At 44.6% G+C, this 215,156-nt stretch overlaps 17 protein-coding genes across 32 annotated transcripts in view; 9 read left to right on the top strand and 8 right to left on the bottom strand.

Annotated features, from left to right (window-relative positions):
- cpo (carboxypeptidase O) overlaps window positions 1–4,721 on the bottom strand; it is a 6,819-nt gene extending 2,098 nt beyond the window's left edge. The window contains exons 1-7 of the mRNA XM_088606595.1: window positions 4,473–4,721; window positions 3,750–3,834; window positions 2,855–2,956; window positions 2,339–2,443; window positions 1,566–1,682; window positions 889–982; window positions 554–756 (exon numbers count right to left, since the gene is read on the bottom strand). Of these exons, the coding sequence (XP_088462721.1) occupies window positions 554–756; window positions 889–982; window positions 1,566–1,682; window positions 2,339–2,443; window positions 2,855–2,956; window positions 3,750–3,834; window positions 4,473–4,549 (783 nt within the window). The 5' untranslated portion in view covers window positions 4,550–4,721. The remainder of the gene's footprint in view (window positions 1–553; window positions 757–888; window positions 983–1,565; window positions 1,683–2,338; window positions 2,444–2,854; window positions 2,957–3,749; window positions 3,835–4,472) is intronic.
- Window positions 4,722–6,974: 2,253 nt separating this feature from the next.
- LOC148648744 (melanoregulin) lies at window positions 6,975–16,471 on the top strand. 3 transcript variants are annotated; one of them, XM_088606597.1, is made up of 5 exons: window positions 6,975–7,266; window positions 9,659–9,821; window positions 13,296–13,386; window positions 14,440–14,603; window positions 15,343–16,471. In XM_088606597.1, the coding sequence occupies exons 1-5, from the start codon at window positions 7,199–7,201 to the stop codon at window positions 15,418–15,420; spliced, it is 564 nt and encodes a 187-aa protein (XP_088462723.1). In that variant the 5' UTR covers window positions 6,975–7,198; the 3' UTR covers window positions 15,421–16,471. The 3 variants fall into 3 exon arrangements, with proteins under 3 accessions (XP_088462723.1, XP_088462725.1, XP_088462722.1); XM_088606599.1 differs by lacking the exon at window positions 6,975–7,266 and adding an exon at window positions 7,285–7,570 and having other exon boundaries at window positions 9,655–9,821; window positions 15,343–16,470; XM_088606596.1 differs by lacking the exon at window positions 6,975–7,266 and adding an exon at window positions 7,286–7,570 and having other exon boundaries at window positions 15,343–16,466.
- Window positions 16,472–35,220: 18,749 nt separating this feature from the next.
- On the top strand, window positions 35,221–35,685 carry LOC148648743 (GTPase IMAP family member 4-like). Its single transcript, XM_088606633.1, has one exon. The coding sequence runs from the start codon at window positions 35,221–35,223 to the stop codon at window positions 35,683–35,685; it is 465 nt and encodes a 154-aa protein (XP_088462759.1).
- Window positions 35,686–42,347: 6,662 nt separating this feature from the next.
- LOC148648742 (uncharacterized) lies at window positions 42,348–49,758 on the top strand. The gene is made up of 5 exons (XM_088606592.1): window positions 42,348–42,691; window positions 44,249–45,007; window positions 45,915–46,085; window positions 46,356–46,529; window positions 47,025–49,758. Exons 1-5 carry the CDS (start codon window positions 42,658–42,660, stop codon window positions 48,404–48,406), a joined length of 2,520 nt encoding a protein of 839 aa, XP_088462718.1. The 5' UTR covers window positions 42,348–42,657; the 3' UTR covers window positions 48,407–49,758.
- Window positions 49,759–49,895: 137 nt separating this feature from the next.
- On the top strand, window positions 49,896–55,239 carry LOC148648741 (uncharacterized). 2 transcript variants are annotated; one of them, XM_088606594.1, is made up of 6 exons: window positions 49,896–51,091; window positions 51,606–51,686; window positions 52,234–52,611; window positions 53,157–53,240; window positions 53,822–53,866; window positions 54,146–55,239. In XM_088606594.1, exons 1-5 carry the CDS (start codon window positions 51,061–51,063, stop codon window positions 53,857–53,859), a joined length of 612 nt encoding a protein of 203 aa, XP_088462720.1. In that variant the 5' UTR covers window positions 49,896–51,060; the 3' UTR covers window positions 53,860–53,866; window positions 54,146–55,239. The 2 variants fall into 2 exon arrangements, 1 of the variants encoding a protein (XP_088462720.1); XR_015926442.1 differs by lacking the exon at window positions 54,146–55,239 and having other exon boundaries at window positions 53,162–53,240.
- A 250-nt stretch (window positions 55,240–55,489) lies between these two features.
- Window positions 55,490–58,620, bottom strand: LOC148648740 (uncharacterized). The gene is made up of 2 exons (XM_088606593.1): window positions 58,386–58,620; window positions 55,490–56,823 (listed from the first exon to the last, which is right to left on the bottom strand). Exons 1-2 carry the CDS (start codon window positions 58,424–58,426, stop codon window positions 55,878–55,880), a joined length of 987 nt encoding a protein of 328 aa, XP_088462719.1. The 5' UTR covers window positions 58,427–58,620; the 3' UTR covers window positions 55,490–55,877.
- A 12,575-nt stretch (window positions 58,621–71,195) lies between these two features.
- atf4a (activating transcription factor 4a) lies at window positions 71,196–74,852 on the bottom strand. Its single transcript, XM_088606591.1, has 3 exons — window positions 74,664–74,852; window positions 73,060–73,464; window positions 71,196–72,600 (listed from the first exon to the last, which is right to left on the bottom strand). The coding sequence occupies exons 2-3, from the start codon at window positions 73,328–73,330 to the stop codon at window positions 71,639–71,641; spliced, it is 1,233 nt and encodes a 410-aa protein (XP_088462717.1). The 5' UTR covers window positions 73,331–73,464; window positions 74,664–74,852; the 3' UTR covers window positions 71,196–71,638.
- Window positions 74,853–80,277: 5,425 nt separating this feature from the next.
- On the bottom strand, window positions 80,278–91,272 carry mief1 (mitochondrial elongation factor 1). 2 transcript variants are annotated; one of them, XM_088606587.1, is made up of 5 exons: window positions 91,136–91,272; window positions 89,741–89,909; window positions 89,025–89,205; window positions 86,456–86,715; window positions 80,278–85,918 (listed from the first exon to the last, which is right to left on the bottom strand). In XM_088606587.1, exons 2-5 carry the CDS (start codon window positions 89,885–89,887, stop codon window positions 85,103–85,105), a joined length of 1,404 nt encoding a protein of 467 aa, XP_088462713.1. In that variant the 5' UTR covers window positions 89,888–89,909; window positions 91,136–91,272; the 3' UTR covers window positions 80,278–85,102. The 2 variants fall into 2 exon arrangements, with proteins under 2 accessions (XP_088462713.1, XP_088462714.1); XM_088606588.1 differs by having other exon boundaries at window positions 91,127–91,194.
- A 445-nt stretch (window positions 91,273–91,717) lies between these two features.
- On the bottom strand, window positions 91,718–94,036 carry LOC148648737 (mitochondrial ribosome and complex I assembly factor AltMIEF1-like). The gene is made up of 2 exons (XM_088606589.1): window positions 93,898–94,036; window positions 91,718–91,987 (listed from the first exon to the last, which is right to left on the bottom strand). The coding sequence occupies exon 2, from the start codon at window positions 91,928–91,930 to the stop codon at window positions 91,718–91,720; it is 213 nt and encodes a 70-aa protein (XP_088462715.1). The 5' UTR covers window positions 91,931–91,987; window positions 93,898–94,036.
- Window positions 94,037–96,624: 2,588 nt separating this feature from the next.
- Window positions 96,625–126,132, top strand: LOC148648735 (uncharacterized). Of its 5 annotated transcripts, none has more exons than XM_088606582.1 (4): window positions 96,625–96,778; window positions 119,277–119,739; window positions 120,235–120,639; window positions 121,037–126,132. In XM_088606582.1, the coding sequence occupies exons 1-4, from the start codon at window positions 96,774–96,776 to the stop codon at window positions 124,907–124,909; spliced, it is 4,746 nt and encodes a 1,581-aa protein (XP_088462708.1). In that variant the 5' UTR covers window positions 96,625–96,773; the 3' UTR covers window positions 124,910–126,132. The 5 variants fall into 5 exon arrangements, with proteins under 5 accessions (XP_088462708.1, XP_088462710.1, XP_088462709.1 ...); XM_088606584.1 differs by lacking the exon at window positions 96,625–96,778 and adding an exon at window positions 106,933–107,114; XM_088606583.1 differs by lacking the exon at window positions 96,625–96,778 and adding an exon at window positions 106,933–107,119.
- On the bottom strand, window positions 99,054–116,143 carry LOC148648736 (cytochrome P450 2J2-like). Its single transcript, XM_088606603.1, has 8 exons — window positions 116,090–116,143; window positions 109,753–109,904; window positions 108,772–108,909; window positions 103,126–103,289; window positions 101,522–101,682; window positions 100,679–100,855; window positions 99,328–99,515; window positions 99,054–99,193 (listed from the first exon to the last, which is right to left on the bottom strand). The coding sequence occupies exons 1-7, from the start codon at window positions 116,141–116,143 to the stop codon at window positions 99,486–99,488; spliced, it is 876 nt and encodes a 291-aa protein (XP_088462729.1). The 3' UTR covers window positions 99,054–99,193; window positions 99,328–99,485.
- A 1,529-nt stretch (window positions 126,133–127,661) lies between the features above and the next one.
- On the top strand, window positions 127,662–135,604 carry LOC148648734 (uncharacterized). The gene is made up of 4 exons (XM_088606568.1): window positions 127,662–127,723; window positions 129,408–129,870; window positions 130,358–130,762; window positions 130,970–135,604. Exons 2-4 carry the CDS (start codon window positions 129,409–129,411, stop codon window positions 134,855–134,857), a joined length of 4,755 nt encoding a protein of 1,584 aa, XP_088462694.1. The 5' UTR covers window positions 127,662–127,723; window position 129,408; the 3' UTR covers window positions 134,858–135,604.
- A 2,338-nt stretch (window positions 135,605–137,942) lies between these two features.
- On the bottom strand, window positions 137,943–141,457 carry rps19bp1 (ribosomal protein S19 binding protein 1). Its single transcript, XM_088606580.1, has 4 exons — window positions 141,247–141,457; window positions 139,932–140,117; window positions 139,235–139,332; window positions 137,943–138,561 (listed from the first exon to the last, which is right to left on the bottom strand). The coding sequence occupies exons 1-4, from the start codon at window positions 141,299–141,301 to the stop codon at window positions 138,412–138,414; spliced, it is 489 nt and encodes a 162-aa protein (XP_088462706.1). The 5' UTR covers window positions 141,302–141,457; the 3' UTR covers window positions 137,943–138,411.
- Window positions 141,458–141,735: 278 nt separating this feature from the next.
- On the top strand, window positions 141,736–146,442 carry mpst (mercaptopyruvate sulfurtransferase). Its single transcript, XM_088606579.1, has 2 exons — window positions 141,736–142,398; window positions 145,585–146,442. The coding sequence occupies exons 1-2, from the start codon at window positions 141,810–141,812 to the stop codon at window positions 145,881–145,883; spliced, it is 888 nt and encodes a 295-aa protein (XP_088462705.1). The 5' UTR covers window positions 141,736–141,809; the 3' UTR covers window positions 145,884–146,442.
- Window positions 146,443–148,935: 2,493 nt separating this feature from the next.
- Window positions 148,936–151,504, bottom strand: LOC148648731 (3-mercaptopyruvate sulfurtransferase-like). The gene is made up of 2 exons (XM_088606577.1): window positions 150,733–151,504; window positions 148,936–149,556 (listed from the first exon to the last, which is right to left on the bottom strand). Exons 1-2 carry the CDS (start codon window positions 151,310–151,312, stop codon window positions 149,210–149,212), a joined length of 927 nt encoding a protein of 308 aa, XP_088462703.1. The 5' UTR covers window positions 151,313–151,504; the 3' UTR covers window positions 148,936–149,209.
- Window positions 151,505–153,758: 2,254 nt separating this feature from the next.
- Window positions 153,759–162,025, top strand: LOC148648730 (SUMO-conjugating enzyme UBC9-like). Its single transcript, XM_088606581.1, has 7 exons — window positions 153,759–154,049; window positions 154,667–154,760; window positions 155,786–155,869; window positions 157,877–157,949; window positions 159,828–159,937; window positions 160,759–160,838; window positions 161,725–162,025. Exons 2-7 carry the CDS (start codon window positions 154,695–154,697, stop codon window positions 161,786–161,788), a joined length of 477 nt encoding a protein of 158 aa, XP_088462707.1. The 5' UTR covers window positions 153,759–154,049; window positions 154,667–154,694; the 3' UTR covers window positions 161,789–162,025.
- Window positions 162,026–163,540: 1,515 nt separating this feature from the next.
- Window positions 163,541–214,654, top strand: LOC148648729 (interleukin-2 receptor subunit beta). Of its 8 annotated transcripts, none has more exons than XM_088606572.1 (14): window positions 163,541–163,895; window positions 165,168–165,566; window positions 166,153–166,285; window positions 167,616–167,720; window positions 175,460–175,647; window positions 200,660–200,753; window positions 202,655–202,760; window positions 203,404–203,491; window positions 203,976–204,078; window positions 204,482–204,615; window positions 205,596–205,785; window positions 207,389–207,515; window positions 207,779–207,857; window positions 210,248–214,654. In XM_088606572.1, the coding sequence occupies exons 5-14, from the start codon at window positions 175,633–175,635 to the stop codon at window positions 210,971–210,973; spliced, it is 1,662 nt and encodes a 553-aa protein (XP_088462698.1). In that variant the 5' UTR covers window positions 163,541–163,895; window positions 165,168–165,566; window positions 166,153–166,285; window positions 167,616–167,720; window positions 175,460–175,632; the 3' UTR covers window positions 210,974–214,654. The 8 variants fall into 8 exon arrangements, with proteins under 8 accessions (XP_088462698.1, XP_088462697.1, XP_088462696.1 ...); XM_088606571.1 differs by having other exon boundaries at window positions 163,543–163,895; window positions 203,407–203,491; window positions 207,386–207,515; XM_088606570.1 differs by having other exon boundaries at window positions 163,545–163,895; window positions 165,218–165,566; window positions 207,386–207,515.
- Window positions 214,655–215,156: the final 502 nt, after the last annotated feature.

Below are 215,156 nucleotides of genomic sequence, written 5' to 3'. Positions count from 1 at the left end.
ATCATTCTGCGTCTTGTGTACTAAATAAAAAGCATTCAGCGGGGACCTCTTGTGCTCTGTAAATTACACTGGCTCCCGTTTTAAAGCTCTCCAGCTCACAAATGAGCCACTGATCTGGATTATTTGTAGGATAGCCTGAGATCAGATGACTCTGACCTCTTTTACTACATCATCGATCTGGCTCCACATAACTAGTGACCAATCACTTCTCATGTGCAGCAACATATCTTCTCAAATACCTTAGGGATACTCACCTGACATTTTTACAACCAATCTTTTCCCCCCAAACATTACTCCCCTAACTTGTTTCTGTTCTCTCCTATTGCTTGGCACTTTGACGTTGTGGAAAAGCACTCATTAAATAAAATTATTATTTCTTCATCAACACTGGAAGTAGGGTTCTGTGTTCTACAGCTCCACAGGAACAGTTAATGAGTCTTTGTATCTCAATAGGTGAGTTTTTCTGTTTGCTCTCAGGCCTATGTACTCATGTGTACAATATATTGTATATGTTAAGATGAATATATAAATTGTGTATTTTCTACATTCTTACCAATTCTTTATAATTGGGAGCCTTCTTCTCCGGATTCCCATAAGGATACAGTAGCAACTGCCCACGGGAGTGAATGGTGAGAAAACACAGGAACTGGTCTTTCCGCCTGCTTAAAAACTCCGTCACTGCCTTAGCCTCTGGTTCGGAATTTGGTCCCGTCCCGCAGTACATGTCAGAACAGCAGTCCGAAGAGATGCCAAGAGCTGGGGAGAGCACAAATTATAAAGCACTCAGAGATGGCACAATCAGTTTGCCACGATGACGGAGGACTGAGTTTCACTGTAATTTACTGAAGTAATGAATACTCTGCTAACATAAGAGAAGAGACCACTTACTGCCCCAGGTCGCATCGAAGTTCCGGTTTAAATCTACCCCAAAGCAAGTACAGTTAGCTGGGGGAGCTGACCTAGATTTTCTCCACAGGCGAGTCTAAAGAGAAAGAATGAACTTTTTTTTTAACACTTTCAGCTCATCCAGACACTGTAGCTGTAAAACTGGAGCGGCGAAGATTTGTGGGGATGGAGCTACTTGAGTTACTTGAATCACATTGGGTATTATTTTTGGTTTTGGACACGGATCACAAATCAAGGTGTTAAAGGATGTTAGGAAGGCAAATAAACATTGAGTCTGATTTTACAGGAGGAGATTATCACATGATGAACACACATTTTCTACACTGTTTGTCAGGAAATGCATCACGCATTCCACGCTAACAATAATACTAAAGAGGAAAGCAAGAATTAAAGTATCGTACTTTTTTTTTATGCTGGTGGAGGCATAGCAGAGTAGGTGAGCCTCTGGACCCGTGACCAGTAGGTTGTGGGTTCGAGTCCCAGCTGTAGAGTCTTTGTTGTACAGTAAGTGAGATACTTTACCCCAGTGGCTCCAGTCCACCCAAACGTACAATATAAGTGGAGACCAGCTTCACTTGACACTGTTTAGTATATCCTTAAGTTTCCATTACCATATGAAAGAAAATTCATAGTGTATTTAGAAAGAGTGTGGTACTTACACTACTATTCAGCCAAGAATAAATGTAACCATCAATGTTGAGCACAGGAGTGACATAGAAATCCAGGTTCTGGAGCATAGTGTTTAACTTTTCATCTTCCTTGTGTTTCTGTAGAATCTGTTACAAATAAAACAAACAATGACATCATCTAACTTGACAGTTAGGATCATCTAATTAGATTACTTTTAAAGGCAATTCTGGTTTTCGCCACAATATCATGTACGTAAATGAGATCTCAAAGGGTCCTAGGACCTCAGCATAAGACAAATTAGCAGTCCTAGGATCCCAGCATGGGGAAATTTAGCCCCAGATATTCCAGGGACCAGCACATTGGCCATGATATTAGGTATTCCTACAAAACAGCATGTCGAGCTTCAGAGAACAGCAAAGAACAGTGTGAGAAAGATGTGGAATGTTAACCAGAATGTATGAAAAATGTCAAAGGTTCCAGTCCCATCCTGTTTTTCTAGCAGGTTCACCTTCAACTGAGGCTGTGAATGGCGTGTGGGGCTAAAGATGATGAAAGTCAAGTCGTTTGACTAAGTGGTCAGAATATCTGGGCCAGTAAGTGTAGTTTTTGCCTGCTGTGGCAATCTCCAATATAAGTGTCCTGAATAGTAAGCTGAAAAAAAGAGCTACTTCAAGTTGTACAGGAGATACCATTTTAATTCTCTTCTGGAGAGCTCTTCTGGGTACAAAATGGTGGATTGGTACTTCCTGCTCCATTTCCTTGGGCTTCTTCACAGGTCTGCTGTGTGTCTGGAGGCACCTACCTCTTTCACAAACCACTGGCAGAAGGCAGGAGCAATCCATTCCCTGGCATGGATGCCACAGTCCATCCAGACGGCCTTCTTAGGTGTATCCGTTCTGATACCAATCTACATAATGAAAAGAGGTGGGTCAGCATTATTCATGCTTTGTTGTTTTGTACAATCCATGTCTGAGATAATATAACCACAGTGAAGTATGGAGGGCATTCTTTCCCCTACTTTTTAGAAATCTCTTAAACCCCTAACTAGATAACTATCGTGCTCTATCAATGTTTTGAAAATAATAATGGAGACAACTTCTACAGTAACTGTAGACAACAGTTATAGCCATACACTCTTGAGCAGATCATGCTGGACTTTAGTGATCTTCGCTCACCAAATGAAGGCATTTCGCTAAAAAATTCTCACTTGGGAAATGAGAGTCAAGCTACCCAGCCACATCATTCAAGCTGATGATCGAACTAAAAAACATCTTTATGTTTTTATATTCTCATGTAAAAAATCAATGGTCTTTACTACCTTCAGGAGATAAATGGGTCGATTCTCAGAAGTCATCCCCAGGAACTGAGAAGATGCGAGGTCTGGGTATTCGGCGACATTCATATTAATCCATTTGTATATCTGGAAAGAAAATGCCAATTTCAATGTGATTTCTTCCTCTCCTTTCAGCAGAACTTAACACATCTGCTGTACATTCACAACGGCTGTACATTCCACATCACATACTTGGTCAAAGTTACCTTGAAGGATATCGATTATTTGTTGTATGCTTGTTTCGTATGACTTTAATTACTTACTATCACACAACAATATTCAAGCAAACATGTATCGTTTCTGGAACAGTGAAATAATATATATAAGCAAAAGAAGAAGCTTGTACACGCTGGCCTCACATTTTGACTACATTGGTACTTCATCACATATCTGAGACCACCTGAATAATTTTCAATAGGAAATAAACAGGAAATGAACTTTGTCTGGCTCATAGAAATCTTGAATTTCATCTCCTACATTAGATGCCTCCAAACTTAATCTCATCATCTGAAAACATAAAATAAGAATTACTGCACCTGTTTCATTTTATGTTCACTTGCATATGAGTTTTAAATTCATTTAATTTACACATTTTTATTTTTTAAAGCACTGAACACTGAACAAGAAAGGAAAAGAGAGCAAATTAAGAGTAATTTACAGTAAAAACAGTAATTTAGAGAAGAGAATGTGTTCAAAACTGTGACACAGTCTTCAGCACTGCACTTTAAAAGAAAGCAGAAAAATTAGGGGATTGTATCTACAGGAAAACGGATTCGTTTTGGAAACCAACTACTTGATTTCTCACAAGACGAAAGATGAGAAGCATCCCAGGATATAAGAATAATGGCTTTTCAAAAACTGAAAACCTGCTATCACTCACATCCTCCATTGTATGGTATTTAGTGTAATTGTAATTCTTCAAGGTCCATTGTTGTTCAGCTTCAAACATTGCAGTCTTCACACCCCTATAGCAATCAAGCAGAAAATAATGCAAATTACATTGTCCTGCCTGTTCTAAGGCATATTAACAAATAATCACCTGCTTCTCTTTTAATATTGAATTCTTATTTTCTTATTTTTAATTGTGTAACAATTTGTCAACTTACGACAGTTGAAACTTGATTAATTGAAGTCTGAGGAAGCTTGCTTAACGCATGGAGTTTATACTGCGAACAAAATAGTCATTTCTACTGGGAAAGCACTGGATCAGGGTTATCTAATGGAAAAAGGGTTCATTGGTTTTATCATATAAAACATGTACAGTTTGTCATTTCTGTGCACATAGATCTGAACATTGTAACAACCCACATGAAATGAAATTGCCAATAACCGCATACCGATGACCGCCAATGGAAAAACAACTTAAAAAGGCTACACCTTTGAAAGACAACTGATATGTTCCGCTCTCTCTTACACAAAGCAGCCCTGATAGTTGTAAGTAAAAATGAATTAATGGATCTGATGGTCCTTCTTGCATTCGTCATGAAGAAATAAGGCACTGGTCCACTTCACTATGCAGCATGAAGTCCCATCATCACTGAATATTAAATGGTTCAGTAATTCATTCCTACTGAAGATGACAGTGTGGGAGACAACCATTTACCTTTTCTCCATTCCTCTGCTGCCCTGAAGAAAGACAAAGAAAAAAATCCATCCAGCACTTTGCCAGGCAAGCTTCATGTTTCAGTACAGGAGCTGACTTGAGTTCAGATATGGTGAGGGGTCTTCTTGGCGAAATGGTATAGGTCTGTTCTGGGCATGGAATTTATAAGAATAGTGGTCTAATGAGGGGGCAATAAATGTACTCTCTGTACCTGGTTATCTTGGGCTGTAGCAATAAAGGCAGCTGCAAGTCACTCAGCTGTTCCACGTGAAATGAAGGGGTATTTATAACTACTGTACATAATAACTACCAGTTGTGCCAGTGTTTGCAGGCTTGGTCAATTAGGCTTCTGAGCACAAGACTAATAAAACCTTGACATGAAAAGATCGTTGTACATTAATTTCACCTTACATTGACATATTCTGCATCACATCTACTTAGTTAATTTTTAACATGGTGGTTAGCTTTGCAGTCTTCAGCACTGAAGCCCTGAGTTCAGTTCCTGAGTCGCTATCTGCATGGAGTTTGTAAGTTCTCCCTGTGTTCGCATGGGTTTTCTCCTGCTGCTCCAGTTTCCTCCTGCAGTCCAAAGACATACCGATACATTAATTAGCCCCTGGGAAGGGAATGGTTCTGGTGTGAGTGTATGTGTCTGTGTGCTCCCTGAGACGGACTGGTGTCCCATCCAGGGTGTATCCTGCCTTGCACCTGTTACTTGCCAAGATGGGCTCTGGGTTCCGCTCAATTCTGTATTGGATAAAGCCGTTTAGGAAAATCGATGAATTGCACACCAGAGCAAACATTCAGAGGATCAAGGGATACCTAAAAATAATTAGAGCCAGCCTTTCACTCTGAAGTATAGTGTACAGGTAGCAAAAGGAGATGCTGTATGGGTTAAACATTTCTAATGTCTTAAACCTCCTACCACACAAACTGGTCAGGAGTTCCAGACATCCAGACAGATGCTAATTTTTTGTTTCCTTTAAGATGTCAGATGATTAAGTAGTAAAATATAATATGTGACTTATCTAAACCTAAAGCAAACATAACCCTTGCTGACATAACATGCATCAAAAATAGAAACATTCTTCCATGATGAAATCAGCTTATCTTTATGGGAGAAGCCACTGTTATTATCAATTATTAATTTGAAAGACGTACCCACTACAGTTCACTGCCTCCATTCTACACCAAAATAAAGTTATTAATTTCCTTCTCCTTCTGTATTGTTAGATGAATTTAGAAAGTGCAAGTCATTGTTTATTTGAAGATTCACAAATGTGACAATTTCTCATTCCACATTTATAAAAAAGGAAAACCAAAAATCAGTGTGAGGAAGAATTAACCCATTGGATCAATCAGTGAGTGTATATAAACTTATTTATATAACTAAAAACACTTATGTATTTAATTATTTATCTATTCACGTAAGCCTCATTTTAGATTTTTTTTCACAACATGTAAAACTGGAGTAAATATAAATGTAAAAAAACGAAATAAGATGAACACACTAGTTTGCTAATAATCACAAATCTCATGATGTCTGTAAATTAAATTTACAATCTCCTAAGTGTTTGGGGAGGATTAGGCTGGAGTTCTGCAAAGTGTCCGGGTAGGAACTTCAATTTCAATTCAATTCGATTCAATTTATTTTTATACAGCGCCTTTCGCAAACACGGTTGGCCCAGGGCACTTATCAAAGTTGTGTGACAGTACATGACGTTACAATACAGAAAGAGAAAAGGCCAGGAGACAACGGAGGAGAGTAACCAAAAACTCCTCAGTTATGAGAAAAAAACCTCTAGGTGTCCAAGGTCAACTGGCTGCCCAATCCATGACAGTGATGCAGCATGCAACTCAGACGATGCCCAGCTCCAGATCAAGTTCCACTGCCCCCTCTCCTCCAGATACCTGAGGAATCCAGGTCAAGGAGGCATGAGTCCAGTCCATTGGGCGGCCAGAATGCATGTCTCACTGTCTTTCCCCCAGCCTGAACATTCAGATACCTCTGTCCCATAACTTAGAACAGTCTGATGTCTTCCACAGCCCCAATTTTAACACAAATGTGTCCCTCTTCACCGGTGTCTCCTGCAGCTCCTACCTCCACTTCCTCTATGGTGTTCCTCTAAAAGGTCTTATTTAGTGTACTACAGATTCTTTGAGTAATGAACAGGCCTATCTGATAAACAAATTTTGATGACATAAATGGGATGCTCAGGCCCTCCATAACAGTCGGTAGTACCTGCCCACTTTCAAAGGCATATAAGCATCTCTTTTCTGGCTGTGTTAGCTCACCATTCAGTGCCTTCCATTTGGATAAATATCCCACTACTGGCACCAATGCTATGCTTTTAATAGATCTAACATGGAGAGGATTCAAAGAAAACAGTCTCTTTAATAAAAGTGGCCTAAAATTAACTGAATTAGGAAACCTGGACAACACAGCAGGACAGACACTGGCTCAAAATTTATGGACGTTTTGTAAATGAAATATACCGCAGTTAAATCTTCTAGCACATTTTACAAGTTTGAACATACTTTTCAAGCTTGCCGAGTTTGTTAAAAGCCATATACTGTATTATATACATGAAAACTAAATAAACTTTACCTATATTAAGTTTGTATTGATTGTCTAAGGTTTGTTGCTTATCGCAGCACAAAAAGCACACTGTGTAAATACCGATGACGTTTCTGATTCCGAATCTCAGACCCTCTAGGTGCTATTGATGAAGTCAATCAGGATCAAAGGCCAAGGAGCCCTGCTGCATCCCAGCACTGACGCCGCCTCTAATTGGTAAATAGGAAGCATACTTTTTCTTAACAATGTGAACTTCTCCATAAGCGCGGGGATAGTGCATCTGTAGTTCATTCGTGGTAGAAAGGGCCTTCCGAAAGGCGATCGCTTTATTTCTTTATTTCAACATAATTGTGATGACAGAGAAAAGCCACTCGTTCAATCAGGCGTGTTTCTAACGGGTCTGAAGCTCTTAGCCAACCAGTAAACTTTACAAAGTTAGGAACCAGATGGGTCTGACAAAAATGTTCTGTTGCTGTTGGTGTGATACTTCTGAAAAGACGTCAGGAAATGAAGCTCTCAGGTGAGTGTCTCAGGAGTTTACGCCTGGACTGCAATTAGCTTCGAATGGTGAAAGATCTACAGAAAAGCGTTTAATTGGGTTTCGTATGTGCGCATCCACTTCGAAAGCGGTTTACTCAATCACTGCTTAGTTTTAAAATTATATAGTAATATTTTTTAGAAAAATCCGATTTTCTTTTCCCCACCCTGTAAATGCGTTTAAAATGTTTCCGCTATTTAAAAACAAGATCTATGGCTTTATTGATTCAGGTAGATTCAGGCTTTATTGATTAAAAAAAACTATAGAACATTTTTTTAATGTTTCTCTTACCGTAATAATAAAATCGTAATAGCGTATTCTCAGTAGTTGTTTCCCTCTGGAGTTTGCTATTTTATTATTACTATAGATAATTAGCAAATAGGTGTGCATGTCACCTCTATCGAAACATGTGAAGTTCGGGCATCATGAGACAGAAACAAGTGTTACTGGAGTGCCAGGCTTAATGACATAATCGTTTTATTCTGGTCGGGTAAAGAAAAGCAATGCTAATCCTCTGAAATCTTTATGGAGCACCGGGTTCGGCTTTTAAAATACCTCTGCTGCCGAAGTCAAATTCTGACAGAATTCACAACGCGAGGCAGATCTAACATCAGTGTGTTTACAGCTACTATTGGTCCCATAGCCAGGTTTCAATCTGAAAACCGAGCATTCACTAGAACATTAACATCATTTTAGAAAGTGGTTCCAGAACACGCCCTTTTTGTAAAAACACACGCAAACAGGGTAATGCATAAGTATACATTAGTAATGTATAACATAACTTTTTTTCGGTACTGTTAAAACGGTGGAGGTAGTTTTCAGGCTTACAGAATGCATGCCGAGAAAGTAGGGGTATTACTAGATAATCGCTAGCTGCTGTACTTTAACCCGTCTCTTGGGATTCCTTAAAGAACTTGTGACTCCTGGCCTACCAGCATCTTTTAAAAATGCAATTAGCTAGACTTTATACTGATGCTTTGTAGTTCAAAGGTGAGTGGACTCTAAAAGAAACTAAAAACAATACTGGTTCTGTGACGAAACTTGGACAGGGCATAATCAAATTATCTTAAATCAGGTACTAGGGCCTGATTGGTTTTTTTTTTCCTGTCACAGGAATGAAGGGCACATTTTATAGTTCAAAAGGATTTTCAAGAGCTTAAGTGTCAAACTTAATGAAATGCAGTTTTCTAAAAGTCTCCACCCATTAAACATTTTAACTCTGCTTGTTCTTAGTGTGCCCAGCTCTCCTAGTATGTCACATTGTATGGCATTAGTAATGTTTATACCATTGAAAGATTAAAATATTTTTTTAGTATTTTCCTTAAGAAATGCAAAGACGTTCAAAATCAGTTAAGGCACAATATTAATGAATCAGAATGGAATGAGACAAATGTACACTTAACTTCTGACTGTGATGAGGCATTGTTATCCACAGTATATGATCTGATTTTAGCACACAGGTGTGTTTCACCCACAACGCCTATAATGATTAAACTGCAAAACCATGTGCTAGCTTGGTGGAATGATCTGTCTTGACAACAAGAAAATAAAACTGCCTTAATCAATTCTACTGGGTGTCATAGGTTGGAGACCGTAAATCGCTTCAGTCTAGAATAGAAGAAACCAAGGGGAGACTTAATCCACATATATTGTTACTATACTGGGCTGAGGTCGGAGTATAGTGCTCTGTCGAAGACAAAAATCCTAAGGGTCAGTCCAGGGGACTCTTTCAGGCTCTGTAGTCAAAAGGTCAAAACTGGAAACTTAAAGCAAAAAGGAATCCGTTTAGGGCAGAGAATAGAAAATCATTCTTTACACAAGAGATGCTGGTATCTGGTACAGGCTTCATTTTCAGGCGGCTGTGTGGTACTAACTCTGCGCTCATTATTCAAGAAATGGCTTAGTTCTGGATTCACGTAACTACCAAATTGCGCTAGACGTGCCAAAAAGCTTCCTCTAGATTCATGCCATTCTCCTGCTCTCCAGGATAGCGAGGCAATTCTACGGGCTTGAGACAATTCCATAGCGTCGGTGAACTATTTCGGTCTCTTTTTGCGTGTGTCGAGGCAGCATGTCCAGTGGTAGCGATTATGGTTCGGACCGGAAGACCCAGAGGGCCGAGGACTGGAATCTGTGGAGTTCTCCTCAGGACTCCTCCCACACCGAATCGGATGACGACCGAGAGCTGTCCAACCTCCTCATAATGAGGAATGAGGTGGACAAGAACACCGAGGTGAGCCTCATCATGGTGTTTCCAGCGTCTTGTGGCTATTTCTTCCACAGTGTAACAAGTGTGCTTGAGTAACAGAACCCGGACACTGATTTCTATCATTTGGATAGCCAGAATGTACCCTACACAAGTTGACCACAAGACATCATCTTCAAACCCATCTTACAAGGAACTAGTGCAAAACCTAAACCTAAAGTTTGGGGCTTTCTCAGTAATGTCTGTCTAGGCAGGCTGTGTCACTGCCGTGTGTAGGAGGCTGTGTTACAGAAATGTTGACGCCCTCTCCTTGGAAATCTAGACAGTACCGAACTCTTCTGCTGCGAAAGGCCGGGTATTTTGAAAAAGTGGGGTTTGCTCCTGTCTAGGTGATGGCATTGTGCGTGCTCTGAGCCTGGGAGTGGCTGTGAATGCACCCCGGCTCAGAATCGACAGAGACGAACCTGCCCGCCACGATTCTGGCGATTCACGACGAAGACGACGGACGCCGAACTTCGGCCCATCTCAACATACTTTGAGATTTGCTGCTGTCTCTTCCTGTTTTCTTGGTATCCTAGGGTCATGGCACATGTGTCATATTGAAAGTATTAAAAACGAAACGCGTTTAATTGGGATAATTTGCCTATTTGATCAACTGTGGTGTGATTTCATATACATGTGGTGTGTACAGCTCATGCCCCGACTGGATTTGATTGATGGGCATTTTGTTTGGGCATACAGCCCTGAGCCGCACTGTACCTGCTAATTCCTGTACCTGCTAATTTGCAGCTAATTACAATCATCACCCCAGGTACTTTTAAAACAGTGTTAAAGAATTGTTCACTGTTTCTGGAACACAGCGGAGTGCACTAGCGGTTACCATGGCAGCTGGCCACGCCTCCCCCTACCTGTCGCTCAGCGCCGGTTCCCATGGAAACACATTCTCACAGGAAACCTGTATCACACGTGAACCATCACACCACGCTTGCCACAGGTGACACAGGGGATATTTAAGGTCTGCTCGGACAATACCCGGGGGTACATACAGTCTGTGTAAGAGCCTGTTCTCTGAGTCTTTACTTGGAGACTCTCAATTCATACGTTCTCTCGTTCTATAGTTTCCTGCCTGGTGCTAGCTTTGGATCCTGGACCTAACCTTTGTCTTTTGGATTTCCATTGGTGCTTTTGTTCTGCATTCCCCAGGTCTGAACCCTACTGCCTGTTCTCTCATCCCAGTTTAGCCCCTGTTTTATACCCCTTGCCCAGCACATGGGTTCATCTTATCCCTCACAGACCACTGCATACGCCACGCTAGGCAGCAGGGCATGGCAAGAATAAAGTGGAATATAGAGTAGTCCACTGTATGTGTTAACTGTTCCTTTTAATGTAGGGTTTTGTAGTTATAGTCGTTTGTTTAGTGTTCCTAATTACCAGTAAATAGTCTTAAAGAAAACACAGCTCACTCATTTCTTTAAAAGCTGCTCATAAAAAAATGTCTCGGAAATTTTCCTTTTATATAGGCACTGTCTGAAATGCTTGAACCTCAATAAGTAACTTAAATTGCGAAAGAAAAGTTCCCAGAATGGCCTTCGAAATTAAGCCCATTCCTCTCATAAATGGTTGGAAACAACAGGCCTTCTCTGTGTGTGCAGTTTCCTTACTGGGAGAAGGTATTACCATAGAAACTTTTTTGTTTTTCAAGCAAGGCATATGCTCAGTAATGTACTAATTCAATCAAGCTAACAGTACAAAAAAGAACTTGTTCAAAAGTGTCTTTTTAGGGCAAATACCTAACCAGATTTTTTTCCCAGACAGAAATTCCACCACGGGCAATATTTATAAGCTCGATAAGCATATGCAGTCATTAGAATTACTAATCAAATTATAAATTCTTGAATGGGGCCTATGTATTTCCATATTTTTAAAGTAGGGTTTTTTTTTCTTAGGGTCAAAATCCATGAATAACACAACAGTGCAGGTTTTAACTTAATCAAAGCAGAATTTTAATGTTATCACTTAATGGGCCATCTACCAGCAAACCTACTCCCAGATCATGTCTCTAAATAAAAAAAGACATTATCAGACATTTCAATATCATTTTAATACCTAAAACGTTCACCCACTAAAACTGAAACAAAAGACGGCGCTATTGTAAAATTATACTTTGATATTGCAAATCTGTTAAGCAGTGAAGCCTCTTGGATAATGGTTATTTTTAATGTTTTACATTGATTTTTTTCTTCTACTAGTTTCTTTTTAGTGGTTCAGTTTTTCACTAATGTTAACTCGTGGTGTGAATTAACCATCACCAAAGCTGAGGAAGCAAGAGATCCATAATTGTGTGAAGCAGATGAGCGTCGTAGGAACTGAAGCACCACGGTAGCCGCTGTCGGGGGAGAGTTTACGCTGAGACACACAGACTCACTCTACCTTGAAGGTCAAAACCAGGGGGCGCATTCTGGGAAGCCTTTGTTGCAGCTCAATTAGCAGAGCTAATGACTGAGAGGACGCTTGCCCAGCAATAGGGAGTCTCCTGCCCCCAAGGGGCAAAAACCCTAAAGCCCCTGGGCTGAGCTGGTGTAGGTAGGTAGGTAGGTCCCTTTTCAGGCCATAAAGGCCCATGGGGAATGGGGGGCAAGGGCCAACATTTTCCTTGACCATCTGACACCGGTGGTGGAGGTGATGTGGTCAGCATCACACTCCGGTCAGCCTATTACCCCCGGAAGGATTAACCCCCGGTACTCATTTGGAAAGCAGGCCGAGTGGACCTGGGAGCTCTCTAGAAGGAACTAGAGCAAGCTACTTCACTTCCCCCTACCTGGGATTGAACCCAGGACCTTCCAGTCAGGAGCTAGATGCCCTTGCGTCCATGGCCTACAACTGGTGTACACACAATGGCTACAGGTACATCATTGCAACACTGTACCTTCAATGAAATATGTTAGGCATTGAGGCGTCATTTTATATGATGTAGTCTCCAGAGGTTGGGTGTCATGCTTTCCCTTTCATCCTAAAATTGTTTTACGGTCTGAAACAGCTGTGGGGTGGTTTTGAATGTGGTTGTGGAGACCCTGGAGACTGAAGGCGTGTCATATGTGTTTTTTTGAGGAGTGGGATAAGGTTTTTAGTAGGAAAGCACCAAGCTGGTGAGCCTTTGAACCCCATCAAGAAAGTAAAATGCTTGGGATATAAAGAGAAAGGTTTCCTTTGCTATTTTACAAGGAATTTATACCGAGATTATGCAAGGCATTCTTTATTTTAGAATCTCGCATTTTGTGCTGCTACAAGAGGTTCATTTTCTAATGTAGGGTGGGTGGCACAACCTGGATATGAACATGTGATTCCCCCTATCTCTAGAACTCTCCTTTTTTAAATAGACGCTTTTTTTCTCAGAAGTATCTCTACTTACTCTCACTTTAGTTTCTAAAAGGATTCATATGCCAACATGTGTTATAACTCCTATAAGTTTTTTAAGCCCTTTTGTGTTTCTGTTTTTCACAGGTGTGGGAAAAGCTGAACTATGATATTCACACCTTTAGGTATATAAGGAGAGAAGTGAAGGCCAGATGGAAAAAAATATTACTGAAGCTAGGTAAAAATAGCTATGCATGTTGCCTTATATTTCACATGCTTTATGGGATGTGAAGTTATAAATTCTATTTATCTGTATTTGAACTTGCTCTATTTAATGTTAGACTGCATGATACTGTCCAATAGTTTCCATGGCAATACATTTTATATCTACATTAGTTACTGTTCTAGGCCAATAAATACCTCTGCAGAAAAGATTAAAAGAATTGTATTCCAAAAGGGCCACATGAATGCAGTACTTTAAGCATTAACTAGGTGCCAAAATGTTTTGCGTTGTTGGATATAGTCTTAGAAAAGTATTCACCCCCTTCCAATAACGTCATATTGTGCTGAATTTGAATTAGTTTGAATCACAAAACGTCAGGGTTCAAAGTTAACACTTACAAGTAGAAGTTAAATGAAAACTTCAATAATACAAATACAAAGTCAAAGTATTCACACCCTTTACTATGAAAAGTCTAAATTAGTTCAGGAGCAGAAAATGACTTTGAAAAGTCTCACATTTCATTGAAGGGTCTCAGTCTGTGTGTTAATTCATCTGATTTCAGAAATAACACACCCTCACTTTTTTCCCCCAGTTAGTTTAAAAATTAGTTAAAACTAGATCCCCTTTAACAAGGTAAAACTCAACTTGGGAAATTAAACTGCAAAATGCTGGCGACAACACAAATATCTTGTACATTATTACTGTATATACTGTACATGTGAATACCTTCTCTGCTAACAAAACAGGGAACATTCCTCTACCTTTGCAGACTGGCTTTGAATATTATGGTGTTACCGCCAGATGTTTTTTGAACAAATATCCTCTGGAGCTTGTATTTGTATTGTCTCCTCTGTATGCCTTTAGGCTGTAAAGCCTCAGGGTATAACAAATGAAGAATAAAACGGTTACCTTTGATTTTTTTACCCAGAGCTAAAGATGCAATATCACACTGTGAACTGGCCCCTATTACTGTCAGTATGAAGGCAGCCAGCTTTATACTGTCATCTATGACACGGCAATTTCCTGAGAATGACTTAAAGCTTGACTTCTCTTTCTGTGCATTTCAAGGCTTTCAGAAAGAAGTGGACACCTTACTCTCGGTTAATAAACAAAGTACATTGAGCGACTCTGGAAACTTCACGAAGGCCAGGGAATACTTGTCGAAACTGTTGGAGGAGACAAGTCTCTTTCCTAAAGGTTGTGAAGCACAGGAAAGATATCTCATTGTGATGGTAAGATGGTTTTCTTCCTTTCCTTTGTCAGCTCATTATCCTCTATCATGATGATAACAGAAAGACATGCTGTCTGAAGTCACTTGCTCACAACTGCTTTAATAAACGGTGACATGCCACAATTAAAAGAGCTTCCAATTATACTGGGGAGGGGGTACGCAGTAGGGCTGGTAGCCCAGTATGTAATCTCCTGTCATGGCGTGAGGAGCAGAGAGTGAGCCTGTCTCTCAATAATGTTTAATGTGATGCCTATAAATGTATATCTTTTCCGTAAATGTTCTGTTAATTGTTTCTGCTTTGTCAACACTGTAGTTCATCTGTCGTAGCAATAAAACTCTTCAAATTTGTACAAGGTACATTTATGTCCTGTATATTGTACTTTGTACTATACATCAGAGATTAGTTCCTAATCCCAGAACTAACATTTAAACTGGAGTTTATCAGGATGCCTACGAGCTGTTCCCATCCTGATAAGGAGACTGGCAAGTTACAGTAACTGTGCTTTCTGGTTAGATAGTCTGCCAAACCTGTTTTGTGAAGAGTCAGACCCAAATTCTCAATTAATCGCACTCGACTGCTACACCCAGCTTCTTGAAGTTTTTTTCTTCGTTTTTTCATCTGAAAGCTTGCGAGACAAAGGAAAATGAAGGAGGTATATTCTTTCAGCAGTCGTTTATTTCTAACCTACATGGTTCCTAAGATGCAATCTGCCACAGATGTATTCTTTTTTTTGCTCCAGGATCGGCTTGTGTCCCTTGACAGCGCTGAAGACTTCCTCAAACTAGCTATGAAAAAGTATCCAAAGAACTGCGATTAGGAGAGGCATCCAATAATCTGGAGCCCAGGTCCTCTGTAAAAAGACAAGTTCGAGTGGTGTGACTATAGTCTGTGGGATTGGTGGAGATGTTTTTTTTGTAGTGTAAATTGAGTCCAATCTCCTTTTGCCATTGTATTACTAACCTTACTGTATTACTAAGCTTATATGTGAATGTGGTAATTTCAATTTGTTAGCTTTTTTTTCCCCAAACTGAACTCATTCTAAAATAAAAAGAAACATTTTTAAAGATCTTAAATGAAATGCATGGCCTTTTTTGGGTCAAATTGCATTTTTAAGTCTGCACATGTCCTCTGTCCCATTAATAGTATCACAAATTAACCACCCATTGTCAGGGACTCGGATGTTTTGGATGAATAACAGCAACTCAAGAATTACTCAAGATAAAAAGATTTCCGTTTATTACATTCACCTCACCAGATGTAAATCCTAGGACTCCAAAAGAAGCAAGCCTGGTTGTGCCCTTCGTCAGTAAGTGAATATTAGTAGATACTGTAAACGCCACCTTCGTATTGACTAGTTTTGTCTTTTTATTTTGTGTTAAAACCAAAGGTTCAAAGACGATGAAACTTGGACACATCCAAACTCCAGATAGGTCACATGTCTTGTAGTTCACACACTCTTACAATCGTGTGGTTTCCCACTAAATGGCGTTTTAATTGGTACTCTCCGCACTAATGATGTCACTGAATCTCAAGGACGGTGCTAAGCCTTTATGTTTCCCTTGAATGATGATTCCAAAACCCAGAAACAGGAGAAACAGTTTCTCTCTCCGATTTCATCATTGTGACGTTTTCATAGTTATATTACAAACTTCGTTTTTTGTGTCCATGTCTGTGTATTTCGGTGTACTTTGTTGGAAGTTAAATTTAAGTAATCTTTGGTTGCTTTTTTTGGTAAACGTTTCTTACATAAATTAGTCTAGTGGCGTACCATCAAGTGATGGAGTGCGCTGGAGTTTCAAGAGAAATAAGGGTATCAGTGAATAGTCATCTTCAGTGTGTGTAATCCAACATTATTTTCGAACAATAAATGATTTCCAGAACAAATATGCATCATCAAATTACACAAATGTAATACTATAACTGGCTGTTGAAATACAAAATACTTCCAGTTTACGGTAAATAACTCCAACAAGAAAACAGCATTTGCAAACTAAGAATGAAAAACACTTCCATGCTTACAGGGAGGGTGTCATTATTGGATGCCAATATTATATTATATTATATTATATACACAGTTACACATAGTTCTTTAGGTTAGTGAGCGAGGCAGCTATACAATACATGTGACCAGTTCTTGTTTTTACACAATGTGTGACTGAGAGCCACCTGCTGGACTGGTCTACCAAACCTTAACAGAACGACAACAACTATAAAATATACACAAGATATACACAATGAGAGAAGACAGTAGATGAGGGTACTGAATACAGTAGGAGCAGAGGGGTCAATAACAGAACCAGTTAAGTAATGGCTCTTCTAAAGAAGAAGGTTTTGAGTCTGGGATAGAGTTTCACAGCTTTGGGGCATCACAGGAGAAGGCCCTGTCACCCACAGAGTGTAGACGGGCTTCGGGGACAGACAAGAGACCAGATTCAGAAGAGCGAAGGTTTCCAGATGGGGAGTAGGATGATAGTAGCTCAGACAGGTACTGAGGTGCCAAGCCAGGCAGAGACTTATAATTGAGCATGAGGATTTGATTGAAGTCGACACAAAATCTGACAGCAAGGACTCCAGGATAAAAGCAAACTGATTTTCCCCACAGTCTCCCAGTACACAATGAATGACATCCAGTCATCTCTGCTTGTTACTGTTAGAGGAACTGTACTAACAAGGAGTATCTGAACATGTTAAATTCAGGTTTTATATACTTGTACATTTATTTGCATTTCAAAGCAAAATCTGGTGCAACAGCTGCAAATTATGTAGTTAGTTAAAAATATGGACAGGTTTTTATTATCGGCAATAAATCAACTTCATTAAATGTGTGCATGGAATTATTGATATAGCTGTTATGACAGAAACACGAGGAAATAGTCATGTCAGTGTCACAAGATAAATGACATCGGACAGTGGACATTTTACCATTCTTTTTTGTTTTCAAGAAAACGGTCATAGAAATCACTCGGAGAACAAATGGAAAAAAAACTTGGACAGCATTGGCCCAATTTAATGGAGGAAAAATTATAAATCGGAGGAAACCTTTTGGATCATTCTGCTTATTTGATTCCTGGCAGCAATTCAGTCCCAGAAGCTAATCTAGAAATGTCTGGAGAAATCATACAGAATAGTCACTATTATTTGCAGTTACATTTTCCATCAGGTTTACATGTAAGTCCTCACCACTTTGAACTAAATTAATAGCCACTGTATTAATTTCATTAACAATAACCACATTATTATTATTTCTTTTTCTGGAACCATCTTGCCATCGTCAAAACAACTTCTAGAATTACCCAACATAACTGCTTGTATAATCCAAAAACCTCAATGCATGACATTCTAAATTTAATTTATGATGAGATAATTTTAGTACTACAATCTAAGCATTTGTAATTACAAAATCACACAACTTACGGTTACAATTTCAATTGTAATGACAAACTGTTTAAGTCACTGTTAGTTGATCAAATACAGAAAAAGCTTAGGTCATAGTTTTTGACTAAAATGATAACCAGGGATAACTATGGTACAATTTTATGGGTTGTAAAACTACCGTAAATATAAAACGATATTGAAAATGTACAGCAGGCACAGATAAGAATATATATTTTGACTATGCATCTGCTTGTTTTTTCGTAGCATCTCCTGGTATAGGTTATAGAAGCTTATCAATATACAACAGGTGTACTGTGCCCATGATTATAATATTTCAAACAGCTTTTGCAAGTTGGTTGAAGCCAGGGTTTGAATTTGCAAGTGTTAATGCAAGTATTTGTTTTGGCATTGTCACGATTATAGTCCCCCCTCCTTAAGGGTGCTCCAGCCCTTTCACTTGAGACTTTATTCTGTGCACCTGATTCCTATTCCCAGCCCACCTTAAAAGCCAGGCGCTGACGCTCATCCGGGCTCTGCATCTGGTTTCCGTACCGTGCGAGTCCGGGACCTGGAAGCGCCTGGTCCCGTTCAGGTTTTAATCTCTGTTCCCGTTCCCTGTCCGCCGGTTCCGACCCGGCCTCTGGTTTTAATTCCTTGTTTTGATGGATCTCCTGGTTTTGGACTTACCTATTTGTTTTGGATACTCTCTAAGGATTACTCTTTTGGATTGTTCGCCTCGGCCACACCTCCCCCGTGCACCAGCGCACCTTGGACACGCCCCCTTGTCTTCAGCCCCGTATTCCTGCATGACGTTTCCCTAGTGTTTCCCCACTTTTTTGGATTGTGTCGTCCGCATAGGGTCCGGAAAGAACTGTTCGTTACAGGCATTAGCTGTGGCTATTGTCCTTCAGCCAGACATACCTGAGAAAAATCTCTATTAACTGGTGTTTACATATCAATAGCCAGGTATGAATTATTCAGATAAAAAAATACTTTCCCCAAGTTTTTATAAGCAGAAAAGCAGACACCAAATAACAGCTGTGGTAAATATTTCTGTATTGCTTGAAATAATGATTTGTTTTTATATTCCCTGCAATAAAATACAGTTTGAGTCACAGATAACCAAGTTTTGTTTCCATTGCAAGGAATTTGTATGGTACCGTTTACTGTGTCTGCCTGTTACTGCCAGCAAACACTCCTGAAGTCACTGTACAGAGCCCCTGCTTTCTGGATTCTCTGTACTATTTCCATAATTTTGTGTTGTGCAAATTGTTATATGCAAATTAATCTGGGAATCATTTCCATAACTTTTCATCTCCAAGCAACTGATTTCCGATTGACTCGTCTCAAACCCCACAAAGTTCATTTTCTGTGATTATTTGCATTTGAACTTGCTTTAAAAAGACACACAGATGACCCATTGATTAGAACATAATCAGAGCCTGTATGCACATTTAGCGTTAGCTGTTTTTTTATCTAAAAAAATTAAATTGCCAAAGTTACTTAAGATTTGCTTGAAGTGAAAGTTGAAGGAGGAACCCAGCATCTGTTATACGTTGTTACTTTTCTCTCTGGATCAGGAGATTTGAACTAATGTCCCAGTATATAGTTTACAGTTTGCAATTATCATTTGTTGCTGGAGTGCTCTGGAGTGTTTGAAGTTAATTGTATGCACCTTCTTTTAAAATCGGCAATAAAATCGCCCAGTCAGTGGTTCGCTTATTTTGAGATCTTCAGAGATAGTGGGCTATGGTAAAAATTCCTGTTTTCTGCAGACAATCTTAGCACAATATTTCATGAAAGCTGTCTGTGTGAGCCATCAGGTGAATAATATTATCCCGCGTGGAATTTATTAAGGTTACAGTTTACTTTAGCTTTCATTCTGAAAATGGGCCGATAGAAGCAAAGTAACCCATTTGATAATATGAGCCAATGGTTTGAAGTCATTAGATCGCTGAGTCAGCATTGCGAAATCAAGGGAGCGTTGAATAGAATTTGGAAACTATTGTACAAAATCTTTTTGTGTGGTATTGTAAACATTCCCTTTATTCAGATATAAATGATTGCTTTTTGATAGCAGTTGTATTACTGCATAATTTAACTGTAAGCAAGAGGAAATATAGATGATACATGATCATTGTAATTAATAGTTATTAGCAAAATCAATGGATATCATGAGTCTGAGCCAGGATTCATGTACTGTTTTTGTTGTCAATGAAATAATCTCTCTTCAATATAACATCCGTTGTTGTTTTACTGCACATTCCATAGCCTTATTTCAAACAGCCTAACATAGGCTGCTAATGCCTTTAAATTCTCTCCAAACTTTCCATATGTTTATGATGACTTTTGTATATAAACTCACAAATGATCTCTTACCAGATCTTCAGAGACGTTTTTCTTGGGAACTGTCCCAGGTGCGTTCAGCTTTTCTTGATTGTCCATCGCTACGATAGCTGTCAGGAATGAGCACCTGGGAATGAAAACAAGGCAGCGGGAAAACCAACACGGATCGGATTACATAGGTGGATTTGAATACGAGCAAATTCAGACTCACCCCGAAGTGCGCTCGTTGTTCAGTAGATGGAAAATGCTGTTCGTCATCAGCACATCGGTGCAAAGACGTTCTTCGTTGACGAGACTCAAAACGGCTTCTCCCTTCCTTACTTTGACTTCCACTTAGTTTGTAGTATTTCTAACTGCCTGTAATACAGCATATCTCCTCAAGGGGAATCTCATTCAGCCTCATCCTTGCCTCTCCGTGTCATAAAATATTTTTTTATGTTAAAGGTAATCAAATACATTTAATGGAGAGATTACATTTGCATGTTTTCCATAACAAATGTATATCGTGGTGTCAAGGGGCAGAAGAAGAGCTGCCCAGAACAGCTGTGTTGCTAAGCATGAAATACAGGGCCATTCTATTGGCAGGCAAACTCAGAATGGCAACAATAAAGACTCATCAGAAAAATCATCAACCGGCATGTGGGCAGAGTAGCTTCACATTGTAACACACTGTAACTGGGGATCATGGTCCAACTTGCCATGAAAATGTCAATTGTCACATTAAGCATGTGCAGAGATCCAGCTTGAGGGTTTCTGTTTAAGAGAGAAAAAGCAAACCACAATGATTCAGTAGAATCTATGCCCACAACTTTCCACACATCTATTCTGGCTCTCCTGCCTCCAGCCCAACTTCACCCTTGCAGCTGTCTCCATTGTTCATTCCTCATGAGTGAGGAGGGTGGTGCCAGCTCTGATCTTCAACCAGTGTTGTCATTTCCACAACCTGCTGAGTTAACAGCAAAGTATTATGTATGCTGTGCCTTTTTATTTAAAATTCTTTTTTCCTTTCCCTTGCTCTTTTCACTTCTATTGTGCACTTTTCATATAGTTCTAAGGATGTGTTCGTCCTGCTCGCAGTTGAAAATTGGGCACCTAAGTCTTTTATTTTGCTTAACAAACACCCACCAACTCCAAAAGACAAACATCCACAAAAAAAAGATTTATTACAGTTTCATTACAAACACTTGTGATGTGTAAAGAGTTATAGTAATTAGCCATCCACCATAAAAGATAACATTAGAAATTCATCAGCATGTAAATAAACTTAATCTATGCATTTCAGAATACCAGTGAAAACTTCAGGTTTTATTTCATCTAAGTGAACCATACATAAATGGGCAAAACAAAAGCTGAAAGAATTGTTGTTTAAAATCCTTCCCCCACTGGCAAATTAGACTGAAATTTTGCTGAATCTGTACATGCATGGACCTTTGTTTAAAAACTTCAGCAAACTTCCAAACGGCTTAACTAGTGAGGACTGAGCTCGACCTCTGTTCACGATACATCTCAGGTCATGTCATGAGCTGTCTGTAACTGGGTTTCCCCAAGAATATCAGAGAGACACTGGGGTAGGTAGGGTTGGGACTAATCATCCAAGACTCCCTACTTTCTAGCTAACAGTGTCTCCTGCGGTTTTGTCAGGTGTCTACACTGATGACCTGCTCCTCAGATTGGCACTAACCTGGCTTAATTTACAACACATTTTGAAACCTACATAGCAGTCCACCCTGAAATAAAGCAAATTGAATGGCTCAGAGGAGCTCGATTGAAAAACTCCTGCTACTGCTTCACTTGGTAAAACATGTCATTTTTCTTGTGATAGACAGATAACTCAGAGGCTGAATGAAGGCACTCATCATCACAAAGGACATGCCTATGGGTGAGAAATAACAGAATATTTCCTTAGAAATATTTTGAAAAAGTAAAGCAAAAATTCCTGGGAAATAACTTATGATGACACTGACTAAAATGTTCAGGACCATCTTGAAGGCTTTCTTCTTCATTGGGTGGATCTTATCTCTCCCTGGTCCAGACTGCCTCAGAGCCCGCAGGATGGAGAGGTTGCAGAACACGATCACCATGAAGGCTGTCGTTAGGAAGGCTGTGTACATTTCGTTTTTGTACTTCATGTTGACAAAAGAAGAACAGCTGGAGTAGATTATAGACAGGGCCCAGACAGCCGCTGAGCTCCCTACTGGATACTTGCGGTCTCTGAGTCTGATGAAGGTGATGGGATGCAGCACAGCCAGGTACCGATCCACACACATACAGCAGAGGAACAGGGGACATCCGAAGTTTTTCACATCAAAAAAAAAGATGAGGGCACTTAAAACTGAGGCACCTCCCGAGACTAATTCAATGACGAACACAGAAGTCATGAGGCAGAACAGCGTGTCCAAGACGGCCAGGTTCAACGTCAGGATGTCCGAAGCGGAGGAGTTGGCGGTGTTTCGGAGAAGGACGTGCAGGAGCTTCATGTTGGCAGGCAAGCCCAGAACGACAGTGAGAATTGATACTGTTTCCCACATCAAATCGACACGGAGCTCTTTGCAGGTCCAATCCACGCCTGTCACGTTGGGAGCACTGTAATTAGGGAAGGCGGACGAGTTTGTGAAGGAAGCTTTCATAGTGACGTTCACAGGATGCAGAGACCAGGAACCCAGCTGCTGCGATTGAGGGCTTCTCCTTAAAAGAGGACAAGAGCATCATCGGGTTTTAATCATGTCAGCAATGAGCACTGTACAAGCGAGAGGAGAAATAAACAAAGTTGCATACAGTACATTTAGGGGAAGGTGACAGTAATCGTGGTCTCCCTCACTTCTGCTACCCGAACTCGGATTTGTCCATGATGTCACTTCCTGTAAAAAAAAACTCTAGAGGCCACAGAGAGACCCTCTCTCTTTCTCATACCTTTCTACATCCACATCCTGTCGTGCTAGGGGCGGGACCGACTTATATCCTGCAGTTGCCCCTAGCAACAGCAACATTCCCACAAGCTCTCGGCCTGTCACTCAAACTTGATCGGGACGCCTTTCACTTACACTATTTCAGAGAGTCTCCCGATCTAGTTCCCAATTGCGTTAATCATGCGAGCACTCGCTTCTCTTTTTGCTAGTAAAGTTTCTTCATTCCATTCCCCCCCTAGTGCTTCTTATTTTCGTTTTCCTCTTTTTTTCTTGGCCATTTTTTCCTCGCTTTTTTGCTTTGGTTCTTTATCTTTTCGTTTGTTTTTACGGAGACGTCTTCCCAGCCTGCGGCATTTTTATCTCTTGGATGAAGTTTGCTAACATAGCAGGAAACGTATCTTGATGGAATTTATTTTTAATTACTCATGTTTTTTTTTTGTCTCTGCTGTGTCTGTGCTGTTCCTCCAATGCTAAAATGAAAAGCATGTAATGTGAGGTGTGGCAGCTACTGTTTTCTACTGGTTTCCACATGAGATTATGCAAGACTTGCCTTCACATAGTGGCTGCAAACTCACAAAACATTAGGAAGTGGTCTTTGTCCCAGGAGTTATGGAGTATGCCAGCTGTGAGTCGTTTGTGCTACACACTCAGTGGACAGTAACATGATGGAAAGGTATCATGCACAAACAATTTCTATGTAAAGCTCTCTTTCCAGAATCATTTGAAATGGAAACTTCAGCCAAAGTGAGTTTGAACTAAACTTAAGCTAAAAACCTCATGGAGGTTGGGTTCTCTGTTGTCCTGTGGCATGGAGCTGTCATCTCAGATCATACATACATTGCTGTGCAAAAATCTGACACATCTTAGACACAATCAGTATTTGCAATATATATACTGTATGTTATAAGCATCAACGATTTTCAGATTTTCAGTCAGTCCTTTCCTACTATTATAACAAACTGAACTGTTAAATTCAGCTCAGAATGGGTGATAGCAAGCCAAGCCTCATTATTTAGCAATCCTTAATTCACATTTATCAGAATCTTCACAAAAAACACTGCAACTCAAAGTAAATTGTATATGAGCATCCAATATGAAAAGTTTCTTATGAAGTGTCCATCACATTTACTGTACCTCTCAAATATACTGACTGATATTCAGGTGTGCCTCATCATCTGGTCCTCTCTACAACCCATAAAGGCCAATTGTCGTGCCACACAATACAGATCTAACGGAATTAACTGTTAGCTTGACACAAAATAGTTAGGAATGTCTGTAGAACATCACCGTAAAATTGTGTTTGTGGATAAAATAGGAAAAATTGATGATCCAGTTACATTGATAAGTATAGGAGGAATAAAACATTTCTCTTCCAGAAGATACTACCTTACTGTTGTGTGTCTGTTTTTTAATTGAGGGTTAATTCTGTTATTCGGTTAATTGAATAAATATAAAATTTAAAAGAATATTAGACAGTATGCATTATAAAAGTGGAAAATAAAGAAATCTTTTTTTTTTTCTTACCGGATGGTGTAACTACTCCAAGCGCTTCTCCAAGCTGTCGTTCCAATCTTTCGTCTTTATAGCAGATGTCAAGAATGAACACCTGGGAGTCACTCAAGCAAAATGCCAATGAGACAACCGCAAAGGCTGGATTACATGGTTTAAAACAGCAAATTCATATTTTCTGGACAGCACAGGTGTTATCCCGCAGAACAGAACAGAGCTTGTAGAGGTTATCATAGTTTAAACACACTATGGCAGTCCTTAAAAGTCAGTGATTGATTCTGAAGGCTTGTGTAAACCTTTGTTTCCATGCCTATAAGATGCACTATAGCTATCATCTACCTTACTCTACTTTCAAGGAATCAGCAACATGTTGAAAAATGTCTTTCAATCAGAACTATTAAACCAGGATTGTCAAATACTAGTCCTGGAGGTTAGGTGTGTCTACGGCTTTTCAATCCAACTAGTTTTTAAGTTACACAAGCTGGTTACTGTTAATGTTTTTAAAAGACCTAGAAAACATACAGACATGCTGTCCAGCTCTACAGGATCAGGATTGATCACCCCTGAACTAAGAGTTCAACCCAACCACTGAAATTCCATTAGTAATGAAGTTATATCTTTCACCACATTTTTGACAGGTACAACACCCCCTTTTTTGTCCAATTAATGTAGAGTCCCACCCCCCCAAAGCCAATATCATAGTGGTATGGTCAGGAAGTTCCTCCTTTAGTGCCTATCTTTGTAGTTTGTGCATGAGTACGTTTTTGTAGTTTTCATGGAAGTTAGGATTGTAGTGATTTTTCAGATGCACCTCTGACGTTTTTGGAGTTTTCAATGACTATGACCACCATGTTTGTAGTTTTAAACGTGTATTTGTCTTAATTTAGAAATTAAAATCAATGTGATCCATTTTAGGTTTTTACAGCCTTGCAGCTGCAGGTTCATTGTCCATATTTTCACCTTGCCCTTACTTTGGTTGAAGTTTGTCTTTGTCTCATCTGTCCATGACATTATGTTCCAAATCTCTACTGGCTCATCTCTGTACTTTTTTGCAATCTGGCCTTTCTATTTTTGGTGGTGAGGGAGGTTTTCATTTTGCAGTGAAGACTTTATAATTCTGCTGTCTGCAAAGTTTTCTGCGAACAGTAGATTGTGATACCTTCACTCCTGAACTGTGGAGGTTGCTAGTTATTTCAGCAACAGTTGTCTTAGAACTGATCTTCACAGCTCCGAGACGTTTTATATCATCAACTGTAGTTGTTTTCCTTGACTGCCCTGGTCAATGCTGATTGTGAAGTACAGTACACTGGTGGTTTCTATCTTTTACAAGATGTTCCAGATTCTAGATTTTGCTATGTCCTGTGCTATGATTCTGATTGAATTCTTCTTTTCTTCCCACTTCCAAATTGCTTGCTTATTTTCAGAGATAGGTCTCTAGTCTTCAAGTTGGTCTAGACCTACTGACTTCAGTGGCCATCTTCAAAGGGACGAGCAAAGGCTGAATCCAACACTACACATTCACAGCTGTGTTACGTGTGCACAATTAATGCAACAGTAAACACCTGACCAATAAGAAACACCTGGCCACCAATTGCCCCAATACTCATGCACACCTGAAACAGGGAGGTGGACCACAAAAAGTGCTATAATTCTAAAATGGTACAACATATAAGCACAAAAATAACCAGAAATAAAAGGTGACTCTGTATTTTGTGCCTTATATTCATCTTATATTCAAATATGAATTTCTTAAGTATACAATACATCGAAATAGCAATTCTGATTTCACTGCCTCAATATTTATGGAGTGCACTGTACGTATTCATCCATATTTGCTTTGAAAAGCCGACTTCCCAATGCAACTTGCTCATGAGAGCTCAGTTGAGGAAAACCTTACAGTTTTCTGATCATTTATTCCCATTTATTCTACTTAATCAAGAACTGAAGTTGGGAAAGGGGTCGAAATGCAAACTCGCACTTCCACTCTCCTATGTATAAATGCTTGCCGGCTGCCCACAACGTTGCACACGCCTGTTCTGGCTCTCTTCCCTCCACCTTAGCTTCACCCCTGCAGCTGCCTCCCTGGTTCATTCCTCATGAGTGAGGAGGGTTGTTACAGCTCTGATCTTCAACCAGGGCTGTCTTTCCTCAGTCGGGTGAGTTAATAACAAAGTATGTAGTGTGCTGTGTCTTTATATTTAAAATACTTATATACCATTTGTGTTCCATCTATTTTCTAATATGCACAATATTTTATGCTTTCTGTTGCACTTCACTTCTAGGTTTGTATTGTTATAAAGATGTGTTCATCCTGCTAGCAGTAAAAAGTTGTACACCCATGTCTTTCACGTAGCTTAACAAACAACCACTATCTCCAGTAGTGATGCCACAAAACACAAATTGGCTAAAAAGATTTATTGCAAGTCAAAACACACATTTCTCCTTACATGCAGAGAGCTCATCAATTAGGGGACCACCATAAAAAGCAACATTAAAAACAAATCATGTTAGTAAATCAAATCCAATAAACCTCACTAAAAAACAAAAAAAAATCTCTGTATTTCAGATCTAACGAGTAAGGGAATCATTCATTTAAGTAAGGGGTTTTTCCATGAAGTGTAATGGAGCTGCTGGGTCACACGCTGCAGTGTTCATACTGGTTTGTGCCACTGGAGGGCAGCATACGATACACTTCAGTGCCAGAAGCAAAAAATAAAGTGGCTCTGCATTCTTCACGTGGTTGCTAGAGAAATCGGCTTCAGCCGACTGCGGGCTGAGTTCCCTATTAAAATATAGGAAACTAAACTACTAAGAACATACCTACTGTGCAGTTGCAGGGGCGTTAGTATCACTTTACTGTGAAGCGTCCCTGGCAGATTGTAAGGAGAAACGGAAAGACAAGTAGGATGCGGACCACACTAGGGTTGCAAAGGTTATTGTAGGTGACCGCATTAATGAGGGCGATCGCTCACAATGAGTTTCCTGGGTCAATTCGCATCTTTCTTTGGAACAGGATAGAAGGGCCGATGAGCTTAACAAGAACAAGACAGCTCAGATCTGATTGCTCGCAGTTTCTCGTCTCCGTCGTTAACATTTCTTCCCCCCAGTTATGTTTCATTTTAGCTCTTTATCCTGTTTCAGGGATGTTCCATAGTTCTCATGAGGGTCTTTGACAGAAATGAGCACCATCTTGTGCATTTGGTATTTTTTTTGTTTTAAGGATCTATGATGGCTTTGCTCCGGACTGCCGCAAATCGTGGAGGAAAGACGTGAGCTGATTTTAGCCTTCTCTGTACTTTTGAATTTGTCAATGAGACATTCCTCTTATCTGGGGGGAGTAAATAGAACTCATTCTGCTTTCTCTCTCTTATCTGGGGGAAAAAAATTCTTGCGGTTAAGTCAACACATTTTGTATCCATTGCGATACATTGGTGATCTTTAATATGTCCTAGACAGAGGGATTATATTTCTTAAAACCACTGAAGTAGCACAATGGTCACAAGATACTGTAGACATAAAAATCTCTAAAACAGCCAGACGGTGCCTCCTGGTGGACAATTAGCAGCTCCAGAACTTAATGCGCATTTGTTTCCAAATATTTAACCACAAGTAATTCTAATAGGGGATTTTGAGTCCGCTCTAAATCGAGTTGAAAATTGATTAATTTTCTCGAATTGCCATTTGAGTTGAAAAAGTACCAGCTTTACAGAATATGAATTTCAATAGCAATGGAAGCAAATTGAATTTATTTCTAAGGAATTCAAAGGTACTCCTCTCGTTTTAAAAACGTCTCGTTTATTTTGTACATTGCTATAAGCAATTTTGATTGAAATAACAACGCTATGTTTTTTTCCAAAGACTAATACATGCTTTAAACATCAGATTTAAAAAATATGTATAATTTTTCTAAAAGGGGGGACAGTAGTCTGCTTATCGTTTTGTTTTATTATTTTCTCATGTGTTTTATATTTATATATGATCTATAATCCTCCTTGTCTAATTTCTATTAAAACTACACATCCTAGAATGCATTTAATAACGTCTAATCAATTATCCATTAAAAAAAATCTCTGAATTGTTGCTTTTCAGGGCCTGAAAAAGGACACCTAATGATGAGCGATTTGAAATGTATGCGTTTTCTTTTAAATCTGCAAAAAAAAAAGTTATGTAAAAAAATGACCCTCAAGGAAAGGGATTCTTGAAGGAAAAACATACGCTGGTGCCTGAGTTCTTGAGCAAGCAAGGAAGTTTCCTGGCCATAAAGAGGTAGATCAGAGGCTGAGTGAAGGTACTCAACATCAGAAAAGACAAGGTTAGCGGTGTAAAATAGCAAAGTATCGCGGTGGAAACGTTTTCGAATATTAGAGCGAACACTGCAGGGAAATAACTTATTGCCACGCTGCCTAAAATGGACAGGACGATCTTGAAGGCTTTCTTCTTCATGGGATGGATTTCCTTCCTCCCTGGTCCGGACTGTCTCAGAGCCCTCAAGATGGAGAGATTGCAGAACACGATTATCCCGAAGGTGGTGGTGAAGAAGGCGCCGAAGACGTAGTAAACGGACGTTTTGTGGATTATGCAAGTGTAGATGGAGTAGGTCAAAGACAGGACCCAGGAGATCACTGAGCTCCCTGTTCGGTACTTGTGGTCTCTGAGCCTGATGAAAGTGATGGGACGCAGCACAGCCAGGTACCGATCCACACACATGCCGCAGAGGAACAGGGGACCTCCGGATTCTTTCAGATAGTAGAAAAAAGTAATGGCCTCATCGATGTGACGGTTTCTCGTTAAAAAATGATTAACGATGGCAAGTGGCATCAGGAGGCAGACCAAACTGTCCAGGACAGCAAGGTTCAAGGTCAAGGTGTCTGAAGTGGAAGAGCCGGCTGTGTTCCTGAGCACAAAATACAGGACCATCACATTGGCAGGCAAGCCCAGCAGGGCACTGAGAGTAGCTGCTGTTGTCCACATCCACTCTTGGGCAGTCGTGTCTTTGCATTTGGTCTTCCCGTCAGTCAAGTTGGACACACCGGGGCTGAAGATGGTCGAGTTTGTGAAGAAGGCGTCCATCCTGAAACAGTGACTGCTGACAGAAAATAACAAGAGTATTATAATAATAAACTTTATTCTAAGTAGCACACAATGAGAGGAGAAGGCAGAATTGCACCGTTTCGGTTAGGGTTTGGAATACAGTAGGAGAGCAAAGGGGAAGACACGGAACCAGTTAAATAAAAGCCCTTCTATAGAAGAAGATGTTGAGTCTTGATTTGAAAGCTCTCAGGGGAGGTGACTCTCTGATATCTTTAGAGATAGAGTTCCAGAGATTCGGGGCACACCAGAAGAAGGCCCTGTCACCCCTAGAGTGTAGATGGGCTTGGGGGACACACTGGAGACCAGAAGTAGAAGAGCTAAGGTTGCAAGGTGGGGAGTAGGACAATAGGGAGTAAGATGGGTACGGAGGTGCCAAGCCACACAGAGCATTATAGGTGAGCATGAGGATTTTGAAGTCGATGCAAAACCTGGACAGGAGTGATGTAATCACTTGGAAATTAAAGGAATCACAGTCTCTGCACTTTATGTAATTAAATGAACTCAAGGAATGATGTTGAAACAATCAAGTTCTAAATTACAATGGCTTGCAAAACTCTTCACCACGGATTGTAAAGGGAAGATTTTTTTTAAAACATCATGACCCAAACTGAACACTTTTTTTTTTGGAGAGAAAGACATTAAATATCGGCAAAAACTCACAAAAAGAGTTCAGTTTCTGCAAGATGTCTGAAATTTTGAGGTTGATGATTGAAGGCAAATGCTTATTTTAATACCACTTGACTAAGTGCATGTCCTCATAGTGTTTCCGTAATTGTGTTTGTCCAGTCGTAATGTAGTGAGATGTTGAAAAAATGCAAGCTGGTTTTTAGTGTGTTTTTCCCTTGTGTTTATACTATCAGGGCAGAAAACACAAAGCAGTTTGATCCAATAAAAATACCTAATAAATATTAACTGCAAACTATTTATGAAATACTAATATTTTAGGATTATATTTCCACAGAATATACAGTATACTGTATGTTTACATGTAAATAGTAGAATCTAATTTAATTTTCAAAGTGTTTTAGTAACTGCACAGGATAAATATATATATTTAAATTGTTGCATACTGTATGCAGTTTAAAGATGTGGCCATTTGTTTTTCTTATAAAATGATTGATAAGTTTAATTTTTTTCAGCGTCTCATCAGCCATATGCTATTTCTCTGGGTGCAACAGTTTCGGCATTTGTTCGGTAGTTGATACAGTATCAACTTCATGGAGTAAATAACCTCATGAACACTGAAGACGGTAATATCCAGTAATGAAAACAGTTTAGAACTAGCTTTCCAAATTAAACTTTGGGCTGTCAAACAGACTAAGGACCCTGTATTCAAAAGACTAAGACAAGTCCAAGTGTCCAAATGTGTTAGATCCAAGGCAAAGCCTCCAAAGTCTCCAAAATCAAGAGCAACATTGCACTTGTATTTAAACATTTTATCACTGAAGAGTCATCTAATAACATATCAATACTACTCAATAGTACTTTATATGTACAGGTGTTACTTGCCATTTATAAATGGCAGCTACAACTAAACCAGTCCTCTATATTAAGATGTAATCCTGCATTGTCTCCTGTTCGAGTGAGTGTTTTAAACAGACAATGTAGAAAATTAATTTTTCGCCTTACCTTGTCTCTCCAACTGTAATTGAATCAGCCCTTTGAGTCCTGAGTCTTCATAGTCGGTCAAGCTGTCAAGAATGAAAATCTAGGACAGGAATTGCTTGGGTCATCCCACATGGGGTGGATTTCATGGTTGATGTCCATAATACCAAATTTAGATTTACCACGAGTGCACACGTGATATCCTGTAGATTATTAAAGTGTAGGATGAGAGAATACACTACTGCTAGCCCTGAAATGCTGGATACGATGCTGAAAAATATAGTATTGTAAGTCTCTGTAGCTCAGCACACTAGCTTAAATTGTGACAGTTGCTTGAGACCCCCTGTACTTTTTTTTGCTTTCATTTCAGCAGAACAGGTAAGAAATTAAAAGTTCCAAACACGAAGAGGCCATTTGACACACCTAACCTATTTCGTAGTTAGTAGCTAATTGATCCCAGAATTTCATCCAGCTGGGTAATGTGTTCCCTATTTCTGCAACCCTATGGGTAAAAAAAGTGTCTCCTGTTATAGTAAGTAAATATGGGTTCTGCACCATGAATCCAAAAAAAGAAGCTCTAGGATAATAAGCAATAATAGCTAGCAGCCCTGGTATCACAGAAAGATCAACACAAGGATAAACTATGCTTTACAAAACACCTTTGGAGTCAAATGGGAAAATATCCTTGTAATAAGGTCAATATAATAAAGCATATGTTCACAAAATACCAATTTATAAGCATATAGCTATGAGGGAGATACCATGCATGGTTGCTTTCAGGTGAAGTGACCATGTATTTTTACAAAACCGAAATGTGCAAAAATGCTGCTTGGGTTTTGAAAGCAGGAATGGACTGGATCAAGCTCATTTACTCTCTTATTTATGCATGAGGTACAAGAGGAACAATTTGAAACCCCTGTTCATTTTCAAATGGAAATATTCCCCTTTGCATGAAACTATTAACTTGTGCAATATCCCTACCACTGTCACAGCAGTTTCCGAAGTCAGTGCATCAGGTTCATATGCAACATTGTGTGGCCTGGCAAGATCCTTAACACTGAGTTTCTTGAGAGAGGCACGTTGTCATGTATCAAGGGTCTCCTGATCAAAGCTCAGGTCTTTGTCTTGTCCTCTGGTTCTCATGACTGTCTCACAGATAACTAATGTAGGGATGTCCACTCCTGGCCCTGGGTGGGTGGAGTGTCAACAGGTTTTCAGTTCAGCTTGGCTTGTAATAGTCTGACAGGACTCGTTATTGGGATAACTGGCTAACCTGCAGACGCACTGTCCCTCCAAGACCATGTCCTTGACCTTAACCAATGTTCTAAGGCAAAATGAGTGCTGGAACGTGAAGCTGTAGCAGACTGAGATACAACTCATCCAACCAATTTTTTAACCTCTACATCCAATTCAGGGTTGTGGGGGGGCTGGAGCCTACCCCAGCAAGCAATGGGTAAAGGGCAGGATACACCCTGGATGGGACGCCAGTCCATCACAGAGCCAGAGACACAGAAACACACACTCACACCAAGGCCAGTTTTCACAGAAGCCAATTAGCTTACCAGTATGCCTCTGGACTGCGGAAGGAAACCATAGCACCAAGAGGAAACCCACACGAACACATGTAGAACATACAGACTCCACAGAGACAGCACTCTAGGTCTAGAATTGACCCGGGACCACAGCAAAGCAGAAATGCCCATCGCTGCACCACTGTGCTGCCCTCAATAAAACCCTTTACCATTCAATTTAACTGCACTCTGCAGTCTGCAGGCTTCGGTCACTATGAACAGTGTTAATGCTATCTTTTTCTATGTATGTCCTGGTTTAATACTTTGAATTTTAAATAAATTATTTCCCACTTCACCAAATTGCAAAATGTGGTTACCTTCTTCACTAGTTTGTTAATGTGACAAAGTATAACATTTGTTTTACAACTAATAGATAGATTAATTTGTGCAGTATTTTATGATAACTGTGTAACATGTGTATGTATTTAAAAAATGAAAGAGATTTGTAGAAAGTGGATCATGCAAAAAACGTTTTCCCCATTTTCTTCTTTGGGACAGAATAGTTAGGCATGCACAGCAAACCCAGCAAATTCTAGATAAAGAGATTTATTACAATTCTCCAATTATTTCTCAGATGGTCCAATGTGATCATCACTCAGAAGTCCAGAACAAATGATTACAATAAAAAAAGTTTTTTTTTCAAATAAATACATTTAATTTAATAAATGCATCTAATCGTTTCTGAAAAAAATACAGTAGATTTGTTTTAATTTTGCTTTTGTGGCACACTTAGCATTAATCCCACAGAAAAATGAAACTATAATTTAACTAAGTGAACAAAACAATTACGGCCAACTTTCTGTGCCAATTTAGTCACAGGAGCTGTGAACTGGTGTGTTACTGGTTTAAAAAAAGATTGCTGTGATGGGATCTAGTTTATTCGTCAGGGAACAAAGATGGACAGGAGAGGACACGATGTTCAACAGCACTAAAACATGTAATCACACTGAGCAATTGCTCCCCATGTGAAACAAGCCATTTTATGCAAAAACGGCAATCACAATGTCTCTGTTGCTAGGAGGTTACGTTTACTGCAGCCTATAGTGACCAAGAGAATCTGTGTGGTTTAAGCACCTGTGCCTTGTTTACAGCTACAGTAAGTATAGCTCACAGTGGCCAAGGGGAATTCAGACTCCCCTGAGTATAGTGAGAGTTCAGCAACTGAGTATTAATGTCACAGGGGCATGTTGTTGTAATTGTAAAGGGGCTGTGGCGGTGGCAGTTGTAGTTGTTGTAGATGAGACTGTTGTTATTGTAGCTCCTTATGCTCAGCTGTTTATATTTTTGGTTGTTTTTTCCAAACTGTTTCATGAAGAGGATTTAGATATGTCTGCTGCTCATTTATTGGGGATCATTCCGAACTCTTTTACAAACCTGGAGACATCCATATCAACATGATTAAAGAGGAATCTACTTTAGTTTAGCGTGTTTCTGTAACACAAATATCTCTCTGGACATGCAACGTAAAAGAGAGAATATCACTTAACATGAGTGGATACCCATTTCTTTAAATATAGATCTGGGGTCAGTTATTCAAAGCTACTGTGATAAAGGACTGATAGTGAGCAACTTAATATCAGTCTCAATTTGTTTTTTCGTACTGTAGTCTTTTATACTTTTATGTACAGTATTTTGTAAAAACGTAACTGCAAGCTGTCTACCAGAAATGTCAGGCACGAGCTGTGAAACAGGGGTCTTTCTCATAACAGAGTTCAGTATAAACATTTCAACCCTGTAGGTTTGAGTTTGAAATCTGAGCCACAATGCTTAAGAGTTTTGCCTCGTTCCTTTACACGAGATGGTGGTGTGGAGGACATCTCTAGAATACAGAGATGAAGTTTGGACTTCCTTTCCTCCTCCTACTTTCGCTGGTTCTGTGCCTCTGAAGGTGGGGGACAGCACCTAGAGGGGCCTGGGTGCTACTCTAGCGCCACCTTGAGGTTCCCAGTGCACTTGCTGTGAGAGTTAAACATAAGAACATGAGAATGGTCACAAATGAGAGGCGTGGGCATTTAGCTCATCCCACTTATTTGATGGTTTAGTAAGTAACTCTAAAACATCGTCTTGCCACTTCTAACAGAGAGAGCTTGAGTCTCATTCAACAGCAGACAGTGGGTCTATTGTGATCAACTCTCCCCTCAGTCATTTTTGTTGCAGAGTGAATTGAGTTTTCCTGAGACCAGTAATTATTCCTGAGACACACCGGGCTGGAATATGATCAAGTTGACTCCGGAGGTGGACAAGCAAGCGATTGTGCAGAGTGTGTCCCTGTGTCCTCCGGGACCTCATGCGATCCTCCTGGTGATTCCGGTGGGACTGTTTTCGGGGGATTACCTGAGTGTACTGGAGGAGCACATGAAGCTTTTCAGCGAGAGAGCCTGGAGGCACACCGTTGTGTTGTTCACCTGGGGAGATTCTCTCAGAGACTCAGCGATCAAGCAGCACATCGAGAGACAAGGCAAGACCCTCCGACAGCTGATCAAGAAATGCGGGCACAGGTACCACGTTCTCAACAACCGCTGCGTAGGCGATCGCACTCAGGTCACAGCGCTGCTGGAGAAAATCGAGGGGATGGTGGCGGCCAATGGGGGGGTCACTACGAAGACGACGAAAAGATTTTCCTACGAGTTGGGAGTATTCAGGAACAGAGGAAGGAGCCAGAAAGTGTCAAATTGCTGAGAAGGAGAGACAGCAAAGAGCTATTCTACCCTACCAGTGAGTTAATATCATCGCCTTTCTCAAGAAACTCATCGCATAACTTCTGTCATTATTCATTGGTCAATATTCGTTAAGTATTAAAATGGCTGTAGCTTCTGTCTGATTGAAACATAAGAGCTGAGAAGGTTGCAGCACCTGATTCGAAAAACTGCCAGTTGGGAGTTTTTTTCCCTGTCAATAATGACAATTAGCTCGGCAGATGTCATTATCCAAACGGATCGTCGATATGTAGGAAATTTACTTGTCCTTGTACAGTTAATTTATGAAGTCTACCATCACAATCATGTACACGTACTTTTAATAACGAAATGAGATTAAAGTGGCAGGAAGAAACCAGCACAAGTTGCTAATTGTTTAATTGCCTGTGAGTAGAACTCAGAATATAATAGATAGTAGACACTAAGCAGCAGACAAGGGACATTTGTGGATCCCTGCCTACAGCAACATGAGCAAAACACCAACGTTACGTCCTCTAAATTTCCAACCCTGGCTCTGGAGGAACACTCTCTGCTAGTTTTCATTCTTGCTGAGCTCTCAAAGATCTGTTTATTTAAGTTTCAAAACTACCTAACTTTAAAAGTCCTTTCTCCAACAGCTTCAGCACATAGACCCTTCCTCAGTCTCTCCTCAACCTGCAAGCTGTTGTTTCTGACCAAACAGCTCTTAACAGTGGACCAATTGATGAGCTTTTGCAGTTCCTAAACATGTAGGAGGGTGTTGACGAGTCATCGAGACTTTCAGAGCAGCAGAAAAGAAAGAAAGTGACTTGTTGATAGAGACGCCGCAGAAAAACTACATTCTTCAGTGACCCTAAATGTCAAGGGCTTTCCCTGAAAGATTTGCTGTAACCTGACTCAGTCATGAAATGATTGCAAACCCAATAAATAAAACTCATCCAGTATTACTGAAAGATCTAAAGTATCTTTCAGTGATACTCCTTCATTGTAATGGGTTTGCTGCATGATATGTATTAGATATGTGCAAAGTACAGTATATCACGTATGCCTCTTGAATAATTACAACTTGTCAGTGTATTTAAGGCTAAGTACACAATCAATTAGTTTTAAGTTATTTTATTAATATACTCATGGATGCTATATAGACCACCATGGTTCCATACTTTTGTACAAGCAAAACAAAGTATGCAACAAAAAACACATTGACCCTGCAAATTTCAAGTGAATCTTGTCACTAGTATGAAAGGAAACCTTTGTGGTCTCTTGTGAAGCCGTTTGGTTTCTAGGAAAGTTATATCTAGAACCAACTAACCACAATTTCCATCGCCAGTGTAGTGTGCTCTCACGAGGCACCAGTTCTGTAGGGTTTGGGCATTTATGGGGACAACTATTAATTGTAGCCGTAAATCACAAAATTGATTCTTTTAATGGCATTAGAATCCAACCGTGAGGTATAACTCAAACAACGCACACACACAGGCACTAATACACAATAATACATTTATTAATACATAGAATATGCATGTAAACCTAACAGATCTTATCATGAGGGTTATCAGAATACAAAAGGTATATATTCATTCAGTTACAAAGAGTTACACATATCAAGAGGACATACGTTCGGTATATCATTCATTTAGACCGTTTCGTAATTGAACTTGGTTACAACTTCTACATTAGATACTCAAAACAAGTACATAACTCTTAGGAATTAAATTGATATCAACTGGTTGGGATAACAATTGAATTCTTGAGCTGTAATGCAGTGAAGTTGAATACTCATCCAATCTCTGGGGATTCAGATCTCCTGCGGGCACAAAGAAGCAGTTGCAGGCTTGTTGCTGTCCAATCCGCGCACTCTGGCTCGGTGCCGGGCTGTGCTGTGCGGCTTGCGACAGTGCGCTGCTGAGGCTCTCTGAAGACTGGCTAGTTAGTGTTGGCTTTAACTATCGAAGTTTGTGCACAGGAGAAAAGATACTGGGTCCCAGCAGGTCAGGAAGAGGACCGGTTCGTTCCTGATGAAGCGCTAGTTCTGAATACTGATTCAGCTGTCCACAGTTCCGACCTGTTCACGAGGCTTGCTGCTGATGCTAACCTCGGGTGGATCCTCTGGTTACTCTCTGGCAACCTCCGCTCTAGACTCTTAGAACAGAGGAAAGTTCTGGCACTCGGACACACTGGCCATTCTGTGGTTGTCCGAGCTGAGTCTTAGGATGGTCAGGAGGCGCGCTGCGAGAATGTCCTGCCCTTGGGAGCCTTTCTGCTCCTGGGCTGTCCTGCCCTGGAATTCTTTTGCACCCCTGGAATTCTCCTTACAGGAGGAGGAGTCCAGAGGACTGGTCAGCAGCTTTGTGGAGTGGTGTGGGGTGAACCACTTGGAACTGAATGTAACAAAGACAAAGGAACTGGTGGTAGATTTCAGGAGGAAAAAGGTCAAACCTACTCCTGTCTACATCCATGGGAGTGACGTAGAGATGGTGGACTCGTACAAGTACCTGGGAGTGCACATCGACGATAGACTGGAATGGTCTAAGAACATCGAGGCCATCTATAAGAAGGGACAGAGCCGACTTTACTTCTTGAGGAGGCTCAGGTCCTTCAATGTGTGTAGTAAGATGCTACATATGTTCTATCAGTCAGTGGTAGCGAGCGCCATTTTCTACGCAGTGGTGTGCTGGGGCTCTGGGATTAGAGCAGTGGATTCTAAAAGGCTGAACAAGCTCATCAGGAGAGCAAGCTCTGTCATTGGGTCTGACCTGGACCCCTTGGAGGTAGTGGCTGAGAGGAGAATGGTGTCCAAACTAGAGGCCATCGTGGACAACTTCTCCCATCCCCTCTATGACAGGCTTGCAGGAATGAAGAGCACGTTCAGCAATAGACTGATTCATCCACGGTGCGACAGGGAGCGCTACAGGAGGTCATTCTTGCCTTCTGCCATTAGACTGTACAACGCATCCACCTTGCGTCTGGGCAGAGGCAACATCGACAGTGACCTGTTTCTGGACTGAACACATCTACACATCTACTGCTACATCTGTTCTCTTTCTTTTTCTTTTTCCCGTTTACAACCGTTTTTGTGCAATATATGCCAGGGACCTGTGCAATACATTTATATCTATATTTATATCTATATCTATATTTACATCTATATTTATATTCATATGTGTGATACGATTTTTCTGTGTACTGTTCTGTTCTAGTTTCCTCTTGTGTGTCCGGACTGTGAGTAACTCTTGTATTGTATTGTATGTATTGTACCATTATTATATAATTCGTTACACTGTGGCTGTGTTGTGTGTGTTAAGCTGCTGTTGCACTGCAATTTCCCTCACGGGATCAATAAAGTATCTATCTAACTGTAAAATACAAGATATCTACAATGATTAAGATACAGTACTGTCATTATCCTGTTGATAAATAAAGTACTACTAGTGAGGCCCATACTCATATTTTTATATATATACTATAAAGGTATAAAGGTATGTGTCACGCCCCACACTCTCCCTCGCAAACGACGCTACATTCCCGGAACCTCTGCTTCCCAATCTCATCCCTGATTGAACCCATCACATTCTCACATGCATCAGATTCCTCAAATTCTCACTCCCTAACCAATCATCCAATCACACCCCTTTCCTTTCAGTATTTAAACCCCCTTCGCACACCTTCCCATGCTCACTATTGAGAAGCCTTTCATAGTATTCTGCAGTGTGTGGTTCTAAACCTTTTGACTGATCTCCCGTTACGAATCTTCTGCTTCCGCCTCTTGACCTCGCCTTCTGGATTTTGCCTTTTGAATTGTTTTTTGAATATCTCTTGTTACTGGACCCTCTGCCTCCCTTATCGACCCAGCCTTTGGATTTTTGTTTTTTGGATTGTCCCTTTGCTACTCTGTGTCCTGTGGGATTCCGGTCACGAATAAGGATCCTCCTATTCCACGTATAGGTTCCCTGGCAGTATGAGCTTTAGCGACATGACTGGGTAGCTCATTGCATATTTCCACAATCCAAGCCCAGATCCCCCACCACAGGATCATTCTACCCAAACACCTGTGAATAGTGCAGTTCTGCCAGCAATCGATCACAGTGGCATGTGGGCCCAGCGCCTCTCCCTAGCCTAAAACTTAGTCCAGTGTGCCATAAAACAGGGTCGTTGCACGAAAGGTGAGGGCAGAAGCTTCTGCAAGGATGTTGATGGGGTGGAGGGAGGGTTGCAAAACACAAATATGCAGGTGGGTGGGCTAGAATCGTGACACTTTCATGCGCCGTGGAGCAGAAGTGGCAGAGGTTAGGGTCTGACCTCTTCCCATCCAAAACTTTCCTTTAAAACTGCATTTACTCAATTCTCTCCTTCTCTCTGTTTCCAGTGGACGGAGAGGAACAACGTCACCGTGCCGTGTTCTGTAACATCTGCTATTCAGCCAGAGATTGTACATCTAATCAGAATGCCTGCTGTAGCAGTAACACACCATTCAACTACATGTGGAGAGGATGCCTGTGGTGGTTGTGCAGACAGCTGACATATTTTTGAGACAACTTGGTGCATGAATTGCAGAGGCTTGGAGTTATCTACTGCTTGTGCCAGCAAATATTTGTCCAGCCCCTCAATGTACTTTGTTATAGTTCAGTCTTTAAACCAACACGAAACTGACGATTGGTCTTGCCAAAAGGACGTTGCGGGACTTGATTTTCAGAACAAATTTGTCAATGGGGACTGAAGTGCAATACATATTCCTAGTTTTTTTGCACAGATGTTTGTCAGAGTAAAATCATAAAGTACTGTAACTGAAACGGTAAGAAATTGCACACTGGCAAGGTGAAAAGATGATTAATTGTTTGTGATTGTTTGTGAGAACCCCCTGGATGGTCTGATATTGTGCACTTTATAAGCGTTGATTGTTACCAATTTGAATAAGCTTTGCTTTTTAGCAGTTTTTTAATGTTTAGTTTGATAACATCAGGAGACAGCAAAGGCTCCTGTACTACACGGGGGATTGAAGATGGACAGCATCTGCAGTGATATGACCCAAGCTGGAACCCATGACACCTGGGTCTTAAAGATCCCAAGGTGCTTGGAGTGAGGGCCTTTCTTGCTTGAGCTGCTTAGGTGCCTCATCTACTCCTTTATAAAACTATGAATTGAATAATTACAAATACTAGATGTTTTTATTTTTATATGAATCTACCCCCAGGGGTAAATAATGCCCGTCCTTGAGTGACACATTCGTTTAACTGACTAAGTGGACAAGATGTCTTTAAACAAAATGTCCCTAAACCAGCAGGAACCCAGACCTGGAGGATCAGTGTTGGCTACTCCACCCCACTTATCAAACGGAACTGTGAATGAGCTCAGTTTTGTTCAGACTGCAAAAAAAAATGGTGAAAACCGATCTGCTCAAAAGAGGGGAATCCCTGATCCTAAGTGAGTATCTACTCTAGAAATCGATTCTGTTAATGCAAACCCTGCAGTGACGCTGCAAGAACTTTCATCAAGGTTTTGATGTTTGTGATAAAAATACAATAAAACACTGTGCTTTCATAAGCGTTTGGCTTGTATCCATCATGCAGAAGTTGAAAGAAGCTCTTTCCTTCCCATTTTTTTGTTCTGATGTTGTTTTGCTTCCTATTTTGTCTCTGGCGTCTTCATACCTGAGGGCAAACAAACCGCTCTTTTAGAATTAAACCCCGTCTTCAGTGTAGCGGAGCAGTATGTCAGTTTCAGAAGTTCAAGCCAGTCTCATGAGAGGTTATGGTTCAGACATTAAGATGAGGTATCTCCATCACTTTTTGAATTGGCTGAGGAAATGCTGCACACAGACTTGTCCAGCAAAGGGCACATTCGGCCGTGTATATCGCTTTTTTTTAGTGTACTTCCATGGCAGTCATTTCCCCACCACAACAAAAGCCCCAAAACAAAATTTCCATCACGTGCAGATAAGTGGAGAGCATTACAGCGAACATTTAGTGGTCTTATTTGTCCTACATATGGCTGCGTATTAAAAGGACTTTTGTGGATTTTCACTTTTGGGGGTCTCAGCTCACAGAGGCACAGTGACCTCTACAGCTTTTCAGGTGATCCTGAGCATGCAGTGCAGTCTGTGAATGACACCCCTCTCCTCCGCTGTGCTGCCTGTGTCTTGTTAAAAGATGAAGGGGTCAAATGTTGGGCAGGTTGGAAGAGCCCTCAGTTTCTCCCGTGTGCAGTTGCAGGGTCCGTAACCATGAGGTCAGACATGAAAAACACACAATTCACTGCTCCAAAGCAGGTGAGTATAACAGAAAGTAATGGGCAATTCTAAATTTTTTTAAGAAAATCAAACTTTAAGATAAGGTTGTATTTATGAATCCCGCACCGGATCTCTGGATATCAAGTGGCACTTTGATTCACAGTGAGAGAGCAGCTACAAGGCTTTCACACCTGGTCATGAGACTCAAATTATCAAGTTTGTCTTGGCTTGTTGTCAGCTCATGGGGAACAAAACAAGCAAAGGTTGTTTATATCACTCAGGTTTTTTTCTTTTGTTCTATTTCATACCGTCCTTTCAGTTAGACTCTTTCAAGTATTCGCCGCATGACTGTATGGGTCTGTGCCAGGTTGACTTTGTGTTACCAGAAACACAAAGATCCAGAGGTGTTTGGAGTGAGGGTGTGTCAGTGTGAGTGTGACCTCCATCCTGAGAGACTGCCCTGGGCTCCTGTCCTCAATGATCCAGAGATAGTGAAGTGCACAAGCACCAGCGGTAGACTTCACCACCTTAAGAAGAAAAGAAACATCTTAATCTGGACCCACACTCCTCCAGGTATCTGCTGGAAATACCTGCTGCTTGTCAGCTGGTGTGGACCTGTCAGTAAAGGGTGTGAATAAGACTTGCTTATCTGAACAGGAAACAGTTTATCACCCTTAAGAAAATACACGCGCACTTTGCACCCTGCAAGTAAAGGGATCAGACTGTAAACAGAAGAACAGAGAGGGAGAAATGGCGACCGGAGGCTGTCTGGGGTTTAGTGCCGGTGAGTGCTTGTTTCTGAGGGTATTGGGCTCAGGAGAGGGTGATGCTCAGTAGGGCAGCAGCATGAGGAACAGTGTCCAAACCCAGCAGGCGATCAGAGGATCTGAGCAGGACTCTGAACCTCTGCTCTGTGGCAGGCCATCTGAGGTTCTGCTGGAACTGTAGCAGACTGACAGTGTGTCTCGGGTCTAAGAGAGGGGTGCAGGACTGGGAGAGTGAAGAGGCTTGGGAATCTTTTCCCAAAACATTCTTACAAGCTATGCAGAAGAGTGTGCCTGTTACGTCATTGCTGTAATGTGAATTTGAGGAGACGGAGCTGGAGTCTCATAGTTCCACTTCTCCAGCCTGTAAGAATATCTCAGCAGATCTCTGTTGTGTTCAGGCTGGGCTTGACTGTCTCTAGGGAAGATCTGACACATTATAAAAAGTTTATCTGACATTGACCTGCAAGCCTGCTACTTACAGATCATTTCCAGATCTCACCAACAGACTAACTGTTCTGACTCAGTGTGCCTTCTAAAAAGTAAATGATCTCTTATCACCAGTTACCAAGGATCATCAAATGTGTCTTTGGTGTGTTTGGGCACTTTTCCAATTAAACAGGAACAAAGGAGTTAATGATCCCTCCTTTGAAAGCTTTCATTTTACTGGGCAGCGTTTATGGCTTTTTTTAATAGCCATCTTTTAATGGCTAGAGTATATACTTTATCTGTAGAAAACTGCTTTACACTTGTAAAGTATTGGCATATAAATTAGGCTGTGAGAAGGTAAAGACATGTTAAGCGATTCCAATGAAGTGACTCTTGTCTGAGTAGATTAAAAAAATGCGTAACTCATAAATGTCATTTTGCAGGTTGTTTAAATTGTCACTTGTTATCTTCACCTGTGTAAAATGAGGAGAACAATCCATATTTAAAACATATATATTAATAATTTAAACTGGGATGCATGATGGCACAGTGGTTAGCACTGCTGTCTTGCAGCACTGGGGCCCAGGATTCAACCCCATAGCTGGGGTGTTACCTTGAGTTTGTATGTTCTCATTAGGTCAGCGTGGGTTTCCTCCCACAGTCCAAAGCCATGCTGGTAGGTTAATTGGCATCTGGGGAAAACTGGACCTGGTGTGAGTGTGTGTGCATCTGTGTCTGTCTTTGTGCCTGTGTGTCAGGCTTGTACCCTGTCTTGCACTTGTTGCTGGCTGGGCTCCAGCTCCCTTCGCGACCCTGACGTGGAAGAATTGGTTAGAAAATGGATGGAGGGAAATAATTTAAACTTGGTGGTAATTTCAATCTCATATATGGCTACATATGCTGAGCAGAGTATTCAAGCTCTGTATCCAAGAATACACGCACACACTGTAGAACTTCTACCCGTGTGAGCTGGCGAGGCAGAAAGAAGAGCTGAGGTACCGCCACTCTCATTGGTGGACCTCCTCCTTTACCGAAATGGGCACCCCAATTATCATACCTTGAGCTCGACAGGGGTTCCTCACAAACAGCAGCTCATGTAAGAGTCGAGTTTTGAAGAGGGAATGAAGGGCGGTCTTTGTCTCTGACAGGTGAGCCGGAAGAAGAGGAAAGGGGAGACGTCCCCCACAAGGAACACCTGCCCCTCGCCGAGCTGAGGATCGTGCTGTTGGGGGGCACAGGGGCTGGCAAGAGCTCGGCTGGAAACAACATCCTGGGCTGCGAGGAGTTCGACAATGACATGGAGACAGAGGAGTGTCAGACGGGGCAGGGAGAAATAGCGGGGAGGAAGGTCACTGTGGTGGACACGCCGGGCTGGCAGTGGCTTTCCACACAGGCCACCCCAGAGGAAGTCAAGCAGGAGATCAGGCGCAGCGTGTATCTGTGCCCCCCGGGTCCCCACATCTTCCTCCTGTTGGTTCCGGTGTACTTATTCACAGACAAGCACCGGAAAGCAGTGGAAGAGCACCTGGAGCTGCTGGGTGAAAGTGCTTGGAGCCAAACGATCCTGGTGTTCAGCAGGGGAGACTGGCTAGGGAACAGAACCATCGAGCAGCACATTGAGAAAGCAGGGGAGGATCTCCAGGCAGTCATTGAGAAGTGTGGCAAGAGGTACCACGTTCTCAACAATAACAACACGGGCAATCGTGCTCAAGTGGAAGAGCTGCTGATAAAAATCGAGGAGATGGTGGCTGGTGATTATTGGGGTTGTGCTCTCGGTAATAAAGAGGGTTACCCAGAGACAGAGCAAGGCCAAAACAAGGCACCAAAGGAAGGGGAGCTGGAGGAAAAGACTGAGAAACCTAAAATACACTTACAAGGGTCGAATGGCAAGAACCCACCACCCATCAGTAAGTCTTAGTGAAACACTAATGGGTGCTATAAGTAGCAAGCTGAATTGTGTAGATTTTTTACTAAATGATTGATCGTCGTTGTGTGCGCTCTTCTGAGTGAGAGGCAGACGTCACGCTCATTACATAGCCCAGTGGCTACAAAAATAACCATTTTATTTTGTGGGTCTGGTTATTCATTTGTTACGTTTTTTTTACTAGGGTGATGACTTGACTAGGGTCAAGCCTGCAGTATCACGATCCCATGGTGCTTTACTAGGGTAGAAACCACCAAGAATTCCCCCGCCCTCCTTGAGGCTGGTTAATGTGGTAGTAGTCCTGGGTCCCTGATCTTACAGGGCTCTCTAAATCAACGCTAGCCAATTCTGTATTCCTAAACTCAGGGTCTGCTGGCTTTTTCTTCCAGCTGAGCCCTTGGCTATGTATGTGAGCCTTTAACTGAACTAATATTCTGAGACATGAGACTCGTTTTCCTGCTTCTAGAAAGCAGCTGCTTTCGTGATACTACTGAATTTGTTGAGGTAAATCAGTACTCCCTGACAATTCCGGAACCGAACCCAATAAAAGAAAAATAAATCTAGCAAATTATTAATCAGTTAGAAGAAATACTAGTACTCGCTGGGTCATGTGATGTGAGCCTGCACTGATTTAACCACATGGTTAATTAACCACTTAATTAACTTTTAGCATTTGACCCAGGTAGATTTGCAGGTGAGGGGTTCCATGCGCTTTGGTCTGAGAAACAGTCCCCTTTCTCCGGCCCTCCTCAAGGGTTCCTGACCCGGGTCGTTACACTCATTACAGAGTGCAATAAGTGTGAGAAGCTGGTCTCTTCCTTGTAGTCAGGGACGGGCCGGGATTGGGTGAAGCAGAAACTCACCGCTGCCTTGATCGTGTTCCTATCTAGCATCTGGAGGAAAAGGAGCTGCAGCCGAAGAAAGTGGAGACTCTCCCGGGAACAGAGAAGAGATGGAGAAACAGACGCGAAAGGACCTGAAGGAAGGGGAGAGGGGGAACAGGAAAGAGGAATCTGTACTTTCATTCAAGAGGAGAACCAGCAAGAAGCACCATTTTGTCCGTGAGTCTGATTATCGCTTTCGTTGCCACTCAAGTTCGGATCTTGCTGAGCAAGTGACGGTGAGTTGAGTTTCCTTCTCAGAAAATGGAGTCTGCTCTTGTCCTCATGCAACCCAAAAGTTGTCATGCCACGAGAGTGAGTGACTCAACTTTTCACCCTCATTAAAAAGCAGGATCTGTTGCCCTGACTGGCACACACGTGAAACGTTTAGGAACTAAGCGTTAGGCTTTAGTTCAGTGGGAGTTCAGGGAGATTTGTCTTCTCATGCAGTGCCTGGAATTGAAGAAACAACTCCTGACACAGAAAGTGCGGAGAATCCCTCAGAGAAAGACGAGCTGAAGCAGAAGAATGGAAAGACACAAAAGGATACAAAGCTGTCCAGAGAGACAGAGGAATCCCACCTGCCACTCCAGAGGAGTAAAAGCGTAGATCATCCACCAAACTGTGAGTCTAACGGAGACATTATTGTTGAGTCATTGATCTCATGGTCTTCTTCTGACAGGTATCCAAAAAGTGTAAGAATTCATTTCTGGAGTTCTGGGGTTATAAAGTCTGGTCACATCTCTAGTCACATCACAGTCCTAGCTGTCTTGTTTTGCAGTGAATGGAAGTATCGTTCCAGTGAGAGTCATCGATCTCATGGCTCTTTTTTTGACATGTTTTCATTTATGGAGTGTGGGGTCATCAAGCTTTGTCTCATCTCTATGTGCGTTTTCAACTGCGACAGCCAGGAAATCTAACAGTCCTAGCTGTCTTGTTTTGCAGTGAAAGGAGATACCATTCCTGTGACAATCTATGATCTCATAGCTCTTCTTTTGACATGTATTCAGAAAGTTGAAGAACTTTTTTATGGAGTTGGTGGTCATCAAGCTTTGTCTCTATGTGATTTCATCTGCAACAGCCAGAAAATCTAACAGTCTTAGCTGTCTTGTTTTGCAGTGAAGGGAGATACCATTCCAGGGAGAATCCTGAGGGAGACTCATAGTTTAGATACCCCTGCACCTTACTTTCTATCTGATCTGAGACTGGTGCTGCTGGGACAGACTGGGGCTGGGAAGAGTGCAGCAGGAAACACCGTTCTGGGCGCAGAGCTGTTTCCCTCTGAAGCCAGCAGCTCTGCTGTGACGAGACACAGTGAGAAGAGGAAGGGACGAGTGGCCAGGAGGCGGGTGGCTGTGGTGGACACGCCGGACTGGATCCACACAGAACTCTCTCAGGAAGAAGTGAAGAAGGATGTGGGGCTCTGTATTAACCTGTCCTCCCCAGGCCCCCACGCTTTTCTCCTGGTGATTCCAGTGGGGCGGTCATCAGGGGTAGAGAAGAGCCTACTGGAGATGGTCCAGGAGATTTTTGGGGAGGGGGCTGTGGAGCACACCTTGGTCCTTTTCACTCACATGGATGAGCTTAAGGGGAAGACAATCGAGGAGTTTTTCCAGGAAGGCAGCAAAGACCTGAAATGGCTTGTGGAGAGATGTGGGAACAGGTATCACGTCCTCAACAACAACAACATGGATGATCGCAGTCAGGTCACAGAGCTCCTGGAGAAAGTAGAGCAGGTGGTCGCAGGAAATAAGGGCAGCAACTACAGCAGTGAGATGTACCAGCAGGCAGAGGCCCAGATCAGACAGAGGCAGGAGGAGCTATTGAGGGAGAGGGCAGAGGTCAAGCAGAGGGAAGAGGAGGGATTAAGGGAGAAGCACCATGAAGAAGCACAGTGTTACCTCCGGAAAATGGAGGCGGAAATCCAGAACCAGACAGAACGTATCAGAGTTGTGGAGGAGTGGATAGCCGAGCTGGAGGAAAGAAAGCAAGAAGAAAGGGATGGGGAAAGAAGAATAGCTCTAGATGAAGTAATAGAGACAAGGAAAGAACAGAGAGAGAGGCTGGAGGAAGAGACGGGGAAATTGAGAGAGGAACAGAAAAAGGAGAGGAGAAGGAGGGAGGACAGACAGAGGGGTGAGATTGAGGAGCTCAGGGACCAGTATGAGCAAAAGGCCAGGGAAGAGGCAGAGAGATGTGGGGAAATATTCCAGCCGGTCAACACGTTAACAGCCCGGGCCCTGGCAGCCAGGCAGGAACACGTGAAATACAGGAGGGAGATCGAAGAGCTCAGGCAGCGCTATGAGGAGAAGGTCAGAGAGGTAGAGAGATACAAAGAGCTGCTCCAGGAGGTCAGTGCATCGGCAGCAGAATCCACTCCAGCAGCAGATCTGCAGACACCGCCTCCTGGTGCTGCGCTGGGTGCCTACATAGGGGCAAAAATCGGGACAGCAGTTGTTGAAGCAGAGACCCGAGTTAAAAGGCTGTTCCACAGAGAGTAAAGCGTTGTCCTGTCAAGAAGGTCCTTTCAACACTGCAGCATTATTTCTGCCAAATTCAAATTCAAGGAGCTCTATTGGCGCGACCGACGAATTCCAGCATTGCCAAAGCAGAAACCAACGACAGAACATTTACCGACATCGACAGTTAAAAAAAGATACTGTATCATTGGACACTTAAAGACGACAGATAAAAAACAAAATCCTCACTGTCTGGTCCTCAAACTTTGATTTCACAAGGAAGCTGGGAGATACTGTGTATACCAAGGAAGCACAGACTACACGTGATATGTACTCTATGAGTGAGTTCAGTGTCAAAGAACAACTTAGTGTGTTTACCCTAACACAATCTGAACCACAATTATAATCACAATTATTAAGAGACTAGACAATTCTTCAAGTGCATGCTATCTGCTGACAGACTAAAGCTACGGATTGAAAAATATAGCAGTAAGATGCTATATTACTTTACATTTTAGAGTAGATTAGACTTTTCCTGCAATGGACTGGTGTCCCATCCAGGGGGTATCCTGCCTTGCACCTGGATCCCCCACAATCCTGTACTGGATACAACGGTTAGGAAGTGGATGGATCAGACTTGTCAAACTGTGATTAAAAGGATGTAATGTTATGCCCCTTTTTTACTTTACTTTACTTTATGTTTCAGAATCCTAAAATGCATTGATATACATTCCGACCATGATTATACAAACAGAATCCTAAAATGTACTAATTTTGCTACCAGAACAGACTATTGCAACCTCGACAGTGAAACAAATACCCTGGAATGAGGATGGGCATCAGGAAGAGCTACTGTATATTTAATGCTATGATTAGCAGGTACTATATTCTTCAGCAAAGTCAGCTTGTTATAAATACGCCTCTAAAATATTAAAACAAAAGGCTGGAATTAATAAGACATTAACATGCCCACATAGACAAGCCACGTCCTTTCTGCAAGGGCTTTTGTTTGCATTAGTACAGAGAGATGTTCATAAAATTAGCTGGAGTAAGGGCTCTGCCAAGGTATCACCATTCACAGGTGACTGGGCCAGGGAAAGATCTGGTAGATTTTTAATACGCTTGTGACTCTTTTTTGTTGTTGTTGTTGTTGTTGTTGTTGTTGTTGTTGTTGTTGTTATTTGGCCTTGTGAACTGTAAGCATAAATCCAGAAATCCTATCTGGCTGTCGTGGACACAGAAAATACACTTCACATTTCACATTTTTTTATCGAATTGTGTTTATGTCATCCTGCAGGGTTCATTGTATATAATGTTGTAAATAAGATTTAACTGTACATCTTATGGTTTCATATAATATATAATAAAGTTCTAATGATCTAAATGTTCATAAAGTTTAACAGATCATTTGTGATTATGCAGACACAGCACTGTGACTATCATTAACTATCATTAACCAATTTCATTTATAATACCTGAAGAAGCCTCCACAGCCAAAACATGTCTCTTTTCTTTTCCTTTCCTTTCAGCATGAAATAAACCTGCTGATTTATTGATTGGCTTGTACATAATAGTTACTTTGTACAGCAGTGCCATGAAAAACGTGAATTCCCTAAATTAGTCCACGTTCTTGTATATTGCTGTTTAGGTCCAAATTAAGATCTTCATGAAAGTTTGAATAAAAGAGGACAAGAAACAGATTAAAAGCATAACACAAAGGCGTAAGATTTATTTGCAATATTTAAGAAAAGATCCAAACATTTCCACATGAACAAGTCTGTGAACTCTTCGATTCGGTAACTTAACAGCAATGATTGCAACTAGACGAGCAGTCTCTCGTATCAGCTTTCATGAATTGTAGGCTGTCCGTCCGTACGGATCCGCCTTTTTACTGCTATCTCGTCCTCTTAAAGTCATTGGCACAGTGCTAGCAATCTACAGCAGATAGCATCCACGCTGTTTGTCTAGACACCCACTAATGACCTTGCAGTCAAGGACGACGCGTACAGTGTGGACTAGTCCTGGAACAGAAACACAGAAAGAAAAAAAGAAAAGGCAGCCACCTGCCACAACACCGGGCAATTGACATACTGTTAATTGTTAGTCCTTTGTAGGTCGTCATGCCATTCGAAAACAGTCCCTAGGCTTTTAAACGTTACAACCCTAAACCTGTTGTACGAGGAGTGATGCTTGTGATGAAAACGTTGACTAAACCGCATTGTCTTCGGCAGTTTTACCTCCTACGGTTCATATCTTAACGAGATTGTTCAAAGAGGCTCTCAAGACGGCAATCCGTTGACGTTTGCTTGATCGTCTCTCAGAACCTGCGTGTTTTTTTTTAATAACAATGAGTAGCAATCCAGTCTCAAGCTCCAGAAATAACTCATGAAGCGGAGGCTGTGGCGTTGCCTGGGGTGTTGAGCTGTTACTAAATAGTGGTTGAACTGCACGGTTTCACTCGTATTGGTATATTCAATTACAATTCGATATATTCAAGAGAAGGCGGAAGGTGTGCTCAGCTGAAGCGATGGTCCCAGGTATTTGAGCTATGCTAAGATAGCGCCACACCCTTGGTGTCAATTAAAACAGCGCTTCGTGTTTCACAGGAGCGCCTACCTGTATCGACAGGCACCTGGATCAGCAGGCTGTAAGCAAAACCATCGCAAGATCCCCACACCTGCTTCAGAAGCCTAGAAATGGATCGAACAGGTGTATCTCGGAGTCAAGGTGAGCGACTTGCGGTTTTTTTTTCCTATTACCGCTCTAGAGGCGCCGAAATGATAGCTCAACAAAAGTCCAGCTTCCCAACTCTTCTAAGAAATCCGAATAGTTTCGATCTGGACGAATTCCATTGAGTTTAGTTTCGATCCAGCAATTCTTTCTATACCGAATAGAGAGATTTCGATGTATTCGTATTATGGTTGCAAGGTGGGTCTTAGTATGGAGGATCTCAGTTAAAAGTCGCGACAGATGACTTTAGTTCCTGCACGTTTGCGCCATTCCTGTTCACCTGCCAGGATTTTGATTAATTTCCTGATCAGTTGTTCTCCTGTGCAATACTACAGACTTCAGAGGTGTTACGTAAACATGAAACTATGGGACAACATTCTTTTTAATCTCGTTTATGAGTTGTGGTAAACAACTGAATACATTTGATTAAGTAACTTAAAAAAAACAGCCCGTAACATTAAAAGATCAAAGCATGACTCCAGACTGTATTCAGCAGTAACATGTCTTTCAGACGAAAGCTCCGGAGATAAGGAGGTCTCTAGCTCGGAAGAACATGATCCAGAAGCTGAAAGAGTTGGGCAGACCGTCAGCGGTAAATCAATTTGAACATTTCTACATAAGCTCACTCTAAGTGAAGCTCTATACTTCATTTCTGATTAATGAACTACCCCCCCCCCCCCTTATTTTAGAATACAGGAAATCTGTATGTTTTCTAAGCTTGTAAACACACGTTCATTTAAACAGAAATTCATTTTTGTTACATAATACACCATATCTATAAAGCTGTTTGGCTTGATGAAATAGTGTTACAGTCTGGCTAAAAGTAGCATAATTTAATTACTCTGTTGTGTAGATTTACTTTTCTAAACGTATTGCATCATCTCAGAGCACATCAATTGGTTTCGAATCAATCTTTAAGATGAAGTAAAGCACTTTTGGGGTCACTGAATCCTTTCAATGCACTCAATAAATGCTTCTAATGGCCATTAACAGTTTTATTGATTGCAATAAAAAAAGTGGAAGCAGTATCTGTTCAAAATGTTATTATTATTATTATTAAGGAATTAATAACTGTCTGCCTCACTGATCCAGTTACTTTGGATGATCCCATTATAGTCTCTCCCACCCTCTGCCTGCAGATGAACCTGTACCTGAATGGAAGGAAGACGTGGCTGAGAGATTGGAGGAGAAGCAGCCCTCCGATCCCGACAGCGGGTACAACACACTGCAGCACCCTGCCTCCAGTCACCCGAGAGTACAGGACGTGACGTGGCAGCCAGAGGCCGAGAGAGCAGGACAGCGCTCTGGCTCCACAGACACAAGCCAGTTGCCACTTGTAACTACTGGCCTGGCGGAGGCCGAAAGCACAGGATCACCTGTCGCAGGCTCGGGAGGCGGAAGGTTCTTGGCCACAGAGGACCAGCAGGCTGTCCACACAGAGGTGTCAGCTGGAGCTCACAAAGCACAGGCAGCATCAGTGTCTGGGCAGTTGCTGGCCGGTGATGAGATCTCTCGGGGTACGTGCTTTCAGGAAGGGGTGCCCTGTCACACGCCTCCCTAAAGGCTTGTACACAACACACATCCTCGAATCATTTTAGTATTCTTAACTCCATTCAACTCTCGTTCTTGAAGATTGTGGTGCGTTGCTTTTTTCACACCAGATAACGTCTCAGGTTTGTTGATATGAGCAATCTACATGTCTAACTGGGCATAAAAAATTATCCTGATAATTTTTTTGGAGTGACTCTTGTCTGTCTGACCTTCTATAAACTTCAGTTTACCCTCGGATTGCCATATAAGTGTGCTCACACAATGCTGAATAACTATTATTATTAACCAGTTATTATTAACTATTATTATTAACCAATCACCTAACATCTTATCTGAGTTTTAGTTAATTGTGATTTCCTATGGAAACTACATATGATGATGCACAGTAGCAATTAACCATTAGTAGAGACTGTTTAATACCAGGTTACTGAATGCTATAGAATTTATTAATGCTGTTTGTGAACCTCTGATCCCACAACTGCTACTCAGAAATCTGTTCTTCTACTTTGAGATAAGGAAAGTGACAAAAGTGCAACAGCTCCTGGGTCAGACAGGCAAAGGAGGAGAAACAGTAATGACTTTGAACGCCCAAAGTGTGAGTAAACATCAAAGCGTTCTAATCTACTAGATCATCATACTTGTAGAAAAAGAAAATGTATATTTTGAGAAATTCAAAGCTTCTTCTTTGTTAATGGCAGCAGACTTCACTTGTTTTATAATGTAAGAACAGCAACTGGAATCATTTTTTTGTTTCACCAACATGATGTTCAGTGAAATAGCAAAGCTTTCTACGATGATGGCAGCCCTACTTGTGGCTCTTTATGGACCACAGCCTGACATCCTAATAGAAAGAGGAAATTTGACTGAAGTATCCAGGAAAAGATGTGTGGGATGTTGGTGTCTCTGATAAGTCTATGCAAAATACAAACCATATTGGATGTACTATTGGTCACCATGTCAATATGTTGCTGCTCTGGATTCAGTCCAGAGAAGAGCTACCAGGTACTGTCCTGTTATGAAGGGAATGTCCTATACTGACAGGCTGAAAGAACAAAGTCTTGAACAAAGGTACCTCATCGGTCAGACTGAAATTAACCAAATGCTGACTCCATTATAAAGGAAGAAGACAAGTATGTTTGAGGCTGATTTTCGGTTTTTTTTTTGTTTTGCATTAAGTGAAAGAAAAGGAGCACACCTCAGGAGACGAGAGTTGAAAAAAATGTAAGTACGCCGTCTCTTAAACTGCATTCATCTCACACCACCTCTTGTACAACCCTGATCCACCTAAGCAAGTGGTAAAATCTCAAGTAACTTAGTTACTTGCTGGTTATTTCTGCTCCACTGTTGAAGTGTACAGATGGGCTCCCTTAATAGGATGCATTGGTGGTGGTGGAGGGGAGTCCCCATTACCTGTAAAGCGCTTTGAGTGGAGTGTCCAGAAAAGCGCTATATAAGTGTAAGCAATTATTATTATTATTATTATTATTTTCTTGTCTCCAGAATGATTCGTGCCAGATCAGCGGAGAATGGAAGAGACCACAGAGGCATCAGAGAGAAGAGAGTAATGGCAGCAGACCAAGTCCCGGTGGATCTCATTCTTTTTGAAGAATCAGCTGTCATTCAAAGGAGGTCCCTCCACGGTCAGGAATCAAGAGCACTGCTTGTAATGCCCCTCTTTGCAATGTTTCTCATTAACCGGCTTACAAGATTTGTATTATACGATTTCCCCTGGGTGGAGAGAGTTCTGGTGCACTATGGCTGCCGTCGCATCATCCAGGTGGGGCTGCACACTGGTGGTGGAGGAGGGGAGTCCCCATTACCTGTAAAGCGCTTTGAGTGGAGTGTCCAGAAAAGCGCGATAGAAGTGTAATTATTATTATTATTTAAAGCCACAAGGGTTAACTTATAAACCGTGAGACACGGACAACTAGAACACTGACCTGCAAAAGGTCATGGGAGCATGGAATAAGCTATCCAGCCGCCTGGCTGAAGCCAACTCCCTGACTTCTTTCAATAAGCTACTTCCAAATGAGCCAGACAGGCTAAAATGTCTACTCTCATTTGTAATTCTTCTTATATTGTTTTGTTTCTTTACTTATTTACTAATTTTTCCACAAGAGTATATATATATATACACACACACTATATAAAACTTGTTTCAGTATAAAAACAGCTATGATGTGGACACACGTGCTGTGATTCCAGAAACATTATAGGCTTTAATCTGATTTTGTACTAGATCATCTGTGTATGGATTTTACTAGGCTACTCCTTACTTGGCATACTGTCGTCCAGTACAGGTCAGACTTGTTGTGACATTCTCCAATGAAGAAAGCACTACAGACATGAAGGCACTGCAGGATATAAAAATGTCCAAGGAACATAAAGATGAACTGCGATAATTTATACTGTTCACCGTAGCATTGGGTCCTGGCCTTTATTCTAATGATTCTAAATACACCTGTATAAAAGCAGAATCTCTGGCCAGACCTAACCAAACAGAGCCCACTCCCTGCAGTCTTACTGTCGTGCTAATCCTGCTGCTATTTGTGCAAGACTGTCATTTAAAAATAGAACACCTTTCTGTATAAAAATGTCTTGTGTCATTAGATTCTGTGGCGCGAATGTCAGCAACACTATAACTGATCCCCCAGTGAAGCCCTCATCCATTGCTCATATGGAGGATAGGACACAGGACCACGTTGTCTCCATTAGCGCTGAATCCCACAGCTGTCCTCTCACTGCAGCACCTCCCTGGCACTTAGCAAGGTTTTGCCATAGAAACAGCAGGCTGCAAAAGGTTAAAAGTCCACCGGAGAGAATAAAGACATGTAGCTGCACAAATACACTTCCCCACTTTATTTGCATTGATTTGAGATAAAGGACTCGATGAATTCAGAACGCGTTCCCTCCCTCACTCTCAAAACAAAAGTCTGAAAGCAACCTTTGTTCTTATTCAGTCATATGTTTCAGAACACAGGGGCCTGTATGCTGGACAAAGGCTGATCTACTAGTTCATCTACCATTTACTAGATGAGATGTAGATCTAGATCTGCTATTGAGGAGTTTGTGTCTGCTCCCTCATGCGCTTAGAGTTTGGTCACCCTAGTGTTAACACTGCTAATGGGGAACATTTTATTATGGACAGTGAACTGTATATTTATTTTTTTTTAAAAAGATGCTCGAGATCCCTCCACGTGACGGAAAGCTCCCTTCTCCCGCGCAGGGTGTGTTAAGAGCCACCCTGTGTGATCTTGGCCTGGAGCTCCAGCAGGTGCTGGGCACTTGCTGGGGGTCCGTCAACCGAGGACAGGTGGCCGCTGTACCTGGGGGTGAACTGCGGCGCTGGGGGCTCGGGGCTCTGGGGGGGCACGTGGAGGGGGATGAGCTTGGCATGGGCGTAGTCAATCTCGTAGCCCTCGAACATCAGGGCGCAGCTCTGGGCGCCCAGCCCCTCCTCCAGCAGCAGGGCCACCCTGCGGGCGGCGAGGGTCAGCTCCCGGTAATCGTCTTCCTCCAGGCGGAAGAGGTCGCTGGGCAGGTGACGGCGGGGCACCAGCACCGTGTAGCCGGGCGTGTTGGGGAAAGGCGTCAGCAGGGCCACGTGGGCGTCGTCCTCCCACACGCGCCACTGCTGCTCCTCGGCGCCGCGCACGATGCGGGCGAACAGGTTGTCGTCGGAGGGGTCGCCCAAGAACCGGTAGCTGACGGGGGCGGGGGAGGGCAGCCGGGCCCGGATGCGGGCCTGGATGAGCTCCAGCTCCGAATCCGCCGCCCGCGGGCCGTTCTTGGAGGTGCAGTAGCCCGGGTAGTGGGGGCTGAACTCCTGCTCCCCAGCCAGGTGGGGCCTCCAGACGGGCTCCACCCCGTGCATGGGGAGCACCTTGACGTGGGCCGGCTGCCCGGGCCTGGGCTCGGCGATCAGGCCGCACCGGTGCACTGGGACCTGCCGGCACAGGAGGGCGGCCACGGCGCGCGCGCCCCTCATCAGCGCCTCGTACTCCACCAGGGGCAGGTGGAAAATGCTGGACGGCCCGCTCGGCTTCTTCTGCGTCAGGACCGTGGCGCCCGGCGTCCAGGGCTGGGGGTGGAGGTAGGCCACCAGCTCGGCGTCCTCCCAGATCACGTGGAGGTCGGGCTTGGGGCCGGCTGGGCTGGCGAAACCCGGGAAGGCCATCCTGGGAAGAAGAGGGGCGGTCAAGACGCAAGCCGGCGGGCTGGAGCTCGGCCAGGCCGCGAGACGAGGCGGGACAACGTGGCCGGGGGACGACGTGGACAGGTTGCGAGATGAACATCTGGGGAGATTTAAGGTTTCGGTGCGAGGGGGCTGCCCTGTCGGTGGGCGTGCAGAGCAAACCCCTGCACCAGGGAAGTGCTGGTTGGCGCTAGCCGGTTTGGGGTACCCTCCTCCATCCAATTTCAAACGGCTTTTTCCAATTCAGGGATATTGGGGGGGGAGAGCCGGAGCCTATCCCAGCATGCAACAGTCAGAAGGTGTGCCCTGTGGTGGACAGGACGCCAGTCCATCACAGGGCAGACCGCCACGGGCACACACTCGCACCAGGGTCCGATTATGCCCACCAGTATGACTTCAGGCTCATGGGAGGAAATAACCAGAGGAACCCCATATGAACACAGGGAGACGATACAAACTCCACACAGACAGCACCCCAATGGGGCGGAGCGGTGGCTCTGTGGGTAAGGATCTGTGCCTGTGACTGGAAGGTTGCCGGTTCAAATCCCGCAGCCGGCAGAGGAATCCTACCTGGGCCCCTGAGCAAGGCCCTTCACCCCAACCGCTCCAGGCTGTACAATGGCTGACCCTGCGCTCTGACCCCAAGCTTCCCTCCCTGTCTGTGTCTCCTTGGAGAAAAGCTGGGGTATGCGAAAAGAAGAATTCCTAATGCAAGAAATTGTATAGGGCTAATAAAGAAACTATTATTTCCAAGATATGAACCCAGGGCCCCAGCTCTGTCAGGCAGCACTGCATCACTGAGCCACACTTGTGAGCACTTATTGAGCAGCAGGTATGTTTTATTGGCTGTGATAAACTGGCATGTCATGGAAACCCTTAAAATGCATACCTTTATAACGTCAATACTAAAAGGGGTACAACGTTTAAATTATGCGCAAGTCAAAAACAGTCCAGAGTAGCCAAGGTTCCCATTACAGCCACTAGGGGGCGGTACAAGACCGATTTATTTTTCCAAGTTGCTCTTTGGCAAAAAAACCTTCACGGAAACACGGACTTTTTCAAACAAGTTTCCATTTTTCCAAAGTACAATTAACATTAAGGTCGAGTAAAGTGAGAGCGAGTTCATACTAAAACAAACCGATCAGAACAGGTATCTGTCCGTATGCCTTAAAATGATGAAAACTCCAAATTAACATCTCTCGATTTTTCTACATTAAGAGTGCAAAATTATTCCGATTATAATCCATATAATCCTCAAAACATCAGATTATTACAACTCGAAAGACGGCTTTATATGTCACCAACCTAATGCGTGTGAATAACAGTTTTAACATTGTAGTCAGTGCATTATTAATATGTTCTGAAGTAACAATTGTATTGTTCCGCAACTACATACAAACTAACAACAGTACAATGCCGTCGTCAGGAGAATCGGTCAAGTGATACCGAAGGGAAATCCTGCTACTTTACAATGAGAAAGAATTTGTAAGAACGCCAGAAAAGCAACAGACTCAATATTAGTGTTACCTCACGTTCTGCACATACCTCAGAATCACTTTTGTCCGAACCAAACTCTTCACTATCATGCACAACGTCGCTTCGTATCTGCGGTATGCCCCTTCCTTCAGCTTCTGTGTAGCAAGAGTTTTACGCAAGCTTTCGGAAAAGCAGAGATTTTCCTGTTTTCAGAGAACCCCACACGCAACTTACAGCCGCTCACAGCTCGGCCATCTTGGGTGTGTCAGTCTCATGAGTTGCTGCTTTCAGCGAGTGTGGCGGAAGTGTTGCACAATTGCGGGATCCGGACGGAAGAATGCATGTGCTTTTCATGTGCTACAGATAAAAACCCATTACACTGCAAACTGCAGAATGTTATCTTAGGATCCTCTTGCAGTTGTTTTCTTTATTAAAGAATTTACTACTTTCTGCTGTACTAATTATCGTGTTGTTGTAGGGCGTTAAAGTATTTGTGAATATAGTATAGGATAGGTAGGTAACAACTGACTGCTTTTTGAGGTGCTACATATTTTAATTTCATTCTGTATTTCTAATCGTGTGTGGCCAATCACTGATTCTTCCTTTCGTTGGTGAGCAACGTCGTATGCTTATAGAATACCTAGTTAAAATACACATTTTATTGTTTAGATTGGTCAAAATCCAAACGCTCCGAGACTGATACATTTTCGCCTTAGGGTAAACAAGCAAGGGTCTTGCACGGCTTGTTATCATTGTTAAAGCGATTTGAGATGTCTTTTGACGCCTCTTATGTAAGCAAACAAGCTTGAGAAAATGAATCGCGTATGTGACTTGCAGAGTATTACAGCCTATTTTCTGTTTCTATCCGTGTGCGCTGGTGACACGGTATTTAAGTTTTAACTATACGCTTCATCGGTTATTTAACTCGCTTTGCTCTGCGGAAAGAGCAGGAGACGGAGAGCTCCACCCTAGATTGGAGAAAGAATCGACCATAAACTAGACTTTGATCGCAGCCTGGGGGCATGTAGCAATGAGACAAAAGGAAATTAGTCACTTAGTGGGAAGGGGAGGAAACCAGTGTGGTCAATGACGCAGAAGTGTGTTGGGGCAGGAATGGAAGGGCTGGTGCTCTGTTTGAAATAGCGATGTCCCAACTATGTGCCAGGTGATTTTACGGGCTCCAAACGCATCGTGAGTTATAGGAGTTTAAGTAAACACTTTCGAACGAACCCTAATGGTAAACAGACAAGAAGACACAGGGGCTGTCAGGACCGGCCTTAGGAATTACCGGGCTGCGATACCTTCGATGATTTAAGAAATGCCGGGATCTGTGCTCGATGAGTTGTTCTACCACAATTACCCAGCAGGTGGCAGCAAAGCAGAGGACAACCGTGAATGCGCCAATTGTTCTGAAAGCGTTTGGCATGAACGAAATTGTGTTTCGTTCATGCTACGTCTACATCACCCCGTTTCCGATGGATTGAATTTTAGGCTCCTTGGGCAGGAAAAAAGGGGGGGAAAGGTTTTTTTTTTTCCACATTCAGGTCAAGTCATTCGTATTTCACTCCGTTAACATACAGAAAAGGTCATTCTATGCATTTGGATTCTCCTGCAAAATTCGCGAGTTTTAAAACACTTTTCATTACGCTCGTTTTTTTTCCCCTCTAAACTACACGGTGTTCAGTTTTATGATTCGCCCATGACTCGCCCGTATTTTTCATCTGATGCATTCCTATTGACGACCACGTTTCTGTAATCACATCCGACTTGACTCACTCTGTAGGGCCCTAAGTTAATACTAATAACGAACAGATGGCTCTGCATAGTGGAAGTGGACAAACGGAACAGTATTGGAGGAGGCCCATCCTTCAAAGGATGACATCAGCGGTGTTTTGGCTAAATTCTACTTTGGTTGCTAAGTACCGGACTTAATGGATCTTTACGGCACTGGGGTCCTTTGTAATGGAAAATACTCTATATATATAAAAAAAGAAATGGTAGTTATCCAATTCTCCTCATTTTCAAATGGAGTTTCAGTGTTGATTCTGAAGAAGTTTGACTTTATCGATAGTCAGTGGCCTTCGCACACAAAACAATCTTCTCAGTTCAAAGACCACGAAAATTCCGAAACGGGAAATTGCTTGGTGTAGAATCGTTCTCCCGTACAAGTTTCGGGGTCTGACGTCCTTTCGTGTTGCTTCATCGGTGTTTTTTGTGAGTGTCGCTGTAGTTTAAGCTTTACTGCTGCACGAAACCTACAGATGCCGATTGACGCCCACAAACCCGATGCAAATTAACCCGTGACCTCCGGAGTGGACACCTGCAGTCCGGAGTCATAAGGGTGTTGAACCTCTTGTGTCGAAATCAGAGACCCTTGACATACACCGAATCCGCAGTTTTTAGGCTAATTCTATCTTAGTTGGAAGGAAATTTGATTTTGCAAAGCGATTAGAGTTTGTTTCCCTCCCTCTGCCGTTCGTGTTGCCTCGACCTCTTAGTTCAGACTGACACCTGGCGCCGGTCGGAGCTCGAGAGAGGAACTCATCTGTATTTCTGAGAAACTGAGCGTGTCCACCTGGCTTCCCCCGAAACCGCGCCTCTATTTTTACACTTTCCTTTGAATTTTACAGGCCTCTTTTTACCTTCTCCTCCCGCCCGCCCCCACTGCATCTGCATTCTTTCGGAGATGTTTCGTCTTTCACTTCCCGTCTCGTCTGAGAAACCATTTTATGAACCTTTTCAAAGTCTTGTTTACAGTTTTTTTTTTTACATTGTTGCATACATACTGTCAGGGTTTTTACATTGCTGCAGGAGTTAGCTTTGTATAATTCTAAGTAGAGTTCTTGAGAGAATAATAATAAACATCACAATCAGTTTATAAATTTGATATAAATATTTAGGTGATATTGCCACATTAGTAACGTAAGGTTATATTGTTCCATTTTGGACTTGTTTTCTTTTTGTTGGGGCACTTTGAGAACAGCTATTAAATTGAAGTAGTTCAGGTGGGGAGCTGCGTCAGTATGCGTAGGCTGCAAAGGAACAAGTAAGAGGTTTATTCCATGCAGAAAAGAGGAGAAAGAAAACACAGCGTCCCTCTCCAGATGTCAGTAGATATTAAATTGTCCAACGTTGGTATACTGTTTTAGCATTTCAGGCCTCTGCAGTTCTGTATATTACGTTTTCGGGCTCAGTATTCCACATAAATTCTTCTCATTCACAAAAAAATAGTCTCCACAACTCCTCCGTCAGCACGTTCGTTTTCTATGCTCACGGCACAGCACAGGAAAATCACTCAGGCAAGTAACAAGGAGAAGGTACAGGTGGGATACACTAGTTTTAAATGAAACAAAGAAAACCCAGCAGAACAGGTAGATCAACGTCACACAAGAAGATCTACGGCAGCTATTTACATTTTTGGCAACTCATGTTCCGGTGATACTGGGAGATCATATTACAACAGCTATCCAAAAGAACAATTCACGCTTTTATCAAGGCCGACACAGCTGCAGTATTCACAGAGTATATCGAGGGAAATAATTGCATTCCAATTTAAAAAAAAAGAAAAGACCCTTGGTACTACGCTTTTAGCAAGGCAAATTCAGCTCAAGGGAATGTTAGTGTATTAAAAAAAATGTGAACTTTTCAGCTCATTCAAGCAGAAAAGACACATCTTCGGGGTGTTACATCTGCCTTTCGGTTTGACGACAATGGTTCAGGACTGGGTTATGTGATTAGCTGACTGGGACTGGGATTCCCCCAGTGTCATGGCAGCGTCATAAGAGGGTCTGAGTGGGTTTCATTCGTCTATGTTATCTTCCGCTGCCGCTACAGCCGGACCCTTCAGCATCTGCCTGCGCCTGGCGTTCTGTCAGTGTAAAGACCGTCAGAAAGGTTACAAACCAGAGGAAGTCTTTCAGCCCGTCTTGCCCGTTTGGTAATTAGAAGCTACCCCTTCGGGGACAGGGCGCATATTCACGAGGGCAGATCAGAGAAACCGCATTTACACGGCAGCATCGGTTTGTGGAAGGTGGGAGGAACTACAGCACCTAAAGAGAACGTGCAACATGCAGACTCCACACAAAAGGCACGCCAGGCCAGATCTCAATCCGGGGCCCATGAGCAAGGCAGGGGTGCTGACCGCCTCGTTACTGTGTCACCTCAATTATTTGTTCGTTATTTCCCTTGCATGAAGTGACAAACAATAATCAACGACCGCAGCAGTAGAAGTTTACAGTGTTAAGTACTTTCAAAGTAGCAGCTGTAGGAAAGACGATTGTAGATGTGGGTTCTATAATAACAATAATAATTGCTTACACTTATATAGCGCTTTTCTGGACACTCCACTCAAAGCGCTTTACAGGTAATGGGGATCCCCTCCACCACCACCAATGTGCAGCCCCACCTGGATGATGCGACGGCAGCCATAGTGCGCCAGAACGCTCACCACACACCAGCTCTCAGTGGGGAGGAGAGCAGAGTAATGAAGCCAATTCATAGAGGGGGATTATTAGGAGGCCATGATTGGTAAGGGCCAATGGGAAATCTGGCCAGGACGCCGGGGTTACACCCCTACTCTTTTCGAGAAACGCCCTGGGATTTTTAATGACCACAGAGAGTCAGGACCTCGGTTTTACGTCTCATCCGAAGGACGGTGCCTGTTTATAGTCTAGTGTCCCCTAATGTCACTATACTGGGGCATTAGGACCCACACAGACCACAGGGTGAGCGCTTAGTAGCAGAAGTAGCGATTGAATTATTAATAGGAATATTGTATTAACACCCTTTTTTATGTTTGCAAGCAGCAGGAGTAATCGATCCAGGGGCGAATACCACGTCTGAGCCTTTTATACAGTGCAGACGCTTGACTTCAAAAAACGAAAAATGTAGAGGACAAACATTCTCTCCGCCCAGCAAATGAATTTGCAGCTGGGATCTGGGAATGTGGAATTTGTTTGTCGGCACAGGGAAGGCTGGCACCCTGAGGGCGGCGTGTCCTGGCGCAGCGATAAAGGCCTGGGAAAGGAAAATGTGGGAACGAGCCCACAATGTCCCTGAATAAACACTGGCTGGCAGCCTTCCTTTCCTTATCAAGCGGGAAAAAAAAAAACTTAGAAGCCTGAAAAAAAAAAGGGACAAGCTGCCCTTGGGCTATATTCTTTTGGAATTTTTTCGTTTGTTTCACTCCTGTCCAAACTGATCACTGCCATGCAAGTGCCCCAGGCGGAACGGAGACTGTGAAAGAAGGCCGCGTTGTCACAGCCTGCCCTAACAAACCAAACGGGTATCCAAACCAGCTTACTGGTTCAGCCGGTAATTTACAATTCATTCCTTCGCTGCCCCGGTCTCTGTAATCTGTCAAGCCCATGCGGAACAGGATCTGAAGCCTCATCACACTGAATTTTCTGTAATGTGCACCTGGCACCTGGGAAAACAAGCACTGTGGTTTGTAGGGCTTAACCCTGGTTGAAATATTGTCACATTTGAGTTTCTTTTTAAATGAAAAAAAAACAAACTTGTCAGCTTCCCCCAGGCAATAATGCTCTTAAAGATCATTGTATTCTTTGCAGGGTTTAGAATTTAATTGTAAAGTATTAGAAATTCAAAATCATGTCTGGCAATTCAATGGTATGTGTGTCACCCCACAATGCTTTGCTGCCATACAACATTCCCCCAACAGGCTTTGAACTGTAGAGCACTCAGCCTTGACAGCCACAGGAATGTTTTGCTTTTCAGCCTTTTCTTCTCAACTCAGCTAGCTTGTTGGGGTTTTTTTTTCGTGGCTTGATGCCGACAGATTCCCCCGCACGCCGAAGGTACTGCCAGGTGATTTCTTAAAGAGGCCCAATCGATTCGTTTAAAACATAAAAGATGTGGCGAGAATTATTCTGACCGGTGAAAGTTGTGCCTATCACTGGGGTTTTTCTGTTGCTTGCCGTGTATTGAAATACCTTGGTTCAAATCAAAGGGTTGTTATGTTTAAATTGTAAAAACACAGTTGTATGGTCCCATTCGAAATATTCTGTATCATTTTGTTATAGAAAAGACGCTGTTCTGGAATCTGCCCACAGAAGAACAGCTAGATTCCAAAGCTCAATGTCCTGACAGACTGCAGGAACAGAACCTTTTTATTATTGAGCAAGAGGAATAGAAACCATAAGAACACGAAGGGATGTGAAACAATTCTTCAGGATCCTTAATGAAACTGACATAGTTTGATGAAAGAAAGTTTGTCTGGTCTGAAACTAGAAATTAGAGTAACGCTTTGATATCAAATTAAAATAGAAGAATAGTGACTCTACCATATCTAAACCGATTACTTTTTAGATTGTTTCATATAAGAATAAATCAAAGTACATGTACTGTTGTAATTCAATGGGATGAGTACTGTACTTCAGGGCTCTAAGCAGAACATAAAATAGAAATTAAGAAGTTGTGGTTTTATTTTTCTGCAGCCTATTAGGAAATTCTGGCATAGTTTCTTTCCAGTTGTACACAGCCGAAAGCATCGACAAATGCCAAAAAAGCTATACTGCTTGTAAAGAAACAAAGGTGTTCAGCATGAAGAGTGAAACGAGGCCCAGAGGACACAAGTGGAAACTTAACGTGCATTAAAAACTGAGATCAGGAAGCACTTCCTTACGCAAAGGGTGGTGGGAGGGTGGAACAAGCTATCCAGCTGTGCTGTTAAAGCCAATAAGCTTGAAAGCCAGTGGACAGTGAGGGCACAATGACTGGAATTGCAAAAACCTTGTTGTATAGAACTAGTAGCACAGCTGAAACCAGGTACTCAAGGTACTTGTTAGATCTCAGCTGTTGCCTGGATGCTGCGTCGGCTATGAAGGGATTGTTGTGATTAATGTGGATTTGGCTGCTAAATAAAGAACACATCCTTGGTTTCATTCGTTCTCAAGCCCTCTCCAGGGAGAGCACTGTGTCCTCCAGATTCTAATTGATTTAAATTGTCTGTCAAAGGTCCGTTTCTAAAATTTTCTTTTAGCTCTTAAAAAGCCAGGTGAGATTTGTAAAAGTTGATATATAACCCACTGGATCAGAGCTGAAGAAACATCATGGACTCACCGTGGGCACGTCTGATGGTTACTCCAAATTGTGAGCATGTCAGATACAGCGTCACCCCCACCTGTGTGTGTATTATCAACTGATCACCTTTTAAGAGCTATTGAATTGGAAATATGGAAGAAAATTCTTAATTAGCAATTAATTAGCTAGATGAGCCTTACCCTTATAAAGTTCTGTGTGCTGAAGCTGTTGGAAATAAGGACTGAGTACAGAACAATTATCCAAATAATTTCATGCATCAGTTGGGAGTATTGATTAAGGGCCCAGGTGGAACAGTGGTGTAGAGGTTAGCATCGCTGGGTGCTAAATTCCTGGGATGCTGTCTGTGTGGAGTTTGCATGTTCTCCCTAGGTTTGTGTGGGTTTCCCCTCAGGGTGCTTTGAATTCCTCCAATTGGTTTCTGGGAAAACTGAACCTGGTGTCAGTGTGTGCCTGATTGTCTGTGCTTGTGTCTGTCTGTCCCAAGAGGAACTAGTGTCCCGACCGGGGTATATCCTGCCTTGTACCTGGATAGGCTCTGGGCTACCTTGCAAACCTGTGGTGAATAAACTGTTTAGATGGATGGATGGATTAGGGGCCCAGCTAAAATTAAAACACAAAAGATACAGCAGTTCCCAGCACCAGGGTGGACTCCCACTGATCTAACCTCACAGGATCTGGGCCCTGAACTCGTTACTGTAGTCACAGCAACATTAATATTATTAGTTTACCTTATCCAGACAAAAATATTTATTCAGCTCCATTCATTGAGATGCAGTATGTAGTTTTTGCTGAGATGTGCTGTTCTGCAGGTGTAGCCTGATTACAGAGCAGACAAAACAGTTTGAAAAAAATCAGACACAAGACACTGTGGATGTCGACAACTAGAGTTGACTTAACTCTTTGTGTTTCCCAGATTCTCTTTTTTAAGACAATTTTCAGTAACTTCTTAAGGGTTGTAGGACGCTCGGAATCAAAGGATTTTGGAAATTTCATTTCACCTGAGATCTGATTATGTCAGAATTAGTCAGAATTTCCATGTTTGCCCAGTAAGTCATCCCTATAACATCCACATACCATGTGAGAGCAGAGGGGGTCTCATTACGTACTTGGTCTTAACAAATACTACAGTATATTTTCTAGCTCGCACCACAGACAATTCACGGCAATGGTAAAGCAAACATTTTTTTTCAATAAAAATGAAAATAGCCTCTGAAAATAGCCTCTGCTGTACCTTGAAAAACAATGAACTAGGAGGCAGGTGTGAGAGAGCAAGGTGATCAACTACCATGCTTTTGGTCGGAGTACCAAAAATATATATTACCAATAGGCTACCTAGACTGGCATCCTGTTAAGGGTATACAATGCCTTGTGCCCGTTGCTTGCAGGGATAGGCTGGATATAGGCTACTACATAATTTCAGCATTTAATGTTGGAGAATTCTTCTAATCTCGGTGGGACAATTATACACTGAGACAAATCTGGTTACACCAGTAATCTTCACAATTATAAAAGACACATTGTGCACCTAAATTAGAGGATTTAACAGGACAAGCCACATTGGAGCGAGAGGCCTTGAAAATTTCCTGTGCAAGGACAGATGGAGTCCTTCAACCTGCTCTAAGCTGTCTGTGCTGCAGGATACGCAGGTGCAAATGAATTGCGTGTCCTACTGTATCCGTTACAACGAATTACCTGTCTTATCTGCCTCTCTCCTGGGAATTAAGCATCACTGGAACAAAACAGTAGGAGGTCTGAACCCATTTGCCTTTATGCAGAGTTCTAGCAGGAAAGTGACATTGGTGCTCCACTCCCTACCCATTGTTGAAACAGTGCTTATCTCGGCACGCAGGAGTCAGGAGTGAAGATAACACTCCCCACAACTCCCTCCCTCCCTCCCAGTTTAGGATTTGAATTTCCCAGAGCCCACGCCCAAATAATTACCAGGCTTCCCCTGCTTTTCAGCTTGTTCTACTTTGTGATATCGCAAATGTATGAAGAGGCCGAGTGCGCAGGGTCACATCCGGTATGAGAAAAAAAGATGAACATATTTACAATGTTATTTCATTGAACCAATTTTCACTTTTTTATATATATATAATCCATCCACTTTCTAACTGATTCATCATATTCAGGGTTGCAGTGTATTTGGAACCTGTCCCAGCAAGCAACGGGAGCAAAGCAGGCAACACCGTAGGCAGGACGCCAGTCTATCACAGGGCACACAGACACACACCCCCACACCAGAGCCAGCTCTCCCAGAAGCCAATACTCCTACCAGCATGCCCTCATATAAATTACCAGTTGCAATAATGTACTATTGTGATAAGATCTGAATGTATTTATGATGTTGAGCTGTATATGTAATATATATACATACTTTTTTAAATGTCTTTGTACTGCAGGAAGAAACGCACATGAACGCAGGGAGAACATGCAAACTCCACACAGACAGCATCTCAGGGCCCTTGTTAATAATGCTGCAAGGCTGCAATGCTAAACACTGCACTGCTGTGTCATCCTTTTCATGTTTAAAATATATTCTAAAAAATACACCGACACCTTTTCCAAAGACAGTCTTTTACTATTCCATCACCGTGCTAGACTGTCCGGTTTTTCGGGAAACTGGAGTGGCCCGAATTTGTCTGTGAACAAGGAGAAGAGGTTCAGGGGACTCAGAAACGGGCAACAGGCCAGGCCATTCGCTTGAAGAGGTGCGACAGCTGTGGAAGAAACTGGAGAAGCAAGCAGGTGACATTTCCACCACCTGCCACACACACACACCCAAGCACGCCAAGACATAACTCCCGAGCTGTGAAATGGTTTTGTTGTTGGAATTCGTCAGGATGTTGTCCGATGCGGAAACAACAGCAGACAATCCAATGAAATACCTCCAGCAAGACCAGCAGGCCAGGGCTAACAATAAATGTTGGTCCCGACTGTAAAGTGACACTTTGGCTCATTTCAGGCAGGTGGGAACATGTCTGTTTGAAGAGCTCAAACACTCTCTTGCCCTGAAGCCCAGTAGTCCTTCAGGCTGAAGTATTTGACAGCCACTCGTCAGTACAAACACAATATGGATATACAGATCTGCTCCTCCCTACGACAGAGAATACTGCTGCTGATAATGTTCAGGGTTCAAAATCAGAGGCTGGAGGTGAGATAGGGAGGCACACGGGAGAACTGCAGACCCCCTCCACACACACATACAAGGACATTCGGTGCTGCTGACGGAGAAGGACGGGTGAATTGCGTCCTTCAGCTAGTGGTTTAAAAACGGTTTAAGTTGTTGCACAGAGTGGACAGCACCGGCTCATTCCGATTGTAAAGCTAAAGGCGTGTGAGCGCAACCGGCTCAACCATGAAGCGCAGCGGGAAAGCGTTTGCGTCGACAAAAACCCAGCGTGAGCACTCCTTTTATTTTCCGGGCCACGGAGAAGAAAAAAAAAAAGGTAAAACAATAAAACCACAACACGGTCGACCAGGACGTTTCCATTGTGCCGCATCTTTGCGCTCCCGGAGAGCAGTGATGAACGGACGGCTTCCCCTCAATTCTCCGACCTACTGAGCCTAGACTGGTGTTTAAATTGGGAGACAGGGCTGTGAGTGACTTAAACCCCACCGGAACCGATATTTGAAGGCATGCAACGATTGTTTTGTACATTAACACTTAACTGGCCTTTTACACAGCGGGGGTGCCGGAGCATTGCGGGTGAAGGTGTCTCCCTGAAGAGTTCAGTACCTGACCTGGAACTCCAACCCTTGACCTTCTGGTTGTCTGGCCGAGAGTCAAGATCCCTAGCAACTACTCCCAAGACAAACAATCACGGAGTTAAAAACGTGTCCCGCTCATTTTTCCGCTAGAGCAAACACGCACCTGTCTTCTCTTGCAACCCCACTGACATGCTGGCTAGTTCATGCCTTCGATGTTTTAAGCACAATGTACTACATCACCGTGACACACGCAGAACATGAAAATCACATTTGACGTCACTCTTACGGTGTGCTGCTTTTTTAATACGGCACCGAAGTGGATTACTAAAACAAACAGCACGGCAGCCCTCTCTGCTTGCAGTATGTGGGGCAAAAAAAGGCTTTTTGCACGACCTGAGCGTCACCGAGCCGCCTGTGTTAGCATTTGGGCTGGACAGCCCCGATGTGAGAGGAAGGCTGATGGTGATGGTCAGCTGCCAGCGCCAGATTCCCTTTTTTTTTTTGCACTTCAAACGTATTCAGTGGGTCATTCATTTGAGGGAGCACCACGTCAAAGGGGGATTATCTCGTTTTCGAGCCACTTCACGCGTACTGAGCATGAAAACGCTCAGAGTGCACAGGGCACGGGGTCACCCTGTCTCGGCGTGACATCCTGCTGTTGTGTGTGGGATCAGCCAGAACACACCAGACGAGCCCGTGTCGGCTGTCCTGTCTGGGAAGAGCTGGCTCGAAGCCGTTCACGCATCCACACGAGTAATAACTGACAGGTGGAATGAATTAAACCCGCACATTTATGCAATCACCCATCTCATTCAAAACACACCACCCATGTTTGAGGGATACACCAAAATGGTATTGGGAGGCCTTTGCCCGAGGTGTACATGTTGGCCCAATAAAGCCATAAAGCAAGATCTTGCAAACGATCTCCTCAAACCGATTTGACTTCTGTTGTTTTTTTTTTTTGTATTTGCGTTGGCCTAAATTGGATTTCTAGTTGATATCGACCCTGTGCCAATTTCTGAGTTAAAGAATGTAATTCAAATGCGGTAACAAACGTGCAACCGGAGAAACGTCCGCAGTAGCATCACAGCCATCTTATTGGAAAAGCCCGATCAGTATACGTTAGATTAAAACACATCATTCTGTACGCTGAAGTTAGATCAACGCACATTTGGATATTTTTGAAACCGTGAACACAGCAGGAAAATAGGCAAACACGCCTAAACAATCATTAGCTCCCCTTTTCCACCCCCAGCAGCATCGGTCTCTTTGATAACTTCTACCTTTTTTACCTAATACTAAGCCTGCACCTAATTTCCTTCATAACCTACTTCAGTAGCCCTGTGAGAAACCTGGCAATTAAATATGAACTGTGCACGAATAAATACAACTTTAATTCACAGCAGGGGGTCTCAGCTCCCGGAGGGCTCACTGCCTCCCAGCTTTTCTCCTTTCATGTAACGCGTCTCGTACTTGGGTCTAATTAAGCAGCTATATGACTGTAATATGTCCAACCCAGTTTAAGTAAACTGTACCTTTAATAAGTGAATGGTCATGAACTATAAAAAAGGTCTTTAAAATCTGAAAAATCTGCTGTCAAAAGTAAAATATAATTGGATTAAGGCTGACAATGCGTCCAGTTGGTTAAAATTGTGAGGTGGGGGAAAACAGGAAGGCCACCACGAACAAGTGGGAAACCCCCATTAGTACAAGTGAAACCAGGACCAGATTACCCATTAGCCACTGCACCAGAATGACCTCTTCTCCACTCTTCGGAGGCCAGTTGTCATGCTCCACCCAGCACAGACCCCCCAGCGTCTTCTGAACTGGCCACACTGCAGGTCCTTCTCCCTGCAGTGACTTCATTCCAGGAAGAATCGCCAGAACCGAAAGACCCAATTGTCACTCCATATTGCGCGTGGCAGCTAGCCTGGGGGTTACTTGTGTTATTTTCCTACTTTATCTCATCTGATGCTGTTCCATTGGGACTCGCATGACCCTGGAAAACTAGACCACTTTAATCACTGCAGATGTGCAACCCAACACCAAGGAGCTGGTATTGTAAAGACTAAATCTGCATTCAAGAGGATCTCCACATCAGCCGTGAACGTTTTGTTAAGTGCTTTATTAGAAAAAAAAAACGTTATGCAGAAAAACACCAAATGAATGTTTGTACAAGGCCTGGGGCAGTACAGGTCACTATATATACAGACAAAAAGCACGCCAACTTCTATTAAATAACATTGAGGCAAAAACAATAAGTGAAGACCTCTGTACAGAACGACTCAAGTCATGAACGAATGAAGAAGAAAGAGGAGGGGTGGGGAAGCCCCATATTCATCATTTGGGTTGAACGCGTGATCCATAATGCTGAGAGAATTAAAAGGCTGAATATCAAGGCTGTGAAAAATGGTTTATGGTTTATTCGGAACAGAGAAATTAATATCACTGAAGTTGGAGGTGGGGGGGGGGGGGGAGGACTGTTTTGGCGCTGACAATGACAACTGAACCAAACGCGAATGTACCAACGACAATCGGCCGTCTCCCTCTCAGGGGGGGGCAGCGCTCCGGCCTTTCCTGCTCTTGGCGCCGCGCACTTCCTCGATCAGGTCCTTCAGGTACTGGATCTCCTTGCTGATGGAGTCGGCCTTCTCCGCCAGCTCCTTGTTCCTCTTCTCCAGCTCGGCGCACTCCACGCCCAGCGCCTCCTGCTCGGCCCGTTTCTTCTGGCGGTAGCGGGTGGCCGCGGTCTTGTTCTGCTCCATCTTCTTCAGCTTCTTCTCCACCACCCTGGGGGCGCCGGCGGATTTGACCTTGCCGGTCAGCGCCGGCCCGTCCTGGGGGGCCGGGGAGGGGCAGGGGTAGGGCTGGGCCCTGGCCGAGCCCGCCGCCGCCGCCGGCGGGGGGGTGGGGCCGCCCTCGGGGCCGGGGCTGCGCCGCGGGGAGCCCCAGCCGGAGCCGATCCCGCTGTCGCTGTCCGAGGGGCAGCCGTCGTCCGGGGGTGGCGTCTCCCCCTTGGCGGACAGGACGAGGACGAGCTGGTTGGCGGACAGGGTCAGGACGGCCAGCTTCGGGGGGCCGGCGCCCAGCCTTTCGCACTCGGACACGTCCACCTCGCTGCCCAGCTCCAGGGTGAAGGTGGGCTCCGGAGGGGGAGGGGGGGATGCGGGCTCGTTCTTGATCTCGGGCTCCGCCGGGGCTAGGGGCTCCGATACGGACCCCCCCAGGGGGAGGGGGAGGGGCAGCAGGAGCTCAGGCAGGGCAACGGCCACGTCCTGCTGGGTGTCGGAGAGGACGAGGGGGCCGCCGGCGCCGACCGCGGGCAGGGGGTCGGGGAGAGGGAGGGGGTCCAGGTCGAGGTCCAGGTCGTTCTCCAAGGAAGCGATGAGCTCCTCCGGTGAGCTGGGAGGGTCGTCCGACGCGCAGGAGCCCATCAGGGAATCCAGGTCGAACTCGCTCAGGTCAATCTTCTCCGCCATCCAATCCATGCCGGAGAAGGCATCCTCCGACTCTGCGGAGCAAGGGAGACGAAACACAGGGGGGGTGATGAGCACTTCGGTTTTCATCGACTGGCGTGACTTTGAAAAAAGAGACAGCGCTGGGGATTTTTTAAAAAAATAAAAACCGCAGTTATTTCTAAACGTCCACAGGTGGATGTTGCGATCTGACCAGCATGCAAGCGTTTGCCCCAACCCCAAAAATCTTCAAAACAAGACCAAGCCTCCCACCCCTGGGGGGGGGGGGGGGGGGGGGAAACGCCACCCACAAACCAGCTCACAACAGGAGAGGGCACCCCCTCATCCAAACGTCTGGATACAGATCTCTAGTGCTGAGGGAGCTCAGGAGATCAGGAGTCTAAGAACACGTTTGTATTGTAAGGTGCTTCGTACGGCAGACTCCGGCGCCGCCGGTGAAACCTCGGGACACAGCCGCGAGGAAAAGCGCGCAGGCCGGAGACGCAAAGCCTCACCTTTCCCGCTGCTCACAGCGGTGGCGTCCAGCAGCGTGCCAGTGGACAGCCAGTGGAGGCCCAGGTCATCATCAGCCTTGCCCAGAGAGGGGCAGCCGAAGAGAGAGGGGGAAGAGGGAGAGGAGGAGGGAGAGAGAGAGGCATCGGAGGGGGTCGAAGGCGCCCCCTCCAGAGGCTCTTCACCCAGGAGGGAGCCCAGGGAGTCAGCCGTCAGAAACGGCTGGTCCCACAGGGGCTCCTCCAGCCCCAGGCGGGCGCTCAGCGACAGCATGGCTGGTCAGCGCGGGGCAGAGCAACAAGGCGGGCAGAGAGAGGGGGGGCGCCGAGGGGTCTGCTGGCGACGGGGAGTCGAGCCGGTCTTCTGTGCTGTCGACTGCAGCAGTGCTGAGGGTTGCCTTGAGGGACCTGCAGGAGCAAGGGAGAGAGGGGTGAGGGGAAAAAAAAAGACGCCATCGAGGAAAACGATGTAGTGCGATTCACGGAAATTTACCAACGCCGAACAAAGCGAAGGGCCGCCTGTTGTGGGGCACATCTCCCCCCTCCATGTCTCCCCAATGTCCTCGAGCTTGCTCACAGTGACAGGCCTTACTGGCTTCAGATTTAAACTGGTTCAAAGCTTTTGCAAGATCTGCTACTTCACATATTTGCAACCCAGAAAATATTGGGGGGGGGGTATGTGTTTTTAATCTCTGGGGTACAAACTGAACAAAACCACCTTGTTGCCTCTCGTCTGATTTTGACGAAATCCCCCCCCTGGGTAATTACACTGTGGTACCCGTGTGTCCCTCTCCTGGTTCATTTTTCAGCATGACGCCCCAGCAACCCGCCGGGGGGGGGGGAAGGAAAACCCCGCCCGCAAATGGAAACAAGCACACCAAATATGGGCATGGCCCGAGCGGGAGCCCCGCCCCTCTCGTCTTGTGACTCACGCCGCTGGCGCCCAGCCCGGCAGTTGCTACAGCAACCATTATTCCGGGAACCCGTGTGGGCGGGGCCCAAGATTCGGCGCCCTTTAATACCCCCCTCCCACAGAGAACCGGCTCCACTCGCTGTGGCGGATGAGCCGCAGACGTCGCCCTGCCCGTACAGAGGCATGCCTCTCCCACTCCCTAAAACAGACGCCATTTTCCTGGAGCTCCACTCCCTAGCGCTGGGGAAGTGCGGGGGACCAACGCCATTTTACTTGGCTGCCACGTTGCCAAAACCGATCGAATAGCGGGGACCGGCCGGAACGTGTCTAATTCATTCAACACGTCAAGCGAGCAGGAAAGACGAATGAACACGTTGTACGCTATCAACAAGGCAGAGCGCGTTTATAGGCCCATTTTAATGAGTTAAACGGGTCTCCCCCACTACAAATTCTACAGTAATCATTCGTCCATATGTTGATACTGAATGACCCCCATCTCCGAAATTATTGATGTTTAAACGTCATTACATTCTCCATACACCAGTCTTGGTTTACCCATTTAAAAAGAAATCGGATAACATAACCCGGACCTTCATTTTCAGGATCACCTCACTTAACACTGAAGTGGTTGCTTGGCAACCCGCAACTACACTTCCGACCTCCGCGGGTGAAGCAGAACAAAACATATACTCACGCCATGTTTGCCAAATATAAAGCCAGTGCAATTCGCCGCTGCACTGCCGGGTTTGCCGCTGCTGGTTGGGCCGCTGCACGCCGTTATACTGCCATTGCTGTGGGGTGGGGAGCGGGGCCGCTCGTGTCACGGATCTGAAAACGACTCTCTTCTTCTTGTTCTTCAAGGGCAGAAATGTGGCAGTTCGTCATCCGCCTCCGCTTATATAGCCACCGCCACGGCCGTGTGTCCTTCCGAGGGCGACTCATCCTTGGGCGCTCGTATCAGTCCGCCGCTCGTCCAATAGCGGAGCTCGGGCGCGCCGGGAAGTAGGGCGCTGTGAAAACATTGGTCGGGCGCGACAGGCTCACGGCCGTGCTCATTCCACATGACCGTTTTAGAAGCCTTGAAGCGTGTGTGCTTGTAAACACACGCGGTTTTTTCTTTTAAAAAAGGAAAATCATGGAGGGCGTCGCGAGTTCACCTAAGATGAAGATAAACTTGAAAGGTTTAAATAGCAGTTTAGGTTCTCTGCCCCGCCCATTAAATGCAACCGACCTGGGTTGCCGTTTTTCTCATCGATTGTTCGTTCACACTGTTGGCGCTTTTTTTTTGTTAAATTCTGCTGTGTTTCTTCCGCTTTTTAATTTCAGAATGCATTTGAACATGATCCCGCGTCCCTTTCTTTTTAGCGCAAAAATGACGTCACGTATGACGTATGCGCGGGCATAGATACATCCGGCAGGACCATAACAAAGCCCGACACACGGAAACCCAAACAAACGGGGACTCCCGTTATTTTGCAATACAGTTAACGATGTCAATTATTGATAGTTTTGAAAATCGAACGTGGCGTATCGAAAGCTCAGCTTACGTCACAATCCTTAAGGCTGCTGGTGTCTTTGTCGGCACTACTTTCTACAATGGAATACCCGGTCACGCAGCGCTGTAGAACAACTCCTAACGCTGATTGGCTCCCGCGGCGGCGTTCACGTGTACTCTTCCCTCTCATTGGATGAGCTGACAGGAGCGGATGAGCGGGGAGGTGTGAGTCAGTGGTTAAGGTTGACGCGGTCAGAAGGGGAAAAAAAAAATCGATAAATTGAGAGAGAGGGATTTTTTTTGTTGTTAATGACGAGAAAGGGGCGGGAAAGCAACGTATTCATTAATACTACAAGATAATACCGACCTCGTTTTTGAGAATTCTCTCAATTTATACTCCGGTAATAAGATTAAAAGACATAACTTTTTTTTTCATTTTAAAAAAGGATGTATTAAACATATTTAGAGGTCTGTATGTGTTATCTGCTCTAGAACACAGCTGCGTTATGAAAATACATTTCTCTCCACGTGTTTTAGGTGTAGCGGTACTTATTCCCCGCAATTAGTCCATGTTAATCCAAATACTGATAACAATAGGTCTTGTTTATATTTTAAAGTCTTTTTGATGTACTTCATACAGTTTTTGAGCGTTTTAAAATGTTTCCTGAGATGTCGTGATAAGGCGGATACAATTTCGTATCCGATAGAGTACCAAATAAAACAACCTTTCGACAAATGATAACAAGGAAATTGTCCACATTAAATAAGAGGGAAAATACCCTTTATTTCACATCGTACCGTTCACGATACATAACCTAAAGGACCTCAGCTAGAGTACATAAAAAAAAGGTGACATCGGATATTTCTGTCACGGAAATCACACCCGCCAGTTGACTAAAAGGGCGCCTGAAACGTTTGAAATTCTGGTTTCATTTCAAAATTCTGGTTGGAGATTTCGGCGCCTTTAAAAAATAAGGGAAAACCCTGCCTTTCCAAACGCGCCGTCGGAACCTGTCGATTGAGCCAAATTAACCGTGCAATGTGAATTCCCCTCCCCAAAATTGGAATAGTTATCGCAATTTCTCTCTGCTCCGCCGTGTACAAAGAACAATAAGCACTTTTCATCGCAGGCACTTCTTTCTGAACCATGATCATGTTTCTGACCTATATATAGTACGGGAGGCTGGACTGTATAGACCCGATCTGGGGTACAGACTCGGGGCTATTAGAGGAAAGTGATATCTGTACCACCTGCTTCTCCTCATCGAAGACTGAAATCAGAGGACAGACAGGCTTTTCCGAGTCAGGGGGATGCCTCTATTTTGGACCTTGGTGCTGGGATACCAGGGCACTGAAAAAAAGGAGGTGACACAGGGATAAATACTAAATCCTTTACCAGGCAAAGGAGGCGTTATTAAACGTGGGGTTGTCTGCATGCTGCACCCAGCGCCAGTTCGAGTCGTCGAGGGCTGGTGTTTGATTACTTCTTGTCTAGACACTGGACAGTGACCTTTCCCCGTCGCCCGACCGGTTAAAAAGAAATTGTGGACTTTTTTTTTTCCACGGACCTGGAGCAGAAGGGGCATAAAAGCCGCCGGTCCTGGCCGGTAATAATAATAATAATAATAATAATAATAATAATAATAATAATAATAATAATAATAATTGCTTACACTTATATAGTGCTTTTCTGGACACTCCACTCAAAGCGCTTTACAGGTAATGGGGACTCCCCTCCACCACCACCAGTGTGCAGCCCCACCTGGATGATGCGACGGCAGCCATAGTGCGCCAGAACGCTCACCACACACCAGCTCTCAGTGGGGAGGAGAGCAGAGTGATGAAGCCAGTTCATAGATGGGGATTATTAGGAGGCCATGATTGGTAAGGGCCAATGGGGAAAAACCATTTTGTCTTGGGTTTGTAAAGAAGGACGGCCGCCCACACGGTCTGTCCGTGTTCATGAGCGACCGCCGGCGGTGTCCGGGATGAGGAGGCGGAGCGGGCCTGCTCGGCTGCGCGCTGTGTTGTGATGGTTAACGTGTTGCAACGGCAGCAACACACAAACCAGTCCTGGAGAAGGCGGAACTGGCTCACGATTGGTGCGCAGCAGCCGTGCCCCCACACACACACACACGGAGGAGCAGGACGAAAACTGGATCCGTTTTTGCAGATCGGTCGGAGCCTGATGGGCAGGGAAAAAAATAGTCTGAAAACACCCTCCTTTGAAAAAAATAAGAAAAAGTCTTGGTCGCTATGGGTGCTGCCCGGCATATAAAAGGCGTGACTGGTTTGGCGTGTAAGATTATTTGGGAGTATAAAAAACAAACAAACAACTACCCCTGTTGAAATTAATCCTTTTCCAAGCAGTTTTAGCAGCTCCGAATCTGCATAGGCGTATAACAGCACCCTCTATAAACGGGTCCCCGGAACAGCATTGAAAACGCAATACAGCTCCCGCCGTTCCTGCCCCGCCGAGTCTGACAGACGTCATATCCAACATCAAAGGACCACCAACACAGAGAAAAGCCATCAGAACGCTTGGAAAGCAGACGTCACACGGCACACACAAACTTTGAGATTTAAGAATAGAGACATAAGGCAGCGAATCCCACTGTTTGCGTTAGAGTTAACGCACGTAATAATAATAACAATAATAATAATAATATTTATTATGTATTAATATTATTTATTATAATATTATTTACACTGTTTCCTCGTACAGTGGGGTGGCTCCTGACTAGGCAACCGGCTTTTTTATTTACATTTTATTTTTCTCAATGCCAGGAGCAACATTACAATTACACCCTCCCCTCTTTCCTGGCCTCGAGAAACACGATCTGTAATCCAGATACACTGAAAAGGCAGAAGGGCTGTATCAGCCGGAAGAGGTCTGTAGCAATCTGTAACGGACTTGTAACACGATTTAGCAACCAAAAACGGCTATAGTTGTAACGAGCGGAACTAGAATGAAACGAGGCATTTGCTCTGCACTAGATGCGCAAACTCACAGACACATAGTACGTGGATTAATATGATAATGATGATTTTCACTGTCACTGAACTTTTAATATTGTATGTATTCTGTATAATGCGAAAAATCCCGTTCAATAAGCATCTTGTTTATTTTTAGCATTCATTATAGTACCATCTTAAACAAGGCTTGATGCATTGCAGTTTTTTTGTGGCGTCCGAGGTTACGTGTAGATCATTTTTCAGTACATCCGAAGATAGTGAGCAGTGAACGTCCACAAGTACATCCTTTATCATGCGGGCCATGTTTACAGTCAGCGTGACTCATATTTAGAATGAAACTTCATGCCTGCATGTAGTGCTTTCTGAATTAATTTTCGTTTACAGACGAAGGTTGCTGCTGTAAAAAGGCACCGTCCCTTTGATGAGACGTGAAACCGAGGTCCAGACTCGCCGTGGTCATTAAAAATCCCAGGGCGTTTCTTGAAGAGTAGGGGTGGTACCCGGTGTCCTAGCTAAATTTCCCCCTGGTTTTACCAGTCATGGCCTCCTAATAACAACCATCTCTGAACTGGCCCCCTCACTCTGCTCTCCTCCCCACCGAGAGCTGGTGTGTGGGGAGCGGACTGGCGCATCATCCAGGTGGGAGCTACACACTGGAGGAGGGGAGTCCCCATTACCTGTAAAGCGCTTCGAGTGGAGTGTCCAGAAAAGCGCTATATAAGTATAAGCAATTATTATTAGAGCTGCTGTTCAGCCCTGAACTTAACTTGCAGTTAACCAGAGGTGCAGGGATGAGCTGAGACATGCAGAGAGCAATGTAGAAGGCAGAGGAATGTGAGAGAGAGATAGAGAGCACACACCCAGCACTGAGCAGCTATCTCACTGCAGCTCCTGCAATGCTTTTGACAGGAATATGCTGCAGTAACTAGTGTTGTTTTTAAATGCAATTAGTGAAGGAAACTGCGGAGGTCTTGTAAAGGTGGAACAGGGGAGACAGACGTGCCAGAGTCATGTGATGGGCTTGAGGGAGTCTCTGAGGTTTACGAGCAGGAATATGTTTGAGGGAAACACACACATACGGGCATGTTTATCTCTCTGTAGCTCAAAACAGCGTCATGATGGACATAAATGTTTTAAAAGACTAAAAACCTCTGTGCTTGAGCTCAAATTAATTTTAAAAATTTAGTCCGTTTTGACAATGGCTGAAGAACGTTTTTAGTTCTGAATTGCCCTGTAACAGAAGATGTTGGAATACATTTTTTTTTTCAAACCCTCTCAGTTTGGAACGGCCAGTTGTGTCTTCACGTCTGGGCACATGGCAATGATCCTGGTGCCTCAATGCTGGGAGCATGAGGGAACAGAGAGGTACCTGTGGGCTGGCCCCTTGAGACACTATACATCTGACTTGTCCTGCCAGCTCTTCAGCTGCACCCAGTAGCTTCAGTGCCAGATGGAGGCGAGGCACATCACTGCAAGCCTTCAAGAGGCCCCCTGGAAGTTGCAAGGACCTGTTTCATCGGGAACAGAGAGAGTCACGGGCACTTCTTTACTCCAAGGGTGGTGGGAGTGTGGAACAAGCTCCCCAGCCATGTTGTTGAAGTCAATACCTCTCGGTCATACCCATTCTCAATTTCCAATAACGTAGATGGGATGCATCACTGTTTCATTTCTCTGTAAAGCAGAATACTATATTTTCTAAATCATAAGATGCACTGAAACACCACAAAGGGGTCTCATATTGCTACTGAATTCAACCACACTTCAACATCACCGAAATGCTTAGGTTTATCCTAACCCTAGGTGGAGATCGAGAGGGTAGAATGAAAATAAGCCACAATTTTCATTATTTATAAGCCACTAAATTTCTTTTATTTCATATTTAACTGAGAACCGCATATCTTTCGCGGGTGACAAACATGGGATATACAGTATTCTCTTCTCAATCCACCTTTATTATTATAGAGCAAAACAGAAATGAGAATATAATAAAAACCATTCTCCTGTGTAGTTTTCATTCCACATTTTTTTAGGCCTGCTTCCCGTTTTCCTTCCTGTCCTAGCTATGCATACTTTTGAAAGCTGTAGAATGTAAATCCTTTCCTGTACTGCAGGAGGATCTGAAAAGCACATGTTTGCTTTCTGAAACTAGTTCTTCATTTTCACAGAAACACTCAAAAGACACGTTTGCATCTGACAGCCATGACCTACGCAGCACATTTAACTGAAAATGTTGTACAGTTTGGCTCAATCGCACTTTTTGACCCGGTTAGCCATAAATATATTTACACCAAAGTATCTGGATGTTGTTCTTGTATTGTTGAGTGTTTTTTTCATTTTCCGTTTTACAGCAACACCAAGTACAATCTGTTTTACTATAATTTAGGAATAAAATTGCAGTATGAGTCACTTGTACTAAGAGTTCGATATAGATCCTGCTCCTGTAAATGATTCAAATAGCACCAAGTCTTGCAGAGAAGAGATTTGGAACCATGATTTGAGAGCAGTTTTGCAAGACAAACTTCTAAAATGACTTTCAGTTCTTTATATAATAACTTAAGGCCCACCCAGCTTTAAGAATCAAGAAAATGAGAAACTTCAAAAGTATACACTGTATGAACAGAATATGAACCGAACAAAACATCTGAACCACAACCAAAATACTGATTAAAATACTGATTACCCTGCATCTCCTCAGCCCACTCCATTCTGGAGGTCCTCTGTTATTCTGGCTTAAATAAAAAGGTGAGATGGGGGCAGGAACAGACTGAACATTAGGTCTTAGAAAGTTAATACATTTCAATGTGGAAACAGCAGGTCACACGACCAGCAGACTGTCTGGGGACAATGTTTGCCAATGTTTCTGTCGCCCCCTGCTGGCTAGTCTGAAGATCGCATCTCTCCATCCTCTGCTCCGTAGAAAAAACAGGTCCAGTAGAAGCAGGTCTCCTAGCCTAGCCCTGGAGAGCCCCAATCCAACTAACCCCACAGGTTATCCTGAAGCTCCTGTTGCTGAGATTACAGACACTTGCAAGTAAATGATCAGTTCAGCAAGTTATTTTTCCTACCATGTGAAATCAGGTCGATGATGGTTAAACGTTCTGCAGACTGTGTTTCAAATCATCTCCAGGTTCCAGTTCAAATGCTACAGGTCTTATCGAAATAGATCATTTATTGTCTGCCTATGAACCATGCTGGGCAGGAGCTCTCCTGGAGCAGAGGTGGAACAAGAAGACGCATTGATCTGTGAGTAGACAGATAAATGCACCTGCTTTGAATGTTAATAAAATGTAATCTTATTTAAACGGAAAACACATGGAAATCAGGGCGTTTTCAGCCCACAAAGACTTGTACACGTGTAGATGGTCCTGCACTGTTGGGATCTGGAGCTTATCGCTCCTTCTACTGCCCAAACTGAACGAACACAATCCCTATCTCGTCTGCGAGCCACCCACGGCCACCTGCTTTTCCACCGTTTAGCTGGAGAGCAAGCTGAACTCCAGGGCCAGCTGGAAGACCGGTTGGGTTCATCTGAGCATTTGAGAATGCTGCCAGGTGATGCATTTCAAAGGAGAGCTCATGACTCCGATTCACGGCACAGGGATCTGCGTGTAAGGCTGCCATCCTTGGCCTTCCCTGTAGTGCTTCTAGCTTGCCAAACCCATTGGGTCTATTGACCTTCACCTCAGCCCTTAAGGACACTTGAATTTGCAGTTAAATTAATACTGGCCAGTTATTGCAGATTTACACTCTACAACTGTGATCTCCTGCTCAACTACTAATCAACTGTCTAAAATGTTGTCATGAGAATAACATCAAGAGGGTTATCAGCTGCAATGGAGACAATTTTGAGCAGGGGCTGAGATACCCCGTTGCAGAATATTTTCCATGGTGATGATGTCATTCAAATGTGCTGGATCTCTATTGTTGTTCCCACCCAACCAAGTAATAATTCCATGTTAAACCGTTTTCTGAAATAATTCGACAAGTTTGATCAGCAAAAGTTGGCATGAATTTCCAAGAAGTAAAACAGCATAACTGGCCAAAAGCCACTTACACAGCACTCTACAAACCTTTACAACTCTAGAAACCTTTCCTGGAACCTTCTTTTCCAACTGACCGGGGTTTAAAAACAGAATGCACACAACGCCTACATGAAACAAGCAAAGGAACTGGTAACATAAAGACGAAAAATACTCATTTGTACAATTCGTGTGTTTTCGTAGCAGTCAGTGCATAGTGTTCAATTCATATTGCAACACTAAAGTTAATGTTCTCAACACAGACTAGAACTGGTGTGTCTGACTACAATCTAGACAAATACTATTCATTACGCATCTTTGCCTGTACAATAAATATAAAAATACTGAACTTGCTGTGCAAGATGCAAGGAGTTTAATAAAAAGCCCCCCCTCTCACACAAACAAAACTCATTATTTGCAATCAAACTCTTTCAGGCACCAGCAATCATGCACTAAAATACAGTTTAAAACCTTCCAGACATGAACACTAAAACAGGAAAAAAAATCTTGCACCTGAATTGGACCCCCTCTTCAGAGGTACGTTGCAATCCTTAATTCCACAAATTGCAATGGAACACCTAATTGGAAGGCTGCAGGCGATTGGGAATTAGGGGATTACTTTTCTGAGTCCACAGCTTTGTTCAGGGGGGGGAAGACAGAAACCTCAGACTAATTCACAACTGAACACAAACCTGGAATGCAAGAGGCATAGCTCCCTGTCTCCATCAAACTCGGGGATCCCCTTGAGGGCAAGCCACATTGAAAATGAGGGTTCACTCGTGTCTTTTCCTATCAGTACCTGCGGTATCTGTTAGGCTTCATCTCTCCCTCCCACCCTCAATTCCAATCTGAAGAAAAGCGGGGCACCAAGCCTTCCTAGTCAATAAGACTAGAACCAGCCCAATTTCTGCCAGTGCCCCACATCAAGAATGGCAACACGTTCTTAAGCAGGACCTCAGAAGACACAGATGAGTTTATGAGTGGAGGTGGATCCTTCTGAGCCTTATCTTTGGGTCATCGGCCACAGGCATCTTTGGCACAGTACGGAGCGGTATTCACTTCCTGCCCTTGTATCCTCCCTGCTTGCAGCAGACGTCTCTCGCTATGGGTCAAGTAAAACGCCGCAGGAGATAAGTAACACAGCGGGCTGCTGGAGAGGGGTGGGAGGAGAGGAATTCGAAGACTGTACACAAAACCTCCGTGTACATACACACCTGGCCTAGCTCGGCTCTCCAAGCTCTGGCATGCAAAGAGGTTCTCTACAGTTCTTTAAGATCACTTTATTGGCCATATACAATTTCTTGCATTAGGAATTCATCTTTTCGCAGACCCCAGCTTGCTCTCCATGAGACACAGACACACAGAAAGGGATCGAGGCTTAGGGTCAGAGCGCAGGGTCAGCCATTGTACAGCATCCCTGGAGCAGTTGGGGTTAAGGGCCTTGCTCAGGGACCCAACGGAGTAGGATTCCTCTGCCGGCCGTGGGATTTGAACCGGCAACCTTCCAGCCACAGGCGCAGATCCTTAGCCACATAGCCTTTCAATCACACAGTACAGTTGAGAACCTGGCTACCAACTATTTCGAGGTGCCAGGAAGAAGGACACCCTGCAGGAGTACAGGGATCGTATTTTCCGCCACAAATGGCAGGTTGGAATAATTGAACAACCTGATCAAGAGGCTGACTTGATTACAGAAGGAACAGCGGAACACTGCACATAACAGCAGAGATCTAGTGGCACCAGAAAGGGACATTTCTTCTAAATAAAAGCAAAGCCAGGCTCTCTTAATTCAGCATAACACCTCCTTGGTTCATTTAACCAATACTTCACCCTGTGCTGCAGCATATCTGTAGTAAGTGCTGATAATAAAAAAATAGTAGTAGTTGCCACCTGCCTCCGCAGAACAGCACATCAGTGGGAAACAAATGAAGCCCTTTCCTACCTATAAAACATTTTGCCATCTTTAAGTAGAAGCTGTGCTGTATCACTGAAAGGTATTTATTACTTCACTCTAATCATTGTCAGACAGATTTATTTTTCATTTGATTGCCTGGAAGTAACAAGTACAACAGAACAACGCACTGCAAATTAAAAAGCCCAGCTTTGGGCCTTCATCATAATCGCCTCCACAAGACATTTTAACACCCTCAATGAAAACCCTGTGCCCATAACCAGTGTGGCATTCCCTGCTGCTTTAAACGAACCCCCACTGTCTGCATAAGCACAGCTTTTCATGCTCTTTCGTGTAACAGCTCTCAGGTTTGAGTCACCCCCTAGTGCACCACGGCTTCATACACACCAGTCGGGCTTGTCCTTCGCCCTGCTAATTCACAGAGAGCCCGTGAAGTACGTCAGAAAATGACCAAGCGCACATATAATCTAGTCAACCGAAATTAATTTTACCAAATGAATGGAAGTAGGAAAGCAGAAGTAGTGCCATTTAGTATACACTTCCGGCGATACCCGAACAAATACCCCTCTAACTCTACCAGCTGGTCAACACTCCTTTCCCCTGCAGGCGGCCGAACGAGACAAGCTCCCCTGCTGGAATATTAACACAGTATGCGGTTGACGTTTTGGGGGAGACGGCAGCCCTTTCGTTAAAGATCTCGCATCGGGCCGGAGGGGGTAGGGGAAGGGGCGCTAGGCAGTCCGCAGGAGGCCCTCGGGCTCGGAGAGGGCGCAGTAGAGAGTGTACCCCAGTTCGTCCACCTCCTCGGGGGTGAGCTCGGAGAGGAGGTTGACGTTGGGGGCCAGGGCGCAGGGGAGGCGGCCGGCTTCCAGATGGCCCACCAGCTCGCGCAGGAGCTGCAGGAAGCGGTCGGCGAGCGCGTCCTGGGCCCAGTCCCCCTCCCTCTCGCTCAGGAGGAGGATGGCGTTGGTCAGCTGGGCGGAGCTGAGCCTGTGGAGCGAGGGGGTCAGCTTGCACACGGCTTTGGCCACCTTGAGGCACAGGCCGCGGCAGCCCCCGTCCTCCTGATCCAGGCCGCGGAGGCGGGCCGTCTCGGCGGCGCGGAAGCTCTGCCGCCACAGGTTCTCGTAGCGCTCCGCCTGCCGGTGAGGCTTGGCGACCAGCGTGACGGCGTCGCCGATCACCACCAGCGGGAGGAAGTCGACGAAGAGCCGGCGGTCCACCTCGTACTGGACCTCCAGCGTGAGCGTCTCCGAGGGCACGACGGGCCTGATGACGTAATCCAGCGCGCTCCCGATGGCCGGCCAGTTGATCGAGCCGGCCACCACCCTGTCGAACGCTTCCAGGACCGTCTTCGGGGAAAGGTAACCCCCCACCACGCAGCGATCCCAGTAGCTTGAGCCCCTGGGGAAGTACTCCAGGTTCTCCCGTCGCACCAGCCAGAAGCCGGGCATGTTCATGATGGTGTCCTCCCCGGGGATGGGCGACCACAAGTTCTTCTCCAGGATCAGAGGGACCATCAGCTGGGCGTGGTCTGCCGTCACCACCTGCGGGACAGAGGCAAGGGATGAACTAACATACAGGCCGTGATTCAGGCTTGGGTGCCGCAAATTGCATAACATCCTGAAAGGTACTAAAATCAAGCCACAGGACCACCTCTGGACCAAGAGTGAAGCTCTTCACCAACCCAGAGAATACCTGGCTCTGTGTTTGCGGGCTTGTACCTCTTCAGGGACCCCCAAATTTAGCCATGTGTGTCACTATTGCTCCCTAAGGCCCTGGAAGGAGGAAAGAGCAGTCCTACTGCATAGCCGTTTGATCAACTTCAGGTTCTTCAGAACGTAATCCAACACCAGGTCCGGGATACCCAGTAAATCTGAACGGACGGACGTCGTCCAAACCCGCAGTTATCAGACGTGAAAAAGAACAAACTCCCATGCAGCTGGAGACTCTTTTCCGTCCCCTGATCCCTGGAGTCACCGAGGTCTCTCTCCCTCTGCGTCTCACTATGTGCAGGAGCGCACATTCAAGAGGAAGCCCTCCGCACAGCCCCCGCGGCAACTCGGCTAGCGTCCCACTCTTGCCTGCAGGTCGTCGTAGAGGCTCCCGCTGAGGTACATTTCCCGCAGGGGCATGTCGGGCATCTTGGCGCGCAGGAAGTTGCGCAGCTCCGCGCAGATGTCGACGGCGGCCCGCCGGGCCGTGGCCTGCTCCTCCTCGGGGATGGCCACCCGCCGCCGGTAGAACCCCCACAGCTTGTCCTGCAGCGAGAACCGCAGCCGCGCCTTCTGGAGGTCGGCCTTGCCTCCGCCGCGACCCCGCGACCCCGCCCGCCTCACCGCGTCTGAGAGGGAGGGAGGGAGCGAGCGAGGAAAAGAAGGGGAGAGTGGAAAGACGGGCAGATGGAGAGGGGGAGAGAAAAAACGGCAGGGCGGGAAAACAAGAGGTACGGGGAGGTGGCGAGGAAATGGGAAGAAAAAGGAGGGAGGAGCAGAGAGACACCAAGACGAAGAGATGGAGAGAAAGAGTGGAAGAGGGGACGAGATTAGCAGGGGACTTCCAAGTTGCTCAGCATATTTCAGATTTATCTGGAATACCAGTTTGGGTGGGATATTCCGCGTTCTGGATTGGGAATAACAACCCACTGCTGGGCGTATGGACCCTGAAGATCCAGAATTCTGGAAATACTACACACAAGAGGTTGACGGACAACTAAAAGAAACCAAGTGCTATCCGACGAGATCAAATGGAATCTGCTACCAAGGACTGGGACTCGCAACTCCAAGACTAAAGCTGGGATATGTCAATCTTTAGATCTGGAACAAGTCACGATACAGTTCAGTAAAATCCCAAGAATGCCTCTGTGTATAGAGACAAGCCTCAGAAACTGGCGTGACTAAGGATCTTTACTGAAGATTGGAAAAACCTCAACTCATATGATGAGCACAAGATTCCGCAGCAAACCCTGGGGAAAAGCACATTACATTCCCATAATACTCTGATTTGTTCTGCTGTACACCGAACTGAATTGCCCTTGAATCATTTCCTCTATTTTCATATGATTTGCGGAGTTCCTTAAAATAAAACCGCACATTGTGGATCACTATGAACTATTCACATCACCTTATCCCAAGCTTAATACACGGACAACACATTATTGTGTTGTCCATTGCACCAAGCAGAGAACAGTTGCAGGTTTTCCCCAATATATACTGCTTATGTCACTCATCGCCTACTTGGACTAAGAGCAAGTTATTTAACGTGTAACACTTGCTCCAAATTCAATGCAATAACAAGAAATTCAAACCCACACCAATCTGTAGTAAAACAGCTTAGTCACCACAGCTAAGGCGTAGATATAGCAGAAGCTGATACTGGTAGCGTATGCACAGCATCTGTGTTTTTCAGCTGAGCTTGATTCAGTGTCACATTATTTTTTTTATTATGTGGGCATGTGGGATGTGTGCATATTTCCCTGTCTGTTCTCCCAGATCTTGGCTACGTACAGCTAGATGAACACATTATTTAAAAGGAACAGGTAAAGGGCCTTCCCATGCTGAAAGGTAAAGAAAAGAAACATTTTGGCCACAGAGCCATCTTCAGGTGTCACCTGCAGCAGCACGGAATGACACTTTACTTGTTCCTGAGTAGCCGACACACCTTGACTTGGCTGCCTATTCAAAATCATAAAAAAAAAACACGGTAGATGACAATTACACATCCACAGCCGCTTCCTGACAGTGTGGCACGCTGCCCGGCACATGTAATATCAGCCTGCTTTTTGCTTGGGTTGCTACAAACGCATACAACATTCTAGGACAAACACTTGTTGTCTGAATTTCACCCACTAAAGACTCGGAGCAACCATCCTCCGGCCTGCTTGTCTGTGAACTAAGAATTGTGAATTAAGCAAAGCAAAAAGTGTATATATATATACACGCTAAATACAGATGGGGAAAACATGGTGGAGGTGACAATGTTTTGGCAACAATAGGTTCCTAGGTCAAATTCAGGCTCTTACCATGTGGTGTTGCTTAACCTAATGTGTCATCAGCAGATGAGACAACCAAGGTCCTGCTGCAAGTGATCTTACTGTGACTGTTAATGTTTGATTCTCCCTCTAATATCTACAAATACCTTTGGAAAAAATGCATCTGCACAACTCTGCATCATTACCCTAATATGGTACGAAAGTCGTCTCAGGATTTTAAACACGCTTACAACCTCATTTTCGAAACCTTCCAACTTGCAACAGAACTTTATCAAGGTCCAGCAATACTTACATCACATGGAATGAAATTTTTGGACAGATTCACTGATATTCCAATGGCCACAAGTCAGTGTATGTCTAAGCCAGAGGCAAATATCAGGATAAAAAGGTATCCTATACTATAAAAAGATACTATAATATCAGTTATAGTCATCTTAACATGAATTGATTTTCTTTTTCAATAAAGTCAATTTCACCTTTTGACTTTATTGAAACTTACACAAAACGCTGGCTACCTCAGACTTCTTTGCAAAAGAAACTGAAAAATGTGCTTTTTGGCTGCCGATTACAGCAGAAAAAAACGAGAATGAACTCACAAAAGTGCAAAGATTGAAGGACGTTTTCTAGGACGCAATTTGAGGAGGAGGAGAGGGGGAGCTTACTGGGTTCAAACGCGTTGGGGCTCGTCGGTAAAGTCTGCAGCGAGCGGCTCGTGTTGGTTTTCATATCCTGGGTCAGCAACCGTGGCGACGACCCCAGCCAGCTAGGCTCCTCCCAGCTCCTTTTACCCGCTGGGTCCATCTTGGTGGGGCTGGCAGGGGCACTGATTGCCCGATCGTACATCTGAAAAAGTCCGAGGGCACACATTTCTATCTCCCCAGCTGCCAATCTGGTCCTCCCAGCTGCAGAAGGAAGTGAACAGGTGTACAAGCCACTTCCATCATTTTCAAAACGCAGAATTAAGGTATTTTCCATCTATCCATTTTTGAACAGTTTCTTCCAATTCAGGGTGGGAGGGGAGCCAGAGCCTATCCCGGTAAGCAACAGGCACAAGGCAGGGTACACCCTGGATGGGACACCAGTCCACTGCAGGACACACACTCACACACCCTGGATGGGACGCCAGTCCACTGCAGGACACACACTCACACACCCTGGATGGGACACCAGTTCACTGCAGGACGCACACAGACACACACTCACACACCAAGACCAATTAAAGCATCTCTTTAGTATGTGAACATGAACACGGGGAGAACATGCAAACTCCACACAGACAGCACCCCAGGTCCGGAAGAGCACCCAAGGCCCCAGCGCTAACCACTGCACCTCCCTGCCGCCCTCAAGACAGACCCGTACCCCCAGGCTGGGCGCTCACCCTCTTCACAGCCAGCGTGGCGATGCCCAGCATGGCCGCCCCCCCGACCCCCAGCACCAGCTTGGCGTTGGACAGCACGAAGTCTAGGGCCGTGCCCAGGCCGTTGTCATCCTTCTTCCCCTTCCGGTCGCCGCTCACCCCCGCCATCTCGCCCCGCCAGCCCAGGGACCTGCCGGAGAGGAGCCAAACCGCGTCACTGCCAGACACAGGCGCGTCCCGTCTCACTCTGCTCCTTCGCCAGCAACCATATCACCCTGCAACTCCCAGCTGGCAGCCCTCTGGAGCTCAGCAGGTGTGAGCCTGGTCAGTACCTGGAGGGGAGACTCCTGGGAAAAACTAAGGTTGCTGCTGGAAGAGGTGTTAGTGGGGCCAGCAGGGAGCGCTCACCCTGCAGTCTGTGTGGGCCCTAATGCCCCAGTATAGTGATGGGACACTGTACTATAAAAAGTCGCCATCCTTCAGATAAGATATAAAACCAAGTTCCTGACTCTCTGTGGTCATTAAAAATCCCAGGGTGTTTCTCGAAAACAGTAGGGTAGTGTAACCCCAGCGTCCTGCCTAAATTTCCCATTGGCCCTTACTAATCATGGCCTCCTAATAATCCCCATCTATGAACTGGCTATGAACTCTGATCTCCTCCCCACTGAGAGCTGGTGTGTGGGTGAGTGGACTGGTGCACTATGGCTGCCGTCGCATCATCCAGGTGGTGGTGGAGGGGATCCCCATTACCTGCAAAGTGCTTTGAATAGAGTGTCCAGAAAAGCGCTATAAAAGTGTAAGCAATTATTAATTCATCATTCTCAATTCGGGGGCACCCAGTCCTGGTCCTGGAGGGCCGGCATCTCTGCCTGTTTTCATTCTGACTCGGCACTGAAGCTAAACCAGCTGGTTACTGGCTTAACTGGACCATTTCGATGGCTTGTCCCGCCTCCTCCAAGTGCTGCTGCTTTAAAGGGACTTAGAAAACCTGCAGACCAGCCCTCCAGAACCAGGACTGGACTCCACTGCTTTAAACAGACGAACTCTGTGAACGTGTGAAAACAATTAGGTGCAAAATAGGGATGGAAAATCAGACAGGATCTGGATCTGTGTCGGATTTCATGAGTGACAGATGCTCAAAATGGTCAAGATCACTTCCACTGACCGGTGACAAACCAGTTAAAATTTACCACGAGGTAAAATTTCTTCTTGTTTTTCTGAAGACCGATTCTTAGGGCACTACGTCTGAGAACCAGTGGAGAAAATGTCCTTATTTTCGATAAACTGAAAGCATGTTCTATAGTTTTTCTGGTTTTCCTGCATATATGGCAACTTTATGAACATTATGCAATGCATCTATTTAATGTGGAAATGTGGTTTCCGGACAAGGTAACAAGTTTTTCCTACCTTACTGACCTACAAGTTCCTTTCCAGGAGCTATTCACTTCCACTGGGCGTGCCTCAGCGTCTTCCAGAGACTCCTATCCAAGCAGACAGCTTTATATAAATCATATCGAGGACAGATCCTGAGTGTTAACAGTCCCGAAACAGAGGGGAAAAAAGGCACTGAGCTTAATGAGCGTCCGGCTCTAGGAGAGGAGCTTCAGTAAGTATAAAAACAAATAATCCATCCATGGGTTCTATACTTAAAGCTTATTTTAAGTCCTTTCTTATTAGAAGAAGGTTACAAAATACTTACAAAAATCAAAAGGAATAAAAAAAACACCGAAAGGTCCAGGCAGTTTGGTTCCAAAGACCTCGATAAAACTGAAAACCTGTGTACCAGCCTTGCAAATACTGGCTGTCATGAGCAAAACAAAAAACAGAGAGATGGTCCCAGAAGTGTATTTCTTTCCAGGCGCGGGCCTAGTATATCTCCTTGACAACTGAAACGTGTTCCCAAAGCATCATGGGTTCTCGGATGGCAAGGGCAGCTGGGATACGTCAGGCCCCGAACATGCAGAACCAGCCCCAGTCGCGTGGCCCCCCTTGGGCTCTCTACACCAGGCCGCCCAGCCGGCTGCTGAGGAAGAACTGGCCCCTCTGCAGGGCGCGCTCCTTGTCACCGGGGGCCGTGAGGCCCTGGCAGCGGCGGAACTCCCGGGCCACCGCGCGCCGGTAGTAGTTGCGGTCGGTGTGCTGCAGGTGGTGCCCCGCGCGCAGCAGCGCTCTGTACAGCTCCAGGACCGCCGTGCGAGACCAGCCACCCATCGGCGTCGCGGCGGAGAGGCGAAGACCCAGAGAACAGACCCCACTCCTCTCCCTGACCTGCAACGGAGGCGCAGAATGAGGTCACTCGAAAGCAGGGTCACAGTCTCCCCGTTCCTAATCCACCTGAGCAAATCACTGGGTAACTAACCCATACATCCTCTTATCACTGGGTAACTAACCCATCCATCCTCTTATCACTGGGTAACTAACCCATCCATCCTCTTATCACTGGGTAACTAACCCATCCATCCTCTTGCCTAGTCAGTGTTCACAGCCTTTTCAGGTTAAGCTCAAACGGATTTCCAAATTTGACAAAACTCTTGTCAAACTCTTCCCAAACTCTTGCTGTGTCTGACGCAATGTTTTGAAAAACCATTTAAGATCCGTTTAAGATCAGAACGTCTGATAGACTGTGTTGACACACAGCTTTCACTGAAATTCTAGATAAGATCACTTTATTGGCCATAGACAATTTCTTGCATTAGGAATTTGTCTTTTCGCATACCACAGCTTGCTCTCCATGAGACACACAGGTAGAGAGAGAGCCTGGGGTCAGACCGCAGGGTCAGCCATTGTACAGGGGGTTAAGGGCCTTGCTCAGGGGCCCAATGGAGTAGGATTCCTCTGCCGGCTGCGGGATTTGAACCGGCCCCAATACACTCAGTACAGGGGTTCTAAAATGCCTTCCAATATCAATACACTGTCCTGCATCCCTGAAAGCTAAACCATGTACAGGTAGCTTACTCGATCTCTTTCTCCTAGAGCAGCGAAGGCTTCTTAGCATGTGAAACTGACATTCAAAGTCCTAAAATCGACAAAGTCACTGCGATGTCAAAAACAGAAACCCAAACGATTAAAAACAGAACCTTCGTGCACAAAGGACACTGTTGCACAAAAACATTCTTGGGGCTTGTTTTCTCAAAATGCAATGAGCAGTAGCCCTGCATTAGTTAACCTAAGTTAACAACTCCAAGATCAGCGTTCATCATGGTCTGGATAACTATGACTTGGTGTTTGGGATGAGCTGCGTTGTGGAAGCTGGCAAAAACAAGCTGTTTGATCAAATACCTAGCTTTGAACCAAAAGAGCAAGGCTCAAAGGGCTTGTAGTACAGAATATCAATTAGCACTGGTCAGTTGTTAAACACGTATATTCGTTCAGAACGTTATAGACAGAACCGTAAATCTATTGCTTATTCACGGCGTCTAAGAGTCTTGGCTTTACCACAGCGCTAACAGAGGGACTAAACTTTAGCTTCTTGCAGCTGACATCTGAAACGTTCGCGCATTTTCAATTTAACGCTTTAAACCAGGGTAGTTATAAAGTTAATGTCCTGCTCAGATCTGAACCGAATTTGGATGCATCTAAGGCAACTGTTGATGCATTTCATGCATTGCAACCTCAGCACGATAGAAAAGAGGAGCCTGTCCAAAACAAACGTTAAATTGTTCAACCTCATAAATTCTGGCACCGGCGCTTTTAACATTTGTTTTGGCTTCAACTAAATTGATCGGCTTTTTTTTGCTGCATTTCCTTGCCAGTTGAACTTCACCACCATCACTGTAAACGGGCTCAAGGGATACTTGATGGAAAGATAACTTTATCTTATTGAAATAAATGGGATTTCCGTTTCAGCGTGAGACATAGCTATAAGGACATTACAGCGAAATTTGAAAAAAGACTTCTAAATGCAATCTTCCCCGTGACACTTCTTACAAAACTAGAAACGCAGTCCTGTAGCGAAATGCCCTACTAATCGCAGGAATGCGAGCTCGTCTTTTAGGAGACAGAACTGAGCAGAGCAGCTCATCTGAGGCAAGAGGCGGACTGCATTGTATGACCTTTTTCGTTTTCCCAAGGCAACACTGAAACAAACAGGCGAAACAGACGCCTGAAAAGTTTTGTTACGAGGGTGAGGGGGGGGGGGAAACCTAATCTTTGCAAATCAAGAAATAAGGGTGGCTTACTTTAAAACCTGTTTAAAAACCGCGTAACCTCTCTCCTTCACCACCGCTGCCACTCATCATCCAGGGTGAGGAACGTGAAACAGGAAGAAGATGGCTGGACGACGGCAAGCGAAGAGAACTGCTTCCGGGGCAGCCGTATTATTCCGAGTATAGGCGGTGCCCATTTTTCTTGCAAAAAAAAATATCCTTAATTAAAATTTTAGAGAGTATTCTAATTTAGAGTGGAAAAACTAATTTTAAGATTAAAACAATATTCAAAGTAAGAAATATCTGCATGGCCTTTAATAATTCTAAGAATAATTTCTGTGGGGTAAAATACTTTTCATGCACAAAACGGGTGCGTTTTCTTCTACTTGATAATTTTAGCATTAAGCTGTACGTTAATAACCTGTTGTTCTGTAATATTTTAAATATTTTGACATGAAATAAAATGCTTAACATTCAGTAACCGCAGTATAATCGCTGGCCATACAAGACTTGTTGTGTTGTGTCGCCTTACGCTTGCTCACTAAGGGTTCAGGCCCGGAAATCTGTAAAGCTGCTTTGTGACCATGTCCATTGTAAAAAGCGCTACACAAATAAAACTGAATTGAATTGAATTGAATTGTTATCAGTCTTCTCATGTCTTTCACCATTAACACTTGTTGGTTATACGCTCATATTCTGAAAGATGTTAGCCTGTTAGATCCCTCATTTATGACCCAGTGCTGAATACAGAAATAAAAATGCACACGTTCCAATTTAATCAACCTTTAGAAGCAAAATCAAATGCAATTGCTTCCTATAAGACAATGCTAGTGTCGTTTGCTGGTCTATGGTGCACTGGTGGTTCTGATTAAAAGACCCTGTAGCAGGGGACCTACAGTATATAAAGGGTCCCAACACCCTTTATAATTACTAGGCAAAGTAGTTGGCTACAAAGCAAAGGGTAGTTCCTGAATCTAGGGGTCACCAATCCATGATAATAGGACAGAAATTCATTCATTTGGAAAAATTGACAAAGTTTAGGTGAGGATTGAAATGAAAGCCAGGAAAATTTAAATCTTCACTCCTTATTGATACATGTCAAGCTGAAGATGTCTCACAACTAGTCTTCTTCCCTGGTAAGGTAAATAATGCAGTGACTGTCAGATAATGATATCTGTTTGATCTTTTGCAGGGGTTCTTGAGAAGATGTTGGTCACTATCTCTCATTTAAGCCAGGGAACAAACTGGAAAAAAAGGAAAATGAACAGAACTATGTATTTTTTAGAAGAACAGTATCTCAAAAATGCCTGAAGTATTGGTTTAAGTTTTATTTCTTATATACATTTTTTAAAATTTGAAACCATGTTTACAGTGCTTTCGTTTAGTATGCAGTGGCTTGTCAGATCTCTCTTATTGACAGTAACATTTTTGTGAGGCACAATTTGCTACCAATCACTTTTGCACTTTTGTACATTTTTATTTCAACTCCAAAGCTCATTAGTAAAGAGATATGCACTTTATAGGAGAGATAAAGAAAACCCAAGAAGGAAATGAATATTTTTGGATTTAAGTCTCATAAACACAAACAATTCAGGCTAACAAATCTGAGCTGAAAACCTCATTTCCAAATACTCCGACCATGTGTGGGAGTTTGTTCTTTTCAAAAAGAAATACATAGGTGACAAGTAAAATATCTTGCACCATTAATTTCTATTCGCAATCCCTCCAAATGTTGATGATCACATGTGATCTGTGATCTAAACATTCTGATAGCTTTCTTGCTTATCAGAGAGCCACTATACTTGCAACTGATCCTGTTAATTCTCTCATGACATTTTAGACGTCAATTAGAATTGATGAGTAAGACTTGACAATGAATATAATCCGCATGTTTTCATCCAGCGAGGGACAACACAGAGCCGGAATGCCTTTGGACTGAGTGTGGCTCCCATCCTGAATTCCAGACTGGGCTCTTCTCCAGCAGGAGGAGAGAAACTAAATCTCTGGAGCAGGGAAGTGAAGAACAGGAACAGCTCCATCTGAGCCAGCTGGTTCCCCAGACACCCTCTTCCCTAGAAAAAAAAACAGATAAAATCTTGTCTTTAGAGCTGCATAGCACGACATACTAACTTGATTAATGCCATTGTGTCTCTGAGAGGGTTCTACAGGCTGAAAAACAGTCATTCACACTTAGGCAACAGTGTGGGGCAGTGATGAGGACTTGGGCCGTGTAACTGAAAGGCTGCAGGTTCATATCCACTTTAGTGCAAAGCCCAGTTGTGTAGATGGGTACAAATGTAAGCAGATTTGTTAAAAAAAATAATAATAGTGAAACAATCAGCATTGTTGAATTAGCATTTGTTCTCGGTGTATACAAGACATTATTAAAACAAAAATCATTTGATTGCCTAACTGGAAAAACATATCCTTGTCACAAACTTATCTTTTAGCTTCCTAACTGCTTATAACCCTGGCAAGTGGAAACATACCAGTGGGCATCTATAGGTCAGTGGACAAGTACAGCTCATGTCTTAAATGCAGTAAAAGGGAAGTTTAATGTTCTGCACTGTAACTGTAAGCAAAAAACAAAAAGTCCAAATAAGGTGTTCTTTTTCTCTACCCAAGCTTGCATGAGAACCGATGGTTCGTTTTAGGGATTTGGTAATCTGTGTCAAAAGTGGGAAGCTTGTCCATCACTGAGTATAAAAAGCGCTGAGCAACGTTTTTCAGAGAGACTAACTTCTGCAAGCTGCTCTCCCGTATGCAAGCGAAATAAACTACTCTTCTTTCACCAACATCAGAATTGTCATTTTATCTGATACTACAATTTGTCGCTGCGAGCAGAATCCTCCCACCTGAAGGGAACTCCAGTCTGTCGGTGGAGAGAAAAAGTTGGGCGCCGCTACTAAATGAGGTAAGGACTCCTCTTTTCTAAAAAGTCCCTTCTCCTCTCCACACCACTGAGTGGGATTTTCTCAACACTGAAGCGAGGACCGCGAATGCTTGGGTTGTTGGGGGGGTACCCGAGGGGTACCAGGGCCTACCAGAGTGTACCAGGGCCACGCGGGCTGGGATAGAGGGGTTTCGAATAATACCCCACCCATTTGAAGACAGAAATGCACAGTAAAATCAAACGTGAGTGGTTTGCGTGGGTCTGGGAAAATGAGCTGGTGTAAAGTTAACAGAGGTCTCTGACTGGGTGTCACAGAAAAAGAAGTTGAAAGAGATAGAGGAGAAACTAAAAAAAGAAATATGGCCTGTCTGACCGTACCTGGAAGGAGCCAGAGTGTAAAAAGGTGTATGAACATTGGAATAAAAACAAACAGACCAAAACCAGGCTGATTCTAGGAAAACACCTTAGATGTAGACAGACCACAAGTGAAAAAATGGGATGGGACAAGGTACAGAAGTCCTTAACTGAGAAACTATGGTAGAACAGGTGGATACACTGACTGAAGAAAGAGATAAGCTACAAAGCAAAGTAGAGACAAAAGACTCTCAAAAAGCGGAAGAAAAGAAGATGGAGGGGGAGGGCAATAAGCCTCTCAAACTATATCCAGATTTGAGACCTTTGCAAACAAGGAACGATAACCCCTGGGATAAGTATCCCGACTGGCTGTATGGGGGGCGTGGATCTGACTGGGATGATACGTGGTACGACAGAGATAAAAACAGCCAACTTATTTATTCCCTACCAGAAAACAGGCTGCAGATGAGGTAGGTTCAGATGAAGAAAAATTGAGTGAGGGAGAGGAGGGTCCTTCTCCTTCCAGGGTGATTTCTCAGAGAAAGGAGAAGGTCCTGATAACCGAATATTAGGTCAAACTGGAAGATGTTGATCGATGGACCAAGGAAGTTCCTCACCCTAAGGCAGGGATGCAACAGACCTGGACAGCTCTCCAAGAGTTAAAAGATATGTATGGCATAAAACCCATTGAGGCAGCAATGATTTTAAGGAGAGTTGGAGAGCAGCGGACTGGGCAGTTGGATGTGATATGTGGGATTAATGGTGAGGCAAGAAAGAGAATGAGGATGAGGATGTATCAGATTTTACTGAACCGTTTATCACTTTATGGATAGAATATTCCGGGTTGGCAGATAAGAAGGAAGTCAATGAGGACACCTCATCCATTATAAAACAGATCTACATGGGAGGGTTGAAAGCAGATGTTTCTAAGACTATTATGTGAAGTCGCCCGGACCTTAAGGAGAGTGAGGAACGATTTGAGACACTCATTAGAGAAGCCCACAGGATTGAAAGTAGTCAACTGGAGTAGGGGGGTGTAGGGGGGAGTCCCGATGTTGGTTAAAGAAGAGTCGTTTATTACGCATGCATGCTGGAGAGTAGCTTGCCACAGTCAGTCTCTCCGCACAGTTATAAAGTTAGTCTTTTTATACAGTGTAACAAACAAAGTAATAGCACATATGACTTGCCAACTGTCGACTCAGTCCTTTCCAATCTTATGCTGGTCTAACAGAAAACCCCCTCCTTAGACGGCACTTTGCCAGAACTCAGCATTCACAAAACAGGATGTTACAGGTTCCGCATAGACGTTATGTGAAATCATATGGTCAGAAGATAAGGACGAATGTGGGCTTTTGGACATGTCCCTTGTCACTTTCATGGCAAACAACCACCCTATACAAAACCGCACAGGATTGGCCTTGAAGCTGAAGTTGGTATTAGGCCAGTAGTGCAGAGATGAATGGAACAGGGCATCATTAGAAGGACCCACAGTAAAAGCAATAGTCCCATATGGCCAGTAAAAAAGGCAAGTGGGGCATGGCGCTTCACTGTTAATTATCAGGAGGCAAATAAATACACTGACAAATTGACACCCTTAGTGGCTGACCCTTCTTCTGTTTTTCAGTTAGTATTTTTCACAGCGTGTTCTCAGTCTTAGACCTGGCCAACGGTTTTTGGCCTGTGCCATTAAGCCCTAACATTCATGATTGGTTTGCCTTCGTGGTAGATGGGGAGCAATACACCTGGACAAGGTTGGTTAGAAAATGGATGGTTGAATGGACTGACTGCTTTAGCATATCAAAGAGTTATTAATACTTTCACATGACTGCATCTTACTGAAGAAATACATCTTTTTTTTTGCCGGGGAGAAAACGTTAAGGAACTTTGCACGCCCTAGTGAGCAACACCAGACTTTACAATATTCAACAAACAAGGTTCACCTGTTGAGAATGGCGGGAATGCGTCTCTCTTTAGAAAGCGGCCATCTGCATCCAAAAACTGGCCCGGATTGAACGTGTCTGGCGTTTCCCACTGAGTCTTGTCAAACATCACAGAGGTCAAATTTGCTATCACTAGAGTACCCTAAAGAAAGGATGGAGAAGTGAAAGTTCAGACTAGTTTCATATTTGAACATTTAAGCTTACCACTTTTGTAAATGAAAAACAGAAATGAATGCACGACCCTAAAATCTTGGGTATTGTTCTGATCTCTCTCACCTTAGGAAGAAAATACCCTTGGATGTTGGTGTCCTTGGTGGTCATATGAGGAATACTGAGAGGAGCAATGTTTCCCATTCTCTGGATTTCATGGATCACAGCGTCAGTGTAGGGTTAGTTGGCTCGGTCCTCTGTTGCAGGGGGCCGTGCCTGTCCGATCACTCTGTCAATCTCAGCCCGCACCTTGCCTAGGGAAACGTAAGGCCACAACAGAGGTGATCAGGTAAGCGCACTTGCAGAATAGCTCAGAAAGGCACAAGGCCTTACCACATCCTTAATGGTCTGATGAGAACCAGCTGCCCTAACAAGGAAAATACAGTTCTTATAAAGCAGCAAGCACAACACAGAGCAAGTGCAAAAACAGTTCCGCAGCTGGTAGCTCCACTTCACTCAATATGCAGCGTGAATTGTGCTGTGGGGTGACCAGACAGAGAGTGGGCATTTCTAAAGTACCAGTGAAAGGTCAAATAGTTTATAGTAGGGCTTCCCAATCCTGACCCTCGTGACTCCTCATTCAGGCTGGACTTTGAGCTGCTTAATTGAATTGAACTTTTAATTGAGCTAATAGCGCAACTGATTAGACAGCCCACAGCCTACAAGACAGTTGCAAACCATCTCTCTCCCAAGGGCCACAGCGAGCTCGAGCCGGTCTTACGCTGGATGTCTGGGTATTTGATCATGTAGAGGAGAGCCCAGCACAGGGTGTTGGATGTGGTCTCAGTCCCAGCACCAAACAGATCCAGTGTGCAGAATGACAAATTTTCCTCATCAAAAGCTGCCTCAGGGTCTCCTTTACACCAAAAAAAGGAACCACTCCAGATAAAATCTCAAGGAAAACAACTTGACATCAGCAGAGGAGAACAAGAGAAAGCAGCCTTGGGCTTTTATTACTAATTATTACTATTTAGAATTGATTACTATTTATTACTTTATTACTAAATCTCTTGGCCGATATATTTTTGTCCAAAGTGACTTACAATTCCCTGTTTTGGGATTTTCCGTGTTCATTTTCTAGATCTGTTTTTTTACGGTTGAGCTACCAGGAGGAATCTGAACCAATGATTTTGCTCAAGAGGGTAGCAGTAGTGTCCCTCAGCCTGCTATATCCTGAGCTCACTTCCTGTTTTAAATCCTATCAGATTGATTCTTGCAAGTACGTACAGCTGGTATACTCCTTGAGACCTCATGAATTTAATTCAGCGTTTATGTTACAGCTGTAGCCAGGAAATAACACTTCAATGGCTCAGATCCTCACCAAATCATTTAAGCTCCTCTGTTTTCATATCACGAAAAAGGCAGCTTCCTGGTTTGCCTCCAGGGCAGTATCCTTTCACCCCAGTCATCTTCTCACCTTTTCGATTTCGATTAGGTAGCTGTCGATGTAGTCCCGGGGCGCAGAGATGTCCAGATCTTCCTTGTGTGCCTCGATCTTAGACCTCACAAAAACAGCCAGTGCATTCACCTTTGAAAAGAACTTCTGGTGCGGCCCAGGTATCCTCCTCATCAGCATGGGGAATGCATTGTACAACTAACAAGGAGATTTCAAGACCGTTTTAGTTGAGACTGTTTTATTACGTTTGGTTTCTTCAACCTGTTGACCTCATCTTTGTAGAGAGCAAAGCCCACAGATATTGGCCCAAACCGTCTGATATTTTATAAAAACATAAGCACTTTACAAAAATCTATGTTCACTTCTCATTCACATTTTTAGGTATTCCATTTTCTGAATTGTATTGTATTGTAAGTATTGCATTGCACCCAAGTATGCAGAATATGTGTAGAACATGCTCCAGATCAAATCAGATCAAGATCAAAGCACCCAGCTACATATTAATTACACAAATACAAAATACATTTAGTATACATTAAAATGTCTTTTACTTGCAATTTCAGTTCTTTGTGGAGTACTTTTGCTTTTGTGACCCATGTGACACGTAGCAAGAATTGGACAAGTTGCCTACAGAGTCTGTGGGACCAGAGAGTGTTCCCCACTGTCTCATGCCTTTCTAAGGTCTTCTGTAACATCTCTTACATCCTGTTATGTGCTGTGATATTCTTGCATAAAAATGGCCATCATTTCCTATGTTGGTGATTTATGATCAGCAATGGTGATTATAATTCAGGCCTGAGTTAGAAAGCTCCTTTATAGCAACATGCTTAATGGGAAAGTAAGATGGCATGTTAATTACAGTACCTGCACTACTGTGCTCCCCTGCAAGTACATGACCTCATCCAAAAGCCGCAGCATCTGCTGAAAGCTGGCATCACTATACTCAAACCGCTCCCCGAACATTAAGCAGCAGATGATGTTGGAGACCGCGTTGTTGATGAAGAACATGGGATCAAAAGGCCATCCTGCATTCCAGAAACACAAGTTGGTGGAGGAGTCGATTCAAGCCTTCAACATCCTTGTGATATATTCACAGTCAAGGAAAAAGATCTCTTCATTCACAGCAATGGGATGTGAAACTGAAGGCATACAGACAAAAGAGCACATTGCACTCAGGACTAAGAACTGCAGGTGTTTTGAAGAAGGTGTCAGCTCATATTGCAAAGGATCCCCAAATCCCCCAGAAATAATTCTTGTAGCAGTAAGATGCTAAGGAGGGCTGTGTGAACTCCCTGCTTGAATATCTTTTCATGTTTTTATTGCAGAGCATTCTATGATGGAAAAACTGCTGGACTTCAATTTCCCCAAGTAAAAATGCTTTTCTGAATTAACTTTATTAGAAGATATGGATTGTACTATTACTAGTCTGGTACGCACTGTAGTAGTGTGAACTAAAAATGCTCTGAAGGGTTTTTTTGTGGTTGACTTCATTTTAAGGTTTTTTTAATACTGATGTTTAAGTGGACCGATACCATCCTTCTCTGCAGATTGTTAGCTGAAAGAATATCCATTGGATTGCTTTTGAGGATCCCTGATTTAAAACTGTTTTCAACACTGATCCCAAAGCACACATCTGTCTTTGGCTTTCTTGTGTACCCCAGTTAGGCTGAATGATTGATCTCTACTTTATTGGTAATGCTTTTTCTCAGAAAATGGCATTACCTCTGAACTAATTCCTCAATAACACCACTCTCCCTTTTTAGAGACAAGCAGCACAGTATTTTTCGATAAAGGACAAATGCAGAAACAGGTGTAAGAAGTCTTAAGCCGCAGAAATATTGAATTATTCGTTTTTAAATAACTCTCAGTTATTAAACGTACCCTTGAGATTAAAACCAGATGAAACAGGAGTAAAACTACAGGTCTACTCTATAGATCAAGAGATTTAATTCTGGTTCAGGAGGGCTGTTATGTCTGCAGACTTTCAAGCCATCTTTAAAGCAGCATCTGGGAAAGTAAATGCTAAATTGGCCTAGTTCAACCGATTCAACACTGAGTTCATGCAGACATTTAGATGTGTAAAGAGATGTGCTGGAATGAAAAGCCAGAGACACACTCCACAACATGGATTGGATCGCCCTCAGCAGATTTTGTAGTATAATGGCAATTGCATCAGTGATATCTCTCTACACGCTCCCCTCCTTCCTGAACCGCTTCAGTATTTACCCTGCTCACTCTCCATGGCCTCATTCAGGAACCTGCTTTCTGAAATGATGTAAGATTCTATGCTCTTCTTGCCCAGTCCAAAGTTCCTTAAGGTAGACAGAGCAAATCGTCTCTGCTGCTTGCAGGTGTAACCATTGGACAGTAACAAACCGGCATCTGGTTGCAAAAGTAAATACTATTAAAGACATATAAACACACACTCTTAATTACACCATACAGGTAAAAAAAAAAACCAGAATTACCTTTCCTTTCGAAGAAATCTTCAATCAGAGGAGGCATGGGTCGATCTGAAATGTCATCTCCTTGTTGGACTAAAACCTCTTTCACCAGCTCGTTCAGGACCACCATCCTCCGTCCGATTCGAAGGCTAAAGACGTTCCCATGTCTCTCCGCAAGCTGCAAAGAACTGGAAATGTCGTCAGGAGTTTCACCTACAAAACTGCTTCCCACACCATCTCCCTGAGACCGCTACATCCAGTAGTGGTCTTGGAAGGCCAGTCTGTCTGCGGGTTTTCCTTCCAACTCAGCTCTTAAAGGGCTGTATAAAGACACTGGCCCTGCCCTCATCAATGACAGTGAGCAAAAGGCAAAATCAGGGGTTGATGTTGTTATTATTACTACTACTACTACTATTATGCCAGTAGTAGTATGTTCGTTGAATCATTAATAATTCATCCCAATTACAAAGTTTTTGCAGCTCAGAATGCTCAAATTGTTTAATTTCTTAGCGATATCTCGCTTTAATCGCGTCAATCTTCTGAAATCGAGGTCTGGAGAAAGTGTGAATCGTGAGTCCTAGACTCAACCTGTGATGTTCTTCGCCACTCAAATTCACTTAAGAGCGAAGGTATCTGGGTGAGATCCAAGGGTTTCACAAACCAAAAGTAGAATTTACTCCGGACTGACAGAATTCTGGTAAATACATCTAGGACCTGCGTCCTTTCACCTCGTATTCGTAACAGTTGAGCCCATGTGTTTATTGACCTTTGGCGCTAACAGGCTCCGTCAATAGCTTAATTGATGTGTTTTCTTTCGTCTTTCGTTTACCTTTTCATCCACGTAGGAACACTTCACTTTAGAATTGCGGACGGAGATTAGCAGTTTAATTACCATTATGATAAATAAACTCTGATTACTGATTCATTTACTCTGTCTGAATAGCGCAATTGAATCACACCGCTCTCCGCGTTACGCACAAGTTACCTGTTAGCCGAGTCCAATATAATGAATATTTGGTCACTTTCTACAGCACAATACTTTCCTCCAATGTGAATACCGATTTTTGTACAGGAGTCAGTATCTGCGGTATCCCGGTTCTTTAGAACACTGAACGGTTTGGTTTAACAAACACAAACCGAAAGAAATTAAGAGCCCTATCTCGCAACGGAATCGCCCCTACCTCTGTAATGTACAGATGCGCCCGTTTAGTGTCGAAATTCAGAATGTTTCCTAGGACGGGCAGTTCCCATGGACCCGGAGGAAAGTTTCTTGGCTTCCTGTTTTTGAACAGATCCGCCACGATCAGAAAGGCGAAGAATAACCGTCCGCAAGGCTCGGAGACCACATTGATTCTGTTCAACCGGCACCAGCCACAAATACAGACAAAAAAAAAATGGAATTAAAAGGAATCTCGGATCTGATACTCCTTTCCTGGTTACCTTTTTTGTTTTCAACATAACATGCCCAAGCTAGCAAAGACCATACAGGTATCTAAGAGGAAATGTAAACTGCTCTTGTTTTTTGCCTAAACTGGACCCCCCTATGGAAGTCCTTTTCCGTCAGGGAGTAAAAAAAACGCGTTCTTATCTCGCAGTTGCGACTTTGTATCGCAGAAGTCCGAGTTTATATCGCGCAAATGCGACTTAAAATCTTAGAATTACGACTTTATGTCTCGTTATTACGAGTTCATATCTCGCCATGGCGACATCGAATCTCGGAATTATGACTTCTTATCTCGCAAATGCGACTTTATATCTCGGGTATAACTGAGATTTTAAGTCGCAATTGCGAGATATAAACTCGGACCTCTGCGATACAAAGTCGCAATTGCGAGATACCGTAGCGCGGTTTATTCCCTGGCTGAAACGGGCTTCCAGACGTTTGTTCCCTAATACGTGAGTCTGCCACAAAAGTAGAAATGTCCCTAGCACCTGCGTCCCCAGGGACTACCCACACAAGCCATTTGAGCACGACAAAACAAATAAATACGAAATGCTTTCGTTTCCGAGATAGAGCGCCTTAATTTTTCGGGACCGTGACGTTACTCAGCCCCCTTCCATGAGGGCGCAAGAGAACCGAGCCGGTCTCATTCGCTAGTGCTGCGTTTGTGCCGGTTTGTGCCGTTGAAAGTAGCTTCCCAGCTGGTTTCTCTCCCGAGATATAGCGCCTTAATCGTGTTTTCACGTGTCTGCTGCCCTTGGAATCAACCCCCGGGGATCTATCTGTGTGGAGTTTGCATGTTCTCCGGTGTTTTCTGGTACAACATTGGCCCCGGTGTGATTGTCTGCATGTCTGAGTTTATGTCAGTTAGACGAGTCGAAACTTTAAATGGTCTGCGAATTGCCTATTTATTTAGGGGCACTGACAAACTTTCCACTACCTTTGCCTCAGTTATAAAAATAAAAACCGACACAGCTACAGAGTATTATGACATGACGGCGATAGCCTTCTTCTTAAGAAAATGCAATCGTTGGCTAATGTTCGCTTTTTTAAAATCCCCACTCCACCACCCCGAGACAAATAGAGAAACAAAACTGCAGACATTGCCATAATTTCATCCAGTAACCCAGTGTCTGAACTTCACAGAATGTGCTACCACCGGTCAAGTTCGCCGTAAACCGCGATAACCCGAAAAATAATCCGTTATGTCTCAGGAACTCAGGCAGCTCGGAAGCCACTTCCAACAGCACAAGGCGGCGCAAACGCAGCACAAGCGAACGAGACCGGTTCGGTTCCCCTGCGGCGTTGTAAGGGGGCTGAGTAACGTCACAAGCCCGAAAAAGAAAACGCAATGTCGCAGGAAAGCAGAACAAACGCAACTTTCAAGGACAGACATGGGGCAAGAACGGAGGCGGTGGGTTTCAGCCTTGCAGACGCCGTCGGAGATATTGCGAATCATCTTTACCTTTCCTGTCCCTAAGATTTATTTAAGATGTTCGTTCTTTAATCTACTACATCAGCAAAGGGTTTTTGGATTAGGTCCCAACCTTTTTTTAAAAAAAAATATTATTTTTGCCATTGCCATTTTTGCCATTGAGATCTATTTATACGCGTGTTCTAGATCAGAGATAGGAGTTGGGGGCAGTCAGATCGTTAGTTAGACCGGACAGCGGGCGCATTAATGACTCCTGGGTGAGAGGCGAAAGTTGCACTGCGCCCTACAGAGCTAGCAGGAGCAAGCGCTCCTGAGCCGGGAAGAAAGTGTCAGCGAACCTGAAAGATCACCGAATTTGTGCCTCATCCTCGCATCTATTTTAAGAAATGCGGAATTAGCAGTAATGAAGGGAAACGAGGGTCTTCAGTCCCGAAAACCTGCGGGCTGTAGCTTGCATACCGCCTTTTAAAACTTTCATGTTTAGGGATATCTCTCCAAATTAAGCCCGGTGGATGAAAATCAGTTAAGAGGCCTCTACAACAGCTAGGGTAAATAAAATTGAAGATCTTTGATATAACTGTGCCCTGACAGTCATTTTCACCACCTCACGTCACTCACCGGTTTATTTTATGTAAGAATATCGCCACCGTTTCAAGTTAGCCTACCCAGATCTTTTGAGAGCTAGCAGCAAATTGATCCAATAATCGTATCCTTCTCATCTGGGTGTTTTGTAATCATTTTACCTCCATTCGCTATATATACGGATGTGGGATGGAGTCTGCTTTTGGGAGAATTAGTACCATCTCTGTTTTGCAATTGCTGGAAACGTGTATCTTCTACCTTGTTCCTGAAAAAGGGTGCTGATGTGTGAATTTTTGACACCCACCCTCTCCCCGCCCCTGTGTGTTGTCAGCCATTGAGCTATTTGACCTGTAACCCGCCATACAGTATAAGATGAGTAACCCGCCTTTCACGGACAGTGAAGCACTGTGCAGGGGACTCTGAATTTGATTGCTTAATTCAAATCACCAGGCAGACATTAAAAACCGGTTTTCTAGTCCAGATTTTGTGGCATTCGTACTGCCTCTGCAATCAAAGCACTCTAAACAATCTGAGAGAGGGCTTCTTAACATTAAGGTGAGGTGAGTAATTTACTTTTCTCCTGTAGTAGTATAGACCTAGAAATATTATGGCATTGTAAAATGATGCAGATTATAAGGATTTGTTTTTTAAAAAATACAAATTGCTGTTTTTGATGTACAGCTAAGGTACAGCAGAAGGCTCTGTCAGAAACTATTCCTCTTAGGGGAAAAGGCTTGAAGGTCTTGAAACAATAGCCTATGAATGATGAAATAAATAAAACCTTTTGAGTTTTTATTGCTATTTTGGGGGAGCGAAAAGCGACCTTAATGGGCTCGTGTTACACGCACAATGTTATTGCTCTAAGGTTAGATGACTGAGCGGAGGTGACTGTTAATAAAGTATTTAACTAAAAGCTACAATTACAATTGAATAGGTTTTGCACCGACTTTTTTTTTGTCACGTTGATTTCAATACAAAATCGGGCAGTTTCTGTTCCCGTGTGTGTTTTAGGTTCTGTCAGTACCTGCGGCCACGGAATAATTTACAGTTGTCGGTTCTGATTTGATCTCTGAGAAGGATCAGACGGTTTACCAACACGCTCAGGTTAGCCAAAGGCAGTTGCAAACGACGTAAGCTTGGCGTCTTTCATCTCATAACGTCCTCTCCGGAATAATATTTCTACCTAGTATTTGTACAAATTAAAAAACACATCCATCCATCAATTTTCTAACCGCCTTATCCAGTTCTCGGGGGATCCGGAGTCTATCCCGGCAAGCAACAGACGCAAGGCGGGATACACCCCGGACTTGACGCCAGTCTATCGCAGGGCAGAATAAAAAAAACATATTGTAGCGCTCCGGGGTTCGCCTGGGTATGCGCCCCTGCCGCTGCCGCCTCAGGTCATACTGTACTATTTATAGACCAGTATATACCGGTTGTATATATTACAAAGTTATGTACAGTATATTACTTTGTCTCGTGTTTATATATATAACTCAATGTCCCTGACGTTTCAATGTTCGTTTTTAATGTAAGAACTGCATTTCCGCTTAAAACAAAAGTACCAGATGAGGGTACATAACTACTACTCGATTGCATTAGCGTTACAAAACAAACCAGTACACTAGCTGGGGGCCTGGATTTGAACATGTATCATATTACAGCGGCTTTTAATTCCATTGAGAAGATGATACAGATTCACAAGCAGATCCTCCAGACGAATAAAGAGAACACACCGCTATTTCGGTTGTATGTATTGGCTACATTTGAATCTCATGCACCTTCAAGGGAGACATTTGTTGCACTTCATCTAGTTTTTTTCTATTAAGTACCCTTACATTTTCCTACACAACTTATTCTCTGCACCCCCAATTCCTCAACGTCCCCGATTCCCCCTGGATGACAGAACAGACCTATTCAATTGACGCCCGGATATGACAGAACACATTAGGACTTCGACGCTGCTAAAATGGGTATTTCATTAATCTTAGTTCCCTTCACTTCTCAAGATATCTAAAAATTCACTATCGCGTACTAAAGGCTCTACGTTTTTTTTTTACTCAAGACACTACATGCATTAGCTGTAATACAGCTATTAGCAGAGATTTAACTTCATTATGAATAAATGACACTTTTATTAGTAAACATTTTTACAAACTTCATGATGAATAAATGTGGCGTGACTGGAAATCAATTTTAAGTTAGATATTACCATGATTTCCCAAGCGATGGATGCGTAAATTCATTAGGAAGTGACGATATGATTTTCGGGATATTCGGGAAAGTTCTCATGTGAGCCAGTGTCCCACCTAGTACGCTGACGTCGCCAAGTCCATATGAAGGCGGGTAGCTGCGAGTATTATAAAGCGACACCTTTCGTCAAACTTTTGACAGGTACCACGCCAATGGGCGTCAGCGGTGGGTGGATGTCCCGCCCCCCTTGCCAGCCAATGGCGTGTTGTTATGGGTGCATGTCCCGCCCCCTCAGGAGCCAACGGTGTGTCGTTAAGGATCGGAACCCCCGCCTTCCCCCCCGGCCGGTCGGTCCGGAGCCTCAGGGTCCCAAAGACCCAAGGCGGCGCATCCCTCGCTTTAGGTGTGTGAAAGTGTGTATTGGTTTGGAAGGGGACCATGTCTGCAGCGGGGTTGAGTGCGCTCTATTATAACCCTAGGGAATCGGGAATGGCTGAGTGGTTGTCCGGCCAGGCTGCTTATACGCTGCACAAGCCGGCGCGCGTACGTTTTAAGAGACACAGGACGCTGGTGTCCGAAATGGACTGGCAGTGGCAGGCCGACTTGGTGGACATGAGAGAACACCGCGAGTTCAACGGCGGTTTCTGCTACATCTTAACGTGTATAGGCATGCTGTCTCAATACGCTTTGGCCGTGCCGCTGAAAACCCAGACTGGAGGGGCCGTGACAGGCGCCTTCCGAAATATACTGCAAGAGAGGCGTGCACCTAGAAAGCTACAAACGGATGAGGGTAAAGAATTTCTTAACAGGACCTTCCAAGATTTTCTCAAACGTGAGAATATTGGAACATTTCGTTACGGCCAGCGGTGTGCAGGCTAGCGTGGTCGAGAGGTTTAACAGAACTATTCAAACAAAAATGTGGAGGTACCCGACACACAAAAACACCTTTCGATATATCGCCGTCCTTTCAGATCTTATTTACGCTTATAACCATAGTTACCACACGACTATTAAACGCACCCCGGCTTCTGTTACGTCCGACAACCCTCTTGAGGTGTGGAGAACGGCTTGTGCTTCAGAAAGGTGCCACACTATTCCTGCCACGATGCCATCCACAGCACTGTGCTCAAACACCATGCCCGCTGTGCCATCCTTAAAGACCACCACGTCTTTAAAGACTTTTACGCTCGCGGTGTGTGGAAATTTATCTCAAACTTTCGAAAAAGCTGTCGCGAATGTGGTATTAAAAATAAACTGTGTCTTATTGCATTATTTTAAAAACTTTAAGACCAACCCCGCGTGTTTAAAATGTATTTTCTGGGCAAACACATCATTTGTGTTTGCGTTGTGTGTTGATACTTTTAAAGTTTAAAACTTATAAACTGATAAGTGAATATAGACCGTTATAATGTTAAAATCTATATTATTTTAAGACATACAACGGTGTCTAGATTTCATAGCGGTTAAAACGTGGTGAAAATGTGTCTCGGTGTCTGTGTTTGATTCACCAACAGACCGCTAAGATTATTATCAAGCAAAATGTTTTTTATTAACGGTATAAGAAAATGTACCTATTCTTTATAGCGACGTGTTCACAAGCCAAGCTTGACGTTTTGAGGTTTTATTTTTTCGCGATGCGATGTTAAGAACATTTTTGCGTCTTTAAGACCAGTCCGTTAAAGTATAAAGAACAACACCCCATCATTTGTTGCCTGTTAAAGACGTGCGGTGTGGGGGGTTAGTTAAAGGTTTTATATTCATGTAAAGTTTTCTAATTTGTAATCACCACATGTATTTCACGCAAAAATGTTCTTAACATCGCATCGCGAAAAAATAAAACCTCAAAACGTCAAGCTTGGTTTGTGAACATGTCGCTATAAAGAATAGATACATTTTCTTATACCGTTAATAAAAAAACATTTTGCTTGATAATAATCTTAGCGGTCTGTTGGTGAATCAAACACAGACACCGAGACACATTTTCACCACGTTTTAACCGCTATGAAATGTAGACACCGTTGTATGTCTTAAAATAATATAGATTTTAACATTATAACGGTCTATATTCACTTATCAGTTTATAAGTTTTAAACTTTAAAAGTATCAACACACAACGCAAACACAAATGATGTGTTTGCCCAGAAAATACATTTTAAACACGCGGGGTTGGTCTTAAAGTCTTTAAAATCGTGTAATAAGACACAGTTTATTTTTAATTACACATTCGCGACAGCTTTTTCGAAAGTTTGGGATAAGTTTCCACACACCGCGGGCGTAAAAGTCTTTACGGCGTTAACTACATGCTGCCGAGCGAGAAAGCCGAGTTTTTGGTTTGGTATGAAGAATGCAAGGGAAGTGTGTTTAACTCACAGAGTTGAAACGTTACTGCCAGTTGGATGGGGCAATTCTAAGAGAAGGCTGTGTCAGGTTTCGGGACGAGGTCATGAATATGACCAGACAGACACGCGTGACTGAGTCAGGGGCCGCCTGCGTTGTGTGCATCGACCCCTTTCAGTTTGTTGACCATCGCTAGTGTCTGCATGGCCATGTTCAGACTTATGTTTTTAGAGGAAGAGACGATAGCGTTGCTACCCCATGACAATTACCACCGCCAGCAAAAAAAATTCTACACCCAGCATTCAGTGGCTTATGTACATCGAACACACAGAGCCCGTTAAAATCCAACACGCGTAAACCACGGCCGGTGAGTTCAAGGTTGGTCCATATTTTCTGGATGGTTATGCTGTAATTGACGGAGTGCAGAGAGCCTTTGAGTTCAACGGTTGCTTTTTCCACGGTTGTAGCGTTTGTTATTGTGAAAACGATTTTAATCCGCTGACAAACACTACTTTTGGTTGGTTGTACAGAAAGACGATGGTGTGAAAATCAATTTTCTCAAAATGAGAGGTTTTAATGTTCGCGTTTTGTGGGAGCACGAGTTCAGAGACATGCTTGTTGAAAATGGAGACTTGGGTAAATTTCTAACAGCTGCGCAGGGGGGAGAACAAATGCGATTTGTTTGCATTACACAGCGCAGCCCGGTGAAAAAATTCATTACTATGATTTCACCAATCTGTACCCGTTTGTGAACAAAACTAAAAAATACCCACTCACTCGGGCCCCCCCGAATAAAATATAACAACTTTGGAGATTTAAAACGGTATTTCGGTTCAGCGAAGGTGAAAGTTTACCCACCCAGACGTTTGTACTTTCCAGTTCTTCCAACCAAAATTGACAAAAAAATGTTTTTCGCACTGTCGTACGTGTGCTGAAACAAAACAGACCACTCCCTGTGAGCACGGTGATGAAGATCGCGCCTTGACTGGTGTCTGGTGCACCCCTGAATTACAGATGACCTTAGATCTGGGGTATAGAGTGTGTAAGATTTACGAAATTTGGCATTTCGAAAAGGCCTCACACGATCTTTTTACCGACTACATCAAACTGCATCTGAAAGGGAAACGGGAAGCTTCGGGGTTTCCAGAGGGGTGTACAGATGTCGCGAAACAATAAAGATATATCAGCGAATAGTATGAAAAAGAGGGTGTCCGGCTGGAACCCAGCAACATTAAAAAGAATCCGGCCAAAAGACAGCTTTCCAAAATTGCCTTGAACAGTTTGTGGGGCAAGTATGGGCAAAGAGACAATTTACCACAGACCACCATCGTGAGAAACCCCGATGAATTGTTCAGGGGCTTATTTACGCCATATCAGGAGGTGTCAGCCTGCGAGTTTATCGATGAAAACACAGCCTGTGTTACACTAAACACCGCTATACAGGCCATTCAAACACTAACATTTTCATCGCTAGCTTTACAACCGCCTATGCCCGCTTGGAGTTATACAATCGGCTAAATGCTTTGCAAGGCCGCTGTCTGTACCACGACACAGATTCCGTTATCTTTGTGAGCCGGGAGGGTGAGTGGAATCCGGGGCTGGGTGAGCTGACCAGCGAAATCGCTGCTGGACAACACATCACCGAGTTTGTGTCAACAGGACCCAAGTCGTACAAGGGGACAAGCTGTCTGGCGGAAACGCCTGTTTAAAGGTGACAGGCATTACGCTCAATGTGAACAATTGGGAAAAAGTTAACTTTGAGAGTCTGCGGGACTTGGTTTTTGACTATGGCGTTAACCCTTATGCAGAGTGCCGGGGATTGAAACACGTTTCTATTCAACAGCCGATGATCGTGCGTGTTAAAAAGGATTGGCGCATTGAGACCCGGACCTTAAAGAAAACCCAGAAGGTGGTGAACGACAAGCGGGTGCTGCAAGAAAATTTGACATCGATGCCCTACGGATATTAACACGATGGATGTCAGGTTCAAACACCCCTTTTCATGCGTTTTGTCCGGACCCTCGAATTGCGGTAAAAGTTATTTTATAAAACAGCTCTTGGAGAACGGTGATACCGTTATGACTCGTAAACCCGAACACATAGTCTGGTGTTACAGATGCTGGCAACCTCTATACGCTGAGTTGCTCGTGAAATTTCCATACATTCAGTTTATAGAAGGACTACCGACGTCGTTTTCCGACGCCCAGCTTACTGCCGTCGGGCAGAGTAAATTTGATTATAGTTGATGATTCGATGGAGTCTGCGTGTGAAAATAATGAGATAGAAAAAGCTTTTACCAAATACGTACACCACCGAAACCTCAGCCTCATGTATATCGTCCAAAATGTGTTTTGTCAAGGCCGGAAAAGTAGAACCATAGCGTTAAATACAAAGGACATGGTGCTGTTTAAAAACCCTAGAGATAAATCTACAGATTACAACCCTGTCCCGGCAGATGTACCCCGGTAAAGCCAAATTTTTTTGAAAGCGTTCGATGACGCTACTAAAAAACCTTTCGGTTACTTGTTGGTGGATTGAAATGACGACACCCCAGATGACTATCGCTTGCGAACAGGTCTTTTCCCACCAGATGTACCCACGGCATGTATTTAAAAAGTCGAAAAAACACGTTCGGGGCGTCGTCATGTCTTCACGCGTTCGGAGAAACCTGACTCTCTTAAATTTTCTGTAAGAAAGCCGCCCCCAATCAGCGGAAAGCTATTCTCTGCGGGGCTACAAATGATCTTGTACAGGCCATAGCTGAAATCGCCTTGAATACCTTGAAAGGGAACGTACCGTTATCTGCTAAGCAGTTTGGGACCCCGAAGAGAAAGCGTAAGCTTATAAAGACTTTGAGTCGAAAGGGTCTTTCTGTTAAAAGAAAGAGACTCTTGGTGAACCAGTCCGGCGGTTTTATCGGGACCCTGTTGAGTATTGCAGTACCATTGATTACGGGGCTTCTACAACGTCAATAATGGAGCACGCTGAAAAAAATGTACCTGGTACCTCAGGAACAGCTCGATCGACTCCGAGACCGGTCTGGGTTCGAAAGCGATGTAAGAAAAATAACAACCCGTCGGTTGGATGATGAAATGCGAGACATTCTTCAGAACTCGCATCTGGCCGAATATGAAAAGGTGATATTGTACAGTCAGGTGTCACAACGGTATCTGGCATTGGTACGCCAGGAGACTTCCGAAAAGGGGACTTTTAACTGTTATCAGGCACGTTAGCACAACCGCCGTCATCGAGCGACGCTGACTTTGGGTATATTTTGTGGTGGTGGTGAAGGGGAGTCCCCATTACCTGTAAAGCGCTTTGAGTGGAGTGTCCAGAAAAGCGCTATATAAATGTAAGCAATTATTATTATTATTATTATTATTATTATTATTATTATTATTAGTATTTTGGACAGCGTGTCTCAGCGGTTCCGGAGAAAGGCCGAGATATTGTTAAAGACCATGGCCCGCAATGAACCATTAATAGCCTGGAATGAAAATCTGTGTACAAGGGGGCACCCGTTGAGGGCTCTCACATGATTGATCTTGTCAGGGCTGTCACGCAGCAGCAAGCAGTTGCGGTCGGTAAGAAACCAAGAGGTTGGGATGTGTTCATGGAGGCTATGGCCGATATCAACGTGCCGGGCACCTCGCTAGCCAACGCTGGTAACCGAGAGCTACTTGAAAAACCCAAGGCTGCCCCGCTGGGATTGTGCAGCGTCGGTCAAAACTTTAAAACAACCGGTAGAGTTGTCGACGGTCGACCCGGTCTCTAAGATAACCGCTGAAAGGAGACGATCATTAATACCTAGACCCACATGGTTGTCTTTGTAACATTTTTTCTCTGGGTATGTGTGTTTGTGATAAATGACTTGAAATGTATTATAAAAAGCCTGAGCAATATAGTTAAAAATGTTTGTAATAAAATGGCTTGGATGTAACATGTATTAAAAAAAGCTTGAGCGCTGTAACATGTATAATAAAAATATTGTATTGATTTTAAATCATGTTTTGTGTTCTTTTTTAAATAATAACCACACAGACGTCGAAATGGTTCGATTTCATTTTTATTTTAGACGGTCGATTAACATTTATGACATGTTTTAAATTGTCGTAAACACCGGCATAATCGAACATTCGTATTTTCAAATGGTTAAATGCTTAAATGCAAATGGTTAAATCCTTAAATGCTTAAGAGGGTACAGGGGTCTCCGTCTCACACGGCGTCGGTTTTTCAGAAACATTTCCACCATGCGGTCGTTCTGGATTGCATTCGTAGAATAAAGTTCTAAAAATGTTTCTAAAAGATAAACCTTTACATCTATTGTACAGAAAAAAGACGCAATGTAGACCGCAGGTCACCGCAAAAGAATCTTGCAATTGTCTGTTGTTGTAAAATATGGAATTAGCATTTCTGTTTAAGAAATCAATAATGTTCTTGGGAAAGAAAAAAGGCTTCGGGTGAAAAATCCGTAGGAGTCGAAAAATTCTGCGCCCTCGTCATCGGGTAAGTAAATAGCAAGCCAGTGTTCGCCGGGGCGGTCGTGTGGGTGAGTATTAACTATTAAACTCAGAGGGCCAGTCTCTCGCGCGGTAGGGCATCACTGGGGAACACGCCTAGAAAACTGTCTCGGGTGTAGCGGTCTCGGGTTAGAATGTCTTCCAGCTGTTTGGTGTTCATCTTTATGTGCAGGTTGTGTGGTCTCCCGTGCTTTTTAGCTGAAGTCGTAAATGAATAATAGTAATAATAATAATAATAATAATAATAATAATAATAATAATAATAATAATAATAATAATAATTAATAATTGCTTACACTTATATAGCGCTTTTCTGGACACTCCACTCAAAGCGCTTTACAGGTAATGGGAACTCCCCTCCACCACCACCAATGTGCAGCCCCACCTGGATGATGCGACGGCAGCCATAGTGCGCCAGAACGCTCCCCACACACCAGCTCTCAGTGGGGAGGAGAGCAGAGTGATGAAGCCAATTCATACTTGACGTCTCATATCCAGCTCGATCACGTTGTCGAACAGCGCGTACACAACCATGTTAACTGTAGTGGGTAGCGGTAGCGCAAAGCGTATTTCAGCTCTCAGATTACCCGTTTTGATAAGTGAATAATGCCCTGTGCACTCAGTCGTCGGGGCTGAGGGTGAAAGCGAACAGTGCGTAACCGTGCGCGTACTCCTCGCGGTCCACCAGAAGTGGTTTGTCTTTCAGACGCTTCCCGGCTGTTTCCACCAGATTAAAATATTCACGGACGCAATGTCCATTCTGGCAGTCTGGTTAAAGCGGTTTATTGGGGATTTGTTCACCGTCCGCGTAGAGAGCCAGAAAGTTAACGTTGTAGTGTTTAAAATTGAAGGGGGTTTGTGTAAAACAGCCGCTGAATGCTGCGTTGCCCACAAACCCCCAAAATGACCACTTTGCGTAACTGTCCGAGAAAGAGGTTTTCATGGTTACACACACGGCTCCCTGCAGGCAGACTGAAGACTTTCATCTGTACGCGGTCTATGGGGTATTTAGCGTTGGCAGTCAGGAGTGCTTCGGCGTGTCCCAGTCTGATCCCGGGTGACACTCCGACTCTTTTCACAAAGATGCAGAGAGTACGCTCAGTTTGTGTTCTCCGACGTTGTTCATTAAGCAGAAAGCATATCTGTTGCGCGTGAGTTTTATTTTCAGGTCCACGCCATTCAGCAGTAGTTTGTCCTGAAAAAACAGGTCTGCGTGAATGTGACCCAGGAGCTCCAGTTTTCGGCTTTGCGTCGTGTATGATGCTCTTTTTCGGAACCCCTGATTGAGACCATCCAAAATTGTGGACTCGTGTTGCCCGGCTGTGTCTTTGTAAAAGAGCCCTGTTGAATACTGCGTCTTCAGCGTCTCTTCACTGTAGGCAGGGGGTTCCGACCCTTAACGACACACCATTGGCTCCCGAGGGGGCGGGGCATGCACCCATAACAACACGCCATTGGCTGGCAAGGGGGCGTGACATCCACCCACCGCTGACTCCCATTGGCTGGAAAAAAGGGGGCGTGGTACATGTCAAGAGTTTGACGAAAGGTGTCGCTTTGTACTACTTTATAGTACTCGCAGCTACCCACCTTCATATGGACTTGGTGACGTCAGCGTACATACACATAGAAAGTTTCTAAAACGCCAGCATTATCTCCTTACAGCAATGCTATCAAACACTAGTTAACACGTTACTGTGTCTTTATATTCATACAATAAAGCCTAACTATCTGACACTGCTGGAGATTAGGATAATGGGTAGAGATGAACTGATTAAGTTTTATTTTGGTTTGGGGAGTTATTAGGGCATTGTAGCTCCTGTACTCTTGAACTCCTAGTTAGGACTGCACCTCTCTTTCACTGCTAGTGCCAGACCAGTCCTCGCGAAGCAAAGAGTTAGAAAACGGTATTTCGTTCAATGAATTAAAGATAACGATGGAACGATTTTGCTATTTCGTGCGCACAAATTATAAATCGTTCCCTCGACATAATTCCCCCCCCCCCTACTGATGGCCCCTCCCGGGCTCCGTAGTATGACATCATTTCGAAGGGAGTTTCTTTAGTTCGGCACTTCTGCATAACTCAGACAACAAGTCCTGATTTCGAAAGCTGGAAGAGGACAGCAGTATGGGCTTGCGTTAATGGATCTGGACTCACAGATGACCCAAACCCTGCTTGGGGCTCTACAGCACACCTGTATACTGTACCACACCTCCTCATATTGGTTCGGTATGAATGTATACAAACAGGTGCCAAGATGGACTGGCTTCCCATCCAGGGTGTAACCCGCCTTACGCCTGTAGCATGCTGGGATAGACTCAGGCTCCCCCCCACGAGCCTGACTTGAAAGAAGCAGTAAGAAAATGGACAAATGGATATAAAAACAAGGCAGACAAAAGTGTCCCGTCAATCATTTCATAATGGGGACTAAAGTTTGGAAACTTTATTTTGGAAACATACAGCACAATCTGGTATGAAATTAGCAACACTGTCATTTTGTTCATGGTAGAGCAAGACAATGTTGTGTAACTTTGCACTGTGGGCCACGACATTTTGTTGTCTTCAGTCCAAAAAACAAACAGTGTTTCAGCACTTTTCTGTGTGCAGGGGCACCACTGAGGTGGTGGAATGAATGGAGTAATGGTGGGAATAAGGATTTCTTTCCTTTTCTACCCTTTATAAGAGGTGAAATTCGATTTCAGCCCATTGAATTGGCTAAATTTCACTCCGGATTTGGACATCCTGGTTGTAACAGACTCTGTACAATGACTCTGGTCATGTGGAGGAAAAGCACCTTGTGACTGGACATGAACTATACAAAACTGAGACCTGAGAGAAGTAATGTTGTCATAGTGAGCAAGAGAGGCAGGAAAGCTAACAGGAAGCTCTTGGGGCATTCCACACATTGCACCACAATTATCTCACCCTCGAGACACTGTTACGTTTACACGGCCTTTTTAGTTGTTGTGTGACTTAACGCAATTAATTAATTGAATGAGACGTTAACCAGGGGCAGCACAGTCCGAGTGCTTCTGACAGAATCATGTGAGCTCCCAGAGGCTGAGCTTGTGTCAAAAATGAATTAACTGACATGATGCTGCATACTGCTTTCACATTTTTAACTTTATACACTTTCAAGATTGATGTAGGTTTTTCCCGTAGGTAATTTACGTCATTTCTTAAATGTGTGCAGTGCCAGAATTCTTCGATGCTTGATATTCACTACCTGACCAAGGAGCCTCACAGACAGGTGTTTATTTTGGACTCATTAGAAGGGTTCGTGGGCAAAAGAGGAGCATACCCATGCAGACATGACTTTTCCTTTAAAAGGAAAACCGTGCAAGCATGTTTTTTTTTTTTGGTTTTTGTGTTGTTTGTGTGCTGTACATTGCTTGTACAACAAATTAACAGCTACTTCAAGTTTGGCTTTGAATGTGTGCAGTACATTGTTTATACAACAAATTAACAGCTACTTCAAAGTTGTGTCTGAAAGCTTTAAAACAACAAAATGAAAAGTGCCTGAATATTTTTGTAAGGCACAGTATTTTTGTTTACATGTGTTTTTATCCTGAATGGACTCTCCCATTAAACCGCTTTCCATGAGTTTACAATCTAGTTCTACTGCCTCAGTGTACAATATCTAACACCGCTGGGTCCTCCTGTCCACAGGATGGCACTGCTCAGCTTCCCTGTTCCTGATCTGGAGCGCACCCTGAAGGAAGCCAGTCGTGTGCTGCAGCTAACCCTGGAGCCTGAGCTGTACCTGCAGTACTGCAGCGCCCTCAAGGAGCAGGAGGGGTTACTGCAGGATATTCATTCCCGTTTTGCTACCCAAGTGGCGGGCAAGGAGAACTGGGTGACGGAGCAGTTCAAGACCCGTCTCCTCTCCCTCCCAGATCCCCTGCCCACTTCAACCGCTATCCCTGCGCTACTGTCCTCCTCCGCTGCCCAGCAGTGCCCCGAGAGGCGCGATCGGGTTCAGGTGGACAGGGCGGCTGCCTTGCTGTGGGCAGTGGCCAAACTGAGGAGCGAACCCTGGCTGATCGAAGGAGGTGCCCTGACCGAGCGCACCCAGCAGTCGGAGGTCTTCTCTGCCAGCCGCTTGCCTGGAGAAACCCGAGACGAGATCAAGGTTCGGCAAAGTGTTTTTAGCTTCAGTTCATTTACAGTTTTAGATTGGATACGTTCACAAAATACCTTGTAATAGTAACAAGTCAAAAGTGGGTTTTTGGGGCACCATCTACAGTTCATATACTGTATGCTCTCATTGTAGTCTCTCCCTAGAAAATTCCAAACATACTTTGAGTCCCCCCCAAAATACTTAAAATGCTCTTATTTATGCAAATCGGGCAAAAATGGTGTTAACGTTTGGGAAAGGCTGTTGAGCTTAGATTGCAAAGAGCATATCACAAATATGTGCATTTCACCTCTATAGACACCTTGAAAGGCATACAAAATTAACTAAAGGCGTTCCTAGCATCAGACCTGCTTGGTAGACAGGATAGTCTGGCTATAAGTGAAATGTATTGTCCTCTGAACCTTCATAAAAAAGCCTGTTTAATCTAGAACCTCACTTTCCAAGCTCCTGATTTTCCATTTTCCATCTTCCATGCTGTCGTTCCTCTAGGTGTACCCACAAAGCCTTCATGCTGTACTGTTCCACGCGGGAGCTGTCTTCCCCGTGAATATCCTGTCCCGCTCGGTAGAGGGGGGCTCCCTCTCTCCCCTGCCTCTCCCAGAAATCCACAGGCAGGTGTCTGAGGTGCTCCGCCATGCAGATCTGGACAGGAGCACACAGGTTCCCATCTGCAGCTTCTCTGGCCTGCAGCGGCGGGTGTGGTACGCCCTGAGGCGCACCCTGCTGGAGCAAGGCGGGAGTGCGGTGGCGCAGGTGATGGAGGTCCTGGAGAGTGCGGTGGTCGCTCTGGTGCTGGAAGACGGCCACCCTCCACCCGATCCAGCAGATGCGCTGAACGCTTTGAAGCTGGGGAAGGGCAGCGAGGGCGGGCACTACTTCAGATATTATGACAAGGTATGGCCAGGAGGAAACAAATTAAATAATAAGAGCACCTTAAAATAATGTTGTTTTGTTAGTGAACACAGTTAGTTCTCAGAGCTCTAAAGTTGTTCGTGATCAGATCAACATCATTTGATGGAAAAACATTCTCTGCAAAGGGGCAGTGTCAAAGTCATTTGAGCTGAAATTTTACATAATGTAATTGTAGCGGAGCTAGTTTGGGCATGGTGACGTCATCGCCCTCCCTGCGGGTTGCAGGGACCTCAGCCGGCTCACATGAACCATTTCAAGTTTTTTTATATAGAAACTATTATATACATAGACTTCATAGACCAGAATAAGACATTTTAAAGGCATGTGTTTTATAACTCTCCTTTTCCAATGAAACTTTCTTCGTCTCCTCTGGTCCTAGGTGGTCAACATGGTGGTCTTTAAGGATGGCACAGCAGGCATGGTGTTTGAGCACAGTGCTGTGGATGGCATGGTGGCAGGAATAGTGGCAGAGGGTGTGTGGCACCTTTCTGAAGCACTTAAATTAGATGGACTTGAGCTGCAGTCAGGGACACCCGAGACCCCTCCAGTGAAGCCCCTGATTTTCTCCCTACAAGAAGAACGCCATCCAGATATCCCATCATCCTTGTCACCAGAACCTGTTCACAAGATCGTCACCTTTGAGATCTCCTCCTATCCAGATGTGTTCTCGACCTTGCGGGGGCAAAGAGGAGTATATGACGCTTGGGTCAACTTCTCCCTGCAGCTGGCACTTAAGCAGACCTGTGGACAGGATGCTTTTCTCTTGGTCACGCCAACCCATATGCGCCACTACAAGCATGGCCGATGTGACCCCACATACACCCTGACCAAGCAGTCCAGCGGGCTGGTGAAGGCTTTACTTTCCAGTATTCAGCACAATCCTGAAGAGCTCTTTAGCCTCTTTCACCAGGCTTTCAAACAGCACAAAGAGCTCATCAAGGCCACCAAGAGTGGCCAAGGCATTGGTCCACATTTGGCCATCCTCCGCAATTCTCTTCCTCAGGGCAGCCGACTCAAGCAGTTCCTCGAACCCTTTGGCTGTCCTTCAGTCTACCTCACTGGTAAAGACCTCTTGGTTGGGGTGGAATGCGGGGTGGGCAATGTCTATGCTACAGATCAGCTTGCTGTCTCCTACATGGGAAGGAGAGATCGGGTTCGGATGGTGCTTTCAGGGAAAGGGACCTTCGTTGAATGTCTGGAAAGCCTTCAGAAGAACCTGAAAGAAGCACTTATGCTGGTGAAGGGTCTGGCTCTGAGATATGCCATCGCTGGGCAGATGGGTGCTGTTGAAAGCCTGCTGGGGTCCTTCCAGAAGACAGAAAGAGAAGAGAAAAAAGAAGAAGAAATCAATCAGAAATTGAATCTTGCAGGCCAGAATCTAACTGAGGAAATATGTCCAACTGCAGTAACTCCAAAACTGGTCCCGAATTTTTCCCTGATCATTCATGGAGGAGCTGGTGAGAAGATGATGTTGAAGCAGGAGGTGGTGGAGGTCATTGAGTTTTCCTTGAGAGCCGCTGCCTCACTTGGGGCTCAGGTGCTCTCTTCTGGGGGGAGCAGTCTTGACGCTGTGGAGAAATGTGTTGCAGCCCTTGAAGACTGCTTCCTGTTCAATGCTGGCAAGGGCTCTGTATACAACCAGGATGGTGAACAGGAAATGGAAGCAACCATCATTGAGGGCTGTGGAAAGCGCTCAGGATCTGTGGCTTGTCTGCGGACCATTAAAAACCCAGTAAAAGCTGCCCGTCTGGTTATGGAAAAATCCCCCCATGCCCTGCTTTCCGGTGGAGGGGTTGAATCCTTTTTGGAAACTCTGAAAGAGAAGCCTGTGGATTTGCAATACTTCCATACGGACTTACGCTGGATGGAGCTCCAAGCAAAACGGAGTGGCCTCACCACAAAACCTAGCCACCCCCAGACTGTTGGGGCTATAGCCCTTGACCGCTCGGGGAAACTGGCAGCTGCTACCTCTACTGGTGGACTTGTGGGCAAATGGAAGGGACGGATCGGGGACACGGCTGTGGTGGGTGCAGGGATTTATGCAGATGAGAACGTGGCTGTGACCTGCTCAGGAGATGGTGACGTTTTTTTGAGAAATACGGTAGCCAGCAAAGTGGCCCACATGTACAACCTAAAAGGATACAGTTTGAGAGAAGCCTGCAAAGAGGTCCTCAGGGAGAGTTTGGAAGGCTCTTGCGGAGGCATCATTGCTGTCAGTTCCAAGGGGGAAGCAGTGGTTGAAACCAATGCTGCAGTAATGTTTGTAGGATCGGTCAAAGGCGGTGTCACACGTGCAGAAGTGCTTAGACCAAAGAATTATTTAAATGTAATCTGGGAATCGGAGGATCTGGTGGCCTACCTTCATCCTAATCCCTGGACTCCTGGCACCACTGTCCTGACCTCACAGAGCCCAAGTTGGCAATCCAGTATCTTTCATCTGCCTCTGCCAGAGTACACAGCACTGATGCTGGGGGCTCGAGCTGTGGCTGGCTTGCTGTGCCAGCAGATGCCAGTTCACCGGTGTGCTCTGATTGCGGAGGCTCAGGCGGATCAACCAGCCCATGTCAAGTTGCTCCCACTGCATGGGTTAGAACCAGAGTGGAAGCCACATCTTCATGAAGAGAAGGAGTTCCATCCCCAGTATCGAGGCTACTGCACTTCCAAGAATGGCCCACGAGCTACAGATGCAGACCTAGAGGAGGTCCAGGCAAGGATCCAGGCTAAGCTGAGGTCACCCATTCCTACCCCCAGCTATCATTTCTTTGGCGATTCCGCAGATGATAATCTGTTCTCACGCATTGTGCAAGGTGCAGAGAAGAAGCAATGGAGAGTGTGGGAGGATGATGCCCACGTGGCCTTTCTTACCCCTTTCCCCAACTCGCCTGGTTTTACAGTGCTGGCACCTCGACGTCGTCTTCCTAGTGACCTCTTCAGCCTGGATGAAGAGGACTATATTGAGCTGGCACTTGCTGCTCGTACGGTGGCCCTGCTGCTGGAGGAGGGCCTTGGAGCCCAGAGTTGTACTTTGATCTTCGAGGGGTTAGAGATTGACTATGCCCATGCCAAGCTTGTACCTCTCATCATGCCCTCTCAAGGTCCTGAGGCTCCCGAGCCACATTTCTGCCCCATCTACACAGGCCATGTATCTTCTGTGGATGGGCCACCTGCCAACCCCCAGGACTTGAAGGACCTCCAGGCCAAGATTACCCAAAGCAGGCCTCCTCGTTCATGGGAGAACCCCCGAGAGCATGCCATTTCAGCAATCAAAAGCCAGTGGTACCGCAACCTTTTCCAAATACAGAACACCCTCTACCATGCAACTGTGGAGTTCTTCCACAACACCTGCAGGTATGCATATGCTTTGACTCCCATTACAACAGACACAATCTCCTCTCCCATGGGCCTGGGATCCGATTCAGAGCCAGTACGTGTGAACTTGCTCGGACAAGATATCTATCTGGCAGATTCCATGCAGTTTGTTCTGGAATACTTTCTCCGCTTTCAGGAAGGTTTGCCAGGAACCTATTATGTGTCCCCCAGTTTCCGGGGAGAAGATCCTGATGCTACTCACCTGAACCAGTTTTACCATGTGGAGTGTGAACTGCTGGGGGACATGGAGAAAGCCATCGGAGTAGCAGAAGCATACGTGGCGTACCTGACTCGCTCCATGCTCCGAAGGCATGCGGACCTCATTCTCAAGACTGCTGGGACCCTATCCCATGCCGAGAGCCTCCTTGAGAAGCTTAGTGGGCTGAAAGGCTTTCCCAGAGTGACACTGGACCAAGCCCTCACCATGATGCCATCGGAAGAATGCCTGGAGTGGGTGGTAGAGGGCCAGCCCCAGTTCGGCAGGAAGCTGACCCGTAAAGGGGAGCGGGTACTGATCGAGAAGTTTGGCGGTGCCGTGTGGCTGACCGAGATGGATCACCTTGGCGTCCCCTTCTATCAAGCCTACGTTGATGGCACCAATAAGCAGAAGGCCAAAGCGGCTGACCTGCTCCTGGGCTTAGGGGAGACTCTGGGGCTTGGTGAACGGCACACCACTGCCGAGAAGGTACAGGAAGCTCTAATGCACCACACGGTGTCCGAAGATGCATACACCTGGTACATCAACATGCGAAGGGTCAAACCCTTGCTCACAAGTGGGTGGGGAATGGGAACAGAGCGCTATCTATGCTGGCTGTTTCAACACAATGATGTCCGAGACTTGCACATTATCCCCAGGATGAAATCCAAGAAATACTTACCGTGAACTCCTCCGTTCAATACTCCCCCCCCCCGAATTGTGTCTTTGTTATTCATCTATTGCACAATGCCTTTCCTGTAGGCTGCTAGCTTGCATAAAAATGTTTTGCTTCTATTTCTAGACCAACCCCTAAAGGGTTTTCTTTAGAAATTCTAAAATATTCAGATAGAAGCTTAAATACTCTTTTCTCCTTCCGTTTTCCTTAGTGCAAATAAACCTGACTTATCAAGTCTTGCAAAAGATCTTTGAGCAGATGTATAAAAAAAGCACATATTTCTCTGATGACAGAGGCTAAACGTTTCACTCAAGCTTTGTTGTGTCCCTTCTAGTTAACAGCTGCATTGAAATCAACTTGTTTGTGATCAGAACATCAAATGTTCTGAAACACATTCTCCTTACTTATGATTCCTTATGTCACCCATGTTTAGCTTTTAGCAGTACATTGACCCAAAGATGACACCCGTTTTGGGAAAAATCCCAATGGACTCTCATTCATTTGGATGACTTTCCATAACCTTTTTGAGCTGCCTGTAGCAAACTGCTTAAGGAAATACCTACTGTAGTGTTTGGGAAACTATGTCGTAAACCCAGAAGCTTGTGGATGCAACACAACACAACACAGAAAGACCAACAGACCACATTCAAACAAAAACAGAAACATTCCGTAGAGGTCCATTTGACTGTGTGTGATTTATCAGATCTAGCAATGATCACTAAGACAGACCACCTCACAAACACATTCTAACAGGAGAAACATAAGGGTTTTGCCAGAAGTAACAAATTATGCTATTCTGTCTACACTCAAATCCTCAGCAACCATCGTCATTTTGAAACAAACCAGCCACCACTGAGAATTCATCCTCCTTTTTTGTATCTGTGTGTGGGCAAGTTTTTCTCTTGTTACAGCCTGCCCTTTAACTAACATCCAATGAAACAGAAATGTAATATGCAGAAGAATGTGATTATGATCTTTACACTGCTACTTCATATTAGTTATCATGTGTTAGTACTCTGGAGACATTTGATCCAAAATCATTTTGAATTTTGTTATTGCTTTCCCTGAGTGAATTCCTAATTTGCTTTGCTGATACCTTGCTTCACAGCTTGTGTTAAATCGCACGGTTTCCCTTTGAAATATTTACGTCACCTGCTCAGGGCTTGAGCTAGGTAGAGATTTTATTTGGCCTGTACTACCCACTTTCTTATCTTCAATAAAACATTCAAACATTCGCCTTGTGGTTTAATTTGCTGTCTGAAGATCTGTTTTTCTTTGACTCATTCATACGACAAAATCACATTGCCAGCAATAGTAAATAGCTTTCCCAAATAAGATCATAACCCTTTCCAAATTGGAATCTCTAAATGATAATAATAATGAATAATTGCTTACACTTATACAGTGCTTTTCTGGACACTCCACTCAAAGCACTTTACAGGTAATGGGGACTCCCCTCCACCACCACCAGTGTGCAGCCCCACCTGGATGCACCAGTACTCTCCCCACACACCAGCTCTCAGTGGGGAGGAGAGCAGAGTGATGAAGCCAGTTCAGAGAGGGGGATTATTAGGAGGCCATGACTGGTAATGGCCTGGGGGAAATTTGGCCAGGACACTGGGGTAACACCTCTACTCTTTTCAAGAAACACCCTGGGATTTTTAATTACCACAGAGAGTCAGGACCTCAGTTTTACGTTTCATCTGAAGAATTATGCCTTTTTACAGTATAATGTCCCCGTCACTAAACTGGGCTATTAGGACCCACACAGACTGCAGGGTGAGCGCCCCCTACTGGCCCCACTAACACCTCTTTCAGCAGCAACCTCAGCTTTCCCAGGAGGTCTCCTATGCAGGTACTGACCAGGCTTACACCTGCTGAGCTTCAGTGGGCTGCCACTTGTGAGTTGCAGGGTGATATCGCTTCTGGCCTATGGCTCAGAGCCAGTGTAGTGTACTATAAATGATATTTTTGCTCTTTGCTATACCTCAGCACTGAAAGATGATGACTATTCACATCTTCAGGATTCACGTGTGCAAATTCCCCCAGCACCTACGGAAGTACTGGCATCCAGTGGAGGAGTAAGGCATTTTTTAGACTCATAGTACTCAGCACAGTAATGCACCTCTTTGTCTGGGGAATTTTGGTGACAGGCAGTAGATTAATTAATCAATGATTAATAAGATTAATGCATTTTAACTTCGAAAGGATAATGTAATCAGTTGTGTTGAAAAAAAAATGGCTTATTATTTCAAGACGTTACGTTACTTCAGCAGTGAAACGGACCGTTTATTTCTATTGGCCTGGGGTACTTCTGAGACAATATAAGGTACAATGTACTTCAGTCTCAGTGAGAACATGGGCAGCTCAACTACTTGATGCTGGATGGAGAATGAAAAGCACTTTGGCAAATCAAATATCACTTGGCGACAATGAATCCTCTCTCCCCCCCCAAAAAAAAAACAATCTTGGGATTTAATTTCTCCAACTCCCCGTGTGGGCGATACTAACCTATCCCTCACAGCGGGGATATGGATCCACAACGATGCTATATATCTATATATTTTACGGATTTTTCACGGAGAAAACGCCACACCCACTTACATACATAATAGATTATTTCGAAACAAACACACCTTTAGATAACACACATTGAGATGTGTTAACCGACTTACATTTCCATGACACATGACAACCCTCTCCCCCCCATCTATCGCTTTGGTTCGGGCAGCAGCCCTTATAAAGACCCGTAGCTGAGTTTGTGTGGAGTTGTGAGACAATTTTGGGAGGGCTGGCGAGTGAGGTTTGTCCGGTAGCGCCGTAAGGTATGAAACTTTACGAGATCGGTAGGCTTGGTCGCGCTTTTCTTATGGAAGTCAGGAGGCGAGCACAATGCCTATTGTTATCCGCCAAAATACCTGCTGATTCCGTGGTAGTACCAGGAGCTAACTAACCTGTGGAGTCACAAACTCTTCAACTTTAGCAGCTATTCCCTTTTAATTAAGGGCAGAACTTTCATGTGCTGATGTTTCTTTTTTTAAGCACTTGGTTAGCTCTGTGTTGGATATTAGTGTGTTCTGTTCCTTGTAACTGTAACATTCACTTGTTCCATCAAGCAGATGGGACTATAATCGGGTAGATTTTAGTAAACTATACGAAATGAACAGTGCAGGAATGCGTATTTTTGTAGGAGCTAGGATATTTTCCAGGTCGGTGTTTTGCGGTATCATTCACCTTCCGACTGGGGAACTGACCAGATCAAAGTCCCTTTTTTAAAGCAGTGTAAAATTAATTCAAAGCCTGAATCCACCTTAGACGCGTTCTCACGTTTTCTTCATTTAACTTTTTTTAGCGTTCCTCTTGCTTATAAAGAGCGGCTTCATAAATCCAGATTCCTTAGTGTCCCTGAGAGCATCAACATTGTGGGCTGTTGAACTTCTTGCCTTCTGAAATCTGAAGGCTTTTGAAGTTCTGCTCTGATAATTGTTGTACCATCTGTTATCAGTGTTTGTCCCTCCCTTGGGAATGAGGTGAAATGTTAACTCCACTCATTTAATTTAGGTGGTTTCCTTGCCAAATTCAGTTCTGGATCTGGCCCATCCAGCTGTTGGAAAGTTATCCCTTTAACTTAGGTGGAGTAGGTCCTCAATCCTCCCCTGATCAGTGCTGCTTGTCAACTGACATAGGGGCTATGAGGCAGCTCTTCATCGGTGGATGAATGGGTGTCTGTCCTATACTTTAGGATGAGAAGTACCTTTTATGAATTCAAGGAATTGGCATACCCATCTTGTATGATCAGCTCTTGGTGCTGAGGAAAAGCATCTTGTTAAAATGCAGCATACTGCCATGAGACCCTGAGAGGGGGGGGGGTGCACAATTAGCACATGGGATAATTGGGACTTTATTAGTTGTAACATTTTATCCAATTAATTGAATGAGAAGTGAACCATATTGGCAGTAGGATTTCTCTGCCCATTCACATGAGCTGAGCTTATTGAATGTTTTTTTTTCTTTGTATGCTTAAAACTGCAGCTTCACAAGTTCACCTTTTTGAACATTGAACACTTTTGAAATGAGTCTCAACTTGCAGCATGTAATTGCTTAAGTTTGCATAGCATCAGAAGTCCTGTGTCCTTGAAGTTCACTACCTGACTGAGGAGCCTCACGGATGGGGTATATATGGGCTCAGGATTAGAAAGTTTTTGCATTAATAGACTCCTTTGGGGGTGGGGACTGCAAGCACAGTTGTTTGTGTGTAGTACATTGTGCATACAAGATACTGGGAGGTAGCAGTTGGTGTCAAACTGAAAGCATTAAAGCAACAAAATGTGAGAAGGTTTGAATACTTCTGCACAGCACTGGTTCTTTTTCCTGTGCGATTACTCTTCTAGAGTATTGATAACTCCTGAATAGGCTGTTCTCTTGATAAGCTGCTTCTCATGAGTTTACAATCTAGTTCTACTGCCTCAGTGTACAATATCTAACACTGCTGGGTCCTCCTGTCCACAGGATGGCACTGCTCAGCTTCCCTGTTCCTGATCTGGAGCGCACCCTGAAGGAAGCCAGTCGTGTGCTGCAGCTAACCCTGGAGCCTGAGCTGTACCAGCAGTACTGCAGCGCCCTCAAGGAGCAGGAGGGGTTACTGCAGGATATTCATTCCCGTTTTGCTACCCAAGTGGCGGGCAAGGAGAACTGGGTGACGGAGCAGTTCAAGAGCTACCTCCTCTCCCTCCCAGATCCCCTGCCCACTTCAACCGCTATCCCTGCGCTACTGTCCTCCTCCGCTGCCCAGCAGTGCCCCGAGCGGCGCGATCGGGTTCAGGTGGACAGGGCAGCTGTCCTGCTGTGGGCAGTAGCCAAACTGAGGAGCGAACCCTGGCTGGTCGAAGGAGGTGCCCTGACCGAGCGCACCCAGCAGTCGGAGGTCTTCTCTGCCAGCCGCTTGCCTGGAGAAACCCGAGACGAGATCAAGGTTTGGCAAAGCGTTTTATTTGTATTGTTCTTGTTTCTGATTTTTGTCCACAATTAACTCTTACTGAACAAAGATAAGGGAGGAGTTAAAGGTATTCCTTTTCATTTAAATAAGAACTTGATGCTGGCTAGATTTATATAACATTGGATTTGGTCTTTCGTAGTGGATTCCTTGTCTGGCGTAGTTTACACTATTTTCCTGTTTGGAGTTTGAACAATAAAATGTGGGGGGAGGAATAAAGTTGCTCCATTAAACCTGGTGTTGAGACAGGGCTCTTGGCCTTAGTACTATCATAACCCTGAAACCTGGAGGCTGTGGGTTCAGATCCAAGATCTGAGTAGTGAACTGCTTGGTTTAAAGAGCTGTAAGGCTGCATAACCTTCAAATGTGCATTTAATTCCTGATATCGAACCTACTTAGTAGAGGGAGTCTAACCATAATAGAAAGTTAATTTTCAAATTGCATTAACCAGAGTGTTACTTTCTAGGTGTACCCACAAAGCCTTCATGCTGTACTGTTCCACGCGGGAGCTGTCTTCCCCGTGAATATCCTGTCCCGCTCGGTAGAGGGGGGCTCCCTCTCTCCCCTGCCTCTCCCAGAAATCCACAGGCAGGTGTCTGAGGTTCTCCGCCATGCAGATCTGGACAGGAGCACACAGGTTCCCATCTGCAGCTTCTCTGGCCTGCCGCGGCAGGTGTGGTACGCCCTGAGGCGCACCCTGCTGGAGCAAGGCGGGAGTGCGGTGGCGCAGGTGATGGAGGTCCTGGAGAGTGCGGTGGTCGCTCTGGTGCTGGAAGACGGCCACCCTCCACCCGATCCAGCAGATGCGCTGAACGCTTTGAAGCTGGGGAAGGGCAGCGAGGGCGGGCACTACTTCAGATATTATGACAAGGTATGGCCAGCAGAACTAAGTTTTAGTGGTTTATTTTTGATTTAAAGAACATTCTGTGCTTGGAGGGATCACTTGATAAATGGTTGCTACTATCATCTCGAGCAAGACGGGTGTTGAATTTAACTTTTTATAGAAGTTGACTTAGAACAAATCTTATTCTGTAAGGCTCTTTTGTAGTGATCTGTTCTTCCTTTCCCCTGGGCCTAGGTGGTCAACGTGGTGGTCTTTAAGGATGGCACAGCGGGCATGGTCTTTGAGCACAGTGCTGTGGATGGCATGGTGGCAGGAATAGTGGCAGAGGGTGTGTGGCACCTTTCTGAAGCAGTTAAATTAGATGGACTAGACCTGCAGTCAGGGACACCTGAGACCCCTCCAGTGAAGCCCCTGATTTTCTCCATACGAGACGAACACCATCCAGATATCCCATCATCCTTGTCACCAGAACCTGTTCACAAGATCGTCACCTTTGAGATCTCCTCCTATCCAGATGTGTTCTCGACCTTGCGGGGGCAAAGAGGAGTATATGACGCTTGGGTCAACTTCTCCCTGCAGCTGGCACTTAAGCAGACCTGTGGAGAGGATGCTTTTCTCTTGGTCACGCCAACCCATATGCGCCACTACAAGCATGGCCGATGTGACCCCACATACACCATGACCAAGCAATCTAGGGAGCTGGTGAGGGCTTTGCTTTCCAGTGTCCAGTACAGTCCTGAAGAGCTCTATAGCCTTTTTCACCAGGCTTTCAAATTGCACAAAGAGCTCATCAAGGCCACCAAGAGTGGCCAAGGCATTGGTCCACATCTGTCCATCCTCCGCAATTCTCTTCCTCAGGGCAGCCGACTCAAGCAGTTCCTCAAACCCTTTGGCTGTCCTTCAGTCTACCTCACTGGTAAAGACCTTGTGGTTGGGGTGGAATGCGGGGTGGGCAATGTCTATGCTACAGATCAGCTTGCAGTCTCATACATGGGAAGGAGAGATCGGGTTCGAATGGTGCTTTCAGGCAAAGGGACCTTCGTTGAATGTCTGGAAAGCCTTCAGAAGAACCTGAACGGAGCACTTATACTGGTGAAGGGTCTGGCTCTGAGATATGCCATCACGGAGCAGATGGGTGCTGTTGAAAGCCTGCTGGGGTCCTTCCAGAAGATAGGAAGAGTAGACTCTTCTGAAGATAAGAAAAAAGGGGGCGATATAAATCAGAATTTTAACCTTCCAGGCCAGAGTCTGATTGAAGAAGTTTATCCAAGTGGGACAACTCCAAAATTAGTTCAAAATTGTACCCTGATCATTCATGGAGGAGCGGGTGAGGAGATGATGTTGAAGCAGGAGGTGGTGGAGGTCATTGAGTTTGCCTTGAGAGCCGCTGCCTCAATTGGGGCTCAGGTGCTCTTTTCTGGGGGGAGCAGTCTTGATGCTGTGGAGAAATGTGTTGCAGCCCTTGAAGACTGCTTCCTGTTCAATGCTGGCAAGGGCTCTGTATACAACCAGGATGGTGAACAGGAAATGGAAGCAACCATCATTGAGGGCTGTGGAAAGCGCTCAGGATCTGTGGCTTGTCTGCGGACCATTAAAAACCCAGTAAAAGCTGCCCGTCTGGTTATGGAAAAATCCCCCCATGCCCTGCTTTCTGGTGGAGGGGTTGAATCCTTTTTGGAAACTCTGAAAGAGAAGCCTGTGGATTTGCAATACTTCCATACTGACTTGCGCTGGATGGAGCTCCAAGCAAAACGGAGTGGCCTTACCACAAGACCTAGCCACCCCCAGACTGTTGGGGCTATAGCCCTTGACCGCTCGGGGAAACTGGCAGCTGCTACCTCTACTGGTGGACTTGTGGGCAAGTGGAAGGGACGGATCGGGGACACGGCTGTGGTGGGTGCAGGGATTTATGCAGATGAGAACGTGGCTGTGACCTGCTCAGGAGATGGTGACGTTTTTTTGAGAAATACAGTAGCCAGCAAAGTGGCCCACATGTACAACCTAAAAGGATACAGTTTGAGAGAGGCCTGCAAAGAGGTCCTCAGGGAGAGTTTGGAAGGCTCTTGCGGAGGCATCATTGCTGTCAGTTCCAAGGGGGACGCAGTGGTTGAAACCAATGCTGCAGTTATGTTTGTAGGATCGGTCAAAGGCGGTGTCACACGTGCAGAAGTGCTTAGACCAAAGAATTATTTAAATGTAATCTGGGAATCGGAGGATCTGGTGGCCTACCTTCATCCTAATCCCTGGACTCCTGGCACCACTGTCCTGACCTCAAAGAGCCCAAGTTGGCAATCCAGTATCTTTCATCTGCCTCTGCCAGAGTACACAGCACTGATGCTGGGGGCTCGAGCTGTGGCTGGCTTGCTGTGCCAGCAGATGCCAGTTCACCGGTGCGCTCTGATGGCGGAGGCTCAGGCGGATCAACCAGCCCATGTCAAGTTGCTCCCACTGCATGGGTTAGAACCAGAGTGGAAGCCACATCTTCATGAAGAGAAGGAGTTCCATCCCCAGTATCGAGGCTACTGCACTTCCAAGAATGGCCCACGAGCTACAGATGCAGACCTAGAGGAGGTCCAGGCAAGGATCCAGGCTAAGCTGAGGTCACCCATTCCTACCCCCAGCTATCATTTCTTTGGCGATTCCGCAGATGATAATCTGTTCTCGCGCATTGTGCAAGGTGCAGAGAAGAAGCAATGGAGAGTGTGGGAGGATGATGCCCACGTGGCCTTTCTTACCCCTTTCCCCAACTCGCCTGGTTTTACAGTGCTGGCACCTCGACGTCGTCTTCCTAGTGACCTCTTCAGCCTGGATGAAGAGGACTATATTGAGCTGGCAATTGCTGCTCGTACGGTGGCCCTGCTGCTGGAGGAGGGCCTTGGAGCCCAGAGTTGTGCTTTGATCTTCGAGGGGTTAGAGATTGACTATGCCCATGCCAAGCTTGTACCTCTCATCATGCCCTCTCAAGGTCCTAAGGCTCCCGAGCCACATTTCTGCCCCATCTACACAGGCCATGTATCTTCTGTGGATGGGCCACCTGCCAACCCCCAGGACTTGAAGGACCTCCAGGCCAAGATTACCCAAAGCAGGCCTCCTCGTTCATGGGAGAACCCCCGAGAGCATGCCATTTCAGCAATCAAAAGCCAGTGGTACCGCAACCTTTTCCGAATACAGAACACCCTCTACCATGCAACTGTGGAGTTCTTCCACAACACCTGCAGGTATGCATATGCTTTGACTCCCATTACAACAGACACAATCTCCTCTCCCATGGGCCTGGGATCCGATTCAGAGCCAGTACGTGTGAACTTGCTCGGACAAGATATCTATCTGGCAGATTCCATGCAGTTTGTTCTGGAATACTTTCTCCGCTTTCAGGAAGGTTTGCCAGGAACCTATTATGTGTCCCCCAGTTTCCGGGGGGAAGATCCTGATGCTACTCACCTGAACCAGTTTTACCATGTGGAGTGTGAACTGCTGGGGGACATGGAGAAAGCCATCGGAGTAGCAGAAGCATACGTGGCGTACCTGACTCGCTCCATGCTCCGAAGGCATGCGGACCTCATTCTCAAGACTGCTGGGACCCTATCCCATGCCGAGAGCCTCCTTGAGAAGCTTAGCGGGCTGAAAGGCTTTCCCAGAGTGACACTGGACCAAGCCCTCACCATGATGCCATCGGAAGAATGCCTGGAGTGGGTGGTAGAGGGCCAGCCCCAGTTCGGCAGGAAGCTGACCCGTAAAGGGGAGCGGGTACTGATCGAGAAGTTTGGCGGTGCCGTGTGGCTGACCGAGATGGATCACCTTGGTGTCCCCTTCTATCAAGCCTACGTTGATGGCACCAATAAGCAGAAGGCCAAAGCGGCTGACCTGCTCCTGGGCTTAGGGGAGACTCTGGGGCTTGGTGAACGGCACTCCACTGCCGAGAAGGTACAGGAAGCTCTAAAGCAGCACACGGTGTCCGAAGAGGTCTACAAATGGTATGTTGATATGAGACGGGTCAAACCCATGCTCACAAGTGGGTGGGGGATGGGAACAGAGCGCTATCTATGCTGGCTGCTTCAACACAATGATGTCCGAGACTTGCACATTATCCCCAGGATGAAATTCATGAAATGCCTACCATGAAAGCAACTGCTATGCAATAACATCGCACCCAAATTACTTTTTCCTACATCCGAGTCCTTCATGTAGGCTGTTTAATATGCATGTACATGAATGTTGTTTTTTTTTTTTTGCAGTTGTCATTTTTCCACTTCTGCAGATGTAGGAGGAAAAGGCTTGAGTTCTGCCATGACCAAAGCTAGGAAACTTTGGGTCATTTTTGGGGCCTGACATGTTTGTGAAGGCATGTCATGGAGAAAAGCTAACCTAAAAAATTAGTGATCAAGATATAGCACTTGATAGGATGAAGACCCCCCCCCGACTAAATTCCTGCTAGTAGTTGCCACTGATTTTGGTGTTTCTCTTATTGATTGACTTGAAACAGCTTTGTGGTCTATACATTCACAAGTCCTCAATTTTGAGGACATCTTTATCAGATCAAGCAGGGATTGTCTAAACATTTGTAGTTGCCCCTTTTTAGAAAGTGCAAACTGACATTCTACCCACATTGTCAATTGTCATTTTGACTTAAATTCACAAAAGACAACTGGTTATCGTCTCTCCTGGTGTTGGTGTCTGGGTAAGTTTCTCTTGTTGCATTCTCTATTAAGAGAATTATTGATTCCTCCCCCCCTCCCAATTTACTCTTACACTCTTGATTCACAAAAGCTGTTCCATCATGTTACCTGCTCAGAGCTTGATGGGGATTTTGTCTGTACTGCCAGTGAGATGGCCAGCTTTCAGATTTAAAATAAAATGTTCAAGCTTTCACTTTTGGCTTTGGTTTCCTTTCTTTTTATATAAAGAATTCAATTGGGTAAAAGCTGCATTACCAGAAACTAAAGTTTTACCCTTTCATAAAAACAAGACCTAACCATTATATTTATGATTAATGTTTGGTGTTAAATCCCTCATTAATTGCACTTTTCGAAGTTCCTTCTATTTGCTTTATAGAAGATCATGTTGCATTTAATAAAGTAACTATTTTTGACTTGGAGGCTTTCTTCTTACTTTATTCTGAATTTGCACTGTTTTCTTGTGAAGTGTTGATGCCTAGCTTACAAGCACCTAGAAACCTCATGCACAGGGTTTGAAGATAACTTATGCAGTTTCTTTTCATCTCAGCCTTTTGCCCCATACTGCGTGATATTAGCTGTTTAATAACATATTATGGAATGGTTTAGCCATTAACAGAAAACTCTAAAGTCAGGATCATTTCAGTACAGATATTCTCCAAGACTCAAGAGCTGAATCACAGTACACTTAAAAAAATGGTTAACTAGCAAAATATTTGATTTGCAAGTTGCAAAAACCAAAAGGATGGTTAAACTTCAAGTCAAGAGACTTCTTTGTAACAACTAGAACTAGTTTTCTTTAGCATTTTTAAACTAGGACTAACAACATCCAAGTAAGTTCATTGAGTGTTTTAGTCATAGCAAACTTTGGCTTAACCTGTTTGGCTGAGGGCTAACCTGGCCATAGGACGAGGAGGCTGGGAACCCCATGCAGAGTGAGGAGTGTCCAAGGGGCGGCTGCAAAGGTGGAGATTGGGTGCAGGAGGGATGCAAAAGATGACTGTGAGGGAGAAAAGTGGCTAAGGGGCTATAATTTTGAGCTGTGTAATTCACAACTTCTAATGTGACAAAGTTATGTAAAAAATGATTACAATTTAGGGCATCTCGAGACTGAACTTGCCTGTTGTCATCTCTCTAGAACTTAAACATGCCTTTTGATTTCAGTCTCCAGACTCAAATCCGGTTAATAGCCTGGTAAAACCTGAGCTTTGACATGTTGAGGATTGTGGATGAAAGCTCTTTACTTTTACATGTAAATGTTTCAGTGCAGATAATTGCCCCTTTTAGAAAAGGGGCCCCATCTCCTCTGTAGTTTTTGTGTGTGTGGTAGCCTGAGTAGGATGGGTTTTTCACGACAGGGACAATGCCTTAAATCTCCCTGGACAGTTGGGGAAAGTCCAGAGGAACACGTACACAAACATTTAACCTAGGGGCTCTGCTGGAGCACAGTGGTGCACAGTTCCAGTCCTTTCTGGCCAGACGCTAGCATCATTTCTAGGTTTAGGTAAATGTTACCTGTGAAATTGTGGTGGTGGTGGTGTGTTGTTCAATCTTGTCCTCAAAAGCAGAGAATGAGCAAATAGCCAAAGAGAGCTTGGCTGTTCATGACTGGAATTATGCACCCCTCCACTGGAGCAGTGATTCTTACTTTTCTAAAGTAAGATACTTTTTCTGTTTTTCACCTAAGCTGTCCTTTTTTTGTCTCTTTTTATTTTATGGTATTGCATAATGTAACTAATCAATTGAAACTAGTATAGTGAAGGGAAACAATATCCACTCTTAGTCCTTTAATTAAAAAAAAAAAAGGAAGTCAAGTTCTTGACACTTCCAGACAAGTGGGATACCTACTAGGGGGTACTTCTGTGACTCCAGGCACAATTTACCTCAGTCTTGGAACATGCACAGCTGCCCCCACCTGCTGCTGGATGGAGAATGATGGTGTCCTGCAAGCTTTAGCAATTACAAGTCCACTGTGATCCTTGAGAGCAACTGGCTCTCATGTGTTTTCCTTCTCATAAGGCTACTCTATCCCTCCTGCCAGTAGTTTACCCTCGAGTCGCTCAGGGAAATAAAGGTCCAAAACATTTAAATGTAAAATGTGCAAGGTGGGGAGGGGAAACTGATCTGCAACATTTTGAATTCCTCCAAAAAAAACAAACATTTTTGGTACAATAAATATTTAAAAAGAAAGTGGCTTGGCTCTGGAAAAGGTCTGTTGTATGCCCCTGTGCATAGAGCACTTCTTTTTGCATATCTTAACAGTCCTTCTACTGTTTGGGAATCCAGTACTGGGCCTGACTATTGCTCCAGCACTCATGAGAAATAAAGTATACAAGAAAACAGCCACTTTGTCAGATAATACATTCACGCATGGGGACTTGGCTCTGATGCTCAAGGTCCACTGTCTGACGTTTTATATACAGACAGTCATGTGAAAAAGAAAGTTGACCCTCTTTCAATTCAATGGTTTTACATTTCAGGGCATAAATAATCTGGTCCTCACTGACTTATATAATTAGACAAATCTAGCCTCATAACACACAACAGATTTCACTTTATTTATTCAACCAAAACTAAGCCAACATGCAGAAACCAGGTGGGAACAATTAAGTACACCGTTACTGCTTCCATAGGAATTAAGAAGGTAATTAGCAGGCAGGTGCTGCTACTCAAACACACTTGATTATTCAGGACTTGATTTATTCAAGCCCTGGCTGGAATAAAACCGATTTCCCAGTTTATTCCACCAAGCCCACCTACCCCCGAACAAGAGAAATCGCTAAGCTGCTCCAGTCAAAGACGTTTATAATAATAACAGGAGGAACGATGGGAAGAGTTAATGATCTTTTCTTCCCCCCACTATCGCATCCACAGTATATTGCTTCTGTGTGCACAGTCCAGAGAAGCTGATCAGGTGCCCAAATAAGTGTCAGAAAGGGCTCGGTCTGTTCCCTGCTCGAGGAACCAGCTGCGCACCCCTGTCCCATGGGACCCCCTACAGGGTCAGACGTTCTCCTCCACCAGCCTGCCGAAATACTCCTTCTGGAACTGCTCGAACTCGGCCTCGGTGAACACCGATCTCTTCTCCTCCTTCTTCTTGGCAGGGCTGGGGGGGCGGTCTCGGGCCTGTCGGCCCTGGTGCTGTGACAAGATCTGCAGGGAGGCAGAGAGTGAGGTCACGGGCGCGGCCCTGCACATTTTATCCACTAGGGGGCATCCAAACATTGGTCCTGAGAGCCCCGATTCAGCAACTTGTATAATTCATCATCAGTCATGGGCACTTCTCCCAAACCCATCTTAATTCTCTAAACACTAGATAAAGTGTTAAGACTTAACTGTGGTCCTGGGTTCAATTCCAGACCTGGAGTTTGTATGTTTTCCCTGTGTTCACATGGCTTACCTCCAGTTCCCCCCCACAGTGTTTTGAGACGCTAGAGTTGGGGGAACAAACAGTGCTTTGAGACACAAGATGGCACAATTAAGATGCGACACCCATCAGTCTCAAACCATTCTCTGTTCCCCCAAATCCAGCTTAATTGGTCATGGGTCCCACCTAGCACCGTGACTTTATGAAGGCCGGGTCTGTGATAGTTTACACCTCTTTAGACTTGGAAATAGCAACGGTAAAAAGTACGTAAGTGATTCTGATTCAAATCAAGTAACTGAGAGCCTAACGCAGAACGAAAACCGGGACACCTGACAAACCCCCCACCTCCCCCAGGACCAGGAGTGAATATCATTGGTTTAAAGAGCAGTATAATGTATGCAGGGCAGAGCCAGATTCTTGTCACTGGTGGGGAGTGGAAAAAGGAGCACCTTAGCTCACCTTGCCCGTGACGCTCTCCTCGGCTTTGAACCCCTTGCCCAGGAAGTACTTCAGGTTTCTCTTCAGATGGCTGCTGCTCCGCTTCTTCAGATACTCCTCTGAAAAACACAAGAAGGTTGCGCATGATCATGATCTGGCCGTGGGTCAGAGAGAGAGAGAGATCGAAGAGGCAGGTGACTCTTCTCAAGCGGCATCGAACGACACTGTTCCGGTAGGCAAACCGAAACGAGTTCTACATGTCAATGCGTGGCTGTTATTTCAGACACAAAACATGCGGATTCTTCATAATAGTAGCAAACTGCGTCACAGAACGGGCGCCTGAGGCACTGCCAGCGATCGTACAAATAATGAAACCCTTTATTTCAGTGCTTCTAGGACAGCGGTTTCCCCACACACACCTGCTGCTTTCTGTTCCAACTGATCCCTCTGTTACCTTAATAATAACAACTACAACAATAATAATGTGAACTGATTGTTCCCAGCTTTTAAACATGTTGGAGCTTTAAGCATTGTGCTTTTGGAACTGAAATAAAATCCCAAACTGGTGACTATAAACAAACTGCAGATATTCCGGCTTTTTAACTCAGGTAAGGCTTCAGCGATGTATTGAAAGCCAGCAGGTGTGCGGGTCACCAGGACTGGGTCGAGAGATACGGAACGCTGACAAGAGGCTCTTGAGAACAGGTGCTGGGCATACCTACAGCAGACTTGATCCGCTTGTCCTTGACCGTAGCCCGTGATTTCCCAGGACCTGGCTGGCCGCGCAGACGCCTAACCTGCCGGGTGACCCCCTGCTTGTTGGAGCGGATCCGGTCCATCACGCTGGTCCCCGGAGCCACGTCTGCCTTTTTTTGGCTCCTCCGCTTCCCGTCGCTTGATTCACCTGGGAAAAGAGGCAATAGACCGATAACTTTGTTCCTTTATCTCACGGCTTGAAAGTGCTGGTTCACTCCACTCAGACAAAAAGATAAAAAAAAAACACCTTCAAAATGTCATGGACTTAGGCACTAAAAATCATCAGTGAGCCTCTAAGACTGCTGGAACAGCTTTTCTGTGCAGCTGACCACGAGGAAGATCTACAGCAACACTAAAGACCCATCTCAAGTCCTTCCTCAGCCTTTTGAACGTTTGCCTTCAGAAAGACGTTTTCGCTGTCCACAGTGCAAGATAAAGAGCAGGAAATCGTTTTATCCCTATGATCCCTTTATAGAGCCCGTTCTGCAAATGTACATGCAATTTAATACTTTCTTAAATACTGCACAGTGTTACTTTCATGATCATTTGTATGGTCCGTTTGGTGTTTGTATTAATATTTGCCCTAGTCATATTGTTTAATTTAGTACGTGATGTATGTTGCACCGCTGGCTGCTTAAATCTTTCCCCTCCCGCCGGCGACGAAAAAAGTACTTTGAATCGAAATCGGTAATAGTGAGCGAGGGGGGGGTCTTTTAAAACACGAAGACGCCGAATGCGTTTCTATAAGTTTTTTTCTCTCTCTTAAATCCAGTTTTGATTTCCGTTCTAAGGCAGCGCTGAAACACTGAAAGGTGCATCTCAGCTTTCGCACTGGACGCCAAAATAAAACAAGATCCAATTTCTGCAAATTCCGGGTGAGAAACGAGGGAGCCGAGCAAGCAGGCAACACCCTCTGCACAGATCATGATATAAACAAAGAATTGACTGTGGCCATCTGTGAGTTCTTTTCAAAAGAATAATACTTAATATTAGTTATGTTACATAACACACGGAAAAAGTAGAAAATCCTTAGACTAAATTATACAGCATTTGAGATGAGGACTACCACTCCAGTCTTCAGTGCTGTTAGCCAGGTATTCATTTATAGGCAAAAATAACTGTCTGTACCGTTAAAGCCCAACATTTCTTAAAGTATGGTAGTGCCTCCAACCCTTTCATGAAACATACATCAAGAATTTATGACCCATATTTATGAATATGACTATTCAAAAGGCATGCATCTCTCTGCCAAGACCCTGGCATCATGAAAATATTACCTTTAAGGTCATCGTTTAAGAGTTCCAATCCTCTCCTTATTAGGGAAGCCGACATACCAGACTCGTATTTTATCGTTTCCTTTGTTAAAGATTAAGATTAAGCCTCTAGATTAAACACCACGGAAAAAACAGTCAAACTCCACTTCTCACGTAAAAATAAGTAAAGACACGCGGCTTTTACTTCCGTTTAGCACCTGGCGCCTCGGTATAACCTTCCGGGTAGGAAACGTTATTTTTGTGGCGGTGATGTGCGGCAACGAAACCGTTCCGCCTGGAAACAACAGTGAACGAGGAGGCTAATTTGGATCCCGATGCTGTTTGTTTGGTTTTCTTTATCGCTTTGTTTAAACAATATATAGATTTTGATTTGGAGGCTAAGGTGAGCGTGAGCGCGACAGACGAAGCAAACTATATTTGTAAAACTGCGCAATAAAAGGATGCGCAAATTAAGTGCAACTACGGTAGCAGCCCCATGCCTTTTAAGATCTGAAAGTTGAGAGGTCGGGGGGCGTGGCTGTTTTGTAACTACCTGCGGGAGCTTCACCTTGGCTCGAAAATCCAGCATGGCGCTTCAGTCTCGGGCTTTGGTGGCGGCGAAGTGGCTGGCCGATGCAGTGAAAAGCAATCGGATCGGACCCGGCCTGCGGGTCCTGGACACCTCCTGGTATCTGCCGAAGCTCAAGCGGGACGCCCGAAAGGAATTCAAGGAGAGGCACATTCCCGGCGCCTCGTTTTTCGACATCGACCGGTGCTGTGACAGGACTTCTCCCCTGGATCACATGCTGCCCACCGAGAACGAGTTCGCGGATTATGTGGGCTACCTGGGCATCGGGAACGATACCCACGTTGTCGTGTACGACGCCAGCGACTTCGGGAGCTTCTCGGCGCCGCGGGTGTGGTGGATGTTCCGGGTGTTCGGGCACAGCTCGGTGTCGCTGCTGGACGGCGGGTTCAAGAACTGGATCCGGGAAGGACACCCCGTCAGCTCGGAGTACTCCAAACCCGTGCCTTCGGAGTACCGGGCGACACTCAAGCGCTCTTGGGTAAAGACGTACGAGGATATGCTGGATAATCTAGAGACCAAGCAGTTTCAGGTGGTGGACGCCAGACCCGAAGGCAGATTCCGGGGAATCGAACCAGAACCGAGAGACAGTACGTATCAACTTGTTAGATCCCCAATATGAGTTTTTACAGTGTCTCCAGAATACGACACCTTTCATATCCCTGCATCCAGAGGCTGTGAGTGTCAAGTCTAGTTTCCCTGGAAAATGTCAAAGATCAAAATGAAATGGGCAGTGCAGTCTAGAACAATCTTTTGCACACTCATTTTTATTATAATCCGTGAGACATGGCGACAGTACCGAATTCCATTTTTTTAAATGACCGATTCCTTTAATTTAAAGTTATAGTATTAAAGCAAATTGAAACGAAACGCCGGTTTGTGATAGGTAAGGAGCGCCGTTCTACCCAACATGTTGAGTGGATGTCATTGTCGTCGGACAGGGTGTGCTGAAAATGTAGTTTTGGACGGAGACACCTCGGACACACCTGTCTGTGAATACAATAACCTTTCACCTAAAACTCGTCCACGATAACCAGTGTAATAATGAACCATTCCGACTTTGCGAGTCCAGTATTGGTAGTCGGAGGCAGTTCTGTCTGCTGGGTTCATGCACGGCACAGCTTAACCCTGGAATTGGAGACGAAAAACAATATTCAGTTAAGGGTGAATTCGAGCTGTCTTATCTCGGAAGCGTACTTTGATTTGAGCAGAGTAGCTGACTTGGCTATTAACTGTTCTTCTGTTTACTTCAAGTCCACTGATAATGGACTGAAGCACCTCTCTGCGGTCAGACCTTTCGGAACCCAAAGAAATAGGGCTGGCTTCATTTTATTTACCTCCACATGCTCTGAGCACTTCCTTGTTTTATGAGGTGCATGCTGATGATCTAGCAGCAACAGGAATGATGGATCGCTTTCATATCTTAAAAACGTAAAACCTGGTCCGCGCTTTTAAATAATCCGTTTGGGAAGGCCTGGGTAAACTGAGAAAGACAAACAGACGACGTGTCCAATTAAGTCACACAGAGATCGGGTGGGACCAAAAATAGAGTATCCTTTAACTCTCAATGACCCGATGTTTGCTTTCTTGAAATATTATTTGCTTAATTGATCATTTACTTAAATATTACAGGTCCAACAGGTGGTTTAGGGTGACCTGTGAGGTTAACTGGGTTAGGGCTGTGCAGGACCAGAATTGGAAACCCCTGCTCTAAACAGGCCCTGTGTGCTGGTGCCCATGTGCACGATGGGTTGGTGTCTGGGGCAGGCTGTGTGTTGCCGAGACTTTTAGCAGTAATAAGTGTGTTTTATTATTGGAGGGATGGTCTTAACCCTGCTCATCTGTCCGTGCATTGTTCTGCGCTAAATAATAAGCAGCCTATAACTTCCCAGCTCCAGTATCTGGAATGAGCCTGCAGAATTCAAAACCTGAAATATGCCACAGCTCTGTGTAACAGGTCCTGTCCTTGCGTCTGCACTTTAGTGTTAAATATGTGTTCTAAACAGGAAACTGCTGTGTTCTTTCAACTGCATCTTTTTCACTGGTGTAGGAAAAGTATTTCTTCCTCGTATGGGCTGAGGTGCCGACTTAAAGTCAGTTCATTTCTCTTCCCTTCTCTCTCCCTTCACAGCACGTTGTCACAGAGCGCTTAATTTAATGTAGTCAGGTGGTGTTCGACAGTGTGTGTGTGCGCGCGCAATGCTGGGAAGGGTCGTGTGTGTTTTGCTGGGATCAGTGTGTGGGAGTGGGGCGCGGGAGTGGGGGGATGAGAGAGTGGGGAGCGAGAGATTGGAGAGTGGGGAGTGAGAGATTGGGGAGTGGGGGGTGGGAGAGTGGGGAGCGAGAGATTGGGGAGTGGGGAGTAAGTGGGGAGGGGGTGAGAGAGTGGGGAGTGGGTGAGGGGAGCAGGTGAGAGAGTGGGGAGTGAGAGAGTGGGGAGCGAGAGATTGGAGAGTGGGGAGCGAGAGATTGGAGAGTGGGTGAGAGAGTGGAGAGTGGGTGAGGGGAGCAGGTGAGAGAGTGGGGAGCAGGTGAGAGAGTGGGGAGCAGGTGAGAGAGTGGGGAGTGGGTGAGAGAGTGGGGAGTGGGTGAGAGAGTGGGGAGCGGGTGAGAGAGTGGGGAGTGGGCGTGGGGAGCAGGTGAGAGAGTGGGGAGGTGGTGAGAGAGTGGGGAGTGGGTGAGGGGAGCAGGTGAGAGAGTGGGGAGCAGGTGAGAGAGTGGGGAGTGGGCGTGGGGAGCAGGTGAGAGAGTGGGGAGCGGGTGAGAGAGTGGGGAGTGGGTGAGAGAGTGGGGAGTGGGCGTGGGGAGCAGGTGAGAGAGTGGGGAGGTGGTGAGAGAGTGGGGAGTGGGTGAGGGGAGCAGGTGAGAGAGTGGGGAGCGGGTGAGAGAGTGGGGAGTGGGCGTGGGGAGCAGGTGAGAGAGTGGGGAGGGGGTGAGAGAGTGGAGAGTGGGTGAGGGGAGCAGGTGAGAGAGTGGGGAGTGGGTGAGAGAGTGGGGAGTGGGTGAGGGGAGCAGGTGAGAGAGTGGGGAGCAGGTGAGAGAGTGGGGAGCAGGTGAGAGAGTGGGGAGTGGGTGAGAGAGTGGGGAGTGGGTGAGAGAGTGGGGAGTGGGCGTGGGGAGTGGGTGAGAGAGTGGGGAGTGAGAGAGTGGGGAGCGGGGGAGTGATAGAGTGGGGAGCGAGAGATTGGAGAGTGGGGGGTGAGAGAGTGGAGAGTGGATGAGAGAGTGGAGAGTGAGAGAGTGGGGAGCAGGTGAGAGAGTGGGGAGCAGGTGAGAGAGTGGGGAGTGGGTGAGAGAGTGGGGAGTGGGTGAGAGAGTGGGGAGTGGGTGAGAGAGTGGGGAGTGGGTGAGAGAGTGGGGAGTGGGCGTGGGGAGCAGGTGAGAGAGTGGGGAGCAGGTGAGAGAGTGGGGAGCAGGTGAGAGAGTGGGGAGCAGGTGAGAGAGTGGGGAGCAGGCGTGGGGAGCAGGTGAGAGAGTGGGGAGCGGGTTAGGGAGTGGGGAGCAGGTGAGAGAGTGGGGAGCGGGTTAGGGAGTGGGGAGTGGGGAGTGGAGAGTGGGTAAGAGAGTGGGAGTGGGCGTGGGGAGCAGGTGAGAGAGTGGGGAGGGGGTGAGAGAGTGGGTGGGGGAGTGGGGAGCGAGCTTGCTCAAGCCAGTCTGGGACCTGTGCTCTCGCGCTGGAGAGTGCCCCGCTCGAGCAGGGCCTGGGCCAGCCTCTGCAGGAGGCCGGGAGCTGAGACACTAACACAGATCCTCCGTGTTCTTCCTCCGCCCCGCAGACACAGAACCGGGCCACATCCCCGGCTCCACCAGCATGCCCTTCCTCTCCTTCCTGAGCCCCTCGGGCCACGAGAAGCCCCCCGAGGAGCTGGCCGAGATGTTCCGCGAGGCCGGGGTGGACCTGCGGCTGCCGCTGACCGTGACCTGCGGCTCGGGGGTGACGGCGTGTCATGTGGCCCTGGCGGCCTTCCTGTGCGGACACCCGGAGACGGCGGTGTACGACGGGGCCTGGTCGGAGTGGTACACGAGGGCCCTCCCGGAGCACGTCATCTCTGAGGGCAGGGGCAAGCACGTCTGAAGACGGGGTTTTTTGGGGTTTTTTGGGGTGTGGTGGGGTGGGGGGGCAAGTCTATTGAGCTGCCAATTTTCCTGCAAGCTACAGAGCTCCGCTACATGAGACGGAGTCGCCTTCGGGGTGCGAGAGACACAATACCAAGCACAAAACGGAGCAGGCACAAACAAGGCAGTGGCGTGCTCTTGTGTGTGGGAGTGTCATTTAGGCTTGAGGCAGATGCCACTTTATTTTGGGGGTGCTTGTTGTAAAATAGCAGGGCTCTGTGCGTCCATAATTGGACGTTTATTGTTGGAAGCTCAGATCCTCCTGATTATCTAGCATTTGCTACTTTGCACTAACAAAAAAGCACCCTTTTCTCTCTTTCCTTTACTGCAGGGTGTTTCCATTCTAGGCTTAATTGATTAGTCCTTTGCAATGGTCCCGGGTCCTGATTTTTTTTTCCCCTGTTTTCAAGCTGTTAAAGGTAGTCTTCTAGCAACTGAAAATATGTTTGACAGGTTTAATGAAGCCAATTTAATTAAGTTGAGGCTGCAGTTGCTTCCAGACTCGGGTGTCAGGCAGAGTCTCTGGAGCAGAATTGGGAGGCTCTTGTATTTCGTCGTCTTTTTTATTCTTTCCCGTCATCTCTCCGTCTCAGGGATAGACAGCCTCTGCTATCATTTCTTTGCCACGTGTGAGCTGCAGCTCGTTATACGCTGAAGTGGCCTTTAGCATGAGAGAAGTTAACTGTTAAAAAGTCCCGGCTGGATCAAAGACCTGGAAAGGATTTGGAGCGGACTAGCCAAGGGAAGAGAGCCTGGGCCTGCACATTTCTATAGACACTGCCCGGCCCAGGGCGTTCCAGTCCAAGTCTTCCTGAAGCTGAGGTCCGCAGGTTTGCGTTCCAGCTGAGCTCTTGTTTGTTTTAACTGGGTCACGCATTGCACTTTCCACTTGGTTCCAAACCTAAAAAAAACAGTTCAGAAAGGTTGATGCGAGATGTGAACTCGCCTGACGACGTTCTCGCGTCCCTCGAAAAGTGCCACTTCGTCGGAGCAGCAAAATGAGGAAGGTCTAATTTGTTGTTTTATTAGCTTATTGCAGGGGCTTAACTAAGTAGCCCAGAGTCTGGCTGGAAAGAAAACCTGCGGACGTTTGGGGGGCACCGGTAACAAGATTTGGGATTCCTGTTCTGTCCGGGAATTCCTCGGAATTCTCCTCCTGTGAGAACATGAAGCCTTCTCCCTCCGCCCCTGCCCGCCTGTCTCGCACAGGATGCTGGAGATCCTTCCTCTTTTCTTTTAATACCGTGTCTGGGTTTCCTTGCTGACTTCGCAGGTGTTGGAGGGATCGGGGTTTACGGGCTTCTCTTGAACTCTCCTGTTAAATCATCCAGTAAGTAATCTTGTAATAAAATCATTTGTACACATGTAGTGACAGATGTGCAAGCCTCTGTGTCTGTGTTCACTGCAGGTCTGGTCCGAACCTCAGGCATTTGTCATTGCGTTCCTGTGTCTGGGGTAATCATATGATGGATTCCTCTTATGCCAGTCGTCCTCAGTCCGAGTTTTAGAGGGCCTGTTCATCTGCTGGTTCTTTTGGTCCAACTGGGTCCTTAATCAGCTGGGCTAATTGCTGTTGTGGTTGACCCACTTGCTAATTTAAACGATTCTCCGTGTCCAGTCCTTGGGGTGAAAAACGCCTCCGTTGAAGCGCATAGTTTATCCAACAATGTCAACACCGAGACGTTGGGACTGTCTCTCCCCGGTCTTGATGAATTAGAATTTGCTTTTCTTGCTCATTTCAGCTTATAGTCCTGAACCTCGTTAATTAGCACGGGGTTCGTAGCCATTACAGACCTTGCTCGGCTTTTTCAGAGCTGAAAGCAAATTTGAAAGAAAGGCCTCTGACAGAAAATTGAAATAAATTAGCCTGTGATTAAGAACTCTGTAACAAACACCTGAGCCAGGGGTTACTCAGGATTGAGAACCACTGCACTGCAGTGCAGATATATTATTATTTATTAATTCCTTATATTTACATAGTGCTTTTCTATGTAAAACACCCCTCTCAAAGCGCTTTACAGGTAATGAGGACTCCAGTACTTCTTAAAAGACACCGATGGCACTATCTGCTGAAAGGGCATCAATACCTTATCCACGGGAAGAAAAATAGTTACAATTCCTAGTTAATTGCTTCCATTTGGCCTAGCGCTTTTTATTGGTAAGGATCTCAAAGGATTTCACAGAAGAGGAGGAGACCTACTTCACCCAATCAAGTACAGCCCCCATCTGAGTGACATACTGTACAATGGCACCTCCAGTACGCAGCAGGCCAAGTGCAGGAGGGAGACCCCGCTTCAGCCTCTGAAAGAATGGGGGGTTCGATTGCATCAGCCCAAATAAAATTTAGCTTTGGATCCGGGGGGGTCACAGTTCTTGTCTTACGAAAACAGCGCCATGGGATCCATGATTATTAAGTCGTCAGGACCAGACATTTAACATCTTGTTTGAAGGAAGACGCCTTCTACAACTTACAAGATCCCAGTCACCTCATGGGACAATGCTTTGGAGATCCTGGGCTTAAGCTTAGAGCGCCACCTACTGGTCCTCTAATATCACTCACAACAGCAGCCTGATTTTCTGTGAGGGTTTCCCATGCTGGCACTGACCAGGCCTGGCCTTGGCTGATGAGATCAGAGTGCAAACAGGCGATGCCAAAGTTGGGTCCGCAATGCAGGAATGCGTAGCTGTTTTTCCGAACTCGGTTGCTCCAATGTACTGTATGCAATAGAAGCTACGGTGGGGGTGTGATGACACATTGCTTTTAATAGCTGTAGGAGATGGCTATGTGGCATTACAGTAGAAAAATGCAATGGGAAAAATCTTGGAAAGTTATTCCAGGTGGGTTGTGGGTACCCTGACATGAGACAAGGCAAGGTAGCCACCACCTGTCGGAAACACATGGGAAGTGGTCCCTCTAGTGGCTGCTCTGGGCATATGAGCATCTTCAATTAAAGAGGCTTCAATATTTCAAAAAAAAAAACAACAATAAAAGAAATAATGTCCTGAAAAGGTAAGCAAACGTATCTTTATTTTTCTTTTGTTATAAGATAACATTTGTGGCACTAAAATGGTCTTGCTGATGATGGCGTCAAGCCTTACAAAATTCAACTGATTTCCAGACATTTAGTCCTGTCCCTGTCATTTGTGCCCGTAGGAGTCATTCACAGATACATTTCCCTGAGTTTTTAGGGTCTAGCGTGATGATCCCAGCATGCTAAAATGGGGGGCTGGAGATCAAGCATGTGAGGCTTCTGGACCTGGCGGCTTCTCCTGCTTCCTCTGCCTCTAAAGGGAGCTTGGCGTAACTTCGGCTCTCAGGGGGGGTGGGGGGTCATGGGACCTCTTTCCCTCGCCTTCGGACAGGATCAGCTCGGGCGGGGCCCTGCGGAACCACTCGCCCCAGGACCCGTCGTACACCGCCACGTCGGCCTCGCCACAGAGGGCGGCGGCCAGCACCGCGTGGCAGGCCGTGACCCCTGACCCGCAGGTCACCGCCAGGGGCCGCGACAGGTCCAGCCCCTTTCCGCCGCACAGCTCCTGGATCTGGGAGGGAGGCTTGAAGAACCCAGGCGGGGTTAAGAAGTCGTAGAAGGGGATGTTCACTGAGCCGGGGATGTGGCCAGGTTCCACGCCTGGAAGAGAGAGGAAACCAAAGGCCCACAGAGGACTGAGATAACAAAGCACCCAGGTGGCATAGCGGCGCAGTGGTTGGCGTTGCTGCCTCACAGGGTCGAGGCCCTGGGTTCAGTTCCTGGAGTGCTGTCTGTGTGGAGTTTGCATGTTCCCCTCCCCCCGTTTCCTCCTACAGTCCAAAGGCCTACTGGTAGGCTTCTGGGAAAACTGGCCCTGGTGTGTGTGTGTGTCTGTGTGTGCCCTGTGATGGACTGACGTCCCATCCAGGGTGTACCCTGCCTTGTGCCCGTTGCATGCTGGGATAGGCTCTGGCTCCCCCATGACCCTGAATGGCAGGAAACAAGAGTATGAGTGTATATATATATTATATAATAATTATATGGATTCATGCAATTTCCTCTTTGTTAGGGTCCCCACGACCTTTGAGTCAGTTGACGAGCTCCCTCTCGGCACTTAATGACGTTCACCTCCCTGTTTGGCTCTGTGCCTTACGTGAAAGTGGTCTCACCCTGAGGCAGGATAAGAGACGAGAGAAGAAAGAAGAAGAGAGAAACGGAAACAGCCAACGGGACGACAGGTTAATGGTTTTTTCCAGCCAGCGAGGACGAATTCTCTGATGCCTAGCTCTGACGCAAAGATCTAGCAGTCAAGCTGTTAAAGCTTCTTCAGGAATAGGCTGCCCAGCCATTTTATTACAGCTGCTTCTTCCAGCTCCTTTGTGGAACAAACTTTCTCAGTCATGTCGTTAAAGCTGATTCTTCGAGATACTTGAAGGAAACAAATTGGCCAGTCATGTTGCTGAAGCTGTTTCTCTAGTATCCTGAAGGAACGCACTTCTCACACATGTAGTTAAAACTGATGATCTGGGATCCTTTGTCAACAAACTGCCAAATCAAATAGTTTGGATCTGATCCTCTCGAGATTCTTCAGGAAACGACTAACCATCTGCAGCCAAAGCAAGAAAGAACACATGGACTCCTTGTCTGTAACCTTCATGAGCAGCTTGTTACAGACTCCTACGACTCTTTGAAATCCAGATTTTGTTGGGGTTTTTTTTAATTTTCCGGGTGAGAGATGTCTTTTTTCTTCACCGACTTGACCCCTTACACATGCAAGACCTGCGAGTATCATGATAGACCAGACATCAACCCAGAGAGTAACCGGAGACTCCTCACCTTCCATGGGCTCTGGCTCCGTTCCTCTGAATCTGCCAGGTGTTTTCACGTCGAGCAGCTGAAAGGCCCTCTGCTCCAGGTTTTCCAGGATGTCCCCGTAGCTCTTCACCCGGGAAGCCTCGAGTTTCGCCACGAACGTCACCGGCTTGGGTTCTGAGTGCTCCCCGGTGACCGGGTATCCTTCCCGGATCCAGTTGATCAACCCGCCATCCAACACCGACACCGCCCGGTGCCCAAACACCCGGAACATCCACCACACCCGGGGCGCCGAGAAGCTCCCGAAGTCGCTGGCGTCGTAAACCACGACGTGCGCGTCGTTGCCGATGCCCAGTTTCCCCACGTAGGCGGCGAACTCGCTCTCGGTTGGGAGCATGTGGTCGAAGGGGGACCCTCTGTCGGAGCAGGCATCGATATCGAACAGCGAGGCTCCGGGTATGTGTCCCGGCTGCCTGAATTCCTTCTCGGCATCCCGGTTCATCTCCGGCAGGTACCACGATGCGTCTAAAATGTGAAGATTGGGTCGGCTGCCCGGGTCTTGGAGTGCTCTCCAGAGCCATTGCGCCGAGACGAGAGCTGACATTTGGAAATGCCGGGCACGTTGAAGGATTTGCTGTGGTGTCAAGTCAGGAGGGTTCTGCTGCTGGATTTTGCTTCACCGTATCTCATACGTTTGGGGTTCAACGTCTACCGCGGAGGCTTCGCCCACCTATCCGAAGATAAGACCGTGAAGCAGACGAATTAAATAAGATAATTAAAGGCGCTTGAAGTGTGAGCTGAGAAGATAGGCCCGAGGCTAAGCTCAGGGCGTTTGCTTAAGGCGCTCCTAAAAAAGAATTATTTGTGCACCGCCAGAATTCATTTGGTTTTTACGAAAAAACAAGAACAACGACAATCTTGAGACCAGTTGCATGTTTTTATCTGGTTTATGCTGGCACACGGTGAAACGACATAACGGAACTGTAAAATGAACCACGGAAGCAGAAAAATAAAAAGATGAAACATTATAGAGAAAATTAAGAGGCAGAGTAGCGTAGGTGCACCTGTGATGCCATAAATGGAGAAAGAGGTGAGGTTCTTTTCCTTTTTCTGTGCTTCGGGAGATCTGTCCAGGTGTGCACAACTGTCCCAGAGCTACTACAAAACTCACACCACAGTAGCCCACTCGTGTTCATGTTCGCAAAGGTGTTAGTTGTAAAAGCACTTTGTAGTAGATAGTCCTAAAATCATAGTTTTAATAATAATTAGTCATTCCTGACAGTGATCCAGAGCTTTTCTGGGCACTCCACTCAAAGTGCTGTACAGGTCATGGGGAATCCCACCATCACCACCAGTGTGTACCCCCACCTGGATGATGCCCCAGTCCGCTCCCCACACACCAGCTCTCAGTGGGGAGGAGAGCAGAGTGATGGAGCCAGTTCACAGATGGGGATTGTTAGCAGGCCATGATTGGTAAGGGCCAGGGGGAAATTTGGCCAAGACACCAGGGTAACACCCCTACTCTTTTTTTGAGAAAAGCTTGGGAGAGTCAGAACCTTGGTGTTATGTCTTATCCAAAGGACGCCGCCTTTTTTACAGTATAGTCTAGCGTTCACAAAAATATCACAATAAGATAATATAATCTAGCAGATTTTCTGCAGGTCAAAAATACCCACTATGCCTTCCTCTAAATCTCTTTCTAGATCTCGTCTGTCATTCCTGCTCCTTGCCCCCTTCTCTCACTCAAGTGAGAATGCTCACTTAACCAGCATTCTGTCTCTTCACAGCGATCTGTTCCAAGACCAGGCTTTCTAATCACCTCCTATTCCTCTACAGATGTCATCGTTATAATATAATTCCCAAAGCATTTCGCCTGAAATTGAACACTTTTTCCTTTGACTCTGATGCCACCCAGAGTAACGGTCAGAAACTCACACCCGAATTAGGCTCCACAGCCAAAACGTTGTGTTTCCTTTCTTCTCTTTTCAGCATGGAATAAACGTTTAACGTGTTCCTTTGAGACCTAAAGTATGTCTGTTTCACAAGTGAGTACACAGACTAAGCTAAAAAAAAAAGCTGATTAAAAATACACCAACTAAGGGCTTAGTAAGATTAAGTAAATAAATGCCAAGTAGAACTAAAATCAGAAGACAAGGGGGGACCGAGAAACTATACATACAAGTGAATCTCTGCTTTTTTCGGAGGAACTGTACCTTTAAGACTGATTTAACTGATTGCGTCATTGAGCAGCTCTTAAATGACGTCACACTGAGAACGTTCCAGAATCCAGTCATGCGTTTATTTTAATTAGAGCCCAAATCTTTGATCTACTAATGAGAATTATCAGTTGTGAGTGTGTAAAATTCACGGCGTAGCTAAAACAACAGACATTGTAAAGGCTGTGGTTTCTTCCATAAGTCGTTCCAAAACGAAATTAAACTCCAGCAACTTCCTACTTCAGTCGACACGGAACCGGTTCAATCTGGTTTGAATGTAAGATTTAGGAGTCCGAAAAAGAGCCTGATTTAGTTGGTTTTTTTAAATAACTTTTTCACAGCTCTAAAGTATCCCTGAACAAGCTACTTTAATTTTTCAGGACTGTCACGTGTATTTTCTACTGAGGTTGTAATGATATTATTTATTGCGGACTCCTCACTTTCCACCCTTCTCGTGTTCGCCAGTTTAAAATCTAGCGCGAATCGGCGCTTTGCTATCGCGGGCCGCGCGGGGGGAGGAAGAGTTGACGCGCCGCCATGTTGAGAGTGGCAGAGCCCGGAGCTCACGTCCGCATATATTAATAAGACAATCCACTGTATGAAGCTATTGTGCAGCAGTTCACTCAAACTCATGAAAATGAGTAACTGCACAACAATAATGCGACCATTCACCCTCTAGAAAGGTAAGATACTGACACAATCTTGGTAGTTGAAACGGTGACGAAGAAAAATAACCCCGGCCGCGCTCGGGTGTTTTTGACACACCCAGCATGGCCGCTGACTCCAGCAGCCTGGCGCGGAGCTGTCTGGGAGGAGCGCCTGAAGGTCCTCGGAGGAGAGGGGGGCCAATTAAGGAGGTCCTTGCGTTCGCCATATTGGTGTGCAATTTTATTTAATTACCTTCGCGTAGTTTTGACAGCGTCGTTACCGAGTGGTGCTGATGGTGCAAGGAGGCGATCACAGGGTGCGCGAAAGAGCAAGTGGTTTGACAAATAACAACAACAAGAAGAACAACAACAACAACATCAACAACAACAATAGCAGTGGAGGTTTAAATACAAACAGCAAAAAAGAGCGCTGCAATCGCGGATAATAATCTTTTTTTTTGGTCATTTGAGTCGAAAGGTAAGCGCTTTGCTCGAAGCGGGACAGGAGTTCATGTACCATCTCCCTGATTGCCTTGGAAGAGAGAGAGAGGGAGGGAGGGGAACGGAGAACGCACTGACGTCCCAGCGTTTCTCGTCTTGCTTTTTACAGCGCCGTTTTACATTTCGGTTTTGCACTCTCGATCAGCACAATTAAAAATATATATATATAAGATCAGTGGGTGCGGAGAAACTCGGGGTACGATGTGCAGAGCCGACGAGCGGGGCGAGACGGACGGGGTGACGTAACCGGGGGGCTCTGGCGTGGTTGCCCAGCTCAGGGGAAGCGCTTTGAGCTCAGGAGTCGCCATCTGTACCCGCCAGAGCACAGGCGACTAAAAACGGACACAAACACAAGGGATCAATATTATTACATTACAGCCTGAGTCCAATCTGGGTCCCAGATGACTAAGTCATCGTTACTTTGAAATAAACACCCCGTGTTTATTTTTTTTTTGTGTAGCTGAAAGTAATCTTTTGTCCCGAAGTCAATACTCTTGATCATGGTTTTTGTGGTTGTGTTTTTATTTTTGTATTAGGGGATCTATGAGGAATGTTGGTGTGTTAAATTGTGTTTTCTCTCCCCCCACCTCTTAGCGCCGACTGGCAGCGTTCATGAGTAGCCATGTCTGGTATCGCTCTGAGTAGGCTGGCGCAGGAGCGGAAAACGTGGAGGAAAGATCACCCATTTGTGAGTTTTCACTTTTTGCTTTATCTGATAACACTCCGCCCTGAAAACACGGAAGACTCTGCTTTCATGTTTTGTTTCCTTTAACTTCTTAAGACTCCTTGTGTCAAAGTGGTTTTTGGTTCTGTCTTCTATCTTCTGGTGTCTGGTTTAATGACTCAATTAAGCAATTCAATTCATCATTTTGATAACGAGACCTATACATGGAATTTCTTTAGGTCTTTCACAGTTGATGGCTGAAGAGCGCACCAGTAAAAGTACACTACCTTTTAAACACCTTCACGGTGGGTTGGCATGCTTAACAATGATAAATTAAATCATAATTCATTAGATCGCCTATGGAAGTGAGAGATCAGGTGGAACAAAAACCAGAAACTAGGTTTTCCCGGGAGTGAACTTTTGACACCCCTTTGTTACACGCCTTGCTACTGTTCATGTCAGACTCTTGTCGGGTAACTGTCTGTTTTCCCCTGAAGAGCAGCGTGTGATTTAGTTGGGGAAAAAAAACAACATTTCTGGCTGTAGGCTTGTGAATGTAATAAAAGCGAAAGCTTCCAATGGCAGTTTCCATATGAAAAAATCAGTGGATGGACTGTGACTGATCCCTACTACATTACAGTAAGCCCGTCCCACCCCCACCCCCCCATAAATGTGGTCTTTTCTTCTGGGCTCTTCCCTGTCCTGTGTTAGTAGTGTCAGCTTTCTGCAGGAGCTTCTCTGCAAGGGCATGTAGGAGATAAAGCTGTACTTTTGTGTCCATTTGTGTTTGTTGTGATTCCCGTTTCCAGTACTGTTTCAAACTACGCCCCTCATCAGCTGCCTTGAGAAGTTTTTTCACAACTTGTATTTTTATGTGGCACTAGAATAGGTTTTAGAAGCAGTCTACAGAGAAATGGCGATAAACTTCATTATGGGCACATAAGGAATATGTAATAATTGGATTATTGCATATACATCTGAAGATACTAAAGCATTAAAGGAAATGGAACTGAGATATCCAATACTTGAGGGTCTCCACCTCCCCACAGGGCTTTGTCGCTGTTCCCACGAAGAATCCCGATGGCACGCTGAATCTGATGAACTGGGAATGTGCTATTCCTGGGAAAAAAGGGGTAAGTGACGCATCCAGTTCGGTTTTCCCAGACTCCCGGGCAAACCCCTCTGTTACGATTTTATGGTGCAGACTGAAAGCTCCCGGTTCCAGACCAGGATGCACCACATCTCCTCTGTGTTTGAGAGCCCGGTAGACAAGATGGATAATGGGCCAGCAGCCAGATCACTCTGCAACTCACAAGTGGCAGCCCACTGAAGCTCAGCAGGTGTGAGCCTGGTCAGTACCTGGATGGGAGACCTCCTGGGGAAAACTAAGGTTGCTGCTGGAAGAGGTGTTAGTGGGAACAGCAGGGGGCGCTCACCCTGCGGTCCATGTGGGTCCTAATGCCCCAGTATAGTGATGGGGACACTATACTGTAAACAGGCGCTGTCCTTCGGATGAGACGTAAAACCGAGGTCCTGACTCTCTGTGGTCATTAAAAATCTCAGGGCGTTTCTCGAAAAGAGTAGGGGTGTAACCCTGGCGTCCTGGCCAAATTTCCCATTGGCCCTTACCAATCATGGCCTCCTAATAATCCCCATCTCTGAATTGGCTTCATTACTCTGCTCTCCTCCCTACTGATAGCTGGTGTGTGGGGAGAGTACTGGTGCACTATGGCTGCCGTCACATCATCCAGGTGGGGCTGCACACTGGTGGTGGTGGAGGGGATCCCCATTACCTGTAAAGTGCTTTGAGTGGAGTGTCCAGAAAAGCACTATATAAGTGTAAGCAATTATTATTATTATTATTATTATTATTATTAATTGTCTCCGTGCTTTATAGGGGACAGCCTAATCGTGGGGCATAGCACCAGCACATCCTCTGACCTTAGTACAGACTGATTATGGGAAATTGCTTTCTACATAAGTGAGGGATTCCTTTATCCACTACCCAATCCATGAATGACCTGAGCTCCCAGTAAAGGTGTAGGGGCAAGTGCAATAAGTGATGAAGAAAGATATAAGATGTGAAAAAGGGGTTAACTAATTTCTTTCTGCACTAAGATTTCTCGTAACACAAGACATTCCATTCTGTGCTTAGGCACCTTTGAGTTCTGGCAGGGATAGGAGTTAATTGAAATGAAATTCCAAGTGCAAGATAAAGACCCCTCCCCCCCCCCCCCACTAAGGAAAGATAAACCTGACCATTAAAAGTGTTCAAGGTCTTGGGAATGTTCAAACACAGGTGGCCCCCCATTACCATGGTAACAATTTGCATCAGAAGCAGCTGAAATTTGCCATATAAACTGGAAGTTTTGTACCGATATTTCAAGCAGTTCTTTGGTCTTATTGTCCCTTGCATGCAATAAACTCAGTTGTTTAAACCTCTTCTCGGGTTCCACAACTTATTTGTCTGTTACTACAGTGGTCATTATTTACAAAAATTAAGGGGTATGTGCAGTTGTAGGGGATGAGGCGATTGTGGAGAGAGTAAACTTTGCAGGTTCTGGTACTCTATGAGGGTCACCCAACAAGTGTTGGGTGAAATTTACCTGTTTGTGTTTTTGTAGTAAGCAAGTAAAGCTGTCATTTTGCAAGCATGTCAATTTTTACCATGTTACCTAGGAGTGTAAAGAGAACAAAAACTGCACACAAAAAAATGGAACCACCTCAAAGCTGACGAGCCCCCTGTCTTCTGAAGCAGGGGTGTCGCGCTCATATTCCTGAAGGCCTGTTAAACGCTGGTTCTTCTGTCATCTAAACTCTTGGCCAGATTAAATACAGTGATTTTAACCAGGCGCTGAGGCGTTTTATAGGTAACTGTAACCTTAATGAAGTGAACGTTTTTGACTAGTTAACAATTAAAGACCTTAAAAAAAAAATGCTGTACATTGTCTGAGTAAGAGAGATGATTACTTACAGTCATTTTATAGATATTGTTGTAACGCAAATCTTGGAAGTTGAACAGTACTTTGAGTGGATGTTCAACATGTTTTAAAAACGCCTTTCTGCAAGGTCGGGCACGTTCCGTTTGTGGAGTTTTGCGATATTGAAAGGGGTTATTAATGGATACAATTTATTGGCAGACGCTGTGGGAAGGTGGCCAGTACAAGTTGAGGATGCTGTTTAAGGATGATTATCCCTCGTCTCCTCCAAAATGTGAGTATTTTCTTGGCATGGGAGAAGGGAGAGAGCTGATAAAACTGGCTTATTCCGAGGAAACAGCGAAGGAGCGGTTTATATCAACAGCACGTTCTCCAGCACCGACCGATCATGAGCAGAGTGCTCAGATTTATTAGAACCTCCCATGATTTCATTTGAGCTTTTCACGCATCCTTAGTTATTAATTATGACAGAAATATGGTTTTTCTCATGCTCTTCATTCAAAGGATTTTAAACTAAAAGCACACTTGGTTTTTGGTGTGTATTGAGACGTTACGCTCATTATATTTTTTGGAAGATGGAATTCTGCCCAGCCAGCCAGCTTCTTCAAAGTGAAATAAATAATATTTAACGTTTTCTGCTTATGAATTATTCTCCCTTATTCAGTGAATGTGTGGTTTAAAGAAACATGTGTTTCACTGTTGGCCATTTTTGTCTAAATGACTTTTGCTATAAAGAGAGTGAAGTCTCTCTTGGAAGATTGTGTTTATCCAGCACAAGTTGAGAGATCCTACACAGATCGACAGCTGTGAATTCTCCTGTGGCCTGGCACCATACAGAGTTACCTTACTGGGTTGTGGCTTGTCTGTTTGATAGATATGAACTCTACTGAGTACATGTAATCTTAGAAAATCCCTGCCATGGCCAGACATCTTCCCTGAGCATCCTGCATCTAATATGGTCTGTGGGCGTTGGTGGACCACAAGCTCTTGTGACTTCCACAAAATCTAATGTATAAGTCCTTATATAATGTATAAGGCGGCATCATGGTTGTATTAAATGTGCTTTATTTTGCCTGTACAGTTCCTCTGTAATGGTACTTGTAATTTTCAATTTGGCTACAGCCTGATGTTACCCCGACACCTTCATTATTTTATAGAACAGAATTTTTATTAATAAGGCGGCTGGAGAGCACAGAGATATACAATGTCTGAGAAGAATACCCCAAAAGAATACATTGTATGCAATACAAAGAAAAGCAAATAGCAGATTATAGCGGGCTTTACACTGAGACAGACCAGGTTATTGAAATTGCAGCCTGAGTCATAACAAACGGATCATTATAATCTTAATCTTTTGTCATTATGACCAGTTTGAAGAGCAAGTGGCAGTCTGCTAGTTTACAAAGTGCGTACTGTTATATATATATACAGTATATGCATCAAATGATTTTACTGACTGAAAATCGAAACTCTTCTGAAATGCTTATGTTGCCATTCTGTAAAATGCTTTCACCAAAAACATTGTGTAGTGGAGAATATCTATTTGTTTCAACAAAATGTGCTTGTATAATGTTTTGACAATTCAGGAATGGTGTCAATCACATCTGCTACAATCATTTTCCTTCTGGTTCAGGTTAAAAAGACACGGGTCTGTTCCGGAGCAGTGCAATTTTTACAGATTTCTAACCGCAGTGTGCTGTAAACGCATATCTCCATGGGAACACAGGCTCTTTGCCAGCTTATGTTTTTACTAATGTCTCGTCCGGAGGTCACCAACCCCAGGCCTGTAGCACCCCAATTCAGGCAGTCTTAGAGGTCATCTGTTTTTAAAGATTAGTAACACCTAAGATGCTAATGATTCAAGTAAGTAGTCTGTTTTTTTTTAAGAGAACTCTGGGTTTTGAGGGATAAAGGATAGATTTGAGTGCGAAATGATCTCTAAATTATGGACCATATTGCCTGTTTAGTTGATCACAATGGAATTGTTCTGTATCTTTACAAAATGATTTAGTGGTGACCTCCAGCACACACTGGACGAGGGCTCTCCACAGCCAGGGAGGGTCCCCTGTGTCCAGAATCGACAGAATTTCACGTAACAACTCATACGGCTGTTGAGCAGTTTTTTTTTGTTTGTTTGTTTGGTGTCAAACAGGCAAGTTTGAACCCCCCATCTTCCACCCCAACGTCTATCCCTCGGGGACTGTGTGTTTGTCCATCCTGGAGGAAGACAAGGACTGGAGGCCGGCCATCACCATCAAACAGGTCAGAGACACAGGGAGTTCATGCTCTGTGAGCTGCAGGCGCTTACAGAAGTCTGTATTGTCTTATGAATAATAAATAAAAAACCCTGCAGCTCGTGTTCCTTTTTCTAAGGACCAGGGGAGATCCCAGTGCTGTTCAACAGGGACATGTCAGCAGGTTCCATTTTAATGGCACCTTGCTGTCAGCGTAAAATATTCTTAAGCTTTTTTTTTTAAAAAAAAAGTGAGAACAAAAGCAGAGAAGTAACACCAAAAAGGGTTACACCCGCTCTCTGTTTTCCTACGTCTGGCGGCGGCGCTGCTGGTGGAACTTTCTGGGGTCACTGTAGTAGACGCGAGGTCGGTGGGCCGTGTGGTCTCAGGGCTGCGCTGCTGATACGGTTCCTCTGGCAGTCCGTATCGCAGGCACAGCAGGTCCCTATTTTCACACCGGGGTGAGAGCTCGTGAAACTGTGACACTGGGGACTCCCAGTTGGGTGGCCCGTGGGTGAGGCTGGGCTTAGTGGGCAAGGGCTGTTTTTAACTCTTGTCTCAACAGTGCCCCCTACAGCTTCCCAGCTGCCCACAGGCGTGTAGTGATGGAGAAGAGATTAGGGCAGATCCCCATTTTGAATCCGTGTTCGCTCGGGCTACTTTGCAATATCGTAAAGTGTATATATAAAGCAGTAACGTCATGGCAACGGAGTCCTGGCAAACGTAGTTTAAACGAGCATTCTTCCGTAGATGAGCTGACATCAGCTGAGATCTTTAAAGACACTGCCCTAGCTCAGAGGACAGCCAGGAATATCCAGTTCTCGATGCTTGTCGTTCCCTGCCTTTCAGATTTTGTTAGGAGTCCAAGAGCTGCTCAACGAACCCAACATACAGGACCCAGCACAGGCTGAAGCCTACACAATATACTGGTGAGTATTCAGACGATGCTTCCACGGCCTAGCTGTGGATTGACAATTTAGTTGTGATTCACGTCAACACCAAGGGCTTTCGACTGGGGGGGCTGGAGTCCCGCAGGCTCTCCTTCTAGCCAAGACCTCGTTTACTTAATCTTTCTCATAATTAGCTTTCGTTGTGGCTCAGCAGTCTGTGGCGGTTCGCGTCAGGGTCCGGTTAACTGACTTGAGAGGCCTGCGAGAAATCAGGGTGAAATCGGGATTAAGCATGTTGCAGCTTGTTGCTAGAGGGCTTAGATCATAAAGCTATTCCTCCATTCACACATAGCCATGAATCTGTTAATTCCCCATGAATTGTCCGCGAATTCCCAAAGATCCCATGTTTGTCATATGGACGCATGTACCCTGTCAGAGGAGTATCCAGCCCTGGTCCTGGTTAGACACAGTGCTTTATGGTTTTACCTTCATTGAAACATTGATAAGCCCTTTAAACTTAATCTTTAAATAACCCATAAGGTGACCCATAAGAATCACTCAGCTGGGGCTCCTCAGGACCATGGTAGGAGACCGCTGAGAGGGTAACCAGTAAGAATAAATGGACTGGAGCTCTCCAGGACCTGGTTTGGAGAGCCCTGCTATAAAACCTGTAGGACTGTGATTGACACTCCTCCTCTGATGGGTTTATCCTGACTTGGGGGGGTTACATGAAAGTCTTTCATCTGTAAACAGACCTTCAAACTTTGTTTTAAGCCACTGCTATAAAACAAGTGATAGTTGTAATGCAAAATGAATAAATCTGAAGTTGAATGCAGAAGGAATAACGTGCAGTATGCCCTTGCATCCCTTTGGCTGTAGTGTATTTTTCACACCTGTTTGCCATTTTCCTTGTTTTTTTTTCCAGTCAGAACAGAATGGAGTACGAGAAGAGGGTGAGAGCACAGGCCAAGAAGTTTGCTCCCACATAGGCCTGAACTCTGACCTTTGCACTTTGACCACAGAAGCCAGCACTTGAGGAAGGAGGAGATGGGACTGGGGAGGGTGACCGGCAGGCACTTGTAAATATATATAAATATAGAGTGAGCTCTGCAGATGTTTTTTTTAATTTTAGCGAGTCGGTGTTTGTGTCTTAATGATTGGCCAAAACATGTAATTATATAAAAAAAATAAAATTCTGATTAAAGTCTTGTTTATTAGTACCAAAAGCTACTTTTCTTTTGTTGTTGTTGTTGTTGTAAGCACATGTTAAAGTGATGGCTCAGATTTAGTCCAGCAACAGGAGAAGCCAGAGCCGTTTAAAGTCAGTAGCTGTGTCCACATGCGCAGGCTGCGAAAGAACGGGTAAAGGTTTATTCAATGCTGAAAAGAAAAAGAGACGCACACCAGAACCGAAAGGTAATCTGCCATCCTTCCCTGGTTTTTGGGTGAGTGATTTCTTCTCCACGCCCGTAGCATTTCTGCTTTCTGGTGAATTTGTTTGCTTTACTGAAGATCCAGTCCTCTCCGGTGTGAAAGCATCCTGACAAGGACAGAAACCTCCCGCAACAGGAGACCGATTCAAATATTAGCGAAGGGCGTTCCAACGTTTGACGGAACAACAAAACAAGAAACACGACGTCCACAGCAGCGTCACCAGCCTTGAAGCCTCAAGTATGCGAGATATGCGCTATGGAGAAAGCACATTTCATGTCAATAATACAAGATTAGATATTCACAAAGCAGAGACGTCGAATGCTTCTCCTTCAATGCTTACAAGGTGGAAATACTACTTGAACAACGTTATAAGCGCGGGTGACCGGTCATCATAACTAGGTTGCTGCTATATGTAGTGCTGGAGACACAGCAGATGGCGCTGTTTCCCAGCCCGGAGCGGTAATGCTAATGCCCTAGTCTAGTAACCAGAGGGCCCTGCGGATGAGACGTGAGACCGAGGTCCTGATTATACGTCCGTTAAAGATCTCACGGCACAACCCCTGGAATCCTGATTAAATTCCACCCCGGGCGTCTTCCTCCCTCATTCCTCGCTCCTCTGAGCGCCGCTGTCTCATAATGGCCGCTGGCCGTCACCCAGGTGCCGACCGCAGTTCAGCGGTGCGTCCTATCGACCACGTGGAGCACTTTAGTATAAAAAAGGAGCTATAAAAATGCAAGGGATGTATAAGTAAGTCTTGTACAATTATAGACCAGAAGCGGCTCCGCTTCCCCGTGCAATCTGGAGCAGGGAGTTTCTTTCGAGGGGTGTACAGGCATCCCCAATCTTTCCTAATAGACTGTCCAGAATAATTTCATAGCCTTCCAACTGATTTTAATCTTCAGCGAAAGGCTGCTGTCCTGCAGAACTGAATCTCTCGCAGTGAACTCCTTCACACCCAGAGACGCCAAGGTAGCACCGAGCACCGAGGCCCGATTAAATGCTTTCGAAAAATACTCTGTCGTAAACCAGGTACTGCGCAAAGACCTCATCGTCAAATTCGCATGATTTGGAAGTATTATTAGTTTGCCTTTTTTTTTTAAAACAGGGTTACAATGTGGTAAAATGAAGTTTTCATTTTCCAGAGCATTGCGTTATGATAGGAGGGCGTAGTGCACCCCTGGTCAAATACTCCGTAAACGCAGGTTAGGGAAATCGCCGTGCAGCGCTAAACGCGATTAGTGGCGCGTCACACACATTTGGCAAGTTCGAGAAGTTTAGTACTCGACAAAAGAGCTTACGCACAGCGCACACATCGCTGCTGGCAGTCCGTCAAATACTGTTCTTTTATTTCGTATATGTCTGGTACTAGATCCTTTAGTAATTGCCATTAAGATAAACGTGTTTATTTTCTGTTCGGTTATTCTAGACTGTTATTCTAGATTCTAGAGCAGCGCCGTTGTGAACAGCTCTCCCGAGGCAACGGCGGAGCGCTCCTATGACGTAATGCCCCTAGGCAACCGCGGCCCCTCGAGGCCCCCAGGGGTGACCGCGTGCGCTCCGGGACAATCCTTCATCTCGCGGCGGCCGTGTGCCTTCAGCAGGTGCAAAGAGAAATCGATTCCCTGCTGTTGTTTTTGTTACGTTGGTTAAGGCGCACAGGGGTGAGTATTCGCTGAGAGAGGTGCCGACCTTACTGGACTTGTGCAGGTGGCTGATGACATGCACTGTAGTCTGTGTTCAGCACGGTGCAAGTCTGTCGCTGCGATGGACGTAATTCAAGGGGATTCAAGTTCCGAGTCTTTCGTCATTTACATTTTATGCTTTATATTATTCATAGTGTGACATTTAAATCCCACACAGGAAACTTCGGCTTCGAAGTACACAGTTAGCAATATTTTTATAACCGACACGGACAGTAGTGACGCACGTGGTAACTTTAACCCTTATTTTAAACAGAAGTGAGTCAGTTTACCCTTGATCGCGCTGTCTTTTTTCCCCGTTAACTCATCCAGTAAGCACAGCGCGCATTGCAATGAAATTTATACATCGAGAAAATGCATCTAGTGCCACCGAGGTGATCTAATTGCACTGGGTTACTTACCGTAGTCGCCTCAGATACGACCGACACCATCATAATTTGAGAAAGGATACTTGTATTTGTATTGCAAGCCTGCTCATTTGTGAACGTTTTTCGTTACGTTATGTTTTGTGCTTGTGCAAGAACAAGTAGGCCTTTAGTAGTGTTTTGATTTAAAACTGTCCACTGCCTACCTACGGGAAACCTAGAATGGGTTGATTTAATAATCAGGTGCTTAACAGATGCTTTAATGCAGATCCGTTGTTGTTAGACTCGGCACCACTAGATGGCAGACTAATGACATGTACACAAATTGTCGTGCTACTGCCATTAAAGCTTTGTCGCACACTACGGGTGTTTGTAAAGCGTAGATACGTAGGTAGATATGCTTTTCATACAACTCTACAGGTAAATATTGCCTCTTAGTGATGAATCCATTGAAGAAGATTTTACAGAGACACTCAGTGAAATAAGGGCTTCGAGCCTGGAGGTCACAGGTGTCGAATCTGCAACTGATGTACTTTTACAAGGCTGAGAGGTTACTCAGTTACCTCTAATAGGTTAATTATAGTGAAAAAAACTAAAGTTATTTAATGCCGTCTACCATGATGAGAAGTATCACAGAGGTCCTGGCCTTCAAATAAGCCTCCTAATAATCCCCATCTATGATTTGGTTTATTATTAATCCACTCCTTCAGGGAACTAAGACACGGGAGAAATGGTTATTTTGATCCACTAATGATAAGATCCATTCAGTGCTGTAATCACGCATTTAAGGAGATTCCCAGAAGCCTCCTCATGTCCATTAACTGCAGAAGCAACAAAGTGGGTCTTCGTCGTTTCTCTGTGTTCTCAGGTCTCTTTTTCGAAACACGCGCTCTGAAATTCACCCTGCTTCGCCAATAGAAGATAACCGACTCCACCGAAGGCTTGTCCCAAACTACTGGCCACTGGCATAAGACGTTTCAGCTTTGCGAAGACCCGTTCTCCAGGTTGGAGAAGAACACCGAGCCCAGTAATGGTTGGGAGGTCAGACCCACGCCTTGCAACCCAGGAAAGGTTGCTGGTTGTCCAACAAGATGAAGCCCTGTGTCAACGTGGTTGTCCATCAGAAACGGGCAGTGATCCTATAGCAGATACCGGTGCATCTGAAGCACCAGTCACAGACCGAGCTGCTAAGATGCATCAAGAGCAAGCTGAGGCTAACTGCGAGAGGGCCGTTGAGACCATGGATGGAACGCTGGTAGACAACCATGTGAGTCTTTAATCAAGGGCTGTCCATTCCTTGTTCTGAAGGACCAGTGTGTCGGGTTGTCCAGGCATCTTCAGGTGTTCGGAGAAGCTGGCAATCGGGTTCAGTTCAGCCAGTTATGAACTGACCCAAGACATTAAGAGCCCAACTGGACTGAAAGCCTATGGACACACTGGTCTTCCAAAACTAGAATTTGAGACCTCTGACCTTAACGCCACAGACTGCTTTAAAGCACAAATATACATTTGATGATAACTCAGTAATTTTTGTAAGCTGGTCCATTCATATTGCATGCCATGAATCATACCATTGTGCTTTGAACACCACGCCTCACCTCCATCTCTTGACAGGTGAAACCACTAGTGCATGACCAATGAAATAGATAGATAGATAATACTTTATTAATCCCGTAGGGAAATTGATGAAACTGAGTACATTCATGGCTCTTCAGCATGCTGCATAGCTGTAGAAACTTAACTGGAGGTCATCTGGAGGTGGTAAAAAAAGTTTACTTAGGAACTGGAACAAAAAGTATAAAATGCGTCACCTGACATGTAAGAACTGCAAAAAACTCTGAATTCTTCCTCAGGGAAGAAATCTGCTCTGTGTCCATGTTCCCTCATTCCTCGTACCCGAGTTCAGAGTGAGAGAGGGTACCTTTCCTCAGCCCCATGGATCCTACTACAGCCTTGGACACTGCCTTCGTACCAACATCTTCCCAGGTATGAGCTGGAAGAAATTTCATTCTGACACTACATATCTGCCCCAGCTGTCCTCAGATCTGAAATACAGATGTCTTGGATCCTGTAGGTTTTACATGCCTGTCTAATGCATCACCAGTTCAAGTAATATGATAAATTCAGTGGTAAAGACAAAAGAGTGGGACAAAATATCAAAAGAGTACTGCAGCTTCTCAGGGTGGGAACCTTTTTACTGGTGTGATGCTGTTCTGATTTCCCATTGACTGGAACTTGAACGGAAAAATGATAAAACCAGATCAATTCTTGTCAGAAAAATGCTTCTGCGCCACAGGGTTTACTTTTTACCACTTGACATCCGTAATCACTGGTTTTGATGTTGGTCTCTGACATGATTTCACTATCGTACCTGCAAAGTGCTGAAGGATGTGGGTTGTAAATGAAAAATGCACCCTCTGGGTGTCTGTATGCCACTACACCACTGGGGGAATTTCAGCTCCAGCAATAGTTTTAACCCTATTACAGGATGCTGCACAGGTCCTTTAAATGTGTTTGGGCAGAAATGCAGAAGAATCAGAAGTCAAACAGGATACAGGAATAAAAAAAATACATCTGTTTAGCGAAGAGGATAATTATTTTAATAAGGCTTCTGAACAGTTTTCCATCAGGAATCAAGATGGTCCCACACACGTTTCAGTTATTCTCACTGCTGCATTCTGTAGAATCATTCAGAAGAAGAAGATCCATTCAGTGACTAAGATATGCATACTTACTTGCCGATATAGGTTATTTTATTTCAAGGGTGATGATTCCAAAACAGTACAAATGCATGTGAGGGACAAATTGCCGAGTACCTACCAGAGCAAAAGCAAAACAACTGTCTTTCTAAACCAAAGTGGATTGTAAAGATACAGACAACAGGATAGCAGGAGAGCCCTGTACATATTATGAGGATCTTAGTCTGCATCCTCAAAACCACAGATCTTCATCAAGAAACAGATGTTCAAAAGGGTGGAAGTATATCATTCCTCATTCCAGTGTTTGCGGTACAGGGCACATCTTTCTGTGAACCTGCACTGACATAAAGGAATGTGATTTTTATTATTATTATTATTATTATTATTATTATTATTATTATTATTATTATTATTATTATTATTAGAACCACAAGTTTCACTTTTTTGTTTCAGAAGAAGAAGAATGTGCGGCACAAAAAATTCTTAGGCTTTATGGATTTCTTCTGTACAGTAGTTGCTGTATTTGGCGGTGAGATGATAGATGTCAGTATAAGACACTGGAACTGCTAGAGATCTACACTAATGCATTCATGTCTGCCCCACCTCCTACTGCACAGGACTCCCACAGACCTGCTGTTCCCTGGCCAGAGACTCCTACTCCACTGAGATCCCCCCCCCCCGAGACCCCCTGCACTGGTATGGCCGCAAGACTGACGCTCTCGGTACGCCCCCCCCCCCTTATGTTTTGTGGCTAGAGAGTGTTGGTTACACTCTCTCTTTCTCTCGCTTTTCTTCTCATGAGAAGCTCAGAAAAGGTTACAGACAAGAAGAGGCCATTCAGCCCATCGAGTCCAGGCCGTAGTTAATCGATACAGGGGTCTCATCCAAAGAGCCAGGGTATCAGCTTCACCAAGGTGGCTGGGTAACAGGTTCCCTACTCCCACCACCCTTTGTAAAAGTCTTTACCCTTTGGTAAAGACGTGCCTTAGAGGATTTGGAATATTTCTATCAGGCGTAGTCGTAGTCTCACAACCCTCACGCCCCTTTCTGTGTCTCTCTGTTTCAGGGAAGTGGATAGAAAGAAATTTTATGAACCAGAAGCTGAACAAAGCCCTGGGAGAGACAGGGAGTAGGAATGGCAAGAATTGAGAGATTAAATACTTAGTAATTCACACATACATGCTCATTCACTACAGAAATGGAGAAGACAGCCCTGTTTCTTCACAACCTAGCCCCTTGCTAATAAAATGTGCTGTGGTTCCTTGAAAAAAGGATCTCTGTTACCTGCAGAAATGCTGATTGAAATCTTGACAGGAAAAGCTACTTCATCTTTTATTTTTATATTGTGTTATCTTTTTATGTTGGCCTCTTTTAGTTTGTTATAGTGAAAGTAGCCTTATTTCATATGTCCTGCTGGTTTGTGGTTTAATCTTCAAATATCCCTAAATGCATAAACCAGGAGTCTCTGTTGAACTTGTTCAATTAATTGGTTTACTTTAGTAACTGAGAACCTCTGTACAGAGGTTCTCAGTTCAGACCCCTGTGTATTCTGGTTTGTGCTCTTGCTATTTTCAGAACCACAGGTTTCCATTTTCTATTTCAGGCCTTCATTTAAAGTGTGCTTTCCGCTCTTAAAAGGCTGAATGAGGTCTGTAATCTGTATGAACCCTGCGTGAATTAGCCAGGTTCAGGACTGATCTCACACAAGCACAACCGGACTTGAGCCGAAATAAAAACTGTGACTGACTGTGAGTGCTCAAGGTGGTGTAAATCATGCACCGTTAACTAGCGGGTTTTTCAGACCAAGGACTGAGTGCAGATCAAGCCTAAACCAGCAGGCAAATCTATTAGAGGCAGCAATTAGCACTGGTGATTAAGGGCTCAGTTGCAATACAAACCAGCAGGCACAGGTGTCCTCCAGGACTAGGGTTGAGAATTACTGATATAAAAACATGCTGTACCACATCACTATCTTCACATCAGCACACAAAGCGCAGATAGGGGTTATGCCTGCCTGTGTTGTGCAAGCATGCAATGCTTTAAATAGAAATGTTTATGCCTGGCATGAGTATTACATGCCTGAGGTTAATACATGTACTATGGAGGTGTTTCATGGTTTTCTGCATAACAGGGGGGGTGTTATTAAACACTTCAGCATTATACCAGTTATTGTGTGAATCCTGCGTCTCAGAATACTGATGTGTCTGTGTGATTGTGTGTGATTATATTTAGTGTCTGATTGCTGTGTATGTCAGGGGACATGTGCACGTCGATGTGGTCAGGACTACATGATTTGGTCACAAAATTAACGAAAATGCCCCCTTGCAAGATATTGTCTATAATGACAGCAAGAGGACATTCCCTTTCAGAAAACAAACTTTTTACAAAAAAATCATTAGAAAATGGTGCCTAAATATCTTGTTTGGTTTCCCACTGTGGTGAGTTCAGTTTATGCAGATTTGGGCTGAACCCAGTAATGGAAAATCATGGTGTTTGCACAGAAAGTATTTTTGTTCTTTTGAATTTATTACAAGACATTTTTTACAAGTAATGCCTCATTGTTAATGTACACATGGCAGAGTTTGCTTGCAGTGATATTCTAAGAAACTGTGATGAAAGTTTAAATATAAGGGCCTCTTTGCTCACAGATAATAGACGTTTTACTGACTTATGCAGTACACCTTAGCACTGTTTTTGCTTTTATTCTTGTGACAAAAACTACAGGAAAAATCCACAATTAACAGATGTAACAATAGTTCTTTTAGTGTCTCCAGGCTCATATCTCATACAGCATACAGCAGTCATCCCATGTGTCCCATCCCATTGGGAGCTTTGTTGATGTCTTTCCATTGTTTTTGTGAAGATATGACCAAGCCTACCATCCATCCATTTTCTAACCACTTTATCCAGTATAGTGTCATGGGAGAGCCAGAGCCTATCCCAGCAAGCAGTGATGGATGGGACACTAGTCCATCTCAGGGAACACACAGACACAGACACACACTCATTTCCCACAAGCCAGTGAACCCACCAGTATATCTTTGTGCTGTGGGAGGAAACCAGAGCACCCAAAGGAAACCCACGTAAACATGGGAAAAACATACAAACTTCCCACAGACAGCACCCAGATTGGGATTTGAACCCAGGGCCCTAGCACTGTGAGGCTATGATGCTGACCACTGTGCCACTGTGCTTACCAGTACTTTAGAAAGCTCTGTATGCCAAGGTTTACACTTAAAATACTGTAGCTTAAAGTTTCTCAAAGTTTTTTTTATAACAGTAGATGATTGCAAACAAACAAACTTACCAGTACATTATCCTTTCGATGTAAATGAGTTGAAAATTCATGTATCCAGTGCACTAGTGTAGGGGAAATGTATCTACCTTTAACTCTTGATGTATTCGATTCTGTCCCTATGTTGGGAATGGATTGGTCTGAGCTTTGACTCATATGCAAGAATATTCAGCACAAAAAAGTATTTTCTCTGGCTCTTGTCTTGTTGTGGACACACAACTAAAACACACAAAGACCCAGGTAGGGCTCAGGTACCTATTTTCATGAATAAAGGGGGATATGGGGTTTTAACAAAATGTGTAACCTCATCTTAAGCCTAGTTTCCCCAACATTTAAAGGAATTCCAACTTAGAAGAGGGGTTCTCTTAGTTTGGACGACTTTCCCCTGTTTCCTGGAAACAAAAGATTTACAGATCTGGAGTACAAAACATGACGTGGACTGAAAAATGTTTGAAAATGCCTCTTGTGGTCTGTGCCTTGTTGAGATTCCTTACCAGGAATAATTGGCTTTCTAAGAAGGGATCTTGGGTGAGCCAGGGTCTTGTCTTCATCATCTCCTTCTCACCAAAACCCTGTCAAAATTTAGCAGCCTCTCACCCTGATTGGAGCCTCCCCACCTCCAGTTTGTCCAGGGCCCATCCTGTTTCCCCGGTATCAAAGTTTCTTTTTTTCTTGGAAGAGTCCAGAAGCGGAGAGTGTTTCGACGAATTTTCCACAGACACATGATTTGCGTCTGCGTGCAAATCATATCCGATCTTGCACGCAGACGCACACGGTTGCATTATCTCTGCCGCCTAGTGTGTAACTTTTTTTCAATTGACAAATTCTTGGAGGTTACAAAAAAAAAAAACTCTTATCGCTGAACTACAGGCTGATAAAGACCTGTGGGGGAAATATAAAAACAACAAGGAGATAATCTTTATCTTACCTCAGAACTCAAAATGGGATTTTAGGTTTAACACTTCTGAGTCATTTTTCTTCACAGAACTGTACAAATATATTTTCATTTACATGTACAGACAGAGAGCTTCCGTTCGCCGCGATTCTTAGAGATTATTGTTCTTGAGAACCTTCCTGCAGCTGGAACCGAGGTGGTGATGACGTTTTTTTTTTTGCGCAAATCGATGAGCTTGGCAGATTAATTCTGACATCATGAGATGATTCTCACTAAAAGGACACTGATGCAGAAGAAGCAGTGGTGGTCTATAATTCCAAGAATCTCGGTCTCTTAAAAAAAAAGAGAGAGAACCAGAGTTGGTCTTTTGAAAGAAAAATGAAGAGGTGTGATATGCAATATATTCACCGTTCAGACAAAACACCTTCCAGCCAGGAGACTTTCCTACCAATTCATTAAGAGACCTTACGGTCACGAACAGTTCTTTCCGGGCCCTATGCAGACGACATGATCCGGTAGGTGGGGATACACGAGGATAAAGTTCATGAGGGAGTAGGATCTGAAGACAGGGGGGTGTGTCCATGCAGTGGAGGTGTCCAGGGGGAGTGAATCCAGGGGAACTATCCATATAGGAAATCCAAACGGGTAAACAGAAACAAGGGCTGAAGTCCATAGCCAGGCGATCCATCCGGTGGGGGGGAACAGGAACCGGGTCGGAACCGGCGAGGGGAACCAGGAACTAGGAACAGAAAGTTAAAAGCATAACGGAGCCAGACGCAGCAGGACTCCCATCGCTCTCACGATACTGAAATCAATGAGGAACCAGGAGTGAGGTCTGCGTCTGGCTTTTAAGGGGGAGCGGGAATAGGGAACAGGTGCAGACAATGGGAGGGAATGAGGCAGGGCCGGAGCGCCCTTAAGAGGAGGGGTTAGCGATCGTGACACTTACCTTACACCGCACTGTCAATTGCCTAACATAGTGACAATTAACTCTGGTTCGCTTTGAGTTCTTAATTAGGTAGTTGAGCCAATTAGTTTCTTAATTGGATCAGTTAAGCCTTTTGGCCAAATCTGAAGATGGTAAGGATTTGAAGAGGCTGCTGGTCCGTAGCTGTCTTGCCTGTAGCTGAACTGAATCACCAAACGCAAGCGTTAATCCCGCGGCCGGCAGAGGAATCCTACTGCGTTGGGCCCCTGAGCAAGGCCCTTAACCCCAACTGCTCCAGGGGCGCTGTATAAATGGCTGAGCCTGCCCTCTGACCCCCAGCTTCTCTCTCCCCGTCTGTGTGTCTCACAAGACACAAGACAAGTCTCGCAAGCTGGGGTATGTGGAAAGACAAATTCCTAATGCAAGAAATTCTATAGGGCTAATAAAAGTGATCTTAATGTTGCAGCCCGTTCTCAAGTAGAGAGCGACCTTCTTCACATTCTCATTGTACAGAATCCCAGCTGGATCAATTGACCTTTCCCTTTCCCAGACCAAACTATTTTCAAAGTGGGCATGGGGGAATTTAAAGCAAAGGATTATGTGAGGGGTCCAGATTAACAGCTCCAGGGGCCATATAAATGTAGCACTAGCTGGATTGTAGCTCTGGTGATAATGTTTGCACTGTCCTAGGCCCATCCTTGAAATTCTCTTACAGCACCTTAACTAGCTGCTGAAAGGTGCCATGAAAGAACAGCTCTTATCCTTTGTTGTCAAATTCAGGGCTTAAAAACAATAATTTTATTAATGGATTAGGTGGCATGGCACAGGTGTTAGATTTCCTGCCTCACAGTGCTGGAGCCCTGGGTTCAATTTCTGGGGTGCTGTCTGTGTGGAGTTTGCATGTTCTCCCCATAGGTTTCCTCGCTGAGCTCCGGTTTCCACCCACAGGCCAAAATAAAACCTGTTGGATAATCGGTTTCTATGAAGATTGGTCCTGGTGTGAGTGTGTGTGTGTCTGTCTGCCCTGTGATGGACTGGTGTCCCCTCCAGCGTGTACCCTGCCTTGTGCCTGTTGCTTGCTGGGATAGGCTCCAGCTCCCCCTTGACCATGAATTGAAAGAAGTGGCAAGTAAATGGGATCATGATTAGGATTTGACTTGACTACAACCTAATTCTCATTTCGCCTAAGCTCTGTTATTTCCTCATTCAGAGTCCTAACCTTGTTCTCAGAGTGCCCTTGCTCACTCTGATTGGGATTCCAACCCGACATTACATTTTAATCAGACTCTTTATCTTATTGTTTCTAAATGATCTGCATTCAGCCGCGAGGTTCAGATATAGGCAGAACACCGATCACAACCCCAGAGGTTCGGCGGGTCAGAGTGTTTAATGCGCAGGACGTAATTGAAGGCCTTACGACTCAATCACATTTTAGGGCCTTTGAAAAACACAAATTAAAACCGTAGGAATGAATCAAACGGAAGAGTGCCCAACCTTTTTCACCTGCCACAGTCACTTTTTTGTTTTCCAGTCCTTTCAAATCGGCAAATAAATAGTAATGGTGCATTAAAATTTGCAGAAAGATGTTTACGTTTGTACCACACAGAGGTTGCGCCAGCCTGTTTTCACTGAGAGACTGTCAGCTACAATTTGGCCAGGGTTGCCTACACTTCTGCCCACAAATGTACACGTATGCAGCCTGACCTCACTGCTGACATTCCATGGGAGCTAGCAGTGCTGGCTGTGAAGGTTTGTACCACTTTCCTCCCACCTCGTCGACAGCTGCTGCTGGTTCATCTGACTGGCAGCCTTAAAGCTTAATTTGCATGACTGCTCAGAAAGCGAAGGTCTCGTCGTGACCCAAACCAGCTCGTTATTGGCATTGTTTGCCCAGTTTAACAGCTTCAGCCAGCTCTTTGGGTGCTGAGACATTACAGAAAACCCGCAGACTCCTTGACCCTCCAGGATCAGGACTGGGGACCCCTGGTGTAGAGGCTGTTATTCCAATTTGAGCTCTTGATGACGTAAATCAATTTGTTATTATTATATTGGTCTAGGCACCTAAGTTAACAACTTTTCTCAGCTGCTGAAATCCAGGTGCTATAAAGAGACCTAGAGAAACACACATGCCCTATAATATATGGATCGGAGACACCGTGTCCATCCCCAAGATCAAGAGTCTCCCATCCTGACCCTGGAGATCAGGTATCTCCCGCAGGTTATCTGGGGTTGTTTAAAGAAGCTTCAGCAGCACCTAAGGGAGAAGCAATCAAACTGGTCCAGTTAAGCCAGTAACAAGCTGATTTAATTATTAACCGCCCACCTGCACTGAAGACCCACCAGGAGGGGAGGAGCAAGCCCAGGCCAAGCCTGGGGACCTTTCGAAACACAATACCTGACCGGGGTGCAGGGCAGGAGTCAAGCTCGGCTCCTGGAGGGCCCGGCGTTTCCTGGCTTTTGCTTCACATGAGTTTTCACTGACGTAGTTGGCCTGATTACTAAGTCAACTGCAGGCCGTGATATTCTAGCCTGTGTGCAAGGCCTTTCATAGGAAACTCTCCCTCCAAGAAACACTTTGAGCTCTAAACGACCCATAAGAAAAACCTCTAAAAATGTTCAGTGAAGACAGTTATTAGGTTCATTGCTTAATTGACTGGTCAGGCTGGAACAAAGCCAGAAGACACTAAAGGTCAGAGGGCAACAAGGACTCATCAAAAGAATGAATGCATGCTGGGATTGGCTCCAGCTGTCCCATAACTCTGTACTGGAAGAAGCAATTTAGAAAATGGATGAATGATTAAACAGTTTTAGAGGTCCATGATGGATGGATGGATGGATGGAAGGAAGGAAGGATAAACTACTTACAATTGAGGTTGAACCAGTCTAACTTCCCAAGTCTTAAGTTGCCTGTAATTTAAAGAACTCGATGAGAATGGGGTGTAGGTGAGATAGCTGTGGGTGTATGAGTTCACAGCACTTTCGGGTTAATTAGAAGATAGTTCTTTCCACTGAATATTTTTTTTTAATGATCCATTTGAACTTGTATTGCCAATCAACCGGCAGAGAGAGGTCGGGCAGAGTGAAAAGTCATTAGAAAAAGTCGGTTGCCGGAAAAAAAAAATACCCCCGACCTGGAAAAGACAAAAGAATAACAGAGAAAAAAAAAAAAAGATCGAGAAAAAAAAAAGCACATGAAACGAAAAAAGGGGTTTTCCGTCGCAACATGCCTTTTGACTTGAAGGAGCGAAATAATATCTAACGTTTACTAGACCGAAGCTGTGGTTATTGAAAACCCACAGAAACCCGATTCGTCTGAAGCAGCGCTTTCTTTTCTCGTTTTAAGTTCAGCCTCCCAGTACAGGCTGTTACCTGCGTAACGGGGAGAGACCGAGAAAAAGGGGTTGTAAAACAGCTTGTTCTTCTGAATCGCCGAACGCAGAAGAAAACACGCAAGCGACCAGGAGCAGGAAGGCAGCCTACTGAAGCACCTGATTGGAAGTTGCTCATTCATCCCGAATGGCGATGAACAGGGTAGGATTGCCTGTTTAAATACTATTATAGTGGTTTCCACTCTGTTAACCATCTGTGAATTGCTCAACAATGATGACGACTAACAATTAAAATAACAGAAGGCATGATACAGTGGAAGGTGTTATATATATGTATATTTCCTGGGCGAGTCCCATCCTTTGACATCCTTTGAAAACGGTGAGATAAAAGGTAATATGTGTTGTTATTATTATTCTGTTCTGTCTGGGGGATTTTTTTGAACCTTTGAACAAGGACTCAAACATGATCTTCGCACCTCCTACCTGACGCATTTTCGAGAGTTACCTGTCATCTCTGAAGAAAACATTAACAGCGCCGCTGTTACAGTACAGTTTCAAGTTCCAAGCGTCGGGAGATACCCTTATCTTTACAGTAGTCCCAGATTCATGTTTTTCTTTTCGTTTCTTGTGTTTAACATCTGGCTTTGCACGCTGTAGAGGGCTTCTGTTTCTGCTCACCGCTTACCGCTGCTCCAGTTCCCTAATGTTTTTTGTGCTTATAAAGTCACGTAGCATGGGATCAGCGTCCTATTAAAAAAGGATCAAATCTCACCTCACTCCTCACCGTTGTTAACAGGCGATTTAGGTCATGAATAAGGAAAATCGTTTACAGTATATGAAAACGTTTGAAAAAAATGCTGTGTTTTTCTGGGGGGGCAGAAAATAACTATCAATGATAGTTAATGATAAAATAACCAGATCCCGCAGGGGAATGTGATCCTTAGATCAACTAACTGCTAAATCTACCCAACGGGTAAGGTAAGTCAAACACCTTTTTCTCTTTTTTTTATATATATATATTTTATTTTTGTAAAAGCTGTGTCTTTGTAGGGATTGTGCGTTGCTGAGGGGAGGAGCTGAGCTATTTGGAATGGAGTTTCTATTCCTATAAATCGAAAGGAGGTATCTGAGAAACTCAAGCACCTGGTAAGGAGTGGAACTTGAACAGGCACCTCCCACTGGTGGGCACCAGTCTCTTGCCCAGCCAGCCTTGAAGTTGAGCTTGAAGTTTGGTCTGGTTCCTGTCACCTGCCACCCTGCTACTTTCAGTCCTGAATGGCCCCTTTTACATTTTGCATGAAATGGTCCCCCTCTACAGCTTTCTACATTTCTATGACTGCAAGCACTCTTCGGTCTGGAAATCCAAATCAACTAATGAACATTTGTAGCCTGGATAACGAGTATGAGTAAGAGTCAGAAATGAAATATTTCAAGGTTCAATGTCCCTTACAGCAACAGGTCACCTGCTGCCACATTCTGCTTCTGTTTCGGTGTTGGTTAAAACAGATGGAGTTGAGCATCTATATAATTCCTTCAGCGTTGTGCTATCCCATTGGCTGGAATTTGCCACGCGTTTTGATTCCAAGAAGGTTATGACCTCAGATCCAAAACTGCTTTACTTTAGGACCAGATGAGTTTGCATTTTTGTCTTTATATACCCAGCCCATGTGGAGAGTTTGCAAACATTGTCTTTAATCAAATTTTGCGTTATGATGTTAGATATCTGCACTTCGGTTAGCCAACGGATTTAGAGTTTAGACTGGGGAGCTGCAATGGAACAAATCCAGAATAATTCCATGCTGAGAATTAAGAAAGAAAGAAGAATACAACACTTTGGCAAAAAGTCCAGTCCAGACTAGAGCCACAGAGGAGAATAAGGCCAAAGTTCAGCTTGGTCTCTATGGGGTTAATCAGGTTAGAGACACATGCTGTCCCCTCTGGATGCAAGACTGCTTGATCACAGAGATTATCTCCCAGCAATGCCGATCCCCACATGTCTAGTTGGGTTGACTGGAGCCACTGGGGTAAAGTACCTCACTCAAGATACAACAGCAGGGACTTGAACCCACAACCTGTCAGTCATGAGTCCAAAGGCTGATCAGCTATGCTTTTCTTCCGACAATATATTTCTCTGACAAAAACCTAACTATAGAATCTCTGAGGTTGTAATTCACCCTCTCCTGCTGCTTGGTCTTTAACAAGCAGGCGTTTTTACACAAAGAAAAACGTCTCATGTTCTTTATCCATGTACAAAATTTTAGCCTTGAAACCAGCTCCTAGTTTTGACACTTTGTTTTTTGGTATACAATTGGGAGATTGTAAAATGGAGGTACTCTTTGGCTGTACTGAACATTTTTCTTTTCCAGTTTCACTACAGCTGAGTAACAGCCAGCTGTTCTGACAAGGATCGCAGCCGAGCTTGAGGAAATGGGTAACATGCCTGTTTCGCATCTTAGTAAGCACAGAGGGTGAAGAAAAAGAAACAGAGACTATGGACTGATGCAGCATTCTGACTCAACAGCCCTACACAGGAAAGGAAATTAATGGAAAGGGTTACTTCTCTTCCGTCCATGAGCGTAAAGAGTTTTTTTTTCTCCTCTGGCTGCGAGGCGTCTGTGCTCAGCTTGTCCTGAAGGGTTTTCAGTGTGGCTGATGCATTGGCTCCAGACACCCAAGGTCTTCTGGAGCTGTGATAGACTTTGATAAGGATTTGTTTGGAAATTCTAAGTGAAATGGTGGATGGTGGGGGGGGGCAGCAGATAATCGAGCCAGGGAAATAATTGGAATATGAAGACAGTTCTCTTATTTCTTTTTCCTTTCTCATCAAGGGAGAGCAGCAGGGCCTTGAGAAACGCAACAAAAGGAAGACGGCCTTTCAGCCGGCCTAGTTAATTTAGGTGCTGGTATCCGAGACTATCAATACGTGTAATCGGACAGTCGACTTCACCAGCATGGCTGTATAGTTTATCCATCCATTTTCTAATGGCTTCCTGCAGTTAGGGTTAGAGGGAAGCTGGAGCCTATCCCAACAAGCAACAGGCGCAAGGCAGGGTACAGCCTGGGCAGGATGCCAGCCCATCACAGGGCAGACACACAGACATTGACACAGCTGCACCACGGCCAGTTTTCCCACTAGCCAGTGAACCTGCCAGTATGTCTTTGGACTGTGGGAGGAAAGTGGAGCACCTGGAGGAACACAGGGAGAACGTACAGACTCCACACAGACAGCACCCCAGGTCCAGAGCTGAGCCCAGGGCCCCAGTGCTGCCAGGCAGCGATGCCAACCAGTATTCCACCATGCCACCCCACTGTGTGGCTTACTCCAGTCAAAACAAAAGTTGCTCCTATTACCACTCTGGAAAATTCTTGTCTTTAATGTTCATTTGTGTCCTTGGCCCCTCATCTCATTGTAGAGTGAAGTGCGATAATGCTTTTAAATGTTAGGACGGACAGCCAGTGGTTAATCAAATTCCAATCCCAGGATACCGTGGACTGTTGCTATGTTATACTCAATGATATTGGCCACTACCCTTGCAATAAACCTGGCACTCCGGTGGAAACTGCGCACTAGTGCATCCAGAACTGAAAGCTGGAGGCGCTTCTTTACACAGAGAGTGGTAGAGGTCTGGGAAAAAAAAAAAGCATTGATATTTGTGTAACTCCGTCCTTGGGTTACTTCAGCTAAATGAAATGACCAAACTAGGCCAAGCAATCCCCTCTTGTTAGCAGCTTTTCCTGTGTCCTGGTAGTCAGTATAGCACAGGCGTGTCGGTGGAGGGTTTTGGGGATCACGAGCGGTGATTAACAGCCTTTTTAAGACTGCGTCTGGACATCTCAGCAGTAGGCTCCACTTCCTGTCTGCCCCACAGTGCCGTGGGGGTGGTGGGGGGAGTGTGAGTAGGTGGCAGAGTGGATGTAACGTAGCAGGGTTGGGAAGTGGTTTCTGCCTGTTTGTGATTGGAAATGACTGCTGGCTGATATGCAGAGAAATGGTGACAAGTGTAGTTGCAGGAATAGAGCTCTGTGGCTTGTAACCACAGTACAATCTGCTCTGATCATCTCTACTACGTTGCCCAATTCTGCTTTTTTTTTTACAACAGCCACGGCCTCCTTTCTAGATTTAACGAGCATGACACGACACTGGTGCTGAAGCGCACAATAACTGGATATGTGAGAGCCTAAATGCCAAATAAGTGCTCTTCACTCCTGTACTGCCGGAGCTGTTTAAGATATTTTTTTGTTGCTTTCCACAATTAAACCTGACATTTGTCCTGGTTCATTTCATATTCCCCCTTTCAATTTGTTTTCCTCAATGCCTAAGGATATTCTATCCTTGAAGCTGGGCAAGAATGAGAAATTGGTCTTAATAATAATTAATAATAATTGCTTACACTTATATAGCGCTTTTCTGGACACTCCACTCAAAGCGCTTTACAGGTAATAGGGACTCCCCTCAACCACCACCAATGTGCAGCATCCACCTGGATGATGTGACGGCAGCCATAGTGCGCCAGAACGCTCACCACACATCAGCAATCAGTGGGGAGGAGAGCAGAGTAATGTAGCCAATTCAAAGAGGGGGATTATTAGGAGGCCATGATTGGTAAGGGCCAATGGGGAAATTTGGCCAGGACGCCGGGGTTACACCCCTACTCTTTTCGAGAAACGCCCAGGGATTTTTAATGACCACAGAGAGTCAGGACCTCGGTTTTACGTCTCATCCGAAGGACGGATGGAGTTGTCTTAAATTGACAACTCCATTGCACAGAAGGAGAGGGGACTGTCTTGCTTGGGGTGCTGTAGTGGACCCTATCCAAGCCTTGTTAAGCAACTGCTAAATAATGCAATCTGCTGGGTCTTCTTGGGGCTCTCTGTGGTTGGGCAGACCATAGGTTTTGTCAAATGGGTAGTGGAGGAAAGAGGGAGACCTGACCAAACATTTCATTTCTTTTCAGTGTCACGTCATCGTTTTTATCCAGATAAAAAAATGTGATCAAATAGAAGTGAACACGATTTGAAATTCCCATCCTATTTGAATGCTCCCTGTTGACCCGGCGTCACATGATCGCTCTGCTCATGCACTGTGTTTTTAGCTGGGGGTGCCTCTCAGCCCTTGACCTTTGACCCCTCTAGTGGTGGATGCACTGAAACATGTTTGCGTTGACAGCCGGCCTCTGCTCAGATTCTGCCAGCCCTTCAGGAAGAGCAGCCGTGGAAAGTACAGAAGTTACAGATCCAGGGAAATTTTACGCTGTTAAGTTTCGACCACAATTTGCGCACAAACAGTACCGTTCAGTATCTGCTGTGATGGTGCAATGAATCATGGTATACTTGACAGTGGCACTCGGTGGCATGAGAAGAATGAATCAAAACTGAATGGCACAGAGGAGGGTGGTGGTGACTTGGAATGTATTAGTTCTTTTGGGATTTCTGCATTATGGCAGATCAGTCTCTCTTGCTGGTTTGCTACAAGTTAATGGATACTGGAAACAAAACCCATTTTTTGTAAAGAACCCAGGAGGTTAGTTAACATGTCTTGACTGGTTCATGACATATATATTCTTTGCAAAGAGGTGCTTTTCTTCTCTCACCACATACACTTTCTTTTAATATCCACCAGCCTGTTTTTGCACTTGTGGGTGGGCACGTTTGTGCAGTGGTTAGCATTGCGGTCTTGCAGCACTGGGACTCTGGCTACAATTCCAGACCAGAGTTGTTGCCTGTGTGGAGCTCCGTCCTCTAGGCTTTCCCCGAGCTTGTGTGGGTTTCCTCCAGGCGCTCTTGTTTCCTTCCACAGCCCAAAGACCGTTTCTGACACGAGGCACCAAATTCGTCTCGGAAATGTAATAAAGTCGTCGCTGTTTTCCGTGGCACTTGGCCAGTGTCCCTGTCTTGCGTGCTCTTTCGGAATGATGACACCCATCTTAAAAATGACGCCTCTGTAAGGTCAAAATGAGAAGCCAGCAACCGGGTGAGGCCTAAGTCACGAAAAGGAGCGATAATGTGATGAACACAAATGACATAGAGCACGTCTTTCATAACAGCCGAGCTCGGGGTGAGAACAGCTTTGACGTCGGTGGGACTTCGCGTCTGCAGCTTCAGCGCCGTAGTTGTTTTTTTTTTTTCCGAGGTATCGGCCTTTTGTACTTGTAGTGAAGCGCTGCTCTTCATATCAGATCTGCCCAGCCACCTCGAAAAATGTCTTTCACCTCGTTTTCAGCTGCTTGTTGTGAAGAGGCGCCCAAGCAGCCCTCTTGCACAACTCTATCAAAGACACCCCATGCATTTCAAAGGCGGAGGTAGCGAGAGACGTGTAGTCTTTCAGTTAACTTTCAATTACCTTCTTGCGTCGCAGTGCTGTGGAAAACTATCGTTTTCTAGATCTCATGCTAAACCCTTTTGCTCGTCTTTGAAACATCTGTGACGAGCATACTAAAGGAAACTCAGAACAGTGCCTGCTGTAATTCTTTGGAACCGCATCTGCTTAAATCTTACACTGATTTCAAAACTCTAAAACCGGGAGTATGAATGTTTGGATGTTTCACTGTATTCCATAACAAGTCTCTGTTAAAGAATGTCAGTTTCACAAGTGATGGTCACTTATTTAGGCAGTAGCATTGTCTATTAACATGGTAGTGTTATGAAAAATTACACCGCGACAAAGCTCTGCCTTTTGACTCTATATAAGAATTGAGACATCTTATAACAGGTGTCTCCAACCTGTATTTTAATGATAAGCAGAGCCAGCAGTAGAAATACGGTTTTATGCATCAACATGCATTGCTGTAACCATTGAAGTGGGTTGTTTCCATTATTGAAAATGTCTATGTTGAAAGCTTGACAATTAAACATGTCCCCTTGCGCAGGCACTATAATCGCTATTAGGAAGGGAGCAATGGGATTTTCCAGCAGCTCTGACAGACATCGGAAGCACGACTGTGTTAACCACACAGGCTAGAACTAATTGTACTTAACGGCTCGAGAGTAAAGGCAGTGATAAAGGACGACTTCATATCTGCTCATTGTATTTTCCTGCTTACTACTGTATAAAGAATGAAAACACCAGTCGGTTAAGGCTGTGTAGAGGTTCTGTGCCGTGTGCTTTGTTTGAGCAGAAATGAGAAGCAGAAAGGACTCTCATGGCAGAATGCCACCTGTAGTTTATCGTAGTTTATGTAGTTTAAAAGTCGTTATCAGCCCGATCTTTGCTGGATCTTCTAGTCCTGCCTTTGTCGGTTTTGTTTTATACACACAGAACCACTTTTGTGCCTGTTCTATTCAGCGTCCCAGAGAAAGGACACTCACCTTACTCACTAGCAAATTGATTTTCAGGGCTTCACCCGCATGCCTACTGGGAATAAATCTGAGTATCGTCAACCGGGTGCAGATGGGACACCAGTCTGGTGTAGAAGGAAGCCTTTCAGTTCAGGAGCAGATGCTGTTACAGATGATGACGCTATGCACTGCACTCTACACCTTGTAGAATTCTGCCAAGCAGGTGACCTGATCTTTTGGCAATGTGAGCCAACATGAGGCACACCCATCAGATACCAGCAGCCCCCTGTGACACATCCTGAAAGTCAGCTCTGTGTTTCAGGGCAAGGCAGAAACCAGGTCAAGGGGAACGCAGGAGGAGATCTGGTGACTCAAGACTGTGAACCTGCTTTTACTCCCTGATCTGCTGGAGTATTTCGCTGTGGGCAAACATGCGCAGATCAAGGAATCTTTCAAGAACTGAACAAGGGTTCTGTCAGAAGAACTGGCCAAATGGACTAACTACCTCTTTTTTGTCTTCTATATGAAGGATATCATATAGACTGCTCTTGCTTGAACATCCTTTGTCATAGACGAAGGAAGTCGTGCTGGTAATTGTGACTCGACTGCCAAAAAAGGATGGTCTGTCAGGTCACGGGAAAAATGCAGGATGCCAAGAGATAAAGTTGAACTGGTGCAAAATGTTACTGGTTAAAAGGTAATAGAGAAGGTAGGATCAAACAGCACAACAGTACAAACAAAACTCTCTGTTTCACATTTAACAGAGTGAGGCAGCTGGTTCTGTAACCCGACTCAAGATGATGGAACAGACAGCACAGGACAAGACAAGTCTGTGGATCCGCAGCACGCATTAAACACACAAAACACAACCAGATACTGTACATCCAAAAATACCCAATGCTAGGTCACATAGCCCGCTCTGACGAGAGCAACGGCACGACATTTGTCACAGTAATTCATGTCCTTCCCCCCTCGTAGCTTAGCTGAAATCGCACCATTTCGTTTTTCTGGTCTGAGCTGTCAGGCAGCTTCCTGTGACATTCGCCTCTGTCCGGTTTGTTTGAGACTTCCAGGAAACTTTGCACCCTGAACATACAGGTGCGAGGTCTCAGAGCGGTCCGTCTGCTCTTCGGAAAATCCGGTTGCAGCACGGAGCTGACCCAGCGTTGTCAGTCAGGCCGGCGTTGTGCCGTCTGCAACACAAATCATTCACTAGCCCTCACTCTGTGGAAGCATGACTCAAGTACTCTAGAGTAACCATAGTGATACCGGTGTCATTGAATGACAATCAGACTGGAGAGTCCCTGTGCCTTTCCTCTTGCACTTTTTTCTTAGTGTTAGTATAATATTTCATGGTTTCCTGGGGTAGTGAGGAACAGGGATGCCACGCTGAAACCCTAGAACAGACTGTACAAAAATACAGAAGGTACTGGTGCAAAGACTCTGTGTATGTAGGACTATACCTGGGGCTTAATTTATGCTCCTGGCACTTCTTATCTACATGCTGAACTGTTATTTTTCTGTTAAACCTTCTAAGGCTATTTTTCTGTGAAGTACATCTTCAAGAAAACCCCACTATCACATGCTGAAGAGCAGCTTTAGATCTGTTACAGATAAACATAAATAAACTAGCAAAAAGGTCAGGATACCTCGGCCTCCTTCTTGAATTTGCGAGACAAAGCTTAACAAGAGGTTGGTTTCTAAATAAGCATGTGTACTGTATGTGCTTTTTAAAAAAAAAATAGGATGTTTTTATTTTGTGCTGGAGCCACCATATACATCTGGAATAGTTTAGGAATGTCAATCTGTGTCCTGTCAGTTCTAACTCTGTGGTTAAAGGCTGTGACCAGGCGGTGAAGTTTTCTCCGAATTTATGGTTTTCAATTTAACGTCGGATGGAGCCGTCTAAGGTGGTGAAGCATTGAGTGGTTAGTCTCGGTTGAGACATAGATGCACACAAGAGATTAAGTTTAGTTGCCTTCCATTTAAATGGGGCTGTAGTTTATCCTTGATAGTGATTTAATGTTTTAATGGAAGAATGGAAGCTTATACCTAGGGCAACTTGCAATGTGCAGTAAGTGGAATGTATTTACGTTCTGTGTACATATAAGTAATACATTTGCAGGTACAGCTAGGTAAAAATGCATGTCTAAAAAGGCATTTAAAGCCTGCACAATCTGGTGAAGTAATGCAAATGATTTGGCAAAATCTAAAGTCCTGGATACAGAGGAGTAATTTTATCACCCTGTTGGTGTGTATTCAGGGTTTATAAGGAGTAAATGCGATAACAGCTTTCATTCAGAGTTTGGGAATTCAAAGCATTAGTCAATACAGTGTAAGGACTATCGCAGGGCTGGAGGTGGGACCTGAGAGCTGATCAGCGGTGTTGTCTAGACAGATGGGTCTGGTGTCGGAGCCCAGAGGTGATGCTGGTTTCTGTGGAGCCATTAGACGATGGCTTGCATACCTGAAATCTGGTTTGAGCAAAGGTAAAGCATCACCAGGAACAAGACGCTGTCCAAAGAAAAAATATCACCAGTAACAAGATGCTGTTCCCTAGCTCAGCTGTCCAAAGAAAAAAATATCACCCGTAAGATAGCTTTGTCATCTAGTTTAGCTATCCTGTTTGGATACAACCAGTAATTCAATTGCTTCATTATTGGCAGTGATTTCAAATGCCAAGATTGCTGGTTTGAATGAATTCATTTCCATGTGACTTGTGGAAATGCGAACAAAACCTTTTGTGCAGTTCAAAGAAATGGAACAAACACCCTTCTAGTTCAGGGTGGGAGTTAAGGGCAGCAGTCTCGCTACATAATGTTCATGCCCCTAATTCACCGTATCTCTCTGTTGCTCAGGGTTTGCATTGGTTGCTCACACTTAATGGGTTCAGTGATATGGGACAGTCCCCACCTACACACACAAATGTGGGTGTTTTTCCCCTAACTAACCAAAGAACAAATGCATTCAAATGATCGTTATAATTTTAAAAATGTTGGATTGATATAGCAACTGCAAACAAAGTTCATTAAAAAATGTAATAATCGGTCATTTTTAATATGGCAGCAATTTGCCTATAGGCACTAAAGCTGTAGGTGACTTGAGAATATTGCAATTGATACAAGTTTGAAAAAAAAAATGCTTTATTTGTTTTTTGTTTTAAGATAAAATCCGAAACGTGTTTTTAAGTTTAAGAGACACGAAACGCACCTTCTTGGTTTCAATGGCGTTTCAAACTGAAGTTCAGCGGAAGGTTAGGACCCTTCGCTGCCAACAAGCTAACTCATTCAACTTCCTAATTAAGATGGGGGAAGGAACGGTTAGTTGACCTAAGCTGCCGAAGTAGAAATAATGGTCACTGCACAGCATGACCCTCAAGTGACGCAGCTAGGACACTCTCTCCTTTCCTGCAGCGATCTGTGCGCTGCTTATCGCGGCCCGGCGCACACGTTTGCACAAGACACAGCAAGAAGGCAGGAGAGCAATCCGCCCGGGCATCAGGAAATACAAACGGGAGAAAGAGGAGCAAAGAGGGCACGGACAGAACAGCAGGCTAATGTGGTACCACCGCCAAGGGCAAAGCCGAAAGAAGGGCGATGGTGAAATACTGTTGCCACGCGAGCTTCAGAGGGGGAGCCGCTTTGCATAAAGGGTGAAGATGGAGAGTGCTGGAGGTGGTCGCAGCAGCTCGGCAATTAGAAACCAAGCGAGCAGAAAAGCGACCGAACGAAAGAAAGTGTGAGGAATGGAAGGGAGGGAGAGCCGCAGAAATGAGTTTCTGAAGGGTGAGAGAGAGAGAGAGAGAGAGAAAGTACGGCCCTCGTGGGGTCACCGTTTCTTCTCTCTGCTCCCACTGCCTTTGTGACAAACAAACCTGCGGTCGAGAGCAATCAACACTTATTATTTCCTGTTATTAAAATGTTCATTTGAGGGCTATGAAGCCGAGGAACCACACACACACACACACACACCCACACTCCTACTCGTATTCTTGTCGCAGAGTCGACTCTAATTCGCCTCCTGCTCGCCAGTTTCCCCTCCTGATCTTCAAGCTTACAGTCCTCTGGCCTACAGGGTGGGAGTTTCCAGCTGTCCAGCTCCTTCAGTGATCCTGTAGAAATCAAGAGCAGCTGCAACCTGAATGATGGATGTGTTTCTGCTTCAGGAACTGTTTAGAGGGTTTTATCAAGGGGGGGGGGAGGTGAATGCTCAAAACGTCCAGTACCTTTGGAGGAGATCCAAGGAGGGCCATCAGAATGAGGTCTGGGCCCAAAACAACATCTTGTACAGTCCAGTTACAGTGGCACTGTCTTTTTTTCAATCTTTTTAGATTTGAACTGGCCTGGGGGGTTGGGATTGGAGAAGGGCTGGAAATTAGACTGATACAACAGGCACAAGCATGCAACAGGATTAATGTTCATTAGGCCATTTACACAGGTCAGGTAACTAAAAGCTACCTTTTTTTTATTTTAAGAGAGAAATGCTTCCTAAATTCAGGATGCTTTGAAAAACATAAGCAACCTGCGAGAGCTTAAGTCAATCTGCTAAGAAGAACGGGCAGGAATTGCTCCAAGCCAGTATGTAAAGCCGGTAGAGACTTTACACAAAAAGACTTAGGGCTGTAATTGCTGAGAAAATTGCTTCCAGCTAATATTGAATTAATGGGTCGGAGTTCTTCTGCCATTAAAATATTTCAGACCTGTGTGTTTGTCGACATTTACTGCAACATATCATACCCTTAAATCTGTCAGTCTGAGCATTCAGGTCATGAGTAAAATGTTATTTTAACTTTTTATTACAAAATAGGACACAAAGTGAATACTTGGGCAATTAAAATATCTCAGACTTTTGTCCGTCATTCTCGCTGACATTTACTGAAGTGTATCATACCCTTCAGAGTCTTCAGTTTGTGCATTTAGGTTTGAACGAAATTCAGTTTTAAAAAAGCGTGTAATGTGGACGGGTCATTTTGTAACTTGAAAAAAAATTGAGATGCCATAGCAAGGGTGTGAACTTCTGTCAGCCCTGTAAGCAGAAGAATAGCAGACACGAGGTCAAACCCTTTCATCTTAAAACTCTGTTTAGAACATTTGATCACACCTAAAACCACTGCACATACAAGCTGAAATAGTTTAGCACACTAAGCGTTTTAACCAATAATTACACGGAACAAAACAGACAAAACAGCTGTTCCTAAAGTATATGGTAGGTATTTATTACATGAAAATGTGAGAAGTACACATAAAAAGTTTCCATACTTGCTATCCATGATGTCTTTGGTGAGGAACAGACAATCCTGATCCTGGAGAGCTGGTACAGGTTTTCTTTCCAACTTGGTTTTTAAAACCCTACATCAGCTCAATATTGGCTTAATGGGACCTTAACAGCTTCTCCCAGCTCTTCAGATGATACTGCTTTGTAGAGACCTGAAAAACCTGCAGGCACTCCTGTCCACAAAATCACATCCCTGTGTTACATGCCTTGCAGCATAGTCCTAAAATACTAGTGCACCACCAGTAAAGGTCATTCTTGCCGTCTGCCATAAGACTGTACAACGCATCCACCTTGCATCTTGGCAGAGGCAACAGCGACAGTGACCTGTTTCTGGACTAAACGCATATACACATCTACTGCTACATCTGTTCTCTTTCTTTTTCTTTTCTTTTTCCCGTTTACAACCACTTTTGTGCAATATATGCCAGGGACCTGTGCAATACATTTATATTTATATTTATATCTATGGTTACATCTATATTTATATTCATACGTGTGATACGATTTTCTGTGTACTGTTCTGTTCTAGTTTCCTCTTGTGTGTCCGGACTGTGAGTAACTCTTGTATTGTATTGTATGTATTGTACTATTATTATATAATTTGTTACACTGTGGCTGTGTTGTGTGTGTTAAGCTGCTGTTGCACTGCAATTTCCCTCACGGGATCAATAAAGTATCTATCTATCTATTCACAGCTAAAAGAAGTCTGTTTTGTATTAAGGGGTATAAATTATACTGTTGGGGTGCTCTATTACAAAATCACCTTAATATGTCTGTTATATATCTAGCCTAAAGATTTAGGGCGTTGAAAATGTAATCTTGCTCTGGGATCAAACTTTTTCCTTCCCTGTTCATGTCCTGATGTCATTTCTAAGTTATTTTTTTAACCACTTGTTTCCCTTTTTATACTGCGTGTGACACCACATCTGTGTGTTCTTCATAACCACAGAGACCATGAATGCTTGCATGGACCAGAAAAAAAAAAAAAAACGATCAAAAATAACTGCTGAGCCATTTCATTTATTTGCCTACTCGATTTTGGCTTGAGAGGAAATGAGCGTGAAGAGAGACGTCAAGGCTTGCGAAATGCAAAGCAGCTATGATAAAAGCAGGAAACGACACTCTCAAAGCATTCCAGTGCTCAGTATCTCACTGCAGATACTGAGTCCAGGAATTAAGTTTGAAGGTTAAACATCGAGGACACAAAATGTTTTTGCATTCGGCATGCTAGAAAAGAGCACGAATCTGAAATACACACAGAGAAACAGTTCATACCCACCTGTACAGTTATTTGGAGGAATGCCATTTAAGAGATTGGCCATCTGTTATTTTGATTCATGCTATTTATTCTGGGTATTGGTATATCCACTACACTGGGGTAGCTATGGATGGTAACTTGACAGCTGCCCTTTTGGGCTGTGAGGTAAGCTCAAGGAAATAAGAGTTGTTACTGCAAACGGATGTAGCCACAGATGGCAACATGCATTTCTGTAACTATCAGATCTCCAAACAATTGGCAAGGGACTTTAATGTAGCATGAATGAAAGACAATAATAATTATACTAATTTCTGGTCCTGGAGAATGTTTCCTTAAAGCAAAATAGACTGACTCTGAGCCACCTTGTCCTGTAAAATGGTTAGAAACTTTGTTTAATCTCCACCATGCAGGTTAGTGGACACACAATATTCCACAATCAAAAGGTCAAAAGAGGAGCTCAACAGTCTGGAGAGGGTTACAAAACTATTTCTAAACATGTTGGGCTCCATCCATGCAGTAGATCTCCCCCAAGATCAACCTAGAATATAATCCAGGAAGTCACAGGGGAAGAGCTAAGGATCTGCGGGCCATCCTCACTGCAGCTAGTGTCCGTGCTCATGCCCCATCTGTCGGGAAAGGACTCAACAGAAATGACTTTCATGGGAGGAGAGCCAAAGAGAATATTGCTACCCAGCTCTGGTTTGCCGAAGAGCACATGAACGATCCAGAAAGACTGGAAGCATGTTTCCTGGACAGACAAGTCAAACGGTTTTCTTTCTGGCCACAACCCACTGAAGCTCAGCAGGCGTGAGCCTGGTCAGTACGTGGATAGGAGACCTCCTGGGGAAAAACTAAGGTTGCTGCTGGAAGAGGTGGGGTCAGTAGGGGGCGTTCTTCATCTTTTATTAAGATGTCCATTAAGATCCATCTACTTTTCCATTCTAAAAGATTCTTATTTATTATTCTAAAAGATTTGGGAACATGGCTCAACCTAGAGACTTATACAATGACTCTGTTCTCCTCATACCAAGCATGATGTTTGAGTGGGTGAGCCGGCGGTTGTCAGTATGGATTTGATAGAAAAGAAGATGGCGTCAGATTGCCTCCACAGATGTTATATTTTGCTGATCACGCTAGGTTCAGAAACCCACAAAGAAGAGGGTATTCTTGGGCTTACGGCTGTGCGTCACCAATGCGTTTGCCTGGCGTTGACATACCAAGACCGTCTCGGATGTGCGGATGAGCAGTTTTAATAATTCACCGCGGAGGGGGCAGGCAAAACCCCGAAATGGCCGCAGCTGCAATGCCCACATGAGTAAAAACCTTGGGAGGAGAGGAAGGCAGCTGGGAAGCTCCTCTGCGCCCACGGGCGAGAAGGACGGGCTGGTGACGGCTTCTGTCACTGAGGTGCCAGGATTCCCAAACAGCTCCGTGAGGTGCTGCTCGCCACTGCAGGCTCCTGTGAAAAAATCAACAACCCCCCCCCCCGCCCCCAGCTATCACGTGCCTTCAGACAGAGAAGTGAGATCGTGCAGCGTGCGGGGGTCTGTGAAACGCAGTTAGTGGTCTTGCGAGCTCGAAACGCCTTCTGTCATGTGAATGGGGTTGAGAGCACACCCACGCTATGCACTTTCAAAACGGGCATTTTCATCACAGCGAGAGCAGACACCACACAACAGCTTCAGCTGAGCCTTGTGGTTGACTTCTTGCCTGTAAGACACCTCCAGCAACCCCTCTATTCTACAACCTTACCACTAAGCCATTTTCTGTGTTGGCCTGTGCCTACCATGTGTCTTTTGTTTTCCTCTGTTATGTATTTTTAGATTTTGCCACGGCAACTACAGTCTGCGTCTGTAGCCAGGCCTCTGTCTGTTGTAGCACCATCTCGGCCTGCGTTGCCGCATCTCTGTTTTCTTGTACCTGAAAGCTCTCCCCACCGCCCACCCTGCAACCTGCCGCCTGGGGGCTGTGTGGTTTTTTTGGGGGGGGGTTTCGTGCCGGCTTCTCGTTTCTGAAACGCGCAGCAGACCACTCCAGACCGGAAGATGACCTTTTCGACGAAAAAAAACAAACAACACTTGTCGCTTTTGCTTCGGCAAACAGCAAGCAAAACCGCGTCGCCTGATGGATCGGCTCTCTCCGCAGGTGTGAAAAAATTCGGCACCAGGCCGGAGCGCTAAAAACTAGATTTTGGAGATAAGACGCGTTTCTTAAGTTCAAAGGTGCTATATTGTCCAAACATATAAAACACCACATACCACCGCGGATGACAGAAACAAGCCTCGAATGGCTTTTTTTTTTAAATACATCAACACCCTCACCTGTTTTTTGTTAAAAAAAAACACGGTCTTTGTATATGCGTTCTTCTGAGTGCAAAAACAGCTTCACTTTTAGGCCAGTACCATGCCAAGTGAAACGCTATCCCGTTTTTGCAAAAAAAATGTTCGAGTTTGCAAAAGAATCCAGGACTATGCAACTGTGCTCTTGTTCACAAGCATCAGCAGAAGGCTTTGCAACGTCAACATGGCAGCTGATGTAAATTAAGATTTCAAAAGTTACCATTGTTTGGTCATTGACCTTTATTTCTCTAGGTAATTATTTTACTTGAATTTATTTTTACTTTATTAATTGCTATTGAAGTTTTTTTTGCACAGCCTCAGAAAAAGGCCTGTAAAACGACCAGCTGACCCCAATCCATTGTCACCTGCCTGCATGGTGACATCCCGCCTTGTGCAGAAAATCACAGATTATTCAATTTGGCGGTCAGGAATGTGGCTTTGCAGAACCTGTTTTTTCTTTCTCGGAAGAGTAACACGCTTCCCACTTCCAAATGTGAATGCCCCCCCCCCACACACACACAGAAAGAGACAGCTGCCCACTGCCTCTGACCTCTGACCTCCGAAAAGCAGATGTGAGATTTTGGTGGCCCCAGTCATGAGGGAGAAAGTGAAAACGTGACCATCCCAGTGCTCATTTCCCTCCTACAGAGAGAGAAAAGAAACAGAAGCACGTCACATCTGCTCTTGTTTTTCGTGTCCGCTTCCGAAAGGTCATACAGCATCATGGCCGGGCTGTGGTTGGCATCCCGATACCTCCCCTGTCTAATCCCGCCTGATTATTTTGCTGGTCGCTAAAGAGGTAATTGAAATGACACGCAGGCAGGATGAGGTACTTTTCTTTTCGTTTTGGCAATATGTGACGTTAAGTGGCAGACTTGTGGGCTTAATAACAAATTATGGACTAACTCAGCAAGGTTCTTTGTTGCCGATGCTTCAGTACAATTCCAATCTGACTATAGTTTCAGAAAGTTCATATATAATCAAGTCGCAATCAGTTCATATTCAGTTAGAAGTGTATCATAACTGTATTCAGTTATTTTCAAGGCCTATTGCACAGTTTTTCCGTTAGTGACTTTGACCTATATTCTATTTCATCTTGAAGGGCGCACCACTGATATCAGGGTGCTTGACATTTTTCTTCTGCTGCGTCAGTGACTACTTCATTTTCCAGTGCGTAGGGCCCACTATTCAGAACGCTGTGCTGCTTAAGTCTCCATGGGAAACAAACCAGATTTAAACACCCAGGTGTTCTGAGAACAGAACCCGAGAACTGGATCAGCTTAACGCATTAAAAGATCACATAAAAGGAAGAAAAAGGAAATACAACATTTCTACTGTAGAAGAAAGCTCAACAGCCTAAATGTGTCTTTCTTATAATGTTCGGTGTGGAATAAGACGTTTACTTGCTCCTTTGTAGCTAACACAGACTGACTCAGTTCCCAACCCGAATTTCTTCAGTCGTTAAGCTTTCTGCTTATGGTACCGAATTTTAACATTGTAGAGCAACAGCAGTGTTACTATTCTGCGTTCTGACTTTCTGTGGCGTGGGTATACATGGAAAAACAGATATCTGGTCTTTTTCCGAGTCAGAAATCGACCTACTGACCGAACAAGGCAATTATTCTATAATCTTGTTGACCGTTTTATTTAAGCCACACATGTTGATTGTTTAAAATGGGGATTTTTTAGGAGGGGTAATTTGTTTGTGAGGTGGACAACCTAGATGGTATCATTAACAGGCATACAAAATCAGAAGTACCAGGGGGAAAGTTGAGGCAGGATTTCATATTTCACAAAGCTAGTGACCTCAGAAGACACTTTGAAGACACGCATGTTCAATTTTAGTTAGTTTCGTGTACCGAGTTAAAAAAAATGATGACGAGTTTCTGTAGTTAATGGATGAAGTATTTGTGAAATATTCCACAAAGCAAGCTCTGAGAACTCATATCATGCTATCTCACAGTGAAGCAAGCGATTTGTCATTTCAGTTTTGCTTTGTAAACACACGTCTGCGCAATCATATGGAGAAGTGGCGAGATAACGTGAAAAAAGTAGTAGTCATCGGGTTGTAAAGACCGCAAGTAGTGCGCAGTAGTGTGTGTGTGGACCTAATTATCAAATTCTTCATCTTTATTTACCCTGAACAAAATATAGACATGAGTCAAAAAGGAGCATTCCTTCGTTGGCCCCAAAACAATGACAGAGATAGAACAACCAATGATAAGAACATATGGAAACCTTCATTCAGAGAGCTGAGTCGATATCAGTGCTTTTCAGGCAGCATTGTAAAGAAAAGCACAGGGCTCTGTCACGAACAGTTCTTTCCAGGCCCTATGCAGACGACACAATCCGGAGTAGTGAGGAAACCCTGGGGGAAAAGTCATCCAGGAGACGGGGATGGAGACAGGGGGCGTGTCCTTGGTGCGCAGGTGTCCAGGGGGAGTGAGTCCGGGGCAAACAATCCAGGAAGAAGTCCAAACGGGGAATCCAAAACACAGGCATAAGTCCAAGGCCAGGCGATCCATCCAGGAGATTAAAAACGGGAACTGGGTCGGGACCGGCAGGGGGGAAACGGAACAGAGAGTTAAAAACATAACGGAGCCAGACACATCAGGACCCAGGCTCACATGAACTGGGAGTCAATGTAGAGCCCCAATTATCGTCTGCGTCTGGCTTTTAAGGGGGAACTGAAAAGGGGCTGGAATAAGGAACAGGTGCGGGAAATGAGGCAGAAGGGGGAAGGGCTGGAGCGCCCTTAAGAGGAGAGGTAGCGATCGGGACAGGCTCTGGAGTTGTCACTAGACTGTTGGGGGTTAAATTCCAGGGTTGAGCACTGCTGTTATCCAGTATGCTTAAGTACAGTGGAATGCTGAACTGTATCACTGAGTAAAAATGCATGGTGCTTCAACTAAAGGTATTAGCCAAAATTAATTTTGAAAGGAGTGGGTGTCTTCTACTTCATCAAGAGCACTCTAAAGACCGAGGAGTAAAACAGATCCTACATGACAGCGATCTAGAGCAGTGGTCTCCAGTCCTAGTCCTGGAGACCCACTCACACCTGCTGGTTTTTGTTCTAGACCAGCCCTCAGTGACACAATCAAACTCTTCATTGACTCGATAATAACAGGATTAATGGGAGCTGTTGGTTCCCAGCTTTTACACAAGCTGGGGCTTTAACCATTGCATTGTGTGAGTTCAATAAAATCCCAAACTGGGGGCTGGAGACAAACTGCAGATATTCCAACATCTTAGCTCAGGTAAGGCCTCGGTGATCTCATGAAGGTGGGCTGTAATTAAAGCCAGCAGGGGTGTGGGTCACTAGCACCAGGGTTGGGAATCACGGATGTAGACCAGTCTAGGTCATTTTGGGAATGTGAAATACACCAGACAGGAAGGATGTCAGGCAGAATTTCTGGAAGGAAGTGCTAAACACTCCCCAAATAATGTGCAGACAAACGGTTGTTAACCTGCTCCCAGGGGCTTGAGCTGAGAGGGCACAGTTTCTCCCCACACCCAGAGTGCAGCATTTTAATGGTCTGACCTTTTTACATGTTACTTCAGGATTTGGTCCTGCTTGAACTGACACCTTGATTAGTTAATGGCTGAAATCTAGATTCAATTCAGTTCAATTTTATATAGCGCCTTTCACAACAGGGTTGCCCCAAGGCACTTTACAATGCAAGTAACCATACATTTTGCGAATACAGAACAGAAAAGACAATGGAGGAGAGGAATCAAAAACTCCTTAGAAAGGAGAAAAAAAACCTCTAGGGGTCCAAGGTCAACTGGCTGCCCAGCCCCACTGGGCATGCTAACATTATACAATTAAAAAAAAAGGAAATAAATGAATGAGGGTATTAATCCATCCATCCATCATGTCTTCTGTGTGTTAGTACTCCATGCAGATCTCTGTAGACCAGCAAAATCCTCCTAAACGACAGCTATATCCACGATGTCCCTCTTGGATCCATGGCAGCAATCTGCCATCCGGACATGTGGGGAGGGGAATAGGATAGTTTGGTCAGAACAGATGTATCTACCTGGTGGGCCAACGTAGAGACACACAATGGCATGTACAACAGCACCAGCAGCCATGGGTGCAGTAGGCTATACTTTAAGGTGTGAGTAGGCAAGGCTGAAGTAATACTGGAGGTCTTCAGTCTGGATTTGAATATGGAGATTGACTCGGCGTCCCAAATATGGGGTGGGAGACTGTTCCATAAGCTAGGGGCCCTGTAACTAGAGACTTTTCCGCCAACTGCCAAATCCCTAATCATGGACGGTCATTACAATACGGCTGTCCACTTTGAAGCTTAGACTCTTCGGAGTAAAGAAATACTGGGGGGAAAACCAAGGGAAAGTCTCACTTTAGGCGATTTGTGTACGTGGACAGAGGACTTCACTTCTTGGTTTATATGGAGGCCATGAATAAGGGTGAGCTGTCTGCTGTTTTGCTGAATGTGTCCCAACAATATCCAAGAAGGCAGATGAACAATCCAACCCTTTTCCACTGGGGAGTGGGATGCAGTCTTTCACAGCACTTGTGATTAGGAATCCGCAAAATACTGCTTGAGATCATGGATAAAAATGGGGTTAGTTGTAATAGTTGAATGGCTCTCTTATAGTAACACAAAATGTAGGACTTATAAGGCACGTTTTGTCTTTGTGCTGCGACTAGTTATGAATATGCTAAAAAGTGACTTGTGATTTCAAAGAAGTCTCTCAATACAGCTCTCATCTCCGTTATTGTTGAATATCACAAGCATGGACTAAGCAGTTTTTAAGTAAGGGAAAGTTAACTGTTCGCACAGATGTACTTGATCAATTGCCTTATTAATAATTTATTTATTGTTTTCAGTGGGTAACCAAGTGTGCAGCTGGGTTTCTTTTCCTTTGAATGGGGATTTAAAGGTCCACAGATGTGTGGAGATTCAGGTTAGCTGAACACCTTGGTTATATCCATTTATGGCTGTGCTAATTTAGTGCGAACTGAAGATCCAGCTACAGTTACACAGTAAAATGAAGGAGAACGAACAACAGGGACAAATTCTAGGCAAAGAGAAGTTGACTTTATTCACTGACTTTGTTCGTTATATGTGGATGCATTGTTAAGTGAATTGCAAGATGTTGAATGTGAGCAAAAACAAAACCAACTGAAAGTTAGTGTTTTGGAAAAGAGACCGCCTGGATTTTGTGTAAACAGTATAGTACAAAGAAATGTATAGATGAATGAATTTCGAGGCTTTTATTATGTGACTACCTCATGAATTATTCAGAGGTGCTGTGTATGATATATGGGTGCATTATTAACATGACCTAAATACGCGAATAATATATTATTAGACTGGGCTCTGTGCGTGAGCGTCTTTTCGAGATCGTAGGCGTCTCTGTGTCGGCGCTGTTCTAGAAAATATTATAGTACTTGATGGCATTAATAGAGGAAGTGGTTTTTTATGATCGTTTTTTTAAACAGCACCTCAACTATATTTCTCTGTTGTTTTTGTTTTTTTTTTACATCTTCCTTCAACCGGAGGGCCCATGTGTTACACTCTTGTTCAACAGCGAGTGTAATGTGTGCGTTTGTGATGTCTGAGAGCAAAGCATTGACAGACTCCATCCTCTGGTTTCCTGTACGAATGCAAATGTCATATCTCGGAAGAGATTGCGGTTTTCTTCTCTTATTCTATCTCAATCGGTTTATCGCTGGGTCAGAGAGGAAGATATATATTGGTCACCTTGATCGAATGTGTGCATTAAAGAGAGAGCACAGAGAGAGACTGGCTGGGCTGTTGTTAATATTAAAAACGTCCACGGCTTTTTATTTGCAAGTTTAGAGACCGCTCTTGGTCTCTGTTGGACGGGCGCTTGGAAAGATAGATATTGGTTATTAGCATTTAAGCGTAGACCAGCTCCGTCCGTTTATATCATTAATGCACAGACATTGTCTACGATAATATACAGAGCGACAGAAGGAACTTGAGGGAAAACACGTTGAAAAAAACATTTAAACATTTCCGACCTTGCAAAACAGCCACCAGTACCAACGTCTTTGTACAAACTGACTGCGATTTTCCACCGAAGAAGGCGTATCGATACTTGAACAGAGGACGTGTGGGCTGAAAACCAACCAATTACGAGTTAAAACAAAACTTTTTTAGTCAGGCTAAAACGTTTTTTTTTTCTCCGTGAGTTTCTGGTGCTCGGGTCACGTCTTTAGGGAACCAGCTCCCGAGATTGTAAATCAAGTTTTGGATAGTACAGGCGACGGAAGTTTCCCTGGCTGTCACTGTGCAGGTAGGTGAGATGCACATTGCTTCGCTCGGAGTGCTTGAAATCATTTCGGCTGTAGAGAAGTATATGTGTTCAACACCCGGGCAGCCTGTGGATGATTGAGTTTGCAGGTAGCGTGGTGTCCAGTGTAGGATGAGAAAAACAGTCGCTGTGCTGTCTGTAACGTTCAGTGGGGAAGACGGATACAGTGAGATCATTTGTTTCTTGCGGAGAGACTCGGGAACCATCCTCTGTCCCCAATCTTAGTGCTTCCAAGCACTGCGTTACTATGGACACGAATAATGCCTTCGTGAAAGAGGTTTCTTTCAAGACACTCCATACCGATTCTTACTGTGTACTGAAAGATCTTTCAACCTTTAATGGAGCTGGGGCCCCTTTTGATAAAGGTTTTAGACTCCTATGAGACTCCAGGTTGCTGGTTGACTGTCTTAGTTCAAAAGGCGCAGTGAGAGAAATGTGGGAGATTGTGGTTTAGCCAGTTATAATGGGTTCAGTCAGAAACCCACCTGCTTTTATTCGGAGAGATGTCTTTTTCTGTTGAGTACCAAAACTCATCTGACCAGATACGTCGCTGTGCGAGAAAGAGCAGAAGTAGATTTATTTGTAGAGTTCAAAACGGTGAATACTTATGAAACCCCAACTACGGCTTCTCGCATTTATCGATTTAATTTAGGCAAGGTAAACCAAGATGCAGGGCATGCGGCGAAGTAAAGTAACCTTTTCACATTTACTGAAACGTTTTAGCGTTTACTCCGCACAGCGCGCAGCACTCTTACGGGAACTGAGCGGGGGCATAAATTAAGAACAAGTGACCGGTACGAAAGAGCGAGTTAGGTCACAAAGGTTAGATGGGGAAGGAGGTGCATTAAAAGCAGATTTGGACAACGGTGATGCAAACGCGTCTTTTGGTCCCTTGTCCATGATTTGGGGGGTAACTGGGACGCAACACTGGGGCCCTGGGGTGCCACCTCCTGTAAGTGGACTTTGTATGTTCTCCCCGTGTTCGCGTGGGTTTCCTCCCACAGTCCAAAGCCATACTGGTGGGTTAAATTGGCTTCTGGGAAAAATCGCCCCAGTTGTGTGCGTGACTCGTGCCCTGGGATGGATCGGTGACTTACTGCAGACCTACATATAACACATCTGCAAGTATTTCGTTTCTCTCTCTCTCGAGAAATTGAGCTGCCGTCAAACTAACAAGAGAGGGTTGAGGAAACAACCTTCGCTTTTTGGGGGGGGGGGGGATCTGTGGGGAAAAAATGTTGCAAAATAATGGTGTGAAAATATTGATTGTTGTCGTTTCGCCAGACGTACAGTAATTGCCACGTTACACGCTGTCTTTAAAGGGAACGTTAATTTGCCCATGCCCAAAATGTGGGTTAACCTGTTTAATCCCCTTAAAACAAATAACCGGTCCAATTAAGCCCTTTGAAGCTGAAATGAGAGTCAGATGGTGCTGTTCATGATACAGCCTCCAGCTCTTTTAGTTATGTCTTGCACTGTGTCTTCCTGAAATGAGCAACCATTAATGGCTAAATGGTTGTCCAAAGTGTAAAATAAACCATTATTTAGGGTTTCTTAGTGTTGGGACAAATCGCCTTGGTCAATACCAGTTTTTCACTAATGAATTGCAAACACATTGTAAATATAACTAGAGTACGGCACTGTGCCTTTGGCTGGGAGTTGATTAACTGAATAAAGAAATGACAGAGAAGGAATTTCTCTAGCTTCATCTGTTCCTCACGGCTCGGGCAGGTATTCGGAGATACGAACAGTTCTCCATGTGGATTTCAACACTGTCTGCATAAAACAGGTTGTAAGAAAGCAGTCAATACATTTTGATACAAACTGCTGTCACAAAACCAAGCTCCTCAGATGGCTACCCTTCAACATTCAGCTCCTGATTCTGCTTTCTGTTGATCTTATTAATACCCTGACTTTCGCTGGTGTTTTGATACTCATTTCAAAGCATGCTTAGGCAGGAGCACAGTACAAGCATTATAAATTCGATTCTCGGCCTTTGCTTTTCGAAATTACTGATCTCTCTCCTATTTTCTGTTTCATGATTGCCCATTGTTCAACGCTAATGAGAATCGTACCATACTTTCCCATAACTGGGAGGCAGCGTGCAGTTTCACCGCTGTGTTTTGGTTTCTGTATGACTGAGTGGCGTGTGCTATCTTGCTCAGCGCTGCAGAGCCTTGGTTTCTGTGGGGGCTCATTCTGCTCGGCCTGAACCACGGATCTCAGGGGTCGCTCGCCGTCCGTTCTGGCAGAAATCGTTCCCCCCCCCGACCTCGCCGGGTGCTCCCCGGGGGTCCCCAGTCCGATGGGTGGCCTTTGAAGTGGCTTCGCAGGGTGTAGCGACGTCGGCGCCCGATGAGGATTTTGAACGCTGCGTGCTTAACCTGCTCTCTTCAAAGCCCCAAAGGAGGCTCCCTCACTTTAACCCACTGTGTGTGTGTGTGTGTGTGTGTGTGTGTGTGTGTGTGTGTGTGTGTGAACTTCCCTTGGAGGCTGGAAGTTAATAATCGGATTCTTCTGTCCTGAATTGCCCCCAGAAAGGAACCTTCCCATAACTTGATCGCCAAGCAGTGGATTGGAAACCAGGCTTTACTAGCAATGTCTCCATACTAACTTTGCATCTTCTGTAGCTTTGTCCCTTCCATATCCCAGCAACGAGTGGCAGGAAAATGAAATCCTGGGCAACGAGCAGTGAATCGGGACTCTCACGCCCTCACGTTCTTTACCCCGCCTCTGTGTTCCTGTGTTTTCTCCAGAATGAGCGTGTCGTTCTCGGGATGATGGCCCTGCGTTTGCTGCCTCTCCTGGTCGTCCTAGCCGCTGCTGAAGTGTCCAGCCACGTGAGCCCAGGTTAGTCCTGTTGCGGTGAAGCGCAGAGAGCCCAGTGTCTCCGTGGGGCATCTCCCGGAGGAGTGGCAGTCTCTGTGAAAAATGAACTTCAACCCCTGCTGCCCCTGTTGTCCCTGCAACAGTTACAGCAGAGATAGCATTTGCTACCACTGAAACAGCTGCTATTGCTCCTATTGCAGCTGTCAACCTCATCTGCTGCCTCATCTGCTAAGTCTATAAATGCTTTTATATCAATGTTCCACCTCCTACCACTAACTATATTAGAAGCAAGACTAGTCAAAACAGTGCTTCTCCTGGTATTGCTCATACTGGTACTGGTAATCATGCATTGTAATTTAACCCTTTTACCAGGGTCATTGTTTTAGGTTTCACTTCAAGTTGCCTTACACTCCTTGTAAAACAAAAAGGCAGCCGAGGTGAATCATAGCCTCTATATAATTAATGCTCTGTAGCAACATGCAATCGATGCACGGTTACAACTTTGGAAAGCACAGGGGAAACAAAGTCGATGAATCTGAACAGTGGAAGAAAACCCTGCCAGAAGAGCAAAATTGCTCTGCGTGGTAGATTTTTAGGAAGATGTAGAATTCAGGACGACTTATAAAGGACATTCCACCTGCTGCAGTTCAGCTCTTTGTTTAGCTGAATAAGGTCCTGTAGACTGTGACATTTTTGAGCAGATGAGCATACAGTATATACTGGTCATATTGAGCTAATGTATACTTGTGCCACATGCATGTCCTTTGATATCCGGTGTTGGCAAGACATGACATTTTTGGAAACACGGGAGACTGTTTGTGTGACTGAGATATAAAAGCATGTAGAGATGCCCGGTGCTTTCGAACGCTGGTGTCTGCCTGCCCTGCCCCTTGGAGGGCTTTTTTCGTAATAATCTCAGTACTGGAAATGCCGCCAGTGCTACCTTGAAGCTTGCCAGCTGCCCCAGATAATCCAGCGGCCTTTCCAGAATGATGAGTACTTTCCCAGGGGAACTGTTCACAACCATCCCAAGACCTGGCCTTCATGAACATTCCCCAGATAATGCTTTTGTGCAAATGAGATCCCCGGGCCTGACTCTCACACTGAGGGGACCCCTACACCCCCATACCATACCATCGTTGACTGCAAATGGCACCTGTGTCCCCCAAAAGCTCCCAAAACCACAATCGCCCAGATTTCGCAACTGTTGCAATAGCAGAACTGCAAAATCTTCTTTTACTGCTGCCATTCCCACCTGTAGTGCTGATACCACTTTGCAAACCGCTCAGATTGCAACTGCAATTACTCATGTTTCCACTATTGCTGGCCTAACGTACTCCACTTACAGGAGGGGACCACTTTGTCCTCTACTGAAGTCACCTGGGTGACACTCAGTAATCTCCTCTGCACCAGCAGTCCCGCTACCCTGCAGATCAGGAGGGGAAATTGCTTCTCCTGCTGTATGATGGGGAATAGCAGGTGCCCAGTGGAATTTTACTGGGGCTCTGGAGTTGATACCCCTGCTCTTTAGAAGCGTGCCTGGGATCTTTAAAGACCAAGTATTCACGACCTCGGTCTGAGGTCCCTGAACCTTATTTCCACTGGTCCTTGATTCAATGGCAGGCTCCTGTGGGGTAGGTTTGTCTCTACCTTCTGGAGTTTTACAGTCAATCAAACCCAGGTCCAAATTTCATGGGGAAAAAAGTGACACTTCTGAATGTTTTTTTTTTCCCCCCAATTTGAAATGATTTTCGATTTTGGCTGACTTGATGGAGCAGGCCATTTCCTGAGAAACCGAAAGCACTGTTACATTCAGAGCTTGACCGATAAGATATCACAAGGGCGTTTAATAAATGCACGCAGTATCGGACTACGCCTTTCTCCTGCCCCAGTTTTTATGGCCTTTTGTGTTCTTGTCTCAGCTGTCCCCAGTCTGACGTGCACGAACGATTACATCAACAATATATCCTGTGAGTGGAGGAGCTCAGAAGCATACAGCAATACCTCCTGCAGAGTTCATCTTGTAAGGTAGGAGTATGCCATTAGGGTGTGCCGTTCCCTTTGTGCCCACAGCGGTATAATTGATATGTCTTTATGATAGTTTTTGTGGGCTATTTGTATGATAATGTGGCATCAGTCTTCTTTTATATTTAAAACCTGATTTGCTTGGCCTTCTCGGTGCCCTCCTGTATTTCTCCTGTAGGGTTACTGGCAGTAGGTTGACAGCAGGTGTTCAGCAAAAGAGGGAAAATTGACCAATTTACCCCTGGAATCTGTTAGTGGCGACATTTGTCTGTCTGAATTTGGGTAGTGCTGTGTTCTACAGTATATGACACTAAACCAGGTGTCTCCAAGCTTTTCCTAGGGAGACCCAATCTAGCTAGTCTTATCGGTCACCCTAAATAAGGGGTCTCCGTCCCCGGTTCTGGAGATCACTTCACCCTCATTACAGATCAGTTACAAAAGGAATATTCTTCTGTTTTAGCATTACCTTCAGCTTCATTACACTGACTTTTGCTACACATTCTTCTTCTTTTTATCAGATCAACACAGCAATTGGATCTGGAAAAGGAATTAAGAGAGGTTCTGCTGGGATGACTTTGTGAATTCTGCTGGTTTATGTTGAAAACTATGTAAAAACAAGAGACTGATCTGAATTTTTTTGTTTCAGAAGGAGAAAGCAATTCCAGTGCGATCTCATCGCATCAGATGAGCCAACCGTTTGCAGTTGTAGCATCCAGGTTACAAAAAATCCAAATGTAAGATCCTTAACTTTTTTCTCAGCATATGCAATGGAATAATAGAAAGTTGGGGGTTGCATGGAAGCCTCATATAATGGATTACAATGTGAGCAGAGTTTGGCAGCAAATTCCAGTACTACGATAACTTAGTTTCCCTTAAATTCCATTTCGAGGAGTATGAAATGAGTATAGCCTGAATTTGTTCTCCAGATCATCACAGATGTTACAATATAAGTTACAAGAAGATAATGCTACTCATGGGGTCTTGGACATTCAGTTTAAAGTCAATTGACCATCCAACATCAACAGATTGCTCTCCCAGGGACTGGAACTAAACACTTGTATTCACATGACCAAGCTAATTAATAATATGTTAGGCCTTCAGATAAGCATTGTATATCCACATGCATGCACATCTACAACCATAGATACAGACTCTGTAGCAGGTGGTACACCAGATTCTGATACATAAACTAATGCTGTAACCATCTCCCTTTCACAGACCCAGTCATTTACATCTGTAGATGAATGTGATATTGAGGTGAGGTGTGGTGACTCCAAAGAACCTGCTGCTAAAATAAAGGACTTTAAACCTTCGGAAAATGGTAATTATTTATCTTGTGTATATGACACAGAAATAGAAAAGATATTATTGTACATGTCCTCCAAAATGTATGTCTGTAAATGGAGTGATGGGTATGTTAGGAAGTGCTGTTAACTCTAGTCGATTATAAAAAAGGAGCACCTTTTGAAAATAAGCTGCTAAACCTTTTAACAACAACTACTTTCTGCTACTATAACTATATCCTGCCACCTGTAGTGGCAGCAGTAGTGGCCATCATGCTAATCTGAAAACACTGCATGAAAATATCATTAGGTTTTGTACACCACTAATACTGGTGCTACAGCTTCTACCACAAATAATACTGCTGTTTAATATAAAACTACTAAGAACTGCAGCGCTATCTCACAGACTCTTAAGCTTTCCTCTCGTGCTGTGCTTCACAGTGAGGATGAGACCACCAGACGCACCAATCATTGTGAACTCCACTGTGTCCTGGGGTGCTGGTGAACGGGTTTCTCGGCTTATATACGAATATGAATTTCAGATCAAATACAAACGTGCTGATCAAACGTGGGAGGTGAGTGTGACACAATGTGAAAGGAAGATGACCAGTGACAGAGTGTGTGCTCATGTTCATTTCTAGTTAGTGTGCCACTGTCAATAGCACTATGGGTGTTTAACAGTCAGTCCAGTATTGTCCTCTTCCTTAGTGCCAGTGTCTTTGTTTAATAGTAGGCCAGTGTAAAGAGCAGTATGGGTGTTTAACAGTCAGTCCAGTATGTTGCTCTTCCTTAGTGGCAGTGTCAATGTCTTTGTTTAACAGTATGCCATTGTAAAGAGCAGTATGGGTGTTCAATAGTCAGTCAGTGTGTTTCTAATCCAGAGTGTCAGTGTCTGAATCTTTGTGCAACACTGTCTCAGTGTCGGCATGTTCTTGATCCGGTTTGTCACTGTCAGTATCTTTGTATAACAGTGTGTCATTCTCAGTATGTTCTTCAGGCAATGTGTCAGTGTCAATATGTGTGTGTAATGATGACTCACAGTATGTTGTTCGAGAACAGAATGTTCTCTTTCCAGAGTGTTAGTGTGGCTGCATCAGTATCAGATTGCTATTGACCTCATTCCTGAACAGTTCCCAACACAGCAGTAATGACCTCCAATGTCATGGGAACAGGAGAGCTGAAGCTCCTCTTGGTTTTTATCAAGTATTTGTAAAGACATTTGCACCCCTAACACAAATGGTGCATGAGAGAAAGCATCTTGAAAATGGAGTGGGATGGAAAGGTATTGTACTGTATACTATGGAATAGTATTTGTACCACACTGTGACACAGTACATTGCTGTTTTGGGGGAGTACTAATTACTAGTCGTTTAGGGATTTCACTGATTGCACCAATTCAGAATATGGAGATGTTAAAGAAAAGTTTGAAACAGTTCCAGTAAACCACTCAACTTCAGCAACCTTAAACTACGGGACATGGATGCTGGGAATTATTTCATTTGGGGGTTTGTGTCTAGAGAAAGCTTGCTGATGTTCTTGCTCCTGTGTGTTCTAGGAGGCAGAGTCCAGGGTGGTTGTGAACAAGGAGAATTCGACCCAGTTGAATGAGAACATGCTGGAGAAGGGTGCACTGTACCAGGTCAAGGTCAGGGTCCGTCCAGCTGCAAAGGGTCCACTGAAAGGAGTGTGGAGCCACTGGAGTCCTGTCTCTGAGTGGACATCCACCGTTGGCATCGTCAAGCCCGGTATGTTCCCTGTCATTGCCCCTTACACTAGCTTCATTGCTTCACTTTGATAAGCAGATGGTTTTCCATTTCTTACACTAGGGATATCGATCTGACTGGATAAATCATTAACATTTTAAGCTTTTAAATTTGTGTTTGTGTCAATGTGTCTGCCCTGCGATGGACTAGCGTCCTGTCCAAGGTGTATCCTGCCTTGTGCCCTATGCTTGCCCGGATAGGCACCGGTTCTCTTATGATCCTTAATTGGATGAAACAGTTAGAACAAGGATGGATGAATAAAATAAGGGCTGCAAATTCGTCATGTTTTCGTAATGAGCTCTCTTCTGAAACATCACCACAGTAACACATGAATAACCCAAGGCTGCTCCTTTTATTGGTGAAGACAACTTGGTAACAAGTAAGATAACAGATAATGATCTGTAGGGAGGCTGTTTCCGTATCTTAGACACTTCAGCTCATTATGCCAGAGCTCATCATATAATGGCATTAAGAGAAGAAGAGGGCATAGAACACTGGTCCATCACAGGGATTACGCCCAGGAATTTATACAACTAGGTGGACTGAAGCAACTGGGGTACAGTATTTGACTTATGAACAAAATGAGGGCCTGCAGCAGGGACGTGAACCCACTAACCACTAGTTATGGGTTCAGAGACTTTCCCACTACATGATGTTGCCCCCAGATTCCTAAAAAAAACAAGTGACAAGTGCATTGCTTGTGAGTGAGTGAGCAAGAAGTGTGATATTTATATGCCAGTGAGCAGAAATGCGTGAAATTACAGTTCTACCTCCTACTGGACATTTGTCTTAATTTCATTATTGTTTCAGCATCTTTAAAAGGAGTATATTTATATGAAATGTTTGATGCATGATACAAAAGCAGTTCCCCTATTTTGGGATCTGGAGAAAAGTGACACCTTTTCAACCTTTTAAGCTAATAGCTTGACCGATAAAGAGGTGCCATCTTGTTGCGAGGAAGCGTCCCTCCCAGGTTTCATACTCCAACATCTGAGGGAAAAGGTATTCATCTGGGTGCTCAAGCTAATCAAATCGAGGGAGGCCTTCTAAATTCTGACATTGCGGATTATTTTTTTATTACATAAACAGAATTGGGAGTAAATCCCTTACGTCTGGACTCAGCAACTCCTGTGCCCACAAGGGGGACATCACGAGCAAAGTGTATAGACGGGCAGCTCCAACCTGCCACCTCTCGAGTCATTAATCTCTTGACCCGCTAGGAGCTGGGGTGCATCTGGGGTGCAGTGGCCCCAGAAAGCTCTGGCCTCACTGGCATTGCCAGTATGGGACCCAGGCTGAGACGTGCAGCCTGGATCATAAAGCTCGAACCTGGGTTCGGAGCAAGCCCCGTTGCTGGCTGAGCCACTCTGGTGTGAGGAGGGAGTTTATGACGTTTTAGAACTGAACGCATCTTCATTCAAGGGGGTGCTGCAGCCGATACCCCTGCTCCTTTCAAGGAAGGGCTGGGTGAGACCCTCAGATCAAGTGGCCACCTCTCGCTCGTAACCTTTCTTCTGTTCTCTTGAAGTAAAACAACAGAATTCCTGTACATTTCCTCATCTGATGCCTGTGCTTCCATCAGCAGTAAAACGCGCCTACAACCCAGGCTCAAACGACAAGGAGATCATGGACATCACTTTAGCAGTGGCGATTCCAGCAGTGATAGCAGTTTTCCTGACCATCTGTATTTGTGGAATTTGGAGCCCTAAATGGTGAGAACCCGGCCGTCGAGGAGATGTGGGACATGGGATGAGAGGAGTGTTCAACTGTTCTGAATTTCCTTTCTAATTAAACCTAACCCTTTGTACGGAAAATAGGGTCCGGCTTGGTAAAAGCCAAATGACAGGGCAGGACTGTTTCAAAGCTGTCCTGAAGTTCTTGCGATGGTAGTGACAGATTTAAACAGCCTTCTGCCTGCTTGAGGGAGCTGCCTCTGCATGTGGCTGAGATTTTTCCTTTCCCTTCTGTTTTTCAGGTCCTATAAGTGCCTTCATGTCCCCGATCCCTCGAAGTACTTTGACCCTCTGAACTCTGTCCACGGAGGAAACTTCCAGGTAAGGCGACCTGCACCTTACTTTGGTACAGCTGATACTGTAACCATTCATCAGCTAGAAAGATGTGCTTTAGGTATGGGATGGGATAGGATGGAATGAGATGTCGTAGGATTGGAATAATGGGATGGGATGGAATTAAATGGGATTGATGAATGGGATGAGTTAATGGGATAGGATAGGATGGAATTGGGTGGATGAATGGAATGAGATGGATGGGAGGGAATGGGATAGGATAGGATGGGTGGAATGGGATAGAAGGATAGGATGGATGAATATGATGGAATGGGATAGGATAGGATGGAATTGGGTGGATGAGTGGGATAGAATAGATGGAATCCAATGGAATGATTTCCTATATTATTCTCTACAGTTTCCTCAATGAGTGTGTTACTGAATCCTTTACCTTATGTTGGTTAGTGAGCTAGGCCCTAAAACATAATTAAAACACACCTTCTCCCCGTTTACGGAAAGCACAGAAGCGTTGCTGAACCTTGAAAATCGAAAGGTATCTCTGACGTCAGACTCTGTGGTTGACCTTTAACAAAACCTGCACAGAAACAAAATGAACAGCAAACCATTCAGGCAAAAGGCTGGCTTTTTATCTCACTGTTTATTTGATGTAATTTGAGGGAATGGAGTTGTTCTCACTGCCTCATTTAAAAAAAAAATCAAGGGACAAAACCCCCCATGCTTATGACTTTGCCATTTTACAGACATGCAAAAAAAGAGAAAAGTGTGAAAAATTTGAAGTACTTTTTTGCTTTCTCAAGGAAGTGCTTTCAACCACACGAAAAGCCCCGCAGTGTGTTCCACAGGGAAACGCCTTCTGAAAAGAGCCTTTGTGTGGTTTCTGTATTGTGCTGAGTCCCCCTCCCCACACACACCCACACACACACACCCACACACACACCGCCTGCGCCTGGCCCAGCTTGATGGCATCATGAGTGCAAGTTAAAGACAGCGAGAGACAAGGGAAGGATAGCACCAGCAGGGAAAGGCGAGGGAGAGAAGGTTCAGAGATGGAGAGGAGGGAGAAGAGCAGAAGGAAAAAGCACGTTTATGAAAACAACAAGTGGATGAATGGATGACTAGATGGGTGGATGAATGGATGGAGGGATAAACAGAGCACTGCCTTCTTTTTCTCACTCGAGATGCACTGAAATCTCACGCTCGGGCAATCTCTGTAGTGTCATGTTTGCTCTTGCTAAATGCAATCTGTTGTTTGATGGTGAAATTGTCTGCAAGTGAATCAATCGCAGTGATCATTATTCACCATAATCGTCAAACCCCTGTAAAACGGGAAGCTTGTTTACATTCCCCCTTTGATTCCAAGTATCTAACACAGAAATGTTGCATTTGCTAACATGCATACTGATGTGTAGTTGCCATGAATGACGAATTAGGTAATCCAGTTAGCCATTCCCCTTTTCCCGCAACCAATCAGAACAGTTGACCAATGTCTTTGATGTAAATGGAAAAGAAAACGTTTTTTCATTCATTATCAGTTAATATTACTTGTTCTGACATCACTACATAAACAGTAGTTAATAACAACCGTCAGATGTCAGCGCCTTAGACCTGCACCGTTAGGGTTTTACGCCTGGCAATAATTACTAGCAGTTGTGAATTCATGGTCACGGATTGCAGCACATTACCCCAAATGTACACTTCCCAATGTTTCACTGGAATATGTGTTTTCCAGCAGAACCCAACATGGGGACTTGGGGAAAAAAAAACAGCTATGATGACAGTTCTCTGATCTACGTCCTAATACTTGGATGTCAGGTGATAGAGAGCACTTCCAGAAATTAAAACCTTAAATATGGAGTTGGTTAAGATAGGTGTAAAATCCAGAAAAATGGTTGCTTGCAAATAAACCCATCCTCTTTAGTACGGTTGTGCTACATGTTTTTTTTTAATTTCTTAGTCCTAGACTGCTTGGACAATCAAGAAGATGTGGCAGCTCATTTTTGTCTTGATAGTATTCTCTATCATGCACGGGCAATTGTCAAGTAACTTTCATCTTGCACGTGCATATGTGGTGTATATATACCGTATGGTTATGTGCGAGACACCGAAACATGCAACTGTGGTGCGATTTAGGAAAATGAAACATTTTCAACAAGCTTTGGTGGCAGGCTTATGCAGACGGACAGTCCATTTTTGAAACGAGTCGCGTGTTACTTTTTACGTTTGTTAGATGAATTCATTTTTCTGTTAGCAAATATTGCAAGGGGTTCCCCAGGGGCTTGATTTGGAAACCATTCCGCCGGTCTGTTCAGAATGAAACATCGGGTACAGAGCTAGAAGGCACCTGAACTCTGGGGAAGTACCTTTGGATTTTTTGGGTGAGCCTGCGCATTAAAAAGTTGTTTTCCTTTCTGTCTCAGAAATGGCTGAGCCCCACTTTCTCCCCCGAATCCTTTGACACCCTCAACTCGGAGCCCGTTTCGCCCGTAGAAGTGTTCGAGGCCAAGGACACCACCAGCCTCTTCAAGAAGGCCTACCCCAGCCTGCAGGAGCACTGGGACAGCAGCGGCCAGTCCTCCTGCTTCTCCAACATGGGTTACTTCTACTCCAAGCACCCCAGCTCGTACGAGATCGAGTCCTGCTCCGTCTACTTCAGCTACCAGCCGGCGGAGTTCGACAGCGAGGAAGGAGGCAGCGGCGACGGCGGGGACACCCCCATTCAAACCAGCTCTTCCTACGAGCGGCTGGATCCTTCCTCGCGCGAGCAATCCGATCCCGAGCATCCCGATTCGGGCTGCGGCATGGAAAGAGGGGAAGAAGGCGACCAGGAGACGGAGGACGGGAGAGAGGGAGGAGAAGAAGCCAATCCTTCGCTTTTGGGGCCCGGTTGTCCTCCGCCTCCTTTCAACCCAGCTTTTCTTCCTGCCTTCCCCGCTCCCTTTCGCCTGCCAGGAAGTCACCCCCAGCTCCTGGCTCACCCCCCATTCCCCTTCCCCCTGCCTGGCTTCGACTTCCGAGCCTTCGGCAGCGGACAGGCGCTGGACAGTGCCCTTTCCAAAGCCTCTTCAGCTCTGATCCAGCCCTCCGGAGGCGGCTATCTGTCCGTGAAGGATGTCCAGAACCGATACTGCAACAAGTCCATTTGAAACCAGGAAGCTTGGAAGGACATTTCGGATTCAAGTGCGGCGCGACGTCTTTTGTCCAACCCGACTCCCCCCCCCAACCCTTCTTGTTTTGATTGGTTCAAATCCCAGCCGCGCGTAGTGGCGGCCAGGATGACTCGCGGCCAAGCTAACTTGCGCAAGGGAAGGAATGTAAAGCAAACTCGAACATTGGCGATCTCGGGGCACGATCTCCCACACCGGATCCTGGAGAGCCCTCGTGCCTTCTGGGTTTTGCCTGCTTTGCTTCAGGGACACCAAAGTATAGGATTAACCTGTCAATTATTAACTTGGTCTTGAGTCCCAGATTGATCAGGCCTATTCAGTCACAGGAATGGTCCAGGACCTTATTGGTAGAACAGAAACCTGTAGGTCTGAGGTCACAGCAACTCACTGCACCTCAAACCCAGTCATGCACATCCAAACAGAGAGGGTGTGCTAAGAATGAAGTCTTACCGATTTCTTTTTTTCATGATTACATGTTTTCCAAGCTTGGTTTCTTTCGGGAGTAATAAACACCAGTCCCTGCCAAAATACAGGGGTGTATCTGATACTCCAATTTTGAATGAAATCAAGCATATAGTGGGAATTTTGGGGCAGGTGTTCACTTTTTGAGCATTTGCTTGTACTTTTGCAGAGTTATGAGGCAGTGCCTTGTCTCCTTTTCCAAGCCACTGACTGGTTTATGAAAAGGTGCTTGCTGCAGGGGCTTATTTCTATTTCAGTTGATTGTGTCGATGACATAGTCCAAGCCAGGACAAGTAGTAAGTGGACTCCCAGCATTTAACCCCACGTTTCACAGCACCTGGTCTGTGGATCTGCACCAGTCCCTGCTGTGACCTTAAGTAACATTACCAATAAAACTGTATTCTTGTTCTGGACCATATTTTCACCTACACAGTCTTCAAAGGATGAGAGCTGGTCTCTGGTGCAAAAAAAGGATTGAGAAACTCTGATTCATCTACTCTCTCAATAGGCACCATCACTGGCAGAACCAGTCTCTACTCTGAGAGTAGGTGGGGAATGAGAGTGTATTCTGCCCTAAAGTGGACGCAGGAACGTCTCCTAATCCCCAAAATCTCTACTTCTCTCTACAGGAAGCCCTTCTCTGCACAGACAGCACAGCGAAGTGTGTACAAGCACAGGTCGCTGGTCCTGATTCTCTGCTCAAGGTTTCTTGTGCCGAACAAATAAAGGACTGCCTGAAGTTTCAGGTCATGCTGTCTTGAAACATCATACACAGCAATGTGCAGGGAGAATGATTGCCTACTCTTTGTGAAATGGCTAATGACGACAATGAAACAGTGGTCTAAAGTGATCTTTGCTGATTTTGTTTCCCTTCTGGTAGCAGCTGTCATTTATAAACTGGCCAGAATGGCGTGAGCAAAAACTTGCATATAATGCAAAAGACTGTGCCGTCACATACCTGCAGAACAGAAAGTTCTGTACTCAGTGTTTCCATTCTGTACTGCTTTAACCTGTCAAGGCCTGACAACACAAATGCTTGACAACTGCACTTTTAAAGTTTCACCAGTTTTCCTCTACACTATCGGTTTCACCATGCGTTCTGCACTCCACAAAGAGAGCTGTATGACAGCAGATACTTACAAAGTGTGTGTGAGACACCCCTCTTCTGGTAAATTATGGTATTGTCATACTCTGCTGTGCATTGCTGAAGAGAATCATGGGACAGGTGCAGACACAACAGGAACAGCAGAACAGTACAAACCTTCATAAAGGGTACCACCAACAAATGGTTTTGTCTCTTTGTATTGAGGGGTCCATTTTTAATAGCCATCGCTAGCTGACTGTTTATTTATTTCTTTATTGTTATCATTATTTTATTTAGGAAGCGTGCCGAGGTCATCAAACAAGACTACCTACCAAATATGGACACCATCTTATAAGCTATTTTGTGTTCTGGCTGTCTGGAGAATCTTCTTAGGCAGAGGCTTCTTCCAAGAACAGTACAACAAGCCATTGAGCAATCTTGCATCTGACTATTTACAGGAAGCCTCCTGACATTTCTTTCACTCAACACTTAGCAATTATCCAGACCAGGGGCAGTGCGTACGAAATGAATGGGATGCTGCTGCTGTTCACCAAGAAGAAATAAACAGCAGGATGTAGCAAGTACAGTTTTTTCAAGCGTTCAAAGTGCAGGACAATTTGAGTCTCGATGAATTTTGTTAGACTTCACATTGAGTTTGGGCCTTTCATGCCATCTGCTGGTCCAGCACATTTCTATACTGGTTGTATGAGAAGAAATACTGCTATCTGGTCTCCAATACTTTAAAAAAAACTAAAGGCTAATGCTTTGGTACCTCAGACTGTTAATTTCTCCGAAGAACAAGTCTTCTGGCCTGGCTCTGACGCCGTTGTCTTGTTATCTCGTGTCAGTGTTATCACCGTATCTCGACAGGTTCTCCTGTCTTTTTTTTTATCGTTTTGTTTTATGAATATTCAGGAGGCTTACTAGCTCCACTTTTGAGAAAGAAGATTGGGCTCTCTTTTTTTTTAATGTGAGAAAGACTTTATTGTGGTTGGCCCCGAAACCTGCAGTGCAAAGAAACCAAAAGAAAAAACAGTGCAGTCAATGTCTAGGTATCGCGTGTTTTTGTTTTTCAAATGTATAATTTCGTTATGATTTCTATTTCTGTTGATTCAGTTGTTGTCTGGATTTTTAATCATATATGACTAGCTTAGGCACTAGCATCTTAGAAAGTGTTTAAAGTGCATTTCTGTTTAGTGGCCAAAAACAAGGCTAGTATAGTATACAGTACGTTATTTATGATTTCTGTATATTTTTACTGATATGATTAATAATAATGGTTGGTTGGTATCGTTAATAGCTCACCACCAAATGTCATTAAGTAGAATTTGGAATGAAGTGTTTGCTGTTACTTTTATGTACCTAAGTACATACAGTATTACAATATTAGAAGCAATTCCCAAGCACACACCTGGGTACACAAAAGTAACTACTGAGTCAACAAAAAAACCATAAGAAGATGTCTTTCCAATGTAGGGGAAACCCATGTAATGTAGCTGTAGTCCGATATAATGCTGTCACAGCATCTTTCAGATTGCTCTGGGTTTAATGTTTTGTTAATAAGTTTAAAGTTCATAAAGTTTTGAAAAAAGGTGACAGAGCTTTGCTAACCTTCAGGGGCTTATCAGGCATTTAAATTGAACAGATTTTTGAGTGATTGCAACATTTTTCTGTAGCAGATCTTAATAGGATGCCATTCAAAGTGTTTTGCAAACGAGAGAATTGGCTCTAATTTGTTTATTTGTGCATCAAATACACTAAAGCCAATGCCCCTTCATTGTGGTTAAGTAAAATTGTATTCCATTTTTTCTTTGCATATCTCTGTTGTTTATTAGGAGTAAAATTAATCATTCATAATAGTGTTAAGAGTAAAATTTGCTCTTTGGAAGGTTTACACTTCCTATCATGAAACAGGTAGAAAACATTGAATTGCAGTTGAACGACAAAATTCACTTCAGTTGTAACTTCTGGTGGAAACAAAATCACTCCGAAAATGAAATTTTTTTCTATTTGCATGTACTTGTATAAGAACAGAAATAAAAACCATGCTGCTAGTTTAAATATAAGGACTTGCTCACTGACAGCTGTATTCGTAATAAAGTATTTTTATTGAAGGCTTGTTCGTGTGTTTTTGTTCAATGGCCATGTGAACTATAGCTTTGCCGCATCATGTGTCTGTTAACAACAGACACAACCACGTGAGAGGTTTAATTACAAATTGTGGAACTGAAAACTGATTGTAATGGGAATACAATTTCAGCACAGCTGCTGTTCTAAAGATTATATGGTACTAATGTGAAATCACTCATCAACAATTCAAATGAATGAACTTGTTCAAAATTTCATGATTTGATACAGGTACATAGTGTATCGGGATAGTGTTGTTGGGATGGGATTTCACAGCAGAAGAGTGAAATTAGGTTTTCTAAATGCGTGGAAGCCTCCATATAGGGTTAATGAACTCTGTCCTTAATCGGCATCTACAGCAATTCACAAACACAGAGAAACCTGTCAATTATTCAGAATATAAATTTTACAATGTCAGCGATTAGGGCTATTACAGCTATCAACACATCTGCTAAAGGGGAAGGTGGCGATTTATTTTTTCAATTTACA

The sequence above is a fragment of the Lepisosteus platostomus genome, chromosome 14 (genome assembly GCF_059453375.1).
Source record: "Lepisosteus platostomus isolate fLepPlt1 chromosome 14, fLepPlt1.hap1, whole genome shotgun sequence".
In the NCBI taxonomy this organism is placed as follows: Eukaryota; Metazoa; Chordata; class Actinopteri; order Semionotiformes; family Lepisosteidae; genus Lepisosteus; species Lepisosteus platostomus.
Note: the sequence above shows the minus strand (reverse complement) of the source record. Positions and strands in the feature narration are given on the sequence as shown.

What these genes read in the sequence shown, in the direction of transcription:
- LOC148648731 (XM_088606577.1), bottom strand. Translation starts at nt 151,312, where the DNA reads ATGTCAGCTCTCGTCTCGGCGCAATGGCTCTGGAGAGCACTCCAAGAC. An exon ending in GGAGCCAGAGCCCATGGAAG is followed by an intron (nt 149,557 to 150,732) that starts GTGAGGAGTCTC and finishes TCTCTCTTCCAG; the next exon opens with GCGTGGAACCTGGCCACATC.
- LOC148648741 (XM_088606594.1), top strand. Translation starts at nt 51,061, where the DNA reads ATGGATCGAACAGGTGTATCTCGGAGTCAAG. An exon ending in AGTTGGGCAGACCGTCAGCG is followed by an intron (nt 51,687 to 52,233) that starts GTAAATCAATTT and finishes CTCTGCCTGCAG; the next exon opens with ATGAACCTGTACCTGAATGG. An exon ending in TGACTTTGAACGCCCAAAGT is followed by an intron (nt 53,241 to 53,821) that starts GTGAGTAAACAT and finishes TTTTGCATTAAG; the next exon opens with TGAAAGAAAAGGAGCACACC.
- mpst (XM_088606579.1), top strand. Translation starts at nt 141,810, where the DNA reads ATGGCGCTTCAGTCTCGGGCTTTGGTGGCGGCGAAGTGGCTGGCCGAT. An exon ending in CGAACCAGAACCGAGAGACA is followed by an intron (nt 142,399 to 145,584) that starts GTACGTATCAAC and finishes TCCGCCCCGCAG; the next exon opens with ACACAGAACCGGGCCACATC.
- LOC148648735 (XM_088606582.1), top strand. An exon ending in AAACCCGAGACGAGATCAAG is followed by an intron (nt 119,740 to 120,234) that starts GTTCGGCAAAGT and finishes TCGTTCCTCTAG; the next exon opens with GTGTACCCACAAAGCCTTCA. An exon ending in ACTTCAGATATTATGACAAG is followed by an intron (nt 120,640 to 121,036) that starts GTATGGCCAGGA and finishes CTCTGGTCCTAG; the next exon opens with GTGGTCAACATGGTGGTCTT.
- LOC148648744 (XM_088606596.1), top strand. Translation starts at nt 7,497, where the DNA reads ATGGGTCTGACAAAAATGTTCTGTTGCTGTTGGTGTGATACTTCTGAA. An exon ending in TCAGGAAATGAAGCTCTCAG is followed by an intron (nt 7,571 to 9,658) that starts GTGAGTGTCTCA and finishes GTGTCGAGGCAG; the next exon opens with CATGTCCAGTGGTAGCGATT. An exon ending in AAAGATATCTCATTGTGATG is followed by an intron (nt 14,604 to 15,342) that starts GTAAGATGGTTT and finishes TTTTTGCTCCAG; the next exon opens with GATCGGCTTGTGTCCCTTGA.
- rps19bp1 (XM_088606580.1), bottom strand. Translation starts at nt 141,301, where the DNA reads ATGTCGGCTTCCCTAATAAGGAGAGGATTGGAACTCTTAAACGATGAC. An exon ending in CTTAAACGATGACCTTAAAG is followed by an intron (nt 140,118 to 141,246) that starts GTAATATTTTCA and finishes CTCTTTTCCCAG; the next exon opens with GTGAATCAAGCGACGGGAAG. An exon ending in GCGGATCAAGTCTGCTGTAG is followed by an intron (nt 139,333 to 139,931) that starts GTATGCCCAGCA and finishes TGTGTTTTTCAG; the next exon opens with AGGAGTATCTGAAGAAGCGG.
- LOC148648743 (XM_088606633.1), top strand. Translation starts at nt 35,221, where the DNA reads ATGATCAAGTTGACTCCGGAGGTGGACAAGCAAGCGATTGTGCAGAGT.
- LOC148648737 (XM_088606589.1), bottom strand. Translation starts at nt 91,930, where the DNA reads ATGGGTGGCTGGTCTCGCACGGCGGTCCTGGAGCTGTACAGAGCGCTG.
- LOC148648730 (XM_088606581.1), top strand. Translation starts at nt 154,695, where the DNA reads ATGTCTGGTATCGCTCTGAGTAGGCTGGCGCAGGAGCGGAAAACGTGG. An exon ending in TCCCTCGTCTCCTCCAAAAT is followed by an intron (nt 157,950 to 159,827) that starts GTGAGTATTTTC and finishes GGTGTCAAACAG; the next exon opens with GCAAGTTTGAACCCCCCATC. An exon ending in CGGCCATCACCATCAAACAG is followed by an intron (nt 159,938 to 160,758) that starts GTCAGAGACACA and finishes CCTGCCTTTCAG; the next exon opens with ATTTTGTTAGGAGTCCAAGA.
- LOC148648736 (XM_088606603.1), bottom strand. Translation starts at nt 116,143, where the DNA reads ATGGTTGTGTACGCGCTGTTCGACAACGTGATCGAGCTGGATATGAGA. An exon ending in GTGCGTTTAATAGTCGTGTG is followed by an intron (nt 108,910 to 109,752) that starts GTAACTATGGTT and finishes TAATACTCGCAG; the next exon opens with CTACCCGCCTTCATATGGAC. An exon ending in ACCTAATCGAAATCGAAAAG is followed by an intron (nt 99,516 to 100,678) that starts GTGAGAAGATGA and finishes ACGTTTCCCTAG; the next exon opens with GCAAGGTGCGGGCTGAGATT.
- LOC148648742 (XM_088606592.1), top strand. Translation starts at nt 42,658, where the DNA reads ATGGCGACCGGAGGCTGTCTGGGGTTTAGTGCCG. An exon ending in CAAGAACCCACCACCCATCA is followed by an intron (nt 45,008 to 45,914) that starts GTAAGTCTTAGT and finishes GTTCCTATCTAG; the next exon opens with CATCTGGAGGAAAAGGAGCT. An exon ending in CGTAGATCATCCACCAAACT is followed by an intron (nt 46,530 to 47,024) that starts GTGAGTCTAACG and finishes CTTGTTTTGCAG; the next exon opens with TGAAGGGAGATACCATTCCA.
- atf4a (XM_088606591.1), bottom strand. Translation starts at nt 73,330, where the DNA reads ATGCTGTCGCTGAGCGCCCGCCTGGGGCTGGAGGAGCCCCTGTGGGAC. An exon ending in CGCTGTGAGCAGCGGGAAAG is followed by an intron (nt 72,601 to 73,059) that starts GTGAGGCTTTGC and finishes CTTGCTCCGCAG; the next exon opens with AGTCGGAGGATGCCTTCTCC.
- LOC148648729 (XM_088606570.1), top strand. An exon ending in TGCAGAGTTCATCTTGTAAG is followed by an intron (nt 202,761 to 203,403) that starts GTAGGAGTATGC and finishes TTTTTGTTTCAG; the next exon opens with AAGGAGAAAGCAATTCCAGT. An exon ending in AGGTTACAAAAAATCCAAAT is followed by an intron (nt 203,492 to 203,975) that starts GTAAGATCCTTA and finishes TCCCTTTCACAG; the next exon opens with ACCCAGTCATTTACATCTGT.
- mief1 (XM_088606587.1), bottom strand. Translation starts at nt 89,887, where the DNA reads ATGGCGGGGGTGAGCGGCGACCGGAAGGGGAAGAAGGATGACAACGGC. An exon ending in CCACGCTGGCTGTGAAGAGG is followed by an intron (nt 89,206 to 89,740) that starts GTGAGCGCCCAG and finishes GGACTTTTTCAG; the next exon opens with ATGTACGATCGGGCAATCAG. An exon ending in CCCCAACGCGTTTGAACCCA is followed by an intron (nt 86,716 to 89,024) that starts GTAAGCTCCCCC and finishes CCTCCCTCTCAG; the next exon opens with ACGCGGTGAGGCGGGCGGGG.
- LOC148648740 (XM_088606593.1), bottom strand. Translation starts at nt 58,426, where the DNA reads ATGATAGTGAAGAGTTTGGTTCGGACAAAAGTGATTCTGAG. An exon ending in CGGACAAAAGTGATTCTGAG is followed by an intron (nt 56,824 to 58,385) that starts GTATGTGCAGAA and finishes TCTTCTTCCCAG; the next exon opens with GATGGCCTTCCCGGGTTTCG.
- LOC148648734 (XM_088606568.1), top strand. Translation starts at nt 129,409, where the DNA reads ATGGCACTGCTCAGCTTCCCTGTTCCTGATCTGGAGCGCACCCTGAAG. An exon ending in AAACCCGAGACGAGATCAAG is followed by an intron (nt 129,871 to 130,357) that starts GTTTGGCAAAGC and finishes GTTACTTTCTAG; the next exon opens with GTGTACCCACAAAGCCTTCA. An exon ending in ACTTCAGATATTATGACAAG is followed by an intron (nt 130,763 to 130,969) that starts GTATGGCCAGCA and finishes CCCTGGGCCTAG; the next exon opens with GTGGTCAACGTGGTGGTCTT.